The sequence below is a fragment of the Falco peregrinus genome, chromosome 3 (genome assembly GCF_023634155.1).
Source record: "Falco peregrinus isolate bFalPer1 chromosome 3, bFalPer1.pri, whole genome shotgun sequence".
Lineage (NCBI taxonomy): Eukaryota > Metazoa > Chordata > Aves > Falconiformes > Falconidae > Falco > Falco peregrinus.
The window spans coordinates 92,963,874-93,252,231 of NC_073723.1; the positions used below are offsets into that span (position 1 = coordinate 92,963,874).

Below are 288,358 nucleotides of genomic sequence, written 5' to 3' on the forward strand. Positions count from 1 at the left end.
TTAAGCCCTAAACCAGTGTGCTATGGAAAAGAAGGTGTTTCAAAAGAATAAAAAAAAACTTGGATTCACTGCATACCCTGTCACAATGATGGGCCAGCAACAGTGAGTAAGAAAGCAACATGCAACATCCTCTTGTAGGACTACTATCAAGAGATTCTTGCGCTGCAGATTCTTGAACTCACCTGGAAGAACTTGCTGAAGAGAGGGGACATCTCAAGGAGTCTGCGTGCAGGAGAAAAAAGTAAGCTAAAAACCAAAGTGAGTTAGTCTTGTACTCTTGCAGGGATACAAACAGTGAGCAGAAGTCTTCCAGACACTATCATTGATTCCAAGAAATACACAAGCAGATCAGGTGTTAACATTTATTTATAAAAAAATTGTAGAACGTATTAAATACAAACATTTGGAAAAAGCAATCAAGGCTTCACTAAGATGCCCAGGAAGAGGAAGACAGAGAATCAAGAAGCTTACCAGGTTTAGAGTTTTTAAACTAGCTGAAGTAATTACTATAATTTTTCACTGACTTATTTATAGGCAGTGGCCATTATAGCAACCAATGTTATTACTATCCTTTTTAAAAAACAGAGATATGATTTGCCATATCTTCCCACTCAACCACAAAATGTAAGGAAGCAACTCTTTCCAGGTTAAAAATCAGGGTAATAAATACTAATGCATTTACCCATTACCTATATTGTATAACACTAAACATTTGCTTATAATCACACATGGGTATCAAGTTTAGCCAAAAAAAAATAATAAATCGATTATACATTTCAAATCTGGATATCCAGTAAGGTGTTATAAATTTTATACATTTTCCAGTGAACATCAAAACGAGGACAATGTTTTAAAGTACGGAAACAGAATAACTGAATGCATCACCTACACTATAAAGGCCAACTACTAAGAGATGGACTGGGGTCTAGCCGTGTTCCAGATAGCTGGAAAGTCCTACAAACTGCCACTGAAAGGCTGGTTGGAAGACAAATCATGTCACGTTCTCAGTCTGTGTTAGCTCCCCTCCCTTTCTAAAAGGGCCAAAGGTGAGAACTGTAACTACTCCCTCTTCTACACCTTGTGGTAACAAAGTAGTAAACTATCATTCTGCTCTCTACATAGACAAACCAGATCCAAGTTTTCTTAGACTGCTGTTGCTCTTTTACCACTTAAATGCAGTGTGTACAGACCACTAAACAAGATGTAGAAGCAAGACTACAGAAAATACCTCTTCTGTCTTTCAAAAAGAGAAGCACCTCCACTCGCTGACAACATGGCACTCCCTCCATCTTCCTGCTTTACCCTGTATCTGCTTTCGAGCTGCAGCATAACGCACACTGATGTGGCTATATGGCCCTAAAGCCAAATTCAGTTCTAAAAAAAACCCTAAAAATCCTATTTGCAGGACTGACTTTTTGGGAATAACCAAACTATTATGAAATAATCGAACAGTACAGAATAATCTCAGACACATGAACACCAACAGATGTCTCCTATTCTGCCTTGTATTTGTCAGAACAGAAAGAAGAACTACCAATTTACCAGCACTCGCAGGGTTACTACCACAAGGACGAGAGTGCCAAAAGTTTTATGGGATACACAGTGCTGGCAGTCAGCTACAGGATGGACTGACTGGATACCTGCAAGAGCAAAGGCAGAATGCTTCCAACAAAGCTGCCCTTTGGGGACAGGCTGAAGTTGCACAACATATCCTATTATGAGTAGAGGGCTGAACAAATGGACCAGCATCCTGAATGCAAGTCAGACCCTCTTGTCGAGGAAAGTGTTTTCCAATCACCACATCTGCCCTCAGAGCACACAGGGGACTGCCAACGTGGGCACTGCTGTGCTGGAATCCCTAAACAGCCAGTTATTTGCAGATCAACAACTTCAAGAAGATCTAAATACTTCTCTTACCAGGCAAACACAGAGCAGGCTGCTGGATATACCAAATAGGTAGTGGTTCATTTAGCTACAAGCTTGAAAACAAAAGCAATTCCAGCACCTTTCCCAAATCCAACAGCATCCCTTACTGCAACACACGACTATGCTACTCTTGCTGTGCTCAGTATGCTGAAAGCACTTAGTGCAATGAGAACCCTGATGCAGGCTTGGACTCAGATGGAACAGGACAGTTCCACCCCGTTCCCTTTTTTTCCTTTTTGGCAATTACTGATGCACAAGATCTACGTTTCACAAGCCATAATGTATTTTTTTTTCCTGAAGATGCTTAATTACAGGTATTTAACAGCCAGAGACCCCGAAAGCCTTGCTCCCAAATTCAAGGAATTCACTGCCACCCAAAGCAAGCTGGAAATCACATGAAGGGGATGGGAGGTCAGAGTACCAAAGAAATTGAAAGATACAACAATCTTATTTAGTATGCTGCCTCTGTCTCCCTCAGTGCTCAGCTTTCAGCACGATACACACCACGTTTAAACAAATGAGAGGTTTGGGTTTGTTCTTCTACCCTGGCTGTTTGGGAAGTATTTCTTACTTTCTAGAATCTTCAAGAAAAATAGGCCTTCTTTCCTCTGAGTCAAAGACAAGAAATCGTGATCTTGGCATCAGTGTCACCCCCCCATTACACCCTCAGAAATCAGTACACTGCCCAGCATCCCTAGTGACATATTTGAAGTTACGCTCTTACAATACACTTGAGTCAGGCAATGGCTCCGTTCCAGAAATACACAACGTTACCAAGAGTGGAGTACAGCCCCTAGCTTTAACCTAGTTCAAAATATATTTTACAAATGCATTCCTACAAATCTGATCACAGCAAAATACATAGTGGTTTTAAAATGGCAGAAAGTTGAACTCAAACAACTGAATTTTTCAAACCAGTGAGAAATATGGGCAATTTTAAAAGAAAACAATAAACTTCTCAAATACAGACATTTGTGAAATATACACGCCACGCACACACTCTCACACGCACACGCACCCACTTACTTCACTCAGTGTCAGATTAAGATTACACAAGGCAATTTTCAAGGTTGCATTTACAACCACAACAACAAGAACAGCATTTTTGAGGTAGCTGAAGTCAAAGAGCAAACCACAGCACAAGCAAAGAAGCAGGTGCTCGCACTCACACCGAGCCCACTCTTTGGAGACACGTTATCATGTGCGCAGGGGCGTGTGTTGAAGAGGCACGTGTTCCGCAGGGAATGACGTTCAGTGGCACTGGAGACCGGATAAATTATTCTCCAGAGAAGCTTATGTTGGGAGACCAGAAGCACGATCAAGGGACCACGGCTTAAATCACTGCACGTCAGCTGAGCTGTGGTAACAGTCTTGGTGCTTTTGGTCTGCGGCAGTTCTACTGACAGCTCTGTCTCACGTGCACTGAAGCAGTACAACTGTGGCAGTTGAAGATGTTATTACTCAGAGCTGTCTGTCCCACTTCTCTCCTACATGCTACTGTTGGTAGAAACGTACGTGTACCCATAGCTCACCTGCTCCAGTTTTCAGCCTAGCATTCGAGATGAAGCCCACCTCCACAGTATTGCTTGCCAATGGACTGTGAACAGGAGCAGCAGAGACACAGACTTGAGTCCCCTTCTTCAGGTGCAATAACATCTTTGACACATGAATAGCGCAGAGATGTCAAACTGCCACAGCTTGAATCACCAGACTTCATCTGAGCCCTTTGCTAGCCTACAAGGGAAGGAGCTGAGCTAACCTCACAGCAAATGCCAGGCAATGTGGGCACAAGGGGATAACAGCTGTGGCTGGCTGACAGACTGGCTCAGCCACAGGAACAGGATCACGTCTGCGGGCACACCGAGCTTGATCCTGCCCAAATGACAAAACTGTGTGAAACACACTCATACACATACACATAACGTAGTTTTTTCATCAAGAAGCTTTCTACAAATCAACTGCTTGCATGTTTACTGCTGAGAGTCTTGAAGATGGGATGGAAATTATGGCAAGATGTTTTTCAAAGGTAGAAAGAAAAAAAAAAAAAATCAACCTCCTAGGATTAGGTCTCTGTTGTGTAGTTGCTGTATGAGAGAGATGGCACAGATGAGAAGTTGTTATTCCACTGTCTTCCTCCAGTATTCTGCTGCAACTCTGCCTGCTCTTTATATTTGCTCAGAAGATTTTTGGCTTCTTGCAGATCCTGAGAAGAGTTTTCCCCATATTCTTCTTTCAGCCACTGCCTGAACTGCAGAAATTGAACACACATACACAATTTGATGGAACAATAACATGAGACTGGTGCAGAAGTAATACTGCCTCCTGTCCCACAGGATTTCAAGAGCCTTTAAGAACACAAACAGTTTAAAGAAAAGCACTCCAAATAATGCACGTCCTCCAATAGCAGCACAGAATACACAGGCACAGGAACACATCTGAAATCACCGAGATCCCTTAGATCCCCCTAAAATGACACACTTGCATAACAGCTTGGCTGACTGGAGTAATGCAGAGTAAGGACCACCCACTGGGCAAGGACATCCTGGACTTAAAAGCTCCCCCTTCCTCTTGCATAAACAGACAGTGAGATGAAATAGCGTGGAAGCTAACACGATCAGCCAACTAATGCAAGCCACAACAGGCTGCAAGAAAGTTGCAGATCAGGAAGTGAACCACTCATATGGGTTTTTTATCCTGAAGCCACAAACACCAATAGTAGAAAATACACCGCAGATATCAGGAAAGGTATCTTTCTAGGAAGAAAAGAGTCTAGGAGCTTTGAGAACTATAGAATAGGACTCTATACGTTACTAACACGGATGACGGAATATGGCATATGGTAACAGATATACAAAGTCCAGTTGAAGGTCAGTCCAGCTCTATATTCTGGGATGAGAGTAGCCAGATGAAAATGCTGATTTAAAAAAATCAGACAATAGCAAGGCAATAATGCTGGGACTTCTTCCCTGGTCATTTCCTCAGCTTCCAGCAATTTTCAGTTCAGGTACTTTCAGAGGCTGAGGCAGTATTTTTGTGTTTGACAGCAAGAAATTATTTTTTCTATCATGAGATCACTTTTTGAATCCACAAATTTTTACCACAATATATATGGATTCCAACAAGCTCCATAAGCACATATTGTGTAAAACTCCCCCCTTTCCTTGATTAGCACCTGCCAATTGACAGCTCCATCTCACATTACAGGAAAGAGTGGACATCACACCTGTTCTATTTCTCTATTCCACTCAGCTTCATAGACCTTTGTCACATCCATTGTCATTTCTTTACCAGTTAAAGAATCTGAGTCCACTTAAGTCATTCCTGACACTCTTGTTGCTCTTCTCTGCAGAAGCAGCAAGTAGACACAGACCCCAACTGTTCCATCCCAGTGGAGATAATGTTCCTTTTGCAAGCCTTAACTTTCATAGCTTTGTTGCGTCTGGGTCTCATGGACAGCTTTCTCCATAAAGATCATTTACTAGGACACTGGGAGACAAGACTTCAACAAGAGTTACTCCCTCCCACTCCTAAAAGATCATAAGGTCCTGAGTCAAAACTGAAGCCTCAGGCTACTGTGAGGAAGTTTGGAGTTGGTGCAAACCACATTGTGACTTCAGTGACTAAACCCCTTCCTGCAAGACCAAGATCTAAAGGACCCCATTCCAGAACCCCCACAGAGTACCACCCTGTAGTGGCACAGCAAAACACCCAGGCTGCAGAAATCAGAAAGAAGTTCACACCCTCAGCAGATGGCATTATTCCACTGAAATCAGGTGTGTAAACAGACACCTGCTAAGGATGTGGTCGCTATTAAGAGACAGTAGGAAACTACAGCCCAGCCAGTGACTACAGGTGGATATTTCTTTTTGCAACCTACTGCCTCCCCCTCAGCAAAAAAAAGGCAGAGTGTGCCGTCCATGGTGGATGAAAAAAGAGACGTTACTGTCTTTATCAGGCTATTTGCATATAGCCTTAATTGTCATTGCTGTTAGCCCAGACCAATTAGAGTAGAAATGACTGTAAGGGAGGAAGGAGACAAGTCTGGAAAGTCCCCCTCTGACTTCTGTCTCTTAAAAATCGGTTACTCTACCATTTACACCAGTTCCAAACGATCCAGGAAACATTCAGTTAAATATTAAAAAAACACAAATGTTTACAGTTGCAAAGTGTATCACGCAAAACAAATGGTAATTTCTAAACTATGAGCTTTCTGCAGCAGAACAACAGAGATGGAATAATAAAAAAACCAAACCAATATCCCTTGTCTCAAGTATTTTGCTTTCCGATTTTGGTTTGCCTCTGTTGTTGTTGTTGATTTTTAATCCGCACAATAAGCACAAAAGCCCAGAGAACAGCAATGTGCTGAGCAATGGAAAATGGAGGGGACAGCCACAGTAGCTTGTTAACATAAGTGGAAGTCACCTATCACCCACGGGGAGCAGGTCTTTTGCGTGGGATGGTTCTTTTTAGGGGTAAGAAACTGATTTTTGTTTTATGAAAACCACTTTGCAGTCTTACTGTTCTCTCAATTCTCCTAGTTCTACAAAGCCTTCAAAGGCTAAGAAGAAAAAAGGGTCGGATTTGAGACTGCCCTAAATATCAGCAAATTTATTCTCAGACAGAGAACTGTGGGGGAGCACAACATATAAGTCATAAAGAAAACCTAGTTTAACTCCTGGATAGCAAAGGTATCAGATTATGATTTCTTTCCTGCTTACTATTCCAAATGAACATGTTGAGGGGAAACCCTTGTTTTTATACAACTGGTACTTATAGGTTTGTCTTTCTGCTGTGTTCTAAGCAACTCACTGTTTAGCTTTTACCCCTCTCTAAAGGTGTCAGTCTTGTATTGTGCCTTATTGCACATGAAGCAGTCACTGGACTGAGAGCACAGTTGGGCAGGAGATGTTTCACTATTGTGCTTCATTTCTTCTCCCACCCAGCATTCCCTGATGCCTTCAGTTCTAGCTGCACCTCCCTAGTGGAGCAGGCTTAGCCAAGAAGCCACTCCCTCAAAGCAAAAACTGGGAGTGAGATAAATCACCCAGGCCACAAAATAATGAGAAATAGCCCACGATCTGACTTGGTGTCGTGTTTCACAGCTCATTCGTTTGTAGTTCATTTACCTGATCAACATCATGTTTTTCGAAGTCCTGTAGCTGCCTCTGGAAGCCCATGTTAGGATTGGCACAGGATCTTGCTGCACGGACAACAGACAGTGCATCTTCCCAGCCAAAGTCTGTGATGGTCATGATGTAGGCAACCACCAATGTTACACTCCTGGAGACACCTGCAAGGCTGCATGAAAAAGGAGGTACAACAAACTGAAGTCGTGCTGTAACTCATCCATCACAGCTAAAAGCATCACTTCCCAACATCACAGCAGGCTGCTGTGTCGCTTGCCACAATGAAGAAATAGTACAATATTTGAGTAAAAGGGGTTTGGTGCTGCTTTTTCAAATGTATCAGAACAAATCTATGACAAGACAGAGAAAGTGGGTTCTGAGTGGTAATTCCTATGAGACTGGGAAGGAAGAAATAAGTATTGAGTCTTCACAAAAGCAGGGGACAGTGCACAGGTTCTAAGTTAGACTTTGGTTTTAATAATCTAGAAATAAGTCACCCACTTTCTTCTCCTTATATAGATCAGAGCAGCAAAATAAGATCCTTCCCTCTCCACCACAAATAAAGGCTTCAGTTTCATGGGGTCAAAACGAACTTTAACTGAACTGCTAAAGTACGTATATTTGGTTGCCTGAGTTCTTTTCCTCTTTCTGCTGTCCATGCACTGCACAACTTCAACTCTCAGGACTCCAGCTTCCCCATGTGAAACACTGGGATAAAGTAAGAATCATTTGCTATTACTGGTTGGACAGCACTTGACAAAAACTCCCAACTATTACTATTTTGAGTATGAATAGTATGTTTGAGTTACATTTGTCCCAAGCACTTTTACTTAGCATTTTAAGAAAATTTATGCTTTTGAAATGCTTTGCAAATTCAAATAGGTTTTTTAGAACTCTAACAGAATTCAGACTAATTATCCCTGTTTTACACACATGGAGACTGACAAAGTGACATGTGCACAGCCCTATCACGAGTCAGCAGCAAACTGAGGCTTTATGCTCAGGGCTGTGTACAAGTCCAGTGTTCAAATCACAAGATGACTCTGATTCCAGATATAGACTCAGATATGTCACTTGGTCATAGTCTTTGTGATGTATGTCCAATAGCAGAGAGCAAGAAAAAACCCAGGGTGGGATTTCCTTTTCTGTTCTCTACAGTCCCAGGAGCACCTCTCCAATCACAGACTAGCTGTTAACAAATGTAACATTTGAATGCTTCAGCAGTTTAAGGAGAAAAAAAAATAATCAAATTTCTGTTCACAGGAATTTTTTCTTTAACACCTCTGAAGTCACCACAATAGCTGTTATAGAAACTTACCAAATTATTAGGATTATGGAAATCACATTCAGAAATACAGTGATTAAAATAAATAATACGTTTCTAGTCAACGTATCTCTAGTCAAGTCAATCCTACATAAAGGTTTGATACAAAGAGATGGTCAAGAAGAATTTCTCAGGCTCCTTTTATCTCCAGGCAGCTGCCCACCCCAGTGACTCAAAAGTCCTGGCATGAGGCTTTAACAGCATTTGCAAATCTTCTCTGGAGCTATTCAAATACAGGGGGCATTTCAGTCCAAGAGGATTTTGCTATAAAATGGAGATGAAAACTAACTTATCATTATGATGAACATCCAAATGAAGGTAGAGAACCCCTAAACAAGTTTTCTTAGCAAGTGGCATACATACCAATGAACTAGGCAGCCTTCACCTGTAAGCCGGCACTCATGGATAAATTTGATGCTTTCTCTGAAATGCCTTGCCCTGAAAACAGAAGCAGAAGGGGAATAAAGAAAGTGCTGTATTTAGTAAAATCACTACTTAGAAAGAGAGAAATGTATCTGAAAGCTCACTTAACACTGTTTCTAGAATTTAGAACTGAATACAGGTCTTACAAAATAAAAGTTAGTGTCTGCCAACGAAGCGCAAAACTCACTGGCATAGTTATTCTCTGCACTACCTGAAGAAAGAACTGGTATCTTAGGCATTAGCAGGGCAAACATTAACAAATGTTCTGGACTGTCAAGTCTGTATTTCAGTTTGTGTTCTATTCCTCCTTAGACTAGTAACTTGACCTCATGTGTCCTTCCGTATGTCCAGATGTCAGATGAAACTCAGCAAGACCGCATGAAGAGTTCTGAAGGTACGTTCTCTCTCACAGAGGCATCCACTACCTGCTACCCAAACTTACGCTTTGACTTCACCTCCTCCTTCAAACCATGTACTAGGACACATCTAGACGTTACGACTTTCTTCTTTGCAACATGAAATCTCTCCCTTTTAAGTCTGTGCTATGAAAAAAATCTTGATTAAGCCCTGGCTTCTTCGGCTCCTTCCAGTCTCCTCCTCTCAGACTGCAGTACCCCTTCTGTCTGCCCTTACTCAGGGTGTCAGCCAACCCTGGCCTACAACCTACCTTTTTTAAAGCAGTGGAGGAGAAAATGTGGAGAAGATAAAGACTGTTTAAAAACATTAAGGTTTATACTCTCATTATGCTTTACACATGCCTCTTCCTTTTAAGTGGGGCAAGTCTGATGGAAAGTAACTGGGCAGCTGTCATCATCTCAGGAAATCTGCAGCATTGCAGCAGCTGTCATCATCTCAGGAAATCTGCAGCATTGCAGCAGCTGTCATCATCTCAGGAAATCTGCAGCATTGCATCGCTGCATCCCAGTCCCAAGTTGCTCACCCTGCCTCTGCCTTCCAGACTGCAAAGCCTTTGGGACTGCCTGCAATTTATCACAGTGCAAGCAGTGCCTCTTAGTTCAATACAGTTGGAGTTCACTGTGGCCTTTGACAGCTCTTTCAATTTAAGTTCACAAGCAGTAGCAACGTGTGCAACACAGACAGAGGAAAGGGCTTCTTAAGGGGCCGGCGGTACTGGGCTTATTGGCAAACACAAACCTGAGAGCACACTGCACTCAACACTCATGAAACACAATGTCCTGTATTCAAGCTGGTTTTCCTTCTCAGCGTGAATATTATACCACAAGGGTAAAAGAAAAAAATAAATCTCAGCCCAGCACCAGCAGCCACACAAATACCAGGAATACCCACACAAAAGGAAGCGTCCCTTCCTGCCCAACAGTGCAGCTGCTGATAGCATAAAGAGGACATGGAGAAGGACAACAGCGATGCAATAGTGTGACAGCACCTGTGGAACTTGCAAAAGCAATTATGTCTAACTTGAAATTTGCAAAAAGTGGGATCCCAAAGCCCAGGGCTCCCTCTCCAAGGCTGTTCTTGCAACACTGGATACAACATGGAGAACAGCTGGAGAAGACTTGGGTGACTTATTTGGAAAATCTCAAGGCACAATGCAATCCCAAGCTTTAGGACAACATGTCAACTCAGGATTTTGTGTTTCTCAAGAAACTGGTCAAGCATGTGGGATAAGTGAAGAAGAGGGATAAAACCTTACAACTGCATTTCTACTCAGGCTGCCACAACAAAATATTTTCACTGACTGACTTCTACCAAATCATGGTGCTCAGGTCTACCTGGGGGGCATGAGCAGCTTCACATAAATGAACTCAGAGGACAAATAAGATGTTGGGCTGTGTGAGCAGGAGGCATTGCTGTTGCACAATGGAGAAGCACTTGTCTGAGATGGAACAGATTCAGTCAAAAGAAAATTGGTTAGGGCTACATTGGCAACATACCAGTCCTCTCACACACCCATCTTTTCTCCTTCTCTCTAGGAAGTCTGGCCAACAGTGCAGCTCCAAGCACCACTGAATTCACTTCAATAGTCTAGCACAAGTTTTCATTAAACACTTCAGTGCTTTGATTTGAAAAGTATCTGCGAATGAGCATAATGCCTTTGCAAGGTACTAAATGTAGTTAGCAGTGAATTCCATCCACTCAGTTTTATTCACCCTTCCTTACTGCTGACACTTTGTCTGCTGAAACACTGTCCAGTGTGTTCACAGGCATTCATGAAAACGGGAAGAGCAATAGCCAAACTTAGAATCAGTGCTGCTCTGTAGAACCATGGCAGTCCTCACCCTGAGTGTGATGGAAGTAGAAACAGCCCTATGGTACTGGGGTCTCTGCTGGCTCCAGCAGACACAGTTGACTAAACTAATTTTCAAAGTGATGGTACAAACCATATTTACATGAAAACTAAGGCTGAGGACCAGTTAGCTGCGTGGCAAGTGCCAGACACAAAGAAGAATGGTGAGTCTTACATTAACCACAAAACAGTTGATCACCATCAGTAACAGGAAAGCACTTGACAAATATGTTGATTTGCAGCCTATTTCTTGGACTGAACAGTTACTTCAAGACAATTTATTACATGGTATCTGGCTTTTCATCTCCCAGCTTAAAGCTGGGTCCTGAACTGCATCATCTTCACAGTGGGAAACCACCACAGGAGGAACCACCAGTACAGTGCTCCTACCAGGACATTGTAAAAGTTATCTAAACTTACATATAAGCAAGCTGGATAACCCAAAACTAGGCTGAGGGCAGAGTTACAATACAAAATCTACATATTCATTCGTTGCTAGTCAGACTTCTACAAATATCACAAAGGTTAAAAAGAAAGCATCCAAATCAGCTAGGAAGCCACATCTTGACATTTCTTCCCTTCGGCAATGCAAATGCAACAAATATCCACGTAAATTTCTTTTCTTAATAGGTTATGTGGCTTCTGTAATTACCACCACTAACAGCCTGACCACTGGAGGTTATTTCCTTAGAAATACGTAGACTGTGACAATTAGCTGGAAGAGGACAGGAAGGGAAGATTTGATTTCTACAGAATTTTTTAGCAACAGGTTCTATAGGAGATGACATTTCTGGAGAAGTCAGTAGTCCAAGGCAAAATTCTCACGGTCCAGGGAAAAGATTTAACACCCAGCAAGCACCTCAAGTCTCAAAAGCAACAGCTTGATTCCTGTGCTTGGTAGGGGCAGAGCATGGGAGTAGGATCAAGCTTCTGAGACACGTTAGTGAACATCCACCTGTTAACAGGGGAATCCCTGCTGTATTTCCCTATATTTCCTCTGAGGAAGGGAGCTCCACTAAACAAGCTTACTAGGAGTAAATGTGCATTACACACGTAAGAAACCAGAAGTTTCCTCTCACAAAAACTGAGCTGAAGGGAATTAAGAGCTCATAGTCCCAGAATCCAGTGGGTAAAGGCTTTCAGCTGGATGTTATCAACCTGCCGGCAGCTGCAAAGTAGCAGCAAAGCTTCTGACAAACTTGCTGTTGGGAGAGACAGACAAGACTGCAGTGCGTATTTAGTCAGTTGTGCCTGTCAACCATTGCTAAGAAAACACAAGGATCTGCAATACAGGATACTGCTTCCCCCCCACCCCCCAATACCACCAGGATTCCTCTTTTGAAACAGGAGGGTAGATACACAAGATGTTGCAGAGGGACCAATTCCCTTCCCTTTTCCCCAGCTATCCCTCCCTCCACAGAGGGCACAGGCAGTACGGTTAATAGCTCCTAGATAAGACTGTGACAGATCCTCAGAGTCTGAACACACACAGCTTCTTCCTCTTGCTTTCAGAAGATTGTATGTGCAAAGCAAGCAACACTGCTATTTGTGAGCATCGTGATTTGATCTTGACTGTATAAAGCAAAAAAAAAAAAAAAAATCGGTTACTCATCAAGTTTTAAGTGATAAAATGTATCAGTATTAGAAGTAATGACATTTGCTTGCAGCCACCTGATACCAAAGCAAGTATTTCAGATGCCTGCAGCATAACAGAAACAATACTCATGCAAATATTGTATCTTCTTACTGAAGCTTTAAGAGCTTTGGTACTGTGCCAGACAGCTCAAGTGCTAGAGGTGGTTTTTCAATATAACTCCTTGAAATTAACAGTGAGCGAGCAGCTGAATTGTCCACTGGTTAACATTCATCACAAATGCCATCCTTTCTATTTCCATTCCCAATTGATCCAGATCTCTATTAACAAAGGAAGCAGATTTGCAAAACATTTTCAGAAAAGCCACAGATGTCAGAATATCAACAAACAATTAATAGGACATACGAGTGTTTCCCTCTAATCTCTTATTTCTTTTCCTTCCCAAAAGGATTTAACATTTTTTATTCTTATTTAATTATTGAGGCGACAAAAATTGTCCTTGACAAAGAAAGTTAGCTGTCTGCTTTCTCATTACAGACCTGTCCTGGAAATTTAGGGGTTTGGGGTGTTTTTTATTGTGGGTTGGGGCGGGGGGGTATGTGGTGGCGGTTTGAAGGTTTCCCCCTCCACCCCTAAAATCACGACAGAAATGCAGAATGAAAAAGGCAAATCACCACACAAATGCCACACTGGAATATTTCTAGGGTACGAGAAACACATGCTCTAAAAATATCCCCTGAAAGCACAAGCCGGAATATTGCTGTGATGTGAGAGAAAAGCAGCGCTGCACTTCCTTCCGTACCTACCAGGCCTCTTTCAACTACTTGTTTCTCTACAAAACTTGGTAGCAGGATGTGGCTGAAAGCCCCCTCACCTCTCCCCAACATAAACAGTGAGCTCGAGAAGAAAGAGTTGGTCACCATCCAAGTTCTCTTACAAAACCTGTTTTGATTTCTCTTTGGAATCAAGACTTGCCATGTTCGACGGCTCAAAACATTAAAACCAAGGGCAAGTCACTTAGTGTTTCATGAACATTAGCTGAGATGAGAAAGAGCGAGGCTGGGACACCCTAGTTTCAGTACATATATCCTCGAGGCAAGAGTCACCACAGGGCAGAAACTCTGTGCTGTGCCAGCCTCCTACTAAGAGCAGTGGGGCCTTCTGAGGCAGCTTCAAGAAGTTCAGAGCAGATAGTTGCAGGGGTAGTTTGCACACTGGGACTTTATCTTGAAGGCTCACCGTGAGGAATTTATTTCAACCCTTGAAGAACAAGGCTTCACACCTCTTTCAAATATTTTCTTTTTGTTAATGGCTGGAGATAGTGATAAAAAAAAAAAAAAAAAGAACAGCCAAGCAAAAAGATTTAAAAAGACAACTGCTAGGACAAACTGGGACAAATTAGGAGCAGACTACGGAATTCCTGAAGTTTAAAGCTACAAATGAAAAGCATTTGCACCCTACAAACCCTTACACACAAAAAGAGGGTCTGAACCAAAGTGCCTGGAATAAAGTGTTACTGTGGTTTTTTTAACAGATTAAAACCCACAAGTGTAATACTTCAGAGAGATCAGAATCAGATCTTCCAGCTCATTGTAATACAGGTATCACAATACTGAGGGACTTCTGGGGGTTTGTGGTTTATTTTTCAAGAAAACTTACAGGTTCTGTGATGGTGAGTCAGCAGCCGGAATGCACAGGTACTTCACTCCCTGTGTAAAGAAGCAAAAAGGAATGAGAAAATAGCCAAATTAAATACATTTATCTACAACTGCACAAGTCCTGCTCTAAACTGGTGCAGTTTTACTGACGTGGAGGAAGGCACAGCATTATTCAGACAGGCAGAGATCATATCTATGCAGCCAGATTTTAAAATACTTTTCACATCTGCTTCATTGCTAAGACACCAGCAGGTAGCATAGTCATGCTTATCCCAAGGCCCAACAGCAAGCTTTTTAAAATAGAACCATCTTTACTAAAAAGGTGTAAACCTCTTTTTCAAAATCTCACTCTTCTTACATTTCTAGTAAAATTCAGTTGCATCTTCTCCTGCCCTTCCCCTTCTCTGAACAGATGCTATAGCTTAAAATTGTGACGCTATTTCTTTTGATCCCATGCAGTCACTTTTCTTTGCTTGGTTGATAAATCAAACAAAATGCATTTCAGAGAAGAAACATGTTTGTGGTGTGGGGTTTGTTTTTTTATTTTTGGGAAACTTCAAGGACAACCATAAAACTCATACTTTTCTCCCACAGTTAACCTCACTTTAGTCGGCTATTATAGTAAGTTACAAGATCGATTAGGGAAGTTACGATAACCATTTCTGATGCATTAAAAATGTTACTGGTATATTTAAAACAACACTATAATCACACACTACTGCTTTGCATTGTCAACGCTCATTTTAACTGTCATTTTATTTTCAAAGCTTCTTTTGCTCCTATGACTGTTAAGAAAAAGAACACTTCTGAAAGTACATTTAGCTAACTTCTCAAATAGGTCTTCCAAGAATATACGTTGTTGCAGCTCAGACACACAAGTACTAAATCATTCACTGGAAGTCTTTTGACTTCTCAGATGCAGTTTTGTGAATTTTTCAGATGTACTTGTAAAGATAAGGATTCACAGCAAAAGGTCACACCATAAAACACATCTCAGTTTATCCTTCTGTAACAATGCAAACCCTTGCAATAATCCTGCGTGTTCAACAACACATTGAAAGTCACACATTTATCTGTAAGAGATCCTTTGCTAACAAAGTGGAACACAACATGCATCTACCAGGCATTTCATCTGCTAGCGGGGGTGGGAGGGAGGAATTTTTATTGCTTAACTGCGATAACTACCTGAGGCAGTATCTTCTTCAACACCACTTTTGCTTTGCTGGGTCAGAAACCCCTCTATTTCCCTTACACACCCACTGTTACTTCACCTGCCATCTCACACCAAAGAGCAATCCTTTTTATAAAAGGTCCTGACCCCTGGCACCACGATAGACCATCATGCTAATCCTCTGCAAGACGCGTGAACTTCACTGCTATGTCAGAAAGGACGTGGTGATACCTCACCCCCATCTCTTCACCACCGCTTACACAAGCCCCAGCCATTTTCTCAACCCAGCAGAACCCCTTCAGCCAGCATCTTCTTCACAGCCACACGGTTCTGAGAGCCTGCCCTGTTCCCACCCTGTTTTACCAGACCTCCTTGCTCTGACAAGCCATTCCCAGTGTGCCACAACTGGAGAGTTGCTTCTGCCCACGGCCTGGTCTGGGGAAGGCAGAGCCAGAGCAGGGAATGCTCTGTAGACAGCGCTAAGCACAGAGATGGAAACATGACAGTGCCCGACAACGGAGAAGGTAACATCAACACAACACCAAGACAAGGGCATATGCACGAGAGCTTCGTGGCAAAATGCAGCTGAGGGGAGAGAGAATAAGAATGAAATTTGTTTGCAAACCAACAGAGCTTGCTGCCAAAGGCAACGGCATCAACAAGTAACAGTCCCTCCTGCCCTGCATCAGGAGAAGGGATGCCTGTTGTGGGAAACCAGGATGGTTCCACAACCGTAAGCTCACCCACAACAGTTTGCGTAGATACACGCCTTTAGAAAGACAATGTAGCAGTAATACATATAATGATAGCCTGCTGAGCCAAGGATGGTAATTATATTGTGACACATTAATTACGATAAGAAGTATCTTGTATGACGCATCTGAGAGGTTTATCTTGGACACCAGTATCACTTGAAGTGAGTCACTCCAGTTAGAACAAGGGCCTGTGACCTGAAAGTAAATTTACATGCTATTCTTTCCCCCACACCTCTAGACAGCTCCATACCACCAACTGCACCACCAAGGGAAAAAACAGGAAGAAAACAGAACACAGGAGATGGGTTAACTCCGGAGCGCGCTATATGCCAGAAGGTTCGCTCCTCCAGCACGCACTGACGCAAGTTGTTCCACAGATTTCAGAAGCTATGGCACATGCTGAGCGCTTTTCACAGGCTGAGTGCAGAGGGGCTTTCAGATCATCTTCACTTTAAAAGCAGAAGTAGCACCAGCACAAGTTTAAGACCCACAATGTTCTTTTTTTTTGTCATGGCTGGTTAGTTCCCACTACCGCAAGCAAGCGTGAAACTACCCTGTGAGAGACCGCACATGGTGCTGAATGGCTCATCCAGAGCCTGATCCTGGAGGTCTTCAGCACTTACAGCATCCAGTGAAGCCCACGGCACACTTTTCACTACTGTGCTCGCAACTGCGCAGCATTAGGCAACTAGCCTTATATTAACATAGCTTTTCAGACAGAAGAGGGTTAAAGTTCCTGGAATACGGTATTTTGACTGATGCACGTCACTTGTACGGTGTTTTTGGAAGGCTGTGGTGATGGACTCCTCCCTGTGAGGAAATAATCACACATTCAACTCAGAAATAGTTACAGGTGGGATTTCATAAATACTGTGCAGTGACCTAACCTGACTCCCACAAAAATCAACAGTGAAACTCTCGGTGACTTTGACCCAAACACAGTTTGGCCCAGGTTGGTAACTCCCGAGGATCCCACCCTACTGTCAAGTTTTGCTTCTCTTGGTTGAAATAATGATAATAATAGGCTTAAGTATCATTCATCGTAATTGGATACCTGGAATACAACAATGACAGGAGATTGTATTGGGCAGGAACACATAGATGAGACTGGGGTGGGGGGGTGGGGAAGTGTTTCCGTGCAGATATTCGTATGCTAATTGATGGAATTAGCTTTTCCTCACATATGCTAAACAGACTTTCTTTTTTAACCATATTTACAATAGGAAGATACTTGATTACCAAACCCTGCTGCCTGTGACTTTTTTTTAAAAAAAGTTACTCAGGATTGTAACGTTATTTGTGTATTTGTGCCCCAAGACACTGCTGTCCTTCCTGTGCACACACCTTGCAGATAACATCTAAGAACTGTCCCAAAGGGACCTTTCAAAGCAGAACAGTTTATGCCAACCAAACATGTAAATACCTACAACATTTCAGATAGGGTAGTAGCATGCAAGAAAGATTAAGACAGATCACTGTTTTATTACCTAGCAGTTTGCTTACCACTCTGGAACTGCAAAGCCTAAGATGTAAAAAGGCAACAATTACTGATACAGTGACTAAAACAGAGTAAGCTAAATCAAAAGACAGTTAAAGAGTCAAGCAGAGCAGCTCCTAAAGGAATTTTCAGCAGGCTCCAAATCATTACCTAGTCTGTAGTTTCATTAAATAAACTTGAGTCTGGTTGCAGATGCAAACCAAACTTGAACCAAAACTGCATATTAAAAAAGATGGAAAGACAAATACAAATTTGCTGTCAACCCTATGGAAGTCTTTATTTTATTTATTGATTTATTTTTAAATTAACTCAACTTCATTCCCTAGGAATGACAGCTCTCTAAAAGTTATTCAGTGGAAGAAGGACAGAAAACTCAAAACAGGTATTGCACCACTTCACCTACACACACTAAATTAGGTCCCACAGAACAGCTACTCATCCCAAAACATGGTATTTGTTCAAAGCAAAGAGAAAAGCCTACAATTATAAAAACTGATGAAAAGGTTTAAATACTACATGAAGTAACACATCCACTTTGTTTATTGAATACTGATACTAATATATTGTTATTAAAACATTCTTTCAGCTGACAGCTGTGTCCATCTTGTCTCATGTCTCCTAACAAGCTTTTTCTCCCAGATTACCCATTAAAAAAAAAAATCCAACCTTTTTAACTACACAGAAGTTACGTATGTTTCTCAGGTAATAAAACAGTCCATACATACAGAATGTGTTCAAACGCAAGCTCCTAGGACAATGAGATGCTGAACACAGTTTTCTTCTGTCATCTCAGTTCCGTGCTACTTTCCACTTGTTACTTTTAAATCATTGCTCAGTTTCCTTTCTCCATCACCTTTACCAAACAGCCCTACCCTCCAACACACACCTCTCTCAACTTTTTCCTTTTTATTCACATGATGATCTTGACGCCCTCATCAAATAAAAGCAGCACTTCATTTCTTTTGGTGTATTTAACCTGTTAAGACCACCCCCCCAAAAAATCAGTAAAATAAAATATAATTTACTTTTCTGTTTTCTGTTTCAGCAGAATAACCACCAAAACTAGATTTCTGTCTCTCTTAGGCCCTGAAACTAAATGCTACAGTTAAACCGATACAGTGAGAGCTAACAAAACCAGAGCAAGTATTCCGATTTCAAGATTTTCAGAGTTGAAACAAGCGAGAGTTAAGTAAAATTTCTAAAATTCACTGTTATTTGAGACACAACACCACTTGCACAATTTCATTGCAGATTCTAGAACTAAGTAAATTCTGCTGCAGCGAATATCAAGGCATTATGAACAAAAAGGTTTAGGTGCGCACACATACATATGCAGAGGTTTTACACTACAGTTAATAAGGTATTCATGGAATTGCAGTCATTGCCAAATTTCTAATTATTTCAGAGGTCAATCTACTAAGATTGGAAACTGAACAGTTGTCTCACATTTGCAAAAGTCGGTAAGATTATAGAACACCACCTTCCAAATACCATTAGCTTTTTTAAAAGATATTTAAATCTTTCGTTATTAAATTCTGTATTTCACAAAGTGCTCAGGAAACACAACAGTGCAGTTTAAGGAACGCTGGTTCCAGTCTACTTACCTATAATCTATTTTAAAAACTTCAGCTTCATTTTAACTAAACTTGTAAAAACTGGCATTTGGGTTTTTTTAGTAGAACACATAGAATTCTGTAGATGTGTCATTTTGCTACTGCAAGTGCTACATGTCAGATAACGGGTCAGTGACTGAGAATAGGATCTCTAAAGAGCATGCACAAATTTAATTGCACAATACCGAGATTAATTTTGACTCTGAACAAGATATGGTGCAAGAAGTACTGGGAGACAAATGCATACCTGTACGGGTATTTGCTCCTTTGTAATGATCAAAGTTGTTCTGAAGTAATCAAGAATGATGCCCAGCTTGATTACACCCTAATTCGTACTAATAAAATTTATCCATGAAAGAAAACTATCTAGCAATTTTTGTATAAAACTGTGTATTCTAGCAAAACAGCAGGCAGGAGAACAGGAGGAAGGACTAAAAATGCTACTAATTTCATTTTTAATGTGTTTTCCATGTAATATTTTTTACAGATATTCTTCAGAACATTGTACCCGCCACTACTGTGTATACGACATTGCTGAGGCTCTAGTTAGCAATGGAAACCTGAATCTAGAACTTCAGTTGTTAAAAGGTGAGGAGAGAGGGAAAGAACGTCAAATTACAAAATTTCTGTTCTCCAAGGGCAGGGGGTGAGGGGAAGGGGGTGTAAAAAAGAAAAGCTTAAAAAGAGCAGGATTGTATTTTTGGCATTAAACCTCTCTATTTAAATTTATGTAAAGATAACATCAACGACTTCCAAGAAATTTTTTTTAAACCTAAACCCCTAAACTTAAATTTGTGAAGCCAGATGCAAATAGAAAACCTCCAGCACCTGGCAAGTTCTTTCAGGTTAGTCAAAAACCATGTGTTAATTTGAGTCGTCACATCTACAGATGAGGGCAGGAGGACTTATTTTTGTTTAGGGGCATTTCAGCAAAAAAGCTAAAGTGGGAAACAGCCGGCACAAAGCTTCCTCAAGCCAAACCAACTTAAGTTTATCAAGGGTTTTGTCCAGTAATGCACCAAACTGAACCTGCTAAACTGAAAACCATTCAACCGTTTGTTTGTCCTTTCAGTTACTTTCTGTAGCAATCACCAATGGTGCTGATTTTATTAATGACTCATAGAAAATACATTTGTGTTCCAGCAAAAAACAACCACTAATTGACTTTAGTGAAAAAACACACTCAGGTTTGGTTTTGAAAAATATTACAAATGAAATTGAAATTACTTGAATATGAACAACAGAAAGCGGGATGCTCCTGCAACTGCATTTATATATTTGGTTTGTGTTACCCTGAATAATACAATAGTTTTTATAAGTCTTGGGGCTTTTTTGAAACATTTTGTATGGTTTTCTTAGGCAGTAGTCTCAGTGACACACTTGAAAAGTCTGTATCATTAAGGCTGGAATGTGCCAATCACAAACAAAGCTTCCCATCATTAAAGCCCTCCTACCCCATCTCTCCTCTCTATCACCCTTTCTAAAATTATAAGAGAGAAATGTTGCAAAATTCAGGATTTCACTTTACTTGCATCAAACAGCTGCACATACTATTTCTCATTCTACCCCTGAATTCCAGTTCTAACCTGGCTCATCTGAAGGAACACAGAGTGGGAGAAAACACAAAGAGTTCATAGCAAATTTTGGTTTATCTCCTTTAGGACACACAAAGAGGATTTATTGGACTACATACTTCAGCCACAAGGAAGGAACTTCTTAGTCTGCCTTGACTAGATGATGTATTCAAGCCCCCAGGCACGCAGGGCATATCTAACATCTCAGCACTTGGTCTGTGAACCCTCATGGGGACCTCTGGAGTACTACAAAAACCCAATATATCCCACCCACCTCTTTCTTTCAGAGAATGCTGGAATATGATCACTACACCTCTGGAATATGCTGAAATTACAAGCATGGATTAACACACTCCCCACATCATCCATAATGACTGGACTTGATATTCTTCAAGTTCTTTTCCAACATAAATGATTCTATGATTTCATCTCCTCTGCACGCAGCAGGTCAGAGCATTTGCTCTGTTCTGGTCAACGCTATCCCAGCAATGAGAAACACCAGGCTTTTACTGGTCTAAACATCTCTTGTGCAAACAGCTCGCTATTGAAAGCTTCAAACCATCCTCATCCTCTCCTCTCTGCCATCTGCCACTACAGGAACGTGCCTCCCCTGACACAACTAGCATGTGCTGAGCAATTCAAACAGTGAACTAATTTAGTGCCAAGGGTACCTCGTGATGAAGGCCCAGCTTGACACACTTTAAAAGCTACTCTGTGGACATCTCTTGGAGGCTTCTTAGTGGGCTACTGTTGTCATTTTTGAAAATTAGTCATAGCTCCCAACTTCACAAGCAAAGCCAATGTCAGGCAGGGCATTACTTCAAACTACAGAGAATCATCTGCTGCCACCGCACCTGAAAGAAAAATGGTAGCTATTTTGCTCAGCATGATCTTCTGAAACATCTAATGAGAGGAAACCCTTACCATGAAAAGGCAGTGAAACATCACCGAAGAAAGTTAAGCTTTTTATTAGAAGAAGTGCTTGTCCACTTCCTCTTGATGGTAGCATAAAGGCTGGAAATCAGCAGCTTCCAACACTGGCCATGTAAGAGCTTAGTGCTATAGACAGAAATGCAACAGTCTGACTTGACTAAATTATTAATGTGCAGAGCTGATATTTATACAACAACAACGACCTTCTGATATGATATTAGCAACTCTGATTTTAAAGGCTATCTCGCCATCTCCCTCTTCAATAGCTCCCATAAGTCATTAGGCTGGATACCAAAGACAGCAGAGCAGAGCCTGTGCAGAGAACATGATGCCCAGGCATGCCTGGCAGGGAGTTCTCTCTTCATGTCATCAAGATGCAATATTCCTATATGAATAGCCTCCTACAGCACAAGACTTCTGCACGCTATCCAACGTCATGACACTGTTTTAATAGACTGGCAGTTCCCACTTGCTGAACAGCATCTGTCCAGAATTAGCATATGCTTAAAAAAAAAAAAAAAAAAAAAAAAAAAAAAAAAAAGAGCTGAGAATGGTTTCCCAATATTTCCCTATTTAATTATTTCATGTTAGGCAACGATACGCTTTTAGAGTCCAGACAAATGCTTTCTTTGGGTTACAGAACTAAAGAAAGCAGCACTAAGGCAGCTTTCAGCACATCCAGAGTTATCAGCTGGGGTAGCTGGGGGCACAACACAGGAATTTTTTCCTTTGTTCTAGCACAGCATAATCCCTGCTATACACACACAAAATTAAGTCAGTCCAGAATCTGCAACCATAAGAGAAAGAAGTTTCCACAAACTGGTGATGGAAAGAAAAAATTAGAAAACTAAAGGAGATGAGGCTATCCCACTTCGAAGCTTCAGTAAAAGCTCCCCCATAGTAAACCTCGTCACATTAAGTGCTAACAGCAGATACGATAGGTTTCTATAGCAAAAACAAAAATAGCTGCAAAAATACTATCCACAAACTATGTTAAGCAGATTACTTGCATTGTGCCAGAGCTGCCAGTTCAGTTCCTCTGTAATAGCTTAGTTTGCTTTCCTTTTCTAAAAAACTGTACATGTATAGTCTACAGATCATCTGTAAATATGCAAGGGTATCATGTCCTCTAAAACTGCATTAAGATTACAACATCCAGCCAGGCTTAAAAAATATGAAATGAGATTTCAGATCTTAATACAAGCTGATACAAATGCATTATCTATGCTAGGTCTGCAGGCTATGACCCTTTGATCTTAGAAACATTTCTCAGTTTTTCATAGATGTTCCATCATTAAGTCTTCACTTTCCTCCAAAGATCTGGATTTACCAACCAGTCATACACTTTTCTTTTTAATTCATAAACTTGATCCAACACTTCCTCTTGCGATTTCCCCAGCTGCAACTTTCTCATCCTTAACACCTCATAAAACAGGGAAATCACAGCATTCAGCAGAGATAAAACTGGTGCAGCGAAGTTATACAGCTTCTCTGTAGCACCCTTATTTTTCCTACAACTTCTATTCCTCACACTTACTGGTTCTGTTCCAGTTACAGCATATTTTTGTTGCCTGTATTCTATTGATGCATTTGACTGTTTTCGGGGAGTATAAAGTTTGTTTTAAAAGATCAGCATAGATTTTTTTCTTAACTGCACTCCTCCCTTTCAGTTCAGGTTCTTAGATACAGAGTATTTGAAACCCTATTTCTATTCTGATTAATATTTTTATTATTTGCAAGAAGAAAAAAAAATCTGAAATTATTCAGAAGATGACCTGGCCTGTGAAGTTTCTTATTTCCAAAGACATAGTTCATTTAAGTCCTGCTGGCTGTACAAGCTAACAGACTGGACAAGAAAGATGCTTAGTTCAGCCAGCAGTTAACTCTTCTCTACTTTCACCACCCCTCCACCCACCTACTATATCAACACTTACTCAGGTAGTCATCAATTCAGGAAAAACAGGAGGAAAATCACTGCTCTGGAGGTAGTATGTACCGGATTAAGATGATATTGTTAATGGCATCAGAATAATAATAAAAAGAAAATAGTAATTTACTGTTGTCTGCAGGTGCTCTGGTTAACTACGCAGAATGAGGGGGGGAAACCATAATCTATACAGGCAGTATTTTGAGAACGTTAGAGGAAAAGAAGAGCAAATGTTTCATAGGCATCACAGTATTCTCTCAGCAACCAGAAGACATTATTGCAACATTCAAAAAAACTCCATACAGTGCTGTAAGATCACTCTCTTTCTTTGAAGAAGAAATCCCACAACTGGTAAGACTTGAAACAGAACCATCTGGTACGTGAGCATCACAGGGACACAGATTGGCTGTTCACATGGAGCTGCCTAAAAAACTTATGACAGCTTTGGTACCGAGCAGAGATGACCATGCCCCCAAGCCAAAAAAATGTGCATGTTTTGTTGGAATTTCATTTACTTACGTTTCACCCAAGTGACTTTAATTGAAACTATCACATCTACTGATAGTCTCTTTCCTCCTCTGAAAAAAAACAGCACACTGAAAATAAAAACAAACATTCTGTAGCAACAGAAAACAAAGACAACTGATGGGCAAATAGAAGCAGCACACACACAAAAGCCTACCCTTAATGCAATTTGTCCTAAACAGGGCGAACAATGAAAAGCTTTTGTGGTAGACAGCAGTACAGGAACACACAGGTAAACTCCTGTTGATTTAAGATCTATGTTACTGTGATCATTATGATGGCTCCAGGATGAGCACAACATACAAGGCTTCCTGCGATGCAGCAGGGGTCAGTCTGACAATGATAATGTTGTAAATAAATTAACACCAAAGGTCTCCACAACCACAGACAACTGGTGAGAAGATTTATACATTCACTAGATCAAACCTCTGGTGACAGTCAAAAGCAACAGCAAAATTACTAGTAACTGACAAGTGTGGTGGACAGCGTGAAAGGAACGGGTAGTTTCAGTCTATTTCCTGACCGAGGGACAGGTGTCTATAACACACACAACAGCCACTGCAACTGGGACCCCAAAGCAGCTTGGGCAGAACAAGGACTGGGAAATACTTTGGCTGCAAAGCTCAAAGACCTTTGTAACCCACCCTGATCCGACTCAACTTCCACACAAAAACAGAGCAAGCAAGAAAATGCACCATTGCCTCTGGCAATACATTTCAGCCGTTACTTACCCTCAGTTTGTCTTTCTTTCTTCCAGTCCAAATCCGTGTGACATCATTTGCCAGACACACACAATTACGCTGTTTTCCGAGGTAGGTTCTCCATACGGGGACCCACAGAACACCTCTCCACCCCTGCCCCCCTCTGCAGATAACACCTCTCTGGGACAGGGCCCCAGCGACTGTCTGACCAGAAGAACTTCCAGCAGCCCTTGCTCCCCCAGGCCCAGTGCTGTTCTCCTTCCTGAATTACACACAAGCTGCAAGTTCAGCTGTTTGGATGCAACTGTCCACCGCAGCACACACTTTCCAGAATGGGATGCAACTATTTTCAAGCAGCTGCACAATCCACACCAACATCCTATTTGGTTCAGGTCCACATTCATCTCCATGTAACGCTCCCCAGAACAGGGACAAACACCTGGAAAATCCTCAACTTTAATGGACCTTCAACCAGATTCTTCTGGCAAGAATAGCTAGATTTGCCTTTACTTACTTTGCTTAAGATTAACTGGCACAAAATTTGTTAGACTCCAGATCTAATGCGGTAGAGGAACACCTAGCTGGAGTCCTTTGCAGCAAGGGGGGGAAGAACTGGGTTCTGAATGACGGCACCAGCTTGGTAAGAATACATGGGTGTCACAACAGTCAGACCTTTGGCCTTCTGGTCTCCAACCCCAACAGCTACCTGTCCCAGCTTTAAAAAGAGTTCTACCAAGAGATCACAGAATCAACTAGATCAGGCTGCTCAGAGCCCTGTCCAACCTGGCCTGAAATGTTTCCAGGGATGGGGCATCTACCACCTCTCTGGGCAAACTGTTCCAGTGTTTCACCACCCTCATTTAAAGAAGTTTCTTCCTTACATCTAGTCTAAATCTACCCTCTTTTAGTTTCAAACCATCACCCCTTGTCCTGTCGCAACATGCCCTACTAAACAGTCTGTCCCCACCTTTCCTACAAGCCCCCTTTACTTGCTGCAATAAAGCCTCCCCAGAGTCTTCTCTTCTCCAGGCTGAACAACCCCAACTCTCTCAGCCTTTCCTCATAGGAGAGGTGCTCCAGCCCGCTGATCATTTTTATGCGTCTTCTCTGGACCTGCTTCAACAGGTCCATGTCACTCCTGTGCTGAGCACACCAGAGCTGGACACAGCACTCCAGGTGAGGTCTCACTAGAGTGGAGCAGAGGGGCAGAATCACCTCCCCTGACCTGCTGGTTGTGCTTCTTTTGATGCAGCCCAGGATATGGTTGGGTTTCTGGGCTGCAAGTGCACACTGCCAGCGCACATCCAGCTTTCCATACACCAGTACCCCCAAGTCCTCAGGGCTGCTCTCGATCCGCTCATCGCCAGCCTGTATTGATACCAGGGTTGCCCCAACCCAGGTGCAGGACCTTGCACTTGGCTTTGTTGAACCACATGAGGTTCACATGGGCCCACTTCTCAAGTTTGTCCAGGTCCCTCTGAGTGGCGTCCCATCCCTCAGGTGTGTTAACTGCACCACGCTGCTTGATGTCACCTGCGAACTTGCTGAGGGTGCATTTGATCCCACTAAGTCATTGGTGAAAATACTAAACACTACCGGTCCCCATACAGATCACTGATCTCCATTTGCACATTGAGGCATCGACCACTACCCCCTGGATGCGACCATCCAACCAATTCCTCATCTACCAAACAGTCCAGCCATCAAATCCGTATCTCTCCAATTTAGAGAGAAAGAGGTTGTGGAGGACCATGTCAAAGGCCTTACGGAAGTACAGACAGATGACAACCTGTTGGATAGATCAAACAGGTTACTGCCAGATTATTATTTAAAGCACACTGAGAGATGTTTCCTGTTCACCTTTCAGTGTGTCTCATGTTCTGAACAGAGATTTTAAAACCTGAACTAGCTGAGAAAGATTAGAAAGCAGGTGGTAAGAAACCTAATTATTCTCCTCTGTATACGGCTTTTGTGTGGATTTATAGAACATCTGTGCATGTTCCATGGGCAGCTATCCAAAGTGCTCTGGAGGAGCCAACTTGATTCACCAAGGCTTTTGCCTCTGCAGGAACACAAATGATGATGTTGGACATTGCTGTTACTCAGGGGGTGACTTCTGTGCATCTGAAATAACAAACCTTGTTTCATACAGCATGCAGTCCTTTCTCTTGGACACACCACCAGTCACCTACAGCTTTCTGTGATGGACCTATAAACCTGCATCTATAAACTACAAAATGCTTACCTAAGCGGTTAATATCCTGTATAACAATTGTGCACTTTATTGGAACAATAACCTTAGGATGCTCTCTAAATATAAACTAATTTCAGTATTGGTTTTATTAGAAGACAAATTGCCTTGAAATGGTTTATACAAAAAGAACTAATGGGCAATACTGCAAGACAGTTCAGGTCAGATTTTGACAAATTCCTTCCAGTCTAAATCACTTGAAGCCTTACAAAACAACTCTGAGTCTTGTACTTAAAACAGGCTGCCAAAGTCTAAAGGTATAAAAAGTCTTAGAATCCAATTGATTTTTAAACCTACTTTTTCTCATTATTCCAGCTTGAAATTTCACAATAACTTCCTAAGGCCAAACTTTGATTATGAGCCACCCATAAATCAGACATTCACGAGGGTTTGCAAATGATCATTGAGCTAATGTCTGAAACCAAATTCCAGTAAGAAAACTTTTTAAAGTTATTTCTCAACAGGCCTACACTATGCAATCTAAACCAATATAATTACTTTCTTGTCAAATTCTTCAGTCATTTTCTAATAGCTCACCAACTTATGAGGAACTAAAGCAATGTATATCCAAATAACGTAGTATATAAAGCACAGAGGAAAGTACACTTTTTAAAAAGGTACTGCGAGTATTTTAATCAAGTAAAAATAGTCTGAAACATCACAGAAAGGGGCAACGTCCTAAGTTACTACAGTGCAAAATAATTTTACAATCTGTAGCAAGCTGGTGTTCACCACATACACTGACATTTGCTTTTATTTCTTGAGTATTGCATTCTTGAGTACGGACAACAAAGCCAGATTGGTCATTTTCATTCTCTACCCCCCCCATCATCAGCTTCAAGTGCTGTATCAGAAGTATTATTGCATTAAAATAGTCATTACTGAAACTTAAAAATCTGACAAGCAAGATGTGGGTAATTTGTGACCTCTTTGAGAGCTAAGGTATGCATCCATACTTGTTTGTTCCACAGCCAAAAAAGGCCAAATTCTCTTAGGTAACATGTTAGTACAACACTACTGACTTTTCAATGTCTAAAAACACTTACCTTCCATAGCTTGCACAGAAAGCTTTGTTTAATGAAGTATTTGTAGCATTTCCTATAGGTTGACTAGGAAATATTTGAGATAAAATATTATTAGCAAGAGACAAATGCAACTACCACAGTCCAAGAAAAGGCAGCTTTTTACAGATGATCAGCATTCACATAAATACACACACACACAAAACTAGGAATCTCAGGGGAAGAAAACAATTCTCGTATCACTGCAATTCCATGTTTAAAGGTCCAACTAAAATCAGATGAATTTCTGAACACACATGTAAGCCCTCACTTCCCACAAGTGAAATCGGGAGGGGGAAGGGGAAGAGGGAGACACATAGGGAAAGCGTTCCCATTTGACTTCAGTGGACTGGAGAACAAGCCCCAAGCACAACGTGGATACAAAAGCTGTGAACAAACCTGGCAAAGACGCAAATAAGAAAAGTAGTAACATAACCTAACACCTGTTTCCTAGGCCCTTGCTCCTAAACAGAAGCATTTAGTTGCAAACAAACATGACAGTAGGACCATGAATGATAAAGTAATTAATAATCAGCTCAGCTCCCAAACAAATGCCACTTGCATCATTCCACTACTTTAAGAACTGGGGAGAAGTTTTAACAGTTGTTTTCCAGACCACCAGCACATCAAGGAGTATACTGCATGCTGAGAAAATAGAAGGCACAGTTGGAGAAACATCTTTTAGAAGCAGGGGTGAATAAAGCAAGTCCATTCTCCACGAGCCACTACTTGTTCCCATGCCACTGTAACTTCTGAGACACTACTGTGAACCAGATTTGGAACAGATCCAGGTAGCTATACTACTTCGTGTCTTTTGTGGGGGTAGCTAGAGGAAGAAATAGTGACTCAGTTATATTTAACCCACAAAAGCTCCCAAATTATTTACCATGCAGCCTCACAAACAGATGCACCACCACAAGCGAGGAGGTGGCATGTGGGCAGCCAAAACTACCACCACCACAAAAAACACTGACCTGAGGCTGCGGCTGATCTGTGCCATAATTAGTCTTCCTATTTTTCTGTTCATGATAATAAAAAAAGCAAGATTCTATTCATTTTAGAGAACAGCATCTTAGAAGAAACATTACATCTTCCTTACCCAGCACAACTGTTTATCTCTTCAACTGAGAGAACTCTTGAAATTCAGTGTATTTCAGAATTAACATGCATCAGGTAAAGCAGAAGTCAAACAGACAGCATAACAAAGTCAACAGCTAAAGCTCTGCTTCAGCACACTTCTAAGTTCAAGATCAATCCTGAATTCACCAGTAACTTGATTTGGTTTTAATCATTACACCTTTTGTTCAAGCTTACCTATTGACTTGCCTGGGAGAGGTGGAAGTTCCTCAGTTTAAGGACTGAATTCACTAGAGATTTTTTATATCAAGAGAATGAAAAGCAGAGATTCCCAGCAACATCTGAAGGGTAACACTAGCAACTTCCTTACCCTCTATTTCACTGTATTTTATGAAAAGTGGAACGCAGGAAAGGAACAAACAAATTCAAGGGGACAACAGTTCCCAACATAAATCAAAGAGCAGGATTTTAAGGTGTAGCACAGCCCAGCCAATCTCCCCTCCTCCGAGGTTATCTGGCATAAAGAAGAAAGCACAACAGTCCATCACAAGGAGACCTGCAGCCTGGTCCCAGCTCTTTCGCTGTTCAAGATGACACTGCAAGTCGAGTCATTTCAGCTCTCCAGATCAGCTTCCCTTCAGTAAAATGGGGAATAATACCTCATGTTAAAGTGTTGGAGACCTACAGATGCTCTGCTATGTCAGGTGTGTTACATAAGAGCGCACTGGTTCCTCCCACGCCCCAAGCCTAAATACGGCTATTTTACACAAAAAAGCACTGCAAACCTCTTACACAACCACCTGCTATTAAGATTCAAGAAAGGGACCCAGGGACAAAGGAGGGTTAGTAGCAGGGAAGGAAGAGAAGGAATGTTGTTTATGTGATGCTTGAACTCCACACAGAAGGGAACTTACCTTTACTATTAAATTAATACACAGTCCCATTACTGTGTTATATTGATCGACACTGTAATTGTCTTTTCCTTTGTCAGTTAGATTTCTTGTTATAACAGCAGCAACAACAAAATCTGTGACTGGACCCCAAAACTACAGCTATCAAACAATTCCCCAAGAAAAATCAGTCTCAAAACACCAATTGTACAAAATGAGAAATTAATCCCAAGGTGACTATAACAGTCAACTAAAAAGTAAGGATTTACTTTAGAGTCCCCCACATCTCTTACCTCGAGCATAGGGCGGGCACTATCATGGATTGAAAGAATGTGCGTAATGTTATTCTTACTCAATTGCTCTACATCTCGGGCATCTGCAATAAAGGGAAAAAAGGAAGACAATTTTTTTAATCTCTTGGAATAGCCCACTCCCCTTTCCATTGTGCATGTTGAAAAAAAAAAAATCACTTATGAAGCTTCAAAAAAAAAAAAAAGTACCAATAAAGTAAAGCAAAACCCCAAATGCAGCTGTTCTAGAACACCATCATCTGAGTGGGTAACGGGAAGACACATTTTAACTCCAAAACAAATTATATACTATATAAAGAACAAGCTTAAGTGACTCAGGAATGTGTTCTTAAGTCAGAAGTTTCATGTATTTTGCATCAGAGATGTAAGTCAGTGTATGCCCATGTGCAGGTGATGGCCATCTGAACAAGAGTCAGAGCTGTACAAGAAATAGCTTACCTCCTCTCTACCCATAAATCCCCCTTCAGGAGATGTTATTTTCACTTGGGAGATAGCCCTTCTGATGTTCAGGTCCAAGAAGAGAAGCCACCCATATCACTTGAATTAAGGTATTAACAGGCAAGCAAAAACAGTAACTAGATTCTTACTTTCTGTGAACTAGTAGGAAAAAATGTGCATTTGCATTTGGCCAATACACACCATAATTTTAAGTCTGAAAAGAGACTGAGAAGATAAAGATGCCAAACTTAATGAAAAAGCAAAATGCTACAGCAAGGAAGTGCAATTGTGAAAAGGTGGTTCCTAGACCTGCAACCAAGGGGTTTCAAACATTTGAAACCGGAAAGCAAACCGGGGCAGCTGAAAATTTGATGCTAGACATTGCAAAAGCATAGGTTTGTTTCTATAAGAAAGAAGGCAAAATACATTATCTGTCATCAATGAGCAACTTTCCCCATACTAAACCGTTAGCGTGCCAGAAAAATTACCTCAAAGAACGACTAATACAGGTAAAAGTTAGTTTGTGTCCATTTACTTTTGACCTTTTTGCTTGAGAATGGCACAGCACACCACAGCAATTACTGCAGTGGTTTTGTGATGCGAACACCTGCCTTCCAAATCTACCCATACAATCTGTTCACATTAGCCTGGTTGCACACAAAAAAGGAGTACTGACCACAAAGGTTTCAAACCGGCTCTCTCTAGGTACAAAAATAACAATAGCATCACCTGTACATTCTTTATGTACGTGCAAGAGTTTAATTAGCATCTCTTGCTTCATCTTATTCCACTGTACTATAAAGTTTCAATGCCTTTTCTCATCAAAAAGAGGAATTAGACAGTTAATTATACTGCCCCATAGACAAGATCCACATGAGCACAATAACAGGCAATAAAATTTGAACCTAATCCAATTATGAAAGCTTCTCTACAGGTAATAAAATGGAGAGAATAGTCGAAACTGCACTGATTTTACTTACTACTGATCAAGCCTGCACGATCAACACAGATGCCTAATCCTTCAGGAGAGAAATAACACAAATTCTGTCTGAAACAGAATTAAGGTCTAGCTTCACAGAACCATTAAAATTTCCTAAAAATCTCAGAGTGAGCATTTCAAAGAATAAACTCTAATGTTTGCCAGCAGAGGTCTTCTAATCCACCTGATCTTCAGATTTTTTTTAACAGTTTATTAGACAGTCTTGATTTCATAGAGAACACCTAAGCAGGCAAGGGTTTGGAAGCCCAGAAGCCAGCCTAAGTGTCCCTAAAAATCACTGTTTTCTGTTCTCCTAAGGTTAAGGACAAATTTCACAGCCTGCTGCCTGGAACTCAAGGTGTTAATACTTACCCAGTCTCTAATGACCCACAAGGCAAACAGCTTTAAAAGAAGGTATGATCCAAATTAAATGTTGATTGCTTTGAACCAGTCTGTAAGGCCTAATGGAGACAGTAAAACACAAAAGGACTGGAAGATTTCAGTTCTTCAGTTAACCAAGGACTTAGGCTAAAGGAATTTCAACACATTGAAACTACTCAGTAAGACAGTAAGATTTCAGATATTCCTAGGAACAAGCTGGAAGCTGCTATCCCAGACCTACATCCCAGGGTGACCGGCAGGTCCTCAATATATTTAAGAAACAATCATCCAGATCACAAATGTAAAGGAGAAAAAGCTTCCCAGCCAATGACTATTACCTGGATCTAAATTTTAAACAGTTTACAAAGGGGAAATTCCCCTGGCTTCCCTGGCACCTGCCATTAGTCTCTACAGATACCACAGACAAAGCTGAACAGCAGCACAAATTAGGTATCCTGTCACTCAGTCTCATACCATAAATTGCAAAAAAAAATAAAAATCAGGGGTTATGTAAAGGACCACCTAAGGCCAGAAGCATGACCATTACCACAGCAATTCTAACTACTTTATTGTAGTGCAGTGCTGTACAGCCACATGCAGGCTCACATTTTGAAGTCACTGTGTGAATCACCCCATTTCCAAATTTTAAAGTGAAAGAAACCTGTCAAAGCCCATCTTGTGCATCCCTAAAGAGTCCCTCAAATGTGGTGCTATTCTTCACAGTAGCTCACCTAACATTGTTTCATATAGTGAAACTCAGCTGATGCAGCAGGAAACCCTCCTCACACAAAAGGACAAAATTCACACTGGGGAAGTCTTCCTCCCTCCCTCCCTCCCACACTCATATTTCGTTTCTTTTCCCTCAATTTCATTCTACAACCTCTACCTTGACCTCTACTCATATGCAGAGAGCTGCAAACACATAATTGCAAAGAGCTGTAGCAAAGTCATCAAAATGGGACTGCAAGGTGAGGAATAATAAAGGTTTCTCCCTTTGCGGAGTTAGAGAAGAAGAAACAGATGTGGAGTCTTTTCTGTCTCTACTGCTAAGAGCAAAATACGAAAGCATCCTGCCATGAAAAAGGGGAAAAAGCCTTACAGTGATATGGGCCTGATCTGCAACATTTAACTGCAACTCACTCATGAATTTAGAACATTAAATGTCTCCACAAAATAAATGAGATTATTTTATTTTCATTTTGTCACCTTTCCTCCCATTAGCAAGCTATCCCAAACTAAAGATATCCCCCCTTCTTCCTCCTTCAAAGCCCACATTCCTGACTTTGGTGTTAGTCTGAAAAGACAGACATGCTCATGTAACCCAGTAAGCTAGTAAGCATTAAGCTTTCAGTATAAAATTTTATGTTATGTACACAAAAACAAGGTAAGTGCTTAGAGAAGGCAAGTCAGCCCAGCGTGTACAACAGTATTAATCTGCAGATGCATGGAAACTACAGTTTCATCATCATCAGATTTATTTATTTTTTAAGTAAAGCAACCATTTCTCTGCACTAGTTTCTGTTTTGGAGAGAACTGGAGATAGACACCTAAAGGAGAACCTCCACTCCAGTGGTTCAGAGCACTAAGAGCTATTACTGAGAACAGTTTCACATCAGGAGAGTTTTGTTCCAGAGTCCGGTGATCCCCGCTTAGACACACGCACGCACAGAAACTAAGCACACAAACAAAAACTCCACATCTCCTGCCCCCACTTCACCACTATATTCCAATACATATTTTGTCCCAGCCTCTCAGGACCTTTCCAGGGAGCAAGAAAGGTGGGGAAAAGGGTCCAGGACTCTGTTTAATGAGAGTATTTATAAAACATCTTTCTTCAAAAGATGAACCTGAAAGAGAATGGTATCTTCACCCTCTCCTGTTCCCAGTACCTGAAATACAGCCCTAGAAAAGGGAACTTTCCCCAAAAAAACTAAGCAGCTGATAACAGGAATTAATTTGATCTAGAAGCACACCAGAACCACTTGGTGGGCACTGTCTTTTTATACACTTAGTAAAGGGAAGGGCAGAAACTTTCCCAAGACTCTCCAGCTCATCCACAGCAACACTGGACTCTTGCGGGGGAATTAAACCTCATATTGTGGCTTTCCCCTTCAAATCAAAAAGCCCCCAAATATTCCATTGGAAAAATTTGAGTCTTCCAAATATGATTACAAGCAAGGAAGGACACAAGCCCTTTCATATTCAAGGTAGAAATACTCTGCAGTCTCTAGTGTTTGCTACTGCTACACCTATCTGCTTGGGACCGAACAAGCGCCCATATAGAACCTCCTATCAGGAGAAATGGCGGGTTTTCTATCTGTGCAGAGAAACAGGCTAAAAAATCCTGTCGTTATTAGTCTCTTAAGAAACAAAGCACCTGTTTTCATTGTGAGCAGAGGTGCCTTTCATGGGACATCATGTTTCCAGTACAGAAGACATGTGGGCATGCAATCCCACAATAAATTATTTGTCTTTTGAGAGGATTGAATTTCATCTGTGAGGTACAACTGGAACAAACTACAATCTCCCCCAAACTAGAAGCGGGAAGAAGAGTTAAATTCCTCTCTCCCTCCCCCCTCATTTTTCTCTCTTAGCTCCCCCTCTACCCATTTGCAAAGAACTAACTCCTCCTAAACTTTCACTGAAGAAGCCCAAAAGCTCCGTTTCCTTCTGGGCTTTCAGACCAAACTCAGTCTTGGTATTTTGTATGGACATCTGTGGTTCTTCTTGAATATTTCTGCCCTCTAGCTGTGCAATATCAAACACACTCTCAGGAACACATCACAATTTCAATGTGCTATTGATGAGCAGAATGGTGCTTATAGATCTCATAATAAGCACCGAAACACAGGCTGAGGTCTATGCTATTTCAGAAAGTTTTCCAGAGACATACTCAAGTCCTGCAGACTTAGAGGGATTTCAGCATGTACTTCAGTGCTTTCCATAATCAGGACTACGCACAACTTCCTACCCTACAGACCCTAAGGCGGTTACAAAAGCCTCCCTCGTTCTATGTGCCTAAAGGTTTGTGCAGCAGCAGACAAACCGCAAGTAGGAAGCTCAATTCCCATTTCTGCTGCAGACTTATTTCACAAGTTTTTCTTGGGCCTTGGTTTATCTCCCAGTCAAACGCAGAACAGTTTGCACTTTCTCTGTCCTGGATTGCTTTTAAGTTGATTAGGCCTAAAAAAGACAGGAAGAAACCCTATACATAAATAGAAATATCGCTGAATATTGAATAATAATTTCCCTATCAGAAAAATCGCTGAATGCCTTCTCCAGACCACCTCCTTTCAGGATTAGTGTTTAACATCTTTAACATACTGCTTTTTCACTCAGCACAAAGGCACCCATCTCCAGCAGCTGTGCCCCCTCCCAGCCCACCAGTGTCCCCACAGGTCTGCCATGCAGCAGAGCACCCGGAGTGTGTGCAGAATGGTCCTTGACCTAGCTATGGAAATCCTGCCCAGGCTCCCTGAAGTCACTGGAGAACAGAGGGAGGCTATCCTCCGGAGGGCAGATCAGAGCGATTCAGAGACTCCCCTGGCTCACCTGGAAAAGCTCCCTCCTCCACTCCTTGCATGAGACCCGGAGGGTGCCACAGAGCCTCAGCCCTGTCTCCGGGCAAGACACACAATGCCAGGGATTCAGGGTTACTCTCCTAACTGACAAGATGCAGCTGTATTCAGTCCAAGCTATCAGTCTCAAGCTGAAGAAACAGGAGACTGCTCAAAAGTGCATTACAGGAAATAATTTCGTAAACCCATTTTAAAAGTATCGAGACATTTCAGCTGCCCAAGTCAGGATACTCTAACCAATCCCAACTGCACACACTGCTAAGTATTTCTCAGTCAACGATCCCCTTTACAGAAGCCTCAAAATTCATTAGTTGCTTTCTGAAAAAGGGCCACAAATCAGAACATGCCCCAAGAACATGGTAATCGAACTCCTCCAGAAAAACACACGGGTGATTAACCAACAGCCTGTTCCTAAATGGGATGACTTCATTGCACAGAGAGCTTGTTGCAATTGCTCTTAAGCAGCAAGGCAGCAGGGAGTTTGAGGGGCAGGGCATGCAGAAAGAGAATTTAAGTTTCCTTTAGTTTTAGTGAAGTACTGTAACACTGATATTCTCTCTTCCTCTCCAGGTACATTAGCTAATTTGAGATTATGACAGACACTCACGATAGTAGAACATAATGATTAAGTGCAACTTAAGCAAAGGTCACAACAATAAACAAACACTTTGTGTTTTTCATCAATTAAAAAAAAAAGACTCCCTAACACAAACACTGAAATTAAAGCCAGCCCATCCTTATTCTCTTTCACAGAGGTAGCTGAAGCATTTCAGCCTTTGCTTTTTCCATCTAGCCTTCAGAAACACTGCCCAGTCACACCACCTTCACGTGCATGCCTCTATGCTGTAAGTGTCCTGCCAAGCCATTTAAGGACCATCTGCAAGGAGCACAGCTGAGTGGCCGGAGCAGCAAGAGCAAGAGGGTCGCAGGCCCAGGCAGGCATCAGCAGGGATGCTGACTCACTCCACAACCTTGGCCAACTCCCCTCAGCTGGTCAAACTGTTTATCAGCTGAAAACAGAAGTGCACCAAGAAATAGCTTTGGCTGAGTTTCACTCTCCTGAGTGGGCTGTCACGGGCTTACCAGCAGGACGGCCACAATGAGAGGGCCGGATTGAGAGCCACGTTCCCTGGGCCCACCCTGCCAGGCAGCTTGAAACCTAAAGGACTCCACTCTCAATCATCTTCCCATTCCACTCGTCTCCTAAATTACTTGACAGGAAAAAAGAAAAAGCATCAAAAAGAGGAAGCAACATGGCTGTGACCAAGTCAGTTTTGTCACTGGTCCATACAGTGCTTGCTTGCTTTATTCTCCTTTCATTACCTACTTCCACCAGTACAAATGCATCTCATTTTCCTTACCATGGCACAATTAACTCCCTTACACACTAGCCGATGTACTATGTTTGCATCCCAGTGTGGCAAAAGGCAGCTTTTAACATCACACCTATCTCCAAGCTGCCTCTCAAGGCGACTGGCTCCACCTCCCAAGGGGCAGCAAGCACCGGGCAAACAACATGTGTCAGCAGGTCCAGAGGCAGGTAAATCAGCCAAAATCCACTGAATTCACAGGGGTTTTTTTTGGGGGGGGAGGGAGGGGCAGGAAAGGAAGGGTGGACGTGAGGCAGAGAGGAGGTGCAGCACAATCTAAACCCAATGCAGACATCGTCCAGCCTTAACAGACCAGAAAGGACAGGATATCACAGCAGCCCCTATGAGTCCTGCTTTGCTGTTGTACCCAAGCATAGGAAATACAGGCTCTAGACGTATCAAAATGACTGTACTGGTACAACTGGTTTACTTCCAAGTAGGGACAGTCAGCTGGAACTGCTACTAACAGAACGCTTTTGAGAACAGGTTATTTATTTGAATGTCTACATACAAGTTTCCTGTGTTTTCTAAATATGGTTCTCTCTTTCTGTACACAAGTAGTAAACCTCATGCAAAAAGGAAAAATGGTCCAGAGAACCTTACATCCGCGACATGGACAGTGCGAGTATCAGTGGTCAGACAGCAACCTGCAGACCTATCAGTCTCACAAGCAGTGATAACAGAACTCTTTAGCAGTTGTTATAAATAACCAAAATAATGTAAGCAACAAGCAGGAGGCATACTAAGCCTTTACTTATAAGGAGGGCTTGAAATAAGCCTTACAAAGAATCTGTCTGGCACGCGGGCTCGCCTGCCAAGCACAGGAATCGTTTAAGGCAGGCCAATGTTTAGGAATTCCAGCTGAAGCATGCTCCGAGGAGATGGCATTCATTTTTCTTTTCTTAAAGTACTTGCAGCACAGCACATGGACGAGAGTACAAACAAGTTCTTCTTCAAGTGCTACCAGGTGAATCCAGAAATGAAGCAAGATGGGGTTAAAGAAACTGCAGAGATGTCAGAGAATTCCGTAGGCCTGTGAAACACCACCGTAAGACCCCTGCTAAGTAATCCTAGAGATAATGATAAAACTAATCTTACCTTTAAAGTTGCCAATGAACAAGCCAGGCAGAATCTGTGAGAAAGAAATATAGTATCATATATAGATATCTTGTGGTAAGACAATTTGACAAAGTTCAATTTGCATACAGGATGGAACATACTACTTTAGCAGACTAATGTCAAATGCAATCTAAAAAGCGCTGACAACACTTTGTGTGCCTCTTTGCAACCTTCCCAACTACACAGCTCTAGGCACACCGTGCTTTGAGAGCATCCACTGACAGCCGGGGGCTGTGAATCATGCAGACTCACATAACGGAGGCTCTCCAAGGCCAGCAAAAGTGGTTTACAAACACAAAGTGGGCCTCACAACACATGCCTCCCCCTGCCCCCCCCACAGCAGGATAAGAGTTACCCTCCTTTAACTAATGATGAAACTTCATACAGGAAAGGTGATTTGCCTAAAGTTGCTAAGCAAGCTGGACAAAGCATTACAAAATTACATCCTTCAGGTCTTTTGAAGTGCAAAACCATGCAAGTCAGGGCTGCAGCACAGTGGGGCTCCTCCACAGAGGAAATCGCTGCATGTAACAGGTCGTGTATTCACGTAGAAAGAGAACTGATGAAAGTTCACGAGTTGCATGTTTCTCTCCCAGATCTACCCACCCACCCCAACACTTCCAGAAGCCTGCACAGGTCTCAGTTACAGGACTTTCTTTAACTGGGGAGTTTCAAGGTCAGCCTGAGGACACATGCATGCATGGACACAGGGGCAGGTGACACCACAGTGCTACCCCTCCCACCCTCTCATAACCCTCCCAACTTGGGAACAGCAGTAAGGACAGGAAAAAAACCCAGGCACACTGAACACACGTTTTCTGGCCAAGAATTTTGTTCTCTGCCACCTGAAGTCTCTGACCCACACCCACATCCTTTGAAGAGACCAGAACGGTGGTGGTGAAACCCTACAATCCATTTTTTCTTCAGTGCATGCAGAGCATACCACCAACACAGATATGTCAGCGCTGACTTCCTAAAGCCTTAGCAACACCCAAGTGTCACCACAACAGCAGCAACAGTCTCTGGGGCACAGCTATTTAAAGGGAAAGCTCCACCCATTTTGCTCAGCCCGGCACCTGCGAAGTTCCGAAAGTCATGAAGGACTTTTCATCGGGGATTATCGCCCCAGCACATTTCACTGCAGCCTTCCTGCTGAAAGGCGACCCAGCTTACCACCGAAAGGTTAGCAGGCCGACAGAAGGGCCTGAAAAATAGCTTCTGACCTGCCTTCACTCCAGGGCTTTCATCCGATAAAAGCATCACATTCACTGTCATTTACCTACCCGCGCAGAAAACAGAAAGGCTGCAGCACTTCTCACACTGCCTGCAGCTTTGGTTTGTGCAAACATTCCTCCCTCTCAACTTAGCTGGGTGATTTCTCTCTCCCTGCCGAGTCATACCAGCTCCAACCACAGGGCTCAATTCTGCCACCGATATTGAAAGATCACTTCTCTGGGAGCCTTGCTGTACCCTCAACTGCTTACCAACCATGGGCTGCTTGACAACACCAGCTAGACAAGAAGATGGTTCTTTAGTCTGGTACCAACGGGCACCTCTAAGTTTTGCACAGATCAGCTCAGACAGCTTGCTCTCCTTTCCTTCCCTCTTCATACATACAAATTCGACATTCCTATGAAGACAGCAAAAATCAGCAGGATAGTTTCCAATGCCAGGGTATCAAGTCAAGAAAAGAACCCTGACAACGGAATCTTGCACTCCCTTTCCGCATGTGCAAGATTCATGGTTTCATGGACTGATTCTTTATTTTAAGCACACTTGATGACTCTCCTAGAAGTGCAGCTCAAAGGCCACCATCCCAGGCTAGGAATCAGAAGCTTGTAGCTGCTGCTCCAGAAAGTGGAGTAACCAACAGCCATTGCCAAGGGCCAAATTCTGCAAACAAAAAGCATGCTCGGAAGCTAAAGAGAATCAAGTTATTAACTAATTTCACCAACCAGATCACCCCAACTTAAGCTTAAAAAAAATTAAAAAATGAAAAAAGCCTTCCTGGTATTTTTAAATAGCTGTCTGGTATTTCCTATCTGCCACACAAATCTCAAACCACACTACCACTGCTGCAGACTATAGCATTTTAGACTCCAGGACATTATTTCTGCATTAAATACGTGCTCCCAAGAGAGGATAAAAATATTAAATTCCAGTCACAGTCATTAAGGTTAGACATTATAAATTAAAGATACCAAGAAACATGGGGGGTTGCAAAAATGAAGCTTCTTAGATGGCTGTCAGCAAAGGCGGAAAAATCCAGAAGTTTGCATTTGTGCATCATGAAGCAACACTGTTTGCTAGGTAGGAAATTAGGACACTGCAACCAAGGACAGATGTTACCCCTGTTGTCCTAGTCATTCTAGAAGCAAGAAACATTACTATGGGTGAAAGCTACCTGGAAAGAAGTGAATCTTCGTGCCATGCTGACTAATACTTCGGCACTACACTATGGCTGGGAACTTTCAGCTGTGTCATCTCACACTGCCTTCAGTAACTGCAACTCTGGGCCGCACAAAATGAAGACCGATGGCTGCAAGGGGCGTGTGAGAGAGAAGGGGTGGGAGTCAGAAGAGAAGAAAAATAAGGTGCTTGTTTTTGTGAACTTTTCAACCACTGCTTTATGAATAAAAACAGTAGCCTCTTTATATCATCCGAAACATTGAGAAAATGACCACAGACTAAAACACAGATATAGAAGAATGCACAACCAAGAGATAAGGGCATCAACACCTGTCTTGGTTCATACCTCGCATGAGAGCGGTTCACATTCTCCACCTTGCGCAATGGTGGAGCCCTGCAATGGACAACAGTAGCTCCAGATGCTAATGCTTCTCATCAGACCTCTCTGAGAATACACCTCTCTGGAAAATGGATTTGAGAGCTACTTTGCTGCTCTTTCCTACATGTGCACATGCTTACGATAAAGGTAACTCCTTGCCCAATGCCGTTTCTAGTTGTGCTAACACTGATTGGTGCCCCAGAGAAGTTCATCGGGCTTTCTGCTGAGTCGGACAGGTGCTGTAGAAGGAGCAGACAAGCTCATCTTTTCCAGTGGTGCAGGAGAGTGGCACAGGTCAAGGAACGCTGACATGAACTGACACAGCTTTGCTGGCTTCAGTAGAACTGTTTGCATCAGCTCAAACTTTTCACATTGATTTACATTTCTTAAGAATCAACTCCTGCAACAAACAGGACTTATCTGCCCTTTTTGTAGAGATAACACTCAACCCTTTTTCGGAAGGGTCTGCGTGAATAATGAGCAGTTAACTGTAACAGGATGAAAGTGAACTAAAACCCAGGAAAAACTCTTCACTAAGCAGATTTGATTATCTGTGAATAGGATACAAGTACTACAATCTCTCATCACCAGCTCGGCCACTGGACTTCAGCTCCTCGAAAACATCTTTGTAATTTTCAACTACAGACTTCAACTTGAACCTTGAGTACAAGTCAAAGTTAGACATTAAGGCTGAAGACAAATTAGGCCACCCAGACAGCATCTTAAGTCAGATCCCATTACTCAATCTGTACTAAAAGATGTAAAAAAAAAAAAAAAAAAAAAAAAGTGTAAAGCACTGAAAATTACCAGTAGTGTTGATGCACACTCACTAGCCAATTCTTTTCTGAGCAGAATAAGAAGGGTATTTCTGAACAACTGCTTTCAGTTTAATTTGAGATAAGTCAGGAGGCTTGGGCAGGCTTAAGGAAAAAACCACCTAAGAACAGCTAATTTTACAGGGAAAACCAGCAAAAGAAAAACCCTACCTAAAAAGAATGCCAGGACTCCAGCCCCTGACCAGCACTAATGGTCACGTAACATCAGGTGCGATTGCTATTTGCTACAAAATACATCAATATCATGTGACAGAAAAATAGGAGGGGACGATGCCACTGTGAAAGGCTCAGCATCCAAGAGCAGCCACAGCAGCTGTAGCAGTCTCTGGAGCTTTTCCTTACCATACCCATTACAGGTCACCACTAATCCTCTTCCCCTGGCGTCAGTACAAAGAGATTCCCTAAATGAAATAATCCACCATCGGATAAACTGCTTATTTTCTCCTACCATCTGCATATAGCTCCACCACAAAAAGCACACTTCAGTTGGAAACTAAGGCAATTTGTATCAATAGACTACACAAAATCAAGCAAATACCCCCTCAACATTGGTGCTGATGAACCCATGCCTCCCCTCGCCACTCCGGCGTTCGCTGACTCACAAGATCAAAAGGAACAGATGATCCAGGGGCACATTCTGAAGGTGGCAAGTACCAGACCTACACACAGGACCCCTACAAAAATAAACCCTGATGGCCAGTACCCAATGTGGTTGTAGCCTCCCTTAAAGGAGCCAGCTCCTCCTGAAGTGTACGTTTCATCCTCTTGGATACAGCCATAAGGAGGGAAGAGAAAAATCATAGTGCTATGCTTGTCCTGAAAGCTCTGGCTGGTATGTGTTGGGGCACCGCTTGGCAGAATTAAAACGACCAAACTGCCAAGAGTCACAGACTGCCAATTCTTGTCCACACGGTACCACAGCAAGATATAATGCAGACAAGCAATGCTAAGCTTCAAAGGATTGAGAACTTTTCTTTCTGCTCGCCTCCCAGACTGCAACCTTAGCATCCCATATCCTGTCCCTCTAAATGTTTTGATAATTACAAACATTCCCAGAAAAATACTACAAACATTGGAGAAGTCTAAAAGAAGTCTCTCCAGCTGTGTTTCTTCCTAACTGGCCACTCCTAGAAGGTACCTCCAAGGAATAGCTACATATCACATTATTCCCAGACTTTGAAACCAAAAATGGAGAGAAGGACGGCAGGAGGTTCTCCCTCCTACCCGCTAACTCGGTCAGACCAACAGGCGGGCCAGGCCTTTCCACTGCCTGAAGTTTCTATTTCAATGTCTCTGCCCACAGGATGAAAAGGCTTCGCCTCCCAGCCGGCACACTAACGCTCTGGGCCTCAACCAGTCCGACTTCCAGGGGCGAGGAAGGCCGGCACGGGCAACCTGCGAGGAGCTATTTCCAGCTCTTCCCCTCCGCTTTGGTGGAGGCCACGCTCACAGCAAGGCTACTACCCAGGTCCTCAAAGCAGGATGTCAGAAGAGATGACTCAACTCCTGTTCCTCGTAGTAAGCTATATTTAAAAGGCTAGTTACCACCACACTTTCAAACCTGGGTTTAAAACAGAGGTGGAGATACTGAGAAAAATCACAGCTGTCCCTCGATAACCACCACGCCGTGCCAGGGGAACCGGCACTTACAATGAGCCCCCACCGCCAAGACAGCCAACACCCTCCGCAAAACATTGCCCTCTCCCCGAGCGCCGTCCCGTCCCACGGCACCAACCGCCTGTGCCTTCGGAGCTCGCAGCCCCCGAGGGGGCGCGGGCAGCCCCCGCCCTGCTCTTGGGAGGGGGAAGCGAGCGGTGGGGCAGTTCAACGGCTCGACCCGCCGGGCCCCCCCGGCTGCCAGCCCGGCGCTGCCCCGGGCCGCCCGCAGCGGGGGGCGCAGGCGAGGAGGGCGGCGGGGCCGGCCCGGCGCTGCGGCTGGCTGAGGCACGGCGCCGGGGGGCACGGCGGCCGTTAGCGGCCGTTGGGGGCTCGCTTCGCCCGGGGAGGGGAAGCCCGGGCGAGCATCACCGAAACCTAACCCCCCCCCCCCCCCCCCCGCAACCACCGTGCTGCGGCCGGGAAGGAGGCGCGCCCCGAGGGAGCGGCGCAGCCACGGCGCCCTTCCCTCCCCCCGCGCCCCGAGGCGGGGGACCCCCGAGGTCGCAGGAGAAGCCCCTCCTGCCCGGCCTTTGTTCCTCGGGCGGGCGCCCGCAGACCTGCCCCGCAGCCCGGGGCCGAGACAAAGGACGGGGCGCCGCGGCAGCCGGCGGGGAGGGACCGCCACCCGCGGGGACCGCTGCGCCTCGCCCGCGCACATGCACTCCCGCACGGGAACAACGACGCGCGGCGTTACCTTGTTCATGCCATTCCCCATGGCTTAAGCGACCCGCACGCCGGCGCCGCGCGAGGCGCCGTGGGCTAGCGAGCTGCCGGCGGCGGGTCGGCGTGCATGGGACAGTGCTTGCCGGGGGTGACTGGGGACCAGCTAATTGTTAATTAAGGACGGCCGCGGCTCGCCGCCGGTGGGAAGGGTGAGGCGCATCTCCCCCCGCCCTGGCCGGGGCTTTCTCCTGGCTGCCGGGCGGCTGGGGGCGGGTTTCCGCTCGGCCGCCCCCGGGAGCGGCGAGTCGCGGGGCCGCGCCACCAGGAACTGCCGCCCGCCGCCGCCCCCACGTGCGGTCACGGCCCCGCCGCGCCGGCCGCGGGCCGCCCTGGGGCCTGTAGTCCGCGCCGCCGCGCCGCCCCGCCGCCGCCCGCCCGCCGGAACTACGCGTCCCAGCGCCCCCCGCGCCGCCGACCTGCCCCCACCTGCCGCGGCCGCCGGCACCCGGCGAGCGGCCGGCGCGGCCCGGCCTCGCCCCATTCCTGAGGGGATGAGTAAGCGCCGGCGGCCGCAGCGTTCGGCGCGGGGGGGCGGTACGGCGCGGCCGGCCGGCGGGCTGCGGGCGGTGCTGCCTGCCTCTGCGCTCCCGCACCCAGCGTGTTGCGGCCGCAGGGGCCTGGCGGGAGGCGCCGGGGCCGCCGCTGCAGCCCCCCGCCCGCCAGCCCGCGCCTCACAGCGGGCCGGGGCCGGGGCCGGGGCCAGGCGGGACCCGTGGCGCAGCGAGAGGCCCGGGCTGCGCGGGGCGGCGCCGAGCCACCTGTCCCAGCCACCTGTGCCCCGGCCCGCTGAGCCCCAACCCACCAAGGACACTCGTGCCCTTAACGGGGACAAACGAAAGGAGAAAGCAAGTAGCCTGAAGCAAGCGTGGCAGAATGGCGCTGCGGAGGTGGGAAGGGGCCTCCGGAGGCCATCTGGTCCGCCCCTCCTCGGGCAGGGGGAGATGCTCCCGGCAGGCCTGGCAGGCCAGGCGCAGCTGCGGCGCCCTGCTCCGTCCTCCCCAGCCCGTGCTTTGCTCCCTGGCGCACAGAGAAATGCAGCTAAAGGCAGGGTACAGCCATAACCCGGTGGCCACAGGGGTTTGTTTTGAGGAGGTGTGGCGATGGGGGAGTTGGTGCTCAGTGAAGGAAATTTACTCCGAAACACTAATGTGATAGGGAATACAGCACAGGCCTAAGGGAAACACGCAGGTTGAATATGCAGGGACAGGATATTGCTATGGAAGATCTCTTTGCTAACCATTAACATTAACAAGCACAGTAACCACCCAAAAAAAGTGAAATCCTCAGTGGTTCAAATGCAAAACCATGAAGGACACTGCTGTGGAGCTGCCATCATGTTCCCTATGCATTCATAGATGCATCAGTGTGGAATGCATATAAAAGGTAATGTCCAGATGTCATTTGTTGGGCATGCTTCGGTAGGACTGGGAAAGTCAGGGGCATCTGCAGCGCAACATAGGCAGTGGAAGGGGGAAAGACGGAGAACAGGGTAAAGCTGACAGGCAGCAAAGCCAGACATGTAATACTTGATGGATTAGCTCTGAAATGATGGACAGATGAGTGACGGGGGACTCCTGCATAGACACAGCAGTTGCCAGTACAAGCAAACTCTAAGGGAATGATTTCACAACCTTCAACTGCAATCAAATGTCAGCTGTTGCCAAAAAGGTGGTTGCACATCCAACCTACCCTCAGCAGTACCTCTGTGCCCCCTTCCTCAGGCAACCCCCAACGACTCTCTGACCCAACCAACCTTGTTCAGAGAACAAACCCCATAGAAAGCTGGGGGGTGACAGCCTCGTCCCCGTGAGGTTAGACCAGTGCACAGAGCCAGGGAGCAGGACCAGCTGCTTCAGCAGTGGCTTGTCATCAGATTGCTACCTCTTCAAAAATGGTGCTGTTCCCATAGAAGCCAATGACATGCTTGAAAGCCAAGAGAAGTTAAGCCATAGGTTTAACTACCTAGAAAGCTGGAAAACTCTTGCTGCCTTGAAACAGCCATGTCATCACCACAGATGCTTAAATTTCAGGGGAAGGGAACACGCCCGGGAGCAGCGCTGCTGGAGGAGTGCAGCCCAGGGCAGCTGAGGCAGGACAAGCTCCTGAGCAGTCTGCAGCTGGCAGGCAGTTTGATGCCAGCTTCCATGACAGTGGTGTGTCGAGTGACAGGGTGCTAGCAAGAGGTTTGCTGAGTAATGTTATCCTGGGGTCGTAAGAGGAAAGCAAGCAGCATGGACTGCTGAGGCTAGGCCACCTCTGCTCTACCTGAACTGGGTGGCCCTGGGAGCACTGTCGAGCTACACCTCAACCCAGGTTAGGGGAGGCTCAGTGTGAGCTGGCCCCTGCTGCTTTCCGTATACCTGGGTCTCCCACATGGAACTGTGACAGCAGGGCAGGAGGAAGCCACCACATGCTTCAACCTGGATCGTTTGGGATTAGGACCTTGGCCTCACCTCATGACCCCACCACCCCCAGCCTCTTGGACCTAGCACTATGCCTGGCCCTGCCTCAGCTCACCTCACAGCAGAACAGGGAGACACTGATTATGCTTTTGAACCATTCCTGAACCTCTCCTTCCCTGAGGTTCCACCGAGTTAGGAGGCTGTAGCATGTCATTATCAGCCTCAAAAACATCAGAGTGGCCTCTCTAAGGCCAGGAAGGATAGCCATCTGACTTAATGTACTGCACTTCTCCCTGCCCCCTCAATACTGCTGAAAAGCGTTGCAGTGAGCTTTATCACAGATACTGGCTTTAATATTTCATTGGCAAAGCTCTCCAGAATGTAATTTATTCTCATGCCGTGCAAAATATGACTGAGGTCCAAACAGTATGAATCACAGCTTGCCATAATAACTACTAAACACATTGTGCCCCCAAAGCGAAAGAATTTCCTGTCAGCAACTCTGGCAAGTAGTTTCTTTTTGTGAGACAAAAGGATAAACAATAAATAATATCCCTGATAACTGCAGGGATCTGTGTTGTGCTAAGAGGTCTATCGTAACTGGAAGGCCTTGCAGTCAATATGCTGGAAGCCTGGGCTTATCAATTCACTTCCCCATAACTCAGTTTCTCCATCTGTAAAAAGGTAATAACAATATTTCTTACCTTTGCAAAGAGCCCTGAAAAGTACTGTGCATGGGCAAATTGTGTGAAATTGTTATGTTATATTAGGCAATACAGGTGGAACACAAATATATCTTTGTATCTGACATTTTTCTGAATGGGAAGCATCATACATTCCCATTCTTCTGAATGGAAAGTGATTCTCTGTTTCGTTTTCAAGTTTCTTGACTCCCTTCAGGATGCCTACTTCAGCCTGCAGTGCTTTCCCTTATTAGAATTTTATTGCATGCATGCAGCTTTTTACAGTGAAAGCAAAAATTAGAGTGGGAGGGTGTGACATGCCAAGATTAAAAAGCAGGGGGAGGAAATCCACTTCTCTCTAAAACATTTACCATGATGTATAGTATATATCCTTTTCCTCTCCACAGGTCTGGAAGGGGAATTCTGATACTGTTGCCAGACCTGGCTCTCTTGCCAGTTATTCCAAAACCAGATTGTTTTAGTTTTTCAGCTGTTGTTTAATAAACTACCACATAATGCATTTACGGAGGCAGGTCTTCAGCAAGCCTAAATCATCATAAAGTGTTTATTTATTGTCACTTCTCAAGATCTTATTCCTTGTGCTTAGTATCTGCACTGGTTTTAATATTTTGAAAGTCCATTTCAAAAAGCAAGCTATCCTGAGATGACTGGGCTGAATAAATTGACACAGAAAATAAGAGCAAAAAGCTCTTGCTGAATCTCATAGTATTCAGTATCCCTGAAAAGAGATCACTTTAGCATGGCCTGTAATCCTACAAATCCGGGGATTTTTTTACTTCTTTACGATGTGAGGATGACAAATTGAGTAATCCCCACTTCTTGACTTTGCACATAAATGTATCTGGCAATGCCAAGTCTTGCGCAGCAGCGAGCATCTAGGCAATTGCCTGAAAACTAACAACCAACCAAACTGATACTGAAACTGAATCTTCTTAAAAATTAGACAAAACTTCTGCTTTGACAGTACATTGACCTTACTGTGTTAAAAGTAAGTAAATAAGTACACTCTACTTCTTATCTTCTGATCTTACTTTCTGTAAACCCTGAGCTCACATTCAGCCATAGGCAGAAGGCATGTCGGCTATCCATGTTCTGTCAGGAACTGATAAGACCTGGGCTGGGTTCCCTTGAAGAGGCGTCACAACTTAGTTCTCAGAGGTGGCAAGAAGGGAGATAAAAAGGATGATTGCTCAGAAATAGCCAGCGGAATGGTTTTCCTCTAAAATAGAGCAATTTGACAAAAAGCAACTCTTTCACCAGAAATAAATAACGAAGCCTTAAAATTCATAACTAGCACTGGGCTTGTTTTCTAACTGTGCTGAGAGGCAGGTCAATGGAATTGAAAGAGCTTGGAGGACTCATTGACCTTTCTTTTAATATTTCTACTTGGTATTGAACATTGCTAAAGCACTTCAAAGCTTGTTTTCTGGATAAAAGAGATAGCACCCCGATTTACTGCCGTGTATCCACAGAACAGCATTCATTCATCATTTGATAAACTGATTGTCTTAAGGCCAAATTTGGCTTTCGTTATGTCACACTGAATCTGCAGTAACTTCATCAAAATCAGTGATGTTGCAGCAAGCTTTATGTCTTGAAACTGAAGGGAGTCACCGCTGTGGTTTACTGCAGCAAAAATCAGCTTTCGAGAAGCTGCTCTCAACAGGCAGAGTAGCTGCAAGACCATCATCTCCTTCTGCCTCGTACTCCTCTCGCTTCCCCTTCCATTAACGGATATTATCAACAGAATATGGAGTATGCCAGGATGAAAGGGCTGAGCCAGCAGATGAGGCCAAATAGGGGCTTTGCAGAAGGCAGGTCTCAAAAAAAAAGCAACCAACAGTTCAGACGGGAGGAACAATGCTAGAGAATGGCTGAGAAAGGCATATAGGATAATTTAGATGTAGGTTAGCTGCCATGGCAACCACGTACCAAATTACTGCACTTCTGTGTCTCTAAACCTGCCAGCAGCTACTTGTGTTTATATGTATTTTAGGCTTTAAAAAAAAAAATGAATCCACCTTAAAACTCACAATGGCTTGCAAATGAAGTACAGATACTGGGATTGCTGTGGGGTGTTTGATTTAAACATATAGAAACAGATATATATGAAAAATAATAGGCCTTGACAATTCTGATTAAGTGGTTACAAATATGTAATTTCTTTAACATTTATAGCAGTCAGTTCTAACCTTTAATTTATACTGCTTTGACTTGCACATATTTACCAGGACAACTTGACATCTTTACCTCTAATGCATATATAAGAATGAAATTGGTCCTAGCAGCAGCTCTGTTTGGTTTTCACTGTGACATACTGCCATGTTATAAAAAGAGTAAGATGTTTTCTTTTAATCCAGGGTTCTTTAGAAATATGGTAAAATATCGGATCGCTAAAGAATAGAAACAAGGCTATCAAAAAGCATGCTGCAAGGCACATGTATATTTTAGTTACTAAGAATAGTCCATTGCTGAGTGTGAGTGAAAATATCCACATGCGTTCCCTTGATAAGCTAGGTATGTATTCATTTCTCTGGGCACACGTGTGTCCTCAAATGGAAAAATAATGTTACAACAACCTAACCTCTGCTTCCAGTTTATACCTATGTAATCCTAGGGGAACACAGCCTTCACACCGCCTCTCTGCGGGAAGCCAATAGACCATAATATCCATTGGACTTCTCATATACAGTCCATGAAAACTCTTCAGAGCAGAAAGATGTCAGTTTTGAAGTTCCCACTGACACCTGGTGAACATCATTGAGACGTTCATCCATCAGTTGAGAGCCATTAGGGTGTGACCCGCCAAAGTCAGCAGGAATCTTTGAATCAGCTGCAGAAGGAGCTGTGGTCAGTGCCAGGAGATAACTCCCCATCCCACCACCATCACATGATACTCAGTGTAGACTGTGGTATTCAATAATCACAGCCTGCCTCTAGCCAAGATGTTGAGCAGAGATCTTTATTTTGACGACATTTTCCCAATAGTTTCTGCTTAATGGGATATGTCTTAAGATTTCCTGTATTTGGAAAATTGAAAAGAGTTAAAGCTACAGTTCTCTATTCCATATTTTATTTTCTTGACCAATATCTAAGACACTAGCCCTTAAATACCGCTTATGAAAACCACAATCCAAATACTTACATTTCCAGCATATTCACTACATGATCTGAGAACATTCAGCTACTCTTGAGGCCCTTGCACTGTTGCTTGTATGGTGGCTCGCTTTTGATACAACAATATTCTCATCCAGAGTTAGTTACTTGATTTTTCTTGCAGAGTTTTCATTTGCTTTGGTTATTTTGCCTGCTGCAGTTACCTGACTGTGGCAACAGAGTCCCTCCAAAGTGCTTCCAAGCTACCTGGTTACCTAGAAAGCCTGGCGGTATGTCTCCAGTGCACCTGGGATTCTGCATGGCCAGGACACTTCAGTGGGCTGTCTGTGAGTGGGCTGTGGGGCTGCTGAGAGCAGATGAGTGGGAAGCAGAGCACGAGCACACTTAGAGCCAAGAAGCATGTCTCCTTGGGTGTATAGGTGTAAATCACTAAGATGTTCTCGGGTTAAGCAGCATACCCTTGCCTGCCTGCCTTCTGCAAGTTAAAATAAAAAATCTGTTATCTCTCTAAGTACACGGCCACCTGAGACAGCCTGGATCAGTATGATTGCAGCTACTCTCAGCAACTGTTTAGTACCTTTGGGGATGTGAATCATGTCAAGCTCAGGAAGCAGCAGCAATGACAGGACTTCAAAGTCTACTGTTTGCCTTTATATCTCTCTCCCCTTCCATATACTTCTGCAAATCCGTGTTCTTCTAACATCACCTCCCATTGAGATTTGTGTCTGCTGAGCAAAGCATCGGCTGCTGACAGACCATTCCAGTGATGTGGCCCAGTTAAGTACAGATGAACATCTGATGTTGATATGTAAACCTGTACTCTGCTGCACATGGTGTGAATTGAGGGTTATTAAATAAAAGACAGTTATTAAACTGAAGACATTTTCAGACATTAAAATATCCCATACGCCTTGTCCAGCACAACAGGCACAGTCATCAGTAAATTTACGTCACAGAAGATAAGAATTACTGGTCTGGGATGGGTCCCATTTGCTTCCAGGTTGACAGCTCATTGATGTTTTCAACCAGTGTCTCTTTCCAAGCGACGAACTACTGAAACTGTCTTCCTTGTATATACTTTGTTCACTAAGCTGATGTCTGTCTCCTTCTGCACCTGCTGGACACCTTGCAGTTGCAGGATGTATTGCTTACTTCCGTCTCGGAGCTCTTCAAGTGTTTCTGTGATGTTTTATTGTGGTATTTTGGAATCTCGGTCAACCCCTGTGCTTAAGCACCAGCAACACCCAGCAAGCTTCTAATCTGTAAAGGGTTAATTCATGGTCTCCTTGTGGTCTCTTCTGAGGCTTTTGTTTGTTTGTTCTGGTCCTTTGGTCCTTTGTCTGGGACTTGATTACATGCACAACTTGAGACACGGGTTCTCAGGTTATATACTTTATAGTTTCACTTTCCTTTGTGACTCCAGGTTAAATCTACTCTCTCAAACAGTTCATTTTACATACGCATGTAAAAGCAGCTGTTCTAGGTCATAGCAAAGATCCGTATAGCTCCACATCTCCTCTCAACAATGGCAAGCAGTGGACACCAACAAGAAACAGGGTGAGTACAGAGGGTTCCTTTCCCTTTTTTATCTTCCGATTTCTGGCAACAAGCAGGTAAGGTTTGTGAGCCAAAGGCACACCCAGTCCCTGGTCTGAATGTTAAGCTGGTGTTTTTATGTTAACATTTACAGTGACTCCAAGATCTCTTTCTTGAGTGACAACTGCTCATTCAGAATTGTTTGCATTTATTAAGGCTGTATTTTCCCCATAGGCATTTTTTTGTATTTATCAGCATTGTATTTTCTCTGCCATTTTACTACCCAGTTAGTTGATAACTTGAGATCCCTGTGCTACTTTCTCAGGCAGCTTTTGCTTCTGACTGTTGGAAACAACTTTGTATCATCAGCCATCCACCGTCTTGGCTATCCACCATCTCTTCCAGCCCATTTGTGAATGTGTTGGACAATGCAGGACCTCGCATGGGCTCCTTCCCCTGCCTTCTTCTTGCAACTTCCTTTAATTGTGAAAAATGATCAGTAGCTCCCACCTTTGGTTTTCATCCTCTAACCACCTCTAATCCACAAAAGGACTTTCCTTCACACTGAGGGGTTTTCATGAGCCTTTTGGGGTATCCTGTGAAAAGATTTCTGGAAAATACTATTATACAAATGCTGGGGGAAATTGGAATGGGGGGAAGGGTGAGGAGCAAGGAGATGTATTTGTCTGTGAGACCAGAAAGTTTTTAGTCTTCCTTATGTCTAAGCTTTCCCTTAACCTAAGCAAAGTGTGTAATCTGACAGAGCATTACTTGTGAAAAAGCAGTACGTTTCCACTGAAATCTGTCTGGCAATGCTGATGACACAGGCTGGATGTTCTGCTTATCAGTAGACTTACTAAGTTTTGTTTGATTAACTCATGTCTTTGAATCTGGTTCTGTAAGCAAAAATACTTCTGTCTCTTCATTGTGAACAATTGTACTTTGTTCAGAAAGCATCAAACCCACCTGGAGGGAATGCAACGGTCAAGCTCTAGCTAGGCTTGGGTAGGGTTAATGCAAATTTACACTGAAGTCCACAAAGGCACAGTCAGGGTTTGTATTTTTACTGCCTAACATGAACAGCTTATGCTGCCAGTGAAGTCAGTGAAGCTTTGTCAATGATTTCAGTAGGAAACGAACACTATTTGTCAAAAAAGATTCACTTGACCTAATCTTTTTGTAAATAAAGAAAGAAGACATCTCGGGAAATTTCACAGTGTCTTTTTTTTTCATTTGATTTTCATTTCACCTGCTTTGATGGTTACTTTATTTGTTGTCTGGCAGAAAATGAAACTCATTGTATACTCTTTTAATATCTGACTAGCGCTATAATGCAGGTAGATGGGCTTGTATTCAGGAGTGGTGCCAACACTGAGTAATTTTAATATATTATATAGTTGATAATATCTGACCAAATATTCTAGAATAAGTCACTATAGAAATGAAGGTAGGTTTCCTGTGTGGCTTACAATATCATACTAAAATACAAAAGAAACCTGACTGGGTTTCAGTTATGAAATAATAGATACTGAGCCATTTTCAGATTTGCTCCATATTGCCAAAGTGTTTAAGCAGGTGTGTTTCACAAAGTTTGTGAAACAAAAGCTCAGCTGAAAGCAAATCAACATTAGGAAGCAAAACCAGTGCTGAGTGATAGTGCTTAAAAACTGAGAAACAAGAGTGGTTTTGAACAGCAACTGAAAAGATGCTTTGATGTTTTTTAAAGCACTCCCTTATACTCGAAAAACATGTTAGAGTTTTATGCAGTTACGCACAAGACATTGCACCTTATATTAGTGTTACTTCTGTAGCTTCGATTATACCCAACAAATATTAGCTTTTTTCTTGTAATACAAGCATGTCAGCCATCTTTGAAGATTAGGAAAACATGTTCATGAACCTAACTGCTAAAAAAATACTTTTTTTTTTTCCAGAGCATTATCTAACATACACAAATGAGGAAAAATGGCAATGAACCTAAAATCCTCAGTATCTTCACATGACCAGCAATTATCCTGTCAGTTTGTAGGAAGAGGGAAACCTCTTTGTAGCAAATGCAAGTGTAGGCCAAAAAAAATTTGTTCGCTGAATTGTGATATCTGTAATCAATATCTTAACTCAGCCTCACCTGAGAAAGTACACTGGAAGCTGAATGCCTTCTATTGCCCTGCAGAACGACGAGTGGTCTCCCTCTGAAACATGGCAAGGCTCAGCAGTAGCACAGGCAGAAGTGCAGAGTGCTAGCAGATGCAAAGGTGGACAAGGTGACCTGAGAAGAAATTAAGAATTCTGGCTGATTTTACGTAAGTCTCTAAAAGCCTTGAATTCATTTGACTTCACTGAAGGCAAATCATTTCATGCCTTAAAGTGTACAGAAGCCTTTCGACTGCAGGGCTTGTATTGTGTAGCTCTCTGACATGACTTAGGAAGATAAGACATGAACAATGGAGAGTTATTAACATGAATAATTTTCCATGCAAATTGGAAGCACCGCAGAATAGAGTGGCTGCAGTTTAATGGCACCAAGTTGTCTGCAGGGCTGAGCATAAAATGTCACAGTAGGAAAAAAATAACAAAGACAAAAGCTAATAGAACAAAACTGCTTTCAGAAATGAGCTGGTGCAGCTGGACCACAAGATCCCTTTTCCTGGAAGTGTTTCCAGAGTTTCAGTGCTCAGAAAACATGCCTGAAAAGCCAGAGCTAAAAAACAACTGCATATTTTCCAAACCTGAAGACTTTCACAAACCCAATGCATGAATCTAAACATCTTCACCAGATTCACCTTCATTCCACATCTTGGGGTCAGCAGGATTATGACAGATGTATTCGCAAAAGGCTAGCATCTATATTAATCAAATATGTCGGCACCTCCAATACAGAAAACAGAAGCAACATTAGGTATGAGCAAATTAATGTTTCCACATGCCACTTTATATGTTGTCTTTTCTGAAAGAAGAGTCTTCAGTAGAAAGGATGTAGGAAGGCGGAGGGCTAGTGGAAGTTAGGTACTGGGATACATGTTCCCTGAGGTAGGTAGTTGCTGCTGTGACTTTCCCAAGACATATTTCTGCTATGTGTGTTGCTGCGACTCACAGCTGAGCAGCAGAGCTGGTGCTAGTCCAGGTGGCAATAGCTTATGCTGCTTGAAATACCAGTCCCAAGAAGCCCAAGGGAAAAAAGTTCACACAGAAGACAAAGAGGTAGCAGCTGTTCCACTGGCTCTTCTGCCCTCTCCTTGTTAAAGCCTCCTCCGCTTATATGTAACTGACACCCACAGGAGTGATCAAACAGAAAAAAAGTATTTCCATTTGACGTTTTGGTGGGCAATCTATATAGCAGCAGGGTGCTGCCTGAAACACGCAGACCTCTTTTGGTTTATTCACTCTGACAGTGGGGATTATTTTAAAATGTAAGTGACAGGAAATAATGTTTTCTGTAGTTCGTCAGAAAACAGAACAAGGCAAAGCACCAACTCTGAAGGAACAGGACCTATGACATCCTGTCGATGATGCACATTCATTGCCTCTCTACCCACAAAAGAAATCTGAAATAGACCTTTCATAAAAGGGGTTGATTTTGCTGAGTCAAATCAAACTACTGTATGTCTCTGTCTTCAGAAACTCCTCACATAGGTGATGTTCTTCTAAAAACCAAAAGGTGACAGTCAGCCAGCTCCAGTCCATCAAACACAACATTCACTGAAATGAATAGAGCTGTAGCCCTTCTAAGTCTGCAAGTTTTCTGACAAGTTGCTGACACAGAAAAGGTCACTTAACCATTTCTAGTCCTGTGGATGGATGGGTGGATGGATGGATGGATGGATGGATGGATGGATGGATGGATGGATGGATGGATGGATGGATGGATGGATGGATGGATGGATGGATGGGTGGATGGGTGGATGGATGGATGGATGGGTGGATGGATGGATGGGTGGATGGATGGATGGATGGATGGATGGATGGATGGATGGATGGATGGATGGATGGATGGATGGAAAGAAGGAAGAAGTGATTCCCTCAGAATAAGACTACTGTATGTCGATGTTTGGGAAGTCTACATTGCTGCTGCCTCTGTGAGCCTTTCTGTGGTTACACAGGATTTTGGTCTCTGTGCCATTAGTCTGGCACTTTCAATGCATACTTGATTGTCTACTGAAAACTGTGATGCCAAGTGTTAAAATCAAGAAGTTGATTTCCTCTGCTCATGTGGCAAAGCCAGAATGAGGAAGAAAATTCTTTATTTTGTTGCAGTGATGAATCATTAGTCAATCCAACAGCCAAAGCACAAGTTTTTGGCATATGTGGAAGCAAGATTACCCTGTTTCTGCAGTACATATTTATCCAACTCCCCATTTATCCTTTCCCTTAATCTTTGTCCCTCACTCATCTCACCGTTCCTCCCAGTCCCCTTCTTTCTCCCAAATCACAGCTCCAAGCCTTACTTTCATTCTCTAGAGACCAAACTGAAGGAGAATAAAACATAAAGGGTAGATGGGTCAAACATTAGTTACAGCTGACTGCTTCCTTCCCTTTTTATGAGTCTGCCTTTTACCTTCATTTCCACCCTCCTAGAATCAGCCACTGAAAGCAAAAGTCACCATGCAGAGGAGTTTGATTCTTGACCTTTCTTCCAGAGGAGTGGCTGAATTCTTCCAGCTAAACTGGTTTCCAGTGTAAAAGTAAAGTTGGGCTTTCAAGCAAACCAAAATATCTACTTTCTAAACCAGTTTATGGGAAGAAATGGGATGAAAAGAGATGAAGATGGGTATTGTTAAAACTTCAATGCTTTTACCACCAAATTCATCATTTTCCATCAAAATAAACTATTATTTAAAAGTAATCAACATTTTCTATGGGGAAAACACATCTCAAGTCAGTAAGCCTTCCTTTCAAACCTTCCTTCCAAACTACCTGTTCATGTGGAAGCTTTGGAGCTTGGGAATAATTCACAGGTACATATATTACCTACAGGGGTGTTGAACATGCTGCCGTATAAGATACAGACTCAGAAGACTCCATCATGAAACAAAGGTGGCTGATGAAGGATGTGTTTAGACATCTATTCAAGTAGGTGCCAGGAAAGTGAATAGGTAATGGCTGTCACATTGTATCACACAGATACAAGAACTAAGGGGCATCAGGTAGGACATGCACAGAGCAGGCTGGAACAAAGGCAGTGGTCCTTTATACTTTGAGCTAAACTGGGAAAATCCTTGCTGCAAAAGAGTGTGCGTACAAGGGTGCTGTATGGGCTCAGTAAGCAACTGGAAAATCCATAAAGGATCACTGAATAGGAAAGCCCCTGGCAATGGAAGTCCATGAGCTACACATTACTGAAGGACAGGATAAGATTGTGGAAAAGTCACTATATCCTTACCTGACCTTTTAATTCACCACTAGGCATCTGCCGTCAGCCACCACTGGAAAAGGGCTAAAAGGACATTCCATCTGACCAGCCTGACCAGGTACAACTGTTCCTTTGTTCTTCAGCTTTGACTCAAAGTAAGGATCTTCTATCTACAGCAGTATCGGCTGCTCACGGAGTTCACCAAAGGCATTGTTCAGCATTATGAATTCAGCCAGACTTAACATGTCAAAGGCAGATTTACTCTGTAAAGTGCTTCCAGTAACGGGGTTTCACATTTGTCATCTTTAGTATTTCCCATCAAAATGTGCTTATTTTCAAGTATAACATGATGGCATAAATCCAGCCTGATCTCTAAAGTTCGTGATGGCTCCTTTCCTTCTTGAAATTTTTCTCCAGAAGATCACATTATGTCCCTTAATATTTTCTGTGCAAACTCGCTGCTTTCAGAGAGACTGGAATATAATGCGAAACAAAGGAAGTGCTCCTGTATACAGTGAGTCAAGCTGCGGAAGTCCTTGCTGCAAAAGACTGAAATTTTTTCACACAGAACTGAATCGACTATTGCCTCCCTTAGCTGGTCACAACTACAAGCTGGGCAGAGATAAAACCAGGGGAAACCACCTTCTCTGGTCACCAGTGCAAGTGACAATGTCATCTGTTCCTACAGAAGGTGGAATTCTTCCATGGTGACTTCAGAACAAAGTCACATTTAAACTGGCCTTCGGCTCTTCTTGACTTTAGATGCAGATCTCGCTTTAGTGAGCCTTCAGTGACTATCACGATCTTGGTTTGTGGCTGACCAGAGAGAAACTTGTGATTTAAACAAAAATGCAGGAGAAACAGTGACAGTTATGTGGGCAGCAGCGAAGTCAGAAGCACTACACATCTTGGAAATGAGAGACAGCCCCTCAAGTTACTTCTCGATGAAGAAACAGAAGGAAACTATCCAGTTCCTGAGATCAGGTACCCACCTTAGCTGCATCCTAACATCAGCTTGACTGGAGTTTGACCTCAAAACACAACTGTTCCTATTTCACTTGTGTTCACTATTGTTTCACTTGTGTTCACTATTCCACCTTGGCAGGGAAGCCTAGATGCATAATTTGTGAGGAACTACAGTGCACTCCCGCTGTAGTAATCTGGAACTTACATAAGGTGCAAGTGTCTTCCTAGGACCTGGAGTGTACTACTTCTACTACGAAATTTTAATTACCAGCTGAATAAACATCCAGGTTGCTGTTCAGCTGGAAGCCTGCTGCATGCTTTGCATGCTTGTTGTGTGCTTGTGACATTCAAGTTATCGTTTCATTATTTTGTGGCCCCCTGAGACACCCTTTGATAATAAAGTAGTTCTGCCTTGCCTTGGGCAGGGTGTCACTCTGTGTGTGGCACAGAGATGAGAAAACTGACTTGGTCCGGCACCTACACAAGTACACGGCATTAGTAGATTGTGAGATGTAACTCCTAGTCTCAAATATTATTACTTATGCATTTTTTCCATCACAGTTAATATTCTGAGTAGTTTCAATTGTCATCTATGGGTAGAATTTTCAAAACCACAAAGTGTCAGCCTAACTCTGCTTCCACCAAAATTGACAGTGTTTTTATTGACTTTGGTTTTGGGTGATGGTTGCGCACTATGAGGCATTTCATCTTGTACAATTTTGAAAGCCAAAAAGAATCTCCAAACAGAAGACCCCACTGTTGAAGGCATTCTGGCTAAATTAAATCCTTCTTTTTAATTCTGGCTCTCATTCCCCAGAATGTTTTAAACATTAGGAAAGGTATCTGACCATGAACATTTCAGACAGATGGGGACATAAACCTGGGTTAGAAATATGGGCAGGTCAACCACTGAAAGAGATAACATCTGCAAAATCACTTAAGAATTAACTATCTACCAATGTAAATAAACTTAAGTTCTTATCCCTAGAGCTCATAGAAGTTTTTTAGAGAAGTCTCAACTCTTTCTGTACCATACTTCAAGGACTTATATGAAATTGCTTTTGACCTGCCAGTCCTGAAACGTCATTCACTGACAACTCCTGGCACTTTATCCTAGTGCTGAAATCATCCTTTTAAAATTAAATGATTGTACCATTCTCCAGCATCCAACACAGTCCTCTAGAGTTTCACGCCTGGTCACAGGGAGGGTGGTTAAGCGCTCCAACAGGTGCCCAGAGAGACTGCGTGTAACCAAAACCCAACTGGGCAAAGCCTAAGCAACCTGATCTGACTGTAACATGCACCCTGTTTTGAGCAGGAGCTTGGACGAAGTGACCTCCAGAGATCCCTTCCAACCTCAGTTAGTCTCGGACTCAATGATTCTGCTTCTTTTTCTCTTATACCATTTACTGCTAAGGGATCTCACACAAAAACGCAGCTATACAATATACAAGCTCTCCCCTGCTAGCCTTAGCCTTTCACAATGTTTTCCTTGGGCCTTTCCTCTGCCATCCTAAGGAATACCCTGTTTCAGTATTTTCTCAAGATGTCTAGCCATCAGCTTTAAAGACAACACAGAACCTTAAGCTGTTCTCCCAAAATTCTTCTCCACATTCTCACTCATCAAGACAACAGGCACATCTTCAGCTCAGTCTCACTGTTACGTGCCATCTTTTACTTATCCAGCTCTGTAAACCTGCATATTAAGCTGTATCTAAATGCTGCAGTTCCTTTATACATCAGATCTCTTACACGTATCCCTTCCTTTCAGTCACCAAGGATCTAAGATAGGGATCCAGAGACCTAAGTCTTATATTTGGTATTATATCTACTTCTATACATGATTTTGTGTGATTTTTTCTCTGCAGTTTTTCATGACTTACTTAAGATATTCTACAGTATCACAATTTTTTTGCTTACCATTATTATTTTTCCTTTTGTTAAAATAGTTCATCTCCTTAGTTAATTAAATATCATTTCTGTAAGCAAAAACAGAACATTCATTCCATGATCTTAGCTCTCTTCCCAGATCTCCTGTCCCATCTTTATTACTGGGTGACAGGAAGGGTGGCAGCAAAGATACTGGATTCGAGGTTCATAAAACCTGGGGTTATTTCCTGCATTTCAGTGGGTCTAGAGGGCAGAGCTTCACATGAATTAGTTCAGAGACAACAGCAGTTCAACTGGAATAAAAGAAGACTTTGAAACATCTACTTTACATTGTGAAAGCAAAATTCTTTATTTAAAGCTGCCTTTGGTATCCATCTACCTATTGAAGTCTAAAGGGTAAACGTATCTAAAGGCTATGCTAAAAACCACACCTGAGGAAAATGGGGTAACGCTCTTTCCTCGCTCTTACCTTTCTTCATCTGCTTATGCTGATCGTAATATCTTTGCAGCCAGGAATATATTTTATTACACGTTTCCAAAGCCTAACTGGACATCTGCTCTTTTGAATGAATATAGGGATTTAAGCAGAAATTAAAGAAAAATACCAACAGGTTTTACTGCTTTGCCTTTTAAAGGGCAGCCTTTAAAAAATGCATCTTTCCTTACGCTGCAGCCTTCTAGAAGAGAAAATTCCTGCTTTCTAAGAGAACCAATGAGATTAACTTCTGTCATTTCATTGTGGTCCTTAAGTAAGGCTAGGAAATGCAGCTGAAACTAAAATCTTCCATACAGTTTCTGTTTTCTGTGCGTATTTTTGAATATCAGGTGACATATGTGGGTGGGGGAACTTGAAGATTAGCCTTAATCAAATCTCAGCTTTTGCTGGAACTTCCCAAAGCCTTTCTCACCCTTTACTCCTGACTGAAACATTTTGCTAGTTCTGGGTGCATTCCAATTAGAACTTAAAATACTTGATTTTGGGTTTTCTTGCAGTGTTCCAAGTACTTCCAAGTTCCATTTCATCATTCAGATCTATCCCTTTAGTCTTCTGTCCTGAAGTTAGCACTAAAATGTTACCTCTGTGTCTGAAATACAGGCCACATTCAAACAAATCTTCTGGTGATTTCCAAAAGACTTTTGGTCTGAATAAGGAGGGAAAAATTGATCTTCTACCACAAGCAACGGAGATTAAATGTACAGGACTGAAGCAGACTGAACCCATACTTACAGCAGCTTCTTGATACCATTTTAGGAAGAAAAAATGAAAGGTAGCTTCACTATGTTTCTGTGTAGAAAGATTGCTCATCCCAGTCATGATCAGCAGAAGAAATTTCTAATATAAGAAGGTGGGTTCATAAAACAGTAGTTGGAGAGTGAACAAATAATCCAGAACAAAGTAAACTCTTAACCATCTTTCTCAGATGAAAAAAATAATCTTCGTAAAAGGAAAAGGAAAATGTAAACTTAGAGCTAGAATTTATGATCAGAAAGAAGATACTTGTGAAAAGAGGTTGATTTCACTCAAAGAAGCCCAGCAGAGCAGAAGTGTTAAGATGAGTCCTTGCTGCTATCTAGTGTCTAACAGAATGGGTCTCCTTTCCCGTTGAGGACTTGAAGGATGTTACAGAGTATGTGCTAACTGATACGAGAAGCCATCAATTTCTTTCAAGTGATAACTAATTAAATATGCTGTGATTTTTCCTCTTCAGTTCAGCTTGCTTTCAGTTGCTCATACCTTTTCTTTAGCTTTCTCTTTCTTCTCACCTCACAAGTAGAATTTTTTATCTACTTTCCTCATTTAACATCTTCTCTTGCCATCATGATCCCTTTCTGTTCCAGCTCCTGGTCTATTTTGCACCTCCTTGTATCACTCCCTTTCTCTTTTTTTTAACCTTTTTTCCTGTCTGTTTCTCCTTGCAACACAAATAACCTTGATTATATTCTGTCCATAAGTCTGCTACTTCTACAGCTTTTACTCTGCCACCTCTGTTAGAATAAGTTTCATTAGGGAGCAGGTAAATATAATTTTTAATGATAAGACAAAATGCCTATTAAGGTCAATATTCACATACAAGAAATTGACACAAATATGAGCAGCAAATTTGTCTCATCAAAATCAGTGCAATGTTAATATAGCTCTTCCTATTGATTTTAAAATATATTTTTCTGAACTCTTAGCAATTATTTCTAGTTGGTAATTTCCGATATCTGTGTTATTTTTCTTCCTTTTCACCATGCACGTGTATTAGTTTGGGATTGTTTTGACTAGTTTGCATTGCATTGGTGAGGTTGCTGGTTTGTGTTGGTTTTTTTTTTACCAAACCACTCGCTCAGTTTTTATTCCTTACATGCATTTTCATTTCTTTCAATTAATTCATTCTATACTACCAGTTTTCTCCCTTAACTAGCTATAGCTGTTTCCTGCAGGCTTTATACTTGGAACATAGAAGAGCTTACTTAGCAATGTGTTCTCCCTTAGCAAGTAAGCCTAACTAATGGTTTCAGATACTCCAGGTATGTTGAACATGGCACCAATAAGCACACTGTCTAGAGTTGGTTTTTTAATTACAACTCAGGCCTCCTCCCGCTCAGTTCCTGGCAACTGAATTCAACCAAACTATTTTCACCATAGTCTCTAGTGACTTCTTCTTGACTCAAGTTTACAATTCTAGTGCTGCAGGCTTCTCATTCTTGGTCTGCCAGTTGTTCTTGACACAAATTTGACACTCATCGGCTTCAGGGTCTCCATTTTCTTCTAATTCTCCTCTGCCCTCTATAACAGCTCACAGAGCTACTTGGAGGCATCTTCATTCCACTCCAGCACTCCAAGGGGGATGGGATGTTCTGTCAAACCCCAGGTTTGGTTCCCTTCCCTTGTTCTGCCCCTTATCTCCGAATAATCACTTCCCCACTGCACTTAACAACTTCATGCTCATCACTTACAAATTCACGTTTCCACTCTAGGCATGAATCATTTTAGCCAAGCTAACAACTCAGCCTCTTTCTGACAACTCACTGTGGATGTGTAATCATCACTGTAAGCTTCACATAGTTAATCATTCTCCCCCAGTAATTTCTTTTCCTACCTTTGTCAACACAGTCTTGCACCATGCAAATGTTTCAGCAGATGAACTTTATACCTTGATACTTTGATTTCATCTCCTTTCTTAAGAGATAGAGACTCTTACTTAAGAGTAAGAGACATCTCTTACTCTTGCTTTTCATCATATTAAGTATAACCCTACCAGTCTTCTGTTTGTGGCACCTGTCACAGTCTAGCCCAAACCTACCTACTGCGTTGTTCGCTATTGAAATGCTGAGTATGAGAGGGTCCTTCCAAGTAACCTGTGACACAGCCACCTGTCAAATTCTGAGATCTACACTTTTGTATTTTCTTCTAGCCTACTTATGTGCGCCTTCACATTTCCCTTTAAAATGCTCCTTTGTTATGTGTACTAAAAAATTACAGTATAGTGAGATCAATTCAAGTTCCCTGTTCCTTACCAGACTGTGGTCCTCTGTTATCTTGTGGGGTTATTCTTAGATTATTAGCTCTAAGAGGAGACAACCACCTTGATAGCAATGGGTTTTGCGGTACCTCCATAAAAATTCTGATTTTAATAGAAATATATGCAAATTAATAAATAAATGAATAAATAATAAGTTGTCCTTGTATTAATGTTATGGTACTCTACAGTATTCCTGAACACTATAACGCTTCTGTAAATCACACATTTTCCAAATAAAATTTGCTTCTAAAGTATCCTGGCTGAGATTCGTAAATGCTTGCATAATTCAGATGATTGTGTCCTGAATTTCACAGTTCAATCACACTTATTTATAGTAGATGCATCAGTAGCTCCCTTATGCCACCACAGTCCGGTAAAATCAGTATACTGTAAAGAATCTACTACAACGGTAAAGTGTTGCACAAAGCCTACTGCAAATGAGTTTTACTCTAGTTTCCAAGTACAACCCATACAACATATATTTTCAATCTGGACACCCTGGGAAATCAATAAGCAATAAATAAGTACAGTGCAAGCTAAGAGCTCTGGTGAGCTCACTTACATCTGAGCATTTTTTAAAAATACTTTTCTATAAATCAGCATCCAGTGCATTGCAGAGATACATCTACATGTTAGACTACTGGAATATGATATAATTGCCAGATGAGGTGATTATACTGTTGAACAACCAAAAAAAAGGCTTTCTATATATAGAGTTCTACTTAAACAGTGCAGATTCTTGATCTATATATAAGATTTTACAAGAGTATAACTGGAAAGAACAGCTACCGAAATTGCTAGAAAATAAAAACTTGAGTTGGCAACCAAAGGACATCTATAAATATATTGTATAACCAGTTACTATACACAGGCACATGTAAAAATTTCAGGGAAAGGTGGCAATGATAGAAATAGCTTTAGAAATAGAAATTCTACATACTATACAAACTTCTTAAGAAGCAGAAGCAATTTGACTTTTTAATTTTTTTTCTGAATTTAAATGAATGAGGTTTTTCTCATTAAATGCTGTGTGGCATGCTATAATTAATGTAACACTACACTCTGCTGAATGACACACCTGATTTATTGAAGGAGATGCCAAGGTAAGGAAAATAAAAGAAACCTGTGCTTTTCACCTTTCAGGGAAGTTCTTATGGGATCCAAAATTGATCGACATTTTTGTCAACATTTGAATATTTCTTAACACATCTTCTGCTGCCACCTATCTTACAGTTTTTATGAGAGGGGAAAAAAACCAGCACTGTACTCTTCCTAGTCCTTCATCTATAGTAGATCAAACCACTAACACTTTCATTACCATTTTGCTAGAAAATTATATTCCGGTTTAAAGATCCTGTGAAAGAAACTGAAAAACTTCCATTGGTTTGGATGGGTTCAAAACTGAGGTTCAAACAGATGCCTTTTTCTGAGTTGTTCTCACAGAACAAACTACCTAAATGGAGGCAAATGTATATGTAAATTCTCATCCTAAACACAGCGTAGCATGATGTCCACAGTTAACTTTACCTAGTGATAAGTTAGATCAATGGCATAATGCCCTTAATAAAAAATGGACCTGAAAATAAATAGTAAAAGAATGGGTTCAACTTCTAGGTATATTCACAAGCAGCTGAGCTTATCTTATATCTTATACAGCCTGTTTCCTATTGTACTGTACTGGCTCATGTAGTCACACGCATAGAGATACCTTCCCTGAATAACACCTTACCAGCTTGTGACCCAACGTGGTAGATAAAATTTCTACATACGAACTAGTGAACCTAAGCTTTATTTTTTAAGTCTGCAAACACCAGAGGCCACCTCTGTTCTTTCATCTGGTGAAATCCTGACATGTTTACTCAGCTTTTCCCCAGTGCTTTATCAGGCAAAAATTCCCATAGCTTTTCACAACTTGCTTTCACCAACTTTCCAAACTCACTATTTCCAGGGAGTAGGACCAAGGTGGCCAGCTTGTTTCATCGTGGAACATCTAGTAGGCTTAGCCCTCAAGTCTACATGTCCTTCCAGCCCAATTAAGTCTACTGGTGTGCACTGAAGATTGTCTACACAGATGTCTTTGGTTCTCTGAAGCAATTCTAGGTCCTTTACACCCTTCTCTCCTCTTGTCCGGCTTCCTGGGACTCCCCCAGTTGTGGCTGAATATGGATTTCCCCCTAAATGGGGAAGTTTCCCAGAGCAGACAAGACTCACAGAGAAATGAATGCAAGTCTCCAATTGTACTGAGCATTGAAAAGATCGCCCAAGGGACTAACAGAGGGACAATTAATTTCTTTCCTTGAACTACCTCCTCTCTGAATCTTCTGCTCACACTTCAGGGGGGAGGAAAAAAAAAAACCAAACACTGAAAAATATGTACAAGAATGATGATAGTCTAGCAGGGGATCCCTAGACCAAAGTGGAAGCAGGGATAAAGAGTATCATGCATGCAGATAGGACATTTCTTCCAAATTCTGGTTTTCAGAAAATAGCCTGAGGAAAGACTAAGGAAAACCTGACGACCACGTTCTGCTTTATCACACTTGAGAAGCAGGCAGAAGAGCTGAAACTCTCAGGAAAGCTGGAAGGGAGAAAGTCCATCCTGGTAACACTTTTCAGATCCAGCCCAGGTTATCTCTGGAGGAGGCAACCCAGAACAAGAGGGCAGGATAGGCCAATCCAACTGACCTTGGAAGGGGTTTGGCTGTGTCTACAGATACAGCTTTGTGGTTAATGATGCTCCTTCCTTATAACAGCACAGGAATCCAGTCCTACGTCCAGAAGAGGCAACAGGAGTTTGACCTCAATAGGATCATGACTAATGAGATCCATACTGTACCAGGCATTGTTCTACTGCATGTAGTTTAACCCCACTGAAACACAGATGAGGGCAGGACAATCTCTTCCTTTAGTGTTATTTTTCCTCTAATATCTACTGCTTCGAAACTTCCCCTTTTGTTCCACTCTATACTATGTTCTGTCTTCATGATTCACAAACTTTCTATTCTCTACATTCTTCTTCTTTCATTTTGGCTTAGTGATTCACCCGCATCTTCATTAGGGTCAAGAACAGCTTCACATGATATGATGTGTGAAACGTGGGGGCATTTACAGGAACTTAGAAGCATTTCTATAAATTCCTATCAAGAAAGGAGCTTTGTAAATCAGAATTTGGGGCTTTTTTCAAGTAAAGTAGTTTCACAGAGTGTCTTACTTCAGTGGTTTCCCTTTGTAGAAAAAAGAAACTAAAAATAATCATTATTATATCATAATGGTATGATCTCAAAAGTTTTAAAACAACCTTTAATTAGCTCAATGATTTTTGCATCTGTTAGTGTTTACAATGTAGTAGTGCAACCAATATTTTTTTCTTTGGATTATTGCTTTGAAGGATAAATTTTGTAGCTGCAGTTTGATGGATGCATGTCACATAGTATGAATTCTTTCACCCACAATTCCAGTTCTGCCTTTTCTCTTGTGTTAGTGACAAAAAGAAGATTCAAACACTGAAATTCATATCTAGGCTTGTAACTGAATCCTGGAGCTTCCAATTTGATGTCCCACTTCCTTCCTTGTCTCTACTTCTACTAGATTGTGCCACAGATACTAATTCATGCTAAGTTATTACTTTCTCCCCGTATTTTAAGAAGGCATGAGTGAGAAAGAGCCACAGGGAAAAAATCTGTATTAATAGTTTCTTGTGGGTGTCTGTCAATATATCTTGTCATAATCTAAATCAGGGACTGACTATTACGTGAAGAATATGAAAATGGAAGAAATTAAAAATTAAGAAGACTGTGAATTTCAACTCTAATATTCTCTTTTTTTGCATGCACAGATAGTTTAATACTAGCTTAATAACCAAAGAAAAAAATGAACTTTAATTAATCATGTAACCAAAAATCCTAGAAGGAAAAAATGCTGTTCAGAGCGGAATAGAGTTATTTTGCTATTTTGCACTAAACGCCCCCTTTTTTAAAAAAAAAAGACAATAAAGCAATAAAATTATTTTCAGTTAGAGACTGGACACAACTCTACTCACACCAGTGTTGCCTGGGGTCCAGGTTTAATCTTTACACTCTCCTTCAGTTTGATGCAATAAGCAAAGGAACATGACTCTTACTTGTACTAGGTAGTTCATCGAGGTTGATGCCCAGGTATTAATGCCAAGACTTTTCAACTGTAACCTGCAGTCCCTGTCCTACAGTCCTGCTCCGGTGTGGATTTGAATGCATCCAAAATCTCCATGAAAAATACCCCAGATTTGGGTGGAAAATCTGCCAAATGGCCATATATTGTTTGACCTCAGTGAATGACCAAAGCCAAGCTCTTCAAGAGTCAGCCATCAGGATCCATCTTTTGGTTAGCCTGACACACAGCCTGAGGCTATCATCACCACACTGATCTTTAGTACATAACTTATTTCAAACTGCTAGGCAGCAAATCTGGTTACTGAAGGCCACAGCAAGAGTACATGCTGCATGATCTTAATCAAATATGCTTACATTATAACGTCAAATAACCTCTGCCCAGTGTAGCACAATTATGGGTGAAACCAACAGCTGCTAATAGTCTAACCGCTACGCCAAAACCCCTTGCCAGATTTTACTCTTGCACTCCACCATCCCCTACTCTGCTTCCTCCTCTACAGCTCACCCTGTTCTAAGGGCAAATTCCCAGAGACGTCCATTCCCCTGTTCATGATTTTCTCTAGAAGGCATCTGCCAGTTGTTAGCAACAAACAAGGATTTGTTTTCAGACTTCAGGCAGGTGAACCTTTCTTTCACCAGCCACAATGTGTTGCTTACTCTGGGGAAACAAGTAGCTGCATAGCAATTGAAAAGAGTCAGCCAGTATTTTTGTGACTTGAATAAAAATGAAAAAAATGGACACAAGCACCTCCATGCGGAAGGCTGACACCTTGCAAAGGCAGCCAACAGAAGAAACAGCCACCTCCTCCGCTTCCCTGAGTGGCCACACTGGATCTGTCAACTGTTCTGTGCAAAGCATTTGTACCCACACCCAAAGAATGGAAAATCTCTACAGCGCTGTGCTAGGTTAAGAAATGGGACCCCCTTGCAATTATATCAGCAACTCTCCTCTGCTCTGAAAACTTTCCTGAGTGGGAGTAGTGCGATGAAGCAGAAAGCTGGCTTAGCTCCTGAAAGTGCCAGATGGGCACTGGAGAGAAATCTTGCCATAAGCTGCAAGCCACAGAGAACAACTTTCCAGGAAGGGAAAGTCCCAGAAACTACCAGCAGGAAAAAAGCCTGTGGGAAAAACAAGTCACAGCCTTTTCCAGCCAAAATCAGCCTCACTTCAGGTATCACTGAACATTCATTCTATCACTCCCTCAAAATACTGAAGGGAATGACCCAGTACCAGACACAGATGAAGGTAACCAAGCAGCTTACCATTTTCCAAAACATTGCAATACATATATGATGTGCCTTTCCTTCATGTTCATGCCAAACATCTTCTGAAGGAATTCCATTAGCACTCTAGGATGCACACAAACCATTTGCTATTGATATAAAACATCAGTCTATCCACTTGTAGCAGGGCTGCAGTGTTTTTCAAATAATTTCAGACAGGGAAACACACCAGATAATGACAGCTGTTTAAAGGTACACCACACCATTTCTACACACTAACCAGCACAAGCAGATTCCTCATAGCACACAGAGGCAAAAGAAAACCTTCCCCATCAGGGCCACTTCTATTTTCTTTGCTGCTGAGTCAGCATCACATTTGCCTTTTGACTGATCCCTAAGAAACTTCTCTTTGCAACACTGCATTTTGCTATCTTCCCATTACCTCCCAATTGAAACCTGGAGGAAAGCACAAAATGGTATAAAGATGATCCCGATTTGTGGCGCTTGCAAGATATCCAAAGCTATTCAGTTTCTCTTTTGCCATAGACTCCCTCTGAACAGTGCTGGGCAACATGCATCATCTCTGTGCTCAGACTACTGAAGAACAACTTATTTTTCTTAAGAGTACAGTCACTCAGATACCATAAAACAAATATAAAATTTAACACACAGCCTCTTGTATGCCCTTCAAAAAGAAAGGCTGGGTGAGGGGCAGAAGGGTTCCCCTGCATTGGAGGCCAAATCGTAACATTTAGGAATTTTCTATGATTAATAACTCATCGACCTGTGAGTTTCAGAGAACACTCGCAGTGCCTTTATCATCCTTGTTACCTATTGCCTCTCACTTGCAGCGGATGTGGGTGCTGTGGGCTACCAGAAAATGTTGGTAGAATATGTTCCTCTTGCTTGAGAGCACATTTCACAGTGAAACTAACTGATCGTGAATAATTCCATACCACAGCCTTGGACCTTGTTTGTATCTGGATGGGAGGTATCAAGCAAGCCAAAATGCAGGGACAATGCTGGGACCTGCACACAAGCATTCCCGGCTCCCAGTCAACCTTCCCTCTGGGACAACGAGCTGAAAACACTGTGCTGATGCCCTGCGAAGGACAGAAAACACATCAGGGATCTTCTGTCCTGGTTTTGGCCGGGATACAGTTAATTTTTCTTCTTAGCAGCTAGTGCAGTGCTGCGTTTTGGATTTGGTGTGAGAACAATGTTGATAGCACACTGATGTTTTTAGCTGTTGCTGGGTGATGTTTATATCAAGACAAGGACTTTTCAGTTTCTCAGGCCTTTCCAGCCAGAGGGCTGGAGGGGCGCCATAAACTGGGAGGGGACACAGCCAGGACAGCTGACCCGAACTGGCCAAAGGGATATTCCATACCATAGGATGTCATGTTCAGTATATGATCTGCAGGGGGGTGGCTGGGACCTGTGGATCACTGCTTGGGGACTGGCTGGGCATCAGGGTGGTGAGCAACTGTATCGTGCATCACTTGGGTTTTTCCTTTTGGATTTTATTCCTGTCTCTCTCTCTCTCTCCTTTTCATTACAATGTCATTGTTGTTATTATATATCAGTTATTAAATTGTTCTTATCTTAACCCATGAGTTTTACCTTTTTCCCGATTCTCTTGCCCATCCTAGTGTGGTGGAGGAGAGCGAGCAGCTGTGTGGCACTTAGTTAAACCACAACACAAGCGTAGGCTGTAAAAGCCAGTGCAGTGGTCAAATTCAAGCCATGAGGTATGAATTCCCAGTAGTACAAATTCTAATTGAAGTCAACTTGAAATAAAATTGAAACTGAAATGCAATTTCATTCATAACTTTCTTCTCTAGCTGATTGAATACCATTGTTGACCACAGTAAATATAATTTGTCATCCACTTGTATATTTGGCAAACCTTTAAATCCTTGGTAATGAATGGAACTACATATACGTGAGATGATCGCTTTCAAATTTTCCAGGCAACTCCAAAATTTACACAACTAATTGACCTCGCTGCCTATTTGCAATATCTTGAAAACCAGCGGAAATCACGGTATTGAGTCTCCCAAGTGGTCCCCATGAAAATATTTTTTCTAATAATGGGAGAGAGGAAAAGAAATTGTTCAGAAAGGGAACTGTATAAGCCCTACAAATAAAAACTGAAGAACTACAGTTTCTAGATGGAGGAAGATCCCTCTCTGTAAAAAGCGTCTGGGATTCCACCAAGCAGCCAGGGAAGATCCAAGGTCACAGAACCAGCAGAGATGCACTGATTTCAGTTCAAGGGGTTTTAATGTTTTATATGCAGTCAATATATCAAGTTTTTGGACCTCTCACAAAGGAAATATGTATTATATAATTTGAGGGGAAAATAGCTACTTCATCTTTGTTGAGTTAGTGTAAATATTTAGCAGCAAATTCTACTTTGGAAAAAAATGAGGATTCTGTGCTTAAGTGCAGGCCTTATATTCTGTCCTTTACTTTTATTACTTATGTGAATGCATGCTTTTCTGTAAGTACATGCATATGTACATATATTTAGTGACTAAAAGAAAAAGAAGATCACAGAAAATTAAGGCAAATGTATGTGACTGGATATACTGGTTTTACTCTGACATACTAGCTCACTGGTGAGTTGGATCTGAATAAGCTATGCCTGGCACACCACTGAAGCAACAAGGTAAGCAAAGGTGACTTCTATAACATCTGTAACATACACAGGGAGAATGGGAGGGATAATGACAGCATGTAATTATTTTCCTAGAGCCAATATGCCAGAGGGGAAATTTTTTCACGTCTCTAAATAAAAGGTGTCTTTTCAAAGGTCTAGATTTGCTTCACCATCAAGTGGGGACTTCCCTTGATGGGGAAATCTCTAGGTTCTCTGTCACAGCGACTTTCCAGCCGTGTCTGAAAGAGACTGGAGTAGCCCCTACAAATCAAACCGTTGTCATTAAGTTGAATGAATCACATAAAGTTCAATTTAAAGTTTTCTTAGCACACTGCATCTCTGTAAAAATACATAAACACAAATATAAAATATTAAATAAAAAACACAAATGGCAGCTCAGTACACTGCTATTCAATTGAAGTCAAGACACAGTTTCTTATGGTAAGCACAGAAGTGATTGACAGAAGTCCGATTTATAGAAATTGTAAAGTATCAGTGGTACTTTATAACTTCATGCAAAAACATCTTTAGCAGACTTTGTCCTAGTAACAGACACCAGTAAGTTGAATTGAAGAAAGACCAAGAAGAGAGGAAATCGTACTAGTTTAATTTTTTAAAGGACAATTAGCAAATTCAGTGGAAAATAGGGCTGGTCCTTAATGGACATGCTGACTTTTTGGTACCTTTTTTATTATTATTTCAAAATAAATTACTGAAATTTTATTTTAGGCTTCATTCCATGCTTTATGTCCCCACGCACTTCTAAAATTCCACCAAACCACAAATTAATTTATTAACAGACGAGCTCTTTAGCTTTTGCCCTCTCTTCTCAGAACTCAGCCATTCTAACCTGGAGCTGCTCACATTTCAAGGTGGCCAGAATATACACTCATTGGAAAACTTGAGACACACTCCTTTACCAGAAAATACCTTTGTCTTCATGTAAAGGTCTTCTAAAGCAACAGGACAACAAGAAGGTAGTAAATTTGGTGCAGAGAGCATGACATAGCAGTTCACATTTCTGAGGTAAAGTTATGGCTCTTGGTATTTTCTTAGAAATTTAATGGAAAACCACAATACAAGTCTGGTCCATCGGCTGCCTGCCAGGAAAGCTGACACAGAACCCCATTGCTGGGACCACGCTGGCCCCAGGGAGCACCCAGGTATAGGGAATATAGGAAAAGTAAAATAAGAACTGTACAGCTTCACCCAATTTCTGAAGAATTAAAGGAAAAGTTGGTATGCATAAGGTCCAGAAGACATAGGAAGGATATCCAAATGGCCAAATTTTGTCTTTGTCAAAGCCCTGGAAAGCAAGGCTGGCTACTGATGAAGGGATGAATGAGTATACTCAGAGAGGCAGCAATCACCAGGGCAACAGCAGCAGTTGCTTCCACCGTTCTTCAGTTGCCCCAAGAGCATCTGAAGTCTCTCCCTAGCTCCACTGTATCTCATCTCCCAGTTCTTCCACCTTTATCTGCTTCTACCCAGCCTTGACATCTCTGGGCAAGTACTGGCACTGGGCTAGTCCTGGCTAACATGCTGTGTCAGTAAGACACCACAGAGAATGTGGTGGCACCACTCATGTGTGAGATGTTCTCAGCCACCAACAAGGGAAGAATTTTCTGAACAGGCACGGAAATGAAACAACGTCCAGTTGCAGAATACAGATACAAGGAAATGAAGGCTCAAACAGCTCCTGGAGAAAGGGAGGCCCACGGGCTAGGCAGTACTTTCATTACTCATAACGTAGTTTCATTATGTATGTAGTCCCTTTGCTTTCTCTCACAACTTCCTTTCCAAAAGCTTGTGCAATACACATGCTAAGATACCATGCTACTACTACATTGGGAGCAGCCTCCACATTGCTGCCAAAGTCCTCAGGATCTGTCTGCTTCATGCAGCCTCCATGTTTTTTGTTGCATTTTTTAAGTGAGCTCAACATCTCTTCTCTTCTGAGTCCTTCAGCATAACCCTCAGCAAGGCAAATATAAAGAAAGTCAAACAAACCCCAGAGTATGCAGCAGGACTCAGATACTACTACAGCAGCCCAACAGGGGAAGGAAGGAAGCACAGGACTTCTAAACTTCTCCTTTCTCACAAGGTCTTCCTGTGAGGGCTTTTGCAGGCCAGCATTGTAAAGTGAGTAGCTACAGCATCAGGCTGCAGTCTGATGCAATCAATCCAGTACACAGGATTTTCAGACTCACAGGGTTCAGTTTTAAGGCGAGTACTTTGAAAAGCTTGTTGCTATAGGCTTCCCCCCCCCTAGTATTTACATGGAAAAGACACTATACACCAGACCTGAGCTCAATTCCTCTGCAACAGTTCCTCCATAAAAACGGTGACTGACAGAGGTTGTGAAATGCCTTCATCTTGTTTTGTAATGCACACTACTACCAGGAGTCTTAATATTGTTTATTAGGAATATTGAACTAGCATGTCCCGGGGATCAACTCCTACAGAGTCATCTATTGGTGAGATACATCAGTTGAAGTTCTGTCACTAGGTTCATATTAGATTTAGCGGCAGTGGAGGTTCAAATCCCAACAAGATAACTCATCCCTCCATCTTTCACAGATGTGAGACTTCTTCTGAATATGGCTTCATTTCCAAGGAAGAGTTTTGGAAACACTGAAATATAACTTCATTAAAAACTAGGATAAAATCTTTTGGCTTCTCTTTTTTTAGAGGAACTGTGTATGATTGCCGCTGTGCTCAGACTGCCTGCAATAATTATGTACACTGTTGCATAGCTATTTTAATTAATAGTAATATAGGATCTCTTAAACTGTATGAAGACTTTTGACATTGAATAAACTGCCAGTAAAATTGAAGATTTTTACATATGACAGAAATGGTATCTTGAACGATGGGCATTGGCTTAATAAATGGAGGCAAACAGTAAAAACTGGTGTTACATTAGGTAACTTCGCTGAGCTGAGTTCAAGCTGAGCACTTAAATGTTGTTAAGAGTATGTAAAGACTTGTACCCAAGTCAGCATGAGCCCTTCTGTTGACAAAACAATGATTTCATTTATTATCAATAGTAAAGAATTACATCTAAGACTCACAGTCTTAGTTTCATTCAGGTTATTTGGTTTTGATTCTGGGTCTTACTGGAGACTTTTTCTTGATTTTCATGCCCACAGCTGTTTTCCTGTTACTCCTGTACTATCTCTATATGCAGAGAAGGTCATTTGGTTCGGAATATTACATACACAGGGAAATAAAGGCTCACTTTCTTAATTCTTTCACAGTTGCATGAAAACACTTGCATACAATCATTTCTCTCCACACACCTACACTCTTTGTTTAAGAACCAAAATTATTAATAAGATTTGGCACATGATATGGTACGATCTTGGGACCTGGGGACAGAGTTAGGCTTTCAAGCCTAAAGCCCAAGCGCACACACGCTGCCGCTGAACCCTTGGCTCTGAATGTGTCTTTCCAACTCTAGGGGAAGCCAGAGGAAACCTCCCCGAGTCGCGCCTCTCACACACGGCAGCACTGCTACAACTGTCATGATTTCTGCTAGATGGTGCTGGCTCTGAGCCATCTTCCCCTTTACGTAACGCACCTATCTGTCCTCCAGTGCGGAGGGGTTAGACGTATTGTGTAATACACTTTCAGCCTAAGCTATTCTTCTACAGAGCCCTCACCTGTGAGTTCTGCTGTGGGTAAGGAAAAAGTGATGTGTCTTTGACATCTGAGTAGACCACTGCCATTTCCTTCTCATGGCACAGATTCTCCACCTCAAGAGCAGCTCTCAGTGGGGTTCAGAAGAAGACAAATTGTAGCTGACACCAAATGATGATGATGATATGGACACAAATTGCCAACAAGCTGCTTGCATAGACAGATCTTGGAGACACAAACAAGCATGCATTCCCACATCTGTTTCAAACAACATAAATAGTATTTTCATAATTTTTGACATGTATCCTAGCATGTAATTGTAAGCAGGCAGTTTTCCAAAATACAATTGTTTTGTGGAAGTGGTGAAGCAAATAATCAGTGCTATCAGATACACAAAGAACTATTAAGATGTTCTTCTCCAGAGACCTTTCAACATAGAGAAAGAATTATTTTAGGTTTTATACTGCTCCATAGTAGCAAGTCTAGCAAAAAGGTTAGATACGGTAATCAAAACAAAACTGAAATTTGTCTTTAAGAACAATACTTTCCAAAAGCAATGTCATAAAGACAGGACACTGGCATTAGCAAGTCAAGTATCAACCCATATTAGAAACCGTAAGAAGAGCTTTACAAGCATTACTTGCCATGTGCATGCACCCAAAGAAATGAGTCACTACATCACAAGGGATGAAACAATTAGAATTAGTGAACACTGGAGGCAATATATTCACACAACCTTAAGCGAAGTGTTGCCCCAGCACAAGTAAGGCTCAGCAAAAACCTGGCATATTTCCAGCAGGCCTGAAAACAATGCTGTACTTTGAAACGTATGGCTGGAGAGAATGGTTTGACTAAATGTCTCTGCAGCGTAACCTCTGACAACCTGGGATGTTAAAGCAAGCAGTTCAATATTTGTCCTATGATTTTTATTAGAGCAATGACCAGAGGAATCTAAGTGTGATCTGTACCCATCATGTTAGGTACTCAATATTATGCAGATCTGCCTGTACTACTACAGATAAAGTAAAAAGTACTGCCATAAAATGCAGAAGTTTGAAGGAGAGCAGTGGAGAGGCATCTTAGTCAAAGGTTTTGGTAGGCAAACAAAAAAAGGAAGAAACTGGTTTCTGTTAGTCCCAGGCTAAATGTTCCTGCTTGACTCCTGTCAAATCGGTAATAAAGCAGGTGACTAGTTATCCACAGAGGTTTCTATTATCTTTTTTTTTTTTTTTAAACTGTATTCTATGACACATTTACACAGATCGGAAACATGGAGTGCATGTTCCTGTTCCTATTTCTCTCATCCTTCCATTGATGTTTCATTTTGTATAGCATTCCCTACAGTTAAAAAAATCACTTGGGCCAAGAGACCACCGTATTTTGTGGCAGCAAGGCCTCCTAAGATCAGCTGAAAACCACCATCAGAACACAAGATTAGTCAGTCACAGCATAGTTACCCTTCAGCAGGGAGCATCCGAGTTTCATCACTCTTGGGTGCTTCTCAAACAGGGGTGCACGATGCTGTCAGCCTTCACACCACGTTGACCGTGATTCCCCACAGTGACAGCAGCAGCAGCAGGGGTGCAACAGACGTGGTGTCTCTCCTGCAACCAGCTGGGGCAGAAGGCAGGCACGTGTGAGCAGAGACTGGGAAACAGCCAAGGATGCTTGGCTGGCCTTCCTCCCCTCACTCTCCTGGAAGACTTTTCTTGAGCACTAGCCTACCTTTTGAAATAAAAATTCATAATAGTCAACATTTTCATAACAATAATGCTTTAAAGCCCTTTTTTCAAAAGTAGCCTTTGGTTTCTGGTTGCCCAACCTGAACTTGCTCTCAACAACTGCCAATAGGTCTCTAAAGAATCCACTGGAACAGAGGCTGTGTGGCCCTTTGGGACACCCCCCATCTTTTTCAAGATAGGCATCCAAAAATTGAGATAAATTAACTTATATTAAGTGAATGAATGCTCAAAACAGGAGTCTATGCAACTTTCCCCTGGCCGAACAGACTGTCAGTGGCAGAGATGAGGTGTTCTTGCCTCCCAGTCCTGCACATATCTCCCCGACTGTTCTGCCCCTGAACCAAAATAATTTTCCATAATTGTATTCACTATCACAAATGTTAATACACACTTTTCCAGGTAAAATTCTGCTCCAATAGCAATAGTTAGAGAGGGGAAAAAAATTAAACATATCTTGCTACGCTATCTTCCCACAAGATAAAACTGCAGCAGTGAGTGATTCTGTTACAGGACAGAGCAATTACAAGGAAAAAAAAAAAGAGGACCATGATGTCTTTTGATCCAAAAATTTATGGAGAATCCAGAATCCTTTAGGTTGAGCATTTGAGTTTGCAGGGAGAAGAGAGGGAAAAGAGCTCATTTCTCTTTCAGTTTTCCACTTGGGGTTTTATGGTCAGCTTTGACTGCTGTATAGCAGCTGCTACACTGCTTTTCAGGTTGAGCCCCTGAACCACAGCAATTAATCACAGAACAAATTATTTGGGCTTGTGAGGTGGTGTGACGCAGGATGCTAAATGACAATAGGCCGCAGAAAAGGTCAAAAAACCCAATGGGGGAAGCAATGTACATGTTGAGTGCTGTGAGAGCTGTGCTGAGTAGCTGCACGGATAACTGAGTTTGGGGGATTTCTCAGCTCTGCACATTGCTCTTGGGGTTTGCAATACTGCAGGTAGCAAAGAAAAAAGGGGGGAGGGGAAGGGGCCAGGCAGTGCAGATGTACAGTAAGGAAGTAATTCTAAAGTGTGACAGCACTGTTGCAGCGGTGGTGGATCTGCACGACTAGTTACAGTGCTGCAGGGAAGTAAGTTTGTGCTTGAGCCTTTTGTGTAGGAGGCCCAGGCACAAACGGGGATACCCCACAGCAATGTAAAAAAAAAGAAGTATGCATATAGCTATGTGATTAATGCCGCTTAGTGCATGGGTCGTATCTCTCTGAACCACACACTAGTCTTTCCCAACTATGTCATGCAGACCATGTGTAGAAGCAATCTAATGGGGTGCACTGAGATGATTTTAGTTCACATTAAAGCAACAAACAATATTTCTCAAAAGAGTAACACCAAGTACATGCAAATCATTGAATTAACAACAACTTGTATGAATATGTAAATTTACATCACCCTAAGGTACCACCACTCTGCCACTTGCCAAAAAACTCGTATTGCTTGGTCTGCAAGACCGTAATATTCCACCTTGCAGGGCAGCTTACCAAGCCAGGTTCTGCACATGTACTGCAGTAACACCTCCTTCTGCGGGAATGCCTTTCTCCTTTCCGTGCATGGGGAGGAGGCGTGTATGGGCAGCGGTTACCCTTCTGTTAAGTTACACTGTCACACCTCTGGTGACTGCAGTCCTGAGGGGGTGCAGGTAGCTATCCAATGTGGTAACACTCCAGTCCTGCTCAGGCTTACATTACACGTTTAGTATTATAAAAACTTGTATTTATCCGAGCGCATCAGAAGAGTGAGCATCACAGCCCAGGCCTGCTTCAGGTGTGAGCAGCCCACAGCAGCGCTTGGGCCCTGGCCTGGCAGGGGCTGGGAGGTTGGGATACAGGCAGCCGTTCTGCAGGAGGTCACTAACCAAAGCCCGGCTGCTCCTCAGCACAGCCCCTTTGGTGGCTGCAGCCCACACTGGAACAGCTAACAGAGAAGAGCCAACGTGGACATCCAGGCGAAGAGGTGTCAGGCTCAGGAGTCACAGAGCCACAGAAAGGTGGCGTACCTACAGCTAGGCAACAGTAATGCAAGAGCCAGTAATATCAAGAATGCGTCTTGAATCATCTGCTTCCCCAAATATTTTGGCACATCCCGAGTGAACAGCTACCCACAGCCCCCTACTCGCATACCGAGAAGCCAGCATATATCTTTTCCTGAGTATGCACATGCCCATTTTTTAATTTTCCCTCTTCTATGTTATAGTCCAATAATTAAGACTGGATGTGAAATCCTGCCTCCCCGAAGAAGATTTTACCACAGGTTTCACACTTCAGGGCACCTCAGCCACCAAGTTCCATGATATTGCAGAAGAGCAGGTGAGGATGGGGGAAGGCAGGGCACCTCCATGCTGAAGACTTCAACCTGTAGAACAGACCTGAGGAACCAGCAGCTCTCACACAGCGAGGCTGTAGCCTGGTGGGTGGCCCTGTTAGTGCAGAGAAAACTTTGGATCCCAGCTCTGGCTCCAGGGTCCGTCCCACTGCTTCGCACTACACAGCCATGACCTAAAACGTTCCTGGGCAAATCCTAAGTCAGAAAGTTTCCTCCAGGTGGATTTCAAGCATAACAGATTGGCCGGAAGAACAGTTTAAAGGGCTGAAATTTTGCACATAGGCAGATTGGAGGTGGCTATATCTTTTGCTGAGTCTCCCTTAGTCTCGTAAGCATCAGTTTGCCTATCCATCAAATATGAATTATTATTCTTTGTATCAAATACTATAGCAACAATATCTGTTCTATGAGTAAACTGTAAATGTACAGGTGAAGTTTAAGATATCTAGATTCTTTGCCTGACATATAAAATAGGCCAAGAAAGGATGGTGGAGCTAACAAAATAGCTGCCCAGCAGAACCATGCAAAAACGCGGTGATGAAAAGGAGCCATGAAATAAATCTAAATGACAGCACGTGTAGGATGAGCATCCACCTACATAAGTATCTGGCAAACACAAGAAAGATGTTGACTAATTCCTTATTTGTTTTGCAGCTTCACCGATAGAGGGGTGGATCTACGTACCGCTCAGCGTGTCTCCGGGAGCTGGAGGCATTTCACAGTAAACCTGCAGCAGTGCCGTTCTCGGCTCTCCAGCACCCTCCTCTGGGCTTCGCCCAGGCAAGCACCGTCCTCCCCACTGCTCACACCGCCTGAATTATTTAGCGTCAGGACGCTAAAGACAATGAAACGTCGCTTTGCTCCTTTTGAAGCCTTAGAGAGTCTTTGTGGCACAAATTCGGAGGAGCCTCTCCCCAGAATTATGTCCTCTGCATAATTATTCTTTTGAACAACAGCTAAATACTTGGATTTGGTTTGAAAATAATCATCACTGACTTGCTCACTGTTTCCAATGCCAGGTTGTTAATCTTGAGCCTTGGTAACAGACTGTGTGTTAAAACAATTTTACTTTGATGACTTTTTTACCTTGATGGTTAACATTCGAATCATGAGATGATGTGTTCATGTACAGCACTTGATCCCATATTGTAGTTTAATTCCAAACCAATGAAAGGCTCAACAGCAACCAGGAAGCAATCACCACATTACTGTCTTGGGTACATCCCATAATGAACCTTGCCAGGGTGAGTTCATGGCACGCTGAGCAAGTGGGTGCTCCCTCTCCCTCATGCATAGAGGGACTTGTCAGCAGACGTTTCAGACAAGTACTCTAACATGTAAGAGGAACCTGCAAAAAACCCTTTGGAAAGAATATCTAAAATTAGTTGTGTCTGAAATACATTATGTCACACACCACTGGACTCACCAGAGGCAGCACCTTATGTACCTGCTGATGGCAAACTAGAGTTTATCAGCCTTATGGAATTATCTTTATACCCCACCACAACAGACTTCAGCCAGCAGCTGGCCTCCTTTCCAGCTTCACTTTTCAAATCTAAAGAAACATCAACTTGAATATGAAAACAGAACGTCAACCTGATGTATGATCTTTTCTCCATAATAGAGAAAATGTAAATCGTACATCTGGGATAGAAAATAATTTGAAGTGCAATTGACTATAGAAACAGGTCTCCCAACATTTTGTTTCATCTAAAGTGCCTTCTCCTGAAACCAAACTACCTATTTATTACTCTTTAGGTAGCAGTTAATATTCATTCTGCTCCATATTTACATGCACAATTCCACAAGAAGTTCAAGGGAGAGTGCAGACACATCCTATTGCCTTTTGCTATCACGAATGGGGAAAAGAAAGACAATCACACTTGGCAGAGGTTCTCATTACTCAGACGCAAAGGCAAATCCTAGATCTACTGTGCTATACATACAAAGACTGCGTCTATAGTCAAATTTGAAATCCCAGCCTGTGTTCAAAAGAGTATCTCAAGCCAGGCTTCTTGATCAAAAAGTACAGAGAGATTACTAATTTACAAGTAACAAATTCATGTATCCCAGAGTTTGTACTTCAATGAAGTAGTCTTCCTAATTCTTGGCAAAAATCTGCCAGCAGAAGCTACAGTTAAGTTTCGAACAGATGAAAGCCTTAAATATGTATTTAATTTATATCCTTCAGTAGTGTTAAATATTTAACATCACAAGGTTTAAAAACAAGCTAAACAACCGTAATAGTTGTTGCAACAACTGTAATGTTGTAAATAACAGTATCCCTGTTGATGTTTTGCTTTTCATTTAGAGATACTACAGACTTGTTAACCCCAGAGGTTAACATTTTCAATTTCTGTTACTCACTACCAGACAGACTGAGAAGAAAACCAGGTCACAGTGAGAGGCGGTTAGTCACGCAGTCCTCCTGCTTCCTTCCTTCCTGTTGCACAAGCCATCGACTCTTCTGCTCTAAGGAGAGAGATCATTATGAGGGTGACCGTCATTTTTATTACCTGACAGAAGAAACTTAGGAATAACTACAGTGTTATTGTGGCACATATGGGGGTTACAGACCGATGCAAAAATATTTTCTGTAGCGTATTACTCCTCAATTTTATTTTTTTCCCATTTTCAGTGCAGAATCACAGTACCCACTGGTTAGAACTGCTCTCCCAGTAGCCATGTGCTCTGCTGTAGTCACAGAAAACTAATATCAAATAGTATTTCTCTTATACTAATGATATGTTAGCATTATTTTTCCTTGCTTCTTATTATTACTGGTGACAAAGGTTCTTAAAACATTTCCTCTAGGACAGAACTTGCATCAAAGATTAAACACATGTCCTTGGTGAAGGCTTCACTTCTGCTATGAAGACAAACCCTTGCACGGGGCACTAGAGGGCACAACAGGTACCTTTTGGATACATCATACTTTACAACTTCATGTATTACTCCAGAGACAAAACAATGAGTACAATAAACTTAATCCTAGGAAAGGGCATAAGGAAAGCTAAAACAGTGCCTGCACAGTTACAGACAAATTAATTTATTTTCTAAGATAGACAACTACCTTGCACCCTAACCCACGTTTTTTAATTTGTATGATGAAAATGCACACACACTCAAATATATTAGCATTTATATCAAATATGATATTAGCATTTATATCAAATATGATATTAGCATTTCTACATGAATTTATACAACAGATATTAAAGATCACAAAATTGTGTGCTGTGCCATCTGATAAAGTAGGCAGGGCGGGGAGAAAACAGAATGCTAATCTAGCTCAATCGCTGAAGGAAACAATCAACCTAAGTGCTCTACATGCTTGTATTTTACACTGGCTTCTATAATGTTTTAGATTGTGTTGATCACTAAGTTCATTGTTGGCTTGAAGCAAAAAGCCTGATTATTTCAGAGTAGTTTAGTTCTTGAACTTGAGAGTCCTATTGTAATATCCAACCAAGCATTCTTGGCAGGCAGATGATTTTCAAGTTAGGCCATAAATGGACAGAACTCAGAGGCAATAAAATGTTAGTTATTTCTTCTCTCTTAAATGTATTTGAAATGCAGGATTTTCTTATCTTTCTCCTACAATTGACTCAAAATTTTTATTTCCATGCCTGCAAGATATTAGAAGAGAATGTAAATGAAAGCTCTTAGATGGTTTTAGATTCAAATACTCTTGTTTTGACCCTTTTTACTTTTCTTTTTTACCACCAATTGACAAACCACTTGGTTATTTTTTCCTTCCAGGATGCTAGTGTAGGAAGTACTATTCAGACGTGCCTGGGGAACTAAGGTGTCTGTTCACAAAGCACTAGGACACATGAAATACCGCCACAGATGTCCCTGTATAGCTGTGCCAGTGTATCTCCATTTTGACCTGGAAAACTCATTTCATTTCAAAGTATAGTCTTCCAGCACCACACCTGCTCGTGGCTCACCTAGTTCCTTCTCCCTGCAGCTGCTCTGTTAGCTGCAGTTCTTTAGTCTTTCTCCTGCTTGTAATCAATCTACTTCGTTTGCTGTCTAAATTTTGCTGGCACATCACAGCAGTAAGCACTAGGCTCACTCTAAATACTTCCCACCAGAGGTCTTTCTGGTTTCTAGCTTCTGACTCATCCTAAACTATTCTGCCTCAGGTATTTTATAATGCTGTGCTTACAGCACCCAGTGTGGACAGTAACTGGCCTCAGCACAGTAATGAAATACAAAAATATCTCTTATTTCCTTATCCTTTGACATTACATAGCTGGGTTTTATTGGAATTAAATTGGAAATTTAATGGAATTAAATTGGAAAACTTGAGTCTTTCACATACTCCTGACAATAGCTATGGTTCAAAAGCCTGTGGGAGTCCAAGTATTCTGACAGGGGAGGACAGCATTATCTCCCCATAGCCAGGTGGTGGGTGTCCTTCCACTAACATCAAAAGCAAGTGAAAGGAATGGCATCTGGGAGTACTAACTAACTCAGCTCTAGAAGGAGTTTACACTAGATGCCCTAACTTTTACATGGCTAAAATTAGGAGAGAAGAATCCCAATGGCATGCCTACCTAAGTGAAGAGAGCAGTTACATGGGTTTGGGGTAGAGCGAGAAAAAAGGGGTAGATTGTTCTGGGCCCCACAATTTGGGAAGGATGTTAAGGTCCTTGAATGCATCCAGAAAAGGGCAACAAAGCCAGTGAAACAGCTGTAAGGAATGTCCTGTAAGGAGCTACTAAGGGCTTTGGGCTTGTCTGCTTTGGAGAAAAGGAGGCTGAGGGGCGACCTCATTGCTCTCTACAGCTTCTGAAAAGGGGAAGTGGAGAAGTAGGTGCTGAGCTCTGGTATCCAGTGACATGACCCATGGAATGGTTCAACACTGCACCAGGGGAGGTTTAGACTGGACATCAGGAAGCATTTCTTTATCGAGAGGGTGACCAAACCCCAGAACAGGCTTCCTAGGGAGGTGGCCAGTACCCTAAGCCTGTAGGTGTTTAAGAGGCTGTTGGACAATGCCCTTAACAACATGCTTTAACTTTCAGTCAGCCCTGAACTGGTCAGGAAGTTGGACTAGATAATCATTGTAGGTCCCTTCCAACTGAAATAGTCCGTTCTATTCTATTCTTGACTGTAACCCCCTATGTCACAACATTTCCACCACTACAGCATCTTTAAAGTGGGTTTCCTAAAGCAATGACAATACTTTAATGTCCTGTCGCCACTGTTCAAAGGGACTGTTACAAGTTCAGGAGGTTTAGTTCTCTGAAGGTATAGCTCCTGGACAAGTATTTCAGGTCACTGAGCTGGTTCTCTCCATTCCTAGCCAAGTTATATGCACCTTATGATCGTGGACATTTTTATCACCAATAATAACTTCAGAGCAATATTAAGAGCAGATATTTATTGAGGAAAATAGAATACAAAAGCTTCTTGGCTTCTCTGTTTTCAGAGAGTATTTTAAAAGTACTTTGTACAAAATGGAGATGGTTTTGTGTGCAGAATATGACTGAATAGCTTAAAATCAGTGATTGCTCATGGAACTTAACCAGCAACAATTAAGAAAGTATTAATGGGCTCTTTAGGGATGGATAACAGCTGGTTTCAAAAAAGCATAAAATACTTAGGAACAAAATAAAATGCAGACATCTGATGTGTGTCTGGCTTCCAGAATACCATTTGGTAGCCCGAGGCTATCCAAACTGACATCCTACCTGTGACTAGTGAAGGAAGAACAGGGGAAGAGCTTGCAGGCAATGTGCTGGGAAGGGGAAAGGGAAGGGGAAGCAAGAAGCCAGTGAAATTTGTCTCCATACTGGGGAAGAGAACCAGGGACCAACTTTTAATGAAAAGGTTTATATGAATGATTCTCTCCCTTTTTAGTTACATGTTCTTTCCAACTTCACAAGATACTTCATTTCACCAGGGGACAGAAGCAAGCTGCCAGATGTGCCTTGTTACTAGCTAGGAGATTTACTTGACAGTCCTTGGCAAATTTTTGTCTTGGAAAACCACCTAGGCTCACATCCAGCTCTTGATTCCCATTTTGCTATAAATCTCTCTCGAACTGATCATCATCCCACTAGGCCTACTTTGCTGCCTTCCTCATACTTTCTATTTGCTTGGGTGCTTTGTTTTCCTTTATTTGCCATATCTCAGCCTTGCTTTGTCACGTAAGGGTTATTCATCTGACCAAACTCCAAGCCTGTAGAAGACATCCAATACAACACCACTGGAAGCATAGCCACAGAATTATCTGACCTGGAAACTAAAACATATCTTAAAAGGAAAGGGAAAAAAGTAAGGTCAATATCCAATGAAAATTCCTAAATTAAGCACACTTGTTTTGAGATTTCCAGGTGCAGCCTCTTAGTTTTCAGTTTAAATGTTTACTTTGACATGAATCACAGTTTCCTACTTATGAGAACTTTCTCTTTTCCTTCAGTTAATGCTAACTCTGCTTCATGGTAGTAGGAATGAAAGAGTCCTCAAAGGGAACTGTGACAACTTATTTTCTTTCTAGGCCAGATATTTAACTAAAAAAATAAGAAAAAAAGAAATACAGACTTAAGATCACATAAATTACAGTCAGTCAAAAATGAGCTCCCGCTACCTTCAAAACTCTCACCCAGTTGATGCCTAACCTCAGGTAAAGAGCGCACGGGCTTTTCTTTCAGAGCACAGTAGGAGCTGTGTACGCACCCAGCTGCTGTTGCATGTTAAAGGTTTCAGCAATACTTCACACAAGGACTAGAGCCTTCATGTTCCAAGGCCATCCCAGTGTCTAAGTGACAAAATCATGCCTGCATTCTTTCTTCTCCTTCACCGAAACTCAAGATATTTTTCTGCAGTGAAACACCTTCAACAGGAACTGATGATGTACCTGCTACAGAATAGCCCCCAGTTTGTCGTGGGGGTCACTCTTTAGGAATAGGTGTTTGGTTTCCCTCAAGCTGAAGACAGAATTGAATCCAACTCCTGAACTTCCTAAATAAGTGATCCAAGAAGAAAATATTGCAACTGTATAAAACAAGGGGTATCTCTGCCCCCCTCAGCTGTGTCCAATCCTCTGGCCCAATAAAATCAACAGAAAAGCATGTTCTTTGACAAGTATTTCAGAGAAAAAAAAGAAGTTATCTTCATTAGAGGGTTTGGGGCTACAAATGAAAAGTATTTTAGATGGTAGTAGAGAAGTGTACCTAGAATATATCTGAAGAACAGTATATAAGCTACCAACTTGTACCAACTTCCTCCTATGAGTCATGCACAGAGCACAAGGGTTGTTTCTAACCTATAAGGGAGCTAAGACTAGCACAGTGTCCTGGACGCTGCTCGGTAGGCCCGGCAATTACAAGTTGTTTTTAATTTTTGTGAATCTTAAGAGAGCTTATGGGAGACAAACAAAGCAACTTGGCCTCAGATCTAAAATTAAGGGCTCTGAGCTGACTACCACGACAGAGGAGTAAAATCTTCTGATTATGACAGATACTTCCACACATCCATCAGCTCAACACCCAGTAGCAGTCAAAAAGCAAACATTACAGTAGGAATTATTAGGACCACAGAGCAGAAAATCATTATACCCCTGAGTAAATCCAAGAGGCATCCATACTGTGAATATTATACATAGAACTGGTTCCCTCACTTCAAGAAATGATACAGCAGAACTGGAAAAGGGCAGAGAAGAGCACCAGGAAGGACTGAAAGTACAGAGCAGTTTTTGAACAAAGATCCCCTGAAGAACACTCTTCAGTCCAGAAAAGAGATGATTCAGGAGGCACATGATGCAGGTCCATAAAATCACCAATGGACAGAGGAGATGAGCAGGGACCAATTCTTCACTGTCGTTTCCAGTACAAGAGCTACAGGGTATCAAATGAAGCTGATAAGGAACAAGATGCAAAGCAAGAAAAAAGGATTGTTCCTCACACAGTAGGCATCGAGCCTGTCAAAGTCCTTGCCAAGGACAGTGCACATTTAAGGGACTGGCATGGATTCACAAGGAGACTGGGAAAAGTGCCTGACAGAGAGGTAAACTGAGGTTACTATATAAACAAACTACAACATGCCCAGGACTGAGCTGAAGATAGCTGCAGGCTATGAGTAGTGGGGTCTCATCATACATAGTAGGTAAGTAAGTAAGTAAGCATCATATGTGCTTACCTGCTCTTACTCTTCCCTAGGCACCTACTTCTGAGCAGGGTTAGAGACTGGGCTGAACGGACCCTTGGTCTGAATCACTACCATAATTTTCATTTTCTTATGCTCTCGATCTTACGTTAAAGAGATAAACAGTTCATGTCAATTGAAAGCAAGAGAAACTGTAAACTTCCAAACTTCCTATGAAGTACAGCTCACACAGCTAATGCTTATGAATGGTTGACAGCAACAAGAGGATTTTCTCCCAGTTTAGCCACAGCTACTTTTTTCATTGCTAATCAGTAATTAAGTCCTTCAAAAATATTAATGGAAAAAACCTCACCTTTTCTTATTGCAAAGGAGGACTAAAGAGAGGGATATCAAAGGGGGGATAATAAGAAACATTTCCAGCCTGCAAAATTAAAATCTCAGAGGGTGTTTGAGCTACTGCAACACTTCCAGAGTGCTAATTAACTTTAAAGGAGGCAGGGGAAGAAGCAGCAGGGGGAGGAGGGTACAAGAAATTTCACTCTGTCCCACACAGTTACCCAAACAGCAAAAATAAATGGATTCCTAAAACTATGACATTTAAGTTTCATAAAGAACCCTCTGAAGACCTCTGAAAAACTAATGGGTGCTCACAAGATCGCTAATAAATTGCTCAATGTGGCTGCTGAAGTCCTTCTAATGGGCCTTGGCCAAATACAAACAAGAAAGGAACTTTTTTTTTTTTTTCAGTTTGTGAAAATTAGAGATCATTCTGACAATATTTGAGAGAAAGGTACTTTAGGATATATTAGGAATTAACACAGGAACTAATCCTGTAAACTCTTACAACTTTACTTGGAAGTGGGAGGGCCAGGGTCAGGAGTGTCAACTCTACAGTGAGATCACTGCTGTCAGTCTTATGTGGAGAAATATTTAATGCTTTCACGCTCATCAAATTCATAAACTCCTCAACACTGAGCCTGCATCTTTCATTTGTCTAAAATCACAATGCAAACCTACAGCATTGCAGTATTTTCCTATTTTAAAAGCCTATTATATACTGGTAGTAAAATAAACCACCTTTCCTCTTAAACACCTGTGAAATATGTTAACATAGGTGTCTATCCATCTGATGCATCGTGAATGTGTTCTCTGAAGTCCTTCCCCCACAAAATACACTCCCTTTTTAATGTTGTTTTTATATTCAGGTAGACCTTTTCAAATGTTGTTAACATTAATGATATATATGGTAACTATATATTGGGGAGGGCAAAAATATGTTGTGCTCCAAGAGAAAACTGGCCATTTAGTTTGTGCAGGTTATGCTCACTCTTTACAATAAATTTAAATTTTAAAAAATTTAAAAAATAAAAAAAATTAAAAAAAAAACAAACCCACGAAGATAATTTTCAGTCCAGGAGCTATGGCAAAACCTGGGTGGGAATCCAGGAGTGTTTCTGATACTCCATGTCAGGGTAAGCCCAAGTATGTGTCAGCTCCCACCCAGCCCAGGGAAAGTTTTGGACACATGGGCTGGGTGGCAGCCATCATCCACCCCCACCAGGCTCCTGATAGCACGAGATAAGGATGGGAAGGGAAACAGGATCCCAGAGGAGGGTGCGTGCTGGCAGTGACCCAGCCAACGCCCGGGTGATGTCCAGGCAGAAACAATTTCCACTGCAGGGTGACCAGAGGAGGAAAGCAGGAACAGGGAAAACAAAGCAAAACAAAAAAAGACCCCTTGGAAGTACTCGAATATTCGCTGAGTTTTGAATGCAAAAAAGTTAGCAGGACCAGTGTAATCTTTTCTTTACTGTTTTTGTGAGGTATCATATTAAGTAGTTTGTCAGCTATTATGTAGGTACAGTATATAAACTACTAGCATTCTTCCTTCAGTTTCCCACGTCTTACCATAAATAGGTCTCACGCGTGGAGGGGGAAAAGAAGGAAAACTTTTGGCTTGGTCATTTATCTGCGCTATAAAAAGCAACTCTAATAAAACAACAACAAAAATCAAAGTCTTTGGGCTACATCTATTTCAGCTTTCCTAGCCCAGCCTTCACAAAGGTGAATTCTACTTGCTAGCAGTATACTAACGCAAACAACCCTTAGCCGTTTAAAACTGAGCGTTTTGTCAGATCTCATTATTTCTGCTGCCAGGAGGGATGCAAAGACAAAAATAAGACATCCTACCTGAGGGTAAGCAAACTTTTAACTCCAGTCTGGGTTTCTGGAGTGCCTGCCCAGTTCTGCACCGCGCTGCCTCCCGCACAACCAGGACAGCGCAGCCCAGCAGAGCTCGGGCTCATGTTTTGTTCTCCACATACGCTGCTGAGCGGCAGCCGCACCCTTGGTTTCTCACGTTGTTGCTGCCCATTGGCAGACAGGGCTGTCCCCAGGGCCCGCAGCACCACGCGTGTCCCCTTCTCCCGGGGAAGGGGGGGCGCCTGTCTCCCCCGAGCCCCCGGGAGCGGCTGGAAACCGCAGGCGGTGCAAGGTCTGCTCGGAGGCTCCTGCGCACCCGCTGCCAGCGGCGCGGGCGGCTCGCCCGTTCATTTCCCTGCTGGGCCCGGTCACTCGGTTTCCACCTGGGATTCTCCGTTTGAAAACCAGAACCGGTGGCACTGGGCCGCCGGCCGGTGGGTGAGGAGCCGCCCCGGCTCCCCCGCGGCGGCACCGGGGACCAGCAGCCCCCACGGAGCGCGCCCGCGCGCGCGGCCCGAGCACGAGCGCCGGGGGACGCGCCCGCAGCGGCGGGTGGTGCCGAGCGCGCCCCCGCCCCGCGCGAGCGCAGGCGCCGGGGCCGGGCCGGGCCGGGCGGCAGCGGGGGCGCGCCGGGCCGCAGGTGAAGCAGCCCGGGCCGCGGGCCTGCCCGGGGCGGGGCAGGCGGCGCAGCGCTGCGGGTTCGAGCCGGGCGTAGCGGGTACGCGAACAAGCGGGAGGAGCGCCCCGCGCCTTCCCCGCCGGGGCGGTGCCGCGCACGGGTGAAGCGGGCTGTGCGAGGGGCGAGCCTGCGCTCGGTGCCTCGGCCGGGAGCGGGGCCAAGCCGAGCGGGGAGCGCCGAGCGCGCCTCCTCCGTCCCGCCGGCGGCGAGAGCCCAGCGCTGGGCCCGGCCCGGCCGCAGCCGGAGCCCCGCACGGCGGGCACGCACCGGGCGCTCCCCCGCGCTGCCCCGGCCCAGCGGGCACGCCGAGCCAGCGGCGCGGCTCCTCCCGGCGCGGCGGCCTGGCCTGCGCCTCTTCCCCATGGCTCTGCCATCAGCAGTTTTGTCATTTGAGTTCACAGGCTGCATCCGGCTCGAGAGAGAGAACCTGCAAAGTGGTTTGGGAAATGGCAGGTAAGAACAAACAGGACTGAAAACGCTGTTCGCTTCAGGCTGGGGCACGCTGGCATGTCGGCAGGTTTTAGTGGGGATACTAAGGTAGTACTTTTTTCAAATGACAAATTATTTCGGTAAGTGATGCCTTTGAAAACTCTGGTCTTCCCAAACACTGTGGCCATATGCCCTCAGCCGCACTGACATGGCAACAACCCAGCAGCTTAATTAAGATTTAATCTTACTGCGTCTCTGAGCTTGTCTCGGCTCCAGCCCGTGAACTACCTATTTGCTGAGAGTTAAGCAGGAACAGCAAAGCGGTAACTGCTCTCAATATTCCAGAATAAGTTACAGAGCAGGGGGCTAAATAGTCTATACATGTGTTAAATTTATGATAGCATTCGACCACAATTTGCAAGTCTTTTAGCAAAGCTGTTGTTCCATGGACACTGGGCACTACTGGAGCAGTAATCACCCCTTACAATTAGATTAAAAATGAGGTCTTGTTCATTCAGCTTGCGTTCTGTTAATTATCTCTGACACCTTACATTTACCTGCCACTGCAGTGGTGCTCTGGGCCATATAGCTTCTGTGTCCCCTGGAGAAACTGAACTCAGGAGAAGCCAGAGATTTTGTGTTGGCAGTTAGGAACCAAGAGCTTCAGGTTTTGCAGATCCTGTCATTTTCAATAGTCCCTGGAAATTTCCCTCTGCAGTGGTTATACATAAACAACTACTATCACATAAAAGTATTTCACCTTGCGTTCAGTGATGAATGATTATTTTTTTCAAGAATTACAGAAATCAAATGGTCTGTACAATAAAATTTTGAACAAGAAAGCTCTGATGTACCTTGTTACATCAATTTAAAGTAACTCCGCCCCAACATACCAGTCTTGCCACTCAGCTTACCTTAAATCCTCTTTGTCAGCAGTTTGAGATACGCTAGATGGCTCGCTCACTCGCATCTAAGAAGAAACCACGTTGCTTTCTGCTGAAGTCGCTGTGATGATGCTGAAGTGGGGTAGTGGCATCTTAAATTATCTACCGCGATGTTGTCGTTTGCACAGCACTGAACTGGAAGATGAAGGGACCCCACACTGCAGTCAGAAGATGCTCTGAGTTCTCAGAAGTTGTTTCCACAACATTTTGAGGGAATCTAAGCTGGCGCTGCTTCAGTCCTGCCCCTCACATCTGGACTGTAGCTTGTCTGACCCAGCCTAGGGAGCTAAACCAGCAGACAGCTTTTATTTTTTTTTTCCCTCTCTGTTGAGCTTTTTGGGGTATAGTGGAATCGAATAAATGCAAATGCTGACTCAAGAGGAAGGACTGGGTTGTGCTGATGTTGGGGCACTGACCTGCTATGGAAACGCACTCACTGAGTTCCACCTAGAAAAGCCTGGTGTAAGCACACAATTGCTGGGTTGGGGGCATTCACTGATTAGTTCATCATGAGTTACTCACTGCTGCTGAGCAGGAGTCAAAATGCTGCCATTGTCATTCTGTTTTCACTAGTTTTATGCTGCTTGGAAAACACTACAGAAAAATGAAGGACCAGGCCCCAGCTCCACAAACTGTTTCATATCTGCCTGTTATACTCAAAGGTACCATCTGGTTTTCTTTCTGCTTCCAGGGAGAAAAGTCCTGATAGTCTATGCACATCAAGAGCCCAAGTCCTTGAATGGATCTTTGAAGAGGATTGCTGTGGAAGAATTGAGCGAGCAGGGCTGCAGTGTCACAGTGTCTGATTTATATGCAATGCAGTTCGAGCCAAGAGCAACAAGAAATGATATTGTTGGTGAGACTAGCCAAAACACACTTTTTTTGACAATAATGAGACAAACTTTCCCCTTGACTATCCTGCTACGTTAACAATGCAGAACCATGCTGTTAGGTGCGCTCCAAAAAACAGTTGCTATTATTTTGTACAAATATCCCTCAACTAACAAGACCCAGGTTTTTATTGTCTATTAACATTGACTAAGAAATGTCAGTGCAGGAACCCAACAAGTATAATCTTCCTTTAAATAAATCTGATCACTAGAAATGGCCCCTCAATCAGAAAAATGAAATGTCTGTATAATAGAGATTTATAAAAGTGCTTTGCCTTTAAAGTGAATGAGGAAAAATACTATTTTTACAGTATTTGCAATCCACCGCAGAGACCTTCTCTTAATGAACAAGATTACAAATGCTTTCTGCAGGTTAGCTCCAGGCACTTAAGTGCTTGGGCTTTTGAGTTGTCTTGGCACCTCCTGGCTGCCTTGGTTGTATATGACCATTAAAAATGACTAGATGATGCAGTTAAGACTTGACAAAAACAGTGATGCTCTTCTTAGGCTTCTGTGGTATTTTCACTGTGCTCTTACTAGCATTTAGCCCCAGTATTTCTCCAGGTTAGGAAACACAAAGCCACAATATAATCTGTGACTGCTAAAACACTTTCTTTAAAATAGGAATCAAAAAGAAACAGCGCAGGTCAAGTGCAAACACTGGCAAAAACAAGCAGCAGCTTATTAATGACCAGACATAAGCATTTCTAAAAGTCCACTCCTGAATATGAACCTTGTTTCATAGTGACATTACTGAGAGGGAAAAATGCATTACCACATGTTCACAATCAATCTCTGAAGTCCATTTCTCATGGGTAAGAAATACCTTCAGAAACCATTCTGTGACTTGCTAGAGTTAGTTTATGAGGCTCTCTCTTCTGCTGGATTGATTATCTGCTAGCTGAATCAGCAGAATTAATGTATATGTCTGATTCAAACATATCTGAATCAGCTCACCCAGCTGTAGTAGAGTCAGCAGAGCCAGCCAGTACTGGTTCCCCAGCCCCTGCTGAGTTTCCCAGTTACAGTGGCTTTTCAGCAGCTACACAGTGCTTGTGACTGCATGGTGGTTTCAGTAATCTCTAATGCAGAGGCAGAGCAATTAGCAAAATTCTCTTAAATCCTCTTAAATCATCCACCTGCATCACCAGTCTTGAGCCAAGCTTAGGTCCTTTTATTGCACTTCCAACGTAGCTACAGAAAGGCAAAAATTTTGGTGCTCTACACTACATTCCTCTCCAGTTTGAAATCAAATCACCATCAGCTGTGATGATGCTGAATATCTACACACACACAAACAAAAACAAAAAAATGAGAAAAATGGAAAGCAGTAATTCAATTTAGAACTGTAGATTGTGACTTCTATTTAATTCTTATCTGTCTATGATGTTAGAAACAGGATAAGGAATGACTCTTCACTTCAACAAACAGGTTGCTTGCACAACTCAGAAGAGTTCAATTATGGCGTGGAGGCATGGGAAGCTTACAAGAGAGGAGGTTTGTCCAACGATGTGACTGAAGAGCAGAAGAAGGTGCAGGAAGCAGACTTACTGATTTTTCAGGTCATTATTTCAAATGTTATTAAAAGTCTTCAGTTATACAGCATTGAACGAAAGAAAGGCAATAGTGAGAAGATTATAGATTGCATTAGGAACACTGAATCTAGCCAGAGTAAAAAGAGGTAGTAGTTCTGCCATCAACACAGAGCAGTATATATCCAGCATAGCAATTTCAAGGTGTCAGGTTTTTCTGATAGGATGTGAATTTTAGAAAATATGGGATCATGTGCAAGCATTATTTGTGCTAGTACAGTATGAATTTTTCACGCAAATAATGGCTCCATGCTGGCATTTTTGAGGATTAGGAAGGCATCTGAAATTAGAACCTTAAAATACTTGAGTAAAATTCACAGCACTGCTTCACTTAAAAATTATTCAAAAGTAGTCTGACTGCATATGTTTTGTGAACACTGGCGCTCCCATTGCCTGGACTCCAAAACTCTTGCATAGAGCAACTCAGACCAGAAAGTACTGAGTGCAGAATAATACTGTGATTCTCAATATGTCATGCCATACCACCAGGCAGCCTGATACTGTCCCTTTTGTCTTGGAGCTTATGCAAAGCAAACACTGATGTACACACAGAATTCTGTGTAAGGGTTTAAGGCACCAAGTTATAGCTTTGGGATGTGGTAACAGACACCAGACCAACAGCTTTAGGAATAAACACTTTATCTCTAAGTAATGGTACAGTAAGAAATACACATCAGTAGTAGTACTATTTTCTGGGTCCTTGCAACAGCAAACCCAGTAATTCAGTAGCACGGTTATCCAGGTTGAAACAACAGCAAATCCAGTAATTCACCAATTCTGGGCCAAACTTGGTATGTGGATGCACAAAAACATGTGACCACGGATGTCAGGCAGGCTGGCAGAAAGCAGGGCAAGGCTTACTTTGTGGGCAAGCAGCTGGGAGCAGCCAGTAGGCTCAGGGAATTTGGACTTCCCAGACTGGACTGTCCTCATTTGTTGCTGAGTTGCGGAAGAACTATATGGACTCCCTACCAGCTCCTTACACCCCATCTCCATTCCCCACTGTGCCAACTCTGTCCTCGGTGTCTACAAGTCCCAGAATTACTGTATAAAGCAATACCAGCCTCACATTTCTTTGTGTGGCTGTTGGCCTTAGACATAGCCTATACATGTTCCACTGTCTGATTCTAGATCAAATTTAGGATGTGACCATATCTCAGTTAAATTTATTTCACTGTAATTCTTCATCATTTTTACACTATTGCTTCTGAGATAAGTAGAGTAAAATGTCCCCCAAAGGAAGTGGTTGCTTTCTATTTTCTGTCTGTGGAATGCTATGAAGAGTTGGGTACGTTCTGGTGCAGAAAAAAAAGCCTCTGAAAGACACCATAAAGTAATTTAAAATTTACTACAGACTAAACTCACCACTTTTAGAGATAGTGGTGATTGCCCAGTTTCTACATTGTTTCCATCTTGAATTAAGCCCCACAGGTGGTTAAGCTTTTACAGAATTGCTTCTTTTGTACTGCAGTGTGTACAAAGGTTTAGGGATAGTGATGCATCCTAGAGTAAGAGTCCATAAACCTTCTAGATAATGCAAATAAGATATGACAGCTTTAGGCTGTAGTCCCATGGGCTAACTGGAAGATCTAGAAACAGAGGTCATTACTGTTAAAGTTTTCTTCTCAGTAAAGTGAGGATGTGAAAGTAACTCTTTCTTAAGATCCCATGGCTTTTGTCAGCAGTGTCAGATCAGAACTGATCACCAGATATCACTCCTGGTAATAAGGCTCTCTTCGGCCACATTCTCCATGAGATCCTATGTTCCTTTTGCATTTCAGCAATAGGAGATTCAATTCTGTACAGTCTTAAGTTTAAATTAAATGGCACCTTCCTGCTTCATCATATTCCAACTTTAATTTCTGTGGAAGCCCTCACATTCACTGTGGTGTTAGTGTGCTATAGATGCTCAGGTTATACAGATATATATATATATATCCCTGAGACAACTGAAAACAGAAAGCACTTCAGTTATTTTTGCCAAGCATTAGTTACTGCCTCTCCTGACAGAAAGCTGGAAGAAGGCACGTACAAGATCTGAACAGATTAAGAGAACAGGATTTGGCCTGTAGAGCAGGCCTAAGGATGGCCCAGACTCTCTGTGCTAACAAGGTAATTTACTTTTTGCCTAGTTCCCCTTGTATTGGTTCAGCATGCCAGCAATCATGAAGGGCTGGATGGACAGAGTCTTGGTCCAAGGATTTGCTCATGATTTTCCACGCTGTTATGATTCTGGTTTGCTCAAGGTATGTTTTTGAGGTTGTTTTATTAAGATCAAGATTTGTGCAGTGCTTTTGAGGGCACTGGTCTTTATTTTCCATTATTTTGCTTAAAGCTCTCACTTTACGCTCTTCTGAAATGATGCTTTGATAACATGTTGAGTAACCTTCTGATATGTTAAAATTGTATGAAAGGTAGATACAGTAATGAGAATGCAGTGGTTCCTAAAGATTTAAACAATCTCCTAGAGATTTTTAGTTGGCCAACAAAATGTGCTTTATAATTTTGTAGGTGTATCAGAGTGCACTGGCTTGCAAAGAGTTGATCAATTTCCTAAAACTATAGTCTGTCATTCATCCCACTTTTGTAGGACTGCACAAATCTGTAATGAGTGACATACTAGAATAGGTGACAAGATCCTGTTCTGGGACTAGATGTCAAAGGTTGGAATTACAAAACTAAATCAGAAACCTGAAATACCCAGTGCACAAGCCTCTGTCCCAACTATCTCAACCTTTTCTCCAATCAGTATCTATAGGTGACAATTCATAAATCTTTAATGCTTCGTGGCACTAGGAATAACCCTGGAAAATTTTGACCCGTTGTCTGATGGATCTTCTTTGGTAACAACTGCAGCATCCAGAAACAATCAATACGTTTCACCTTTACATTTGCTGCATATTAATCTCTGTAATTTCTGATCCTCTTAACAATTCCAAACATTTCAGTTTGTTAAATTTCAGAAATGGCTGCCTCACTGAGATGAATAGGAGTAATCCCCAGTGATCATAGCTGCATGCTGAATGCAGGCTCAAGGCAGTTAAGATACTGCACTGGAAAAATGTTATTTCAATTACAGAAGCTAAAACTGAGAGGATAGAAGCTGAGCACGAGCCCGTGGCTAATACAGAAGCAGAAGAAACATGGGGGTTTAGAACATATGAGGAAAAATTTGTTCTCAAATTATTCCTTAGCAAGTGACAAGCAAGCACAGGTTTGAAGGGGGACTGTGACATTAGGTTTCTGCATTCAGGAAGGGCAGGAATAAGGATATTCCCAGTAACAGAGTGCTTTCCAGCAACAGGTTTCCAAATATAGCACAAGGGTCAGCCCTGCTTCATACAAGTGTATCAGATGTGTAATTCCTTTTCTTTTTAACCTGTTTCTGCCCAAAGCCCTGACACACAGTCCACTGCCGAGTTGTGCGTTACCAATCTTTGCCTCAGAGCTGCCACTACATATAAGGTCTGAAAAAGAGCACACCACCTCCTCTAGAAATCTATGTTGTCCAGGTGACCCTGAATATCTTTTTCACTGTTCAGCCACTCTTCTTTAAACATACCTAACTCAAGCACTGCTTTCTTAATTTTAGAACAAATTAGCCCTGTTTTCTTTCACCACTGGAGGAAGCGAAGAGATGTATGCAAAAGGCAGTATCAGTGGTGATATTCGCTATCTCCTGTGGCCCATGCAGGTATAATGTGTGACTATTTGGTTGTTTGCCTTAATTTTTATTATTCCGATTATTTTTAACAGTTGTATTATTTATTTTCTATGAAATGTGATATAAAAATAATTAAGTTGTCAGTTCCGCGCATCTGCAGGTTATAAATTGGGCCCTAAAATCCTGAGACTAAAAGTCCACAGAGTTTTAAAGTTGTTTTGTGGCCCTTCCTCCAGACTGGAATCTGGAAAAAGCTTATACAGTCAGCCTTTGAAGTTTTCCTGGTGTTAATAGGATTTCCTTTAGCCCTAGCGTGCAGAATAGCTTTTCCCCATAGCTACCTGATTCATGTAGGATGCAGGGCAGGAGGGGAGTCACATATTATCTTGGCATTCATGATCAGCATACAAAAGTTAGATGCCTTTTCTTACTGCTACCCTTTTATCAGAAGTAGCGAGCATGCTTTGAGAAATGTAGGTGGTAAGGCAAATTGTACCAGCTACTTCTTGATATAATACAACAGATGTGCTTAAATTCTTTGGTCTCTGACCCATTGTGATTACTAGCTGTCTACCCTTGTGAGGCTATCTAGCTGCAGAGCTTGAAGCATGAAAAAGAACATGAAACATGACTGTGAATTCAGAAATATAGAGGAAAAATGGCAAGCTGAGCTGATTTGAAAGGCACTAGTCTTTATTCAGGATCATTTGGCTAAGCCAGAGGCAAAAGGTTAAAAAAAAATACCTAGAGTTAGATGAGAAATACACTGCAGTTCAGGAACAATCTGTGGAGATTCAAACAGTACAATGAACTTTAGGCTGCTTCTGATACTTGCAAATTTAATAGCATACAGCAGCCGAAGAGAACAGTTCTGTGGGTTTAATAGCACTTAAAAATAAACTCTACAGAGCAGAATAAATGAAGTTAACCTTATTTTTGTGTCACTCTGCTTAATGCCTAGCCTTCAATAGTGACTGCCAGCGTAGGTAATGAATTTTTGCAATTTATTTCCCTTCTCCTGATAAATGCACAGGTTTAGAAAACCTGCCTTATATTGGGTCAGAGAAACAGTTTCAGATTTGAATCTTACGCATTCTTGAATTGAAAGTGAAAGACCATTTCCTGAAGCATTTCTTTCTTTGCTTTGAGTCCAGCATGGAATCATGCACTTCTGTGGTGTCAAAGTCCTTGCACCTCACATCTGCTTCGCTCCAGAATATGTGTCTGAGGAGAAGAGGAAGGAGATGCTGATTGCCTGGGCCCAGCGCTTGAAGACTCTTTGGAAGGAAGAACCCATCAACTGCTCTCCTGAGTGGTATTTCAAGTAATGTTGAAGTACAAGACTACAGAGAGAAGATTTATTGGGGTTTTTTCTCCATCCTTTTTGGTACTTTATCTCAGTATCTGAACGCTAATGTCCTAATTCAAATGTATTGGAAGTATCTTGAGTATTACAGCTAGCAGTTTAACTGACAATATAGTGTTTATCTTCATTGATTCCTGAGGGATTCTCTTCAATGATGGGTGCAAAACTTTGTGAAGAATTATCCTTACTCGTGTAACAGTGACATCCTGCCTGCAAGTGCTTGGTAACACAAGCGGTATTTAAATTGCAGATTATATTGTTGCTGCTTATGAAACAGTAAAGTACATCGCTGAGTCAAGTTTAACAATTTTTGTACCACCTGCCACTTTTTTTATTTGCCAGAGAATATGCTGCCCACACTCAACCTTGTTATGACCAATCCTGTTCTTTTAGGTGAGAGCTCTACACTTGTGCCTTTGAGCTATGAAGCTAGATCATGAGTAATGCAAAAGCATGTACAGTTGAACAGTGACAGGTGGAAAGCCTTGTGGACAGCCTTAGGCTTTTCCACATACTTACAAAACAATATTAAATCTATGACACATACTAGAAAAGGAAAAAGAAAATAAATATCATGTAGCAGTATGTGCATACATTACCTTTCTTATAGAATGTAGCTCCCATTTGTAAAGTATGTAGATTCCTAAAATCAAAGGGAGTTCTCTATTTGTGTTACCCTAAGTAGAGACAAAAAGGAATCCTGTCTGTTCCCTACCTCTTCACACCAGTCAGTGTTGCTGTTTGGGTCTGGAGGGCTGGGTGCATCCCCTCCAGCATTAGTGTAGATGGGCTTCCTTGGAGATCTCCAGCACTGGCAGCTGGTGAGGCAGAACACCTACCTGAAAACCTGCAGGATCTAGTGGGACAAAATGACCGTCTGGCTCTTAACATCTGTGATTTTTACCTTGAATTTTAGAGGGATTATTTTTGTGTTTTGGAGCTGTTAACCCTTTCTGTGCATATGGCAAGGCATGGGTTTCTCTCTTAGCTACACAATTTCTTGCTTTTATCAGCTTACCTAATAACTGGCTTTGCACTTCGATATTTAAAAAATGCAGCCTGAATAAGAAACAGTCTTCTGAGTCACTGTCAAATGACAATTAGGCCTCTGCATACATAGCATGCATCTGCCATGCATTCTTTCGAGCAGCCTTGTCACGACCCACCCTTAAGGTTCTTTAAGGGCTATTTAGATAATAAACATGCTGAGATCAGACTCTGGGGTGGCAGTGTAAACTGACACACAAGACTGGGAATTGCTACTGCAGGGAAAGCATCACATGTTCCTGTTAGTCACCATATGAAGGGCCACCTCTAGCAGAGATGGACCCCTGGAAGCAGTGCAGCCCTAAGCTGTTGCAGATGTCTGCTCGAATGTGTATGAGTCAAAGTCTTCAGGTTACACAAACAAGAAATTTGCTTTGGCTCAATAACTCTTGTATAGGAAAAAGAAAGTGAAAGGGAATAAATGGAAAATATTATACACGTAAGCTGTGGGGAAAACAGATTCTTGCCTAAAAGACTTAATGAAAACAACTTGTAAGTTGCCTGAAGAGAGACTGAAGGACAAATGCAAATATTAAACTTGTGTAGAAGAGGAATCATCCTTATGCTCACTGTGTTCAGTTACCAGACTATTCAAGAAGGAATGAAATGGGTATGAAAGCAGAAGTTGCAGCTGTCAAACCAAGTGTTACTGTATTGGATCAGTTACAGAGTTTAGTGGGTTTAACTGTTAGATGAAGAACCTCTGACCTATATGATGAAAATACACTTCTCAACACTTTGGCAGACGTGTGCCAGCTCCCACACACATGGTAGCATTAAGTGCCTGTAGACTGGATATTTGTAATTTAAATATACAAGAGTAGTTGTGCTAGGTCAGAACAAGGATCCTCCAACTCCAACTTTTTTTCTCCACAGTTACAGACCGAGAACAGCAAGCACTTCCCTGAATACTGTCCTGGGCTCCAACTGTATTTAGTTTGATGGATTTCTTAAACTATCTATGTTTTCTCTGTATTTACCAAGCCAAATAGACCTCTGCTCTGAATTTTGTTCAGTCTTCTCTAGAATCCATGCCAGCTTGAAGCAGCCAATATTTTTTGGCAAAGTTCAGCAGGTCAGCTTTTTCCTTGCCTGAAGCATTGGAGTGGGTAGGGATCCCAGGGAGGGTGAAGCAGCTGGTTCCCAGTAGCTTCATTTGATTCCACCCAGACAACAGTAAACAAGTAGTCACATCTGTTCTTTTACCTGGCACTTAGAGTTTTGTAGATGTGCATCACCTCCCCTCCTAAATAAACTCCTTCCCAGGCTGTGGAGTCCTGTCCTGTTCAGTTGTTCTTTCAAGAGAAGGCAGGGGCCTTTGGTCACCCTTATTTGAACTTCTCCAGTCTCACCGTCCTGTCACTGAGGAGATGGGAGCAGAAGGGCACAGCAGAGTCAAGTCTGTTACTCTTGGGTTCATATGACTTTCTCTGCTCCTTTCCTAATAAGCACTGACATATGATTTGCTTTAGCTGATGTTTTCATTTGTGGTAACCCTTGATCTTGGCCGTCAGTGGTAATGGTCAGCTCAGGGGCCATTATTTTATGCATCAATTTAGGGTAATGTTTTTCCTCATGTGCACCCCTTTACATAACTTAAATTTCACTTCCTCTCTCATTGCCCAGTCAGCCAAGAACTCTTCACAATCTGCTTTCCTCATCCCCCTCCTCCAAGTAATCTGTATCATCAGCAAACTTTCTCAACCTCATTGCACATACCCATTTTCAGATCTTTTCCAACAGCTCTGACCCCTGCACTTCTAACCTCCCTCTGTTCTGAGAGGTGACCATTTACTGCTGCCCTCTTTGTCCTACCTTTTAAACATGTCTCCAATGCCATAACCCTCTTTCTTATCCCTCAACTTTTTAGTTTCCTTAAAAAAAAAAAAAAGAAACTGTCAAAAGCCTCTTGGAAATGCAAGCAGACTATATCAGCCAGATCACCATTCTCCACATGCTTTAACTCCTCCTAAAGTAAATTCTTCAGGAATATCTCTCCAATTTGAAAGCCACTGTACAAGGAAGTATATGATGGGGAGGGGGCAAGGAGCTAAGAACCACTATTCCACTGTAACTTTTCATTGTCAATCTCGGTCCTCATCTGTCTAGTCTATTCTCATACAGAAATTGTTCCATCTGCCTCATAATTCTTGTCACTTTATTTCGTGTCTAGCTCTCCTATATCTGTTCAGAGAAGAGACCTCTTCTGTAAGCTGTATCTCGGCTGTGGACACGTAATAGATAAAACCATATTTGCTGAAGGCTACTGCTTTTGCAATGCTTTGGAAGCCAGTCAACTGTGCAGCGACAGTGGGTGCTGAGGCAGGAATTAATGTCCTTGTCCTGACATGCTTTCATTGCCTGCTGTACCGCACACTGTGCAGGGGCGCGTCCATGTTCTGGCACATGCCTTTCAAAAACTCAAGGGAGAATTTTACCCTGTAGAAAACCAACAGAGAGTGATCTGTGGTTAATAAGGAGAGAGAAAGGAAGTGGCAGTATTAGTTTCGTAGCAGTACTGGAAATATTACAGCCATTTTGAACTAAAGAATGATTGCCCTGCTAAATCACATTATGCTGAAAGGGTAAAGCTAGAATTAGGTGAGTAACTTACAGCTGCATTTCAGGCTGGGGAGAAGGGTATAAAAGCAACATGCTTTCCTCTTCCATTTAGTCTGGGGATTTGCTTTTTGCTGCTGGGGGTCCTCCTCTCCCATGCATTTTCAGACAATGCTCTGATCTTTTTCTCTCACATTGTTTTCCAAAAATTGTAACTGAATTTATTTTACGGTCTGAAATGGCAGGTGAAACATACTTGCAACTTCAGGGAAAACACAGGGACACAAATAGATCTCCATCTGAACTATGTTATCAAGAAGCCTCATAGTCTAAAGAAACTAAGACTGATTTCTTTCAGTAAAGTGCTTTTAATCCAGGTTTCAAAAAATTAACATTAGAGGCAGGTGCAGATAGTTCTTCCTTTGGTTTAATATTTCATTCCTGGAACAATGTCACTGAGGTTTACTGCCTGCTTGCAGAGGAATAATCTTTGCAGTAGACAAGTTATCAAAAGGTTGGGCTGAAGAGAGGAACAGCCAATAATAAATACCACGTATAATTCATGTATGACTTCGGGGTTTTTTGGGTTTTTTTAAGAAAAATCCTACTATATAAGTAGCTTATCCTACAGCCTAAAGAGCCTATGCTCCACAAAAGAGATGCAAAAAATTTAAGCTTAGGGTACTCTCAAGTTTTAGTGCTGGGTAATTGTGTCATCGTTCCAAGGGTATTAAAATACCAACTGTATCCAAACAAAAATGAAGATCCATGATGCTTCCTTTTAAGTTAGGTGAGTCACTACAAAGAGTAGCCAAGAGAGCTATTCCAGCCTTAGTTCCAAAACTGGAGTTTAAAAGTATAAAAGAATCTTTGACTACAGACATTTGGGGAAGCAAAGGGCTTAGTCCAAAGCAACAGCCTCACATTTCAGCAGCCTCATTTTATGTCCTTTAACATAGTGGCAGTAGTTGATCATTTCAGAAACAAGTCAGAGAAATGTCTGTTCCTGCAATACTTTTGTGGCTTCCATCTTACTCTGCTGGTGTTCGTGTATTTATGGGAACATTCTCCACAGAACAAAATATTAAGGAAACACCTACAGAACAATTTGTGTCACAGTGCTTGGTGCAGACTGATTTTTTTAAAAAAAATTATAAATACTGGTGGTGAAGTTCTTATTTTTTGTGAACGGAAAGATTTAGTGAAGTAATCTCTCATGAACAATTATTTCCAACCACCCTAGGACATTTTTAAACTCCTCCAGATTCAGCAGTATTGGTTTAATACAGTCTGAATGCATAGGAATCCTGATCTCTTTGGAAAATGCAGTAAGGAGACAGAAGACCAGTTTCTTTGCTGGGATTGTGCAGCCAAAATACCCCATAGCTGTTTCTGAATTATCAGTTGCCCTTGTTGAAATGAGTAAGCATTTTGTTAACATCTGACAGAGAGAATAAACCAAGACCAAACCAGCTTGTCCAAGCAACAGATTGTCACAGAGGACCACCTCACCTGCAAATGCTGTGTACTCCAGTGAGATGTGCAGAGCAAAGCTCGTGTCTTTACTGGAACTTAATATGAAGCCAAGGGGAAATGAAATCTTCTCAATATATTCTACATGTATTCCTGTCATTTGTTGCTAGGCCACACCTCAGCGCCTGGGGAGACCTCAGGTGGTCGTCTTCTGAACTTAAATGAAACGAAAACTTGTGTCTGCAGTTAGTCACAAACAGTGGTTCCCAAGTCTCTCGGAGCATTGCGTTCTGCGTTTGGACTCCCCAGGGCACTATGGCCCTTCTCCTCGTGTGTCAACACTGTTGGTTGTACAGTGCTGCACTTTCTCCCACCTCAACCCTCTGGGGGCTCAGAGAAATATAATAGACGTTTTGTTGCATTGATGAGCCAAAGCTAGCTAAAATCATGGCTTCTTTCTGTAAAATCAACTGTACAACATATCTCAATAGCTAACATATCTCAATAGCTGTTGGACAGCAGTGCGATCAATCAGACCAGATAATATTTTAGCTTTAGATTAAAAAGTAGATTACAGAAAGATTATAGACAAATATCTCCTTAGGGTTTTGCCCACTGGTGATCCCCCTCCTCCCCAGAGTTCTCAGCAGGGTGCTGAGCCCAGAATTAATGTTTCAGCATTCACTCATCTGCAGAGCTGGGAACCTCCTGTGTAAGGAAACACTCATCCCTGCTGGGCCCAGCTGAGCCTTTAACCAGGGACAGCCACAGCACCGTTATGCTCAGGTCCCTACACAGCTCACAATTCATGCCAGGAGAGGGAAAAGCCTCTAAAAAGATACCTGGCAGCAAACTGCAGGTGGAGAGGAAGGAGTGAAAAAATTTAAACCTCTGTAGGCAAAGCTTACTACAATACAGCCTTCAAAGTTAATACCAGGAAAATACCCCTGTGCAAAGTTACTTTCTTGTCATGGCACAAGCTTATTGTGATTTCATTTTCATTTTTAAGATTAATGAGATAGGTAACCATTCCACATAGCTCGGTCTAGTACTTTGAAGTTTTGACACTTTTTGTATATCAGCCCCTACAATTTTTCCAGTGGTGCAATGAAACCTGCAAATTTCACATATGGCAATATTTATTCTACTGACAATAAAAACAGCTACCTGTTAAACACCTTTTTTTTTTTTAGAATGCTATGTATTCACATTTTTTTCTATCAGTTTTAATAAGATCACTGAGATATTTTTAGTACAGAATAAGTGAAAGTTTGGTTGAAATTAATGAAAGTTTCAGTTAAAGTAAAAAGAGAACTAATGGGCTTATTTTACTTTCATTAATACTAAAATCGAAAACTTCTGTTCACATATATGCATTATTGTGAAAAACATTAAAACTGTACTGGCCTTATCATCCAGTTCAGGATAACCTTCGTTTCTTCTCAGTAAGAATTAAGAGATTTCTCTGTAAATTATGATTGCATTTATGGATCATTTTATTTTCCCTGTTCATCTCAAGAAGGATTGTCATAATGGGCCACACTGACCTCTAAGCACCAACAACTAAATGCTGATTTCTGTCTTTTTTTGCCTAGCGCTTGTTGGCAAATCGCCACTGAATGAGGCAGAAACCTTTTTAACCATGCAATTCTTACAAATTTAGCCATCTTACTTCCTGCGTTCAGCCAAATACACAATGCAGAGCTCAAAAGCAGAAAAAACAAGACTTCTGTAAAGTTTAGGATTGCAACAGAAGACCAAAACCTGCATGATCAGCCCACCAGAGATACCACATCTAGATTTGCTTTTGCTATATTTAGTTGACAAACATCCCAGATTCTCTGGACTGCAGGTTTAATAACAACCTCCACATGATACCTCACAGTGTGGATGGACATGAAATGTCTGTATTTAAACTACGATGAGCTTCGCCTGGTAATTCAGCATAGCCGTCCTGAGTCTCCTCATTACAGTAAGCGTGATCCGCCCTTACATCTGGAAGTGTCAGAGCATTAAACTCCAGTTCTGGCTTAATACCAGCTGATACAGTGTCAGTGGGAAACGGCGATGTGCTGGGCACACACCAGTTCCATTGCCAGCATTGGTGTTTTTAGAGCAGAAAAGAGTGCACTCAGCATTTTTTTGAGAGTTCCTGGAAAGAAGCCATTTGTTCAGTTTGTCCAGCAAGGTGCAGAAAACTATCTCCAGATGCAGAGAGAAAATCTCAGCTTGAAAGTAACCGCCAAGGCTGTTCTACATCTCCAAAACCACAGCTGTCAGCATACTACTGTTTCCTATCTGTCTTTTCAAGGAAACAGCTTTCAGAAAGCTGGAAGGTAGGAGCCACCTGGCCCTCACAGATAAACATGCTGGTCAGCAGAAGGCACAAATCAGACTGTCTTCCCCTATAAAGGGAGGTATGGGTACACAGGTGGTTTAGGAATTCAGATACTACATTGCTGACCATCACAGAAAGAAATAAAGGATGAGATTTTGTATTTACAGAGGGCCAGAGGCCCAGAATATGCCAGCAATACACACCAGTACACCTACCCATTTAAATCTCAAAGGTCTCATAATACTCAATGGGGTTCTTTTGTTTGTGAATGTTTTACTCTTATTTGGCAGGAATAGGACAGGTGCAAACATCACCTCAGAAGTTCTCCATAACTGAGGAACCCTATCCATGAAACCCACCATGGGACCTAACAGAATTAACTCAAACCCTCTGCGGCCATTGTGCTTCTTCCAGATATATGACAGTCTGAGGCCTCAGTTTCCACCAGGAAACAGAACCAGGCTCCTGGACTGCTTTCATTCTCTCATCACTGTTAGTCTTGCCCTCCAGCTTTAGAAAGGCTCCCTCCCTCGCTTAAACACAAGCTGTGGGCTGCTGTTGCCTTCCCATGTGGGTCTGCTGCTGCTCATCTGGTGGTGCCTGGTCATACTGAGTCATGAACTCCACAGCATCCACAAAGCACTGTGGTGAACGCAACAGTTCCCAGAATGGGAAAGGTCATGGCAAAGAGGGTAGGCACTTGTCATTGCTGTTGTTTCACTGGAGGAAAGCAAAGGGATCAGTCTTAGGTAAAGAAGCTGTATTCGCCATTATTTCTATATCAGAACAGTTTTCCTAATGGAAATCATGGAATACACTAGTTATGGAAACTTCTTTGCTGTTAGGGCAGTAACAAACTACGTAAAATCTGTCAGAGATGCCCTTGACACACCTGATCACTGCAGGAGGACAGACTAGATGGTTTACAGCGGTCCTTTTAGGTTATGTATGCCAGAAGCTGTCCCCAGGACTATTACCTTACGGTTATTGTGTTGACAAACAGGAACTCCTGCCTCCACCCTTCCCGAGGAAAAAGCTGCCTCTTCGGCACCAAAACCACAGCAAAGAAAGGCATTTCCACTGCGCACCAAACTCCCAGCTGCCGTCCTCAGTAACGCGGCCGGGTTTGCACCGCTCACCGCCGGCTCCCCGCTCACGCAGGCGAGTGGGCACCGGCTGCTTCCCGGCGGCGGCGGCCCGGCCGGGCCCGGCTCGCACCTGCCCCAGGCGGAGCGGGTCAGTGATGTCGCACCGGCCGGCTCACTTCGCAGCCCCGGGAGCACCGGGAGCTCCGCGGCGCCCTCCGGCAAACCCCAGCCTCCGCTTCCGAGCAGGCGCGGCGGGGCGGGCCGGGCCCTCCTCCCGCCGCCGCGGGGCCGGTGAGGGCGCACCCTCTCGCCGCCGGGCCCTCCCGAGGGAGGCGGCAGGACGGAGGACAGCGGCCCGCAGCCACGGTAAGGCACCGCGCACCGGGACCGGGGGTGGCAGGCGGACCCGCGCCGCCCCCACGCTGCGGAGGCGCCGGGGCCCGGGGCCTGCCAGGCCGGCGGGATGCCGGACCCGGGACGAGGCGGCCCGGAAGGGCCGCGGCGCGGATCCCCCCGCCCCGGCCCCGCCACCTGCTGCCGGCGGCGCCGGGGAGGGGTGCCCGGCCACCGGGGAAGCCGCGGGCTGCCGCGGCGGGGAGCGATGCGTGCGAGGAAGGGCGGCCTCGGCGGCAGGAAGCCGCCGGGAGGACAAGGGCGACATGTCGCGTCGGCCAACGAGGAACTAGGCCAGAGAAAACCCGCGCTGGGTGCCCGGCCCCGCCCGCTTGGGCTGCAGGGGCCGAGCTCGGCCCGGCCCGGAGCGCCCGGCACCGGCCCAGCGCCTTCCTCAGGCAGCCGCGGCGCTCCGGGTGCCTCTGCCCAGGCAGCCCGCTCCAGCTCCCCGACAGGCACACACGGGTTTGCGGCCGCTGCTGTGCTAAACCAGAACCGACGGTGCCCCCGTCGTACCGGTGCAGGGCAGCGCGCAGACCCCTCCTTGGCCCCGCCGAAACTCGCCGTGTGCTCCGAGCTGCCTCTGCGCCGGCCCTGCCGACGCGCCTGTTTCATGATCACCTTTGCTTCCCTTGTCCTGGCTCCTCCGCCTTCCCACGGGATTCCTTCTGTAACCTACTGCAGATCTGACACAGGTGGTTTTTTTGCTATTTCCAAAATAAGTTATATTTTTTTAAGAAATCATTCATCAGCATCCAAAAGATGCAGCAGTTGAAAAACCTGAGCAGAAGAGCAAGGTTTAGATGGAGTGGGTTATGAGAGTTACAGCAACAGGGTTGGGATGCACTTGAGAGCTTTTGAAACACCTTCCACACATGCTGTGTTTTTGTCTCCAGCTGCAGGAACCTTTCCATTTATCACCTGTTACTTGTATCGGTGATACCAGCTTCAGTTCCTTGTTATTCCCTTGGTCCCGACTGGTAACTAAGTGGCCTGAGTTTCAGTGCCTGCAAACCTGTTCACTTTCTCCAATTATACTTGGTAACGCTGCTCAAGAACTTGTGCACTGTGTCCTTAGGCCAAAAGGGCTACTTTTTTTTTTTTTTTCTCTCTCTGGGTAATGTTTTTTCAAATTACCCTGCTAATGCACTCACTAATCCTGCTTAACCGCGCAGGTTATGTCAGGTCTATATCAGATCAGTAACAAATCATCAGAATACAGCAAACCGCTTTTGAAAGGTGATCAGGCCTGATATGACCTAATGACCAGGTCATGATTCTTGGGAATTTATGTGCCCTTTGAGGGTTAGAAGGGAGAACACAACCGTGGTGTTAAAAAGAAAAATGCCACAAACCTACTTATTACGCTTTCATCCCTTCCTAAAGAAAACCCAGACATACTGGTGGGCAAAAATCCCTCTCTTCTAGCAACCAGTGTTCAAAACTTTCATAATACATGTTGGCACTTGTTAAATATGAACCCACCCTGTACAGATGTTCAGAATGATTGATTATAAAGCAATTTTTTTTTAATATACTATGTATACAGAGGAGGGCTACCTCATAGAACACAAGTTAACCCCTAGAAGTACATGTAACTTCTGTAAGGTCAGGCTAAACCAAACTACTGTTCTCTTAACCACGGGTATGTAAAGTATGCAATAGTGTATCATAAGTACTGAGGATACATTTGAATTGCCATGTACCTCAATAAAAAGCAGTAAGCTTGAAATAAACAAGGAGATTCCCTGCTTAATTTCTTTGTCATCTGATATTTCCAGATAACATCCGCCAGTACCTCGCATTAAACAGTATACTGAAATAAGTAGTCTTTGCTTAGAAACCTGGCTAGAGATTGCTTTCCTGTGACATCCATCCTACAGAAAACTTTGGGTTTTAAATAAGTCTTAAGATCAAAGAGTTTCTACTCAGAATACCTCATTGCTTAACAACAACAAAAAGAAGTAGTAGCATCCTAATAGTAGAGCATGCCCAAGGAGGGGAGTTCTTACAAGAAAATCCCATCTTACAAGAAAATTCCCTCTGTTCTATCTTACCCAGCTCGTTTCAGCAGATGTTTATGATTTCAGAAGTTATTACTTCCGAATTTCCAAGCCTTCTGGTTATGATGCTGTGTCATAGGAACAGGTCCTATATTGTTACAGTTTGAGGCAGGGCTGTTTTTCCATCAGGTTATATGGTACTGCATGGCAGCCCCATCAGAAATACACATCTTATTTGCATTCACAAGAAAAGCACATACAATTCTTACAAGAATAACTACTACCTAGATGTATAATTACTGTTAGCATGGAAAAATTACCATAGATATGTGACTTTGAACCAATTCTTGAAAGTGAGACACCACATAAAGAAGCAAGACATTAGCTTATGACACATTAATGTCTCACGACTGAATTCAGGCCTTTGTACCTGTGACACCCACCCCACCTGCAAAACAGTCAGTAGCGCCACTCCAAGAAGGCCAGAGAACCATCACCAAAAACTTCCAGGGAGACAAAAGCTCACCTGTGAGAGCAGCAGTGAGTGTTCTTGGCACTGCTATGAGTCATTTGTTACTCAGCTATTTGATTAATTGTAAAGAAATTTTTTAAAAAGCCAAAACACAACGATTTCTTCTCCCCTAACAATTATGAGGCATAGCAGAGCTTATCTTCTTACTAAACAAATGCAGCCATATGCTCAGTCCTGTGCTCACACTGCAGGCTAGCACTCCAGCAAAACAAAATTTACATCCTTTCGTAGTCAGCAAAGGCAAAGAAGAAAAACCCCGCAGAGAGCACGGTGCTCCACATGTGGAGAGGATGTTCCCTGTCTGTATGACAGCAGCCCACAGATACACTGGGAAGAGGAAGCTCTTGCATCCTCTCTTCTACAGGCGCAACAGAGTGGTTTTTTTAAATTAAATTTACTCTTCCCTATTTTGGCTTGTCAGTATTGAACTGACCAGATATTTCCAAACCTGCACATAAACATCTCTCTTCCCTTAGACATCTACTTTCTACAGGCACTTTCACTACCTCCTTAGTTCCCAGGCTCCAGAAAGAGGCTGTAGTAATTAGGCTGCTGCTGGTGATCGTATCAACATTAAGCAATCTTTTCAACTAGAGATTTGATGATACAGGTGCACAGTAGTTTACACGAGTTAACAGTCACCTGTTGGTCTGAAAAATTTGGGAATACCCTTGCTACACTATTTAGAGCTCTTAATTACCTGAATGAGCCAATCTACCTTTGCTGATAGTGGCACTTTGAAATGCTGCCTTTCTCCCAGCTCTGTATACCCGTGTCATTGTCACCCAAGAGGAGTGGAAACTGAACAGCCCTGCTAGTCTCTTGGTCTTCGTCTTTTCTTAGGATACTCTTTCCTTACCTGATCTAAGGTACTTAAGGTAAAAGTTCAGCAAGGAAAAAAACAGCTCTGCCAGCAGCACAGCTTCCTGGTGTGTCCTGAAGGTACTGGCTGTCTAGCCTTCTTTTAAGGTTTTTACCTTCTGAGACATGTTAGGCAAGAGAGCACCACAGCTTTATCAAAGGTTTAAAATTCTTCTGGCATCCACCGGTTTTTACTTATCTACCCATTTCACAGGCTCCCCCGAGCACTCTCTTTCTCTTGGTGCATTTAGGAGTTACTACTAGCCTTCACAATTTCTTTGCTCCTCTGTTTTTTTTGAGGGGCAGGGGAGAAGCTGCCTTATATCCCACTGCAGTCCTTCCTAGCACTTGTCTTTTTAAATTCAGGCAGCTGTGAAAATGAGCTTCCCACAGAAGCTGGGTTCTTTGTTTCACCCTCCAGAGAAACATTTTGTTTGTTTGTTTGAAGCTTCAGGCAAACCCTTTAGAGCTGGATTTGCAAAGATGCCTAAAAGGTAGCTTAGAGTTATATGAATATCTGGGCATCTGACAGGCCCGCATTCAGGCAATTTAGAAAATTAAACGCCTGTCAGAATCATGAGGTACTACCTGCTTTTGGGACTGTAGCCCTTGATTTTTTCTGGGTTTCAGTTTTTGTACATGTGAAGTGTAGGGACAGTACCAATGTACTGCATGTTATATGTATAAAACCTATTTATTAACAGCACTTGGAAATCCTCAGGTGAAGAAAGAAGGTTTTACACTGGCTTAATATAATAGTGGATTGACATGATAAATCATTGTGATCTTTACATCTGATCATGTTAACAACCACAGCATCTTTGGTTTCAAACTGAGACTCTTTGTTCATAAGGGTCACGACAGTGTATACTTCTGTCCCACTCCTTACATCATGCTTATTTAGTGGAACTGATGAATGCTTGATAATGACACTTCTTTTTCCTCCTTTATATGACAGGTCCAGAAGCACTAGGGTACTTGATTTTGTTTTAATTGCTAAGCCACAAAGACTGCAATCATGTCTCTGGAAGACATCCACATGAACACCCAGGATTTGCTTGAAAAAAAACAATTAGACGCTGGAGGATTTGGAACAATTTCTTTGTGCTTTCACAAAAAACATGGATATGTAGTATTAAAAAAAGTATATACAGGACCCCAGCGCACTGAGTAAGTTACAGATCTTGGTTTTGATTTTTATATTTTAGTTAGTCTAAGGAATCCTCTGAATTCAATGGAGATAAATCTAAATAAAGTGTAATGATTTCAGATCTCTGGATTCTGGAGATACTGTATGTGGGGAAAATACTCTTTAAGACAATACTAACAGCTGTCCTGCAAATTTTCCTTTTTTTATCCCTCATAAGCCAACTTTTTTCATTTTAAGTAGAAAAGTTCCTGTTTTCTTTTGCAAGGTGAGCACTAATGTGAATTATTAAGAATCAAGGAGACTCTTGCAAACTTAAGGAAGTGCAAGACTCTGAGCACATGACATTTTCAAGCTTGCAGATCAATTTCCAATACAATTGTCCAACTGTAAATGTCCTCTAGGAACTAAACACACATAAGCTATCAGCAGGACTCCAACTGCACATGTATAATACCAAGAATGTAACCCTCTCTCCCTTGAGAAAAAGCAGAGTGAACCAAGCCCACTGCTACCTAATGCTTAAAGGGGGCTTACAAGAAAGATGGGGACAGACATTTTAGTAGCATCTGTAGCAATAGGACAAGGGGTAATGGTTTTAAACTAAAAGAGAGTAGATTTAGATTATATATTAAGAATAAATTCTTACTGTGAGGGTGGTGAGACACTGGAATAAGTTGCCCAGAGAAGCTCTGGATGCCCCATCCCTGAAAGTGTTCAGGGACAGGTTGGATGGGGCTTTGAGTGATGTAGTTTAGTGGAAGGGTCCCTGCCCATGGCAGGGAGGTTGGAACTAGATGATCTTTAAGGTCTCTTCAAACCCAAATCATTCTATGATTTAATTCAAGGATTGAATTAGCTGTTGATTTCAGTGGATTCAGGTCGTGTTACAGCTCTTCTATCTCACAGCTGTAAGAGTCTTAAAACTCTCCCATGAGTCATCCGCTAGAGAGAGATGAAAACCCAGGATCTTCTGGTTTGGGTCATGATAAATAAGCTAACTGAGTTTTTATTTTGCCAGTGGAAAGCAAATTAAGAGATTCCAGTAGTGTGCAGACTGCAGTGACAGTTTGGGATGAACAAAGATTAAATGGACAAGCCTGCCAGGTTTATTTTTTTGGTTTTGTGTTTTTACTTTCTCACTGCACAGGCTCTTAAGTTTGTCATTCCTTGAATACTGAACAAAAAGCCTTAAGCAAATTTATAACTGAACCTAATGCAAACAAAACAACCACTTTCTTCTCTAGTACTACAGAGGAACACAGAGGGAGAAAGCAGTTTCCTATTAAGTCACACAGTAGGAAAGCATTAGCAAGCAAGATAGTCTCAAGATTTTCTTACAGCCTTTTGCCCAATGACTAGAGTAGGAGCAATAGTAAAAATACCACCCCTTTTTCTGTTTAATATGATGGATACCATCTTTTAATACCCTTAGTGAGCTCCCAGCTGTGTACCTGTGACTATTGATGGGTTGTACCGAGGCACAGGTAAAGAGTTAGGCTTTGAAGTAATCCTAAACCAGTAATTGTTAGTAAATGTTGTCATCATCCAGTATGTGGGTGGATCTCCTGTAATAGATCCATTTTGAACATGAACATGAATACCAGCCTTTTGGGAAAGAGACCTATATAGCTTCCTGCAAGAGGTAGTGGAGTATGTCTTGATCCCCCTTGTCCAAAGGCTCTTTCAACCCTGCCCTGTCCTGATCCCACAGTTATTCAGGGATTTGGATACACAACCAGCAGTGCATCTACGAAAAGGAGGCTTACACACTTTCTGAAAAACAGGCCTTAAAATCAGGCTGAGCAGACAGTCTCGGTGCAAGGCATTTGAGCAGGGTCTTAGGGAATATTACCTGGCATGAACAAAGCTGTACCAATTCAAAACCAGCTGAAGGTACAGTTCATCTTACAGTGGCTCTAGGGATATCAACATTTTTGGCTGTCATTTTCATTATGAATCAACAGCATTTTTATCCCTGTGTTCTTTCTAACATGGCATCTGAGTTCAGTGTAATTTCTGTTTTATAGATATAATGCTTCACTCCTCGAAGAAGGCAGGATTATGCGCAGACTGCAGCATGACCGTGTGGTAAAACTCCTAGGTATCATTTTGGAAGATGGAAACTACTCACTTGTGATGGAGTATGTGGACCGGGGGAACATGATGAAAGTGCTACAGAAAGTGAGCAGTGAATTGCTTCATGCCTTGCCATCCTTTAGGGTTGATAAGAAGCATGAAAGGGACAAGATGTTACTGCCATCTCCAGGGAATGGGGTCTTTAGTTTCTCATTCTCCTTTCTGTATTAAAGAGCCAGTGGCAGTCCTGCCTTCTCTAGAGACAACAGAGGACAACTATGGCTTTCCTGCACATCACAGAGGAGCAGGCTACAGTTATAGGTTCAAAGTTATAGGAGCATTTGTAGAGATACATGGAGAATTTGCTAAAGAAGAATGCTTTTGTAAATATGGAGTGACTTTAGAATTACTTTAATGCAAAAATTTAGATCCAATAAGGACCTTAGTTGAGGTTGAAGGACCTTGAACAGAGGTACTTTTGGGACGGAGAAAGATACTTTTTTAAAAGAGTGGGGTTTAATTTGATTGTTATCGTAGAATTTTTTAATAGATGGTACTTCTTGTTCTTTGTTTTAGGTCGCACTGCCTTTGTCAGTGAAAGGGCGTTTTGTGCTGGAGATCACAGAAGGAATGCTTTATCTGCATGAGCAAGGCTTTGTACACAAAGACCTAAAACCAGAAAACATCCTTGTGGACAGAGACTTCCACATTAAGGTACCTGTTAGAACATAAATGGAGAAAGCAGGTGATTTGGGTTGAAGAACCCAGTTCAGCTGCATTGGTTAATATTTCTGATTGGTAAATTAATTCCTTTGTAGTCTAGCGAGCTATCGCTAAGAGATTAGCAGTGGATCACTGAAGTATGGTGGCCTATAACCTCTGAGCCTCAAATGTGCATAATATCTTCCCCTAACGTGGTGGGGAAATCACTAAAGGTATTAAAAAAATAATATTGTTAAGAACTAATGAACTACAAATAACAATATAGCTAAAAAGAAAAAACAAATCTTATCACACAGAAATTGAAACAAAATTGTATGTCTTATGGATCACGTCTTTTGTCCTTTATGGCTGTAATTTCTCCTCTTGCCTTTACCTCCTCCTTTTATTCCTTTCATTCTTTTGCCTAGTATCTTTTCCTCTTTTGTCTCCCTCTTTTTTCCCTTAGTCATAATTTTTAAATGACAGCCAGCAGCTACAAAAAAAGCAGCAGGAGACTACTTCAAAGAATGGTTTATAAGCCTGTTCCAAAGCTCTTTTATTAACTTTAGTGGGGGTTTGGATCAAGACACATAGATATAGAGCCTACTGCTGAATAAGCCTGAGTAGAATTTGCAGCAGTCCTCATCAAATGTCCTGTCTCTGGTCAAGGTGAGTTGCTGAAATAATCACCCCATTACAGTTTGAAATTACAGAACAAATTCCTGTGAAGAGAGCTCTGTCGTTTGATATTTCTCACACCTAAGTTGGTGAGAAGTTGTTTGACAAGGTTAATTTAGTAGCAAGTCCTAATGCAGTATGAGCAGCTTGCAGATAAGAGGTATAAACTATATTTTTTTTGCCAAAAATAAAAAATCCATCATGATCAGCTTTAAATGTAAATGGCATGGCTTTGGGGGTTTCAGCTTGCTTATATGGACAGGACCAAAGTAGGCTATTGTCACACCACATGACAAACTGAACTAGCACCCAGGATCAAATTCAGAATCAGATCAGACCTCCTTAAGCAGCTTGATCAAAAGTATACTTTATGGCAACTGTTGTATGATCTGTCTGCTTGAATGTGTCTAACATTGCCAATATTTATAAAGGGAAATAGTTGTTCTAGGAAGCTGCAAATGTATGAAGATTTATATCATATCTTCCTCTATCACATTAGACCTCTCACTGGTAGGCATGAACTTGGACTCCTCCTTCCTCAGCAGGATGTCGCTTACGTTTACTTCTTCCTCTGAACACACGACCTCTAACTCTAGCCAAAAGCTTCAGAAACTTTAGAGGAAAAACAAGCTAGTTAGAGGCAACAAGAGAGAAAAGAAAAGCGAGTTAGTATTGAGGCAAGGTGTCACCTCAGTTTTATCTCAAGTGACTAGGTTACACAACTCAGTTTGACAGCTGCCTGTGGCCAAGAGAGGCACTCACATTTTCTTCCATTTTTCCTCTCCTGTTGACCTCCTGTTCCCTTGCGTTAGTACTGATGCTAATCTGACCACCCTGCCCTGATTTAGGAAGCCAAACAGGAGATTACAATTTACCTTGTTGGCAGTGCTACCCTTCTGTTGGGGAGCACTTGGTTCAGCAGGGTGGTTGAGTGCCTTGTACTAGGTCTTCCCAGTGTCAGATGTGTCAGTGCTGAAACAGGAGGAGCAGGGTGAGCACATGACAGGAGGCTATTGGGGTAAGGAGGTAAGAATTACTTTCTTCTCCATCAGCCATTAGTCTAGTTGTAAAACTGCACCCTAAGGTTTCAGTAATGTCACCTTGTCAAGTGCACAGAACCCAGGTATCCCTGGTTTAACTTATTCCATGCTACTCCTTCCCGTGTGTCTTTGCCATAGGCATCACATCATTTTAGATCCTCTTCTTGCCCCTTCCTGCAGGAAGATCTAAGGAGGTTGAGTTAAATGAAATCTAAATGGAAAGGGCAGTAATGGAGGAGGGATATCCATCCATCTCATAGATTACTTCTGGATTTGAATCTTAGCTTCTTCTCATATGGATCTTCTGCTCTGCCATGAACACTGCAAGCAGATCTTGAACATGATTGTCAACAAGAGCAAAAACAAACTTCTTTTTAACTTAAATTGTGTAATCGTTCCAAGTGGGATTCAGTTAATAATGAAGGTTTAGCCTAATGGTTCCCAGTTGGCAGTGATACTTATTAAGGAAAATAAAAACCAAAATCTAAAATGGCAAATAGTTTGTTTTCCTTTGTTGTAGTTGCATTTTTTGCAATGTTTCATTTTTAGATAAGTTATTACCAGCTATTCATTATAAAATTGAGCACTGCATGAAATACTTGTTTATTTCTTCATCACAGCACTAGCTCTGATGTGTTTCATTTTTCAGATTGCAGATCTTGGTGTTGCCTCCTTTAAAAACTGGAGTCGGCTGACCCAAGAAGAGACTGTCCGACAGAAGCAAATCAAGAGCGCTTGCCAGAACAATGCTGGGACTCTTTTCTATATGGCCCCAGAGCATTTACGCTGTGTTAATGTAAAACCTGTGGAGAAATCAGATGTTTACAGCTTCGGCATAGTGATCTGGGCAATTTTTGCTAACAAAGAGCCATACGAATGTAAGCTACTTCCACAAGAATGTTATTGCAAAATTAAGTTACAAATGTTAAGCATTAAAAGTTATAAAATTAAGATTAGTAGATTATATCATCTATGCCCAAGAACAGCACCTGTTCAACACCTCATGGCCAGTAAGAGGCATTAGTTGCATTGTTTCTGACTTCTAAGCATCGACAAGAACATCTAAATTGAAATGCAGGTATGAGACCAATCTATTCACATCCACATGGTGTGGACATAAAACTGCACTCAGTGGCAGAACTTAAACAAACCTTGGGCAGGCCAGGATGCCAAAGGAAACTCTGATGTATGCTGTTGCCTGAAGAGAGCTAGTTATATGTGTTTTTTCTTTTAACAGGAACGGTCACACAGCCAGTTACCACTTCTCAGCTGTGTGGTGCAGATTTCTCAACATGCAGTACTGTGCTCATGTAGAACAATAGGAGCAGACTGTGGAATTCCAGCGTAACATGTTTTTCATTTTGAATGGATTTTTTTGGTAACTAAATGGCTAAATTGCCTGTCTAGCCATCTTTGTGTTCGTACCCAATGCAGAGCATAACTGCAGCGCAGGTTCTAGAGAGCTAGACCTGTCACCCTTACTCACACTGGGTATGTCTTACACATAAAAGTAAATCCATTAACCATAAAATAAATCTCTAATCCATGGAAGTTAGGGCAGTAGACTCAAATTCACTAATGCGAGAGATTTGTAATTGTAACTCAAACATTTTGAAATCACCTTTTACATATCCACAAACACACAGGGAGGTGCTTCACTATTTCTTTTACCCATGGAAAGGTCGCAAAACCTGTGATCAGGATCTGATAGGAAATTCTATTTTTCAGATGGTATAAATGAAGCCCAGATTTGCTTTGGCATCATGAATGGAAACAGACCAGATATAACAGAGATCACTGATAAATGTCCAGTGGAAATTATCGACCTAATGAAACAATGCTGGGAGCAAGACCCAGAGAAACGGCCAACTTTTGCAGGTAAGACACTGCTTTAGGATTCTCTTTGTTATGTGTCCGTCAATAGTTTGTAATGCAGAAAAAAACACTTCAGCGTTTTCCTCTTAAAATACAGATTTTCGCTTTGAAAATAGAAAAATTGATTCACACGCCTAGTAAAGCACGCTCCCTGTACCCCAACTAAAAATAGTACCTGGTCCAGCGTTTACCAATTTGAGAAATAGTAGTGAGTGGATGGAGCAAACACACTTTATACCTGCTGATAATTTGTCTTCAGCATAGTGTAATCTTCCTGCTGATATTTACAGAAAAGCTAACATCAAGGGACAGTATATCTTGGCTATGACTGAGAAAATACCCTATTGAAACTAGCTTCAAAAGCTGTCCCTGTTTAGCCTCCCATGAGACATGCAACAGCCTTCGACTAGCCAATCATCCTTTCATATGGTCAGATCCCAAAACACTTGCAATCAGTAAAAATCTTGACTGAATAATCTGGGAAGGAGACTAAGAGCATTCAGCATATGAATCAAAAATCTTTATCTTCTCTTGTCTCTTCCTTCTGCCTCAATATGTAGTGCCACAAAAACCTCCAAAAACCCAACCCCTCCCTGCAAAAAACCCAAAACAACAACAAGAAAAAAACAAAACAAAAAACACCCCCCAAAAAATCAAAAAGCAAACCAACCCACAAAAAAACTCCAAACCTACACATAACAGGAAACAGAGGTTTGGATTTAGACAGATGCACCGAGAGCTTCACATACAACAGGCATGTACTTAAATACTCAGAGGAAGCTTGTATACCTGGAGGAACACGTTCTGAATGTAACCTGCCTAATCTACTGCTAATGGATTGAGTTTATGCTTGCACTGGGTCTTAGCTTCTAATTTTCTCATGTGCAAAATACTGATATTTACCATGTTTGTAGATTATTTCAGTAATTCCATCTTCAGCAGACAGGATAGTTGTTTATCAAATAGCTGCATGTAATTGAATGTAACTTATTTCTTAAAAAATGCAGCAACCAGTCTTTTGGCCAGTCAAGGAAAGGTGCTGTCAGCCACAGATCACAGAGTTTTCACCCCAAAAAGCAGTACAACAAAAAAAACCCCTAGAAGGCATCCTGTTCTTGTTACTGTAATAAGGCTAAACAAGCCATACGAACAGATTTTCCTGCTTCTGACTTTATACAAATCTTTATTCAATCCTTATCCGTCAAAATTGTTAATAGAATAAATCACTTCTATTTTCTGTTGAAAACCACTTTCACTTAGTTCTTTTCTTTTTGCAGAAATTAGTCAAAGATACAAGCCATTTTACTATCAAAATCTAGGACAAAATATTGAAGATGATCTGAAGAAGTTAAAAGTGAGTAACTTTCTAAGCATTTTAAAGTGTCAGTCCCCCATATCACCCCTCCCCAACCCTAGTTATGGCCAGGTTCTGCCACTTCAAGGCTGATCGTACTTGACTGACCTGATTTCCTTCTGTGATAAAATGGCTGGATTTGTGAATGAGGGGAGAGTAGTGCATGTCATCTACCTCAACTTTAGGAAGATTTTCAAAACTGTCTCCCAAACTTGTATCCAAATTCAGATGTTACTGTCTAGATGGGTGGATGAAAACAGGTTGGATGGTGAGTCTCAGAGGGTAGTGGTTAATGGAGGCCAGTAACAACTGCAGTAGTGCAGGGGTCTACCATACCATACCATGCCATGCTCCTTGCCATGCCCCATGCTGTGCCCCATGCCAGGACCTTCCCTGCCAGGACTCTACCAGTGACCTGAACAAAGTGATGGAGCATACTCTGATAAGGTGTGCAGGTGATGCCAAACTAGGAGGACCAGTCAGTACAGTCACAAGGGCAAGGCTGCCAGCTGTAGGCTGGAGGAATGCACTGACAAAAATCTTGGGAAATTCAGAAAGAAGAAATGCAATGTGCTGCACCTGGAATAACCCCTGGCCTCAGTGCCAATTGGGGCTGCCTGGCCAGGGAGCAGCCCTGCTGAGAAGGACCTCAGGGTGGTGGTGAGCAGCAACGTGGGCACCAACCACAGCCTGCCTGGCAGCCAGAAAGCCACCAGCACCCTGTGCTGTACAACAGCATCACAGGCAGCAAATCGAGTAGATCTGCTCAGCCCTTGTTAGTCCTGCCACGTGAGATTGTGGTGAGAGACCAGGGCTATTTCAGCCCAGATACATGATGGCTTTGGGGAGACATAAATAGCAGCTTGTCCCCTACTGTGAGGAGTTTATTGAGAAGACAGAGCCAAGCTCTTCACAGCAGTGCATAGTAGGAGGACAAGAGACACTGGCCATAAACTGAAACAAGAGAGATGCAAACTGCATGTAAGAGGGGAGAATAAACCAAAAAACCCCTCACTTTTCACCATGAGGACAGCCAAGCAGTGGAGCAAGTTACCTAATGAGGTTGTCTAGTCACCATCATTGGAGGTTTTCAACACCCAAATGCACAGAGCTCTAAGCTACCAACCTTAATCCCATAAGTAACCCTGTTTTGAGCAGGAAGTGGGCCTGAGGTCTCCCAAAGTCTGTTTCTGCCTGAGTGACACACTGATTCTATGATAATACTTTGCAAAATCTCCTCATATATCCATTAAGTCTCACTCATGAAATAAAATTTTATTCCTAGAGATTTAAAAGTGGCAGAATCTGATTTACACTAAGTGTAAAAAAAAGCCCTGTAAATTCTTGGTAAGTTTTGTCCTGCGTTCAGGCAGTGTCTAATGAGTCATGAACTGCCTGAGACCAGGAAGTTGTACCACAGTAATAACAACAGGGAAAATCTGAAATCAGATGTTTTTCCTAAGTGTTCGATTAGTTTCTCATTCCTTTGTGGCTGTAGGTTTATAAATTATGATAAAAAGAATGATTTCCTGAGTGAAAATAAGAGAATGAGAACTTCTTAAACAATTGAGCTGATTATGGAACCTTTTTATCACAGATTTTATCAATTTACTCACTTTAGTGGTACTGACAGCTATTGGTGAGAACGCCTGGCATTGGGGGTTTAATCTTTGCAGTGAAGTGAGGCTCACAAGAGTACGTACCCAGTTATTTTAGCTAAGAAACCCAACTTCTTTTGTGAAACCATTCATTTACAGATTTCTTTAAAGTGCTTCCTTCTGTCACCAAGTCTACAATTGTGGAAATGAAAGTTTCTGATTTAGAGAACATATGATATTTATGAAGCACCAGTGACTGTTCAAAAAAACAACAGAGGTTTGCAAAATGAAACTGATGAAACATTTCCTGGACTGATTTGACCAAAATAACTAATAATGTGAAGTACATATGCCTAACTTATAATAGCAGCCCCAAATCAGGATCATGGCCAATACTAGCTGCATTAGTTCTCGGCAAATATACCACTCAAATCACAGGAACTGAAGAACTATTTAGAAAATGAGCCATGAGCCTATTACTTTCTCAGGAAGGAAAGCATCTCTTCTTATCAGGGCACAGAATGTGAATACAGCATCCAGGGCAAGTCAATGTGGTGAACTACTTGTACAGCCTCAGTAGCAACATGAGTTAGGTTTTGACTACTTTTTTTTTTTTTTTCTTTCCCCCACTAGCAATCATAGAATGGTTTGGGTTGGAAGGGAACTTAAAGACCACCTAGTTCCAACCCCCCTGCCATGGGCAGGGAGGTCACTCAAGGCCCCATCCAACCTGGTCTTGAACACTTCCAGGGATGGGGCATCCACAGCTTCTCTGGGCAACCTATTCCAGTGTCTCACCACCCTCACAGTAAATTGTGGAAGCAGAGTCAACAGCCTCCTAACTAAAAGGACCACAGAGTTACAGAATGGTTGAGGTTGGAAGGGACATCTGGAGGTCATCTGGTCCAACCACCCTGCTCAAGCACTTCAGTTACTCAAGTAAAACCTAAGGACCTAAGGTTGTAATGCACTTTAGAATTTCATCTTTTGCTCTTGGAAGGAAGTGGATTTTTTGGGAAGAAAGAGTAGTGTTTTGATTTTTACTATCTGAAAGTATTTCTTGGGTTTAGTGAAGAAAACAAAATCAGAAAAAAAGTCACCCACCCCCCCACCCCCTCCTTTTAGAAGTTATTTTATGAGTAAGAAGCACTGGGGGAAATTGAGAAATAATTTTTCCCGTTTTTTTTTTTTTTTTTTACCTCCAGTAAAGTCTGAATAATAGGAACATCAAAAGAATAGAACAGAAATAGATTTTGCCTTCACTCCAGTGAAGTGAGGATGAGGATTTACAGAAAGGAAGTTGTACTGTCTTTCTGAAGATTTGCTCCAAGCTCCTTGATCCTAATAGTCTTCATAAAAGCCAATATGGCCTTACCTGAATGTAGATCTTCTTCCTCACCTCTTTCTTGTTGATGAATGTACTTACTAACTATAGATTCACAGAACAGGTTGCAAGTTTGCTACCTTTACCTCAACAGCATACTCTCACTGAGATTGCTTGCAGAAAGTCTAGCTGTTAAGTACAAGATAGACAATCCAAAACCACTGTCTAGATTAAGCTCATACTCATGTAGGCAAGGGTGTTGTCTAGCCAACTCAGAGCATTATATACTGCAATTGCATTGCAGTCCTTCCTCCCTTCATTGAAGAAAAGGTTTTGCCCATCTGTATGTAGCAAAGCAATGGGTATCTTCTGTCAGGCTGTGCTCTCCTATGAAGAGTATGGGATCTCTTTCCACAGATTCACAGAATCTGTTCATCCAGGACACTTCACTGTCGGGCTCTGCTCTTTTTCTACAGGTACTCCTTTGGCTAAGCTTTTGCCTGTAACTTGATCATTTGTTCTTTCTTACATGCAGAAAATGTGGCCTGAGTCAAATGAACTGCTGAATAGGATGCAGTCCCTTCAAATAGATGCTGTAGCAGATGATACCAGTAGTGGTCAAGTAGGTAAGTCACTTACTAGCACATCATTATGCAGTGTATTCTGCCAAAGATAAAGTTGTGTACGTGTACAAAGTAACTAATCTTACCATTAAGGGGTTATGAAGAGACTTGATTATTCAGCACTTCAGAAAGAATTGTAATCACAGAAAAGATTAAATTTGCTCCCAGGCTCCCAAAAGTCATATGGTTTTGAATTTTTCCCAGTCTACAGTTTGAACCCATTTCATTTTGCACTCTTCTGCTTTCCTCTCCCATGCTGAAAATTTTGTTTAACATTAGACTTTTCAGTAGTCACTTTGATAATTACTTGATGATACTTGATCTTTCTTCCCATCCCTATAGTCAGGCCCACTGCTTAGTCTGTAGGCTTTCGCTTGATGAAGACTTTCCTTTTTCCCCACTCCAGCCTTTCCTATGAATGCTCTGAATATGACCAGGACGTATTGTAACATATTCTTTTGTTCATGATCTTGCTGTCTTTGGAATCTGAGCAGCTCTAATAGATTAATTTTCTGTCACGTTTTCTATCAAATCTTGGATGAGTTGCATGTTTCATGGCTTTATAGAGCTCTCTCACTAATACATGATGACACAGTTTTGTAGTCGTGTATCTGGAATTCTTTTACCAAAGTTTCTTAATGGTGAAGGATATAGGATTGTATTTGCACACTCATTTAGAAGCAACAATATCAAATTCAGTAGAAATAAAATCCTGCTAAGTTTGCTCACACAATTCAAAAGGCATTATTAAATGAATAATGTTAAACTGTAACATGCAACTAATAAATCTTCCCCAAAGCTAGGTTTGCCGTAATTGTTCTTCAGCAGAACCAATGGACTAAGTAGGGCAGCCCCACTGCTGTTATTTTTAAATTACCATAGTTACATTTCCCTAGCAGAAATAATCACATATGTCTGCAGCAGATTTCAGATGCTCTGTGTTTTAAGTACAAAAGGCTTTACTGTGAATCTACACTGCAAAAAGATCTGGACAACCTGTCAGTCAAAATCAGGGTGTTTTATCTCCAGTCAATGGGCATTACTCAGACATTGTTAGTGAAAGGTATCCCACAGGATATGTTTGTACATCTCAAGCTTGCCCTGGGGAATGGATGCCATATAGTTTATGCTAATACAGAATTGCTAATAGCTGTCACTTTTGACGAGGTTGTTTCTGTATTTGCTTCTTCCACTCCCTCTCTAGCAGCAATAACAAAAGCAGCAGAGCAAGTTAGACTTAAAGGTGTACTAACATACAGGCATCAAAAGGAACTAGTTTTGGTCCTGCCCAATATCAACTGAATTCATGTAATCTGGAGGTGGGGGGGGGTGCGCGGAGGAGGAAGAGAGAGAAAAACAAACCAGTTCACTGGCATAATCTGAACTAAATAGAAGCACATACATACACTTTGTCCCTATTTTACAGGAGTCTGTAAGAGTCCTCTTGCTTTAGGCAATGTACAATGTTTTCTAGACAACTGTGAAGCTTTCAGAACATTTTTAGAAAGTATCTGTAGTCCTACCCTCAAGAACAAGTAGTAACAAGCAGATTTTTACATTCTTGTTTAGTCTTGGAAGGCTGCAGCATGATCCAAACAACAACTCAATTTAGTTCAAGACTGAAGTAGAGCTTCCTTTGATAGTGAGAATTAGTTTGAAGGATGTAGATAACACAGACTATATGGCAGTCTTTACTTCTAAAAATGTATTCTTTGGGACTATGAAGAATAAACTAGACAAAAAAGATTCATTATAAAAGACCCAGGCAGGATATTTTATGTAATCATTTGCAAACATTAATGACAAATTATTTGTGCTGTCTGAAGTAACACCTATTACAGTGGTGGTTTTTTCCATCCTGTTACACTCCAATTTTGCACTGATTAAATTCCAGTTAATACCAACAGAGACACACCAGTAAATCAGAACCTGCAAGTGCTTACAGGAACTGTTGTTTCAGTGGTTGAGAACTTGGTGTCAATATAAGCAGAGTATGCAACGAATTCTGACAGCACTTCAGTGAGATTTTTGACACTGATAGCTTCCACAAGCACGTACTACATAAAAATCTGTAATACTTCTCAGTAAAAGCATTTAAAAAATAAAACACAGCTTATTCTGGAAGTAATGTTATATTTTCACCTTTTATATATTACCATAATATTAGAGATAGATTAATAGATTCTAGTGTCATCGCAACAAGTTACATACTTGCATTTGGATGTATTTCAAATATTTCATTTTCTTCCCTTTCAGATCAGCCTAATTCTCTACACAGCTCACAAGGTCCCATGACCAGTCAGGCTAACGAAGCGCTGTTTGCTGCCTCCCCTGTGAACCAGCCTGTTGAGAGCTGTGAGACCTCATTTACATCTGATAATCTAGAAAGAAAACTTCAGTGTGAATACAACTACCATGTATTTGGCAGCCGGATGGATAAAGCAGTTCCACCTTTAGTGTACACCCCTGAAATGAGAGAGGAAGAAAGGAGACGAAGAGTTTCCTATGATCCATTTGCAAAGCCTTCTCCCACTCCTCCTCAACAGAGTGAACTGTGTCCAAGCACTGAAAAAACAGGATCAAACACTAATCCATATTTTTTGCCACAGCCAGCTGCAACACCACCAAAATGGGGGAATACAGATTTTTTTTACGGGCCAAACCCTAACAGTCTTCTAACAGGAAACACAGAGGATCTCTATGGATTGCGTTCAGCCAGTACCTGTAGCCTAAGTAAACCTCCTGTGCCTGAATGTGGCCCAAACCTGCAGTCACAGACCAACGTGAACTGGTACCCAAAGACTGCAGGCACAGATACGGGTGAGATTCCTCCTACCCCAACACCTATCCTTCTGAAAACAGACGACTTCTCTAAAAATGCATTTGTCAAGAGTGTTTTGTAGTTTACGTAACAACCACCTGCTTATTGCTGACAATTGATCTGTGATATAGCAAAGGTGAATTTATTTCATTAAGTTCTCTTTGATTACTTCAGGTCACTAAAACACTAGCTGGGACATCATTATGCTGCTTTGACTAATTTCAAGCTGTTCATTTCAAGTAAACCATTTCCAAAGAGTCAGTGTAATAGAGGAGCATCAAACCCAATGCTTAACTCTTTAGCTACAACCAAGTAATAGCAGACAGCAAATACTGCTACAGCAGCTACCAATCATTTTAGGAAAGTGAAGGAGAAATTTTGACTCTCCAAAATGTAACGTTCATACAATAGGTTCTGTTTGTGCAGAAACAACATTTGCAGCATTTCAGAAAATAGATGGGTATTTTTACCTTGATTTGTAGCAAGGTAAGAGACTTTTGAGCTCAGGGAGCCAACAAGGGGCTAAGGCTCATAACTGGTTTCTCCAGAGAGCTCTGCCTGGTGCTGATGGGGAGCTTTATTTGTCAGTATTTGCTAGTGAGCTGTGGAATAGAAAGGTATGGAGGCAAAAAAAGAAGAGAACACTTCAGCATTGGCAAAAAGTATAAATAAGTGGTAACTAGCGACTTGTAAGTCCTAAAGTCTCTTGGAAACTAGCGATAACATGAGCTGCATTGCCCTGCTTCTACTACATATTGGATAATTTTAGTGCGGCATTCTTTTCCAGATCATCTAACCAGAAAAATCAAGGATGCCTAGCTGTTTACAGGCAGAATGCCACAAAGGTGTTATTCTGTTAAATTATTTATGCAGAGGCTGTGATTAGTTGTTTATGTGAGTTTATTTACTGAAATGAATCAGAGCTGTCATGTCAGAAGGCAGGGATTAGAACTGTCAGCACCACTAATAAAAGTAAAATCTTCTGTTTGAAAGAAAAAAAGAAAACAGTTATTATATGGAGGCTGCGTGCAGTAGTGTGGCAGATATCAGACTGAGATGCAGAAAAGCTGTATTGCAGCTCTTCCTTGACTTGTTGGGTCACCGTAACCCAGCGACTTTTACTGCCCCATCATGAGTTGCAGAGCTCATCTGCAGGCATCCAAATCGATTACTGCCCTGGGCTGGAAGTTACATCTTTGTCAGGCATTCCTGCCACTGGCAGAAGATGCAGTGGTGTCCCATGCCTTTGCTAGAGCCGGTCACAAGCAGCGTGCTAATACAAACTGCAGTGAGTCTTAGCAGTAAGCAGTAGGAGCATGCTTGGGAGTTTGGAATTCTCCAATTTGAATACCTGACATGAGGCAGCTCGTGTCCGTAACTGTGGTGTGCTGTGATCCCACCCTGCCGCCTACTAGCCAGGTATTCACACACCCATGCAGAAGCCCATTGCCCTCACTGGGATCCAAGAATGGTTAAGGCTATTAAGTCGCTGAGCAAAACCACAATAAGGTCATTGCTTTAACAAGAGTTATTCAAGGAGATACAATCCTGTTAATTAAAAAGCTTCTCACCTCTTTGTATTTAAGAGCATAAATTATGTACTGTTACAAATATGGCAGTCATTTTTAAGTACACTTGCTTTTTTATGTATATAATGCTTTTGCCTTTTTTTTGTTTGTTTGTTTTCCCTCTTTGTTTAGGTAACAAGGTTTCGACTTCTTTCACAAGGGGAACTTTTACATATTATCCTACAGTACCAAGAGTAAGCCCAGGTAAGTCCTGTAGCCTTCATCTGCCTGGTAGCCAGCAGGCTATGCATTGCATCCTGATCAGTAAAGCAAAAAACTTCAGGATCTTGAAATAATTTGTTATTGCTTAATATTTCTAACCATAGCTGAAGTTATCAGTACCAGTATGTTCCTGTCTTTAGCAGGACCTGTTCACACCATTAAACATGTATTTGATGGATCAAGGACAACATCTTTTATGTAAAGAGCTTTTAAAAACATGAAGGCTTTGTAAGATCTGCTGTACACCTACACCAGTTTCTTAGATTAAAAGTCAAGTTGCTGTGACTTTGCCCAGTTCTTGAACCATACATGCATTTGGGACACCTATCCACTGTTGCTCTGGATTTTTAATACAAATCCCTAATGCAGGCTTTGTGCTAATCAGCCTTCCTTGGGGCACACGTCTCTACAGTTCAACTGTCTTAAACCCCTGGAATTCTGTCCTGTCCTTCAGGAGTTGTTAATATATGCTCCTTTTGAGCTGTGTTACTTGGGACACCCTGAACTCTTTTATTAACCTTTTCAAGGCTTGTCCAGTTTGTAAGTGGTTTACACTTAGAAATAAAACTTGAAACAGCAGGTTTCTGTCTTCTTGGCTACATGCCCCTTGGAAGTGACCGAAACATGACAAGCAAGTGAAGTGTGGAGGCTTGGGAAAGGAGATTTATAAGCACAGTAACTTCTACTGTTAATATTGACAAAGCATTTCTACCTGTTTTCATATCTTGTGCTAGATTCATTGTGTTACCAGATAAGAAAATAATGAATATATGAGATTGCTTCATTTTTTAGCTAAAAATATGAACACATTTCCTGAGTCATTCACCTCAAAAAAAAAAAAAAGGATACAGAAATCATAGTATTTTGAAATAAAGATTTGTAAATAAAATGCATTCCTTTTGTGCAACTTCTATAAACTAATCATGCGTACATATAAGTATTTCTGACTAGCATTTTCAGGTTAACAAATATTAAATGCATTTAGTCCTATTTCCATACACGACCATAGATTTCCACACTTCACATTGCAATTGAGTAACAAGGATGTTTGTATGTCTAACCATCACTTTGGGTTATTAAATACAGAGCTTGGTGTGTCATTTTAAGTAGCTCTACTTCAATTTTAGACCCAGGTTGTGATAGTCACCGTTTAAACTAGAGTTAGCAAGTTTAATAGAGTTTAATAGCAAGTTAAATCCAGAGTTCAGAAAGCATTGTCAAGAGCATAAAAAATTGACATCACCTAAGACTGCATGGAAGATTTGATGTTTATGTGTGGAAGTTGGACAGCTTTAAGCAAAGGACCCCAAATTAGATGTTTAACTAATCGCATACAATTAAACCACAGATGTAAGCTCCCAGAGGTGCATATACATGTTGGCTTTTATTGCTGACAATTCAGGCCTCAAAATAAAGGAGTAGGATTTTTTTGGTATGGTATCTCAGAAAAAATTCTAGTCTTTTCTTAGAACCAAAAGAGAAGGGGGGGGGGGGGGGGGGGGTTAAAAGAGGAGAGAGAGAGAAGGAAGTGTTGAAACACTGAGCAAGTAGTGCACTGTGATTCACTGTGAAAACAAGCATAACTGAAGAATATACTCCTAGATAGCAAGGATGAAATACACTGTGAAACACAGATAGATGCCATCAAGATAGCACAGTATAACATGGGGTATAGAAACCTTACAAGCAGCTAGAAATGATTTTCTGTAGTTTCACAGAACTTTGAAGTTATAAACCTGAACTTACATCTATGAAGAGTAAAGCTGAGGGGCAGAAGTAAGGCTTTTAAGTTTACTTGAAAGTGCCTTTTTTTTTAATTAAAAAAAAAAGACAGACCTGAAGCTGTTAGCCAACAAAAAGGAAAGCTGCTACTACACATTCCTAAAGTGCAAGGAACGTTATTTACAGTCTAGTAACTACCAGCATGTAAGGCTTGGTTATGGCACTTTGTCATAGACTAGAATAGGATGGGCTTTCACTAAAGTACATTTATGTCACACTGCATAATGAAAATATGCTTACACTTGCCAGGCAATGGCCATTTCTACATTAAATGCAATAAAAACATTTAACCCCTTCCCTTACTAGCAGAACCTTCTTCCTCCTTACCGCCTCCTTATGTTGCTTCTTGACATTTTGAACCATATGCAGTTGTTTATAAAATTGTATTAAATTTGCTTATACAGAAGACTCAATCAAGTACAACATAAGTAACAGTTCTGGAATTCAAATTGGATCCTACAATCACATGAAGATTGATGAGCACAATCAACACATCAGCACTTCTCCTGTTGCTACAGAAGCAATTTATATGCATTATGAAGCAATTGGTGTATTTGGTAAGAGAAATATCTCCCTAGTTTTGATGTATTCTCCCCATATGTTTATCTGAGGGTCATTTGGTTTGGAATGTATGAAACCGGTACAGCTTTCTCCCTCTGATATTTGAGAAATAATTGTTTGGGTCTTTTTCTACTACATGCTTAAGAGTGTACAAAACAAGTAAGGGTTTTGTGATAATACTGTTCTGTAATATCACATACCTCATTTGTCCTGTAGTTTCATGAGCCCTTATGAGACAGCAGATAGACGTACAGATCTATATGTGTCAAGAACAAGTGGAATAACAACACTCAAATTGATAGAAGCAAGGTTAGGATTGGCGGTCTTTACCTGACTTAGAGTTTGAATCATAGAATATGCTGAGTTGGAAGGGACCCATGAAGATCATAGAGTCCAGCACCTGACACCACACAGGGAAACGTAAAAGTTAAACCATACACCTAACAGCATTGTCCAAATGCTTCTTGAACACTGACAGGCTCAGGGCCACGACCACTTCATTCAGGTGGAAACTGGAAGATTTTGAAATTTAATTTATTTTCATTAGTCAATACTTAACTAAACTATCCACATTTAGTCCTAAGTAAACAAATTAATAGTGTCCCAGAATATAAAACATATCATACAGACATCAGTCAGCTGTGTAAGAACTCTAGGAAGGAGCTTTTCAGTCTTGCAGGTTTGAGTGACAAACTATGACAGCCTCAGATCAAAAAGCAGGTCCAGCAACTTCATACACGTGTTCTGACTGGGATTTTCTATCCTGGCATCATTGGACAATACTGCCTCCATGAAATCCACTTCTGACTGTATCACTAAAATTCTGTTTCCAGATACTACCAATAAATAGTTGGGGGAGGACACGTGAGATAGTCAAAGGAGCAGAAGAAATGTTAAACAATGCCATTTTCTTGCACACTTTTTCTTTTTGCAGACAATACTTCTGTCCTGACCGAGAAACATCTGAATCTAGTAAGAGAAAAGTTGGCTAAACAGTGGAAGCACTGTGCTCGTAAACTGGGCTTCTCTGATCCCGAGATTGATGAAATTGATCATGACTATGAACGAGATGGACTAAAAGAAAAAGTTTACCAAATGCTGCTGAAGTGGGTAATGAGGGAAGGCTCCAAAGGCGCTACAGTTGGAAAGCTTGCAAAAGCCCTCTTTGGCTGTCAAAGACTGGATCTCCTTACTAGTTTGATGCAAATCAACGAGGAGTAAGTTGACTGAGAAATGGGGGGAAATGAGGGTATTTTTTCCTTGAAGACCTTTCCAATAACAAGTAATAATTCTGAACAGACCTTCTGGAGCTCTGCTTTTTGCACAGATTTTTTGGAACAATTTTTTTTCTGCCAAGCAGTTTCCAGCAGAACAAAAAGTTTCTGTCAAGAAAATGGGTGTTCCAGAGGATAAAAGAAAATAAGCACCTTCCTTCTAATTAAAATGATTGTCCAAAGATAACAACAACAACATGCAATACCAGTATTGGTTGAAGGAGAATGTATTATACAAGCTTTCTAGATTCTATCTTGGAACACGTTGGTACCCTTGTTCAGTTCCGAACAAAAGCATGCATTTCAGCAGAGCTAATATATCAGTAATAATATGTGAAAGACTGACTGACTCCTTCAGTTGATTTTGTTTTCTGCCCAAATTTTGCCAGAAGTGCCAATACTTGCAAGGGTACTATCCCAGATTGTTCTAAGTCAATACAACATTATTTTTTAAATCTTTTTATAATGTTAATTAAATACAGATGTCTAGAATTATGCAGAACAGCAGCATGAATAAAAGCAAAAAATATTTTTGGCTTTAAAAGTATATAATTGATAAAATACTCTTCTTTCACAGGTTAATATTGCATTAGATTTTTACATTGCTTGGTAGAAAAGATTTTACATGCTAAGTTTCTCATCTGCTTTATGAAATACTGGAAAAAGAAAGTCAATCATTACAAAATCCAAAGTAAAAACTTGGGAATATGGGAGCTTTGGGAAGGGTAAAGTGCCTTATTACCACGTGACAGAAGACCCATTCTCCTACTCGTTCTGGGTGCTTGGAGAGCAACTAGTTTCTGAATCGCTTAGGCTGCATTTATACTAGTAACTTAAACATGCCTGGGAATGTTCCTGGGTGCTGAGGTTAACTGGTATGCCACAGCCTGCTGCCAGGAAAGCATGTTCTTTAACCCTCCAGAATACTGTGCAAGGGCTATTTCACAGTTCTGAAGGTGTGTTGGGGAGCACTGGAACAGCTCTATAGCGCAGGTGATGGTATCTCAGTGCCTGGGAATGTTCCTTGCCACTCTGACTTCCCAGTATTGACATAGTCTCAGCGTGCAAGATCTATGAAAGCAGAATTACTGAGCTGTACGTTTTTATGCCCCAAGAATAATCATGCCAACCTCTTCCTGTGAAGGACGATGCCTCCTATTTCCATCAAATCTACAAATACTTCCAGCAGATGTTTTGGACCAGGTCATTCTTTATGCTGTAGCTAAAGCAGTTAAGTATTCATTAGCTTCTTGTTACTGTGCAAAAAGCTAATAATCTAATAAAGTGTAGTTAGAATGGATTTGTGCTCCTTGATACAGAAGCCACCATTTCAGTAGAAGCAAAATGAAACTGGAATTGTAGCAAGCACCAACATACTTATAATCTTTAAACCTACTTAGCACAAGGCAATAGTGGAAATGGCCCCCAAAATGGACACTTCAGCAGAAATCAATACAAAGACCATGTCATCTACCTAGATACTGGAGTGTTTATGTATTTATTGTTAATGCATGCTAAAACCCATGTTTTCCATGGAGACTAGCTTGTAGTATATCAGTATATACCACAGTAATATTTATATTTTGAATTCCTCAGAATTTATTGCATTATGTTGCTGTTTTGACTTGGCAACATGCTAAATTTTCTATAAACTCTTGAGTATAATGGACAAAGATTTCATTCTCTAATATAATGAGCATACACCTTCCAGAAATAATAATTCACTCTTCTTGAAGTGGATAGAGAAATGGGGTGGAGGGTGTTTTCTCCTCTGTATCAGTCCACAGAGAGTTACAACTAACAACTACTGTGTTACTTCATGAAACAGATTCCTTAACAGATCTACAAAGTCCACTTATGTTCTAGTAACATCGGTTGCACTGTTATTACTATATAAACTCCCCAGTCCTCATTTGTGCTTTTATTTAAAAAAAAAAAAGTCTCACATACCTGTAGTCTTTATTTATACGACATGCTATTTTTCCATCGTAAGATCCTTGTCTTATTTGGTACACAGAAGAAATGGTGATCATTTCATGGACATACATTAAATGTTTCATTTGCTCTTCACTAAAGTAAGCAAGCCTAAACCTTATGAAATAACAACAATGTAGAGCACAGACATGAAGCATCTCAGAACAAGACTCGGGCATAGGGCAGTCCTAGATCTTTAAAGCAGGATGTGGAAGGTGAAGGTCATTTTAGCTTTGATGCTGTCAAGTCCAATTCTAGACTACTGCTCGTAGTTCAGGTGTCATTGTGTGGATGGTATAGGAAACAACCACAAAACTGAAAGCTACAGACAGTGTCTTTCAGGACAACACTTACAGAAATCAATCACAGAGAAGATTGAGCTTCCTAGGCAGAAAATATAAAATCAATCACAGAGAAGATTGAGCTTCCTAGGCAGAAAATATAAAATACTATAAGCTCTTTAGTGTATTGTGGAAAACTACGTAACTGGACCTAATGCCTGGAAGCTGCAGCCAGGCATGCCAAAATTAGAACACATATTTAACAATAAGGATGATTAACTACTGGAAGAAACTACCTAGGGAGTCTGTGGATCCTCTTGGTATCTTTTAATTAAGTCTGATCTTGTTCCTTAAGAGGGATATAGTCAAAAACAAAGCTATAGGTCTCAATACAAGGTTAACTAGGTAAAATGTAGAAGATAATGGTGTACAAGAGGTCAAAAGAAAAGAGTTAATGTTTCCCCTAGGCTAAAAATTTAAAGAAATGTTAACTATAGCAGAGAGAGATATCAGCTAATATAACTCACTGGGTTGCTCATTTCATCTACTACCCCCACCTCACAAGCACACCTCCCCAACCCCCAAAAACCAAACAAACAAAAAAAAAGGATGGCGTTCATTTTTGAAAAGCAACCCATCACGACAGACAAAAAATGCAGGAAAATAGGGCGGTGGGGGCGGAGGGATGTATTATAGTGTAGATCAGATACCTTTCTTGGCAAAAGAAAGAGGAGAAAGGACAGAACAGTAATTTCACATCAAACTGGCAAGCTATCAGCCTGAAGGACAGGACAGAGGAAGTAATGCAGCAGCCTTACAGGAATTTTTCATAAGATGGCTGAGGTGCAAGCCAGATTAAAAAAGGCTGTGGGCTGCAGCAGCAGACCTCTTCCTCATGGTCTCTCCTTGAATTTATACAGCGGGTGAACTCATCCACTTTCGCACAAAGACATTATGTTTTCCAATTTTAAGAGAGTAGGAGCTTTGAGACTTTAAATCATGGTTTTATTGCTAGTTGAGTTCTGCTCACAGAAAGTACTAGTTTAAGATATTGAAGAGTTCTCTACCCAGAATTCTTGTGTTCCTTGACATCACTCACTTTTGATTTCTCCTTTACTCTAGGCAACAAGGTTAGGAGCTTTTTCTGTGGAGCCAAATCTAGAACACTGTTTAACAGCAAATGATCAAATACCATTCAAGTACAGCCTCCACCCCATAGTCATTGCTACACAGCAGCCAGTCTGTCCTGAAATTCTAAAATGCATAAAGGATTCGAGTCCATGCAATTCAGAACAATTTACTTAGGTAATTTTGTTACTATCCCCATTCACAGCATACAAGCCACTAAGAATTTTGGGGAATTTTTACAGCTTCCAAAATAGTTGCTAAATGATACCAATTAATAATACTGAATAAAAAACTCAGGACACTGTTGCAAGTATTGGATATGTGAACTTTGAACTGAGCTGGCAACATACAGCTCCTCTTCCTCTGAGGCCAGTTTCCAAGGAGAGGCAATACTCAAGAACGGGGCCTCTGACTGATCAAGCAGCTTTAAATAAACTACATCCATTTTCTCTGTTAGATTTTTCATCATTATACTAAAACACATTAAAACCTCTCAGCCTTGGAGGCACATGGAAAATAGAGTAAGAAAGTCTCAAACACACCCAGCCTTGTACATGGCGAGAAGGAGCTACAAGGAAACAAAGTAAGAAGGATCATGCAGTACGGGCAGGACCACATCAGAGCTAACTAGGACTTGGGAGGGCTTTCTTCCATGGACCCTAGTGCCCTCTTGGCGTTTTTTCCATCCCTTTCTCATCCCAGTCTACAAACTACAGAAAGTGCTCCTTGCAGCATGCCAGGTTTCCCTCCTAGCATACCAATGAGCATCAGGAGTCAGCCAACTGATGCTCATTTGTTCCTTACCACAAAACAGCAGCTACGGAAAGTGCAGCTTTCACACTCGATCCTTAATACAGCCCCTGGGGAGAAGGGAAAGGGGGAAGTTAGGATCAGAACAGGGTCTAGGGTGCGGAGTCTAGAAGCTATCTTCGTGCTGGAGGAAGTATTGCCTATGAGTGAAACAAAGGAGGCCAGGCTCCTGATATTTATGCTGGGTTTCCCCCTCCTCTCCGACTAAGTAGGTCACTTCCTTTCTTTTTAGCAGTTTCCTCATCTCTTTGGTACAGACTCTAACTTCTGCCAGAGCTAAGATGTGGTCAGATAATAAGTATTAAAGTTCTAGAGCTCAGAGAGATGCCTGATGAGAGCTGTTTGATTCAAAAATCCGCATTAATCACCTTAACAAACTAGTAATACTGCTTGGATTTTGAATGATGTGATGCAATTCCTGTGTGCCCCACACACACCTCAGGTCAAGAGAAATAAATGCAGTACTGAAAGAGTCATCTGGGTCACAGAGTTCACTAAAATCGATTCTTACAACACCTTTCACAAACATATCAAGAACCACTTTCTGAATGTTACTCTTTCCCTCTCCAAAGTAGAAGCTGCATCTGGTTTGGTACCAGAGTATTTGGAGCCATTTCAGGTCTCTGAATCCAGAATGCCCTGAATCTGAACAAAAATTATACCAAGACTCTGCTTGGATTTGCAGGATGGGGATCATATTCAACTTTGAAATTATGAGACTGCCTCACATTGACATGTCTGCACTTGGGCACTTCAGATTTATAATGCAGCTATTCATAAATATATGAAAGGTATGCAGACACTACTTAAGCTGACAGACAACTATCCTTTGCTAGCATAAGAAAGACACAGGCAAACATAAAGAAAACAATTCTGAAATGCATGTCTGTGTCTTAGTACCTTAATCAGTCTGAAATGTTCTTTTGAGCCAAAGTATCCAGGATCTTTTTCTACTAGCTGTTCTGCTTATGGCAAGATGTTCTCAACTTGTTCTAGCTACCTGCACCTCCTGCTGCAAAAACACATGCTGCTACTCTCCACTTGACAGCTTCAAAAGTCATTTCACATACACTCTATCTTTCTCCTTTGGAAGGTCAATACCAATTCATAGAAACATCGGCATTTTCACATCTTTGTTTTGCATTTGGCAATTCACCACTACCCAAATCTTTCTTCTTTGTGCAGCTGGAGCAATGAAGTTTTGTCCTAAGGTGAAAAATGTTGTCTGCTCTAACAAGCATCATCCAAGAGGCACAAGAGCCCATGTATCAAAACAGGCATAAGAATTGCAGGATATTTCACTTCATAGAAGTAACCAAAATGAAAGAGGCAAAAACGATCAGTCAATACATACACAGACTCAAGAAACAAGTCTACACCAAGAAGCAAAGTCTACAACAGTACCTGGATCACTAGGGTCCCCAACTAGACAGATATGGCTGGGACAGGGACTCCTGAACCCATGAGCAGAGAGTGAAGGAGAGACCTGTTCAGCTGAGGCTGATCATGGCCATTAAAGCCTATTAGTGCCCCCAATGGACCTGGCAAATAAGTTCCTCTTTGAAAGCTCCAGAGTTAAAGCCCTACTAATGGTAATGATTCTGGTGCATTGTACGGATTGTTGCTCCTGATATGAGAATCCCATGTGTGAGTGAAATTTATGTCTCTGGAGACCTGGAATTAGCCTTTCTACCTGATGTTCCAGCATGTCTTGATGGACCCACTATGTCAATAACTGACTAGTCTTTTCTAGATTTTCTACAACCTGAGGAAGTACAAAAATAGTAGTTCTGTAAGGAACAAATCAATGCAGCACTGACAGCACAGCCTGGCTGCAGGGACTGTGAGGGCTCATCACAGGTGACAAAAGTCCCACTGCACAGCAGTGATGCCCTCCAGAGCCTTGGGTGGATATCAGAGAGAAATTCTGCCAGCAGCAGCAGCCAGCAGCTGCCATTGAACATAAGTTTCTGTCTGTAGAGATGATCACACTGGAAAGATGGGGCAACACCAAGGGGGCCAAAAAAATGACAGAGCAGTTAAGAGGGAAAGGGAGATCTGTATTCAGGGACACATCACCAGGAGAAAAGTGCTACCTCTTTAAAAAATTTTTTTTATTTTCTTTTTTCTTTTCCAGGCAACAGCCAGAAACAGTTAGTTCCCAGAACCTAAACCATCAGCAGTAACCAGACAAATAAAAACATTTTAAAGGAGCGGACAGGAAAGCTAGTGCACCAGTTGTTCTCAACTCTTTCACAGGTTGTGTAAGAGTAAGCCTGTGTCTGGCTTGCTCAAAGCATTTTCCCTCCTTTCAGCCAGTAATTTGTAAGGAGAACATATCTGAAGAAATAGTTGAGCTGAAATACTTAATCCTCCCAGATGCCCATCATTATGTCCAAATCTGCTTTACTAACAAGACTGGATATTCTGGTGAACTGAGTAGGTTGAACACAGTTTGAACCTGTGAGTTTACACTCTTTTTCTCCCCAGATCATCTGCCACCTGCATCCAGCCTTGGCAGAATCCTGCTTCCACAGCTGCTTCTGGTGCCATAGCCCTGTGGGCCCAGACAGCAACTCTCTCCTCAAGCATGGCTCTCTCCTGTCACCCATCATGGTGCCAGTCATTTTCCACACACACACAGAAAAGCATCTTTTGCCACTGCCATTTCTGCCCCAACTGCCATGTTAGTTTTCTCTCCCCAGGCCAAAGAAGGCAGGACACTGCCTGTGAGAGGGTTTGTATGGTCCAGGCTCTTGGCAGAGGAATGGCTGCTTTACAGGCCTTGTAAGCTCCAGAGCTGTGATTGAAGGCCTGGAGATTATGTGGTACACTACCTCAACTGTGACAGCCTTTTCTACAAAGGGACCAGTCAGCTTTTGTCACACCAACAGTGGGGTTAACCTGCCTGGAACTACCCCATCCTTAAGTGGTACAAAAACCTCCTCATCTCCCTTTTCCTTCATATGATTAGGGCTTCTGGTTTTACCTTTCTGATTACCTCTTCCCCCACCCCTACAATGTATGACGAACCCTTTCTACTTTATCCCTCAGTTCTTCAGCACAGATTCTGAGAATTTCTTATATCCCCTTTAGCCATAGTAGATAGAGGATATGTAGGAAGATTAGATTGAAAGGCATTTTAACAGGAGTGAAATTGAATACAAGTTTGGGACCTTTCCCTCTAAAGCTCATAGTGATACATGACATAGGAGCCCCTTTTGATTCGTGGGAATTACAGAATTCAGGAAAAAAATCAGTTTTGTGTAGCAGAAGACCAAGCTACCTCTTTTTCCTAAAGGCAGAATAGTCAGCCATCACCTCCAGTCGTTTTCCACCAGAAAGAAATGTGGACAGTGACAGTCACAACAAAGATGAGCCTCTGAAAGCAGCCTAAGAGCCAAGGAAACTGTAGGGGCTTGTGGATGGCACTGGGCAAGAATGAAGGCAGCTTGTCTTGATGATGGATTGCTTGTAATTAGCCATACTAAAGACCTTAATCTTAAATGGTTTGATCTGCCTAAGGGATAAACTGAACCAGTATGCTCACACAGTTGAGTTAATCTCTTTATGCATTGGAATTTGTTATGACTGTTGTTCACCCCTAAGACTTGTTAGTCCCATACAAATGGCAATAGGGTGGGAAGGGTGACAACTATTCACTCTCAGGGCAGTCGCTGAGCTCCCGCTTAGCTGGAGTGAATATGTAACACTGACCTGTCTTGAGGAAATCCCTCTCATCCAGGTATAAGGCAGGAGACTTTGCTTCCTAGGTCTGTTTCAAGCCTGGTACCAGCTTTCTGCTATTTCCCTCACTACCCTCACAGCCTTCCCCACCAACACCATGGCTGGCTGTGACTCAGTCTGGATAATTCTCCTCCACACTTGGAAAGCAGACATGGGAGAAAGACGTCAGTCTCCTTGGTGCTTTATGAACAACCTGTGAGAAGGTCCAGAGGAAAGTAACACCAAGTGCTGTGGTGAACAAAGGCAGCCAGGCTGCTCCAGAGGTGGCTGGCCCTGGGCAGTATGGGCCAAAGCCTGCGCCAGGAGATGCGTGCTGTTCCCACAAGCAGGACATACAAGGAACACTGGTGAGGCAGTTAACGATCCCTGTCAGGGGCCTGGGGTCAGCATGCTGAAGGCATCATCTCAGGGGAGCTGCAGACCCCAGAGCTGCCCTTGCTGTCCCAACTGCCCCAGCCCCACAAGGAGCTTTTCTCCAGGCAGACCTGGAGTTGCTGATGGCCGACCACCTTGTCTTTGGTTTTCTCACAGTCCATGGAGCTTCTTGCGTCATGGGCAAAGCTGGAGGTGCAGCTCACTCTTGGGCCCCTGTATCTCCCAGAGCAGGGGACTCCGCTCGCTGTAGGCACCTCGCCTGGAGCTGTGTCAGGGTGAGGACGGAGGCGCCCGCAGCGCCCCACTGCCCGTCCCAGCGGCGCGGCTGCCCACCCGCCGCAGGGCCGGCCGCTGCTCTCCTCTCGGGGCCGGCAGGAGCGGGCAGGGCCCTGACCCCCCGCCTCCTGCCCTCCAGGCGGGCAGCGCGTCCCCTCTCGGGGGATGGCAGGTGGGATCAGGGATCGCACTGGTGTGGGAGACCGAAGGCACCCACCGGACCGCCCACCCGGAGCGGAGGGCACCCACCTCGTCAGGGAGCGACCGCCAACCCCGGCCGGCGGCGGCGCCAAAGCCGAGGCGCCCAACCCCCCGCTCAGCGAGGCCGCCGGCGTTACCGCCCTGCCTGAGTGACACCGCCGGCAGCCAATCAGCGCACGGGCAACCGCGGGCTGTCCCGCCGGCCGCCTTCCCTCCCGCCGGTCGGGGAACGGGGCTGCAGCGCCGGGGCGGCCGAAGTGCCCGTTGGGTCCCCGGGCACCTCTCTGCGGGCCGGCCGCAGCGCCCAGCGCAGCTCGCTGACAGGCGCCTCCGACCCGCCCGGGTCGCGGCCTCCACGCCCCGGCGCGGCCCAGCGCTGCCAGGGCAGGGCGGCAGCCCGCCCCGCCGGGGAGGGACGGGCTCCGTAGGCAAAATGGCTCAACGGAGCGCGGGCCGGGCCCTCCGGGCGCTGCTGCTGCAGCCTCAAGCCCGGGCCGTGCCGCTCGCTCCCCGGGGACCGGCTGCCTCCTACGGGTAAAAACCACAGTCGCCTCCTTCCCCGCTCCCCAGCGCCCTGGTCCCTCCCCTCCGCCCCGGCCTTGGGGAAGGCGGTACTGGGCAGGCCGGGCGGGTGTCACCGGGGGGCCGGGGTGGACGAGGTGTTTTAGCCGAGGGGGCGCACACTAGGTGCGGGGAGGGACTCTGAGGTGCCCACTGTCAGGCGGGGAGGTCGGGCCGGCTGGGGAGGGACGAGCTCTCGGCTGTGGTGCCAGGAGGCTGCAGGGCTCCGCGGCCCCTTCCCCCGGCGTCTGCCACCCTCCCCCGCCAGCCCGTTGCCGCCTGCCCATCAGGTGCTTCCCGAAGGTCGCTAAGAGAATACATACACCTAAGGTATAATACTGCTTATTCCTGCTTATTCCGCAAATCCTATTAAGGAAAGCATAATACCATCATTTTGTTTTCCCCGCGCAGATGAGGCTAGGGCGCTGGAGCACAGGGCAGTTGCCAGGTGAAGCTGCGCTTCACAGCGGTGAGGTGGAGCGGCCTTGCACTACTTCAGTTACAAAATAGCAGGGGGGGTGTTTTGTTTTAACATGTTTTCTGATTATGCCAACGAATGGAAAATACAGTCTTTAAGAAACCTTGACAGAAGTCATCGGGCTGGCAGGCTCACTGAATTGATTTCAGATTCACAGAAACTTGGTGTGGAGAAGACCAAATCTGCCTTAGGTATAGCCAGTTCCAGTACAGTTCTTCAGCACGTAAAAAAGCCCAGTTAATTTGTTTAGAAATTTTTCCAGAAAGTATTGAAAATACTCTTCATGTGAAACTCCTGGATGTCACTGGACTTTACACTGAGGAACAATCCAAGAACAGAAAAGTGTCACAAACTCAGCAAAATTCTCAAGCTCCTGATGTTAATAATTAATCCTAAAATAAATAAATAAATAAATCTTTTGTTAGGAGCTGGAAATGCTTTTGGCAGTTATTAATTGGAAGCAAAAAAAAAAATCACATTCTTATAAAATCTAATAAGAGCAAGGTGCTAATTTGCTGTGGTGAGAGCTATGATAAAACAATATGTTGAAATTAATGACAAAACAAAATATGGTGTATCAAGAAAAAATATATATTTATTTTACAAATAGAAAAAAGTAAAAGTCAGATGTTCAAAAAGGGAGTAAGAAGGCCATCTGAATGCTACATTCAGAATTAAAGTTGTGAAGTATATAGCCACATAAGGTGTGATATATGGACTTAGAGGAAGTTCAACATTACAGTCAAACTAATAATTAATTTAATCAATTTTCAAAACTATTCAGCAAAACTCACTGAAGTTATAATGACATAGTTTCTTTGAACTGGATTCTTGCCACAGATCTGCATTTGTACTCCAGTTCTCAAATTGGATCTGCACAGGTAGAAAGAGCTGATCCTGTTCTGCACAGTCACAGCTTATATTTAAGCATGTGGCATGATTGGCTATGTAGACCAAGATTTTATGTAAAATCCAAATGGCTTTGTGTTAAACAGGTTCTGTGGTTTAACTGCTGCTTATGTGTTGGGGACCTGAGTCTGCAAACTACTATTAATTTTCATTTTCCTTATGAGAAGGGTTTAAGTTTTGGGGATTTTTTTACCTTTAATTCACCATTTTAAACTCTATATGGTTGAGACTATGCTTATGTGCTTTAAGTAGTTCAGAATTTACATGTTAAAATTGAATATTTAAGAAACTGCACAGTGCTTACCATGGAATAGATTGTGGTTGCATCTAAGACTGGAAAATGGCATTGCTGTATGCGTGTGAAATTCACATTGATTGAATTCATAGGGCAAGAATATTCAGTCTAGGTAAACTGGGAAGTGCAAGGAATGAGGATTAACCATTAGGTAACCAAATGGCAAAATTTTTAGCATAGTGCTACCTTTAAATAAAATTAGGTTGTTGAAAATATGTCTTGCATTAGGGCACAAACTTGCTTGGGAGAACAGATGCAATGGTTTATACTGTTAAGAAGATACCTTCAATCTATGCTACTTCTGCTTTCTTGCTAGCTGTTTGTATCTAGACATGGTATTTCAAGGTACCTGTTTGCATTTACACTTATGTCTTGCTTTGTACTGAAGGTTAATGTAGGAGCTTAAGTGTTAGGGCTGAGAGGTGGCCTATGCAGTTGGTTTCTGTGATACTTCTTCAGAGGGTGAGAGGTTTTGGTCACATGGTATTTTCCAATTAAGCAGTATCTCCTGCTGAGACTACACTGGCAGAAATATTATTATCAGATGCTTCGCCGCTCTTATCTCAGTGCAAGGTGGTTTTCATTGCAGACCATCTGGTTCATGAGGAACAGTCACAATAGATTGTGTTTTCTTTGAGCCTCTGTGAGAGGCACAGTTCAATAATAACAAGGGGAATGCTAGCCATTTCAAAAGTTATATTGTGACAGAATGGGGCTTCTCCTCTCTAATGTATTTTTTTCAGTACATTTCTGTAGCCATGTAAAGTTGCTAATAAAACATATTCCCCTTGTTGCACAGTCAAGACATTTTTTTCCTCCCCTTTAACTTAAGTCATTTAACTACATTTGTGAAACTTAAGTACCAGAGCTACATAGTGGTCACAACTGAATACTTCTCTGCTTCTGACAGATCTTTTATTTAGTCTTCTGCTCACCCATGAAAGGCAAGTGAACCATTTAAATCTCGCTGTATTGTTGTTAATATCTAGAAGAAGTAATTATTCTGTATTCCTTGAATGACCATGCAGTAATGAGAATTAACTGTCTGAATGTTTTCCTATTTCTCTCTCCTTCCCCCATCCCTAGTACTTCAATAACATCTGCCAAGATTCAAGTGAATGGAGTCCACCTGCATTATCAGCGGACAGGAGAAGGAAGCCATGCAGTTCTTCTGCTTCCCGGAATGCTAGGTCTGGAGATTTTGTCTTATCTTTGTAAAGCAACCACCTCTTTCACCATCCAGTCTCAATACAGAATGCACAAAACTATTTTGTAATATGTTCAACACCTGATTGTGGAGCACTGTTATTAAAAAAATGCTACACATACAACAGATAAGAAACAGCAGAGTTATTACAATCAGTTAACAGTTTTTAAAGTTTTCATTTGTACCACCAGACACTTCTTACACGATGTCTTGGCTTATGTAGTAGTCACTTGCACTTTTGGATGTAAGCGCACAGAGGGGGTGTCTGGCACAGGTGGCAAATAGCTGCACAAGGTGCAAAATAACAGAGGAGAGGGAAAAATCAGGTCAGCTATATTTGTTACACAGACTTAATTATGCATTCCTTTTTAGGAACTAGATGCATTCCAACTGAATTAATAGACATAATGCAGCACTTGCAGTTTATTATAGTGAAAAAGGAACAGTTGAGACTGACTTTTTTGCTTAAAAATGTATTTTCATGTTTTGGTTATTAAGGGCAACATTGTTAAGATTCTCAATGGCTTTTTGAGATGGACAACAGGTTGTGCTAGCTAAGTGGTGTCTGCCCATCGAGACCACTGCTTTTGATAATAACCCTTTAAAATTAATTCAGGCTTTTTTCCTGGGTCCTTGCAGCTCTGAAGAGCTGATCTGACTTACTAGCAGTTCATGGCAGGCTCTCAGTAGGACCATTACTGTGCTCAGAGTTGGGCTCATGCTTAACTGAATTGCTGGATCAAGATGACAGAATGTCAAGAACTGAAGAGCAGGAAGCATTTGTTCTTGGCATCAACAGTTTCAAGTCTTCATGAAGTGGTTCTTTCTTTCAAAGAGTTCTCAAAGGGAGAGTGGAAAATAGTTAATGTTAGGGGTTCTTTAGCAGTCATATGTTTTAACCTAATAATTTTTAAGAGATTTTTAAACTAGTAGTCATGTTGCCAATGCTAAGTCTTGAAATAACATATTGCTTCAGTTCTGAATAATATTATTACTGTTAGGTGTACACTGCTATCATGCAGTTAGCATTATTACAAGCAGTAATAGTTAAGCTTGGTTTCTTTACCATTATTAAGTTTATGGTTTAATATTTTTGGGCAGCACTTGAGGGCGACACATTCTGACACATACTTCTTCCCTTTGTAATGATAACTGTTTGCAGTATTATTTTATACCAGTACTAAGTGTGTTGTGGCAGCAAGATAAGTGCTTTTAGGTCAACAAAATTAATTAGTCTTTAGACTCTATAAACTGCACTAAAACAAAAGGATGCTTCTCTTTCTAACTAGAAAAATACTAAGAAAACACAGCATTCAAATATGCTCTCAGCCTTGTTTAATTTTTAAGTTACAAAAAATATAGTAGAACAAGTATGTGCATGATAATGCAGAGGTTCATACAAAGCCTATGTAGGAATATGTGATTAATATTAATCAGGTTGCACTGGTATTTTTCAAACAACCCGGTATTTTGCTTCTGACTATATATATATATATATATTTATCTTTAGATATAAATTGGTGTTGCAAGACATCATGCCAGGCTGTAGTCTGCTCATCACAGCATGCTATACACAGCCTCTTTTATCATTTAAACTAGCTCATGATAAAGGAGGAAGGTTCTGAGGACATATTTCTCCAAGTAAACAGAAAAAAAATCTTAAATACCCTTAAATAGCCTTTTTAATATAATGATGGATTTCCAATTTGATATTTGATTTACATCATTTGAATATATTAGATATGAACAGGTTTTAATCAAGTAGCATGTGATACTGTTACCACATGAACATAATGCAAATAAGCAATAAATTGCAGTCTTACCTTCATGCTAGCGCTCATAGGTAGCTTAGCGCAATAGACTGGAGTACTTAATTTTTCAATCCTTTGAAGATCTGAGCCGTCAATAAAAAAAACTGTTCTGCATGAGAAAAATGGCTGCATTTAGCTTATTTTGGTAAGACACATATTAGAAAAATGAAAAGTTAGAGTTTTATGCTTTCGTGTCACCACTGTCTCCTCAGGCAACAAGTATTTGAAGCTCAGCTGTAAGCACTAATATTCTCATATAAATGTTTTATTGAGTAAGAAAAACTGTCTTACATAGTGCTTTTCACCTACAGATTTGTAACTAGTCAGTATATTCCTTCCCCTTCAGTTTCACCTGTGCTGTCCAGATAAATATCAATGACCATGCTAGTGCTGTAAATCTATTAATGAAAAATCCCTACCCAGGTAACCCAGTTTAAGATTCTGTATTAAAGCATCTGAGTAGAGCACAGTTTTTTATGAGCTTACATACCTGCCAGGAATGGTTCACTCTGAGCACATTGCAGATATTTCTGAAGATTTTTATTGTGGTATTTCCTGTCTGAGAGTTGCAATGTTTAGTTACAATTAGAGATAAAGTGTACTTCAGTTGATGGATAATCTCTTTTTTAGAATTAAGAAACAAGTTTCCCTGGGTTTCCATTTAGAGTATGTATACTATGTCTGTATTGTGGTGGTTACTATAACTGAAAAATGATAATGTTTCAGGGAGTGGTCAAACTGATTTTGGACCACAACTTAAGTCTATGAATAAGCAACTTTTCACAATTGTTGCTTGGGATCCTCGGGGATATGGACGGTCCATTCCTCCATCTCGAGACTTTCCTCCAGATTTCTTTGAGAGGGATGCAAAAGATGCTGTGGATCTTATGCAGGTAACTCTATTCTGAGATTTTATTGTTTTTCATATACATATATTTAAAAGCTGTTTTCCTTAAATTTTGAGAAGGAGGAAAGAGTACTGTTAAGCAGGTTGTTTCCAGCAGGCAGCAAGTTATGCAAAAGAGCACAAAAGTGAAGGCTTAAAACTGAGCAGATGCACGCTGCTCTGGAAAATATTTTCTTCTTCCACCTCTTCTGCAAGATACATAGACGTTCAGCAGTGGGAATTAATTATAAAGCAATAACTTCTTATTCCAAGACCCTGCCCTAAGAAGTTTGCAGCCAAGAACCATGTAAGTTTAGGTAAAGTCTATATAAAAACCAAAGTCTATGCTAAATGGTTTAACTGAAGGGATTACAACAGTGAAAGGCTCTTCAAAAATATTCTAGCTAATAGAACCTTGGCATTTTGCCTTGAGCAAAATGCCATTTCAAGAAACATTTCATTCTAAAAATTAACTTGACTCTTCCCATTTTACAGCATATTACTGAAATAAATTTTGTGGGAAATCAAAGGGTTCCTGTGGTCATAATAGATCTTAATAACAAATAGAGTTATTGTGACTATAAAGCATATGATCTAAAGCTGTTATTACTTCTCCATCTTGCAGAATTTTTTATTTCAAATCTGTGTTTTTGTGTTCCTCTTTTATTCTGTCCTTATGCTAACACTATTTTCTGGTTTAGTTTTAACTAATATTTTGGCTTTGTTACATTAAGCTATACAGTCTCTTTGGCCGTGTTAAGAAAGTTGGCAGAGCATTAAAATTCCAAAAATATGAGACAACATTCAGGCAGTCAATCCAACTGTATTTCTCTAATAAGCAGTAACCTTGCAGAAACCCATCTGAAACTAGAAATGCAGCCTTCCTGGAGTATTCTGCATAGCAAAACAAGTAAGTCTGACAGCAGAATCAGGGTTAAGACACAGTTTTGCCCTCTAACCATAAAAGCAACCTCAGCACCATAAATCACCATTTTTTTCTGCTACACTAACAAAAAAACCCCAAACAACAAAAACCCAAAGATGCTGCCATGGATAGGTGACAAACTTTCAGCCTAAATGGTTGTAACCCCCTTTCCTGCCTCTGTTCAAATACTAATAAACATAAAATAGAAAACAGAGCTGTCCCCAAAGATAACCTAACCATATAGCTTCCAGTCAAACAGGACAGCAGCCTGTCTAATCTCTAAAGCTGCCAAAACAAATAAGAGATATCATCCTGGCTTTTTGAAGAAGTTTATTGATACAAGCATATACTAATAATTTATTAAAATCTTCCCAAGCCTGGGTAACTTGCTTCTATTTTAGCATAACATAAACGATAGCACAAATCCCAAGGAATCATCCCAACTACAATTTCCAGAATAAAACAAAGTCATAACTCCTGCAGAAGGCTTTATAAGGATGTGTGGTTTACATACATCATCTGGCCTACACTTGACCAAAAAACCCATCCACACAGGTGAGCCTTCAGAACCGCTTTTTCAGATTCTGGTCTCTGCTGGAGCTGTGAGTGCTGCAGAGTTTCTGTGAAATATCAAAAGCTAAAATTCTGCAGAGTGTTTAGCACCTTGATGCAGTTGACACTGCCCTGTATCACTGTATATGTTCTGTGAAGGAGTTTGCTTGAAATAAAAGGAGTATAATGCAAATAAATCCACTTTGCTGTACTCCATCCCAATGTCTAATGCTAACAAAGGCCATTAGCATTAGAAAAATAATTGTGAAAATAATTAGAGTTGATATTTAAGAGGTTCTTACTCTTCAGAGCTACAGTCTTAGCGAAAGTATGAGCTTGGGCTTCTCCAAGTTTTTGTAGATCAGCTGCAACCCTTGTGATGTACTCCCTGTGATCCAATGAAAACATGCAGTGCGGAGTGCTGTTGTATTGCAACTCACTGTTTTAAGTTACTTCTGTCACAGCATGTGTGATCATTTGATTGCATTTCACATAGGCCTGGATAGAGGAGGTGATTTTGAAAGAGATTTTGTTCACTTACAGGATAGAGCCAGCACAAAATCACCCACAGGGTTGAGCTGTGCGACCAGCTCTCAGGTTATTGCCAATGTTTGATAATAAAGGCCTGTACTGTAAGTGACTGAAGATTAAAGCAAGCAGACATGCATAGCATATCCAACACATCTGTTACATCACATTGTTTTTTGGAAGGCTGCAAAGGATAAATTAAATTCCTCCTGCTGGAAAGGCATCCTGAGAAAACCCAAAGAATGCATCAAGATAATGGCTAGTAAACAAGAGAAATACTGGAGGCAAGCCGATCTCGGTTGAAGCACTGGCAAATGACCTGACATGAACAAAAATCTTAATCTGCTATTCCACCTATTAGCCAACTTTGAGATCCGTAATTTGCTATTAGTGGTAGGGGAACAGCAGCAGCCAAAGCAAAAACTGGAGCTTTACAAGTACTGCTGCCAACTCCTGAATCTTGCCAAGACATCAGTAACCCTTCAGCAGCACGAAAACTACTTTTCAGGCAGGCTAGGGCCAACTTGTGACAAGCTGCAAAGATTCAAGGTTCTCTTCTCTTGCTGTCAGATCTTACTTTACATGTTCTTTTCTTTTGCCTACCTTATTTCTCTTCTGTTTAGTAATTATAGCTTAACAGAGTGAAATCTAGTATTGAGCAACACTACAGTGAACCTAATTCCAAGGAAGAAGCCAAAACCAGAAAAGCCTTAGAGTGATAAAAGCTAATAGGTATCAAGTTGACTGATAAAGTTATGCCTTACTTGAGCATGGAGTTTACAAGCAGTTTAGAAACTGTTTTTTCTCTGTAGTTGTTTCTCTCATTGCCTGCATTTTTGCTTTCTTCTCTACAAAGAAAGCAGGCCTGGACTTCCAACAACAAAATGTCAAGGAACAGAGCAACTCATTCAACAAACTTGCTCTTTCTCCTCCAAAAGTACAATATCTTCCTTAATCACATCTAAAAGACTGTAATTTCTAAAAAACAAGCAAAAAACTAACCAAACAAAAAAAATCACAAACAAAAAAACCCCCAACAAACAATGCCCCCAAAACCCCTTTGAAACCTTTATGTTTGTTTCTAAAAGAGTTCACAGACTGAGGCTTCTGTATGCAAAACCGCAAGTACTGCTTAACTATTTTCCCTGTACAACCTTCAGATGCATTTTCTCCTGAGTGCCTTTACCTTTACCTTCCCCACCCCACCATTTGCCTACTGAATATCACACATGCAATCCTGTTGCTGCCAGTACCCACTACCACAGGTTGTGCTATATGAGGAAACATGAGTTTCAAATTCTAGTGGAAAGCATTGTACAAGTCAGAATGAATTAAGGTCTTGGCTGTCATATTTTTTGCCCTGAGCCTTCCTTTTCAAGAAGGAGAAATTTCGTTATTAGTGTTTTGAATTGCAATTGACTGTGAAGCAATATTTAAAATGTACACTTAAAAGCTTCAGAAAATGTAAATTAGGCACTAAAATTTGATAAAATCCTGTAGCAAATACTGTAAGCATGTTTTTGTTGTTGTTACAGAGCTGTTGTTTGTTTGGTTTGAGGTTTTTTAGTTCAGCTACCATCAGTAAATTACATCACTGGGTTCCATTTTTAAAGTCCTAAACTTTCCTTTTTCTGAAGTTCATTTTGGTCTTGGATTGTCTGCCATCCCACACTGTGGTAGTCTTTGCCAACTTTATACCAAGAGAATCCACAGATTCTTGATACTATTAGGCTCTCTGATAAGGTCTTAACTCCTCATTGTAAATAAACATTTCTTAATTTCAAGAGTTTTTTTTTTTTTTAAATGCAGAAAGAATCTAATATTGCTACTGCCTGTTCCATTAAGTAGTTGTAGAAAATTGGAAGGGCTGGTATAATTTCTTGTTTTCTAACTTTCTGACCTTTTCTTAAGTATTTTTATATATAGCAGGAAAATTACATTTTCTAATTATGAAAGCTAACAGTAGTTCAACTATGTAGTGTTGTATCTAAATCTGTACAGTTAGTTTTCAAGAAGTATTTGATATTTATTTGTAAAACCAGCTGACGATTTGCATATAACTTTCTTGTACAAATCAAGGCACTGAAGTTTAAGAAGTTCTCTTTGCTGGGCTGGAGTGATGGTGGAATTACAGCACTCATTGCAGCTGCCAAGTATCCAACTCTTATCCATAAGCTGGTTGTCTGGGGAGCAAATGCCAGCGTTACTCAAGAGGATGTGAGAATTTATAATGGTATGTACAAACGGAATATTGTACCCTAAATTAATTATTTTCATTTCTTCTTGACCTAAGGATCTTAGTCATGTAGCAGCTAAGTGGAGACAGAGTTGAGGACACAAACTTAAGAAGCAGGACATAAAATTCACTAAGTTGTAAGTATAGGGGTAGAGTAATCATAGTGAGAAACTCCATAACAGTTACCCTAGGGGTAATATAATAGATCTTGTAACAAGTTCCTACCACACTGCTGAAAAACATGTTATAATAGCTTATCAGTAGTTTTCAGAAATTCAAGGTTGTTTTTCTGTAACAAATTCCTAAAAATAAATTCCAAATAATACTGTTGACCCCAGGCTTGATTTCTTTTCTCACATCTTGCACAGCCTTTAAACAAAGTCCACAGAAAATCACTGGGGTAGCACACAACATCTTTTGTCTCCAGGGATTATATAATATATAGACAGTAAGAAAACAAGCTCATAAGTTACTGTTTGAGTTCAGAAAGAAAATGAATCATTCAAGTAAGTGTCCCAGGATGCCTTGCTAATTTGCATTCCTTTAAACTTAATTATTGTGGTTAGAAAACCCTTGCAAAGTAAAGAAACATGGGATTTCTGATCCTTATTCTAGTCATATGAAATAGAATCTGATCACTTGTTACTGTAAAGGAAAATAGCAAAAATTGCTAGTGAACTCAGAAAGGGACCCTGCTTCTTTTTGAAGTTAGAAATTGAAAGTTAACCATGCAGCCATCAACAACTGTAAATCAGTGTAGTTTCATTTTAATGATTGGAATTTGATTTATACCACCTGTGAAATCTGACTGTCTGGCTTCAGCTAAAGTACAAATGTATGTATTGCACATGTGTACTTACCTTACCTATACTAAAGCACTTTCATTGGTGGTAGCAGTAGTATATTTTTTAGTTCAGTGAGCAAAATGCTTTTTAGCTCTGTGAAAGTGCTGCTTTATTTCTTTACATGCATTTATATTTACAAAGTTTCTATTACATACTAAATGACATGCATTTCGTAATTATCAGCCAACAGGCTAAAATGTAAAAAAAAAAATATTTAAAGACTGACTTAACACAGAGCAACCACAGCAGTTCTGACCTTTGACCCCTTCGTGGACTGCTGCTTTCAGCATCTCTTTCTGGGTGATGGGGCTCAGAGGGTTGCAGTGCAAACCTCCCACAGCTGGCCCATCATGCATCTCAGCTGCTGTGGAAGCTTTGGGAGGAGAGAGATGTGTTTATTTGGTAACTGTGTCCTTTCAGTATAGGCTCTCCTCCTTTTTAAAATTAAGGCCAGCTACAAGAATAAACCAGTAAATTCTATAAGGGAAACACCTTTTCAGTAACAGTTAGCCTGGGGTGAGCAAACTCATTTCCAATCAGATGCTGTTATAAAACACTTTCAGTCACTGCTACCTTGCTTATTTGTCTGAACAGATTCAATTTGTTCATTAACACCTCACTCCTTTCTTCCCTTAACTCCCATTTTAAACCAATTAAAAGCTTTGCTAGTGCCATGTATTGCTGTGTGATGATTCAGTACTTTTCAGGTCTCTTTCAGGTACTCTGCTATGCCAACATTGTTTTGGGCTTTGTCAATACAAAGCTCTACAGCTGAAATACAGTTTAGTGAAAGTCACCCTTGTGGATATCTGGTTTTGTGAGCAGTACTGAGAATTTTAGAAGGGGAAAAAGAAGGTAAATCTGATAAATAAATAGCTAGAATGTCAGATTATTTGTACAGCTTTAGCTAGCCTGCCATGAGTCACAGGATTCTACTAAGTAGAGTTGCTTGTTTTTCTGTAAGACTATGGCAAATGTACCATGATGTCAGCCTGCTGGAATGCCTTAGTAAGAGCTTCCTTCCTCAGAATACTGGTAGGAGCCATGGAAGAACTTCCATCCATGAGCCAAAGCAAAAGGCTGAAGGACATGAAAAAGAATTTCCAGCTCTGGCACACTGTTATAAAACTGTCCCCTTTTCATACACAAGGTGCCTCCTTGAGCTCTCTCCTTCTGCAAGCCCTCCAAACAGGAACATCATAAGTTTTAGGACTGAGTCCTTTGATTACTTTTTTTCTGTTGTTCTATGTGACCTCAACAACAAAATGGTCTTCTGCAACTCAGGAAGACCCCAGCAGAGATCGTAAAACTACTTTTTATAACCTTTCCATACTATGAATTATTTAACACCATTTCAGTACAGTTTCAAGTTTGAAATACAAGTCTGTGGTCTGGTTTGAAAATTTACTCAATTAGATTGACAGTACTGGGTTATATCTTGTTGCCGGAAAGGACAACATATTTCAATGTTATTTTTTGTAGGCATCCGAGATGTTTCAAAATGGAGTGACAAGGTCAAGAAACCACTGGAAGAGATGTATGGACATAGCTACTTCGCAAAAACCTGTGAGGCTTGGGTAGATGGAATATCTCGCTTTGCTGAAAAATCAGATGGTAAGGCTTTTACAATGTTAAACTGAAGAAATCATAGTAGCAGACAGTTCTGGATAAAAATCTAACAGTATTCCTAGCAGCCAGTAAAGGAAGGACTCTGCGTATGGCATTAAAAGCTCAATCTGACTCACAATCATGAATAAAGCAATTACTTGATAGATGGTTCACAGAATCAGCAAGGTACAGGAGGAACACACGCTTATGGGAAGCATTAGCTGATGAGTCTCCTCTCGTTCCACCACAAAACTACATTATTAAATCATTGCTTTTGTGCAGACTGAACAGGAGGGATTCTGTTCAAGCTTTTTTCTCCTCTGTCAGTGTGGAAGGATTACCTTTTGGTGACATCATTATGATATCCCAAGAGTGAGGCCTGTTCATTCCAGGCTCTGCAAACAGGAGCTGAAGCACTATTTCAAAGCTAGTAGTATATGAGTTAGAAAAGAAGGAAGTTCAGATTTTGAGAACTCAGAATTAACAAAACACATTTAAAGACCACTATTGTTGCAGCTTCGGTGTTTAAAAATCTAAAAAGAATAGTTAAGCAAGACAATATAAAGCGTTTATCTCTGAAGATTTCTGCAATTGCAGACATTTGCAGCCAAGACTACCATGAATAATAACTTGCAGTTCTGTTTTTATTCACAGGAAAATTGCTTTTAATTTGCCTAAAGCAGAAATACATAATACGTAAAACAAGGAGTCTGTAATTCTCATACATATTTTCCTGTAGCTCTCATATTGAAAGACAGGTAACATACATTAACGGGCAGCAGGTGCTACAAGGAAAGCATTCCATCATTTTGTATTTTTTTCGTAAAGCTTTGCAAGGTATCAGCAACATGGTACTAGTGATTGGATAAATTGTGATCTGATTTTATGTTACCCTTTCTTGAATACATCTCCTTAAAACTAGTTTATTCCTAAGTCCAAAGCCCAGGGTGGTAAAACTCTGGCTGTGACATCCTTTTACTGCCTGCACATGCCTCAGATGCTATGAGATGGAGTGACTGTGAAAAAGAAGCCACCTGGAGACATGTAACAAGGAGCTGAATTACCTAGATGCTGTAACTAGGTCAGATATTGGGAGAAACCTAATGTTTGCTAAAAAAGATTAACAACAATCAGACTGCAGGTTTTTCCAGGTGTAGCTTGGGGCTGGTGATTTAGACTATAAGCAGGCCTCCTTGGAATTAAAGTTAAGACCCAATGCACAGAGGGTGCAGATATGTCAAATACAAGAAAAGAGTTTAATAAAACACATCCAAGATAAGATGGCAAAGCCTTTGTTGGTCAAAATCTCAACTCAAGCTCTTTTTAATAAGTAGACTATTTGCCCTAAATGTGACAGCTTTTAGCATGAAATGCCATAAGAAATGAAATTTTAGAGGGTACCAACACTTAATGAAACTAAGTTGCATAAAGCTGCAAAATTCAAGATCCTTCTTGCTGTTCTGTGGTTTTGGAGTAAATATAATCTAGTGGTTATAATACAAAACAGTTTTAGGACTGGAAACTAGGAAATAATAGTTTGATTGCCAACTACATCCTTAGGTAAGTAATTTAAATATACTTGTTATTTGTTCTGAAAAACAGTCAACATTTGTGCAGGTGTTTGAGGACTATGGGTGAAGTGTACTAAATGAAAATGTTTAACCAGTAGAACCGCAAGCTAAGACTACATAACCAAACAATTGGAAAAACCTCCATGAAACATGACTTTAGAGCTAAGGAAAACATGCATATGTGAGCATTAACTGTATGGCTGTTGGTAGCTGCAAGGAGACAACTACAAGCAGGACAAAGTTAGCTCAAAGATAAATGGAACATAATACTCACCAAGTATGTTTTGCCCAAAGATTCTCTTGCACAAGCATGGGAAGTTAGGCAAAGAGTTTGGAAACTGGGTTACTAAGGGATGAGGAAAAAAGAAAGGGAGGGAATTGGGAACAGAATAGTCTTTAAGGAAAAGCATTACAATTACTTCTAGTGAGATTAAAGACTAGTAAGCATAAAATTATTCTCGAGGTTCTATAAGATGAATGGGGAAAATAACCTTTGAATAGTTTTAGTACTATTTGTATTAAATGGTTATTCATTGCAGACAGCAAAGGGTCTGGAAGGTGGAACGCAGGCACGAGTATAAACTAAGTTAACTTGTTGATAAAAGCAGCCAATCTCATAACCTGACAAGTGATGTAACAAAATGTAGCATTAACGGGAAGGCCATAACACTTCGAAGGCTGAAAATAACAAAGCCAGGAAAGAGATGCATGTATTTGCTTTGAACAGTCAGAGAGCATGGGGGAAATGTGGGACAGAAGTACTTCATTCCCTCCATCCATTTGAGCTAGTATCCATTAATGAAGCAGATTTCAGTGAAGTAACATTTTGGAGAAAGAAATGTTAATTATAGTCCTGAAGATTAACTGCATGCTATTCACAAGGAGAGGTAATAACTAGAACCCAGTGGAGTTCACAGTCCTTTACAGAAGTAGTTTCAGTCTTTCATATTATTTTAAAACAAAGCGTGACCTTCATTTATTTTCTCCCTAGGTAATATCTGCCAAGAGTTGCTGCCAGATATTAAATGTCCCACATTTATAATTCACGGTGAGAAAGACCCTTTGGTTCCACAAGCTCATGCAGAATACATTCATAAGCACATCAAAGACTCTCGGTAAGTTATACGATGGAGTATTTTTAAACCATTGTTGAAGAAATGAAGCAGTTCATACCCACAGTGTAAAAAAAAAAATAATTTTGGACAAGTTGTCTCTGCCACAAACAGAGCTATTTTAAACTACGCTAGCAAGTTACAATGCAAACAGCATAGCTGAACCTTTCTTGCAATATAAGCAGTACAATATCTTAATAAGCCCTTTCCTAGTCTTCCAAGAGAAACCAAATAAAATTATTTTCCTCTTTCCACTTCACACTCAGAACTACTCCCTAATATTTATAGAAACAAGCAAATTTCTTCTCTGTTTCTGTTATGGCCAGTGCAATCCTTTTGCTGCAAGAAACTTCATTTCTATCCCATTCAGTAGAGCAGTGAACTTGGATGCCATGAGTGAAGAGAGATTCCCAGTTATTAGAGAGAAGCACAAGATACTGATGTTTGCTCTGCCTTGTTGATGTGAATAACCTCTTCAAAGATTTTGTTTTTCCCACTGTCCCATGAATTTTCAGTGTTTTTAAAAGCAGAATGAGGAAAAAAAAAATACAACTACACTCAGAGATAGTACTTTATAAAAACATCAGGGCACCATCTGCTTGATTTGAGAATTCCAGAAATGCTTCCTATAAAATGCTGGGATTTCACCAGCAGAATTTTCTTTATAGATTTGCACATAAGTTCAAGAGCTCCATTACTAGTTAATAATAGACTGTGTTGATTAACTCTGGAGAAAAGAATTAGGAGAACAAGACCTTTTTTTTTTTTTTGAATACAGAATGTGGGGAACTATTTCATTGGTGTAGTCTCTGAAGAGTTGAGTGATATATTTATCTCAAAGTGAACCCCACAGTTCATAGAAATGCATTATGCCAGAGGAAAGATGAGAAAAACAGACCTTCCTAACAATCACATGCAACTGTTTTATTTCATGTCTGCTACTTAGTTACTCCCACATGCCCTGCTTCGAATACCTATCATCCTGTTGGGGTTCACTGAGCTCTGAAACGTTCCAGATACTGAGGCAGATCCTTACAAAAACTAAAACAAGGATCTGGTAACTTCTCTTTGGAAGACAAGCTGAAAAAGAAACACTGTTAGAAGTTGCTGTCTAATAAAATGTAAAATGGTTCTTCTCATGTCTTCATGCTGAGGTACTCCCCTATATGTGTATTTACCAGAAAAGAAATTAGCCTAATGGTGTTCTCAGAAATTAGTAGTTAGGTACATGGTCCCCTTCCCTTGTTGCACTGGAGATGGCATGTTCCATTGTGAAGCAGAAAGAAAACCTTAAAGTTAGCATGTTTTCAGTAATATATGCTTCTACCAACAGCTTTTCTTACCTTGATTTTTATCTAGCAATGCAATAGAATAAGCTTATGCTGATTGTAGTGCAGATACATTGCTTATTTCTCTCCTGGTAGAGTGTGCCATCACTGCATATTTGCATGGTTAAGCAGCATTACAGTGGCTTAACAGCAGTAGCCAATAGTAGCATACATAGTGCTATAGGTTTGCACATCTGTGCACTGCTTGGTCTTTGAAGAAAGAGAATGAAATTCAGACAGAAGTGCTAGAAGAGCTGGGTATGCTCACACACTATTGCTTTTCACCATCAAGGCAAAATAGCACTTGTCACTACCAAAAGTAAGATCCCCTTATTGTAGCGGGGCTTAGATAACATGAAGGCAACATTACAAAGTATCAGTCAAGATGGCTTTAGCTCTGTTGAATTTGCTTAGTATGTGGTAGGGTAAAATAAAGAGACGCCCCAATATGAAGCCACATTAGAAGTACACACCTGATCTATAAAGTTTTTCCCAGATGGAAAACAATGGCAAATAACATTTAGCCTTGTCACACTCATTTCAGTATTACAAAGTTTTAACCTCTTCACAGATACTACTTTTCTAAGCTTTTTTTTCTATAGCTGAGGGAGTCTCAACTTCCCTTTTCACTTCGATGGATGAATGGTGTTAGTTTTGGATTGTCTTTTGCAGAAAGATTAGATAAAAGTCAAATGCTAAGTTTGGATGTTGACAAATCTACATTTCTGTGGCGATCTCTTAAATGTGTTGCCTGCCTGGCACAACCACTGCTCTCAGAGAGGGAAAATAGCTCAGGTATTTCATATACCTTTGGAAGATGCATCCCCACTCACATAAGTTTTGGAATCTTACCTTCTCTGCAGACCACCAGAAAAATTCCCAGAAACTAGGTCTAGGAAAAATTTGTTTTAAGCTTATTTTATCCTCCCCAAAGCAGGGGAAAGCTGTATGCTTCTTGCTTCAACCGTTGCTGTGGTTCACATTTTGAACCATGTACATAGGGACAGTACTTTAAAGAAAAGTTACATCAGTTCTGTACTTAAGTAAACAAGAGCAAGGAAAAGACAACAAATATTTTTAGTTATCTATGCTCACAGAATAAAATATATATTCAGTATTTGATTTTCTCTTTTAAGGTTGCTTCTGATGCCAGAAGGAAAGCATAACTTACACCTGCGTTTTGCAGAGGACTTCAACAGACAAGTGGAAGATTTCCTGTGTTGACTTAAATAGTAAAACAAGTTAGAGTTGTATGTTGTTTGTCCTTGCCTTGTTTAGGATTTAGCTGGCTTTCCATTTTCATTCAAGTTACAGGTAGGTTTGAGTCCTGTAAGAAAAAACAGGAAAGATATTTGCATGGGAACCATATATTTTGAGAATATGTAAGCCCTCAGTGGATCAGGAGTGTGCTGCAAGATTTCTGATGTCATTAAAATTCTTGCCACACAGGACAAATAGATGTTTTGTCCAATAGAGGTGTTAAGAAAGACAGGAAACGTGATCTAGAATTCATGCCTTTATGTGCTTTTAACATTAGAGGACAAAAACATTGTAATAACTGGGTTTCAGAACTGTTACATTGAAAAATCTGTCAGAGTTACAAGTGCAGAGAGGGTAACTGGGTACATAGTTTCTAGAGAACATGCTTTACCACCACTATCAGAAGTCATTCCATACACATGCCTGCTTTACAGAAGTTCCTTTGACACCAGGGATTTACGCCTCATCCTCCTCCCCTTCCTCTTCATATTCCCCCTGCTCATCAGCAGTGGCATCCTGGTATTGCTGGTATTCGGAGACGAGGTCATTCATGTTGCTCTCTGCCTCCGTAAACTCCATTTCATCCATGCCCTCGCCGGTGTACCAGTGCAAGAAAGCCTTGCGCCGGAACATGGCCGTGAACTGCTCCGAGATCCTCTTGAAGAGCTCCTGAATAGCCGTGCTGTTGCCAATGAAGGTGGCAGACATCTTGAGGCCACGTGGGGGGATGTCGCAGACTGCCGTCTTCACATTGTTGGGGATCCACTCCACAAAGTAGCTGCTGTTCTTGTTCTGCACATTGAGCATCTGCTCGTCCACCTCCTTCATGGACATGCGGCCACGGAAGATGGCGGCCACCGTCAGGTAGCGGCCGTGGCGGGGGTCGCAGGCGGCCATCATGTTCTTGGAGTCGAACATCTGCTGCGTCAGCTCGGGCACCGTCAGGGCTCGGTACTGCTGGCTGCCGCGGCTGGTCAGAGGGGCAAAGCCCGGCATGAAGAAGTGCAGCCGGGGGAAAGGCACCATGTTGACCGCCAGCTTGCGCAGGTCGGCATTCAGCTGGCCGGGGAAGCGAAGGCAGGTGGTCACACCGCTCATGGTGGCCGACACCAGGTGGTTGAGGTCCCCGTACGTGGGAGTGGTCAGCTTCAGGGTGCGGAAGCAAATGTCATACAGGGCCTCGTTGTCAATGCAGTAGGTCTCATCCGTGTTCTCCACCAGCTGGTGCACAGAGAGGGTGGCATTGTAGGGCTCCACCACCGTGTCCGACACCTTGGGGGAAGGCATGACGCTGAAGGTGTTCATGATGCGGTCGGGGTACTCCTCCCGGATCTTGCTGATGAGGAGGGTGCCCATCCCAGAGCCCGTGCCACCACCCAGCGAGTGGGTCAGCTGGAAGCCCTGCAGGCAGTCGCAGCTCTCCGACTCCTTCCTCACCACATCCAGGACAGAGTCCACCAGCTCAGCACCTTCCGTGTAGTGCCCCTTGGCCCAGTTGTTGCCAGCCCCACTCTGACCTACGGGGCAGACCAAGAGCAAGGTGCCACATTAGTGCCCCACCAAGGGACACAGGTGATGCCACCTCCCCCACCCCACGGGCTTCACCCCTCACCTCCACCCCCACTCCGCTATTGGGATTCACATCCCCCAGGGTCACTTGCATGCTCGCACCAGGTCTCTCCTGTGCGGAGCTCCCGCTTTGGGACTCCTCCATCCCACACTCACCAAAGACAAAGTTGTCGGGACGGAAGATCTGTCCAAAGGGGCCGGAGCGCACAGAGTCCATCGTGCCAGGCTCCAGGTCCACCAGGATGGCACGTGGGACATACTTGTTACCTGTGGGGGAAACCAGTGCCAGTGTTACAGCCCCGCAGGCAGCAGCCAGTGCCACAGGAGCCCCAGTGTGCTCCCTTCAGCCTCCCCACATCTCACTGGAAAGACATGTCTCAATCAAGACTACCATGTTATCAGAGCCATTCTGAGAACAAAGCTCTCTTAGAGGAGTTACTGGCAGATGACAGCTCTTCTTCAGGGATATTTCCAGCCTCAATGAGCTGGCACGCCTGCCCCATTTATTTAAGGGCATCTGAGGAAGCAGGCACACTTACCAGCAGCTTCGTTGTAGTAGACGTTGATCCTCTCCAGCTGCAGGTCACTGTCCCCGTGGTAGCTGCCAGTGGGATCAATGCCATGCTCATCACTGATGACCTCCCAGAACTAGAAGAAATTTTGAGAAAACAGCAATTACTAATTACAGCTGGCCAGTGCCAATCACACACAGCAGCGCAGCCTGTGCATGCCATCGCCCCGACCACTCCCTTGCACAGCAGAGCAGCTGCCCAGAGGAAGGTGAGTCAGTGCAGAAGGGCCTCGCTGGCCGCAGCAGCTGAATTGCTGAGGTCAGAGAGCAGCTGGAGCACCAAAGCACAAGTTCATGCCTTTACATTTTGCGTCAAAAAGGTGACAGCCCCCGGGTAGCTCTGCTTGGTCTTATCCCATTGTCTAGGAGCAGCTTAAGACCCTCCAGCCACTGCAAGATGGCAACACGCTCGGAGGAGGGGGCTCTCCGTGGCACCGAGCGCCGCTCGCTCCCTCCCCCAGGAGCCGGCGAGGGGCTGCGGAGGGGCGAGGCAGCGGGGGTCTGCACGGGGCGGGGGGGGCTGGGCAGCGGGGAACCAGAGCCCGGGCGCACCCCAGCCACCGCCCAGGCCCGCGACGGCTCCGACCGCCGGAGACGGGGGGCACGGGAGCGGCATCCGCGGCGCCTTAGCGAGCCCCGGGCCGCTTTTCACCGCCGGACGGGGCTGCGCCCCCAGGGCGGGATGCCCGCAGCCCCCACATCGGGAAGCGGCCCCTCCCTCCCCGCACCGGCCCGTACCTTGGCGCCGATCTGGTTGCCGCACTGCCCGGCCTGGATGTGCACGATCTCACGCATGGTGACGGTGTCCGACGCTGCTGCTGCCGCTGCTGCTGCCGCCGCTGCTGCCTTCTCCGCCCGCTTCCGCACTCGCCGCTGCGGCGGCCGCGCCCCACGCCGCCCCTTAAATGGGGCGCCGCGCCCCGCCCCGCCGGTGACGTCATGCGGGAACGGCGCGGAGCCAATGGGCGCGCAGGGGCGTGGCGTGGCTGCAGCATTGTCTCCCGCAGCGGGGGCGGGGCGGCCCGGCGCGGAGCACCGTGGCCGTGCCCGTGTCTGTGCCCGTGCCCGGGCGGGCCGCCCCGCAGGCGGAGCGCGGCTGGCTGGAGGCGCCTTCGGCCGGTGGGAGAAAGGCCGGAATCGGACGAGGCGTGGCTGAAAGCGCGGGGAAAAAAGCCCAAAACTCCGACCCCCGAGCTGCTCCCTGCGCACCTGTCGGAGCTCGAACACCGCCTTCCCCCGCCTCTCTGCCCCGCAGCAGCAGAGCGTGTGCTGCTGTGCTCTGTTAGCACCCCCGAGCCTGTATTTCTAGCTCAGGCCTGCTTAACGGTGCTTTGATCCGTCGTAACGACAAGAATCGATCACCTTCCCATAGCTCGGGCACCCGAGACAGGCAGGGACGGAGCGGTGCCAGTGGAGCCCGCAGCCGCTGCCCTGTGTGCCATGGTACTGCCAGGCCTCGCTACGTGGGGCTCTGATGCCACGGACACAGCGCTGGAGTGGAACTTCACGCTGCTACTATCTGGGAGCGGTGCAGTGGTGACAGCAGTTTGAACACCCGTAGGAACGGTGGTATCTTTTTCTCTGTAAGTGAAGTTACGCTCTGTCTTACCAGACACCTGCCATGTACCTCGTTTTGGAAGATTTTGGATCCTGCTCCTCGCATGTCTGCTTGTTCCCTTATAGAAATAAACTAAGTACATGGCAGGTGGCTGGGGGAGGAGGGACAGTTCAAGAACGACAGTGAGAACAATATATTTGAACCAACTGAGATACACACCTGTATCTGCACTGCTGCCAAGGAGAATATCCGGAATAATTTTTAGCAAGATCTATAATGAATTGTGCAGAAACTATCAAACTTAACTATAAAATGTTAATTCATTCACAGCTGTAAATTTTTCAGTAGTGAAAGTAAGTTTGCCACACAGCTGGCCAAGCTGGCGAGGACAGCTTTACACCAGGACCAGGGGAGGGAGATGGCAATCCACAGCCCAGCGAGGAAGCCTGGAGCAGGTTAGCAAAGAGGATAGGAAATGAGGTGCCTCGTATTCAGCACAGCGGAGCTGGAGGGGGTCCACCTCCAGCACAGTGTGGGAGTGCCAAGGGGACAGCGTGGCAGGGCAAGCTCTCAGGCTTTTCCCGGGAACCAGCAGGCCTGGGTGCCTCTCTGAAGTGCCTCTACACTGATGCACGCAGCATGAGCAACGGACGTGATGAGTTAAGAGACCTGCATGCAGTTGCAGGGCTATGGGTCTCACTGGGATCACAGAGACCTGGTGGGACAGCTCACAGGACTGGAGAGCTGCGATGGGGTCATGCAGGCTTTTTAGGGAGGACAGGCTGGGAAGGTGAGGAAGGGGATTTGCCCTTTGCATGAGAGCAGCAGAAATGCACAGAGCCCTGCCTGGGGGTGGGTGATGAGCCAGCTGGTATCTAAAGGGCCAGGATTAGTGGGCAAACCAATGTGCGCTATGTTATGGTGAGTATCTGCTGAACACCTCCTGATGAAGAAGATCAAAGTAGATAAGACCTTCAGGCAAGAATTCTCACGTTCACAAGCCCTAGTCCTCAGGGAGGGACTCCATCCTCCACAATATTTACTGTAGGCACAACACAACAGGGTACAAGCAATCCAGGAGTTTTGTGGAGTGCATTGGTGATATCTTCCTGACACAGATGATCAAGGAGTCCAAAAGTGAGACACTCTGCTGGACCTGATGCAAGCAAGGAAGAAGTGGTCAGGGTGTGAAGGCTCAGGGCAGCCCTGGATGCAGTGACTGTGAGATGGTGGAGTTGAAAATCCTGATAGAAGGGAACAAGGCAAACTGCAGGATCACAGTTCCCTGGTCTTCAGAAGAGCAGACTTTAGCCTCTCCAGGTATCTGTCTGCAAGAATCCTGTGGGAGATGGTCCTGGAGAGAAGAAGAGTCCAGAAGAGCTGCTTGACTTCCAGGAATCATTTCCTCGAGTCTCAAGAATGGTCCATGCCAACAAGCAGAAAATCAAGCAAAGGTGGCAGGAGGCCTGTGTGGATGAACAAGGAGCTCCCTGATTAAACACACATGTGAAAAGGAAGCATTCAGGAGGTGGAAGTAGAGTCAGGTCATCCAGGAGCAGCACAGGGTCACTGTCCTAGTGTGCAGGCTTAGGAAAGTCAAAGCAAAGTATGTGAAGGACAGTGAGAAGGACTTCTACAGGTCTGTCTGCAGCAAAAGGAAGTCTAGGGAAAAATACAGATCCACTACTGAATATGGCAGGGAACATTCAGTGACAAAAGGACATGGAAAAAGCTGAGGTACTCAGTGTCTTCTTCACCTTGTTTCTCACTGTTAAGATTTGCCCTTAGGAATCACAAGGTTTTGAGACCTGTTAGGAAGTCTGGAGCGGTGAAGCCTTACTTTTGGTAGAGGAAGATCAGTTTAGGGAACATTTAAATAAATTGAACACACAAAAGTCCGTGGGTCTTGATGAGATCCAGCTCAGTGCCGAGGGAGCTGGCAGATACTATTGTGAGGACACGCTTCATTATCTTTGAAAGGTCTAGCCAATCTTGGAGCTTCTCAGGACTGGAAAAAAAATATGGGTGTCACTGCTAACTTCAGGAAGGGTGAGAAGGGGGATCCGAGGAACTACAGACCAGCCACTTCACCTCAATTCCTAGAAAGATGATGGAATTAATCCTTCTGAAAACCATTTCCAAACATATTTAAGGTCAAGAAGGTGACTGGGAGTAGTCACCATGGATTTACAAAGGGGCAGTCACGCCTGACCAACTTGATAGCCTTCTACAACAAGATGACTGGCTTGGTAGATGAGGGAAGAGCAGTTAACATCATTTATTTTGTGAAGGCTTTAAAACTGTCTCCTATAACATCCCCATAGGCAAATCGTATGAGGTATGGCCTAGATAAATGGACGGCGGAATGGAGTGAAAGCTGGCTGCACTGCCAGGCTGAAGGGCTTGAGATCAGCAATGCAAAGTTCAGAAGCCAGCCACCGGTGTACCCTAGTGATTGATCCTGGAGCCAACACTGTTTAGCTTCTTCATTAATGACTTATGTGCCAAGAAAGTACACCCTCAGCAAGTTTGCTGATGATACCACACTGTGAGGAGTGGCTGATACACCAGAGGGTTGTCCTTCCATGCAGAGGGATCTCGACAGTCTGGAGAAATGGGCTGGCAGGACCCTCATGCAGTTCAACAAGGGGAAGTACAAAGTCCTATACCTGAAGAGGAACAACTGCATGAACCAGTACAGGCTGGATGCCACCCAGATGGAAAGCAGCTTGGCAGAAAAGGACCTGGGGATCCTGGTGGACACCAAGTTGAACATGAGCTATGTGCCCTAGCAGCAAGGGTGTCCAACAGCACCCTGGGCTGTATTATTAGGAAGACAGTTACCAGCAGGTCAAGGAAGGGGATATGCTGTGGTGAAACACATAGTGAGTTTTGCGTCAAATTCTAGGCTCCCCAGTACAACAGAGAGATGGACATATTGGAGTGAGTCCAATGAAAGGCCACGAAGGTGGTTAAGGAACTGGAGCATCTGTCATATGAGGAGAGGCTGAGAGCTGGGACTGATTTTCCTGGAGAAGACTCAGGGGAATCTTATCAATGTATATAAACACTTGATGGGAAAGAGTAAGGAAGATGGAGCCATGCTTTTCTCAGTGGTGCCCAGTGACAGGAAGAGAGGCAATGGGCACAAACCAAAATACAAAGAATTCCATCTAAAAATAAGAAAAAATTTCTTTGCTGTGGCACAGGCTACCCAGAGAGATTGTGGAGTCTCCATTCTTGAAGATATTCAAAGCCCAAGCGCACACAACCCTGATTAACCTGCTCTACTGACCTTTCCAGGCTGAGTAGAAGGCTGGACTAGATGATCTCCAGAGATCCTGGCCAACCTCAGCTATCCTGTAACTGTGTGCAAGGGAGAGAAAGGAGTGGGAGGCTATGTGTGACCAGCAACACCAGACTGATGGTTTGTTGATCTCAGTATCACAGTACACTGTAACATTATATTGCAATTATAACACCTTCAAACCCAGCGGATTTTTGCAAAGGTGAGGTAATAATTAATGTGGTAAATCATTACCGCTATCAAGAAGAAAGGTAACTGCAGCTGGAATGAACAGAGTTGTTTACATATTACTCAGGTTAGCCGTGCTTAACACAGTATAAATTGATGCATAATGTCACCACTTTCACTCAATTTTTTCATCTATGGCAGGAAATACTAGTGGCTAAAGAAGTACCACATATCTTTGCCTGGCATTTGGCTGCTGTGTCCTTGGAAAAACTTTGACTGTGCTTTCAAAAGCGGCTCTCAGTTTGCTTCATTGACTTGACTTGCTTATCATCGGTGGCTCTTTTTCACCCCCCGTGCAGAAACCTCAGCTGCTGTGAAATGTCACAAGCATGGACTGGCTCAAGCTTTACAACATGTGGAATTACATGTGCTGTTATTGCATGTGGCTTTTGCAATCACAAACTATCCAGAGGGCACTGAGATCTTTTCACCAAATTCTCTTGATGTTTGTGTTCTTTATATCCCAGCTGTTGTCGGTATTTTCCTTTGACACATTTCTGCAATACCTAGTCACAGGCAGCTTTTGTTACTGCTTGCACAACTCACACATATACATTTCTACTTGCTATAGGCGTAACTCAACCTTTTGGGCAGCAGCAGTTACATCTTCTCACTACTGGTGGAACTGCAACTCAGCTGCATCTCTGTGGGATCCACCCAGGCATTGAAGTGCTTTTTGGGTGCCAGATTACTGGCAACCTACAAAGGACCAGCTTGAAGCATTCTGTTTCCCCTCCTGAAGGCAGCTGGATCCTCCCTAAGATGTCTTCTCCCCACATGCACACAGTGGCCTCCTAGGGCTTTATAGTTAAGGATTCTGACCTTTCATTAGGAAACTAATTCTTAGGTGCTATAGCACTGGTTGTAGATCCCCACTGGTTTTGGGGGGATGTAGCTCCAGGTTTTAAAACTGACCACCTAAAGGGAGGTACATGTTTGCATAAATTCCCTCACCTACAGCAATGCTGAACATCCACGAACACACAGTGAAGCAAATTAAACATCTTTATTTGGATGTCAATTCAGAACCCTCCATTCTGGCAAACACTTTAACAGATCTTAGCCATCTGTGACATTTAAATAGGTATGGGAGGTCCCTGTTGTATTTTTTACTATAGCTCCATGAATCCTAAGTGCTCAGCATAGCAAATGGAAGTCACAGCTCTCCCACTCATACAAAGGCAGTGTGTGCGCCCAGGAGCGCCCATGTGCCCCTCGGCAGCCAGAACGGCCAGCAGCACAGCAGCGCACTCCCTGCCTGCGCGGAGCCCTGCCTGCGCCGAGCGCTGCCTGCGCCGAGCCCTGCCTGCGCCGAGCCCTGCCTGCGCCGAGCCCTGCCTTCCCAGTTGCCAAGGCAACAGTGGAGCCCGGGCAATGGATGCACAAGGGAGGCAACAGGGATCCCACAACATTTTCATGTCTGTCCATAATTTCCCATTGTTCAAAAAAGAATCTCAAATGTAGAAACGCGAGAATTGCTCAAGGACACAAAACGCCTGCGATGGCTTTATTCTGTTATTTGTGATGGGTGACGTCACCTATTGCTCAGGCGTGTCTATCAGAGACTACATGACTTTTTGCGCTTTTCTTTTGGTACTCGAATGAGAAGGCTCTGTTCTTTAGCTTATTGTTTGCCTTCTACCTGGTAACTACAATATTCCCCCCTGATGAGGACTGTCTGAGGTCACCTTTGGAACCTGATGCTTAATTACTTGCAACGTGTGTTAAGACAGAAGAATATTTCTGCCAGCCAGAGGGTGGAATAATTGTGAAGGTATTTTTAATTCTAGTAATAAAATACCAAAAAGCAAAATCTATTTTTATTTCAGAATTACAACCCACTGCAGGCACTAGAAGCAATTAAATGCTACAACACTGAGCATGTTTTTATGAATGAGCAAAAGCAGTTTCATTGCAGAGTCCTCTGTACTTGTGTTTATTGCACCTAGGGGCGTTGTGCGTTTGGCCAGGAACAAAAGAGGAGAGAGGATAAGCGTGTGAGAGAACATCATGTTACAGAGCAATTTAGGGCACTGACAATTCTAAAATGACCTGTGCTCCTTTTGAGGGAAGAATTGTTTCTTCAGGAACCTAGTATTTCTTCCACACCGTATGGTTTCTCTTGTGATCTTGGATTATAACATCCAAGAGTCAGGAATTTCTGTGAGTGTGGTTGTGCAGGACAGAGCAAACAGAACTCCACTCACCAGGCTTCCAAAGTTACCATAATAAACATGATCACACGTTGCAAAATGACTCCAGAAAGCGAAAAATATGTTGATCATCATCAGGCAGCAATTTACCGAGAAGAAAGGCAAAACAACGCAGCCTCTCATTATTTCCGCTTGGCACACCAGATGTGATGGGGTAGCAGCCAGATGGCTCCTGCCCCCATCTAGGCTGCATCTACCTTTTAAGATCACTCAGGAGATGAAATACATCTGCTATATCTACGAACTGGGTCCTTCAGTCAAGGGATTACTAAGATTCCAGCATCAATATAAATGAAATGCTGATATCACGTTTTCCAGGGCAGCTTATTTCCTGCACGTCATCGAGAACAAGGTACAGATAGCAACTTTGATCTGCTAGTCACCGTTTCTTTTGTTCCTTAGCCCCCTTCCTCTATCTTGCAATCTGATAGTTCCTTGTAACTCAAACTGACACTGAGCAAACTCTAAACTTCAGCTTGTGATGTCTGCTAAGAGATGCAGTAGTTTGTGGTGGGAGTCAACGTACACTGTTTAAAATTGCTGGGATTCTCTGCAGGGGTTCAGGGGGCTGTCACACTAGGTGGCTGAATCGACTCAGCATCTTGCTCTGTTCTCTGCTGCTTCCAGCTGCCTACCTTTTCCTCCTTTGCACCAGCTCTCCCTCTGGCACACTCCCTAATCCAAGAAAGAACTTCTTCCCCACCCCCAGTTTACTGTCCCTAACTGTGGAGTTCAGGGAGCTGGACTGACGGGTAGAGGGGTCAGACATGCCCTGAAGCTGCCTAAAGGAAATAACATGGAGGTAGCACCTGAAGTGGGGCAAGGGGAACATCCTTTTTAGGAGCTGGAGGATACAGAATCAGGCCAGCCCATGGAAGTGGGAGTTTTCTTGATGCCCTGGAAACCTCTAATCCAAGCTTGCTTTTTCTCCCTGCCTGCTAGGGTGGAGCTGGAGTCATAGTTGGATTTTCCAAAAACCAGCCATACAATTAATTTATTAATTATAAGACCAGCCTTATGCTGGATGCAGAGAAGCAGACTGTAAGAAGTCAATGTCTGAATTTCATTTAATGTTGGTAAGGCTTGTTGTGAGACCATTTGAATTCTGCTTGAGAACCCTGTTTACTCACTATGAAGGCAGGCAGTATCTTTCTATTACATTCGCAGAAAACATGGAAACATTTTTCAGTGCAAAACAACAGAGAACTGTTTACTGAGCAAGCTACACAGCCTCTGCCAGGGTAGCCATTTCATCCTCTGTAGCAAATGTTTTCACATTCTGCTTAAGCTGGATTATTATTAACGTTTCTCTTTGCAATGATGGAGGCATTCTTGCTAAAAAGCAAATAAAATATGCCCTAAACTTACCAAGGAAGCCAAGTGAGAAAAATAATCTGATTATAAAAGATAGGATATGGACAAATTGAGACCAGTTAGAAAATCTCTACCCTACAAGAATCAAACATCAGTAAACAAGAATTTAACAAAGCTAACTTGATTTCCTCCTTTACGAGTGGAATTCTGCCCTTAAGGGAAAAACGACTTTGAGCGGGGAGGAGGGAATGACCTACTCTTAAGTTATTTCTTTTTTGCCTAGCCACTGTAAATACATAGCCTTCTTATACACACACTTCATAAAGACACAATTTTTCTGTCTGGCAGATTCACAATTAAAATACTTGACAATAAGATTGAAGCTAGGTATAGGGAATCGGTTTGCTTCTTGTTAAATTACTCAGGGAGAGCAAAGAGTTGTCACCTGCGCTGTATCCTTTGCTGGCAGGATGGCTGGGGTGGGGAAGGGGGGCCAGGCTTTCACAGTTGTGTCCCCACCTAATACCCTCCCTGCACCTCAGTTTCAAATGCTCAGAGGGCTCCAGCTGGACAAGTGTCCAGTAGAGTCAGGGCCAAGAAATGTCTTTTTCCAAAATGCATTATCAGGCATTTTCCTGTGACCAAATGCTTCCATTTTGCATTTTCATGTAGAAAAGCTAAAGATAACAACCATCTAAAATGGAAGTATCTGAGATCCAACAGTGTGCTCTTTCCCATCTTACTAAATAACAGACTAGGACAATTGTTGGGAGTACCAAAAGGCAGGTGCTCAATGTGAATGAATTTTGGATTGGAAGGGGGAAAATTCTCAAAAACCTCCTTTTTTTTTTTAGTCACATACAAGATCAGATCTTAATAATTATTTATAAAGGTTTATTTTGAGTTGAAGAAAGTGGCGGGGGAAAATAACCTTACTTGGATTACCTCAGGCACATATAACACATCAAAAGAATCACAAGCTTTGTTCTGTGGAAGCATAGAAGCCACTGAAAACTACATGGGAAAAACACTGAAAAAGACTGGGAAGAGGATTATTTGTAAATGAGAGAACAGAACCTCCCCTGCAATGAGCAGGTTCAGGGAAACAGTGTCACCTGTAGCTCCTACACAAGCTACCGCATCTGAACAGCCCCTCCAAGTACACATCCATTACGCTTTAGCGTGGAACAGAAAAGTAGAATAACATCCTGGGGAGAAAGGATGTATACCAAATATAGGGGTCAGTCACATGATTTCTCCAGAGAGGATTTTATCTTCTCATAGCTTTAGCCAACACAAATATTAGGCCTGATTAAATAGAAAGCAATAATTGAAGCACCTCCCACTGTGAAACATTCTCCCATCCTGTAAAACAGAATTTAATATACTTTAACAGCACTTCTTAAAAACGTAGTAAAAAACAACAAGGTGTGGGTGGTTGTTTTGTTTGGGGTTTGGTTGTTGGGGTTTTTTTTGAAAGTGATTTCAGTGGAACCACCAATAAACTTGCCCTACTAAACCCACTACTGAAGTTCATCTTGGTCTTACACGTAACTTTGCTACAAGGCTTACAAGAAGGGGCAAAGGATAAAGGAAGCAGGGCAAGAACTCTTTCTGGTGCAGAGTATTGCTAGATGCATGGGCTGTTTGTGGTGAGGTAAGAAAAACTTGTCCCTCTTGCACCACTCTGCCACGGTCCCTCTGGGTACCAGAGCTGTGTTTTGCAGTAGGGCATTGCAGCACTGTCCCATAGGGACTCTGTCGGTCCATCACAGCTTCTTTAAGCACATAGTATTTGCACAGATACCTAGAAGGACCTACTAGCACCATACTATTTGCTACAATTTGAAGTATGTAGCATGAGCAGATTTCCCTGCACAGAAGATTAGGGGTTTGCCCCATTTTTGCAGAGAGTTTGCTGGAAAAGAAACCAAAGATCTGGATTCTCTTCTTTCTTCAGGTTATAAATCCCATTAGTACTTTGGTTTACCATGTTCTTTACCTCACACCTTCTGGAAAGATACACCTATCAGCAAGATGGGCCTCAGCTTTGATTTTTCGATTATCACATCACTGAGACCATTTTCTGTTTAACACAACCCAATTTCTGATATATATGGAAACCTCACAGATGTTGGTAAGGGGAGAATTGTTATTGCTCTCACTCAACAGACTGGAAAACATCTGTTGGAAAACAGATGTAGGCCTACGTTTTCAACAGATATTTAAATGTTTTGAAGAACCAGACTATATATTGGACCATCCTTTCACAACTGTTGGTATAAGGCCTTAGGCTGAGGTCCTGTAACTAAACAGGGAAGGGAAATTAGAGATGGTATCTCAGTGTTAACGTACCTCATTCCATTTCAATTTAAATTAAACCTACATAGCACCTAGCTGCTTTTACAGCCTTAACCTTACTTTCTGGCATTTACCAACAGACAAACATTGAATTGTTTGCCTTGGTCAAGACATTCCACTAATGCAATTAAAAATGCCACACATTGAATAAAGGAAACAAAACAAAAAAAGTATTCCTTTTCCCAACACCATCAGCTCTAACTGTCAACAGAACAGAATGCTTCCCCGCAGGCCGCTGTTGATATGTTGAAACAATAATATATTGCTCGATACTATTAACTTCTTTCTCAATACAAATGAACCATTGTATGTGGCCTAAGCCGCACACTGCTAAGTCTTACTATCTATCCTCATTTCTTCCAGACAGGACGCCTCATGCAAGACCTTTGGGGTTAGAGGTGCTGCTCATCACACGGCCAAATACAAATCAACACCCAGTAGAGGTTAAGGCAGCCGAGTTATCTAATCCTGAAATCCTTTCAGTGGTTTTGCTTTCTTTGTGAAACAGCGAAAATGCAACCACCACCACTTGCTAAGACATCTGTTTGTTGTTTAGCACACAGCAGCCAATCTCCAGTTTTTATAGCGAATGGTCTCCTGGGTGATAGATACAGCTAAATCTCAAAGATCCAGCAGAAGAAAATAGTACTGCAGCCCCCAGGCACAGTGTGAGACTCATCCTCCCTTATAGCTGGTTTACTGTTCCATCCAAGGAGGTTTGAACCTTCCGTCTAAGCCTTCCAGTATCCCCTTTTCCTACATTTCCCTCAACTCCTACTGGAATGGTTTATTTCTTTATTTATTTTAATGATTATGACTGGCAAATAGGCTGTGTAGGATTTATGAAAGGACATGTTTCTGTCTAGAGTATCTTTATTTATGGTTTCTCTTCCTCTAGATAAAACCGAATACAAACAACAGCAAGCAATGTAGGATGGTGTCCTACTTCTAGTAAGGGAGCTGTACTGAAATGTGTCACTTGGGTAGCTATATTTAAGGGTTAGCTAGAGTGTAATTACACTAAGAATTAGAAGCTAGACATGCTGAACACCACTGAAACCTGCTACGCTCCCACAGTGGAAAGGATGATCTTTACTATCAAAAAACAGTTTCTCATCTTTTAGTTAAAACTTTGTTTAAATTCATTTGCTGGCTCCCCTTCTCAGCTTTACAAAGCTATATGATAAACAGTTTCAAGTACAACCCAACTAGGTAATTTCAAGGGAAGGTTACTCGGGCAACCAGATAAGCTGTTCTTTCCCCAAAGGCCTGAGGCAGCATGCATTAACTCAGTTACTGAAACAACCTTGGTTTGTTTAATGCTTAATCCAAGAACTGCTCAAATACTAAGAAATACAAGTACTAGTGGACGTATATAAACTCATATTAGTTTACTGACAGTTCAGGCAGTTTAAGTGCTTCTTGCCCCTCTTTACAGGGTGTACACCAGAAATCAAGCACGTGGATGATGGATGAGAGAAAAGCTTTAGCAAGTGCCAGCTGTCCTGCACGCCAGGTTAACAGGCCCGTCAGCAGGGCAGCATCCACAGGCAGTGGAGTCAATTAACAGAGCCAAAACAGGCAAGATATTAGCCATGCACAGCATCTCCATTTTAAGCCTTTTTTCCAGTAATGCCTGGCAAGCATTTCATTAAAGGACCACAACGGAGGTTGCATACATGTGGATACCAGCTCTGTCAGAGCAGTAAGGACCACAGTAACTGTAGCACTGGTAGCAGTTCTCAAAGCACAGTTCTCTTTTGGCACAGCACTCCCCTAAGTGGTGCTTGGGTGAACAAGGGACTAAGCTTACACATTGGGTAACTGCTACACTCCATGAAGGATTTTACTCTTGTTTTGTATGAGTACAGAAAGTCTCACAGAGCCTAGAACTACCGACAACTGCATTGTAGGCTCACACAGGATTCTTACATCCTTTAAGCATATGGCAACTTAAGTCCCCCCTCCCTCATTGTAAAGAATCCATACTTACCTTCACAAAGACATACAACAGGGTGCTGCTGCACTGCTCTCACCTCCCTGGGTAGAGGTCTGGCTCCTGCTGCAGGGATCAAGAGCATCAAACAGCTGCCCTGCAAATGCATAACCTGGGATGCTGGAAACTGCTATTGTCAGGGTATCTACGACTACTCCAAGACAGTATGTATGCTTGAGCAGCCTTTAAGCCATGTAATCTAGAAATATGCTCATCACCTTGTCTCCTATAAAAGGAGACAATTGCCCTGAAGAATCAATCCCTTTACAGTTAAGGGCAGCTTAATGGCTGTTTTTGAGAAACAATAATTTTATGCCCAAATAGAGGTGCAGGTTCTTAACCAAGTCCTCAAGTTGTCTGCTAGTACACAGCTATGCTTCCCTGCATGGACTTTTTATATTTAGAGAGGAGGGCTGCAGGAAGATAGGTCAGCTTAGGATCAAGTCAAATCACAAGCAGCCACCCATATGCTATATAGGTGCCACACACGGATACTATGGGTACCATGTACTTGTTCCAGGCCTTGGGACAAGGAAGAGCTGCTGAATGGCAGTGGAGAAGCCTGCAGCTATCCCATCAAATCTGTTTTGACAGCTTGTAATGTGGAATTCAATACCTTCTCACAGACCTCACTAGCATGTATGTCCATAAATAGGAGTTGCAGAATTCTCAAGTGCAGTGTCTTGTTTCTATTAGCTAAGGCAGCTTTCTCCCCAACAATAGAGCTGTCAGACACAGGAGTGAACCAACTGTTTCCATAAATTGCTACCATCTTCAACTGCAGTTTCCCCATACCGCTAAATTCACAGGCTGAGAAATGTTGATTTATTGAGTTTAAACTTTCACTGAGGTTAAGGAATAAACGTAGAAGCAAAGCTACAGAAAACTACACGAGTTATTTTCTTAATCTAGAGAGAAAAAAGGCAGAGGAGACAGTTTAGGACACAAAAAGCCTTTATGTTTGAGAAGTTAACCATTTCAACAGAAGACTCTGAAGTATTTTTTTGCAACTACTGTTACATTGGACAGTCAAGGATACAAAACTGCTGACAGAAGCAACAGTGGAGAGCACCAAATTAAAAAAATGCATGCTTCAGCACAACTGCACAGATTCCTCCTCAATGAACACTTGCCTGCTCAGACTATACTTAACTCCTACCCATTTCAACTTTACGCCTCATCTTCCTCCCCCTCCTCTTCAAACTCCCCCTGCTCATCAGCAGTGGCATCCTGGTATTGCTGGTATTCGGAGACGAGGTCATTCATGTTGCTCTCTGCCTCCGTAAACTCCATTTCATCCATGCCCTCGCCGGTGTACCAGTGCAAGAAAGCCTTGCGCCGGAACATGGCCGTGAACTGCTCCGAGATCCTCTTGAAGAGCTCCTGAATAGCCGTGCTGTTGCCAATGAAGGTGGCAGACATCTTGAGGCCACGTGGGGGGATGTCGCAGACTGCCGTCTTCACGTTGTTGGGGATCCACTCCACAAAGTAGCTGCTGTTCTTGTTCTGCACATTGAGCATCTGCTCGTCCACCTCCTTCATGGACATGCGGCCACGGAAGATGGCGGCCACCGTCAGGTAGCGGCCGTGGCGGGGGTCGCAGGCGGCCATCATGTTCTTGGAGTCGAACATCTGCTGCGTCAGCTCGGGCACCGTCAGGGCTCGGTACTGCTGGCTGCCGCGGCTGGTCAGAGGGGCAAAGCCCGGCATGAAGAAGTGCAGCCGGGGGAAAGGCACCATGTTGACCGCCAGCTTGCGCAGGTCGGCATTCAGCTGGCCGGGGAAGCGAAGGCAGGTGGTCACACCGCTCATGGTGGCCGACACCAGGTGGTTGAGGTCCCCGTACGTGGGAGTGGTCAGCTTCAGGGTGCGGAAGCAAATGTCATACAGGGCCTCGTTGTCAATGCAGTAGGTCTCATCCGTGTTCTCCACCAGCTGGTGCACAGAGAGGGTGGCATTGTAGGGCTCCACCACCGTGTCCGACACCTTGGGGGAAGGCATGACGCTGAAGGTGTTCATGATGCGGTCGGGGTACTCCTCCCGGATCTTGCTGATGAGGAGGGTGCCCATCCCAGAGCCCGTGCCACCACCCAGCGAGTGGGTCAGCTGGAAGCCCTGCAGGCAGTCGCAGCTCTCCGACTCCTTCCTCACCACATCCAGGACAGAGTCCACCAGCTCAGCACCTTCCGTGTAGTGCCCCTTGGCCCAGTTGTTGCCAGCCCCACTCTGACCTACGGGGCAGACCAAGAGCAAGGTGCCACATTAGTGCCCCACCAAGGGACACAGGTGATGCCACCTCCCCCACCCCACGGGCTTCACCCCTCACCTCCACCCCCACTCCGCTATTGGGATTCACATCCCCCAGGGTCACTTGCATGCTCGCACCAGGTCTCTCCTGTGCGGAGCTCCCGCTTTGGGACTCCTCCATCCCACACTCACCAAAGACAAAGTTGTCGGGACGGAAGATCTGTCCAAAGGGGCCGGAGCGCACAGAGTCCATCGTGCCAGGCTCCAGGTCCACCAGGATGGCACGTGGGACATACTTGTTACCTGTGGGGGAAACCAGTGCCAGTGTTACAGCCCCGCAGGCAGCAGCCAGTGCCACAGGAGCCCCAGTGTGCTCCCTTCACCTCCCAGTTTGCTGCCTAGGACATGGCAGGCGAGGGAATGTGGATAGAGGCATTTTGGGCTGGGAATACAAAGGAACCATTGAAGCACCACTGGGGCAGCACCCACTGCAGGGATGGACGGCGGGGGCACGGGCAGCACAGTGGGATGTGCTGGGGGCGCCCCTGCACACCCACCCACCCCGCAGCACCGGGCCGGGGGGCTCATCGCAGAGCGGCATTACCGGTGGCTTCGTTGTAGTAGACGTTGATCCTCTCCAGCTGCAGGTCACTGTCCCCGTGGTAGCTGCCCGTAGGGTCGATGCCATGCTCATCACTAATGACCTCCCAGAACTGCGGGGACAGGGCGGGAGGGGTCAGCGCCACCACGCCCCGCCCGCGCCCCCTGGCCGAAGCCCCGCGACGTGGCACGCGGGGATTCGCCGCGCGTGGGGGCGGCCCCCGCCAGACGCGGCCACTACCGCGCCCCTCCCCCCCCTCACACCGACGGGAGGGGTGTGGCACCGGCTCGGCGCCCCCTTCCCCCGCCCGCCCGGACCCCTGCAGCACACGGGGGGCGGGCAGACGGCAGAGCTGCCCCCCCCACCCAAGGGGCACCTCGCACACGCCACGGGAGCCCCCCCGGGAGGCAACAGCCCCGCGCGCACCCCCCGCACCGGAGGGGCGAGCCCGGCGGTGCCCTGCAGCGGGAAGAGGGGTCGTGCCCCCCCAGCTGCGCCCTGCCCGGGACACGCGGAGCCCGGCTGAGCGAGCACGGCACCGCCCCGCAGCCCCGGGCAGGCGACCCGCGGCGACCCGCACCGGCCCGTACCTTGGCGCCGATCTGGTTGCCGCACTGCCCGGCCTGGATGTGCACGATCTCACGCATGGTGACGGTGTCCGACGCTGCCGCTACCGCCGCCGCCGCCGCTGCTGCCTTCTCCGCCCGCTCCCGCACTCGCCGCTGCGGCGACCGCGCCCCACGCCGCCCCTTAAATGGGGCGCCGCGCCCCGCCCCGCCGGTGACGTCATGCGGGAACGGCGCGGAGCCAATGGGCGCGCAGGGGCGTGGCGTGGCTGCAGCATTGTCTCCCGCAGCGGGGGCGGGGCGGGGCGGGGCTGGGGCGGGGCTAGCGGGGAGCGGCTGCGGGGCACCGGCACCGCCGCCGGCCGCCGCCCCGGTTCGTCGCTGACAGCGGGGACAAAGGCGCGGAGCACCGCGGCGGGTGTCCGTCCTGGGCCGCCCCGCGTACGAACCGGCTCTGCCACCGCGCTGCTGGCAGCCGCCGTCCTTCCGCCCTCCCGCGGCCGCCGCAGCCTTTTGTTCCCCCAGACAGTCACAGCTTCCCTGCCGCAGCAGCGGGCGTTGCCGCCGCGGGGAGGGGGAGCCCCCGCCCCTCGCCGGTGCCGCCGTTCACACGGCGCCGGCGGGAGAGACACCTCACCACGGGGGCACCGCGCACCCACCAGCAGCACCCCGTGCCGTTAACGCCCGCATCAGCGGTCAGGAGCCCCGCGCCCTGACCCGGTTCATCCGTCTCCGGCAGGACACGCGTGGGCTTCCCCGTAGCACGGGCTGTGCCGTATGACCTCTCGTCCGCCTCCCCTGCCCTGTACCCCGCCGTGCCCCGAGCGAGCCGTGCTCGCCGCTCCCCCGGTGGCGGGCTCAGCTGTCCTTCCCCTCCCGTCAAGGGCGGGTGTCTCTCCCTCGACTGAGCCGGGGGCCGCTCCCTGGCAAAGCCACCGGCTCCCGCGGTCCCCCGCCCGGCTAAGGGCAGCAGCCACCAGCCACCCTCGGCCAGACAATAGACAACGTGGGTGCTGCTTCATGGGGCTGGGGGCGCGGGGGGAGGGTGTTTTCCCTTAGCTCTGCAGCAATGGGGTCTTGCACCTCGCTGACGGATGAAGAAAGGAGCTGAAAAGGGGGGGGGGGGGGGGCAAGGGAGGGCTGGACGTGTGCGCCCCTGAGGTGCTTTCCCCAGTTTATTTTCCAGCATCCCGGCGTGGCACTGCGGGCGGTACAACGGCACACGCCCACGCCGCCGGAGAGGAGGAGGTCGGGGGGTCGGGGGGGGGAAGCACCGAGGGGCGGCACGGTCCGCTCCGCGCCCGGTGCCCGTCGGTGCGGTCAGCGCGGCGTGTGGCTCCCCGTGGGGGTCGCCTGCTTCCCCACACGGTTTGTGCGGCGGTGAGGGGGTGCGGGGCCCCCCGGGGGGCTGCCCGGAGCCCCGGTAACCGCGGGCAGGCTCCCCGCGGCCAGCGCCAGGCGGAACTCCGCCAAACCCGGGTTTAGTAACACACTAGACGAAGGCTACAACAGCTCTTCTAGAGGTGCAGCTAAAGAGTTCATCACCATTCCCGATCCGTATTTCTTCCATACACTCTTTCCTTTGTTCTACCCATGTGCCGATCCCCCTAATCTTTCTAACCTCGTTTATGCAGATGGATAACCCTGCCTGTGGATCACTCTAGATCTGGTTTTACATTCTGCCAAGGTAATCTGCAGAACAAACCGGTTTCCTCTGATTGATATGCCAAAGCATCCACACCTTTCTTTTGTTCATCTTACAGGGAGAAGGCATCCCGGTTCCAAAAGGGGATGCTGCAAAAGGCAGCCTCAGGTTTGTCTCTTCAACAATGATTGTGAGAAATATAAATCACATCACTTGCACTCCCTGTGAAATCTGTTTTTACTGGCCTAAGCCAGGAGCAATTTAATTATTTGGTTGACTATGCTTCACAATGTGTAGCTTTAATTCCAAGCGAACATTTTTTGTGGCATATTAACTGCATAATCAACATCCACATCTATAATTACGGGTTTAAAAATAACTTGCAGATTAGCAACTCCGGTGGACCACTGGCCGCTCCAGGTAATGACTCAAAGCAATGCCAGCCTTTCCCATGGCTGCGGTGGGTGTGCTCCTGAAAACACTGGCGCAGCAAAACCTCTTACAGCAGAGCCGGTGCGAAACAGGTACTGTGACTGCTTGCTACTATTCTTTCCAAGAATTCTGCGTATTGTGCACTGTGTATTACTTATTGACCAGAAGGATTGTTGACATTTCAGGGCAAAAGGGAGTAGCTGATTTTATGCATCCTCCATACCTATGTTAAGCTCATTCCTTACAGCTTGAGGCTTCAAAGGAAGCCATTTTAAAATCCAATTCAAGGAAAACAGATTATTAACACTGGAGGAAAGAAAGTCACCCCAGCTGCTTTATCTTAAAAAAACCACCCCAATTCATATTTCTGAAGGGGAGGGGGGTTCAAGTGTATCTTCTGTGTAGATACGATGTGAAATGTTTATTTCTAAAATAAACAGCTGCATCACTGAGGGGTGAGGGAGGAAATCCAGGTCTCGCTGTTCTGCAACCCCTGGACAGGACCCTTCAGAGGGGAAGAGCCCATCAGGTGACTTCAGGAGACCTCAGGCGAGGTCCAGCTTAATTCGAGGGTCAGCATCTGAAACGGAGGGTTTCCCAAAGGACCAGCATTGCTCATGGCGAATGGCTCGCAGGGAAATGGACTGCTGAGCTGTTAGCTCAGTTGCCTCTCTCCCCTCTCTGTATTTGCCTCACATCGATGTGTCTGTCTGCGCAGCCCCTGCCCCAACCCCGGGGCCGGCCCTGGCTGGATTCCTCCATCCCCAGTCTCCCCGGCAACCGCCCCCCCCCCCCAGCCCGGCAGAAACGAGCTGCACAAAACAGAAAGGGACAAAAAAAGCCTGCAACATTTTCATCAGCCCGGCTGATTTCCCAGGGTGTAAAAGCAGCATGGCCAGGGGAGCGCAGAAGCGGCAGCAGGACGGGTGAAATGCCGGCCCGCAAGGTTGTTACACAGCCATCCTCGCCCAACGTAGGAGAGGATGAATAACATAACCTCAGTCAGGAGTTTGTTTAATGAAACTCAGAGGATCAACTCGGTTTTAACCGATGTATCCTCTCCCCCTCCCTGACAGGGTTTCCAACCTCCCAGCTACAAGGCTGGGTGTGACAACCGCCAGAGCCTTGTCTTCAGCCACTGAAGTGGTCACTGATGAAAGTCCCGACTCCCTTGCAGGATGCAGGAGGTTGCAAAAACCAGCTAACAACAGCCCAAGGGAAGGACTCGGTCATTTTACTTTATAATAGGAGATATGTGCATTTGTCTGATGTACTGCAGGACAGTTTGTGGGTCATTAGAAGGTTTTTCCTAAAGAGAAACTTGCCTTCCTTTCAGAAGGCTTTCACCCACCCCATGGCTCAGCATGCCATTTCATGGGTCACATCCTTGTCTGTGGCTCCTCTCAGAAGGATGTAAATGCCTTAAAGACCTTGAAGTTATGCCCAAATCCCCCAGAGTGGCATCTTAAGTTTTCCATACCTTGAGGGGCAGGATGCTGTAGTGTATAGAAATGAGAAAGTATTTTGGATTCTCACAAGCTGAGATGCTACACCACAGACCAGGCTAGACAGTAAATGACCTGTGTCTAGGGCGGCTCACCAGGGTTAGGGCAAACCAACACTTTGCTCCTCAGTATGCAGCATTGTAACTCAGGGAGGGGCAGGCTGGGAGGACCCTGGGTACATTTGGGAGGAATTCAGGGTGGTGCCCCGGGAGTGGGAGCATTTTGTATCTATGCAAACACAATTTTTGTTTGGCATCTCTATTTCCCTGTGGCTTTGTGGTTTTGCATATGAGTTGCAGGCTATGCAGCGGCTGGACCCACCTGTGCCAGCTGGTGGGAAAGGACAAGAAGCAGCACAAGGCTGGCAGCAGCCATCACTGTGTTCTGTGACCCTCGGTAGCCTTGTCTCCAACAAAAGCCCTGCTGTAACACGGACTGGCTGCCCAGCCTGGGCCCAGGCTCTGGAGAAAATGGCTGAGCTATGGGAAGGTCAGCAGCACAGCACCACACCCGATAAGAAAAGGTATGAATTCAGGCAGAGATAGGATTATAGGAACACCACCATCAGTAGCTCAAGGACAGGGGAGCATCAACACCAGAATGGAAAGCTGTGACTTCCTAAAGGAAGAAAAGATGGGGAATGGGGGGGCAGAAAACTGCAGCGTGTCAATACCGAGGACGCATTTGTGGGGACAGCAAAGGCCAACCCACCTCCCTCTGCCCACGTCTGCCCGGGCAGCACGCCAGTGCTGTCTCTGCCCATCGTTGCGATGCCTCAGTGCCAGAGCTCACCAAAGCCAAGCTGTCTTTGGGCCACAGTACCTAGGATCAATGGCAGCATGTGCCAGATGAGACATGCCCCGGGTGGCCCAGGACTGAGCCATGAGGGTTGGCCACACCATCAGTGGTGGCCCCACGCCAGCCCAGCTGCTGGGTGGGCTCTGGTCACCCAACAAGCCCAGCAGGTGAGGCCTGGGCCATGACCGTGCTGTACCAGCCCCCTCTACTCATCTGGGCAGCGTCCTAGGGGGGCAAGTCCTCCGGTGCTGCCATGCTTGCCAGAGGATCCTGGGGCTCCTGCCCCACAGCCCCCACTGGCGCTGCCCATCTTGGGGCACCCCTGGCCTCACCAAGGGTGAAGCTGGGGGCTGCTGGTGCAGCCATCAGGGGCTGCCACGCATCCTTCCCACAACCGGCTTCAACCAGATCATGGGATTATTTTTTTTTTCTCTGTTACCACTGCTACAAACCAGTGTTTCTATCAAATAGTTAAATATATGTGAATGTTTCAGTTTTGCTGAGAGCACCTGCCTGCTCACCGGTTACTCATTATTAGACCAGTGAAGGGTTGCTTGTCTTAATATTTGCCTTGCAAGCTAAGGCGAAACAAAAGCTGGAGCAAGGCTGCTGGCACTCCTGGAAAGCAAACCCCCCCGCCTCAGATTAAGGGCTCTCACTGCGGCACCTTGTCAGCAAAAATTACAGCAGTAAGGAGTCCCAGAGGAGGCTCTGAGGGTCACACTGGCACCATGTGATACCCTTCATGCGCATAGTGCCATGTGTCATGAACTTGGACCCCCCAGCACACACTGGATCTGTCACCATGTTATTTCTTGTGTCATCTCATTCATAGTAAGGTTTATGGGTATGCCCTTGTATAAGCAAATAATAATAACTGAAGCATCTAATAATGCCTCCAGTCATATTTAACAGATGAGACTGTAAACCACAGAAGTGCAAAAGAGAGATGAAAAATGGTTTCCCTAATGAGGAAATTATTGGAAGACAAGAAGCAAAGAGCAGGTAGGGAGGTGAAGGGCAGTTTCCCTGCGATCGGGTGAGAGCGCTGATGAGAAATTGATCCGCTCTCTAATATATCTGCTTGCCTGGCCACCAAACACGGCAAGGTGTTGTACGGATGCTGGGGTCCCCGAGTCAATGACAGGAAGGCATTTTGATTCTTGTGTGCTTTGCTCTCCCAGCATAAATATTAATAAGGTTCCAGCCTCAGTGCTGGTGCTGATGCAGCTGTTTCTACATTCATGTGGAACAAATTCAGTAAATGCAAAAGAGCAAGGCATGAAAGAAAATACTCACTTGCTCGTCTGAGTTATTCTTGAAACCTGGTCTTGGTCCTTTCTTTCCTAAGCAGGATTTTTTTTTGTGTGTTCGGGCTGAACTGAGATCGGGCTAATTTGCATGGTTTGAGGTCTGGTAGCGAATGGCAGTGTCAGAGGGTAAAACCGCTGTCGGACTCTCGTTTGCAGCCGTCAGGTCAGAACCTGGAAGGGCAGTGGCACCGAAGCCCCATGCCTAGCAAACACTCCTTTTTTCCTTTGATCCTTCTTGGTTCAATATAATTTCTTTCCACCCCAGAGACTCATCCTTGAAACCCCGATAGCAACACGCTGCTCTGCATCGTTACCAAGTAGAGTTTCTACTGCATCCATTGCCTTGCTCGGCCGGCTAGGGTTTGGTTAGTAAGGAAGCAGGAGCCTTTGTAACCGGATTGAACAAAGCATTTTTTCCCAAGGTCTTCTACCACCACCCTGCATCTCCCCTCCCTGCGGTAATATTGCGGCTGGCAGCGCCGCTCGCTGCAAGGAAGAGTGTGCTTGTCAACTCGTTAACACTTTCTTTTTTCCTTTGCAAAAGGCATGGTTGTGCAAATGAATTGTAAAGATCTTATCAGGCTGCCGCCTTGGCTGCTCTCAGGTGCCTCTGATACAGATCTTTCAGAAGACTGGAAAAAAAATAAATATAATTTTGAAGGCTGAAAAAAAAATATGGCCCCAGATCACTCATACGTATATTAAATCTCTCGCTTACTGGGAAAGAAAAATGACTGTTTGGAAAGATTTCTTTCTCCCCAGCATCAGTTGCCCTCCCGTGTCGGGCTGGAGGGAGATGATCTGGGTGCCAATAGCCTGCAGCCGAGAAAAGCAGGATTTGGGGGAGCTGCACAGGGCTCTAGTGTGCTGTCAACGCAGCGGCACAACCTCTCTCTCCTGATGACAGGATTTGCACAAAGGCTTTGATCATCTGCTTTATTAAAGCTGGAAGCATCCCCGCCAAGCTAGAACCGGCGGCAGAGATGAAAACACCGTTTCCAGCCCATCCTTCCCCTTATACTTTAAGGAATCCCTGTCTCTGGGATCAGCCGTGGGGAAAAGGTAGCAAAGCTGGGGTGTGGTGGCACAGGGCTGCTGCACTGCCACTGTCACTGTTGGGGTGTGCAGGGCAGGTGGGTGGCAGGGTCTTACAGGGGAGCCCTGGGCAGGGAGGCAGCCTGTGCCCCCTGAGCTGCGCGGTGCTCCAGGCTGGTCACATCTTTCCACGGGTGGGATGCAGGGAGGTGAGCAAGCCCTGAGGCCCTAACTCAGGAGTCCAAGGTGCGGCATTTCGGACAACTGCTAAGCGAGGTTCATCAGTACAAGCTTTATCTTCAGCTCACGGGAGCTGGCAGGTGTTTTGTCAGTTGGTTTCTGTAGAGGCTGGCTCAGATCCCGAGTCTGTTACAGAAAGGTATCGCTCCCAAATGCCATGAATTTCTTTGTCCTCCTCTCTCCTCCTGTTTTCCCATTTACAGCTTTCTACAGGATTTAGGGATAATTTTCACCTGGTTTGTGTTTGCCTCCTGAGAAACACATCACAAACGTCCCTTTATGGGACTTTGTTCAAACACAAGCCTTTCGATCCTGGGGAAGGCCACCACCCATCCCAGGGCTCTGTACAACAGCAGCAACAGCACCTCACACCAGCTTTTTCAAACACCGAGCAGAAAAGGGAGATGACTCCTCATGCTTTCTGAGAGGCAGCAGGGAAGGATACTTTTCATTTGGTGTTCAAGGGCAGGACACAGACTTTTTGAAGATGCAGCTTCAGTCTGTTGGGATCCTATTTAGCTTTGAAAATACAGTAAAGGAACTCTGATAACATTTTCCTAGGGTTGTATGTTCTGCCAGCATTAACTATCCTGTCTGTTCTGTTGTCATGCAAATAGGCAACACCCCCATCTTTGGATACTAGTGCTAAGTATTATTTTAATTTTTTTTTAACTCTGGAGATAAGAGACAGACCACTGCAGTGATGCCTGTGAAAGTTACATGCCCTGTAATCATCAGTAACTTCAGATACACTGATTAGGTGGCAGCAGTAGTTGTTTGACGTACTTCTGTTAGGAAATTAAATACATCCCTGATCTAAATCATGCTGTTCAAGAACTGTACTATGACCTTGGAGAGCCTGGCCTGAACAGCCATATCCTTAATGGATCAGACAATGTTGGGCTGCTCTGTAGCGATGTACAGGTACTAAGCTACTGTTTGGGATATTTACTCTTTCTGCCGAACCACTGTATTCAACAGAGCAGGAAGGAAAAGCCAAGAAAAAAGACTGGCTTGGGCTAAGCCACCTCAGAGTGAACACACAAGGGCTGCTAAGGGACAATGCCAGGCCTGTTAGCTTCGCTCCTTGTCCAGGGAGGAGGAAGCAAAGTAATCAAAGCTGATTTTGTCCAGCTAGTTTTGCTTGCAAATGGAAAAAATTAAAAGGCCATGGCATTACTTTAAAAAGTAATGAAAGAGAGCAGCTATTTGGAGAACCAGACTGAGAGGCAGGCACTTGCTGGCATGCTTGAGAAAGGGAAAAGCTGTGTGTAGGCATGGCCAGTCAGACCTGCAGGCTAATGGACTTTGGGACAGAGCCTATTAAGTCCAAGGCCTGGTCTAAGGACAAAAAGAAGATTCATGGAAATTCTGACATCAGCCAAGGGAAAGCATCCAGGGAGATGGGGAAGAGACCAGAAGTGCAGCAAGTCCCATAACCACAACAGCAATCTACCTTTCAAAAAAAGGAATTTCATTCCCCTCCCAAAGCAACCTGAACCTTGATCAAACCTTTGTTTATGTGGCTGCCAGCACTGCCTGTTGAATTCCATGGCTAAGAGCATAACTCTTTGCAACCTGAGCAGACGCGTCAGCCCTTGAGTCAGTAGCAGACCGGCATCCCCTCTGGTTCAAGCACACAGTATATCCTACGTATGTTATGTACCCCAGCCTGGCATCCCATTAGGTGGCCCAAGGACAGAAAAATAGCAGGATCCATCAGGTGTGTTGTATGTCTTGTGGGATCTGGGCATTGAATTGGGCAATATAAGGGAAAACACTTTTCAATACTATTTCATTTATTTTTCTTCCCTTCTCAGCATTTCAAAAGCTTGGTTCCATTAGGCTTTGGCACCTGTTCCCTGTCGGGTCACAGGTATGTAAAAGCCCATTGCACCCACAGGTCTCACTACAGCTTCTGGCTTTTACACACCAGAGTCACTTTTTGTAAACTGCTTTGGGATGCTCCACCATGAAGAGGTCTATCTGCACATAAAAATACGATTTCCAGTCGACTGCGTAAACCTCTTCTTGTCCCTGAGGGGAGTGATGAGTCACCCTGTGTTAGTGCCTCCCACCCAGCAGCTATGAAGCCACGTGTCTCAAATGCTCCCATAGGTCTAAGATGAGTTCCTCCAATGACTCACATAACAATAAAAGGGAACTGTCTCATTCAATAACAGCAGAAATTTAGTCTGGGCTCACAAAAGTCCTTAGGAGCTGTGTCTTACACAGACTTTCATTCAGCTGCAGGAAGACAGGCAAGAGGTATTGTACTCTTCCAGTCTGCAGAGGAGTGAAATAAAGCAGAGCAGAAGGGATTTGCACAAGGTCACTGTGCCAGTCAGGCACAAAACCTAACAGCCCCAGTTTCTAGTCCAACATGCTGTGCAGGACAAGCTGCCCATCAAAAAATCACTGTCATGTGCATCCCAGGCCTCACCCTACCTGGGCAGGGAAATCCCAACAGCCAGGGTGATGAACCCCCAAGAAAAGAAAAGGGTTTTCATCAAGGGAAAAAGCTATTACCTTAAGCCTTTTGGAAATCAGGAACTGGATTTCCTTAGAGCAATGCCTGCCTGGGTACCAATAGATGCACTGAGGAGTTATTACAGCAGTTCTGCTAACACCGTCACGGCAGCTATTGCAGATGTGGAATTGCTTGTGCACCTACACTGTGCATTTACTTATGGGTGCTTTTTCAGACATGGGATTTTTTTTTTTTTTTGAGTAGGGTCAGGGCTGGCCTTGATATTGCTTTGGACCATGAGATTCATAGAATGAATTTAGTGTAGTCCCCTTGCAGATCTCTTAAACTGTGATTTTCATACAAGTTCACCAGTCCGATTCCCCTGTTTCCTGCAACTTTTGAAAAAGTTCCAGCCTGGATTCTTTTTCCATCTCTTCTCTGGGGCCATAAGCTAGGATGATCAACACTTGACAGTGTGTTTTTAGCCTTCAAGTTGAGAGACCTATCTGTGGCCATGGTTAGGTGTTTCAGGAGCATTTTCCTATCACAGTTAATCCAACATCCCATCCTAAGATCCCAGGCATAGTTTCTGACCAGTTTGATTCCCCAGAGTGACTCATTAGCATATCAGGTGAGCACTATGAAGCAGGACTGGGGCAGCCCCACCTAAAATCGGTTTAGATGGTCACAGCATCACAGCCACGGTGGCTGTACTGTAAGCAGAAACACTCCTCCCTTTTTTGCTGGCCTGTGCTTACCTGATGCTGCCCTCCATGATGCCAGCACAAGTATTTGAGCAGTGGCACACCAAGCCAGATCAGAGAACTGCTGCAGCTGAGAAAAATAATCCAATGATGACTAAGAAAGGAAGCATTTTTTTCAGCACCTTGGGTGCCTCGATGGCACAAGGAGAGAAAAGGCCCCCTATAGCCAGCAGTGCCATGAAGGGAAGTCTGCATACAATAAATCTCCAAGTCTCAATACAAAGCAGACCCCTGAAAGTCTGGGACTGCAGCACAGCTACTGTTACAGCAGCCTGGTAAGACAAAGCCTCACCAGAGTGGCTGTGGAAGCTTCATTTGGCTTTATCAAGTGGTCATTTACTCCTCTGCAAAAGGTCAACAAATCAAGAAAACTGGCATGTCCTGAGGCATCAGAAGAGGGTTCACTGACACACGCTAATGGTTCACTTGCTTTCTCATGTGTCAAATTCACACTTTATTCATGCAGGAGCAAAAGCGCAGAACGCATTTTGGAATCAGAAAATATCCAGTTCATAACTGTGTGCTTTACCTATCTTAACTCCTCAGTTACCAGGAGGAAGATTTACTCCTGGCTTATGGGTGGTAAAAAATGGGTGGTTTAGGACCTAGTAATTCTTGAGGGCACCTTAAAATTTGGAGAAGAACAAAGAGCATGGAAGTACATACCTTTAAATCACATATCCTGGGTCTTGGATCTCATCTGAGCAGCAACATATATGCATATCTAAAATACACACAGTGCTTCTGCTACAGTATCTTTGCTTTACCACGAGTTTGCTATCCAGTGTCTCACTGCAGCTGAGACTTCTTCTAGCCTTGTACCTGACAAATAAGGCAGACTAATGGGCACTGCTTTCACAGCCACAGAAAAAAAAAAAGATGAGCGCATTAAAGGAATTGCAAGAGGTTCCATACGCTGCTGGAGTGCTTTCCCCTCTCATTTTCCAGGGGCTTCAATGGCCTTGCAGTGCTGTAATTAGGAAGTTCATTTCATGCATGATGGTCTGCTGCTGCGCAGCTCTACTTCTTCACACCTGCAATGCAAATAAAAAATGTTTACCCAGCATTTTAGTTGCTAGATGAACTTTGTCTTCTGAGCTTAAACAAGGTTTTAGCATGATTTACAGATAGCAACTACATTTCACAGAAAAAAACATTCAATTAAAATAAATGAATTAACCCCCCTGTGACTTACCTTCAGAGGTTTGCAGGGTTTAGGATCTCAAGGAAAGTTACAAGCACTTTGGACAAGACTGATGAGAATACGGACAGATCAGAGCGTGATGAAATAGGGGCATTTCCCCCCTGGGGAGAACCACGCCTACAGACAGCCTTGGTAGTAATATAAGAAACCAGTACTTGATGTGGCAAGACCAGGGAAGGAAACAGAGTACTCTTACTTCAATCCAGCAGATCATTTAAACTTAGGTTTAGCACACCAAGGAGGCCCCAACTTCTACCTGGTGGGAAGAGACACACTGGGCTGGAGCTTTGTTAGAGCAGATCCTCCACTGGGACTCCACTGCAGAAGTCAACTCTGTCTCAGCATAGCAGAGAAACTGGCTCTGAACACTTCAAGAAGGATTTGCCTTTACAGGCAAAGACATTAATAAATCTGTCCTTAAAACTGCGCACGTCTTACCTTTTGCCTTAACCTCTCTAACCAAATCAGTGGAAATTGGTCACAAAGGGATGCTTCTCACTCAAAAGAGAGATCTAAAGCAGCTCAGATGAACTGTACCTTAAATGGCCTGCTTTTCTCCCCTAATCAAGGGCTGGGGCAAATCTCCCTCCGTCACTGCAGGTGTCTAATCACAGGAATCTCACCAGCACCACCAGCACCACCTGTGTGGCTCCCAGCAGACATATTGTCTGGTGCCTGGATTTTTATTCCTGCAATGCCTCTGGCCTGGGGTAGTTTTTGCTGATGTGGCTGATGGCCTTAGCCCCGCGCACTGAGCACAGAGCCAACCTGCAGCCACAACAAGCAGAAAAGATGAGCGTGATGCAGAGGGAAGTGTTTGGTGCACACAGCCAGCACTCCCCACCTTGCAAGGTGGGGGGTGTCACCTGTTTGCCAGCCTGATGTCCCCAGTTGCCACAGGCTAAGTGTCAGTTTGTAAAGGGCTGCTGGGACCAGGGAGAGGCTGATTTTTGAGCCTCAACAGAAGCCTCAGCTTCTGCACGTACCTTGCGGGAGGCCAACCCATGTGGAGGCAAAGGACTGGGACAGGCTGCGGAGCGGGGATGGGGGGAGAGCTGGGTACCAGCACGAGCCTGATGCCGCCGCAGCAGTGAGGCAGGGGACAGGCGTAGCTGGAGTCTGCTGCCATGCATCCCATAATGCTTTGTGCGAGCAAGTGACAAATGTAGGGCAGAGGAGATGGCCTGCCACCCCCCCTCTCCCCGAGTTGATCGGGTGCAGTGGGATGTCAGGGTATGGCAGCTGGGCTGGGCTTAGCTGCCTCCCGGGATTTAGCGTGGATGCGGCAGCACGGGCAGAAATTAGCAGGGCTGAGGATTTTGTCTTTTGGCAGATGCCAGAAGAACTGGAGCAGCTCAGGGAAGAAAAGTGATGAACAGTTCCTTCCTTCCCCCCCCGCCCCCTCCACCCCCATTTTCTTCAATGTGGAAACAAAGTTTTAAAATTTGGACGTGGAAATTTTGATTTCTGGAAATATATGTGAAATCGGAGGCTGAGGAATACTGATTACAAAGCCAATCTGCACGGTTAAGTGGCTCATTCTTTACGCAGAGCTGCCCGCCCTGCCCGCGGTGGGAAGATGCACGTTTTCAACGGCAAAGGGCCATTGGCCACCCGTGTGCCACCCGCGTTCTTACCAGCAACAGACACACAGGTCAGGAAAACCCTTTTCAGCAAGGACCAGCTCAGCTGTGCTCTGGAGAAAGTGTGGCGGGCACCAAACTCATCCCCAGCGCAGGGCCTTTAATCACCCGCGCTGCCATGTTCTCCTGGACCCTGCAGCCCCCACCCGCTTGCTTGTCGGTCCCCCGTAACCGTAAACACCTCCAGGGTTGACCGAAACCAAGGTCACCGTGACCTTCCTCCTGCCCTGCCCCGGGGGCTCCGAGCTGCGCAGCATCTCGCCGGCCCCTCCGCTTTAGGCTGGAACCCCGGGCTGCTCCCGGATGGCTCCGCAGAGCCCCGTGACCGGCGGTGCCGCCGCAGGCAGCGCTTCACCCGCTATCTAGCGGGGCTTCGCCGCCCCTGCGCGGCCTCCCCCGGCCCCGGCCCCGCGGCGGAGGGGGCAGCGCCGGTGAGCCCCGGGGGGCGGGGGGGGCAGCGTGGCCGACCGGCTGCGTGACCGTGCGCTGGGGGCGCGCCGGGGCTGCCGGTGTGCCGCGGGGGGAGGCGCTCCGAGGGGAGGCTGTGTCCTTCGGGGGGGCGTACGGAGGGGGTGCGCGCCGACCGGGGGGGTGCACACTTCGGGGGGTGGGGGGCGGGCAGGGGTGCGCCCCCGGGGGGGTGCGCGCAGTGACTGGGGCGGGGGGAGCGGCGCGCGTACCGCGGGGGGCTCCGCAGCCGGAGCGTGTGCGCCCCCCGGCTGCTGCCGGCCGTGCCCGGAGCCGGCGGCTGCGCAGGGCCCGGTGCCGGGGGGTGGCACCGCCGGCAGCGTCTGCGGCGGGGCGGGCACGGCGGAGCGCCGCCTCCCCGGGCAGCGGGGCGGGCCGCCCGCTCGGGCCCTGCGCGCTGCGGCCTGGCTGCGCCGGGAGCGGGGCCGATGGAGGCGGCGGGCGGCGGCGGCGCGGCGGGGGGCGGCATCGCCCTGCACGACTTCAGCGGGCGGCTGGGCGAGCAGCGGGTGCACTTCCACGCCATGCGGCTGCGGGACTCGCTCTTCCTCTGGGTGGGCGCCGCGCCCGCCCTCGCCAGCCTGGCCGTCGCCATGTGCAGCCCCCGCGTGAGTGTCCCCGTCGCCTCCCCCGGGCTGCGGGACCCCTGCGGCGGGGCGGGGGGGTGGGGGGCGGCTGGCGGGGCCCCGCCGCCGGTGGGGACTGACCGGCCCCGTGCTCTGCTCCCGTTGCAGGACAGCATCCCGGTGGCCGCCTCGCTGCTGGGCGATCCCTCCGACACCGCCTCCGCCTGCCTGGCGCAGCGCTTGGGTAGGTGCGGGCGGCGGCGGGGCCGGCTGCGGGGCGGGGGGAGGGGGGGGCTGCCTTCCGCGGGGGCGGGGGGGCCGGGCGGGCCGGGGCTGGGCCGTGCTTGTGGCCGTGGAGCCGCCGCCCCGGTGTGTGTGGGGGGCGCGGGGGGGGCTGGCTCGCTGCCGCCAGCAGATCCCCCGGCAGACCCCCGGCACCGGCGGTTTCCACGCGGAGTCACTTTTTCCCAGCTGTGTGCGAGCCCCGGCCCGGGGGCTCTGCCTCAGGGCGCGCCGAGCATCATCCAACGCGTATGTTCATTTAATATTTAAGTTGTTATTTAATATCATATTTAATAGCCCAACCCGGGCCGTGGGTGTGAGGCAGGGAAAGCACATGCTGGTGCCTGTCGAGTGGGATTTCCAGTGACCTCCATAAACCTGCGATGCTTCTGTGCGGTGGGGTGGCTGTCACGCAAGGCACATGCATTTTGCCTAAAGATGAAGCCAGCCCTCATCGCATCTTGCACCCCTTAGCCCCCACATTCTGGGAAGTTCTGGCCTGGAAGGTTCTGGATCGTCTCACAGATGTCAGCGTTTGTTCTGCCTGGCCTTGCTGGGCACCTCTGAGGATGTCTTCTTTTTCAGCATGTGTAAGAGTATCCCGCTATGCCTAGCGCAGTGCTGACCTAGCCAGATCCCTGAGTCTTAATGCTTTCAAACTCCTGTATCTCCACTAAAACAAATACCTGGCCTCATGCGTCCTGGCACCTTCACATCCCTGGCTGCCGCATCATGCTGGTCACTCATCATCACCTGCCTGTCACTGATGCAGCTCCAGCTGGTGAGCTGCTGCACTACTTGGTACCAGGTTTTAAATGCAAGATGCTGCACTGCTCAGTTTCATCTTACTTCTGTTACTTTGGTTGGAAGCGCCATGTAATTCTTCTGAATGATTTGTGTGCTGATCTTTGTTACGGGCGACATGCCCTGAGTTTGTATTGTCAGGTAGTTTGATGAGTCTACACCTACTTCTTCAGTATGGCCACTAATGCATTTATCAAAAAGGGTTGCTTACAAGACTGATCTTTGAAAAACAGTACCAGTGTCTTTTCTTCTTCCTGCTAACTTATCTTTTAATAACTGCTGTTGTAGTCTCCCCTGCTGGCAGCTCTTTCTCTACTTACTGGCTTCAATCATTTCCACTTTAAGTAACAGTTCTGTGGGGTATTGTATAACATGATTTCTTTCTGTGTAATTAGTGCATTATCATTAAGAAGTCAGTAAAAATGTAGTCAGAGAGAGTTTACTTTGGAGAAAGTGTTACAGTTCATGCTGCTTTCCATTTGGTCTCTGCGTTACTCATTACTACTTCTGAATCTTGCTCTAAGCTTCTGTGTGGCACCAGAGTCAGGCTAACAGCTCTGTTGTCTCCGTGATTCTCTGTTGTCTCTGTGATTCTCACCCTCTCCTGTTCGGTTTTTTTTTGTTTTTTTTTTTTTTATTACACATCCTTGCTATCTCAACTCTTAAAAGACTTATTACTGATGTCACAGATAGGGTTGGTAGTAACGTGCCATTCTTGTATTAGTTCTTTCAGTATTCTAGGTCAGAGGCTGCCTGGGTCACCTGACTTTTCTCCTAGTAAGTGGCCTCGGTTTTGCTGCCTTTTTTTAAAAAGGTAATTTTCTTATTTACATTGCTAATTTCACATACTTTGTTAGTGAGAAGCGAGTGTTGCTTGGTACTGGAATATTGGTTACTCTTTATCCTCAGAGCATAATGCACCTTCCTATTTTTTTTTTTTTGGTGTGCCTTTAGTGTCTTTCATTATTTCATTTTAAGCTTGCTGTGCCAGCTACGGCCCAGCTAGGCTTTTAGTCAATGTTCCTCTGTATCTGTGCCATCTAAACTCTGGGTTGCAGATATCCTTGCTAGTCAGCCCCTTTTATATTCTATTTATACATAGATACTATTCTTACTCGTGCTATCCTGCTTGAGGATATTGATACTGTATTGAGAAAGGCCTGTAGAGCTTTTTCACCTTTGGTTGGAAGGACAAAGTCAGTAATACACTTCTGGCTTTGAATAATTATTTTTCCTCTTCACCTGAGCATAACTGACTTTTGAAAAAAGAAATACATCTTCTTTCTGAAATCCTACAACTTAGTATTTAAGCTTGCTGTTGGCACTCCAGCAATTCAAGTCAGCTCATGGTCGCTTATTCCAAAATTATTTATTCTCCTGAAACCAGTGGATCTGCAAGATCATCACTAAGCATCTCTGTATCTTCTTTGTTCAGAGTGTTCGGTAAGGAAATCTGTGTTCTGCCTTGGCTAGAAACACCAAGCTTTACTGTCATTGGTGTTTAGTTTTCCTCTGGGAAATTAAACCCTGTTACTCCCATAAATTCTGTAATAACAGAGATGCTATTCACAGCCATGTCTGACTTTTAGCTGTACTTCCAAGGTAGCCTTTCTAACCATCCTGCCATGTGGTAATCTTCAGGCAGGCAGTATCTTCCCTGCCACTGCCCGCCCCCCCCCCCCCCATGCCGTCACCATTTTTAGCATACCGTTTCCATTCTGGTCTTTGCAAGCGCTAACTTAAGTAACGCATGATGCCATTTGAATATAAGTATTTTTATTTCTTATCCTTCCCAGTCTTAATTCAGTCATCTGCCATTTATTCTTGCAATGCCAGGTTCCCTGCCACAGGGGAAGCAGGAGTTTCAGTGCTGCTGTGCATCAGTGTACACGTTCTCCCGTGTGGAGACTGGTAGGGGCCCTAGCCAGAGCAGCTGCATTTGGTGTACTGACTCCTTCCTTATTTCAGGGTTGGGTTTTTTTTTTCCCTTTTCCATTGCTGAAGACACATTTGCCATGTTCCTCTTCCTCTTTCTACCTATTTTTACCTGTATCTGTTTGTGTTAGGTGGGTGGACTGTTTCCCACCAGCCTGCCTGATTGCTTTGGCATGAGATATGTCTCGCTAGTCAAGAAACCCAAATCCTAAAAGATTGTTTCCCATAGATTAGTGGAGTCCGATTCTTGAGAATGCCTTGTCCATTAGTGCCTCCCTTACCTGCCTGTCCTGAAATCACAGTGCTTTTGGCCACAGTCACTGCTGAAAAGCACCATGGCTTCATCTTCCCTCTGTAGGGACTGGCTGGCTCTCAGTGAAGATCACCTTCGCCTCTTCTTTGAGGCTTTCTGGGCTGGGCACAGTTCTCCTCCACCACCTACCTCTCTTCCAGCATGAATGGTCTACAGACTTTTAACGCCTAATGCTTGTTCTGTCCATTCTCCTGCTGCTACGCCTCTTCAGGCTTAGGACTGGTGCCCAGTCCATAAGGTTGTAGGAGTGGGTCTGTGCTGGCATAGTGCCTCCTGGCACCTGGCATGCCGCGGCTGCTGGAGAAGCTTTCCTCCACTTCGAGGGGCTGGTGCAACAGGGGTTATTAGCCAGGCAATGTGAGGAGCAGCCCCGCTGCAGGGCTTTTTCAGTAAGCCTTATCTTTTGCAGTTTTCTGCTTTATTCTGAAGTTGCAGAGAGTCTTCCATGGAGGCATAAGGTCTTCCCTCTTTTGTCCTTCCCGTAAGAGTCCACGTGTCCAAATGAATCTGCAGGCAAGGTTTCTCTTCCCAAGTAGCAAGTGATAAGACAAGAGGAAACGGCCTCAAGTTGCGCCAGGGGAGGTTTAGATTGAATATTAGGAAAGATTTCTTCACTGAAAGGGTGGTCAAGCACTGGAGCAGGCTGCCCAGGGAAGCGGTTGAGTTGCCATCCCTGGAGGTATTTAAAAGACATGTGGACATGGCGTTTGGGGACATGGTTTAGTGGTGGACTTGGCAGCGTTAGGTTTGTGGCTGGACTCGATAATCTTAGAAGTCTTTTCTAACCTAAATGACTCTGTGATTCTATGAAGTGGGGACAGAAAAGGTCCTGCTCCCCCTTAGAGCCCGGGAAGGGTGCTGGGAGCAGAGCTGCTTGGTGCAGGCAGCCCTGAGGGATTCACGGTGTTGCTGGGAACTGGAACAGCATCCCAGAGACTCGGATGGATCTTACGCAAACATAATTAAGAAGTTGAGTTTTGACACTGCAGTGTACAATATAGCTTCGTTAGCTAGGATAATGGTATTAATTAGTTCAGAATTAGCATTGCATTCATTTAGGGCATGATGATGAAGCACTAGTGCTTACAAAACATGCTGCTTTATACCACAAAATCTGGTGCCAAGCACTTTTGCAATCAGAGCAACGTGCTGCATTACATCAGCATTTTGTAGTGCCAAGTCTTAAAAGGCAAATGAGTCCTTGCATTTCAGAAACAGCTCTACTTTTACTGAGCTGGGAAGCTGGTAACCTGTTAGAATGGAAAATAATAATAAATTGATTTTCATAATGAAAATGCCTCAAAGGACTTGTTTAACTACATTTTGTATGTCTATATAGGTCTTCTGTAGTTAACTTTCTCATGTAGAAAGGACCGATGTATTAGTTCTGGTGTCTTTATTTTAATTTTTTAAATTTCAGATGATATTTTTGAATATTCAGCACAACAGTCTGATTTGTCCCTAGCATCATCAGCTCCCAGCTCAGCCCAGAATATCTCGTGACCTGAATACCATTTTTTGTCCTCCATTTTACACAACTCAGTTTAATTTTAGTGCCTATTTTGCCTCTATGGTGCTTACATTCTTCACAAAATTTAGCTTTAGCAATATATAGAGAGTTACAGCTTTGCTATATTACTATGGTAAAATCTAAGTAGGATTCCATTTTATTTATAAAACACTTATTGGTGTTATCCGATCTGCACTGATAATTAAGTCTTCCTTCCCCAGTGGACATTATTTTTGTCACTGTTAATTAGCTCTGTCATGGAAGGCAGCTTTTAATTTTATAGCACCTCTCTCTAGGTATTTGTCATTACAGTAACTTGCAACTTGTGCTCAGCTTCATCACGTCCAGCCCAGGCTCTCCAGCCTCTTGAGTGTTCATGGACACCATACAAATAAAGGTTAAAGGAAACACATTTGTTGACAGCAGGCTTAGACAAGACTGGTGCGTGCTTTTTGGGAGCCTTTTTAGGGGTTCACAGTAAAACAGAACTTTGTTAATTGGGGCCCAATCACTTTCCTGTGCACTTTTCCCTCTGTTAAGTGTTTTCCACAGCACAGTTACCAACTCATAAACTAGATTTCAGTGCTAAGAGTCCAGTATAGTCTGTGGTTTCACTTAAACTGTACTATATTTAAGAAGCATCCAAAATCCACTAAAAGCACTGCAAGGCTTTTTAGTGACTTAATGGCTGTTTGCATCAGGCCAAAGACTAGTTGGTAGTCACCAGGCTTATATTGCCCATTTCAATGACCTGCATAGTTTTGCCCAACGTGCCAGTGCTCAAGGTACTTGTTCTGCTGTTCCTTTATAACTGGGTCCAGCTTGGCAGGAGTAGAGAACGTAGTCTTAGAAATCTGCATGGTACAGGTTTTTAAGAGGCTTGCTTGACTACCATCATCACTTTTATATAAAGAGCAAACTATGGCTGACTATTGTTTTGTCTTTTAGCCAGCAAGACGAAAAAACAGATATTTGTTAGCTACAATCTTCAAAATACAGACAGCAATTTCACCTTGCTCATAGAAAACAGGATCAAAGAAGAAATGATGGCTTTTCCAGAGAAGTTCTGAGTTTGCATCATTATAAAATAACCTGAAGTTTTTGTTTTAGAAAACCTGATTGCAATCTTCACACTGACATTTAGTACATTTGTTTTGTATTGTTTTGTTTGAATTTGCAATTGTTATTAAATATAGATGGACCTAAATACACTTGGACCTGGATTTTTTTTTTTTTTTTCAAATTTGCTACTCTGTTAAGTAGGGGACAGGTGAGTAGAATAGAAAATATTCTGCAATGTATGAACATCATTGTAAAAATGTGCGCAGAGTCTGGCCTCCATTCAGTACTGGGATCTGCTGGGAAACTGGTTCCAAATTCTAGCTGTACAATTAATCTGTTACGGATTAGTATTGAACATAGTATGGCAGCTTGTAGTGCTCAAATAAGAAAGCCCACATTTTTGTGTTGTGAAGCTGTAACAAAACGAGTGTTGCTTTGCTCCTTTTAGCCCCTGTTGGTTGTTGATACTAGTGCTAAACACTGGATTTCCTTCAATCTCTTGGGCACTGAGGAAGGGTTTCACAAAGGGTTATCTGTACATCCCTGAGGGCTACACAGAAAGGAAAAGCACAGCTTGAATTTCAGGGCCATAGATAAAACTGTCAGGCTGCTAGAAGAGCATCATGTGTGTAAATTGAGCATACTTAGAAAAATCAGAGCGGTCACAACCACCACAGCAAAGTGTCCTGCTTCTACATCTCTGGACTTGCTTTTAGGTAGGATGGATATTCTTTCAAAGGCAGATCCATGGGCTGTTTTGTTCATTGAGAAAGGCAGGTAAAAGTGAAATATACCAAAAACTCCAAACCAGAGCCAGTGGCAGGGTAGCCATTTGCAGCTGTTGGTGTGTGCCATGCTGTGGCACACTGCCTGTTCGCAGCAATTTGCAGGAACACTGAGGTACCAACCTGATGAGCGAGTCCAGGTTATTTCTTTTTTCATTGCAAGTTGAGCCCTGCCTCAGGCATAAGCTTCTGATACAAACAAAACCCACTGGTACTGCTGCTAGACAACTGTCCTAAGTTCATCAGTTTTTCTGTAGGGTCTTACCTTGCTGTGGCACCGTAATCAGCAATTAAAAACTTTAACCGAGAGGTTGCTGATGTAGAGGGTGCAAACCTGATGAGCCTCTTGTCCAAAGGGGTTTGAACACCCAGTGGCTTCGGTGTTGGCAGATTTGATGTGGGCGCAGAGGGCCCTTCCTTACCTGCTGCGAACAGTCACTGGTCCTTGGCTGCAGTTCAAGATCAGAATAGCAAAAAACAACTGTTGGAGGGTATTTTCTTTTTAATTTACATGAGCCAGGAAACAGACTCAACCATTCTCCTGTGATTATAGTAAAGGATAATTAGTTGCAAATCAATGTGCTGATTTAATTAGCCTGATTTACAAGCAGCTCATTCTGTTTGTAGAGGAGGGTAGGACTGTTTGCTGAGATGCCACTGACATTAGCCACTGCCGAGCCGTTCCAGAAGTCATTGCGAGGGAGCCAGACCAAGGAGAGCAAACTGATGGGACAACGTCTTTTTATTCTGTACATTTACATACAAAGTTCTTTTCAGTAGGTACAACAGATGTAACATCATGCAGACATTTAGCTTGTAAGACTGTTTTCAGTACTTGATTTAAGCTTGTGCTATGAGGAAGCACCACCAGACTATTCATGATCAAAACATACAGTAACACGATTCTTTTAAAACTTCATCAGAAACTGAAATGGGGAGGGAGGTCTCACCCACTAGACATAACACACCGTACTCCTTTCCCAAAACATTTTACACAATACATTTAAAATGAGGTTTGTAATTTTATTTTTCTTAAAAAAAAAAAAAGTTACAGTGGGGGAGATCATCCCACCCACTTAATAGCGTTGTCTTATGTGCCAGCTACAGGTGCGACTTGACATTCACAGAGTTCAGTTAATGGCACTTCTGCTTCCAGTTTGGTGACCTTTAGTGTTGGGTCCAGGAAGTGGCAACAGTTAAGTAAAATACTTCCATTAAAAAAAAAAAAACAACAAAACAAACCCAAACAAAAAACCTGCTCAATGAAACCAAGAAGTAAATCACACAAACCCCTTTCTGAGTGACCACAAAACACTTGCAAACGGGCGACTTGTTATCCATTTGCAGTGTGTCTGGTAACAAAAGCAGTACCGAAACCTTAAAAGGGGACAAAACCCCCAACATCAAGCATAATGTCACTTTCACATTTTTGTTTAAACTTACAAAGATGGAATAAAGCCCTTGAATGGTAAACCCAAAGGAAGATTCACTGATGAACTTAGAGGTTACTGAAGGTTCACAGAAAAAGGCCAAAATGGATAGGGCAGCTCTGACCGCTTTCCCTGTTGCAGTGGCCAGAAAGAGCCACCTGAGAAAAGCCTTTCCTGGTGATGGCTGTGGAGGAGACGCAGCTGCGGAGCTGGTGGTGCAGCAGACCAGGACCCCAGCAGAGCGCCCTGTCCTGCTGCAGGACCAGGTGGAGCAGGGTAAGCATCTCCGTATTTCCTTTCTGCCCTGCTGCATCACCTGGTACCCGACTCCTCCACGCAAGATACGCTTAGCAAAGGCTTTTCAACTCTGTGAGCGTGTGTGGAAAAAATTAATCATCACAGAAGTGTTTATTTTTTCAGGAAAAGGAGCAAAACTGGAGCTGCCAAGGCAGGGAATTAAGTTTGTGTTTCATTGTCGTGACAGAGGCAGAGGGCCAGACCAACTGGACAAGTTTGGGTTCCCCATGTTGCAGAAGATCAGTACCGACTACCTGGTTTCAGGCAAAAAAAACCGCAAAAGCAGTAAATCAAGTCAATTTCATAAGATTTTAAAAAAAAAAAAAGCTGCATGTTCCTGTCACCTAGTTTGTTTACTATATAAATGTTGATATGTTTAAACAACCAGTCACTTCCCTGGGCCCGTCTGTCATCAGAGAGCAACCACCAGAATAGGAAACAATAAAGCGCTGTGGACAACAGCGGTGAGCACACCAGGACCGCTGACAGTGCTGGAAGCAGCCAGTTCTATAGACTTGTGGATGGTCTACAAAAGCCGTACCGTAGCTTGAGCACACAGGCACAGAGACCATGAACGAAGGAGCTGCTGGCTCCACGGCACGATGGACGGCAGGACGCTGCTCTCCGCCTCTGCGCTTGCACCTTCTCCACTTTCAGGCCCTTTTTCTCTTCCCTTAAGACTTGTTTTGCTTCTTCAATTTTTTTGTTGTGAAACCCTGTTTGTTTTTCCCCCACCTCAATGTGCGTGGCTTGCAACAAGCATCTTGCATCGAAGGCAAAAGGTATTGCACAAATCTGGCATGTGAATACTGCGCGAATGGGGAACACCTGGGCTTTTTCCTTAGGTGAACACTGACTGCGGAAGTCTCAGCACAAAACAAAAAGAGAAGCAGCTGCGCTCAAGCTCGACAATAAAACTTGAGTGCAAGGAAGATCGGGCTCTCACTGTCACAGCAAGTCTAGCAAAGGTGAAAAAAACCAGTAGTGTAACTTTGGGCAAAACTACCATCAACTGGTCCAGTGTTTCTTACCAGGCTCAAGAAGAACCCGAATGTCCACATCCTCTGTACAAAAATTAGCAGCTTTAGGACAACATTGTTACTCTGAACACAACAATCTGTCACTTCTGCAGGTCTACCTGTCCCCTTGCAGCATCTGAGGCTGTGCTACTTACTGCATCGCCCACCCGGGAGCATGTATCTCTGATTTATTGGGGACTGTAAGAAGACATCGGCAGCCTAATGGAGGATGGAAATTGTTAGGTACAGTAGTTAATTGACAATATATACAGCAAAGGAGAAAGGGGGAGGGAAGGTAGAGGAGGAAAGTGCAAATGAGCACTTTCTACGTGTGTGAACGCAAGATGTACATCAAACAAAGTGGCAATCATATGGACACTCAATACAACATTGACATCCTGCTGCTCTGTTTGTCTGAACGTCTGCACTACCGAGCAATCACAAATGGATGGCCTGAGTGAGAAAGGAGAAGAGGGAGGGAGAGCAGGGAGATTAACTACAATGCAAGAAAGCTGTTTGTTTACAAAGTCCTTGCATTGAACTAGATCCTCACGATATTCACACAGTGAGAACCAAAAGCCGATGGCCAAAGGAAATAGTTGGTTTGGGGCCTGGAGGAGAGAAGTTGAGTGGCCACTATCAAAGTGCCATCTGCACAGCAGGAGACAAACTGGATGTTCACTTTGCTTAGGCTAGAGTAGGACTGATCCAATTTGAGTAAACTTTTTTTTTTCCCTGAATGAAAATCCTACGAGAGCAGCTGGGGATGCGGGGAAATCTGTGTGAGTTCATTGTATATTCTTGGGTCAGAACCAGAAAACACCTCTAAAAGCCCCAAGACAGCCAACAGCAGACCGTAAGTCATTATTCACAGGCCATCAACTCATTCCTTTCAAATAGTCACTTAAACATTTTGTCCGTGTAAATTTAAACCCCGAACCCTGGTTCTAAAACCAGGTAAGATAATACCAGGACACTCATTCCCAGGAGTGGGAAGCCCAGTTGTACTGTCTTTTGGAATAAAAGTATGGATCGTAGCCCATGCTCCTTACTTTTCACCTCTGCTGGTCTATGCTCTTCCTCTGGAGCAGTCAGTCAGAGATTCTGGGCCTCCTGGTAATTAAAGCCATTCTCGGCAAAACTAATTTTTGCATCATTGGTCAGATCATTTACATTATCAACACTACTATTAAAGACCAGCAGGAACTGGCTAAAATAGATTAATGGACTCTTAAAATGCAGAAGGCTGATTCTTGTTGAAAATCAGCTTATTTGGGTAGGGTTTTCTTCACTGCATTCAGTAAAAAAACCCCAAACTAATATAGAAAGTAACTTATAAGTGCACATGGGCTATAAAAACAAACACAAGCTGCCTAAAATGCAGTCAGAGTTTGAGTCACAACAGGCTTTGCTCTGTTTTTTCGTTTTTTCTTTTTTCTTTTGGTGTACACAAACACAGCAGGCAACGTGGGCGCTTGGACTTTCTAGACAGGCAGAAGAATGTTGCACAAGTCTAAGTTTCAGTCAATTCAACTTTGCAGTGGATCCCTCTTTCCTTTAAAGAAACACAAAAACAAAACAGAAAACAATCCCCCCCATGGTTTCTTTCTTGGAATGGCTGCACCTCTTATAATAAGATGGCTTCATTTTTGTGATCTATGAAAGGAAAAGGAAATAAAGTGCTTCTTGAGAATAAATCAAAATAAATATACATATTTAATGGCAGGAAAAAAAAGAGTTCTGAAGGGCTACCTCCAGCCAGGTCTTTTCTCAGATGAGTCTTTTCCCCCATAACTTTTTCAAGAGCAATCTGCACAACAGTTGAAGATGCCAAAAGTTGCTTTAGCAGCAGAGTTGAATTCCCCCAAATCTGTGTCTGCTCCATCACTGGTTTGTAAAATCTGTGCAAAACACCTTTGCCCAAAGTGCTGCTCCTCCTGCACAACAGCATCAAATAAAATACAAAAGAAAGAGGAGAATGGAAAAAAAAACAAACGAAAACCCCACCCAACCAAAAACAACAAGAAAAAAAAATCCACCCGGTTACATCGACTTCATCCCATTGGCAGTGGTGTTCTCTGAGATCCCGTCACTCACGGCTGCTGAGTCATGAAGGCCAGAGTAATCCTTGAGTTCAGAGTTTGTCAGGAGCAGGGGCTGCTCCCCCTTCTTGTGTGGCAGGAGAGGCTGCCGGGTGTAATGTTCCCCGTCCGGGATGTTCTCAGGCAGGTTCTGGTTCTTGCTCTCTGGCAGCAGCAGGATGCAGATGATGCAGATGAGCGTACAGCAGGCGAAGATGACATGGTGGAGGAAGTAGCCTTTCTGGTTGTGAAGCTCCATGATGGGGGCGGTCAGGCGGCCGAAGCCCGCGCTGGCCAGGACCAGCCCCAGCCCGCCTCCCCTGCGGACACAGCAGAGGTGAGAGCCCGGCCCCGCAGCCCCCTCGCTCCTGGTCCCGCAGACCAACCCCCTGTCCAGCACGCACCTGAGCATCAGAAAGCTCTGAGGCAAGCCTGGCTTGCTCACAGCTTTCATACTGCACGGTAACTCAAGCAGGGAATTGCTTTGCTGTCGTAGATCATTGCTGCCTCTTTGCCTCAGCGTGGGGAAACAACTATACCCACTGCAGTAGCTTTTCACACCCGTGTAACTGCCCCCGTGTAAGAGGAAGAGGAGCTTTGTCACGTGAGTGTGTAGACAGCCCTCTAAACTATTCCTATTTCCAAGTATTTCTATATTCAGTGGAGGATAACCAGATTTCACTTCGCATGCCAGCCTTCTCCAGCTCACGCCAAGAAGCAGTAGGTGCAAAAGTCAATTTTGGCTGCCTCTAAAGTGTCTTGCATCAGTCAGCAGTGGAGGCAGGAGATTAGACTTTATAGGCCACTACCCTGGTCCCTTACACAAAACACTGAGTGCTGAAATATTTTCTCCATAAAAACATGTTGTGGCTGGAACCTCTCAACACACTGATGTTATAATAAAATGCACACTTTTCAGAAAAAAAAGATAACATAGCTAGTGGTCAGAACAGGAAAACAAGAGTTTGGGATTCATTTCTGAGACCTCCTCTTAACTCGCTGTACAAGTTCAGGTACATCCCTCACTTCACTCTTTCTTGTTCTTCTTGTATCACAGAAAGGTTACAAAAAACTTAGCATTGGTGAAATGCTTAAATTATAAATAGGTAACTTTATAAAATATTTATAAAATAATAGCAGAAATGCTTATTACTTAAATGCAACGTGCTTGTGTATTGAGATGATACATGCACGCACAACAAAAAACAACAGAAACACATTAAAGCTTAAAAAAAGTGCAAGAATAACCTCATCTTCCTCCAGCTGCAAGCGTGGCAGTTGCTTGTGCAAGCCAAATTCAGTGCTCTCTCATGACACTCGCCTATGCCAGCAACCTCTCTTGCAGTCCCTCGTCTTGCTCATCAGCCTCTCCAGCTGCTGGAGCAGCGGGCCGGGCACACCTGCAGCACCATGTGCATGCCCACCTTGTTCCGAGGCACAGCTCGTGCTCATCTCTGCTGGGTGACCCCGCGCAGAAGCGGCACCACAGGCGTTTCTCTGGGGCAGACCATTCCCTCCTTCTGCTGCGGCACCACTGAGGTCTCCAGCCAGCCAAGTGTCACCCTCAAGTGACTTGTTTTAGTAAAACCTTTGAGAGTGGCAGCCTGTCCTTCATTTCCCAAAGACGCTGCTGCCTGCAGAGGGAGGTCTCCCTGTGAGCTTAATCACTGGCACCCTGCTCCCCACGCCTCCATCCCCCGGCTCGCCTGGGCAGCACGCTTCCTGCAGCTCCTCTGGGAGATGCCATCTATTCCCAAACCCTCTGGTGATCAGATAGGCTCAGGTGCTTCAGTTCCTGGCCCAAAAGCAGAGATGTAATTATTAACGATAACTGGACCTTACAGAAGACAACTGAACTGCTTTACATCAGCCATTTGGAAAAAAAGAAAGCTTCATCTACTATTGAGCATACTAGTAATCACAGCATTACAAACCTACAAATGCCAAATTCACTCAGCCAACCACCGTGTTAAAGCTAATCTGCACCCAATCCTTTCCAAAACCCACCGCTGCTTACTTGACAGCTGAAGTGCAGCAAGCACAGGGTTCAAAAGATGCTCTTGGGACACTGACTGGATCAAAAACCCACATATGCACCTTCTAATTCTTCCGACTCGGCAGGGCATTTTTCACAGACAACAGTGATTTCCCCAAATACTGCAAAAGCCCTTATTAAAAACTTGCCAGCTTTCCAATGGCAATTTAGCAACCCAGCTGAATGCGGCCATTGTGCAGCTGGCCTCCCTGCAACTTCATTAATACGCTCACATGAGTAATCGACACAACCAGCCCTGAATGCATGGCAAATCACTCTCCAAGCTGGCTCTGGAGCAACAAAAACCTGGCTTATTTACATCAGTATTTGCTACAGCTAAATTGTATCTCAACCCCCAAGAAGGACCTGAGGTGAGTTTTAAAAGCCCCTGTAGAAGGCCATCAAACAAGCTGAAAGGAAACAGGAAAAGGCAACAACAAAGGCGGCTCTGTCATTACAGGGCAAGTAGCTTCAGATCTGGAAGGGGAAAAAAAAAAGTTTTTCCATATGACACCAGTCATTAGAGCAGGCATTACTTTATCCAGCACCATCACAACCTGACAAAAGAATGCTTGAAAATACATTTCGGTATGTGTCCTAGAAGATTTTTTAAAAAATGTTTGATTATACTGCAAAGACATAAATTCAGGGGTGGGGGGAGGGGAGGAGAGAAAAGGAAACTGAAAAATGCTGTCAGGAATTTTTTGTTATTCACATGCACATCAGAGAAATGGGTACAGGGCAAGAGAGGCAGCACCCTTGTAATTCACACTTTCTGCAGGTGCTACAGGGCAGCAGGTGGAAATCAAAACCATTGAGGGTGTTTTTGGGGCACCGCTCTTCCTCAGTGCCAGGTCTCCCGTGGGAGGAGGCCAGTGTTGGTGCTTCCAGGGCGCTCCAAGCTGCAAAGCAGAGCCAGGAGAGGGACTGTGAGGGCTGCTGGCTTATGGTCCTGGCGTGGGCAAATCATGAAAGGACCTTGGTCCACAATTTTGCCCTCAGAAGGGGCCTCCTAGCTCACAGGGGAGAATTTCCTCGCTCGCTGCCGCAGCGTTTTTTTCGGAGAGCAGCAAAACACCCTCAGTGATATTCTCTGCTCAAACCAGGCTAAGCCCAAGAAAGGGGATTTGCCCTTCTCACCACTGCTCAGGGGAGCAGAGGAACGTTAATCCTATCTTCAGATGGCCATTTGTCTGTCTTGAGCAAACATCTGGGCGGGTGGCACGGCTCAGGGTACAAAAGAGCCAGAGCACCACTCGGGCTGGAGGAGTGGAGAAGATTTTGGGAGAGCACGTGCTCCAGCCTCCCGCACAAAGCAGGGCCAGCACTGGATTCAGTCCAGGTTTTGAGGGCTCTGACCAGCCAGCTCAGGCACTTCTTGAAGTCAGTCCTTGGAAACCTCCATGGTTTTTCCCTGCCTTTCCTGTCTGTAAGTGACCCTGTTGTGCGCTCAGTCCCAGGCCAGAGCTTCTTTGGCACACCAGGGCATCCCTCGGCTTCACGGGGCAAGGCGCTGCCTTTGGAAAGCCAGGCCTGGTTCAGGTCCCAGTAAACAGCACCGTACCCGCTGGAAATTTGGGTTGAGATGGCTCTTGATGGGTAAAGCTCCTAATTTCTAATTTCCACTCTCCATTTCTTTGGCCAGGTGGGCACAAAAGCAGGACAGAGAGAGAAAAACCAGCAGATCTCTCTCCCACTTGGTAGTAACTGAGCACACAGAGGACGGGGAGAGGACACGCTATGCTTTCCTCAGCCTATTCCTACCTAGTAGCTGGGCAGACTGCAGTGGTGTTCCCATCAAGATTGTTAGAGATGGATTATCAGCACCCCTTAGTGCTTAGATTCAGTTTTTGGAAGGAGCTCCATACCAAAGCCCCCGGTACAAGGAACGGGAGCTGCAGGTGAAGCTCTCCTAACCTAGCGCCAGGAGACCGGGGTGCAGCGCAAGGGTACAAAGACCCCTCTGTGCCACATGACAGCATGGGACCTTTGTGCTTCTGGAGCAGGTGGCACCTCTGGGCGATGAAGATGGCTGCTTTCCTCCTACACCGCTGTAACTGTTCATCTCAACCCCACAGCAGCAGAGCTGGCCGGGTGCTACGGCTTCACTATTATGCCACCACTACTCCGACAACAGCAGCGCTGTCTTCCTCCCTTAGGGATGGGGGATTACAGGTAAAGGATCTGATCAGAGAAACCCCAGAGATGGCCCCAGTGCTCTCTCTGCCTCCCTTTTCCTTAAGGCTCCTCCACATTCAACCAAAAGTATATTGACATGGTCTGACACGCTGAAGGGCATCCAAGGCAGTATTCTGGGGAACAGGTTATGAGGGAGCAGGCAGATCCCACCAAAACCCAAGATACAAGGAAGCTTAACGACACACCTCCGCCTGAGACAGGATTACACACCGCGCTGAGCGCCACCCACTAATTAGAGCCCGGAGTGGTTCTTATCAAGAGCTTCACAGTGACAGGACCACAAAGCACTGCAGTGTCATCATCCCTATTAATAAATGGGGACCCTGAGGCATATCCAGCTATGGTCACTCGCCTGGTGTCACCCAGCAGAGTCGGGGGAAGCAGAATTTCAGCTCCCAACTAGGATTTTGTCCCCTTCCCTGTAGACATATAAATGATTTAAGAAAAATAGCTTGCAAAGTTCACACCGTGCATCTGACATTGGTAGATTCTCTTCTGGTTGACGTGGCCAATTCCTTATCTATGTGTCTTTCAAACAGAGACAAGGAGAAAATTAAAGAGGCATAAAACCACCATACTGAGTGACACACACTGAAGTAAATAGCTGTTAGTGTTTTGGGTGCTGTATAACCTCACCACTCACATTGCCTTTCCCTGTGGAAATAACGTTACCTGTAAAATACATTCACAAAGTCAGATTGCTTGGAAGAAAAGGCCATGGATCAAGGAGACTCTGGCTACTCAGCTGACAGTTTTGCTGTAATACTTCTGCAAAGTTATTGAAAAGGTATATAATTTGGAGGGGGGAAAAAAAAAAAAAGAGCGGAAAAAACCGAGATTCCGCTTCCCTCCACCCTCTCTTCCTCCCATCCATATGACCTACATTCCTGGGAAATTCAATGGAGGCCAGGCAGACTCCTAAATTGCTGCAGCATTGCTGAAAACATAATCTAGAACACAAAAGCACAACCTTTGTGCTGTGAAAGGTAATAAACAGTGAATACAGAAAATGGTACAAAAACCTGACAACACATTTTATGAGAAGCTTTCCAGCAAAGACCATCTGCCTGATTTCTACTACTGCCTGGGGTGAAAGCACTCCTTTTTAAAAAAAAACTTTGAGCCTTTGCTAAAATAGATCTGGGTGCAAAGAGAAAGATGACTATCTGCAATAAAAGGCAAACCACTCACACTGATGCTGCTGTAGGAGAGGCAGACTTGCAGAGCACCTGTACACACCAAAAGCATTTAACACCACATGCTGCAACACCTCCTTTCCATCAAAGTACCCCTATAGCTGGCCTGATTAATTAATGGAGGCAGGGATTGCTGGCACCTATGTCCTCCTCTGCACACTTGTGGAATTTCTCTTTTAATATCAAGCCACATATTCACATGGTCACTGCTTGTACAAGTCCAGCCAGAGTATGTGAAGCAGTGACATGGTTCAACTGCACTATCTGGTTCCGCTAAGTATTTAAGACCATACTGCACTGCAAACAAATGCAATTCATGATGCCCAGCTTACTGAAAATCACCACGATGGGACACAAGGTGGAGCTATGGGAAACAAAGCCTCTGTCTACAGACAGGCATTTACTTGGGCAGACTGACTGCAGTGACATTAAGGAGCAGCCCAAAAATTGCTATGAGGTCTCCCAACTATGGGGGATTTCTCCTCCCATACAGTGTATTAAGTTACACAGTCAGTTATCAATTAAATGAGGATAATTTCATCCCTACTCTTTGAAGAGGGGACTCCAGTGTCTCACCTGATTACTGTGGGTGTGATTTCAGCACAGAAGAACACGCTGAGGCTTCCAACCGCATGCGAAGAAAACATACCCACGATGGAAAATGCAGTAGAGAATTTGTCTTTGACACTGTCACTCATACCTGCCAAGACAAGTGTGTTTATGAACAGTGAGGATAAGGCCAAACTTCCAAGGAAGAAAACAAGGAAAAATTGTTTCTGTTACTCATCCTCCCTAGACAAGAACTTGAGTAATTTTTGTAATACTAATTTAAAACTGGTATTTATAAAATCCATTCCCTAAGCACCTGAAACACAAACATACCTGAAAAAAACCCCATAATGCCATGCCAAAAATGGCAGTGATCTCTGAATTGCTTATGTCCAGCCACCACAAAAAAGTAAAACCCAAGAAAAAAAATAGATCTTTGGGCAGTCTTATAGGCACCAGCCGCTTCCCTCCCACGTTTGACAGACAAGCGGAGGCAGCCAGCGTTCATCAAGCTGCCAAACATCTGGTACAGCTCGGTGGCTTAGGCACCAGGGAGGCTTGTAGGACAAGAGGGAAAGAAATAACAGTGCTCCCGTCTCCGTGCTAAGCCCCTGCACATGATCAGTCTGCAGACTCTGCCCTAATAGCCAGCTTGACAGCCTTCACCTGACACCCTGGGTGAGAAAAGCTGATGCCAAGGACGGTGAAGCCCTCCCCTAAGTCACTGTGTCCAGCAAGGCTCTTTGCTCAGTCATTTCATGGCTGGATGGCAGTGAGGTTTCCAGGGGTGAACAGTGTCTACCAAGCACAGGGAGAAACCCCAGTAAATCTAAACAAAGCTAAAGGATTCTGTCTCCTGGCCACAATGACAATACATCTCTCATTTGATCCCTGCTCCCCACCTTCTGCGGGCAGGGATGGGATATCTGATCCAGGGTTGCACAAGCTCCCGTGGGTCCCTCCTGGCCAGCGAGGAGGCCACGTTGTTTGAACAGGCTATTGCACCATATGAGGGGAACACATCATGCCTGACAGGAGCACTAGGGAAAGGGCTGGAGCTTTGCGGCCAATGTCCCCCACCTTCCTCCAGCCAAGTCCCAAGATCTGCTTGGAGAAAGGGCTGCTCGGCAGCATGCAGTCTCAAGCAGGTGCACTCTCTGGGTTGGATCTAATGAAAAATAACACCTGCTTTTGTTCTTGCTGAACATATCAGCTGTCTGGAGAGCAAAAGGTATTTAGGAGCTCTTTGGTTACAACTTCCAAAACATGCTGCAGCCTGCTCAGGGCTAAGCTCTTTCTGCAACGCACCCCAAACTGGGGAGAGAGAGCAAATACTGCCAGCAGAGAAGGATGTGAGTGTGGCACCTTGCAAACTATGGGTCTCCGAGGTAACTCTTGCACAGCGGGTGAGGCTGCACTCCTGACCCTCCAGGGAGCCGGGGACTGCTCAGCAGAACAGACGCAGAAAAGCTGGGCAAGGTCAGGTCCATTAAATCAAATACAGAAGGGTAAATTTTGTTCCCCTGTAGCCTGTTACTGCATTGCTATTATAGTATTTCAGGCTGGGATAAGTGTCCAGGGAAGTATCTTCTAAAGGTGCCTAAGTCCCCTTATCAGAAGGGACTTTAGCATCTCAGATCTTTCTGGAAAAAAACAGACTGGCAATGTTGCTTCTGAGAAGGAGACTTTCTAACAAAGCCTTGCCCCTTATCTAAAAAATAAACCTTGGGTGATCTTTGCACCTTCTCTTGACATGCAGAGGCGTGTCAGACTGTGGAGGGGATGCTACACTGAGAGACTGTATATAAACGAAGAAGCCAGCCTGCCAGCGGGGTCCTCAGGCACGGTGTAGAAGTGGCCTTTCCCCCTGCACCCGTCTGTGGGAGCAGCTCTCCTGCGGGTGCTTTGGCTCCAGCCTTTCAGATCTACCCGCTCCCGGGGGAGGGCTTCCCACACGGTGCTGACCCATCTGGAAAGCATACCTGAGTCTGGAAGTTGACTGTATTTTCCAATCACTGGATCCAAGACCACAGAAGTTAAGAGTACGATAAAAGTAAGAGAGAAAGGGAGAGAACACAAGAACATACTATTGGTTACATACTTATTTATTCAAAGGAAAAGAAACAAACCCAGGTAAATTCCACATGCCACCCTAGCCCCCTGCACCCCACTCCCACCCCCTGCCTTCTCCTTTCCAGTGCCATGGCTGGCACATCTTCCCCTGGCCACCAGATAGAACACACCATTTCCAGGCCCCTTTCAGCTGGAGGACAGCATGCTAATGAGGCAGTGATAACAAACACAGCAGTAAAGCTTTTTTAAGAGCCCCAGAATTACCACTGGGATTAACACAAAGGCCTCTTTGTCATTAATGAAGGGGGAGAAGAGAAACTGCCCTCCTGCTGCAGCCCCAAGGGAATGGCCTACAGAGGCTTTAGTTAGAGAGCAAAACTCTGGGCATCAGCACCGTCACACTGGTGGGAGACTTATTTCTCACCAAAACCCTGAGCTGGTGGTCCATGTGCCACACTAGCCACCAGCTGCCATGTGTCCCAACCGCAAAGGAGCACATGGCAGTACTGGGAAGCAAGGGGCACAGCTTTGCTGGTCATCTCCCAGGTTCCTGCGACATCCCAGGTGACATCCCAGGGTCAGGAGGAAGGGCTGAACACGGCAAGCCTCAGAGGCCACCGGCAAGCCTCAGAGGCCACCGTGGGTTTCCTGCTGATGGGGAGTACCCCTCTCGCTCCCTCACCCTCCTCCTCAAATTCTCATTTTATTTGCCCGTTACACCCAGACTGCGCTACGCTAAAACACGCAGGAGGCTGTAACAGGTATCATAAGCAGCAGGGTCACTCCAAACACTGTGCCTAGCTCTTCTGAGGAAGAAGTGGGGCATGGTCTAGAGCGGGGGGAGCCAAACTACTCTGAAGTTCAAGGCTGCCTTTGCTTCCTCTTCTCACGAAGGGAGGGGTGAGGGCAGGGTGGGGAAGGCTGGATGGCACTGAGAGCATCCTCGGTGCCGATGTAGCAGGACGTGCCTGGAGCCCATGGCTGCTCTCAGTTTTAGCAGCTTTGCTCACAAAACGACCTAAACCCGCTATGGAAAAGGTTGTAATGATTCCTACAGGGTGTTCCTCCCTACCTCCCTCACCCCTTTTTTGTTGTTGAAAAGCTGCAACCAGATCTTCATGACTCTAGAGCAGACTAATGGCTCTGGCATGCTTTCTCTCCACTAAGCAACTGCATGTTTATTACCTCAACAGCCTCAATAAACATCTGACATCCTTAAAACCCGAATAAATTAGACTAATCTAGTATGGAGAGACCCTGATGGAAATCACCTCAAGAATGTGGAGTTTTGGGAGGCTGCACACAGGCACAGCGTGCATCTGCATGTGAATGGTTGCAGCCCATCGATGGGCTGGGGACTGCTGGACATGGTAAAGTGTGCTCAAAGGGAATGTAAACATCTGTGCCAAGCTGGGAGCAAACACACACGATGTTGGAGTTGCCTCCATGCCATGAAAGAGGTTCCCTGTTTTCCTCCTACACTCACAAAAAGCATGTCTGCTGAAGGTTCACTTAGTAAATGCTTTCAGGAAACACGATCTGTAAATATGGAACAATTCTTGCTGCCTCAGGGCTGCCTTCAGCATGTGGGAATGTGAAATCTTTCCATCCTTAATGCAAAAAACTTTCTCATTAAAGCCCTTAATTATTTCTAAACTTAGAAATGAAAAACAGCAACAAGTTGTAGTGTTTGTCGCATATCCAGTTTGTTCAAACCATGTCTCAGTGCTCTTCTCCCTTCCTTGGGGTGAGGTTTCATGGGGCAGGGGTCTAATGGTTGGCAGCTGTGAGAGGGCAAAGCATATCCCACCTTCCCTCTACTTCAACACCTCTCTCTCTGATCCATCAAGTTCAACTTCCTCATCCAACAGAAAATTAAGACAAGGCAATAAAATAGGGAAAGAGAATATTTCTTTAGCAGTTTAAATAGCTGAAGCAGCTCAAAAGGGCCAGAGAAAGGTCACTGCCTGCAAAGGAGAAGGCAGGATACTCTTGTTTTTGGCAGGAACAACCCATTTGAAAAGCTATGTCACCTCACAAAATTATGTGTATATATTCACATGGGCTATACATACACACTGTGCTAAAAGTAGGGTCTTTCAGCTGCATATTTCCATGCTACCTATATATTACTTGCAGTAGCAAGATGCTCAGAGCAGGCAGAGGACATACATCTACTGCTTTAACTTCTGTTTGAGGCCATTTGAGAAGCAGACTGGAGTGGGAAGGTTTTCCCTTCCCAAGCCCTAACCAGCTCTTTTCCCAGAGGTTATCTCACTGAATAAAATTAAAAGCATTTTTTGTTTAAGTAACAGTCCTAGAAGCAGCACCAGTGCTCAATGAACTTCACCACGGGGACTCATCCAGCGCACAACGGCTTTTGTTAATGAACCTAAGACAACAAGTGTCTGGGGAATTCTTCAAACAGATTCAGCTTCTTAAGCTAAGCAGGTGTACGGCATGTCAAATCTGAGAAAGTCAAAGGAAACGTTCATAATTCCTGGTCCCTTGTTTGCATGTCAAACTTGTGTGATCCTGAAAAGCTCGTGTCTCCAACTTACAGTTGAGAAGGCCCAGCTGCAGAAGTGATGCCAGGGCCGTAAGGATCATGAAAAGCAGGAGTCCTCCTCTCCTCCCCAGAAACCCAACCACTGGGCACATGGCCAGGCAGGATGCCAGCGCAATCCCGGCCATGGTGTAGTAGTCCGCGTAGAAGTTGTGGGTAATCGCCATCTTTGCTTCGTGCCCCATCATGCTTTTTGCAAAACAGTGGTGTATGCCATAACCAGTCAGCCTAGGGAAAAGAGGAGAGGGCAAGAGGAGATCATTGCTGAGAAGGCAGCCACGCACTGCAACGTAATTCAACGCAGGAACATGCTAATGCACGAAGAGTTTCTTCCTCTGCAGCAATACAACACCTAGTGCAAAAGGACTCATCTCAGACTTCTAGGTGCTGTAAAAATAAGCAGCGATCAAAAGAAGCAAAAGAAAAAACTCCACTCAACTAGGCATTTGCAGTCTACTGGCTTCATTCATATAACTGTTGCTTGTGGTACGATCAGGGTACGAGCAACTTCACAAGGACTCCTAGTGTGTGATTGCTTTTCCCAGTGCACTCGAGAACTCCCATCTCAAGAAGGATATCTCTCTGTTCCCAGTGCATCCACTGACAGCCATAGAGCCAGCGCTGCTGGGATGAAGCAGCCCGTGTGCTTGGACAGCAAAACACCCACGCAATACAACCATGTCTTCCAGGAAGACCCGCCTGTCTGTGTCATTTGGTCAGACTAAAGACTGCATCTCACTTCCCAAGCTAGCCTGTTACAACTGAAAACCTCTTAGAAATGGAAGTCGCAGGTGCTGCAATGATTCTTACAACTATGAAACAATAAGCCCTAATTCGATCTATGAATTTACACCACCCTTCACAGCAATGTGTCTCCCCCTCTTTTAAAAAAGTTTCTTCATGATGCCAGTGATCAACACCTTGCCACTCCATTGCACTCCTCCTTCTCCTGTCTGCCCCTGCCCAGCAAATAAAGAGCAGGGTGCTGGAGGTACAGAAGTTGGAGGAGAAGCCCCAGCATCACCCCTGATGTGGTGCAAAACTGCAGGAAAGCTGCTACGGGAGGTCAGTGCTCCCAGCCACCCCCGTCACAGCACAAATACCCCTGCTGGGAAGGGCCTCCTGCCCCTGGCATTTGGAGCAGACAAACCTCGTGTCACAAATTAATTGTGCCTGACAGAGCAGCAGGCACAGATCCAGGTCTCCAAAAAATGAATGGCAGGTACATTACACTGATACACCTCTATCCTCCTGAAGGTCAAGAATTTGAAGTATCTCTCAGTGTAAATTGGATATTAATATAAACATAGAAACAGCTGGGGGAATATGCAATTGCTGAGTGCCTGACAGCCCAGGGCCTGGGGAAATTTCTCTTCTGATCTTGTGAATCAATGCTATAGTTCAAAAATACACCCCCAATACCAAACACCTTCCCCTTGATAAAAACCTAGCACAAGTACTGGCTGTTACACAAGAATGTCATATAGACTATAACTAGATTGTTTTCCTAGATTATAGCTGACTCCTCCCATAAAAGAAATATTAATCAGCAAAAAAATGTTGATAAGATGGCAGAATTAACTGGTTTGTATCTTCTGTCTTTTCTGTGCATGCAAACACCCTTACTGAAGTTGCTTTTTAGGTCATGACCTATAAACTAAATGAACATATAATCTGAAGTTTGCTTTCCAGCCTGCTTCCCCAGGAATTACTCTATTATCTTAACTTGCTGAGCAGCTCAGAACAGTTGCTTTTAAAACTAAATACATTTATCCCCCTTGATGTCTTATCATTCCCTGCAAAAGGTTCCTTCTCCATGTTGCACACTACTAAAACTTAGTTAAGCCCCAACAGGGGCTTAGTACATTCCTTAACAGGAATAACAAATAAAATGAAATAGGTTTTTTTCCCACCCCCTAAAAACAAACATGGAAGCTATTTCCTCAAACACACATCTGCTTCATGCTCTACTTGGAAGGTGAACCGCCTCAATGTGCTACTGCCAGAAGTTATTCTTTGGGCTGCCTTGTTCTGGTTTAGGGAATTTCCAAATGTGTGTACTTTAAAGGGGTGAGGCAGAAAGGGAGAATTCCCTACACAACCTTTTTTTCCCAAATACAGTTAACACAGGCTACTAAATCTACCAGCTCAGCCTAAGAGGAAAATTCTGTTTCCAAACAGAGGGAGTCACCCACTGGTGGGTGAGAGACACACACAAAAATCATAAAACCTGAGTTGATTCTGCAACTGGTAATGCTGGCAACCAACCCCTGAAGCCCGTGTGCCCCTGGGTGACCGCCCAGCACAGGGGCTGTCCCCTCTGGGGGGTGACTGACCCCTGAGCTTGGTAACAGGAGTGAAGGCTGCAGAGTAGGGCCCTGAAGTAATGAAGAAAAAGCCACAAGAGAGCCATGTACTTCTAAACAGAGCAGAGGATGGGGAAAATCCAGTCTTCTCCCCACCTCCCATTTGAAAAAAAGTCACAAAAAGAAATGGGCATTTTATAAGATCAAAAATTTAGAAAATCCACTGCCGCTACCCTACCCAAAATTGGGTTTGGTTAGACGCTGAATTTTCTGCCCATCTCTTTCCACTTCACAAGGCACTCAGTTCTGGACAGAAGGTCTCAGAGGCAGATGGTTTTGCCCAGGTAAGCACGTCCAAGCCGAAGCCTTAGGAGCCGGACACCACGCTGCTCTGTGCGAGGCCACACATTCTCCCTGTGCGCCCCACACGTGATCTGGGAGCACTGAACCACTTTGTGATCTGCTTGTGAAGCCCTATCAAGCACAGCTATTATACAAGGGAGTAGGCTTGTATTTACTGGCAAGCAACATCTTCCTCTGCAGCACAGCTCTATCAGATGTAAACAACACAAACTTGCACTCCTGCGGCATGAATGATTTCAAAAACCCCACCCAGGCCACCAGCTGCAGGTGTCTGCGTGCGTAAGCATGTACCAGCACATGGCTGTGCAAGACCGCTGGTGACAGCAATGCACTTGCACCACGACACCTGAGAAGACACGTGGTGCTGCTGCCTGAAATGGCTGATGAGTTCCTCCACGTTTGCCGTAAAAAAAATAATTCCCTGCAACAGCTTGTGGTTTTCCAGGGCCATTTATCAGAGACACCAGTGAAGGGTCCCACGCTGGGAACCAGAGGAGCTACCCTATCATTTCCCATTACTGCTTCCAGTTCACCAACCACACAACCATCCAAATGAAGAGAGATCGAACTTACGAGTTTACACACAATACTACAATGTTCTTCCACAGGTTTCTTGTTCCCACCACTTTAACAATACAGACTTTCTTCGGTCTCCTGGTGATCTCCTTTTCCAGCTCTGAAACAAACCAAAGCAAAATCATTCTTTCAATGGGAAGAATGAGAAGGAGCAGCTTTGCTTGTGAACTACAGATATTCTGAGGGATGTTCGGGAGAGCAGGACACTATCGATTACACTAACAGGAGCTACAAAAACGCTGAACAGCCTGCCTAAAGTCCATCTCAGGTTCCACTTTTTTTCTTTCAGGCTTCCTCTAATCTTCTTAGGGCTGAAGAACTGCCCAAGAACTTCACACCCTAAACACTCTCCCGGTTTAAAACATGTATGTAAACTAGGGGCAGTAAGGAGCTTGATCCCAGCAACCATGATATAAAATTTCCTGAAGAACTTCAGGGTTCTGTTAATTTTTAAATCCCCCTCCCCAGCAAGACTGTGTTTGTGCAGTTGTAAGATCTGCTGCCTTTCTGCAATGCACACCTGAAAAGCCATAGAAAGTGCTGGAGCTCAAACTAATTTTTTGTAGGAATTTTTTGAGGTTTCTTCAAATCCAGGTTTCAGAAAGAAGTGGCTAGGACGCTGTCAGCCTATCCTCCCTCCCTCCACGCCTCCACCCCCTGCTCCCCATTTCAAATATTTAAAATTGTTCTGATCAATGTCCTAAACAGAAGACATTTCCTTAAAGAAAAATTCTTGGCCATCGTCAGCTCTGATGTCTTTGCGTTTCAGAACTAAACCCTCACCATATCCTTAAAGTGCTGGGCAGCTCCAAGCTAACTTTTCTTTGCAATGCTAATAGTAAGACACAAGCCTTGCAAATATTCATAGAATCATAAAATGGTTTGGGTTGGAAGGGACCTCAAAAATCACCTGATTCCACCCCCCCCGCCATGGGCAGGGACACCTTCCACTAGACCAGGTTGCCCAAAGCCCCATCCAGCCTGGCCTTGAGCACTTCCAGGGATGGGGCACCCACAGCTGCTCTGGGCAAGCTGTTCCACTGCCTCACCGCCCTCCTAGTGAAGAATTTCTCGCTAATACCTAATGTGAATCTACCCTCTTTCAGTTTGAATAAATATTGCATCTGGTATTCTTGTTGGCCTGGGACAGCAATGAACGGCACTGCTTACTTCCCAAACATCATTAGGTTAGAGCTCCAACACCTCCCTAAGCATGCCAAGCAAAGCAGTTTCCAAACTACTGGATCAGTGAGGCAGCTGCAAGGGCATAAAGTCTCGTAAAAACGAAAGAAGCTGTGGTTATAAAGAAGCATCACAAAAATGATGCACTCCAAGGATACAGGCTAGGACTGGGTTTCAGGGCACAGGCTTCTACTGCTGCTTTCTAGACTGACGGTGTTTACAGGCGGCAGCGTGGCCCTGTGCTGAACTGTGCATGTGTTCCCTTCACGCATGCATTCCCTTCATGCATGCGCAATTAGTGCTGGTGTCCTCAGTCGCCTGCACTGCCCTGCCCTGACCTCTGCCTTCCTCCACTGAATAGCAATCTCTTTAAGAGACACAAGACAGGGAAAAATGAAAGCAAGTCATGGATTTATGAACAAAACGAAAGACACATTTGTCTGCTGCTACTTGAAAGCTGCATCATAAAAATAATAAATCAAAGAAACTACTTATATGCAAATAGTTAAGCTATTCACTGCTCACAGGTCACTCCTGGTCTTCTACATAGAGTAACTACAAGGAATGCTTCTGAGAAAAGCAACAAAGGGTATTTTACATTAATGATTGTACTTAAGCAGAATATTGCTCTACTACTTTCCTTACTACCTGATAATAGCCATTTCTCCCCAGAATCTACATGGCGTGAAGCTCACAAAAGCATAAAAACAGAGGCGGAGCAAAAGAGGAAATTGGTCAAACTAATATTTGTACTACAGGAGCACCCAGCAGGCTCAGCAATGGATCAAGGCTATATTAAAAAAAAAAAAAAACCAACAGTAAAAAAAGATGGTACCTAATCTTGAAGAGCAAGGCCAAAATGATTTTTGTAGCAAGATTCTGGAAAGGAGTAAGTGGGGATGAAATAATTCAGAACAACTGAAGCAGTTAGATAAAAACATGGTTATAAAGCCTATAACGGAGCCCAAGCAAAACCTTCTACAGCAAAAACGTCAAAGCAAGCACTAGAAGCAGCACAAGGTTTTGAAAAGCTACTATGACTGTTTACTATTTCAGCTGAAGGGCAACAATGAAAATAACCACACAAACAATACACGTTGCACAGATTTCACGTGGACATAAAGGTTTACTTTCAAACTGTCTAAGAATGACCAGATCTGGCCTGTCAAAGTAAAACGTCATCTGTGTCAGCAGAAGACAGTCCTTGATGCCATATTCTTTGGATTTTCTTAATTAGTTTTTTTTTTGTTTCTCAGAGTAATTTTTTTTTCTTTGGGAAAATCCAGTCTCAAGAAGAATCCAGTCTCAAACATTACATCAAAGAATGCACAGCACCTGACTTTTTACTGAAAGCCTTCTGGCTTTACCAGCTATTTACTCCTCCATCCCTCTACAACGTGTTGAAACTCCAAATCTAAGTAACCTGCTTCAGATGAAGGAGTCTCCCCAAGTCTCCAACACCATCTATCTTTTTGAGAACTTTCTCTTCCTTAATTTTTATATATACCAGTCAGATATTACCCCCCCCCCCCCAATCAATCATTTACAATAATCAAAATATCATTCAGATAGCAACGAATAAGCTATGGGAGTTGGAAAAAAGTCATCGCCTACAGAACTGGCCATCATTTAAGTGGCCTGCTGTCTTTGGAGGTCACCTGCCTGTACAAAAGGACCAGCTCGGACTGACTGTGATGGGCATCAGCTGAGTGACGGACAGCTCTTTGGCTGCCTGGACATTATAAATCAACGTTAACATCTTAAAAGAGAAGTTGAGCCAATGCCTATTAAAATCTCATGGAGCATACTATTGCTCTTTCTGTTGCTGGACTAACACCTGGAAAATTTCCCCTGCCCCCAACTTATTCTTTGATTTTGCACTGAAGTCACCAGTTCAGAAGGAATTTGCATTAAACATTTCAGTTCTGAATGATTTACCAGAAGGGTGAATGTGGAAAATAAAAAATACTTTTATCCATTTACTCAGAGGCCCATTATGAGTTTTCCCATACTCCGGAGCCCACACACACTCCAGGCTTCCTATTCAGGGACTCGGTAGGGAAACTATCAACAAGCTAACTCTTTATATCTCAGTGGAAATTAAAACTATTCATTGGGAGACTTAAGAAGTCTCACAGGGAGAGGAACCCTACCAGCTTCCAGCTCCCAACGCTGTTGAATTCTCGTGGGATCTTCTGCGTTTCAGGAGCATGGCTTTCAAAATCAGAAAGTATCTTTAAAGCCTTCAAATGAAGGCACCACCCATCTCTGCATCACTTGGCAAAGGCAAAATAGACACAGGTCAAATGATGCCGCCAAAAAAGGATGTCCAAAATGACAAATGTCCTGGGGTGATGGACTTCTGCTGGATTTTTCTGGCTGCTAAACGATACTGTCAGTAGCTCTTTGAACACGCAAAGAGCTATGGAAGCCCAGCACAGAGGCTCAATCAATCCCTGGAGCATGACAGCTCTGCAGCAGGAGGTAGATCAGTCTGAAATGCAGAGCTGAAGCAACCTACTCTCAGCCATACTGAGTTACTGGTACACAGGTTTATTTATACCTTCCAGGATTTCTGTCTCCATGAAGTCCCTTTGTGCTTATTTATTTATTTTTATCACAGAGAACTAGCAGCCTGAAACATTGCATTTTTGAAAAGCCAAACAGGAAAGGAATACCGAAGTCTATCAAGTCACATACAGAAATTATAAGGTGGGTAAAGAGCTGACTGATGGGAAGACAGCAATAAGGGACAGAAAAATGGAAATCATAAACAGGTGGCAACAGTTTAGTGGCGGGGTGACTTGTCTGATTCTAAAAAAAATAATAATCTTGTTTAATAATTTCACTAGGGAGCTTGGCACAAACCTTTGGAATGTGCCAATGAAGTCTGGTGGTGACAAAGTGAGGCACTGCCAGCAGTACAGCGCAGAAATGGGACATTAGAGGGAACTGGGTGAGCTTGAGACCCTGCACTGCAAAAGCAAGTAAAAATGCAAAACACAAGGCAAGATACTCAGGGACTGTTGGGAAATGCTTCTGCTGCAAGATGAGCTTTTAGCAAATACTGTTTTGGACGGACTTGGTTATATGCTACTTGAACATATAGGCATCTTGAACTACTTGAACTATAAGGCACCAGTTCATTGTGTCCATGAGGCCTTTGCAATTCAGACAATGAAATACTGGTGCTCCTTTACAATTCCGGTCATCAATATTTGAGAAACTAAAGCTCTGGCAAGCCTATTTATAAAAGGAGAGGACACAGAGGAGAACTTCAGCTCAGCAAAGGAATGCGGCTGCTGTCTGCTCACATAGCATGGGAAAAGAGAAAAAGACATTTAAGATAAAGATGGTCACAGGAGCAAATAGGGAGGGAAAAGAGACAAAGGACCTGGACAGATACTGTGTATTTGAATGGAATGCTAAAAGGTACCCCAGTACAAGAGCAATTTGGAGTCTGGAATGGCCTTCCAACAAAAGTGCGGGACATAAATACTAAAACCATCTCAAATGAGGCTTATTTCCTGAGAGCAACGCTTTAACTCAATGACTATTATAGCAAAGGACTGATTGCAATAATTTGTTGCAATGCTGTATTTCTAATCACATTCAGAAAAAGATAAGAAAAGCCAGACATAAGGTTGCCACTGCAATCTTCAGTTGCTCATATGCATTAAGATACAGCACTTAATCAGATGATCACACATTTGTTTTTTCCGCCAGAACGCTCACTGCAGTCAGGAAATGGGCAGCTATTAATGATGTCTCTACCTTTCCCATTCAACATGTGTCCCTCAGCCTTATTATCCAAACCTCCCAGTGAGTACAAAATCATAGGTTTCCTCAGAGATATTCCTACAGTGCTGTCAGAATATTCATGTACTTCATAAATACCAATGAAATCATCTCCACCACCTTCTTGTAAGAGCAAGGACAAAGCTTATTCCTGTTTTGCAGGCAGGGAGATAAAATACAGAGGAATTGTGTCCAGAATGAGAAAAATCACACAGCAATACCCCTTGTAGGTGCCAATATAAATGCTGCCAGCTTTCTGCCAGTCAAGCCCCAGAATTACATGCTAGAGACAGACATTGGAGAAATTGTGATTAGTGACAGCACTGAAAGAGCCTGATTCCAGGGAATTTCCATTATCATACAAGAACATCCCTGGCAGACACAGGGAATGAGTACAGCTCTTCAGGAAGCATTCAGCTTCATTTCCCCAAGACTGTCCTCTTTACTTCTGCAAACCCTCTGCCTCATTCACTACACACCTTCCAAATTCTGCAACAAATGAGGAACAGACAACAGCTTCATTCCCACAGCATCGTCCATGCTATGCACAGATTCGTCCATCCTATGCCCTGTGGAAAAAATAGGTCGTAATCATGTTATTCAAGGCTGTATCATCATGCCTTCATGCCAGGAGGCCAAGCAAGGGTTGCCCAGGCAACCTGACTTCTTGCATTTCCCAGAGCATGACTTGGCAATGTTTACGTTCCTCTAACATTACCAGCATTAAAAAACCCGAACCACAACACAAAGAACACCTCAAATGTCATTGTCTGAAGCCATACCTGGGCCATCAGGAGGTTTCAGGTACCTACACATGCACTGCTGCTATCTACTGCCGGAGCTATGGAGGAAACCTCAGCAGGCAGAGCAGGTGAGTTGCACAGTACGGAGGGGTGAAGCACACATTTTAGGAGTGGATTTCACAGGAGAAGAGTGCTGAGACTCAACAAGCTTGACAGCTTGTTCTGGATGGAGGGGGGGGAGCAAAATGGTCACAGCCCCTTTGGTCTCCATGGTCTAGGCTCTCCTCTTTCTCTACAGCTGTTAATTGCCCCCAGTCCGTTGTTGCCTTTGCTCCTCTAAGTTCCCTCCAACTATCTTTATTCTTTGCTCCTACAATTCTTTTCACTCTTATTTCCTCTCTTCTCTGTCCACCGGTCCCCTCTTACTGTTCTGCTTCTCCACTTGGTTCCCGAGATCTCCTCTGCTGTCCACATCCAGCCTCAGCCATCCTCTCCCATCTCGGTGCACGTGAGCCAGGGGAGCACCGGCAGCACCAGGGCTTGCTGCCAGCCCTCTGCATGCGGTTCCTGCCCCATAAAGCTGGCTCCTCCGGGAGGAAAGGTAGCGCTGCAGATAGAGCCAGTGTGCCAGCCGGGCACAAAGCAGCTGTGACAGCCTGGAGCACAGCCAGCAAGAGTTTGTGGAGGACTCAACTAGTGAGAAAGAGTCATTCAAGCTTAAATAGAGGCTGACACCACCTCTCCTTTCTCTTTTTTTCTTTCTCTCTTTTTTTTTTTTTACTTTTCTAGCATATTTGGCTTTTTCCCAGTGGCATCAGAAGGCACATCCTCAACAGAGCACTCTCTTTTCCCCCTGTCCTCTCCAAATCCTGCTGCTGTCAGAGGTCACTTCCACTCTCACCAGGGATACAGTCAGGGCATGTATGGGCTCTCCTCTTCCATTCCTGCAGACCTAGCCAGCAGAAAAGGACTTAACTGATCAGTTTTATTCTTGTTACTCACTATTTATCATGCACTGCATGTCCTGAAAGAGTTGCACAAACTCTGTTGGTTCCTGCTCCTGGAACACAGGGGACCACCAGGACCACCACCCCTCTGGAAAGCTGATTTAACATACAAGGGGGAAACAGAAACCACTGGCTGGTTTTGTTTGAGACAGAAATCTCTGTGGCTGACACAGAGTCCTTTGTTAAGACCTAAAGGCTTTTGTTAAGACCAAGTAGCACCTCGAACTGTTTTGACTAAATTTCCCACATTTACCTGACTACCCCCTGGGACTTGCATGGGATATTTAAGTTTGGCACCATTAAACAACCAAGAAACTGGATCTGGTAAAAGAATGCATCTGACAGGTTTGTACATAGCATCACATGGAGTTATCTGTATTAGGGGCCAGGGAACTTGCTTTCCTTCTCTAGCAAATACACCTGGCTCTTCATCTATCACAAGCTTTAAAACAGTAGTGTAATTCTAGGTGTGATGGTCTAAGGATATGAGTAAAGCTTTGTGGGGAGAGTTAATATCTTCTATTAGGGAAAGATACTTTCACATATGAGGTTTTTTTCACCCTTCCCTCTGCTATTTACCCAATGAAAAAAAATGCATGTAAGTACATAGATACAAGCCCCATGCTTAGGAAAAAAATAATATATAGCAAAACAAAACAGAAAACTAAAAAAAATCCTAAAAAAAAAATAAAGAAAAAAGTCATGGCAGTGTGTTGCTCAGCAGCAAGAAAGGTGAATGTAATTTTTTTTTTTCGATTAAAAGGAAAGCCCCTGAAAACCACAGCTTTCCTAACTGCAATCCACACACATATGCACACATAGTACTTGCCACCCCTGTACCCCTTCTTCCTCTCCATATTGCGTCCTGCACGCTGAAGTATTGGCATCTATTTGGATGCTTGATTTTTGCTGGCCACTTTTGTAATTACAGTAATATTATTCCTTTAAGCTTAGAAAGGAACTGTGGAAAGGAACAGCTCCAACCTGTCTGTCCACAGAGGAACTCTGGTTTGTGTTTTCATCTGGAGATGAGCAAAAAGGGGTTTTTGTTATTCAGCCTGGTCAGGTAGTTATTTTTCTCTTAAGCAACATGTGAAATGTCTCCCACCACAGGAAAAGATAATGAGAACCAAGAAAGGGTGGGTTTCCATGAAAGTATCAAGTCTGACACTCAGGTAGCTGCTGATACGGCTTCTCAAGCGGTTCATTTCCCAGCACACCCAAACATGCCAGCAGCGCTGGGTGCTGCTGGCGCAGGAGATCAGCTTGCAGCAGTCAGTCAGCTCCAGCCAGCAAACAGACCCTTTGTCCCACACAAAGACAAGACATGCATCCCACCAAAATAAGGAAAGCTGTCTAATATACAACACACCTTTAACAGGTGTAAGGACTGTTGGTGCTTTGGGGATTTCCAATTCCCCTAAACACTCTTTTCTCCTGTTCTTTAAACAGATGTCCATAATTCCTCGGTATTTATTTCACTCAGGTCAAAATTACTGTCCTGCAGCTGCACTGAAATGTATGTTTCTTTCTTGTTCCACAAAGGAACGGGGAAGACATGGGAAAGTTTTTAGAGAAATCAGCAGTGAAAAACCTGTACTGAATTAATTTTATCAATATATTTCATTTGCTCATGATTGAAGCTGACAGTTTTGGATAACGTTTTGAAATATTTGTCAACAAAATTCACAAAGCCTGTTTTACAAATGACATTTCAATATGCAGTTGGATAAAAATCATTCCCTTGATGCAAAAATGAACTTAAACTTTTATTTCTAAAAGAGGGCAGAGTGTTGAGCCAACTGGTGAAATTTTGAGACTCAGAACATTAGGGATGATTTAACCAGGTCTAATTAGCACACCTAGATTTCTTCAGCATTAAAGAAGAAAATACGACCACATAAAACCAGAAATCTTTTTATGAAGGCAAATTATTCCTGCCAAAAATCACAAGGTATATGAATCACTCAAAAATAAAGCCACTTAGAGGTGCTGAGGAAGCTGCTTTCTGTGTGTTTTGTAACCAACATCATCACCACTACATTACACCCCTGGGACAGACTACTGAAGATAAGGGCAATGTTAATTTACAACACTCTAGGCTCCTGTCAACATCCCTTGTCTCACTTTGTTTACCGTACAAACGCACTCCTGTACTATCTGGCTGGCTGAGTACTGTCCCTGCCGATGGTTTTCCCCAGGCAGAGGTTACCACAGCTGCTGGACCTTTCAGCTGCAGCTGGACCCCTGGCCAGACATCAATTGTTCTCTTTAGAGACACCTCCCAGGACAGCACTGGCAAACCACTCCTACCCTATGGATTGATTCAGGAACAGGAGATAAATTTTGCTTTTTTTCCACCCAATGCGTGGGCCACCTCCCTGTGGAGAAAACAAACCTTGCAGAAGGTTAGTGGCGCTTTCCACTATGGGCGGCATAGCCAAATGGACCAGTAAAAGCTTTCAGCAGGCAATGGGAACAGTGTGATTCTTCAGAGAGGAAAATAGGCCCCTTCACTGCTTGGACAGCAATTCAAAATTGCATTTTCTTCCATCCCAGAAATACTTCATCCACTTGAACGCTATTTCTTTTTATTACGGAACTCATATCAGCTGCCAAAATGGGTACATATGAAACTACTGTAACTCTTGTAATGATCTGTTATATAGGATACACTAATTTGACTGGTACATACGAGTTAAATTACAGTGGGGTTTCCAGCTGGAAGGGACTGCAAGTGAGCAGTTCATAATTTAAATGTATTGGGAGTAATTCAATCACAGGAGGCTGTTACAACAATGCAGCGAGGAATAATAAACAGCAGTACAATGGCCCCTAACTGGAGCACAACAGTTTTTAGCCCTTTCAGAGGGAAAACAAAGAATAAAACAAATCACAAACAAAACCCCCTCTACACAGATAGGAAAGCTCAACAATGGAGTCAAGGGGAAACAGGGATATCTGCATCAGGCTCAATGGCATCCTTTCTCCCAGACAAGTACCAGCTTTTTACCCATTCCCTGCTACAGCAACTACGGGCATGCGATTATAACACACAAAAGCAGAGAAATGTTTTCTTTGGCTTACTGACCCACTGGGGGGACAGGTGGGCTGCAGTTTGATCACATTCTTCATTTGGAATTTCTGCTTTTCCCCTGTCCTCACTCACAGTCAACACTCACATGCACCCAGAACGAGAGAGAAGCTCCTTCCTTTCAAAAGTTTTAGTTAAGCTCATTTCATCCTTTTGATAGTGCTCCTCTTTTGCTCTCCCTACAGAAATGCAGTGTCCCTCCAGGGCTGGGTCAGGAAAGCCTTAACGTGTGGGGCTACAGAAAGATTTTAAAGAGAAAAAGCGAGGGAAGAAATAACAAAAAAACCCAACAATGTCCCAAACAAATGCAGCATTAACGAGGAGGCAGAAGTGACCATGTTCTGTATCACAAAGTTTGCAAAGGATAATCTACTGACAACTGCTATATCTAAATGTATTTGCAGGCAGAGAATCTATAGCATCAAGATGTGTAATAACGCTGTTTTCCACATGAAAGGGAGTCTCTCCTTAAACAGGGGTGTACCTCTACCATGAAACCGCTGCAAAAAGTAATCAGTCATGAATAAGTCATAAAAACATTTTGATACTTAGCATTCCTCTATGGACAATATAATTATACGTGGCTTAAGTAATTCCCTCTAGCACATGCTTGCATCTTTACCATTTTCCTTAAAGGAAACCAAGTAATTTATTTTTTCTTTCCCCTAAAATACATTTTATTTCATCTGCAAATTCAAGTAGCTGACTAGCTGAGACAAGCCAAATTCAGAGTTGGCTGGTAAACTCCTAGTCCAATTGTGAGACATTTCATGGCCTCAGAGACAAATTTTCTTCAAGATCCATCATTTTCACTCTGGGGATGATCTGCAAAAGGGAGGTGGGGGTGGAGAGTACCAGGTCAGCTGCTGCTCACATACCCCTATGCTTTTCAGAATGTTACCAGAAAAACAGCATTTACATTGCAAAGCCATGTTGTTTGCAATGCAGATCCAGGAACTGTAACCCCAGACACAATTACGTGCAAAAAAGCTGATTAACCCGTGTGCCAACTGCACCACCAACCGCAGCAGTGACCTGAATACCACAGACCCAAGTCGGACTTTTTCACCCCTCACTGACGAAGACTGCTTCATTCCTTAGGCACTGATGTTACTGGTGACATTTTTCTCTTCTGGATCAAGTCTGTTCCAGTACTGACCGGTGCCTTTAGCACTGACTGACTGATGCTACAGTCACCCCAGAGACCTCTGACAGCAAGCATCAGCCAGGCTGATCCCCGTGGGCAGAGCTGTGGGGTGAGGTCTCCCTGCAGCCCCTGGGGTCAGAGCATGTAGGGTTTGAAAAAGTGGGGAAGAAAGAAACTTTTCCACTGTTTTCTAACTAGTGAGTAGTCTGATACAGATTGCAAGTGACAGTGCAGAATGGGTGTTTATCATCACCATCAGGCCTGTGAGAAGGAAGAGGGGAGCCTGAACCAAATCTGACAGGTGCACTGGTGAGAAGATCCAGAAACTCTTCACCTTTGTTGTTAGAGCCACACAGACACACAGTCTCTTCTGCAAAGCACCCTGTGAGACAGGAGCATGGCTATTTCAGTGACAATCCTGGTGACAATGAGAGTCAGCTCTTTTTAAAATCACCACCGAGGAACTGACAATTGAGACTCTCAGCCCAAAACTGTGCCCTACTGCTACCGCTTGTGGGCCTCCTCCCACCCCCAGAGCAGCATCGCTCAGATGGTGCAGCAGAGGAAAGCAAAACGGCTCTGGGAGCAAGGCTTTAAGGAGAAACTGCAATGTGGTTTAGGTCTGCCACAGGGCTGGCACTTTAGAATTGGAGGTTCAAGTGCTGCAACTTCTCCAAACCAACAAAATAAGTGATGCATGATGAGCAGGATCCCAGCGAGCATCTTCCTTAAAACACAGGAAGATGTGCCTTTCCAGAGGCACACAGAGCTAAAGGCGCACTCTGTAGCCATGGTAAAATTCTTCAAGAGATGTCTCTAAAGACATATGGCACTGCAAGATGAGATTATAATTACTAGGACTGTTCAACAGGCCAAGTAATTTTAAACACAGCGCTGGAGTTCGGAATGGTTTTTCAAGAAAAGCAAAATGAATGAATGAATGCATGAATGAACAGGATGATTTTACAGGCAGTAAATAGATGATTTAATTCTGGGCAGCAATACCACATGCAGCCTTTGGAGCAGGGCGGAGGGATTTGGGGTTGCCTGTCTATCCTACTCACCGGGCACCACTCCTTTGATATCGCTTTCTGTGTTCATCCTGTTCTTGTGCGTGAACTGAAGGATGAGTTCCTTGGATGCCTCAAACTGTTGTGTAGCCATCAGCCACCGAAGGGACTCTGGGAAAATACTTTAAAGATGGAAAACAGGTTAGGGTTGCTTCCAAGTTTCTGTCAGAGGAAGAACTGATAGTGTTTAGCTGCTCATTTAACCATTCACTAGCTACATTAATTATTTTCAAAAAGCAGAAGAATCACAAAATAAAGAGGAAAAACAGGTTCAGAATGGGCAAATCAATGACATTTTCTTTTACACCGATTCACAAATGGTACAGGAACTATCCTATCACATAGAAATAGGACATATTAGAATTTTATAATGTATTAGAGGTGCTCTGCCCTTAATACAATCCTCAAAAAACTGGGAGAACGTGGCAGCACTGTCTGAAATAGACATTTGCTGCCAAGGAGGGAATGAATGAGATGTGCAGTTAACATGGTAATTCAGACCAAAGAAGGAAAATAGCTGAGAGAAGTGATTTGGATTCTCTTATAAAGACACAGAGAAGAAAGAGAAAAATTACTTTTTAGGATTATAATGGAACAGATTTTTAATTTTTAAACATGTCAAAAAATCTTCTCCCACATATGCAGACTTTAAGTCATTCTTTTAGGCAGGTCAGTATTGTGCATGCTCCAGACAACATCCAGTTGTTTCTCTAAAAGCTTCCCTAGTAATGACAATATTATGTTAGTTGAGTTACCTTAAAAATATACACATGCACACAAAGGTACAAAATACAAAAGTTTATTTTCCAACTGGTTGTTTCCTTCAAGTGCTGATATTCACCTGATTCATTAGCTTAACTGATCTTTCTTCCTTTTTTTCCCCAGATGAGCTTATTTTAATAGGAAACCAAAAGAAATATGTAGATCTTAAAAACTCCCATACTTCTGTAGATACAAGAACTTTCCTATCAAACTCCACGCATATTTTTCTTTCTTATTTAGGCCCCATTTTCACTAATCTTCCAAAAGCCCTTTCTAAGAACAAATTTAACAACTACTTTTACCTTCAAATATATAATAAACCTGACATTTCCTTCACAAAGCACTGCTCTTTGCTGTGGATGCTGCCTCAGTTCTTACACTTCTAAGCAGCGGACCAGGCAAGGCAATCGCACCATTATGGTACTATCTTTTAAGGCTGATGTAATTTCGAAGACAGCTTAGCGCAACCTCCCATCCTAGATAGAGAAAGTATTATTTTTCTTTTGAAAGAAGAAGAAAGAAGTCAGGCAGACTGCAATCTAAATGATATCAGGCAATAAAAAGATGTAACAGCCATGATGGCAGCCATTCAGCTTGACAGCTTATTTACTACCGCTGGTGCTGCATGGGCGCATTGGCATATCCTTCTGTACTGCAAAAGCATTTTTTTGAAAATATTAAGAATTCTTTGAATGCACAGTCTCCCCACGCTTGGCTCCAGAGAAGGGACAGCCTCCGCCACTAACCTAAAAGCTGCACCTTTTGCACAGTCTGCTGACAGGTCCCAAATGACAAGCCCTCCGGTGATAACTGCTCCTAGGGAAAGGAGGAGAGCTGCAGGGATGGGCACTGTGGGGACAAACACCATCTTCACCTTCCAGCTCCTGCAGTTTTCTCAAAGGAAAAAAGTGCTGAAGCCTCACGTCTTTCAGCTGCTCCATTCCTCAGTGCAAGCAGTGGGAGCTTCATTTAAGGATCTTTAAGACTTCTGGGCTGCTTTGAGCCCAGGTTATCAGGCACAGCAAGGGGAAGTGCTGGGTGCTCCATCTCTGTGCGAGCACCCAAGCATGGACCCTGCTGCCAAGGGTCATCTGTACGTACCTACTGTTGCACTTCCCGTTGCCAAACCAAGAACCACCACAAACTCAAAAGCCAAAAAACAACCCCTCATACCTAAAACAAGGAGGCAAACCCCCTGGCCCCTGTGGACTTCTGCACAGAAATTTGGTCGCAACCTCGTGCTTCATCACCTGGCATTAAATACAAATGGAATGAAGCTGAGACAGCTTTCTGCTGAGGGTGGGCAGTCACCCAGATCACCGGGCTGAGCTGACTGCAGACATCTGGTTGATAGTCTTCTACCTCCTCCATCCGTGAGGCAAGGACCAGCCTTTTGCAGTCAAAGAAAAGAATGGGAGGTGGGTGGCTAGAGGGAAATGTTCATCTCCTGTTACACAGCTGCTGCTTGGGAGAGGAGAGAGGGAAGAGAGGGAGGGACACTGGGGAAAAAGAACCAAAGGCTGAGAAATCTGAAGGGCAGTGAAGAATCCCGGACAGACAGACAAAGGCCAGGCAGGTACCACATGCAGCTGGAAGAACCATGACCCTGTCCAGATGCAGAGCAAACCTATGCCCACGGAAAGTGTGTCGTGTGTCAGTTAGGGGTCTGCCCAAGGGCAACAAGCCCAGTTATTACAGCTTCGTGTCTTGGTGAGGATAAATCCAACCTAACAGCACCAGAGAAGAACTGGCCACCCTGTCCCCATTCTTCAGTTTTGGTTAGAGTCAATCAGGAGTTTATTTCAGATTACTGATACCTTTGCTGACCTTCACAGCATGGTCTTGTCAGGAGTTTACTTTGTCCAAGGGATGGGAGATAATGCCTCTGTATAACTGGAGCTCCCCTTCCCTCACAACTCTAACACAAACACACACACACTTTGGAAGGAGCCTAACTTCTTACAACCCATTTTTATATGCTTGTCACCAAGCCCTGTGCTCATGTCCAGCTTATGTGGGTGCCTCAGCCCTTCCAGAACGACCTGAGAGCTCAGCAAAGCCATCTGCTCGATTTGCAGGTGTCCCAGCCCACTAGCCTATCCCTCCTAGACAAATCTGGTGCTTCTCCCTTTCCTCCCATCCATGCCCAGCTTCCCGATCCACTCAGCCACCCACCTCCTAGGGATGGTATGACCTGCCATGTGCATGTGGCTGGGAGCAGAGCAAATCTATACGTGGGAGAGGGCTAAGCCCCAGTCTGGAGGGGCAAACAGCTCTTACGGCAGGAGATGGAAGTAAAGAGAGTAAAGAGGCAGCAGTGCAGGGGCTGTCACAGCGTCTGTTATTGAACTCACTGCTTTGGGTACATGATGGGGAATTAATAAGCAGTGTTGTTTTCCAGTCGTTCCTTTATTACAAATCAGTGAGTTTTCTTCCTTCATCTATAACATATGCCGAGCATCCACGCTCAGCTCCCCCAACACAATGCTGGGGGCAGAAGGGAGGAAAGGAAAGAGGTAATAAAGCGGTGGCACTTTCCAGAGAACATACAACAGATGGAAGAGAAAAGCCTAAGAGAAAAGTGCATATTGTACCGACAGCATAATTAAACCGGCATCCTAACCACAGTCCATTTCTGCAAATGCAAAACGCCTGGGCACTGCAAATCCTGTTACTTTGGCTATTACCACTATCTATCAAGCTGTCATATCACACATTATGTAAGGGGGATCTATTTGCACGGGCTGCTTGTCCCACCCAGCCAAAAAGCCACAAAGCTCTTGCAGATCAGCAAATAAATATTAGCATTTCCTATCGCTTTCCATGTCACCCATGTCCAACGGGAAATGTACGAGACCTTGATTCAGCCACCTGGAAAACGTGCTACCTCCAGAATACTGCTGAGGGGTTACTGCTGTCCATGTTGTCTACCACATTTATTAGGTGTCTTCGTACTATTGTACTGTCCTTTTGGATACAAATACCTGTAAACATTTTGTTTGATATTGGGTTCTATCCAGTTGTGGATACAAGGCATTTCAGCTGGCAGGCATCCCAATGGGAGGTTGTAGAGTAGACCTACGTGTGTTTGCATGTGTATAACATATGGTGGGTTTGGAAGAACAGTATCGCACATGAACAGGAACACTCTTGGTTATTCATCAAGATTAACACTGACAAGATGTGACTATTTAGATGTTATATGTTGGAAAACAGCGGGAAGGGAAAGCTTCACTCTCTTGCAAAGGACTCGTAACTTTCTCCTATGTGCTGTTTTGCCCTCAGCCCAAGCTGCAGCATGTCTACCTCAGGGATACGCTAAGAAATCCCCACTGAGGGCTGTTACCATGAACACAGGAGAACTCTTTAAGGCTTTTATGCATTAATAGAAAAATATTTAACTGGTAAAAATTCTTACATACTGTAACAAGTTTTTACATGTTGCAACCTATCAGGCATTACAACAGCTTGGCCCCCACACAGTTCATAAACAACTTGGTCCTGTACAGCACGGTGGCCTTTTTTTCTCATTTTTCTCAGCATACAATTTAATATTTTAGTCTTGTTAGTGTTATCTTTAAAGTAAATGATCTAGCTTGTTCTTACTCTTATGGTTTTGTACAACACTGCTCTCCTAAGCCTCCATTGTGTTATGCTGCCACTGCGTGTCACTATTAAGACAGAACAACAAAGAAAGGATTTTTGGGAGGTGTATATAGTCCTGGTGGGGATGGACCTGGCACCAACCCTAAGGTGACAGCCACCCTACTTTTCTCAGGACAGCTGTAACAGTGCTGCAATGCTGCCAGTGCAGTGGGCAGAGAGGAACAGGAACAGCTAGGAGGGGAGGATTCCTTGTGGGAATGACCCCCAGCTACTGCCCAGCGCAGACTAGTTAGTACTAGTTAGTGTATACTAATTTGGGCAAAATTGAGCAGGCAGTCTAGTTCAGGGTTGGCTACCTCAAGCACACAAGATGTCCAAGTGCGCTTGTTCAAGAGCTGACTTATGTTATTTTTAACCTAGCTTGGCTAACCCAGGCCAGAGAAAGCAGCAGTGACAGCCCAGAACCACAATGCAGGTTTTAAGGGAAAATTTAGCGGTGCAGCTGCAACCTGACAACAGCTAGGCTGAGATGTGGCCTCTCAACAATTGTTTTCATCTTTAAAGGAGAAGTGACAGTGATAATAATAGCAAAGTGCAACTTGCTGCTCAGTGAAAATGGACCATCTCCCAAGTTCCCACCACACTGCAGCATCTAACTGATGTGTGGGCTACAGCAAATTATGAAGTTTTTATTTCTTATTTCAAAGCCCAATCTTTGCAAAAGGTGAATGGAAGAACAAAGGGAAAGGCTGATATGTATTGGAAAGCACATACACTTCCCAACAGTGCAGCAACTCCCAAATCTCACATTAGGAGCTCATGTGGTCTTTGACCCGACAGGAGAAAGAAATACTTACACCCAGTAAAGCAGCATCAGCAGGAAAGGACAGATGATGACGGCCTGGAGGACCTGCCAGTCCCTGCAGAGGGCAGCCAGCCCCGGCATGAGGAACTGCCCTGCCATCTCGATGAAGCTCGCCACCATGGTGATCATGAAGCGGTGCCCAGGAGGACAGAGCTCTATCCCTGAAACACAGAGCACATGCCAACGCATTAGCCCCCATCCAGCAAAGGCACCCACAGAGCATCTCTTCATGAAACTTTCAGGGAGTTAATGTCCTTCAAGACCTTCGACCAAAGTTATGCACAATCACATAAATCTTGTTTCTTCCTGTATTTGGGCTTCAAATACCCTTGCAGAAGCCCGTTAACTGCTGGCTGCGGTGCAAACACTGCAACTTGCACACACCTACTGCATCTCCTGCAGACCTGCTGTCGCTGTCAGCTCCCTTTCAGTCTCTGCCTAGAGAAGCATTTTATCAAGTTTTAAGTTATTCGTTTTTTAAAGGGAACGTAGGGTAAAACACAATCCAAAGATTTTTGGGTTCAGCCTTTTCACGCTTCTCAGAGATGCTGCATGCCTTTCCAATCCGTTTGCTGGGAGGCAGAAGAGCACAGCTCTCAGCAGGATACAGGCTCCCAGCTCATACGGGATGCCACCTGCCCACAGTTTAATATGCTACGACTCAGCCAGTTTCAAACTGGATTTTGCTGAGTGGGTTGTTTCTGGGTTTGCTTTTTGTTTTCACAACAGCTAATCTTGATCAACTTTCAAACGAGCCAGCCTTCCATCTGTCTTATCCTGTCCTCCATACTATCTTTTGCTGTGGGGCAATTTACTGCCATCACTGGCATCACTGGTTGTCTTAGCTGCCTTGTGACTAGCGAGTTCAGCAGATTAAAAGTTTCCTTAAACCTGGAATTCTGGCTACCTTTATTCAGTCCTCAGAAATTAAGATGAATTTATCAGAATGACAGCTTTTTTTTTTAAAAAAAAAACAAACCAAAATAACAAAAAAACCCCACCAAAAACCCCCAGAAAAAAAAATCACAAGAAATAGCAGAAAAATTGGACTGCCTTGTGGAAATATATTCAAACAATTTTGTCACCAGTAAGATTGCAATAGAAGCCCCTATTTCATATTTCCCATTTTCCCATATTCACTTCTACAGATTAATAATTAAGCACAATAAACCTGCCACAAATGTGTAGTACTTATCGGCATGCTGATACAGAAATATAGGCTCATAAACATTCATGATATGTTGCTGTCAGCACTGTTGTATTTCCTTGGGTTGTTTCCTAGGGTTATCTTAAATTAGAATTTAACGGTTGTTAAAACTGTAATTGAAAAGCTATAAGCTAATAGGAAGAGATGACAACTGCTCCTTCATTCACTCTCTCATCTGCAGCTTGTTCAGCATTTATCACTGTAACACAGATTTAAACTAGTTGACCAGGAACTAGCTTGTGGATCAAAATGCAGGATTAAACACCACACATTCCTCCCCCCCCCCTTTTTTTTTTCAGCCAATGACAAAAACTATTGATGGATTTTTGCCAATACAGAAGGAAAAAGAATCTGTTGTGAGGCAGCCCAAATTTTCATTAGCTTAACCACAAACACAGCAGCTTTGGAAAAGAAAGGGCAGGGAAAAAAAACCCTCAAAGATTCTCACTTGCTATAAAAGGCTTTTACATTTTAATTAGAAAAACAAGATTAAAACACAGAGCTCCTTATGACATTAATATGGTTTCATTCTTACTAATGAAGTATCCTAAGCCTAGGTGATTTTTTTTGTTCTAAGCAAAGAGGTCACTTCCGTTTCATTGCTCTAATCTTCAAATATAAAGCAGTTCTGTTTGTTTTTCTAAACCTTAAAGCCACAGTTACTCACATTCCAATATTCCTTCATTAAGTACAAGGATGAGTTTTGTTGCTATAGAAACGGGAAGTCTGCATTAGATACATAAGGCTTTGGCATTTCAATTGAATTGCTTAGGTTAATATCAGATAAAAAAAATAACCAAGAGAACAACTTTTATATAAAGTCAGAAAGAGGTGTCCAAATAATAAAGTTACATTAAGGCACTGGTGCACAGTACATAACTATATGCAGCAGTTATTTGTTGTATAGAAAGGAAATAACTTCAGAGATTGTTTAGCATCTATTTCCGTCTCTGCATTATCCCATGCATATGATCAATTTTACCCTTTCCTCTAAAAAAGCTGGAGAAAACAAAAAAATAATCCCTCCTATAGCTGGGTGAGCATGGCTTCCGAGTGACCTCAGCAGGCACTCTGCGTATGTGAAATACCACATTTCAGTTGAAATGTTTTTCATATTAGGACAGCCTACTGTCTTTCCGACATCTCTGGTATCAATTTTATACAACAAAAACCTTTGCTGCAGTTTCTAGCAAGCATCTATCAGCCAGCCAGCCACCTTCCCCAGCACCAGGGAAGTCACCTCGCGCCCTGCTGGTGCTGATGCTGCTGCCACAACACACCCAGGCACGAGGCCCCCAGTTTGTGTGATAAATGGCTAACTCAGACAAAATCACTACAAGACAGAGATCAGCTTTATCCATCCGTGGCAAATTCAGTAAAAAAGCTCCTGCGATCCCACTCACTGAAAAGGTTTCTACCTCAACTACTTTGTAGAGTGCGGAGCAAACTCTGGTCATACACAAAAATAATGGAAATCACCATCAATACCAACCCCTTCTGGATACATCCGTTTGCTCTAATTGAAAAAATTTTGTCTGGGCAAGGAAACAGGCATGGAAAGGATTTTGCTTCCTTGTCCAGCATTTCTACTCTGTGCAACACAGTGGGAGCAGCAGATCCGACTCAGATGCCTAATTTCTGTAAGTCCCGGGCAAGTGGTTGTCTGGGCAAGTTGAAACCTGCATGCAAAGCAGTCCTGCAGCACTTGGGCAGTGAAATCAGGCATGCCTGGGACATGTGAAGCAGACTTTCTGACCATCAATAGACACCCAGCAACAGCAGACATCACAAGCGCAGAAGCTGGACCCTGCCAGAACTGCTCCAACACGCTGTAAGTACGACCCAGCCTGACAGCAACTGTCTTACCACATGTGCGATGCAGACCTGGGCCCCACAGGCATCACAAGACACTGAACACACCAGACTCATGGCACAGCATACACCTCTGGCTGGGAAACGCAGAAACAAAGCACAGAATTCCTCCTTTGGGACCCTATCCCGTATGCCCTTCTGCTGCAGAAATGACCAAATCAACGTTCAGCAGCTTCACAGCCTGCAAACCTGGCGCAGGGAGAGCCGGCGTGAACTACGTCCCTTCTTACAAAGGATTGAAAAATTTCTGGTGGCTGTTTGATGCACAGAAAAGTAACCCCACTACTGACATGCAGGATGGGCAGACACATTCTGGCACAGAAGGAACAGTACTGGGGGCAGACACATTACTCTGCAAGTCTGCATGCAGCAATTTGTATTCAAAGTATTCAAAACGGTGATGAAAAAAGGCAGAGTAAAAGTGTGCGTGTGTGTATATGAGCGTATGCGTGTGCAAGAGCAAGCAAGCAAACAAGCAGGCACCAGAAGGGTGGGCAGAGTATGGAGTAAGGGAATGGCACATGCCCATTGTGCCAATTGCATCCTACCTACCCGTGATTTCATTCAAATAACAAGAGGAGGAGGAACAACGTGACCTGCAGGCAAGTTGTCACGAAGATGAAGAACAGGATTAGAGTCATAAAATATCAAGACTATGGGGGCAGAGGAAAGAACCAAAATTCATGAAGTTTGCCTGTGAATTACAAGGGATGAGAAAAAAGAATGAAACAAAAAATTGTAAACATCATCAACGCCTAAATGGTATGAAAAGCAGCTCCAAGCTGGTTCATTTTTGCTTGCCAAGAACAACCTCAGGGATGTGATGAGGACACAGCAGCCACTGACACTTGTCCTCTGTGTCACACAAATGATCCTGGCCAGAACATGCGGACAAACACCTTGGACCTTGAGAGTGCCTGGGTGTGAGAACATGCAGGAATGAAATGCGTTAAGAGGATGAGCATGGTTGTGCAAATCTGCCTACTTAGAGACCGTTTTGGGAAAAAAAAAAAATCACTTTGTCCTTCTGTAAGATCTCTTATCTAGTTATTTAGAAATTCCATGAGAAATCTTTTCAAACATTAACCAAGGGAATAAGAACTGTAGCAGCTATATTGGCTGTTGCTAGTGACAAAGGAAAAGCTCAAGGAAAGTACTTTCAAACCAACGGTTTTGGTATACTAAGAGGACACCACAAGACCACAGTGAGTCGGATCGAATAAGATCTCCTGAGCAGGTTTTGGAATACTGAAGTTACTTTTCTTTAAAAGGGATTAATTTTTCCTCCCTTACTCCCCCTACAAACCCCTTGTGGCACAATCCTTTGGGACACTTGTTAGGAAGAAGGGAAAACCTGAACAAGCCTTCAGAGGGAAAAGCAGACCCATCCACAGAGCACATGAAGCGCTGGGAGGCCCTTCTGCAAGTGCACCTGCAGTTTTGCCATAAAGGAGCTGCATATAAACATCAGCAAACCAATTCATTACAGCCATATGGCATTTGAACTGGTGCATGCCATTTGTGCCACCTCACCTGGATACAGGTGTGCCTGGAAGAACCCAGGGAGCAGAGCAGAGCAGAAAGGAAGATGTTTCTGGAGTCAGGCTGTAGGGAGATGAGGTACGGCACATCTCAGACCTGCACACATTTTTGGAGTGTCTGCGAAGAGCCATTAGGCCTGAAAGGTTTTGCTTTATTTTTTATAGTCTTTGGAAATGTAGAAATAGCTTGCAGAAGACAACAGTGCTCTAGATTGTGTTCCACAGCAAAATCAATTGTCCCCAACAGCTGAACAAAATGGCTGGTATTTATGGAAAAGGACAGGGCTCCTTCATGTATCTTGGTGTGACTGGTGAAATTTAGGAAGATCCCAACATCATTGATATGTCAGGTGGGATGGTGGGTGGAGTTAGAGCGCCTGCTCCAAGCGAGACCAGGGCACTCTTCCCACCAGCATGCCTCACAAGCTGCATGGGCCACACGGACGAGCCAGGAGGGCTTGTGGCTGGGCCATGCCAGCTGTACAACTGCAAGCACTGCGACTTGCTGGGACATGGGTGAGGAGGGAGCTGATGAAGAGCCTCTGCAATGCCATGGGGGCTCAGCCCCACCACATGCAGAGCTGCTCCCTTGCACAGGAGGTCACTGTCCCTGGGCATCAGCAGGGAAAGGCACAAGAAAACCATGGGTCAGACAACTGGTTAACCACTGCAAATGCAACCGGCACTGGTGACATGGGGCACATGGATTTTAGATCGGAATGGATTTTAGATTGGAAAGGACAAGTTGCCTTTGCTAACAGCTTCTCCTCTCCCTGGCATTGGGATGGATAAACCCCTGGTATACCCTTGACAACAATTTTTCAGGCAACCTCTTCTGAAAAGAAGATGGGAAATTGAGTTAAAATTATCTAAGCATGCCATGGCCTGAAATCTGCAATGCTGCCTTTTCCCGTTTCCAGCTGGCTCTTCTCTCCCACCCTCTCCACCTGCAGCTGTGGAAAGGAGCAGTCTGCCTAGAGGAGATGGGCATACGGACAGGAGACGGGGGAGGACCACAGTAACACCGGGTTAACATCAGCTCACGTTGCTTAGCCCACCTCCTCCAAACCCCACTGGGCGACCTGTCATCGCCATGAAGGGATTAAGGGCCACATCCCATCCTTTTTCACTTAGTTTTACACTTGCACACCGCTAACAAATAATTGGTTTCAGATTTCAGAAACCCTCTCATTTGTCTTCAAAGACTGACATTTATTCTCACAGGATATTTGCACAAGGATGAACAGCAAATACTTTTATTTAAAGAAAAAGAAAAAAGAAGTTTTAAGTCATTTGCAAATAATATATCAAGAAGAAAAAGAGGTTAAATCACACTGCCTGAACAACTCTCTAGCATCCACTCACCCATCTCCAGTCCCAAAACACAAAGCAATTCTTGCACCGCAGCCCAAGCGCTAGCTCCATCAGAAACCACAAGCTAACCGCTTTTTGTGCCTTTGCAGTTTTCTCTCCCTGCCCAGTTTCAGTCTATGAGACATGAAGACTGTAATTATATAGGAGTATCCCTTGGAGAAAATAGCCAGGACAAAGCACCTGAAGTCTGGGCAACAGCATTCCCACTGAATGAAATCCCCGAGGAGACAATCTAATTCTAGACTCACATTCACAGTTTTACATTATATATATATATATATATTAAAAAAAAATAATCACAAGTTTTGACAGTTTCCTTCATATTACCATACACCCAACACTCTTAATTCCCTCCCTGTAAGGACTCCTCAAGATGTCCCCCTATCCCAAAAGGAAGGAAAACAATCAGACTGAGATGAACAAGGCCCATATTATCAGTTGAGCAGAAGAAAGCTCAGGCAACACAGCTTTTAGGTGTAAAATGCAGGACACCTGAAGTTCCCAGGGGTGTTGGCATCCGAAAACACCAGGGCTGTTTGCCTCTTGGCCCCAGCAGCTGCTGGCTCAGTCAAGAGTAACGTGCAGGCTGTGCCCCTAAGACAGGATTTTGCATTTGGACTCTGCTTTACAACAGAGCACAAAAGGAAAGAAAAAACATCTCGGAGCACTTAGTTTTTCAAGCTATTCAGCACTTCCAGCATGTCCCACCACTGCTGTGCTCCCCAAGCTGACCCTTCTGGCACAATGTGCTCTGCCACCTCCATCACAGTGATCCTTAAAGACTGCTGGGAGGTGACCCTGTCCCCACAGCTGCTGTATTTCCTAATTCCCACCAAGCTCTCTCGAACCTCGGGGGCCTCTTCTTCCTTCAGCACTCTCCGTGGAATTTGCCCTCTGCTGTAAACAGATCATCTCACTGGATATTCCTAGAATAACATGGCCCGCGAGCTCACTTGTGGCTAGTCGACAAGATAAAATTGCAGCAAAACCTATTAATAAACTCCCAGACAAGCCTAGCTGGCTGCTAGGGGGAGACGTAAATAAATAAATCCCAGCATATCTGTTTATATACCTAAATTTCCAGGTGATTTGAAAGCCCTACCCACGGGCTATTTACACTCCTCACCCAAATCAGCACACTTCTGATTCAGCGCCGGCTGAAATGGCCCAGGTTAAGCCCGCACTCACTTCTGGCCGAGTTTAGACACGGAGCACATTTTCTTGATCATCTTTGCCATCACCAGAAGTTACGGTGGAAAGCACCATGTGTAAATACAGTTTATTAGAGAACAGCAAACGAAGCAGCGCGTGGAAGGAAAGGGTATCGCTGCAGTGCATGGACAGCCACCAACTGATGTAAGCACAGGACAGAGACAGAGTGGAAAGGAAGGAAAAATCTAATTTCCTCTCTGGAGAAATCCAATCCACTGCAAAGCAAAGCAAGCAGTAATAGACTGAACCTCCATGGGTCGAGTAATAAAAATGGGATTATTTTCCCCAACAGCACAGCAGGACAGAAATTACTCTAAAATAGATCTACGAACTGACATAGGTGCTCCTTCAAAGATACTTTTCTACTCATCATAGGTTTGGTGAGGGGTTCTTTGAAACACGTGCTAGCCCACCATTTTTATCTAATTAATGCTTTTAATGTACATCAAATCACTCGTCTGTGCACTGACACAACCCGAGGTGACAGAGCTGTCAGGCTGGCTCCAGGGCAGGCAGACAGCACGACACCACCAGATGTGCGGTGGCACTCTTCACTTCTGACCTGCACAGATAACCCATATCTACCGGATGGAGCTATCAGATAGGCAGATACCTAACCAGAACAGATATCTTTCTTACCAAAACTGGATCAGACATTCATTTGGTATGCAAGTACCAGGGTAGTGCTAAAACTGATGCTAGGCAAAATACCTTTTAGATACACTACTTAGCCTCTACTGCCATGAACACTACAACGTGCATAGAGAGGCGTAGCATGAAAAAAGTAAGCACGGCTATACCTCTCGTCCAAAACCCAAACAAAACACAAGGTACAACCTTCCCTCTCGATACTTTCCGCATGCCTGGCTCTCTCCTGTAAGGCACAAATGAGTAATATGCCAGTTTCAGCCCTTGCATTGCTGTCAGGGTGTTTCAGGAGGAACTCTCCCCACAGGCAGAGGGTTTGGACTGCACACATCAAGCCACCCTAGGTTCGATGCAGAACATCCACCCCCCCCCACGAATGCAGCTGCAGGAGCTGGGGACCGCCTTGGCACCATGTACGTTCAGCTGAGCCCCTTCCTGGGGCCAGGCTGGCTCACAGTAGGGAGCTGGACAGGGCAAGGGTGAGCTCGGTTCCTCCAGGCACAGGAGACCCTGAGCAGAGGCTGCATGACCACTGCGTGGGACGCAGTGATGCCTGCGATTGGGCTCTGGTTCCCAGGGAGCATCAACGGCAGGGAAGGGAGCACGCGTCACTCCTCTGTTCATCCCATAGTATCCGTATCTGCTGAGCTTTACATTGCACAAGACAAACAATGTCTTACACAACAGCCGACTGCGTAAGAAACATTTAACATACCGTACTGCCTGCCACTCACAAAGTAACAAAACCAAGGAAATGTTAAATCACATTTGTGGTACTGCAGTTGCCATCTATCCTACTTGCAGAGAAAAGCAGCAGCATCTCCACTGCTGCCATAAGCAGCTCCCAGCCAACACTGATTTTTGATGACAGCTCCTGTATGTGAATAGCAGCATTATGAAACAAAACCGGGAGGATGCCCCTGGAAACCTGAACAGCAGTGACAAAAAGCATAAAAACCTGCTAGATACAGAACACACCAATTTCAGAATAAAGATGACTTAAATGCAATTAAAAGGTGATTAAAAAGCTTTGCCATGACATATGTCCTCATATACATTCCTCCTCCACCTCCAGTCCTTAACTTCCTACCCCTCATTAAGAGACTCTCCAAACCCATATAAATATTGGTTTATTTTTGCACAAAACTAAGACTGCATAGAAACACATTGGATTCTTCCTTGTTTCAAAAAGGTGGCTTGCTCTAAAGAAAATGCACAGATGATTACAGGAATATTTTGCAAATTGAACACCTCTGCTGTTTACAACAGCTGGCTCCTTTTCTCTTGGCAGGATCTAAATCACAATTGGCATCTTTTTGACAAGAATGAATGAGAGCAGCTGAAACAAAAACCGGTGTGAGAGGTATCAGAGTAGCTCATTTTCTTTGATGCTTCAGATGAAAGGATTCTGTATCTGTACTTGTTAGTGAATTTTTAGCAATATCGTAGCCACTTAAAATAAGAATAGAGAAGAAATTCAATAGCCACAAATCTGCATGGCAGTCTCTTAATTAACCAAGCGGCAAACGATATTCCAACAGCAGCTGTTTCTAAATCTCAGTTTGCAACCTCCAGATGGATGACAGTTCTCAAAAAGGAGAGAACAAAGAAATAACAGCCTAACACCTTGTTTCAGGTTTATTAAATGTTTCCCTGCTCACTGAGGCAGCAGGGCAGCAAGGGGCAGCCCCTCTCCCCCCCGAGCACTGGTCCCACATGAGATGCTCCTCCAAGCCAGAGATTTTCACTGTTACTGTGCTACTGTTGGACAGGTGAATAAATGCACCGGATCTCAGATTTAAGCATATTCCCAGCAGAACCGCACGCTGCTAACAAGAATTTGACATGGGAGCCTCGAGCTGTTTGCAGCCTAGCTTACCAAGCAAGAAAAGACAAGCACAGAGGAAACCTTTAAATGGAAGGCCAAGAAATGAACTTGGTGCTCCCAGGGTCTTAATAAAGCACTGCCTGCCCTGCACACCTGCCCTTGGACTGGAGGAGGATGGCTTGTCTGAAGGATCACACACCAGCGGCACAACCCCAGGAAAGCATCTTGTTCCTTTAGCTTGTGTCAACAGAATAACAAGCCCTCCAAAGGCTTACATACGTGGAGTCTAAGCAAACATTTGGGTGGCTGGTTATTAAACTCTCATAAATACAATTGGTTTATATATATATTTATATATATATATACACACACAAATATACAATTGTAAAGGCAAAACCCCCTAGTTCCTTTTTCTTCCCTGCTCCCCATTCTGATGTCAAAGGTGATCACTAGACATTTGGGTGATGCCCTGCAGTACCCTGTGCCATTTCAGAGGACCTGAATAGCTCAGGTGGCATCACCAGCATCGGGGATTGCCCACAGTACCAGAGTGCTGGCTGAAAGCATGCATCAAGGACCAGCAGAAATGCAATTTAATCAAAAGCAATTAGTAAGCATCTTTGTGAAAGGCTGTCACACAGCTGGCCCACAGGGCATCCTTGTTTTTAAAGATTCATGCCAGGGATTCTAGATAAATGTTTCATGAATGTGCTGTGAAAGGGGAACTGGGGGGATTCAGAGCCAGTAAGTCATTATATTTTGGATGCTTTTAGCAACACGTGCATTTGCTGGAGAAGGAAGTGCTGGTCAAACTAAGGGGTGACTTTCGCATTAATAATCCTCTGTCTCCAGAATTCGGTGTCAAGCCTGACACAGGTCTGGGGAAGGCAAAGGCAGGCAGGCAGGCAGAACGGGAATGCCCAGCCGACCAGAGGACTGTGCCATACAGCACTCACAACCATTGCACCGGAATAGGATAAGCAGGACAGCCCCCAGTTGTGTCTCCTCTAATTTTAAATCTATGATGACAAAAAATGAAAAATGAGGTTGTGATAGTATATAGGTGGTAGAAAACTCCTTCTGGTATAAAAGCAGCCCATGCACAGTTAGAAGTAGTACAGTTTTCCCTCTTCCATTTCCCAATGAGCTTTTATTTTCCAAGTAACATTTCCATAAGGGAGGGGAAAAAAAAATGTTCCAAGGGAAAAACAAAATACCACTGAAGGTTTCTTTTCTGTCAACTGCTTTTAAAGTGAAAAAGATACGACTTCCAACCTTGGGAAAAAAACCCTGCTTCCTGAAGCTATTAAAGTTATCGTAATTTTTATTCAAAATTAAATCTTCAGGTTTTAATTACAGGCTTTTATTCTTTATATTAAATACATGAACTGTGCGCTGTAGAGGATACCTTCCACCACCCTGCGCATGAGGAGCGTTCTGTATTGCGGGCTCTGCTCGTGGCTGGTCTGTGGGCAGCTCCACAGCAAACAGCATAACTCAGCGAGTTCAGTACGAGGGCAGAAAACTTGTCAAGGAAAGAGCATTCCCTTTCCAGCCCGTCTCTATTGCAAGCCAAGGTTAACTCAGGAGGGCAGCACCTGTAGTAGCATGCACAGAGGTGAGCACCGTGGAATGCCTCTCATGTGCTGCTGTCATGTATGAAATTAAAACGGTCTCGTAATTGCCAAAGCTTAAACGTTCCTTAAATTTCTTCCTTGCTATCTTCACAAATACCATCTGTGAAAAGTTCTTCGCCTGAAATACTGAATTCCTTGGATTGGTAAAGCCTGACTTGAGGGCGAAGACCAATAAAAGGGCAGCCAGCATTACAATGCCTCCAGCACTCCATATTTCCATGTAAATGCTGTGCAAAGGACCAAACCAGACCACCTGAAAACATCCACCGGGATACAAAGTTTTCCCAGGATCATCGAGTGGCTTTGTTCAAGAGCATCTCACAGCCAAGAATATGTAGTTTCACAAGGGTATAAGACTAATACAACCTGATAAAACTGCGGTAAGAGCTAAATATTTCTGCTGAATGGATGGAAAACCTACTGTTGCTTTACAATACCTTTGAAAAAGAGAAAGCTCACTTTTCTTAATATCCTCTTTTGTGGAGACTGGCAAGTAGGCTGGGAATACACCGATCTCCCTGAGCAGAAGCCATCTTCCCGTAGAGGAGGGTGGCTTTTCTCCACTGAAAGACCTCTTTCAAGAAAACAACCACTTACCAAAGCATTCAAAGATGGCAACACCTGCTGATTGGTTCCAAACAAAACTACAATGATTTGCTGATCTAATTAATAACACAATTATTAAAAGGAAAACAAGCTCCTTGGAAAGAATCCAGCTGCAGTTCACGGAAGCAGATTTTACTTGTTCGATTACAACATTAGTAAACATTGTACACATCACAGCTACAGCTAAAATTGTAAAGATATGTGCTTGCACCCACCCCTTGGGAGATGAATGACTGTTAACCTTTTCTTACCAATTCTTAAGTGTCTCTATGTGATCCTCTGTGTTTCAAATGGCTGTTCCTATTGAGTGGTGCTTCACTGTACCTGTTGAAGGTGCAAAGTCAAAGGAGACCAGACCTGTGAGTAGACGCAACACTGCCTAGGAGACCAGCTGGCAGAGCCTGGTGTAGACCTCACCTTGCTTAGGTACAGCCAAATGTGCTCTTAAGGTCAGGGGATTTCTGGGAGGTTCTCTCTGTAGTAAGTTCTGTTACTAACTGTGAAGAAAAATGCAAAGAGCACGCAGTTTCTCGATTAATTGTATGTTTGTGCAGCAATACTTACATTGCTTACAGGACAAACAGCAACATGACTTCTACATGCTACTCCCTATGCCTGCAATGCATACCAGAGATGCATGACATGCAGCGTTAGGCTTCCCTCGCTCAGGGAGCAATTTCGGATACATCAGAAAAACCTGCTATATTTACCACCCTTTTGTAGAAAGAGAGAAACATGTAGGTGGGGTGGGAGAGGGGAGGAAGAGTGGTAGAAAGGAGATGGTGGCCATGGAGGAATGGGAAAAACGATAGACCAATTGTCCCCATCTCATCATATCAGATTTCCTTCCTACACTGAGCTATGAACAAATCACTCTGTTGCTTGACACAACAGAAGCAATTCAGTTACTGTTTCCAAATTTTCCTTTGGGTCTTCTTGCAGAGCCAGTAAAGAGGTAAGAAGGGGCTGAACTGGAAAGGTACGACAGCTGAGCTCAGTTTTCAGCTCACTGATTTGTTTCATAACTGTATGCAACCACTTAAAGGAATGTGCTAAAATAAACAATTTCCAGCCATGAGAAAAATACTGGATGTTGGGAGAAAAAGTCTCTGTGGCTGATCCTGCCTTTCCCAGTGTGACAAGGGGTCCTTGGCACCCCCACCCAGGGCTTGGACACCAGCACCTCTCCAGGTCCCAGTATTGCTGGCACGCAGCAAACCTGAATGCACCACAGGGGTACGCATCCCCTGTGGCACAAGCACCACAGAAACATCTTAGGGACATGACCATCTCCCAACCCAGGTAACCATGGATACAGTAGAAGATGACACGTGCTCCGAGACTCCAGAGCAGCACCAGGCACTTACCATTGGCACATGGCTCAAGGGAACAGCATCCCCAGGGAAGGAGGGCAGAGCTGTTCCCCAGACCATTCATACCACAAACCTACAAGCTGTTGTCTCAAAAACACGTGGGAACAAGGAGGAACTGATTCCTGGCTTCAAAGTTGCACAGTCCAATTAGGAAAACCACCTTGTACCTAACATCCAGATTTTACTAAGTTATCACGTGAAGAGCTATATCCAAAAAGCATTCTGGCTTACATGGGAACTAAGCATAGCTACATCTGTTAGGGCTGTTCTTCCTGAAAAATAAGGTGGAGAAAGAATTTGAAAAAATACAGTTATGACCACTTACATTTATATATGATTACAGAAGCAGAGAAAATGCAAACTGTTCCTCTGAGTGATGTTTCTAATCAAAATTTGAAGGGGAAAAAAAATTAAAGACATTTGGAGGTGCTGCAAATCCTTCAGCTATGAAAGACATGTGGAGAGTGCCGCCAAAAAACAGTCATATTTATTACAGTGAACTCTGATGTTTGGTCAATGAATGATAAAGCTCAGAGGGCTATATAATTAGGATGCATATGGAATTCTGAGCCAAGAGCAAAAATAAATAAGTAAATGAGGAGTAACAGGAAAGAGTGATAAAAATAAATAAATAAAGAGCAAAAGTGTTCAGAACTACAGGTCCTACAGAATAAAATAAATTACAAATTACAAACCAAAAAGCGTCCATTGTGTATCTAAGTGGAATAGACATATTATCCCATTTAGGAACTAGAGTGAGAAAACCAGCCTTATTATTTTTCTTTTTAGTTTTCATTATTGAAAGCGCAGTCTTAAAGGGAAAATATTTTTGCCTGCTCCAGGTTTGGCCAAGGGCCTGAAGGAACTTCCGAGCAATGAGATTTGAGGATCACAGATTTAAGCGAGAGAAATGATGCCCACGAGTCTCACCTGGAGCACGAGCTGTCGGGAACCAGCCGGCGAGCAGGTCCCTTTACACATCCCTGCCCATTTGCACAATGCTCCCAGACATGGGGAACGTTCACTCGCTATTTTCTCACCTAAAAAAAATGGCCAGAGCTGGAAATCCTGGAAAACAGGATTCAGGCTGGAGCCACTGGGTGCTGGGGCTGCTCCAGGTGGCTGCTGAGTGATGGGCAGACATGAAGCACACCCCTGCTGCACTGCTGGCCCCACTGCACACCAGCCTTGCCCCGGGGCAAGTTTAAGCTCAGGTTTCTAAGAACAGGAGCTTCTGTTATTGTCACTATTTCCTTATTTTAACAGGAATATGTGGTTACATGACTAAGCCATGATAAAACATAGAACTTCTACAAAATTACATGATAAACAAGTTAAGCCATTTCTTCAGTCACTTCCTCACATTTATATTCTAGGCAGATGTTTCACACAGAAGGAGGAATGTAATTTCTACCAAGAGTAAGAGTAGAAAGAAGTAAACAAAAAGAACCTTTTCTAAATAAACCACCTTCCTTTCTAGCTCTCGCCCAAAGGAGAGGAAATGCCGGGCGTTCACAAGCGCTGGGTGACACAGCACCCTGACCCACTAGCAGGTGAGCGAGATGCTGGACCTCTGCTCAGCGCCCAGCCTGCCAGAGCCTCAAAGGGAACGTGCTTGCGAAGAGTTATTTGGTGCTGTGTTGTCCTACGATGCTGCGATAACTCTAAACGTCAAAACCCCTCAGCCCCTGCAACCACCATTTTGGTAGAAAAACCTCTGCTCAGGGTGAGCCAGGACCAGACTAGTTACGTGCTGTGTTCCTTTGTCGCACACAAAATCACTGTCACCACAGTTTCTCTCTGTGTCCATGTACCAGCATAATACATCATTAGGTTTTCTAGCATGTAAAAACTCACAGCGTTATTTTTATCTTTTATTTGTCATTCCAAGTTTTTACGTTGCTTGGGATATCTGTGCCTATTTACAGGCATGCCTGAATAGGTCAGAATCTGCCTGTGAAAAATGTGTGACTCTGCAGTCCTCATTGTAATGCAGGAAAAGATACCCATCAGTTGGGATATATAGGTAATATCTCTAAGTGAAGAACCAGCAACACAGGTTTCTCTTGTCTTAACATCAACTCACGCTAAACCAGGAGAAATATTAAGTGCCCTGCTACCAGCAACAGACTTTTTGTTGTTATTTGCATAAATAATCTTAGAACATGGATGCCTTTCTATACATTCAGATAAATTAGAAATGTGAGGGAATGACAGAAGAAAAGCAGTCTTCCCTTGCAGTGATTGAAGGTCCATCTGCAGGTCATCGGACACAGCTTTGAGAGGCAGAGCAGGGCTGACTGCATCTCCGTGGCACTAGTTCTGCTCCGCAGCTGCCTTGGTGTGGTTCTTGCAGGGTTGCTCCCACCATCCAGGTACCTGCCCGCCCTGCAGGGTCCACCACCAATGCTGAAGGCCAGGGTCTGCTGAGCCCTGGCAGTCCAGCACATTGCTCTCTCCTTGGAAATCCCAGCTGCAGGCGCAGCCCCAGCCACACAGCAATCGCCCAACTTTGTACACAGTTGCAGCACAGCGGTATGGGAGAGTGCAGATACCGCCAAGTCTCAGAGCAGTAAGAGGTGAAGGGTCCTATTATTTTGCCTGCTCTACACTAAACAAGGGCACCAGTGGTGAAATGGAAAATTATGTTTCCATGAAGAAAAAAACTGCAAAGCAGCTAGCTAGCTTTTGCCCACTGTTTCACTCTCCAGCAAGAGACGAGCAGCTCTCAGCTGTCCTACGCTAAAATACACTCCCCTGCCCTCGCCCCACTAGTTGCATTTACAGCATTCACTGCCTGCAGGTAAACTGCAATTAAATACAGAGGTTAGGTACTCCAATAACAGACAACCAACCTCCAACAGTTTCACTACCAGTTTCCCTCGCTCCAAAATCCAGACAACACACACCCTCACCTTTGCCCACATGAAGTTAAACTATAGGCATAACCTTCACTGAGGTTGTTTTTCTTTCAGCCTGGCCAGAAGCTGTTGCTCAGATCACTTTGCATCTGACACTGTAGGGCTAAAAATAACACATCCACAACTCATCCATGTACTCACATACATTTGATTAAAATAAACTCATTTAAAAGGCAAGCCACCTTCAAAATAGAAACAAATGGATACCGAAAGGCTGAGGATTTAAAAGCCTGAGAACTGCTGAGCTAGTTACTGTCAGGCTGCCATCTCCACCGCGGTGCTGGTATCACCAGCAGTGTTTCTGCATAACCACATAAACAAAAATCAAAGCTAAAGAAAATCATGACTTTTTTTTAGGGGATCTGGAATTGAGGGAGGGATTGAGAGTAACAAAGAGATTAAAAAATAATAATAGTAAAATATCAAACACCCGGGGACAATCCTAACCACATTAATATATTCACTTCTGACTGACAGAAAGTGATACGCAAGCTCCCAAAAGGACAAGACAAACACAGGTAGCACAGAAATGGAACAAGGCAAACCTTCAGCCCCTGCCTTGCTCAGCCCTGGTCAGGCAGCAGGGTTCACTAGCAGGCTGGCAAGGAGATGGCTAAGCCTTGTTAACTCATGACCTTCCTCCCTTTCAGGGAACTCAATTTATAGCCAATTTCTGAACTCCAGATATGAGAAATTGGAAATGCTGATATAGACGGAGCTTCTGGCTTTTAGACAGCACAGCTTGGTTTTAGTATTGACCTGGCTGACTGGCAAAGAATCAACTGCAAACAGCAAAGAAGATTAAGATCTGAAGTGTGGCAGCAACTTCATTTCCAAATCCTTCTTCAAAACAGGAAAACTCCCTGTGCAGTTCACTGCATGGATGAGAGCAGGGAGCAAAAAATATCCAAGTTCTGGAAAAGTGTAGGCATGCAAGGCTTGCACTGATTTATTACCGACTTATCAGTAGCTAACACGGAAAATCAACTATCAAAGCAACAACTGTAAAATATTCTCCATTTTAACAATCGTTGCACACTCATTGCATGCTCTTCCTTCCTAGCAGATACAAAGATTCAAAGCTGTTTTTTCAATTTCAAAAAATGTCTGCACAAGCATAAAAAAAAGGGGAAAAAATGTTAAGGAGGATGAAAAAAAAAGAAAAACAATCACATTTGCTTTTCGGTATCCTCTCCCTTACCTAAACACGAATAATGTAACAGGGTCCCTGTATTCAAGTATAGGTCCTAAATACACAAACCTGAAGCTTCATTGTTTGGAAAACTGAATCAAAGTTCTTTGGAGATGCATGTAAAATAAATAACAATGTTTGGAATTGATGCTAATAAGGACATCCTTATGTCTAAATACTGTATATCCACACCAAGCTATTTACATCACTTTTAAAGCTAGACCTACTAATTTTCATACATCACACCAGATTCAATTGCCTATTAAAAGGATCTTCTTTTCTCAGTAGTCAATTATTCATTAACCTCCTAGAAACATTCATAGAAGGCACAATTTATTTCAGAAAAGAATAGGAAATCTGTGTTATAAAAACACCTGCATTTTATATTTCCTTACGACAGAAACAGAACAGTAGGACACTTAACTGGCTAAGATCAGGACAATCCTCAGAAGAACCACTTTGGACATTATTTTTAATATTGATATTAATGTGATGACAGCATCTGTAAATCAACATTTTCAGCCAAGGAATGTATTCCCAGCAGGAGAGCCTTACATTAAAGGCACTCCTGCAGTCCATGCAACAACATATCCTAAACCCGGTGCTTCTATGCTTCCACTTAGCCACTGACCACACTATTTCCACTTCAACAAAACATGCTCAATGTTAAAGGAGTCAAATCAACAGTTATACCACGGCAAGCATCGCCATGGGTTACAGAACACTTAATTAAAACAAGAGTATAACATATAGCCAACCATCCTAAGAATGTGTTTCTCTTGATTATACCTCTCACCAACAGGTATTTCACACCAAACAGTAGAAGGTCTCTCTGCTCCAGCCTCTACCTTCCACGGTTTCCCACATAAACCACTAAACGACTATGTGCTGCAGCCTATGCAGTCAGTTAATATTTATCCATATTTACAATACCTAGCATGTATCACCAAAGGATCCTAACACAAGTACTGTCTCTCAAAATAAACAGCAGTCGCATTCTGTTTGCTTAGGGCGATGCCTTACTCCAGCTCAAGAAAGCAGCAAATAAGAAAACTAACTAAATAAAAGGATCCTTGCTCTGAAATGAGATGGGGAATCTACCTAGGTGAGAATGTGGCTTGTGATACTCCTTCACCAAAGTGATCTGGGTTTCTCCTTCACATCTTACCAGAAAGGTGATGGGCTGGAGGGAAGAGTACTTCATCTCCTGACATTTCTGTCTCAAGCACGGCAACTGCAACTGGCCCGTGGATTTTGGGAATGATTTATAATAATTCAGATAAAAGAGGAAACTAGATATGCTTCAGTCCCAGTATCGTAACACAGCTGACCTCCATTGCAGTCACTCTCCAAAAAAGCAGGTTGATTAAAAATATCCAGTCTCCACAAGATTCACAAGTTGGGCCCCGCAACAGCTGAAGGAAGTTTGCTAAATTACAGACGGTTAAAAGTTGATAGCAACAAGGAATATTTGAGACATGGTTTCATTCGGAATTTGACAGAACTAGAAATATCATATTGATTAAAAACATGGCTGAAAACAGCTAACTGCCAAATTCTCTGGGGTGTGATTGCACTCACCAGTGCTATTCGCTGCTGGGACACCCACACTATTTGATCCCCTTTACTGGAAAGCAGAGTACATTTATTCACTTAAGTGAACTTCTTCCCTCATCCAATTTTTTTTTGCAGGGAGAACAGAAGATTATTTTGGCATTAAAGATTTTTTTTTTGTTTGGTTGGTTGTTTTTGTTTTGGTTTAAAAAAAACCCCAAACCACACACAAAACTACTGTATGTTTTAGGCAATGAAAAGCAAGAGCAGAGGTTGGCAGCCCCCAGCAAGGGGTCTGTGGTCCTTCCAGCAAGCACACATTTGAAAGCACCTTGTACACACTGGATCTGACCATGGGTTGTGTGGAAGAAGCCTTACACACCTGTGGTGCAATGACCAGCATCCCTCTAGCACAGTGGTTTGGGGTATCCGCATGGAAGCCAGCCCACTGAGGGCCCTCATCCCTTCCCCAGGTCCGGGGGCTGCTTCGACACCGGGCAGGTGATACAGGTTGTGCAGGGAACAGAGCATGCAGTGGGAGTGGGAGCCGGAGGCAAAACAGGGAGAACAGGGATGGGAAGATGCTGGCAGCAATCAGAGGCACCTTCTCTAATTGAAAGTACAAAACAAATGCCAGAGATAGGGGCTAAACCTGCCACACTGCATATCGCTACCAGTTTCAACAGCAAGCTGTCAAGTTATGCCAGAAAGATTCAAAGTACTGAACTTGCTGTAACATACAGCATGTCTGAGTCCCAGCTGACATGCTTCCCACCATGGAGGATCTGGGATTTGGTGTTGGTTGGCCACGCAGCCCTGGGGAATGACATTTGTCACCAGAGCACCACAGGCATGGCAGGGGAAACACTCCTGTTTGCAAAAAAACAAACGGTCCTCAACACACTCCTTGGCAGGTAAGCAGCCAAAGCACTGAATTTCCAAGGATGTGTGCAAATGGAGATGAGATGGGATGGGTAGGTCTGGTTTTTATAAAGCTTTAAGATAAGTAATGATGTCTGCAAATGTTATAGGACAGTTTTAGATGAAGCACTTAAAAGATCATGGGAGAGTCTTATATTACGGTACCAGTATTTTCCACACACATTACTTGAATTAAAATTTATCACTATAATAAGGCATACACTGAAGCATATGAAGACCCAAAGCCCAAGCCCTAATGCACTTTATATGGGATCAGATTAAGCAAAGCTGTGGCTAACAAACTAAGTCCTCTGTGACTGCAGCACATTCCCCACAAGAAGCTGGCTACAAAGTGCTGTACAAGCTCCAAAAGCGTACGTCTGTGTTGGAGCGACCATAACACCCTGGGGCACTAAGGGCCTTAACATCTTTGGAATGAAACAAAGAGAGGCAATAGAGAAACAATTTCTTAGTACATTTACAATGCTGGCAACAAAGCAGATTTTCATATCTTACATTAGAAAAAAAATGCATACCAGTCCACTGTGTTACACGCTTAGTAGTCCGGGCCAAAGCTGCTCCTAATGCAAAAGCATAGATCTGACGCTTAATAAATAATCCCTCAAAACAAGCAGCCTGACCTGCCCTCCCATCCTTCTTCCCATTTTCTTCTGTGTTAGCTGTTAGGTGCTGTGTGCTCCCAAACCTAGCTTGGGCATTGCGTGCACTTGAAATATGCTTCCGTGGGCACCATCAGAGGGCTCTCGGAGAGGCCAGTCTCCTTTGCACTGGGATTGCTCTTGCAAAGGGTAAGATCTTCCTCTCTTCCGTCTCATAAGCACACACAGGCAAGTGACTGTGTGTTTGGAGAGGAATAATTTCTTCCTTGAGAACCAGATGGAGGATGTCTTTTGCATAGGAAATCAAGGAACACAAATGGTGCTATGAAGGAATTAAAGACATTTCTCTTCCTAAGGGGCAACCTCAGAGACACTACCCAAAATACACAATTTGCCTATTTCACTGGTGCAGTCCTGCTTATTTCCAAAACCAGGCAGCATGTCAGGTTTCTGCACCAAGCAGAGCCATGGAGTGAGCAAAGGGAAGCATCCTCATTCAGAGACCAGTCTTCCCTTCCAAAGGAGCTGCATCCCTAGCAGCCTGGCACCCAGCCCCTTCCCACTGCCAAATGCCATCCACCCCAGACATTTCTTGCTTCTGTTACATTTAAATGGAGCGGAGGTCCACACAGACTTACCTACCACTCTACGTACTATTTTTAAAGCTACGGCTAAGTTGTTTCTAGCACCTGAAAACACCTGGGTCTCCACTGTGACTGCAAGGTAGACCTGTGCTCCAATGATAGAGATGCTTTTAAATGATGGCTAAAGCCTGCTGAAGTCTTAAAATGCACTTAAGTAAGCTCATGGTACTATTGTGACCTTTGACTTTGCAGTTTCATTTAGATATCACAAAAAAATTAGAGTAAAAAAAATTTAAAAATCTAGGTACAGTTAATGAAGAAATGGGAACCACTCCTATGACAGACCACTTGAATTTTTTCACCAGAGAAATCCAACTCATAAAAATTAAAAAAAAAAAAAAAAAAAATCCTTATCCTTTCTTCTTAAACCACTGTTTTTCCTTCCCTTACTGTGCACCCATCCATCCAGATACATACTGACCTTTCTCATTCCCAAACTCCTGACAGAAGACTTGTACCAGTCTCCCCGCAAACATCACTCAAATACACAGTCTTCCTTGGTGCAAGAACTACCGCACGCTACAAGAGTCAGATAGGGAACACAGATAAATTTAGAAAGTCAAATGCAATAAAAGATGTTTTTGTTGTTGCTCACCCCCCATCCTGGAGTGACCCTGGCATTCCCAAGACAGGGCGAGAGATACTTCTTCCGACATGACCAGCAGTTTCTGAAAGGCTTCGGTTTTAACCTGCTGACGGGTTAAGTGCATTGCGGACATACCAGGTAGCCCAAGAAAGCCTTGCCTTATTTTTGGACATACTCCCTGCTACTTAGTTTTTACCTCCAGTACTGCACTGCAATATATAGGACTAACCTTCCTTTCTAGAAAACCTATTCAGGCCTGTTGCTTTTCATTTGGGGATAGCTCAGGTATGACAGTTACCTGATTTTTATTTTAAGAAAAGGTTAACAGCAAACATAAAAGCTGCCGGGGTGGGTGGCAGTTTAGGGAGTGAGGGGGGAACCCTTCAAATCCAAATCACACTTTCCTTTCTGCACTCCTACAGCTGGAATGAAAATCAGACCTATTTGAAACTCTTAATCAAACCTTTTTAATTCTGCATTTGAAATCACAGTATGTTTACCATAAATTAAATTAGTTCTAAAAAAATTAAATTAATTCAAAACAGCATTCAAGCAAACAATGATTTGCTTCTCAAAGCTTTGAAGAAAGTCAGACACTGAGCTTGCAGAAACCGTTGACCAGTGCTCTGAAACGAGAGTTTGCAGAAGGTCTAGCTTGGCTTTTGACAGCTACGGTTTTCCCCAAATGGGTGAAAGATGGATTGTAAATTCAAGTTTGCTTAAATTAGCATATTACTATTGCCACTGAAAGCAAGGTGTGGCAGTGGGGAAGTTTCAGGATGCAGAAAGCTTATTCTTCTCTTCCCTCTGGTACCTACTATGTTATCTACTATAATAACTAAAATCTTGAAGGATGTGGTAACCAGAAACAAAAAGCCACAATGCTTCTTTAGTTTAATGACACTGGGTAACTTTAAAGAACAAAACCATATGTTGGTAAACTTCTATTTTGCTCGAAGACAAACAAGAGCTTGTTCAAATGTTCTTCACTAATAATTAGTCTTTAAACAATGTTGATGCTTTTCAATTCCACTTTCCATCTAAGTGCAGCTTGGCACAAACTGCACGGAAAAACCAACTATTAATCAGTGATCTGAGCATGTGTACACAGAGCCCTACAACTACTCCAGTGAGCATGTGTACAGCATGCACCCACCCAGTTCTCCAGGAACAGTGCCAAATGAATGTGGAAACTATATTTAATTACAAGTCAACACATCTGAATTACTACCAGCCAGTGACCACCTACTTCCTTTTAAAAAGCATCCTAAATAATTAAGTTCTGACTTTAAGGTAGGGTTTCAGCCTTGCTGTCTGAAGGCAAGAATAAAGTAAAATCTATAACCAAATCCTTGATGTTCTCCACACCAAATATCTTGCCTGCTTTAAGATACGATCCAAAATTGGGATTCAGAGTCAGCAGCAGGGATCACCTCAGGCACCAACCAGCACTCACTGCACTTTAAATTATTACGTGAAGCACCCTCCTTCTTCGGTTCCCCCCTTTGCCACCAACTACTCCTTGCCCTTCTGGCTGACAGACAAAATGTTCGAGGCCTTTGCATTTTAAAACTGCTCTGCCCTTCCTTCCATTACAGATACAGGAAGGTTTTCTGGCTTAAAGGTGTCGATGGTTGTTACTAGCCATATTAAAAGATATCAAGAGAGGCTTCAGACCTTGCTTCATTCAGCCCTTAGCCTTATTAAGTTTAAAAATAAAATTTAAATAATAAAAAAATATATTTAATAAATAAATAAAAGCATCAACACCACAGTCAGGTATCCAGAAACGCTTACAGTTCTCTTATAGCAGCCAGCCAAGTCCAACGGTGGACAGGACTTGGACAAAACTCTCCAAGGCAGGACAGCAATACCCGACCTGCAGGGTTACAGTGGCAGATGGACAAGAACTGATCAAAGCCTGCTGGGGTCGGTCAGGGGGAACAGCCATGACATGTTCTTGTGCATGCAAAGGAGAACTTGTCAGAGTGACACTGTACTGAATAAACCTACCAACCCGCATGGCTGTGGAGTACCTCTGATCCCACAAAAGCCATCGTAAATCCAGATTTACTGAATCATCAAAATCACAACCTTAACATTCTGGCACATTGAAATCATATTTTGCTGCTGTAATTTTTGTTTGAGACAAACAGATCTCAAACATTCAGACCTCAAGTGAGCTGAACGCCCCAAGCCCTGCGCAGCATGGGTCTCAGTAAAGCCTCCTGTGAACCAAGGTGGAACAACCGCCAGCCTCAGAGCTTCACATCTACTTACTTAACCTAAAAGGAGAGGACACTTCCTTTCACCTCCAGGCTGTGGTACTTCTCCTTTTATTCAGCTGCCTTTAGTGGGCTCTTCCACTCCAGGAATGGGAACTCTCTCACATCACAGCAGTTTGTCCAGGATGCTTTGAGACACGCAAGCATTTCCTAGCCCTGCCAGCTGCATAACGAGGCTTGAAAATTAGAGTTTAGTTTGCAGAGTCATTAGATCAGTCATTACCATGGCTGCACAGAGCTATGCACAGGGTTTTATGTGAAACCTCTGTGGCCGAGGAGGAGGGTGTGGGCTGACATCTTGTTTACGGGAGCACTTGATGTTATAAACATGTGGAAACTTGGCAATGGCTAGCAAAGCTTAAATGCCATACAAGCTTTTACCTGTTTTGCTAGCTACTCTTAAAACCCATGCAAACCCCTCCTCCTGCCCTTCAGCTGAAGCTGAGCACCCACCGAAGGTGCCAAATGCCAAGCATCTTGGAGCTGCTGGGACAGCATTGCTCTGAAACAAAACAGGCAGCCACTCCGCCGTGCCCTGCCCTGCAGGCCTGCTGACCTCTCCAGTTCCAGATGCATCTCCTCTTTGATTCCTCCTCCTGAGTTCCTAAATTTCAAGCCTGCTAAGAACTGGTTTCAGAGAAGAGGCTGAGGGAGCTTTGTGCCAAGATTGTGGTCTGTTGCTGGCAAAGGGCCTTGCAAACAAACCAGGCTTGAACCAAATCCCCAGAAGGGATCCATGGTTCACCAGGGTGCAAGTGGTACTCGGGACATCCCTGCGTTTTCTTGTCTGTAGGCTCAGCCTCCACTGGAAGTTAGAGAAAGGCAGGCATCTCCTCTCCTCCATCTCAGCTGTGCTGGTCCTCAAGTCCTACTCCTCTCTCTGGATGACTCCTGCCAGAGCAAACAAGCTGCTCGTAAGCAGAGCCACTAACGAAGCCTGAGCCATGCCAGATCCTTCCTACACCTTGAGGAGCACCTTCAGGATTTTTGGTCTGCTTTTGTGTGACTGAAACTGGTCAAAAGTGAAGGGAGAAGAGGGAAACTGAGAAAATGCTGAAGCAAGCAGGAGGATACAGTGGCTGAATGAGCTACATCAGTTGATCTTCTTAGGAAAACAAGCTTAAAAAAGATTGGTTACATGGAATAACAAGCATCTTGGCCTGGAGACAGAACATTTAAGGTAAAGCTGGGAAATCTAGAGTGCTGTTTCTGACTATGGCTTGTGCTAGAACCATGTGGCAAGATTTTATTCAGGATATTTTCTCCACAAGACAAGTCTCCACCTGACACAGCTGCAGGAGACAAGCTACAGAGCTGCTTTTAAACTACAAAGCCAGAGAAAGGACACTCCTAATGGAAATGCTCAGTGCTCTCGTGGGAGCTGTCACACCTTCAAGACTAAGCAGTCTGGCTTTCTCGGCACACCAAGGAGACTTGCCAGCGTGCTTATAATGGCTTGGTTCTGATTAACACTAACATACACTGTCACCAGTTTGAGTAAGCAACGGAATTTGCCTGAAAGAACTACATCCAGAAAGTTCAGTTTAGATCTGCACTCCCCAAATTAACTACCAGTCCATTAAGAAGATCCATATTTTAGCCTTGGTGCAGCAAGGGTGGACATTCTCCTCTGATGTCCACCCAGTCCTAACAGTTACCACAAGTTGTTCACGACTCTTCTCTCACATTCCCAAGAAAGCTACTTGTAGTGTCAGATTTGGTCTTACGAGTGCAGAATCAGTTAATATAGGAAATGTATAGAAAGCTACAATTACTTAAAAATAAAATTATTTTTCCTTTAGATCAAGTTGGTTTGATATTTCAGAAAAAAATCTGCAGTTAGTATGTACTATATGAGGTAAGTACCACGGAGAAGGGAGAATGTGTTGGCAGCACAGAGCACAAAATGACATGGGCAATTTGGCTGCCAGCAGGAAAGATTTTTTGGATTAAATAAAAAGAAGTGTTAAATGTTTGCCTGTGCCAAGAAAGCTTGACCCCTGCTTTTGAGAAGGCTATATAAATTGGTTCAACAATTTAACAAAGTTTCAATTATGCAGTACTTAGTGCCTGGAAAAAAAACACTTCATACTTACTACTTATAAACTCTGCTGAATCCTTGAAAGCCTGTTTGCTCAACACTCTCAGCTCTGCGAACACAAGACTAGGAAGAATTTTCTTCCCTGCACTTCTGCAAGGTTCGTTCTATACTGTCACAGGTGATCAGTTCAAGTCTGGCACAGGGTAAAAATGAAAGCGAATCAAAATATCCTCCCCATTCTTTCCAAAGGCTTAGCGGTATAGATAAACTAGCAAACTGAGTTTCATCTCAGCACCTGAGAAGAAGCTTAAACACCATAAAAATAACACCTGAAGCAGCAGTGCACATTGTAATAATGGTTGTGTGTGACGATGCCCAGAAGACTACGGAGAACATGGCAAAACCAGTCTGATACCTGTATTTCTGCATCAGTCTGTCAGACATTGTAGAACCACAGAACAGTTTGGGCTGGAAGGGACCTTAAAGACCCTCCAGTTCCACCCCCCCTGCCATGGGCAGGGACACCTCCTACTAGACCAAGTTGCTCAAAGCCCCATCCAGCCTGGCCTTGAGCACTTCCAGGGATGGGGCACCTACAGCTGCTCTGGGCAAGCTGTTCCAGTGCCTCACCACCCCCACAGCGAAGAATTTCTTCCTAGTATCTAATCTACATCTACCCTCTTCCAGCTTAAAGCCATTACCCCTCATCTTATTGCTACAGGCCCTCGTAAAGTCTGTCCCCACCTTTCCTGTAGCCTCCTTCAGGTAGTGTGGAAGGTGGCTACAGGGTGTCCCTGGAGCCTTCTCTTCTCCAGGATGAACATCCCCAACTCTCTCATCCTGACTCTCCTGTGGGAGAGCTGCTTCAGCCCTCTGACCATCCCAGCCCTTCTACTTATACAAGTGGCTGTAAGCATTTACTTTGAAGAAATGAGTGCTACCTAACATAAGTAATGAACACTTCAGCTAGAGACAGAGCCCAGCCAGGCGATCACAATTAAAACCAAGTAAAACAGAAGAAAAAGCGCCCAGTCAACTAACATGCCTCGTCAATTTGGCAGCCAAGCAAGCTGTCTTCCCTGCACTCCCCCCTTACTGTCAGTCATCTGATTTTACTGCAGTTGCTTTTACTTCACATATTACAGTATGTCACCCCTCTGCTCACAGGTACATGACAATTACTAATAAAAGAGGCATGGGAAATTAAAAACAGGGCTCAGGATAAAACGGCTTGCGTAATTCTGTATGTAAGACGCCAGTTTTTCACAACGCCAACTATATGGCAATAAACAGATATAAATATATCGCAGCTACAAGCAAAAGCCCCACAAACCCACAGTCAGCCCACACACAGTGGTTTATTTGGGAGTTTTTAGTTTGTTTTTTTTTTTTATTATTTTTTGGGTAGTTGTGGTTTGGTTTTGGTTTGTTGTGTTTTTTTAAGGGTTTTTTCCTTCTCATTTGCAATCAAATAGACTTGAAGATCACAGTTTGCTGATGTCTCTCAGTTATGATCCAGAGCTGATTGTCCTCCCCATACATAAAATAATTCCAGTAGGCAGGGAATCTCACCTCGAGCATGATGCAATTGCAACTTTTATGCATCTCAGCTCTATATGAAGCAATGTGCCGATCTGCATCCAGTTACTTCATGTGGCTCATGTACTTGCCAGAGTGCAGAAGCTTCTGGGAACATGAGGGTTTGTTACCTGTGTCAGTTTATACCACTGCTTACAGGCCAGCATGTGAACTGTGGTGTAATAACACTGTAAATTTTAAAATGACAGTAATAGAAATTCTTAATTGTTCCCACAGTCAACCTGTCAGCATCAACTTGGGCTATGCTCTGGACTGAGGGAAGGGGGGAGGGGAAAAAAAAGCTTAATTTTCTGAATGGCGGTCTATAAGAAAAGACTTCACATTTGAGATTACATACTCTTCCCTCAGAAATCCTTCCCAGTTTTAATGAAGTGGGAGTGGAACAACCCCAAAGTGCAGGTAAAAAATTAAGCAAAACTACGACAGTTTGGCCAACACCCCACTGATTCGTGCCTTTAAAAAAATCTGAATGATGCTGCAATCAAAACTATCATCCTCTTACAACAAAAAGAGGACATAAACGGTTTCAGCCCTTACAGAAAGCGCACCTCTTCAGAATCATTTGTGCCACAGCCCTACATGCGCAGAGGGCTCTGGTCCTGCTGGACACAGCTACTAGTGCTGAGGTTTCAGACACTTTTTCATCTGTTCCTTTGGGCCGCATGAACAGTAATGGACCCCTGTGCAGAGCCAGAAGTGTCATAAAACCAGAGCCTTGCCAAATTAGCTGGAACACTAAGAGCAAAAAGCCTAAATACATCAGACAAGGAAGTGCCTGAACTCAGCAGTTGGTAAACGGAGCTAAGTGCAGGCTCCTACAATTCTAAAGACTTCAAGCAATGGACCAGGCTAGATCAAGCAATTACAGCACTGTCCCAGGACACAAGACTACTTGAAAATTCAAGGGGACCCGAAAGGTGTCTGAACACCACCAACATAAGGTCATCCAACCAAAACCAGAGCATTTCAGAACTGCAGCCACAGATGACAATGATAACTATTTAGTTCTTTACGCAGTCAGGGACATAGAACTAAATTTTTTTCCAGGTGAAACAGATAGGGATAACTCCATCCCTAATCATTTTGGGGACAGAAATGTGTGCTTACTTTCCCAATTTCACATGAGGCCTCTGCAATGCCTCCCAGTCTATGCATAATAATAAGACCGACCTGTGGCTTCCACTGTAGACCTTGCATGAGAGTCTTCCTCTTTGCAGAAAGCTTTTCATGTTTTATTTGCATTCCTACCTACATGCCCCTGTTCTCCCTCCTCCACTGGTATTTCTCAGGTTCAGAATCAGACTCTCACAGTGTGGAAACTAATATACTGCCAAGAAGCATGACTGAATATAAATGAATTCATCAAAAATGAAGGAAGTCTAAAATACTATCACAACCTGAATGTTCCAAAAAAATGTTTCTTATCCCTGAATCAGCATATTTTGCAGCTCTCTGTAGAGCTTTCTCTTCCTGTTATTGCTGCAGATGAGCTCTGCACCATATGAGATATCGGCACTAAGAACACACAGAACAACTTCTCAGGAGGAGACTTCTCCACACCTCCCCCAACCTTCCCAAGTATATCTAATAGACGTGCCTGTCCAAATTCTTCAGGTTTTCATTTAAAATTGAAATGGATTTTAATTCTTCAGTGAACAGTTCTTGCTCGCTCTCTTCTTTTTTTTCTTTTTTTTTTTTTTAAAGTTTCTGTTAAGGACTTCTTGAACATTATTTAAAACCTGATCAAACAACTTCCAAATTTAGAATTCTTGCTCAGATTCTCTTCCAGAAATATTCACGTACATTTTTCTATTCATGCCTCCATCAAAGTTACTTGGCAAATAATGAGCAGCATCTTCTTTGTTGTGGCTGTCTAGGAGCTATATATACATGCAGAATGGCAGAAGTTTCCTGGGTCATTTCTAGTTCATTCCATTTCTGGCTCTACAAATCCCCACCCACACCATGATTATTACTAATTAATATATGAGGGAGAGAGAAGCAGGCCAGGGGGGAGGAGAGAGAGTGAAATGCACAAAAAAGTATCTTCATCCCAGGAAACACTTAATTCCCCCTTACAAGCTGACCAACTTCAAGCATATTGACTGCTCTCCTGAATGCAGACTGACTTCTATTCAAGTCCTAGCATTTTTCAGAATTAAATCACACTGCTGTAACAACTGAGCTTGTCATCAAAGTCAAGGCAAGACCTTCAAGTTCATAAAGATATTGCCTGAAGCACTATGAGTGACAAACAGAGAAAACAGACTTAACAGCATTAGAAAAAACCTTGCAAGGCCTGGTCCTCCAACACAGCCTTTCCACAATAGCATTAAGACAGACAAAAAAAAAAAAAAAAAAAACAAACCAAACCACCCAAGAAAAAAAAAAAGATGAGAGAAATCTCTTCATCATCACCTATTTATTCTAAAGCTCTCAGCATATCATTCACCTTAGCTCCGAAATGCAGAGAGGATACATGCAAGTGGTCATGCTCTAGCAAGAGGAGCAAGACTCCCACTTCCTTTAAAACGGAGTCAGAAAATAGACTGTTAAACCAAGATGGTTAAAAAAAAGAATCTGTGAACTCAAGGTGGAAGCCATCAATTTTTAAAATGCTCATGGAAACAGATTCAAACATATATGTACTCAACAGCTGAAAACAGAGCTGATGCAAGACGGGGACACAGAGGAGGCTGACATCTCAGAAAGCTAGCTATAAGCATTTACAGGACAAACAACGAGGAAGAAAACAAATGAGAAAACCTAGGGGCATTACAAGGCAACAGGAGCAAAAGAGGTTCCAATTGCCATTACTTATTCACCAGATTTACAGCGCTCTATTAAGTGGCACTGCTGTTATCTGCTGCTAATACAGACTAATTGCTAATACAGACTAAATCCTATTTTATTTAAGCTACTGAAAAATGAGTACAAAGTTGATGAATGGCTGGCATCGTCCTTGTGCAGAAGGTGCTGATACACACTCAGGCAGCCAACAGCACTGAGCTAATTGAGAATCCATAGTCTTTTCCCAAGACCATGCCTGTATTTTAGCTCGTTACAGCTCACAGTGGGGTATGCTCAGTTTACATCTTTGCATACTCTTCTTTTAATATTCCAATGAATAATTTAGTTCAGATGATAAACCCTTTTGAATACTCCAGGCATTTTCTCCTCAAGACTATCGATGTGGTCCGAAAGCGCCTTCCAATTCGATGCTTAAGTGGGGCTGTCAACCACTCCTCCCTCCTCTCCTCGTATTTTGCCCATTTCATAAAAAGTAGAGTGCAAAACACAGGTCAGCCCATGACCTACAGCAAGTTGCATTACCTGCATGTCTCCCTCCCTCCTGCCTCTGGCACCCCTTCCCTTCCCCCTACTGGCACGTTACCTTGCAGATGACAGTACATGCTGTCATTTGATTTATGACACCAGCTGATTTCTTGCACACACAGAAGCAAATCCTCTCCTGCAACACACAAGAGACATTCCACCCAAATGCATAAGGCCAGGACAGAGAAGGTGCTTCAAGGGCCTTTTCTTACATAAAAAAGAAGATATTATGGCATGCACTTAGTATAATAAACATCCTTCCTTCTCCAGTTCTGAGGGAAACTCAGATTTCTCCCCCAAACTGTGTGGAAAAGAATCTCATAAGTATCCACTTTGCCATCTCTGGTATTTCAAAAAATCCTTTCCCTGCTTTATTCGTCAGCCTGACCACAAGGAAGCTCTGCACCATGACTGCCGAAGTCCTTCACACCCAGCATGCGCATTCCCTGCAACATGAAAACTATGCCATGTTTCCAAATAGCATCACAGGTTGTTTACAGAGACAAGCCAACTAAAGATATTTTTATTCTCGTCTCCTAAGACCAATTTATAATTAGTATCTTTTGAACAAGATGCACTTGCAGCACAACATCAACATGCTGACTCAAAATAGGGGTTCTCCTGCCAGCGGCCTCCCCAGGACAGCTCTTCTCAGTGACTTCCGATGTAACAGCATGCTGGGCCATAGGAACAGGGATATGGGCTGGCTGCAGGGCACAGCACAGACTAGGAGTTGGGCAGTGAAGGAAAACACTTGCAGGGGAGCTGAGAAGTCCCTCGAGAAGAGGTGTTCCTTCTCCAGGCAGACAATGCAGCCACCACTGCTCTAGCCTCGGTACCACTGGCTGATGTCGACAGAGTTTCTTCCCTTTCACAGAAACCTTAAGACTTGCTTTGCTGCTACGTGAACACGCAGCAGCTGCTCGGCAGAAACAGTTCCATTGCAGTGACTGCCGGTGTGTTTCCAGGCAGTTCACGTTACAGCATCCCTCCTGTGTCCCCTAAGCCCCCCTGCAGTTGTTCTGCCCAGCTCAGAGGGTACCAGTCACACAGCTCCCCTCTGAAGCATCCCTGAGTGCAGCCTTAAATACAGGCGCTGCTGTAATGCTTTCCACAGCATACAGATAGAGCGCTCCAGCTACAACAAAGGCTCCCTTGTGCTTCGGCACAGCCTGAAAGGGGGTGAAAAAGAGTATGCTATGGGATATGGCTGCCAGGAAGCTAGGGAGAGGCATGAGGGGGTAGGAAAGGAGAGAAACAGAGCCAGATGAGGGAGAGCAACAGGAAATCTGGATCCAGCTGCCTCCTCCTCCTCCTCCCCCCAGCTTGGTTAGAGTACAATACCCGGGCATCTGCAATGCACAGCATTCTTCTCGCTTCCTCTGCATTTCTGAACAGGAGAGCTGGAACAGAGCAAGGGGAGCCTCTGGGGTCCCACCTGCCCTGTGGTGCTCCTCCTGTGGACAGGGGACAGCAGGCACCACCCTAAGGGCAGCGTCCCTTCCTGCCCCTGTCTATCCCTCTGCGCCCCGTCCAGAGGGCAAGGGAAGCCAAGACCAGGCAAACCTTTCAAGTCTCATTGTGGGATAAGGCAATTATAACCCTTTGTTTTCCCAGAACTGTCAACTGTCAAGGCAGGTTGTTTCACCTAGCAATTTACCTTCCCAAATAAAACCACACAGAAACACACAAAAGGAAAAGCAAGAAGTCTGCAGACTGCAGCAACATCCACCCTGAATTCTTCTCTTAAAAAAGAAACTCTGTGGGCTTAAATGCAAGGAGAAATATTTATGACAAACTAAGCAACCCTCCTAAACATAATTAGCCGTCTCATTTTCTTCAATTATGAGGTCACCAAGATTCCTTTCCATACTTTGCCAGCTTTTGCTACGGAAAAAAAGCACCAGAAACCTCATAGATTAAACCCCCACTAAATTAACTTGGCTTGCTGGCCTCCTTTGGCTTCAAATAAGGAAAACCGTTACCTCAGGAGAAACAAAGCTTGCCACCTGCACTCACGGCACTCTAGGACATCTTCAACACAAGTGAGAAAGTTAATTGAAACAGCCACTGCAGCGAACTGAGAAACAAACATTGTCCACTGAGACCTGCTTAATCAGATGCTTTTACCAACAAGGTGTTCCACGTCCATAAATTTGGCATTTCTAGACTGCTGAAGGTCCTCCTCCTATGCTAGTTTTGCCCTTCCATGCAGCAAAAACTTGCTTTGTTCTGTTCTGCTAGCAGTTAACGAAAAATTAGTAAGATCATCTCCTGGAGCATGTTCCCTTATCACAATACAGCACTGATCTCTGCAAGCAAAAACCCCCATATTTTCAAGGAAGGCAAAACATTAGGTCATATATGCAAGAGACACTTACTACCTCCCATACATGGAGACGTGCATACTTCTGGGCTGTACAGCAAGGTTTCCAAGTCTTGAATTAGCCTTTGGTGCCCCAAAACTAACAGCTACATTGCTTTGCCTAAGCCATCATGACTATAACAACTTTAACAGAGAAATAATCCCATGGAAAACACTGGCCAGTTTCCAAGACAAATAAATGGCTATAATCTGAGAACAGCTCAAATAGTAATTACAGACGGTGGTCAGTTGGGCAGTGCATGTGGAGCAGCCAGAGAGAAGGGATAAACTGACTCACTCTTAACGCAAGGGAGGCAGCTTGTTACCCCTGCAGCGTGGACGGGCTACAGCTGGGGCGGTGCAAGGGAAACCAGTGTGTGCCTCAAAACAAACCTCTCGTGAACCTGTGCGTGGTAGACCGCTGCACATGGAATTGGCTCCCTAAGAGAAGCTGTGTCTAATCCTGGCACTAAGTCACCCTTTTCAGCTCCTGGAAAGAAGGGTACTTGAGTCTGTGCTATCCAACTCAGTCTTCCACGACCAATACAACTAAAATGCAAGCTGCTAGGGATCTGGTTTGATTTTATACAGCTGTCTCTTACAGGAAAGCTAAGTTTTAGAGAATCAAATTAGTAGTTATTTTGTTTCTAAGGTAAAATCCATAGGGCTTTACAACAAAAACACCAGCATTTCTGATGACCTGAAGTGTCACTGCGAGAGCAGCAGTCCAAGCTAAACTGCGTACCTCAGCAATCCTAGAAATTTGTGAGTTCAAACACAGTTAAAATGAAATGAAAAGCCTTGTATTTCTGTGATCACTGTGGGAATGGCATACTTTGTTCTGATGGGACACCCTTGCCTTATTGGTAGACATTTTGCTGCAAACTGACAGAAATTACCAAAGAACTCAAGCATCAGATTGAAAAATAATACAGTTTTTTCTACCAGCCATCAATTCTAGCCAGTACTCGTCACGTGTGCAGTTACCAACAGCACCCGCAGGGAACAAAGGAGCACAGACATGGTTTTAACCGATTTTCTTTGCTGATTCAGAAAGAATCACCCTCCCACCAGCAAGGCTGGGCAGTAGCCATACAGCCGAGGTGTTCTATTACTTTTAGGCAACCTGTATGACCTTGTTTGGAGACTGAAGAACGCCACAACTGAATTAAAAATGGTTCAGTAAGGCAAAAAACAATTGCCTTTTGCCTTTGGAAACCTGGGGTAAAACATGGTTTCAGCCATGAAGGAAAACTTCATGTGTTCTTAACTGCATGGGCTGCTATGAACAGAAAAAAACCCCTACCACCCACTGAGGAAGACTCCATTTAGATGCAATTGCCAGTGCTGAAGAGACCTTCAGAATTTAAGCTCTGCATATATACGAAAAAATTAAATACAAATACAGTAGGGAGGGGATCAATTCAAAGGACTTGTATTGGCCACTAAGTTACCCCATGTACTAGGTGGAAACAAACCTTGTTAAAAAACACAGCCATTCCTTCTGCTTCTTGCACCTTCCCACAAAACCCATCCTAGGAGTACCCATCCCTCCATCCATAGTTAGGAGGGCTTGCGTTAATTGGTTGCCCCGAGGTATTTGCCTTCAGCAAGACACTTTCCTTCTTGGAGGCACAAAAACTACCTTGAGAAACAAGTGTGTTGCCTCTGCCACTCTCCCAGTCCCGCTCCCCTTTCCCTCTTCAACACAGGGATCAGAAATCCACCAACCAAATGTGCCTTAACGCGTAAAAGACATTTGCCCTCACCCCATCTTGCCCAGCATGATGTGCAGCGTGTGGATGGAGATTCTTTCTCATCAACTGCACCTTGGAGCCAGGTGGTACAACATGCAGTCCATGGTGGGCATCAGTCGTATTTAACGGAAAACAGAAAGGTGCACAGGCAAAGCGCAGTACACAATATTGATTCTCTCACCTGAAAAAAGCAAAAGCTCTTCGTTTCAGAGAACAAGACCAGGAAACATAATGGGATCCTGGGAAACCTAACAGGAGCAGCTGAGCACCCCACTCCACACCACTTTCGCTGTGGCAGACGTGCCGATTTGTCACCTTTCGACACCAACAAGACAGAACAGGAAAAACATAATGCACACCCACCCCAACAACCTTCAGTGCCTGCTGACAGATCCGAATCCCACCTCACCACGCAAGGTCTCTCTCCAGAAAGCGCAGGAAGGCCCTGAACAGAGCCTGACTCAGCCTTTCACAGGGGGGGGGAAGCTCATCCCCTAGGAGCAAGATCTGTGTTTTAAGGGTGTTTCCCCACTCCTAGCTAGAGACAGGCATGCAACAGCCATCTCAGTCAGGAACATGCCTCTTTCATAGCCTAGTTCAGAGGAGGCTGCCATTACTACTGCTAGTTGTTAATAGGCCAGCCCCCCTAGCTAACATTGAAGAGATCTGCAGAACAGAACTGAAGATTTTATCTCTGAACCTGGCAGCAGAGAGGGATTAAAAACATTTTCTATGAAGACATATGAACATGCGGTCAAAGATGGGACAAGCCCCCTGTAGCAGATTTTTGTGATACCACTTCACTTTCAGGACAAGGTGGTAGACGCTGCGATGTTAAGAGTACATTAATCCTAGACAAAAAGCCTGCAGCTTCCAAAGGGTAGATTAATTATTAAAGCAGCAGCAATAAAAATATTCAGTAGTTCAGGACTTATACCTATATTATAGGCAGATAAGTACTCCAATAACCTTGTAGTTCAATTTGTAGATTCACTCCCTGCTCCCTGTAGGTAGCAACATAGCCATCTGAACTCCCCCATTTTCATTAATTTCCCTTTGTAGGAATAAATTAGAAAACATAACTAAGAAGCACCCTGTACACAGTAGTAGCAGCTTCCTCCATCTTCCCATGCTCTCTCTTCTCAGCCCCCTTAAGACTACAGCACATTTGCTTCACCAACCAACAAGCCAAAAGAGGGATCACCAAGATGATTAAGAACTTTTAAATACATCTTTTTTTATTTCAAAATAATCAGGATGACAAATACTGGGAGACTAAAGATAAGATCCCTTGGATTTTGAACAGATGCTCCATAACACCCTTGGCCTTTCAGTAGTCAGGTTTATCACTAGAACACCCCAAACCCAGACATTCAGAATAGGGATGGGCGTACGTGCCCTCGAGAACATCATAACTTTGGAGAAAAAGTCCGTTCCTGATAGGTACACATGAAGATCACCTAGCTTTGTGAGTAAAAGCAGAGCATATTCTGTTTGAATGAGGAATAGTTGTTGTTAACTGACAGGAATTAAGTTTCACCTTTGTGCATTCAACCCGAGTGAACTCCAACACACCCATTTATAGATATGAAATGCAAAAAAAAGCAAAAATAAAGTCTTGCAGCGCTGGCTGTGCGTCATTCAGTTGAGCAACTGCAGCTAGCAGTATTTAACTTGGTTAAATGAAAAAGTTGGTAGGGAGGCTGGAATCTCAGCAATTCCTCAACAGATTAATTTACTGTATTGTCTCTTGAGGGGAGAAGTTTTAAGTCTCTGATGTGTGTACCACTATACACTGTGAGTATTAAACAGGAGATGACAATTGCCAAGGTGGCTGTCCTCCAGTTAATCAGCCTGCTTTGACTCAGAGTCATCTGTGAACCACCGTTGAAAACCAATTGCTTGTTTAATGGGGCAGAAAGATGAAATCAATTTCAATATGAATCTCTAAAGTGTCCCTCTTATATAAAAGTGCTGCCTGAGGGAGCGAGGGACACTTACATTTCCTTCTGGTTGTGCCAGTTTTACTTCAATTTGCCACCCCTACAGGTATTGAATTATAAAATTACATGAAGAAAGAAGCTGTAGCTGCATGCAAACCGTATCTCTTTGGTTCATAGCATCCTCAAGACAGACAGAACTTCTCCCTGGTCTCCAGGAAGGTGACAGCCATACCCTCAACTGAGATTAGTTAACACTGACTCATCAGGTGTTTCATTAAGCAGCTGTGTCAATGGAGAAACCAAACACAGTGAGCAATGCTAATGCCAGCTGCTGCCACCAGCACCCTCAGTGCTCTAGGAAGAAGTGGTGACTGCTAGGGTGGAGGGCGTTCCAGGGACAGGTCACCCTGGCACGGATGGGGAATTGTCTCCAAACAAGCAAAAGCCATTAAGTGGCACTGTCAGGAAATCAGGGTCAGCAGGAAGGCAAACACACACACACAGAGCGTTATATGCCTTTGCTCAGGTGAGGAGCATTCACATCGGATCACAAGTGATTTGCTGACTGTACTGCATCCCATAATCTTTTTCCATTCCCAGACACCTAAAGGCAATAGCACCATTTTAGACTTAACCCTTTTTTCCTCTTCTGTTTTAAACAAATTTCCTAAGTTAAGAAATAATTCAATTTTACATTTCAACCTGGGAATTAAAGAAATGCATTAACAAAGAATTCAGGAAATTTTGCTGTTTTGCTTTTTAATAAGATTTTATGCCAGAAAGTCTGCACACACAAACAATTTATGTGATCCTTCACTAACATACCAAACCAGAAAACAAACATTTATGCTACTTTAGGAAAGCAAGAGACCACAGCCTGGACCAGTGGTTGACACACCACCCATCCCACCTGCACCCTCCCAGTGCTTTCCAGTCACATTTCATTACTTTGTGGCTATCATACAGAAACATCCCCGTGTCATGGAGGTGCGCGCCAGCAGGTCTGTGTCCCCACCAGATGCACAGTGCACTGCCTCTCACAGAGGCAACGCTACGTTCTTGTGCAATGGCTTCACACACAATGTGGGGGTGCCATCTCATTTCCCAGTTATTTTGAAAGCAGATATTCCCAAAAGCATAGCTTGCTCCCTCCCTGTCCCTTGCCCCAGCACCACGAGCAGTGTCAGGGTGCTTAGTCCCACCAGAAGCCAGGCGATGGAAATGACAGTGGACAGCCTACCAACACATTAATCCTCATCCTACTGCCCTCTCTCACTTCAGTCAAAGGCTCCATATCCACAGAGAAACTACTTGATGCCACAGTAAGGAACTTCTGTCCCTTAAGACAGCCTAAGAGATCACGCACATACTCAAAAATGAAATCTCTTACGTCACCTGCAGTGTGTTAACATTGCAAAGAGTCAAGCACTCAAGCACTGCAGAATTAAAAAGCCTGTGTTATCTTCCTGTAAATCTAGCGCCTGATCTCATACCATTCTTATCATCACATAGATAACTAAGTCTGCAAATTGTGTCTGCCAGTCTCTCATTGTGCTTTGTCAACAGGCCACCTTTAGGGGATAAGGTACACAGGATTAAATGTTTCCAAACCCCACAAGAAGGATACATAAGAAATGAAGAAAAACCAAAAGCAGCGCTTGGGAATTTGTTTCCCTCTGGAACAGTAAATTCTAGCAGCATCCAGGCAGCCCTGCATCTCTCACCTTTGACTCCACAGCTCACAGGCTTTCCAGAAGCTTCCAAAGAAAGGTTCTGACTTCACATCCAGAGGCTTTAGACTACCACCCTCAGTTATCCCAGCTGAAATGAACGGAGGAAAGAATACTCATGGGGCTACCAGGTGCATAACAGAGGACACTAATGTCTGCAGATCTTGGGAGCAACTGCCTCTGTCGCCGCACACCTGTGCAGCACCCAGGTATCACCAAATATTTCAGGGTGTCCTGGATCGTGCTGAGTCAGCATTTTCCGTAAGCCAGTCTCTGGTCACTAAGAACTTGATGCAGAAAAAGAGAAATGAAGCTATTGTATGCAAGTGCACGATATACGTTGTGTGTAGGATGGGGGTTTTGATCCCACAAGAAATTTTAATATTTTGACATGTACTTTCATCCAAGTCTATTTTCATTGCTTAAGGATTCCCATGATACAACAGACTAGTTTAACAAGGAAAGAAACTGCAGTGAAAATATAAGATCTAGGAATCCACACATGAGGAATAAAACACGTATAGCATTTGAAAGCCCCACGTTATCTCCAGAGAACACAGGTATTAAATTTGATCCAGAACAAAACATTTACAGTTTTTCCAGCACAGGCAGATGCCAGAGCATTCAAGCATTTTCTGCAGAAAGTTTCCATCTCAAAACAATACAGTTTTCAAAGAACAAACATATATTATTTTTTTAAGCAATCTTCTCATCCTCCTAAGTCCCATGCCCTCATATGCCATGCTTTCCATTTAGTGCTTCATCATGTGCCTTTTACCAGTTTGCCACCATTCACTCATACATCCATCTTTGCTAGGTCTGCTGCTAATATTTCAGAACTCCAAATGAAAAAGAGACCTTGACTTCCCATTAAAAAACAGCTGAGTGAAAGAGAGTTTCTTCCCCTCCCTGACCTTTCCATGGGAGGGTGGCCAGCTCAGCTGGAAGCCACATATGCACTATTCCTCACTCGTCATTTCTTTAACTTCCTTGGGGTCCAAGGACTGTAGCCATGTCAGACAAGTTTGCATGCTTCCACTAGAAAAATTTATACTTCAAGAATTCAGTTTTCCTCACAGGACGATGCCCTGATTTCTTCCCTTTTGACTTTGCTTCATCTGAAGCGTGCTCTGCCGTACATGAGAAACTCATCTATGTACAGCTCGTCACGAATGCACATGGACGATGTGGTGTGAGGAGGAAAGAGCACGCTGCAGGTTATGACTCCCTCATCTGTATCAGTCCCACCGCTGTTGCAATCACGCAACAATCCTAAGGTGGATTTGTTCAACGACAGAGCAGAGCAACTGGCGGTGGTGGGCTGGGAGTATCACTCCAAGAGGTACTTTTGAATTTTTTTGTTTAAGCCACATCACCTGGGCACAGCTGATTTTGAGCACAGCTACCAAACCAGTGAAATTAGAAAAATTCAGGAGGCAGCAACACGTCGCAGGAACTTCAAACGGGCTGTGCTGTTCGAGGGCCACAACTATGCTTTCGGATTTTCACAAGACAGCGCTGGGCAGCATGCAGTCTGCCACCCCATCAGCAAAGCCCACCTTCCTGCATTCTCACCTCCCCTGACATTTATGTTTGACATTTGCATCTGTTTGCCCCCTAATTGGCTATTTCAATAGAAGAGCAGAAAATCAGCTCAGCAGAGTAAATTGTTTGTTGGCTGGATTAAGTGGCTGAAGAGAGTGAGACAAATGTCAAAGCCAGCAGAAAGAGAGGGATGCAGGTGAGCAGGGCTGCTCCTCCCGGCAGCAGGAGCTGCTGGGCGATTCCTCCAGGATTCACCTTGGGAGTCACGTGCAGTCGTGAGAGTGCAAACACAGTTCTCCTGCACAGTGACCACAAAATGGGAACGCTATATCCAGTAATTACTGTACCTCAGTATCTTACCAAGATCACAGTTCCCATGCAGAAAAATCTTTCCTTAAAGACCACCAGGAAAACACCAGTACTGGGAGGACTGGGTGTCGGGCACATAGGCAGCAGCTCCACCAGACCCTCACGGCACTGACAGCCTCTCCAAAGACAGACCTCTCCAGGTACAGACAACACGAGACAGCTTCGCCAGCCACATCCTATTCCTGTCCTGATCTGCCAGCTTGCAGAACAAACAGAAAATGGAAGTTTTATACTTCTCTTTTAAATGAGATTAAATCGAATGTATTTTACACCGAATGCCTGTCTTGAAATGGTCTCAAGGTTTACATCCGAACAGTACCATTTCATACCAATTATACAGTATACAAGTATAACTACAATGCAGTATAAAACCCCCTAAACTTAAAGAATGTTTGGTTTGGCATTTAACCTTGTTATTTAAATTTAAGATACTACTGTAACTAAAATTATATTATTTGACATTAGGATTGTGCATAATACTTTGCAGACCAGTATTCCCAATTCACCGTCATCAGGACAAATTTGTTTTCATATAAATAGTTAAAATCTTAGTGAATTCTTTTAATATATTAGCAAGCATTGTAGTGTACCTTTCTCACAGATGTCTTTTCCAAAGAACAAGCACTATTCCCTTCCAGTGCTGAGAAAAGTAAAACTCACTCTTTTCAGCACTACCATCTATAATAAAAGAAACGGGAGACACAGCTGAAGCTTAAACACGTAAATCCAGAAACTTCCCTTTGTGTTTTCTTATTTTACACAGTATAATATTTTAAAATAGACATGGACATCCTGTAGTCAGACATTCTCAGGTAGCCACCTAAGTATCAATCAGAAATTAATTAAGCAAGCAGAAATTAAAAAACCAATCAAAACACTGAACACCATGACAATCCCAAAGATTCTGCAAATGGTCTGAGTAGATGATCAAGGTCATACGAGCTCATCAGACAATTCAGTGCAGAAAACATCTTTCAGCATCTTTATCCTAGACACAAACATTGTGAACTCTGCCCCTCAGTTCAAGCCCTAAACCTTTTTTATCCCAAAGTCAAAACTAAAATCTAGTCTCCTTAAAGGGTAAAATTTACTGAAGCAAGACCGATGGAACAGCAACAAAATGACCTTTTCAAAGAAATCGGGTCTTTCCAGCACTGTAATACCAGATAGATGATCTGCCTTTCTGCTCCTGAAGGTTCAGGATTGATCATGGGCTGCCAAGTCCACGATCAGGATGTTTTACTCCGAGTCACAGATTATTCGTTGTCATCAGCAGACTGGATACTTCATTTATTCATTAATCTCGATGCTGCTAAGAGAAGCCAGACAGAAAAGCAGAGATCGCATAGCCAAAACCTGATCGTATTTGGTTCTCCAACTGAGCTTCAGAAGTTTTAAACAAATCCAAGGCTGGTATCCTCACTCTGAAAGCTGAAGTAAATAAAATTAAAGCCATACAGATCTCTATAAATTATTTTTAAGAATCCTTTTCTCTACTGCCAGTTTATACACTCTTCTCCAAGACAAGTTAGTCAGTGCCTAGAAGTGGTGGAAGAACTTCCATCTGCTACTGCTTCAAAGACAGCTATCCTGAAAGGAAATATCAACCTGTCCAAGGCATAGGTTTCTAAACGTACTAGACCTACCATCCGTACCAAGATGCAATTAAACACTGTCTGATCTTTAAAAAGCCTGCAGGAACAAAGTTTTAAATCCCATGTACTGGAATGACCCACACTGAATAAAGGAGTGACTGGTAACAGCCTGATCTGTTTTCACCAAGAGAATTTCCTGACCTAAGGCTGCTGCAATAAGCTTGCAAGAATCAATTCATCTACGCTACAAGCCACAAGGGCTCTTAAACTGCATCTACAGCAGGGCACTACAGCAAGCTGAATTTGTAACATGGCTTTTGCAGTCCTTCCTCTCTCCTTAACTCCTCAGTCACCTACTCCTGCTCTCCTTCACCCACACTCATCCATCGCTGGGGTGCGCTTTTGAAGGGAGAAAGGCGAGGGGGAAAATGACTTAAAACCGAACAACAAAACCAAGAGTTTTCTCCTGGTTTAGACCCTTGTATCAGTTCGCTGTAGGGCCAGCAGCAGGTGGGAGCACCAGCCAGGGAAGGACGGGCAGACCCAGAGCAGGCAGATCCAGGTCAGCTTTGGCCGTCCCAGAGCTGCTGTCAGATTCTCCTGCAGGGCAAAAGCTTCAGCCTGTCCCTGCACTGTCGTTTTGAGATTTTAACTACTCCCAGCAATCAGGGCAGAAAGGATGTGCTTTGTGTATAGACATAAATAAAAGGCCCTCTCCTGCTTGGATGGCCAGGTGGGTTATTTCTCCAACATCGCTGCTTCTGTGAGGCATCTCATCCGCACTGCTGTGAGCAGAGCCATGCTGAGTGGCACTGGGCAAGCAGGACATGCATTGGTGGCCGAAGAAGGGACAAAGACTACAGGTAAATAAACACAGAGCTGTCCTGGCAGGAGAAAGCACCAATATCTCCAATGGAAGTCCCACCTGAAAACTGAAAACTCCCAATGAAGTACAGCACCGAGGCAGCAGTGCTACTCAAATCCACACAAGCTACCACAACAAGCTGCTGGCTTCATCTGGCTGTGTTTTTGATTCCAAAAAAATTAGGATATGAAATCTTTAATTGCTGTTATTATTCCTCATTGGATAGAAGCATATTTCTTATTTTAGAAAAATATCTATCACATTCTCTCTCAGCAGCAGGAAGAGAAAAGCAGCAGCTGTGGTACATATTGTATATTCTATTTTCTTTATTTTCCCTCTAGGTCACACAGCGGCTATTCTTTTTCTCAGCTTTGCCACATGCTACTGACCCTGGACCGACACAAAGCAAAGGACCGACTCAGCCAAAGACCACCCTTAAAGAACAGGTCAGGAAGGGGAAAAAGGCACTTTCTGAATGAGTATTTTATTGAAATGCAATACTCAGTCAAAAAGGGTGAATTTTGTCTCCTGAAAAAGTCAAATCCATCAGGTTAAAAGTTTACAAGATGCAGACTGAACTTTTCATATTTTCTTCCAGACTTCACTAAAGAAAAAAAAAAAAAGCAGCAGAACAGGACAACACTTCAGGCTGATTCACAGCTCTAAACTCACACGTGACATCTGAAAAGACTCAAACGGGTAGAGTCAAGGTTGGTACAAAGCTTCTCCTGCCCAAACTCCAAAGCACTCAAGTGCAGTAATTGCATTTCTATACTGTACAGATACAAGAGCAGCCATTTTTTCCAATAGATGAGTAACATTGACAGCAGCTTGCTTTATTTGTTTAGATTTCAAAGCAGAGACATTTTTAATGAATCTGTAATTCAAAAGCTCTTTTAATTAATTTTCCTCAAGCTTCCTAGAAACACAGACTTGGTTTTGTGCCTTGAAAAACAAGTCAGTCAAGTTCCAGGCAAAAACCCCTATTTCAAAGTCAAAGCTATAAATGAAACAAAAAAATGGGATCTTATTAAGAACACTGGTTGCAATTTCACCACATAAGCTATTTCTACCATTATACAATCTTTATAAGTTGCTCTTGTTTTTCCTCCCTGCCTTCAATCCATTTTTGGTTGCTATAACAAAAAACCATTTCTTCCATTATATTGCTTTTTGCCTCACCACATTATCGACTCCTCTTCCTGTGTGTTTTTTATTATAAAACTGTAAACTGAGTGCTTATATCCAGGAGGCAGCTACACTGCCCGCCACCACAGGAGTGAAGTCACACTGGAAGCAGCACTGGAAGCGAGGAAGGCCCCTAAAGAGCTGGCAGAGCAGCACGTTGTTCCCTCTGGACAGCAGTTTCAGATCAAGCAGAAGACACCAGGGATTTATTTGTTTATTTATTTTAGACAATGATCCCTGGTCCACGTGCTTAAATATCCATTGAACTGAATGCTTCACAGTGAAAACACCCTCCTTATTTCTCCAGGGAATTAGCCTCAACTGTTTGGATAACAGATGGTACATAAAGTAACCTACCTACGGCTTAGTACCAGGGCACACAGGTCTTGCAGTCTGCTTTTTAACAGAATTATTAAAGTGCACAGCATTCCAGCAGAGCTTGCCCTCTTCCACTGCACTGTGGCACTTCTCATGTGCTCGGCTGGCCAAGGCATGTGCAAACATCAGGCTCCGCTGCTGCTTCTGCCAGAGATTATTCTCCTCTGAGAATACACAGCAGCAGAATGAAATGCATGTCCTTAACCTAATATATTGAATATGTGAGGTAAGCCACTGATGGAGATGTATTTGCACTTAAACGCCCGACTGTTTGGGAGAGCACCGAGGCATCAGTGCACAAACTAATAGTTTGCTCTACAAGAAGGTGATCTCTGCCACAGCATTAGGACAGAAAGCTGGAAGAAGCCACAAGAACAGTTAGTCTGCCCTGAATTCCTCCAAACACAAGCCAGTAAGAGAGAGATGCTGGTGCATCCAAGAGGGGTGCAGGAATGAGGGTCTGGAACTTCTGATGCAAATACTGGACCATGCTCCCTCTGGCAGTTCAGCACAGACACTTCATCAAGCAACAGCTACATTTCCAAGCCACAAGCCTTCTTCAACCACCCTTCTTCTCTAAGATATTACCTGTTTTATTACCAAGCTTAAATTCAAGATCATCTATAGCTGAAAGACTCCTTACTGAATGTGTGGGGTGACTAAAGCAGACACACTACTCATATCTGGAACTGGAGTAGCGCTCACAAAGATTTGCGGATCATTCATTAGACTTCAGTAAGCTGATTTCTTCTCTCACAATTCACACCACAACCAGAATGCAAAGAATGTTAGCAAACAAGTTTTCAAGATACTAACAAACACTTACGTCTCAACTTATCTCTAAAAACTACTAAGTCTATGTACAATTCATTTAAGAAGGGACCAGATGTTCTCAAAAGACAAAAACATAGCTCATACTTTCAGGTCCATCAGTAACTGCAGCGTATGACTTCAACAGTTTCATGTGCAATGCAACCTTGAGTAGTTTTATTTAAAAAATAAAGAGAAGTGATATGAGTACTGGAACAGCATGTATGATTGAATTCTGTAGACTGGCAACAAATAAAATGAAGAATTAAAACAAGAGTGAACTTTTTATTGTATCTGACTAAATAATATGCATTTGCAGAAATCCTGCAACAAGAGTTGCCTGCAAATTTCATGCTTCGAGTGAAATTTAATTAACTTGAACTAGTAAAAATCCCACAGGGTTATGTTATTTGTAAGCGAGAAAATAGGACTCATGTCTGTGTGACTGGGGATGGGAATTTGGCTAGCCTTGTTAAATTACAGTTCCTCTTGAAAGGCACATAAATATTTATGTGAATGTGTGCTGACATTTGTTGCTGGACTTGAATATTCAAGTCACTACAGATAACTTCTAAATCTACCTTCTTCATACACATGGTTTTTCCTCTGTGTACATCCTGTTGCGATAATTTGGCTTGCATTTTCATGACAAGCTATCCTGTAGGGACAGGCAGGAAAGGGAAGTAAAGCACTGTTCATTCATAGGTGATTTATGAACCTCTGTGTGCTTCCTCTTGCAGCAGAAAGTTAACAGATGCACACAAAAAAAGTCTACCTATACTGGAAGAAACACAGGGTTGAATTTTTTTTCCCCAGCTATGCTGAGTGCCTTAAGGGCAGCTCCTGAGCTGGTTGCTGCCCATCTTATTTCCAACCCTAGTCCATCCAGTTTTCAAGTTCTGCCAAATGTAAAGACACGGCCGAGGAACAGGATAGCTAAAACTCAGTAAGCAAACAGACTTAGCAAAATAGGCTTTATATGTACAACTTCTCTTTGATGCTCTCTGCAACAAAGTTTCCCGCTAGCAAAAAAATCCCCCAGCCCTAAAAATAAAAAAATAAATCACAACTAACAGAGTCCACATGCCTGTTTCTGAATCAGTCGCATTTGTCAGAGAAAAAAAGAACACAACATCCTCTCGGATCATGGAAGCATGGGATTAACTATGAACACACGACAGTATCAGACATACACCAATGATACAACATTGCTGCAATATCAAACCTCTGTAACTGCAAAGCACACAACCATTTCCCAGCCCAAACAGGCAGTCATTGGAGCTGAGGCACTGGGCACAGTGGGAAGGCTTTAATCTGCTGGTGGGAAGCAGCAGACCTGACTGCTGTGGTGGGATGCTCTCCTCCTGCTGGGGGACTCCTTGGCATCCTGCTGAGACCCGCTCCCAGGAGGGAGGCTGGCAGTGCCCGGTGCTGGTACACAGCAGCCAGAGGACTCTGCAAGGTACAGAGCCCCCACGGCCCGACAGCAGCATCAGTCACTTTGGACAGGGCTTGCACAGATGTGCACGCACACGTTATGTGAAGCTTTGGCTAGCAGCAACCCTCCTTCACAACGCTGAATAGCTTGGATCTGCATAGCGAGGAAAAGCCATTTAGCAGCTGTCTTACAACAAAGAAGAAAAAAAAAAAAAAAAAAAAGAGCAGCAGGGGAAACAGACTTTACAATTTACTCTTACAGTAAGAGTAACTAACACCACTTTAGCCAAGTCAGAGTTGCAAGTGAAAGGCAACTTTCTGGATTTAACTATACACCCATCATAAACACTTCCTTGTAGTTTGAAGACATGGTTGTATGAGCAGCTGAGACAATGCAAAGGAATGTGGAAGGGGAAGATAGGAGCCCTTCTCATTTCCTCTCAGTGGAAGCAAGCTGTTAGCTGTGCAACAGGGATGAGTAGACCTATGAGTGTATTTGACATTGCTCAGAAAAAAAATAATTTAAAAAATCCCTAAAAATGTCATTACAATCCTGAACAGTTACAGTTACAAGTATCTGCATGACAGAAAGTAAAATTTCACATGCTGAGCACACCCAAACTGCTGTAGCTGGTTTGGAACAATTAAAAGACAGACACTTTAAATGGTAAATGCAAGCTGCATTTTAAGCTGGGGAAATTGCAAGTGTACTCTAATCTCATCTGATTGTCATCATCACAAGTATAACAACTGCAGTGTTGCATCTTATTGCATTCTCAATTGACCAGTCATACAGCATATACCTCAAATAAAATCAATTCCTTGGGCTTTCTGTCACATTGACAACACACAAGATTTTTAGCAACTGAAATGGCAAAACTGATTAAAATTAGATCCTGCCGCAATTTCTGCATTAACCAAACATCTTCTAACCTCCCAAGAAACCTTAGAAAGATCCTTCTTTTATTCCCCTTCAGCATACCTTAAGATGGTATAAACTTCAAATGTGCTGCCTCAAATGGTACAGTTTTCCCAGGATTCAGGACAACGTTAGCAATGCTTCAAGGGCACCACTGCTCTAGAACACAGTTTGTAGGGGTTAAAATAAGGGTGATGTCCACTGTGTTCCTAGAAGAGTCCATCCCCACTCTGACCATCAGAAAAGGGAAGAAAATTCAGAAGAAAGTACTGAGGAGGAAGAGACCAATAGATTATATGAAGAGTCATAATTTGATTGTACTGAGGGAAGCAATGTAGAGCAAGGAAGATTTATACTTATAAGGAGAGCACTGTAATTCCAATAACCTTTTCCACTCTTGCATAAATTGAGCCCCCAGGCATCTGATAAAAGGCAGGCATAGTCCTTTTTTTGAGCAGCTGGATTGCTCCTACTGCATATTATTTCTTACAACCGGTCTTGTGCAAAGCTATTAAAAATGCAGAAGTGCTGTTTCCAGAAACTCACATCCCATCTCAATGTTAGAACAGCCTGTGACTCCTCTCTAAACAGAAGCTTTGGTATCGTTTAACAGTTAATGGTCACTTTAGGGTGATCCAGTAAGATTTTCCATTCAGCGGATCCCTCTGCGATCACTCCTACTAGATCTGCATCAAGTGACTCAGAGCAAGGAAAGGCTGGTTACATAAACAGAAGGTAGGTGGCTTAACAACCTTGATCTTATCACAGACCTGTCAGTGGAGAGAACTGAATGTTACTGCAGAGCTAGCGCACATGTCAATGCACAGGAAAGGAGTCAGATGTTTTCCACATCCTCCGATCTGGGAATGCTTTGCAGAGTTATTTATCGAGCTGGTTCAGATTACACAGAATAACTTCAGAGCCTGCAGTTTCCAGTGCTTCGCTTGCCTTGCCTAGCCAGGGCCATGCTTGCTACTGAAGAGTCAGGAGAGGAAAACGGAGAATAAAAATCAAGCAATTCTATTGTTTAGAACATTCAGCTGCAAGAGAGGTGAAAATTATAAACTTGGGATGCTCCAGGATCTTACAGCCTCGTACACTTCTGTGAGGGAGGGGAAGAAGGGGGAAAAAAAGAAAGAAAGATAAATCTCACCCTTTATACTGACACCTGACTGGAAGCAAAATTATTTTACAAATAACATCCCTACAGCCCAACACCCAGAGGCTTCCACACTCTGTTTTGGCACTTGCTCATTTTTCAGCCTGGAGCAAGCTTTCTAGCATGCTGCTCCAGCTTTCCAGGATACCTGTTTAAAAAAAAAAATAAAAAATCTTAAGCAGCCACATTTAGCCTCCCTCAGATCAGTGCCTGTGTAATTTACAGGAGTAACAGGTTGGATTGACCTAACTATAAATGAAAAAGATACATCACAGCTGGACACCTTAGCCAGCCTGGAAGCCTTTGCCAAGCTTCTCCAGGCTTTTGAAACACAATCTGATTTTCAACAGCATTCCTACCTTTTTTTTCTTCTAACAGCGAAGGAGAAACAACATGCCTACTCATCCTGCTACTATGTATTGGAGGACACCCCTGCCTCCCCACTCCAACCTGAGATGTTGTCTCCCTTTCAGCAAAGCTATTTCCAGAGCCTATTTACTGGTTCATTCAAGTCTAGACTTTCTAATTTTGCAGCATAATCTGTAGTTCAGTCACCCATGAAACTGCTGAACAGCCTGCAATTGTGCGCAAACGCGCACCATGGCTTGTGCTGTCTGAGCTCAGGTACAGTCGTTAATGATGGCACGCAGCACTTTAACAGGAGGCTTATTAAACCTGCCAGGAGCATTTGCCAGAAAAAATACAACTCTTCCCCCCTCCTCTCCTCCCCCTTAAGTAGTTTAATTAATACCATCATCCTAGTTTTGACTCCAGAAAGCGACAAAAGCACGGACATCAGGAAGGAGACAGATAGGGCATAGGAAGCAATCAGCTGGACGGGAACCCTTGCTTCTCTTCATTCATTTAACACCCAGCAGATCTCCCAAAGGAAGAGGGGACAAGATCAGAGGGTCCATCCCACGGACAACAGCTCATTGCCTTCTCCAGAGGGAAGGTGGATAGCGTCCCTCGCAAGGGCTTAGGCAGACGCTGGCACCAGTGTGGCCTGGGCAGCAGCACGTGAGAAGAGAGAAGAGGGAGCAGGAACTGCTGCCCTCAGCCATAAGAGCTCTTGCATCAGTGTGCCTGCTCATGAAAGCGAGCCCTAAGGAAGGGACCCGTGCTGAGTCAGCTGCAGAATCTGGCCTTCTAGAGAAGCACACAGGAAAGGGCTGCCCTGTGGTCACAGCCAAGGCAATGCCCCAGCGAGACTGAAGTGACCCAGAAGCAACGCCCTCCCCTGCCCTGAGATAATCAAATTTGCTTTCTCCCATGACTTTCACATTTGCCAAGTGTACTTCGTCCCACATGAGTTGCAACCCGCAAGCAGAACTCTTTGCAGTGAGTGGCACACCTCGCTCTCTGTATGAGTCCACAGACACCAGCTGAGCATTACTCAGGCACACGTGTCCCTACTCAGGGCTCCCACACCTCTTCTCCTTCCTCTTGGCCTGTCTGAAGGGAACTCCCTTGTAGGACCAGCTTAGGGCTTTCCACCCCAATGGGTAAACTCAAACCTCCTCTTCTTCAGCTGGGCAGAAGGCCACAGCGCCATGCATCCAACTGTGCCAAGCCAGCAGGGGCAGGATGCCCGTCCTTCCTTCCTGGACATGCATGCAGCAACAAATACTGGAGCGAAACGCACTCTCAGAAAAAATAGCTTTTCCCTTGCTTTCTCTTAAACAACCTGTCCTCCAACCCCTCAATCTATATGCTTTCCTACATTTAACTGCTGGGCAGGGCATACAGCCCTGTCCAACCACTGCAGCCCGAGTGCTCCTTAGCACCCCTTCACCATTTCTCTCTCCAGGAAATTTAATCTGCAGTCCCAGCACCCTTCTCCAACAAGGGGTGGACCATTTCCACAGAAATCTGCTCAGCAAGCATAGCAGGGGACCTAACCAGCATCTCAGCAGACGGCTCCAGCTCTGTGTATCAGATGACTGCTGAGCATGGCATATTGGGAGCCACTTTGCTCTCCTGGTGGGGAGAGTTTCCCAAGGACCTTCCTGGTGCCTCACCACACAAGATGTGTGCCAGCTGCTCAGGAGCACAGGAACCCACCGAAGGTTGGTACCAAGCAGAAAACTGCTTCTGGAAGACGGTAGAAGCTCCCCCCACTCCATATCAGCATGGAACAAAAGCCTTTCAAAGCTGTGTGTGTTCACTGCAAAAGGTTTAAACTGCCTTTCGTTTTCCTAGATCAGGGATCCTCAAACTTTTTAAACGGGGGGCCAGCGCGCAGATCAAGCAGCGGCAGCAGACTGCCTGCCACTTCGTTTCCCCCACCCAACCCCCGGTGTGTGTATGTGTGTGTGGGGTGGTCTGTAAATACCAGGGGCTGGATTGAGGACCCTGGGGGGCCGTATCCGGCCCACTGGCTGTAGTTTGAGGACCCCTGTCCTAGATGATGCAATGACCTATAGCACCTGGGAGGGAAAAGCCCCAGGTTCATTTCTCCTCTGCTTCCCTCCGCAGCAAAAACCATCACCTGCTCAGAGCCTGTCTCTTCCTGCAGGTTCATGAGAAATTTCACCTGAAACTCCTTTTTCCAACAAAACTACAGCAGCTGCAGGAAAACTTCTCAGTTTAACAAATCAACATCCCAAAGTGGTTTCTCTAGACAAGTCCAAAGCAGCTCCAGGCCAGAGGCTACACTTGGAGGCTGCAAGAAGCTAGCTCACTACGACACTGGGGAAAGCCTGCAGAGAAGCACAGGTGGTCTGGGCTCAGTGCTGTCCCTCCACAGAAGGCAAGGCTCATCCCCCGGCTCGCTCTGCACCTTAGGGCAGACAGGTGGGAAAACAGCATTAGGCTATTAAGAGTGCAGTTTGAATGGTGTGGACAACTCAACCTTGGCAACTCTGCGTTTTAAAAACAGCACTTCGGTGCTTCTTCCCGCTCCCAAAGCATCCAGGACTGCTATTGACAATTTCCCTTAGGCAGGCCATAAATCCAAGCACAACTAGCAAGCTCAACACAGTGTAAAAGGATCCCTGTGGCAGGCTAATTACCTTTGCAGGCTATGCAAGCCTGTATACAGTCGCTTCTGCACAGTAGCTTTGAAAACTTCAGCTAATGACTGTCTGGCAGATCAAACTTTCCAGTTTCTATTGTTTTTCTCAGGGCAGCCAGCTGGGAATTCAGGGGCAACAAACCTCCAGGGGAAGAAATGAAGGCCATGAAGAGAAAGGGAAGAGGGGCTATGAAATGGAATAAGACTCCAAAGGAATGCAGTGGCATGCTACAGACTCCAGCAGAAAGGGAAAGACAGTAAATCTAAATTGAGAGAAGGGCTAACAAATTAGGAGTACTGAAATCAAAACCAACATCACCACATAAAAACCCCTGCTACTCCCATTCTCTTAAGACTTGACAGATTAATCCTCTCCTGTTGCTCTGCACCAAGATGACAGCCTTTTTTGTTTGTTTAAATGAAAATATTTAATACAGGAAAACCCTTCCCCTCACCTCCCCAGCCAGAAGGGTCAGAAGATTTACAAGAGGTGCAGGGGCTGCATCTTTCACATTTTCTTACTTCCACACAAGTACACCTATCTACAGGCTGCAGCTAATCTCACAGAGATCTCTCCTACTCCTACTCAGAGATAGTCACTCTACTCCCGCAATGTCTTTCCAGACAGCAGTGGTGATAGCAAACGCTAATTATCAGGGTACGCATATGTGTGTAAATCAGACTCAAATCCTTGCCCTGGATCAAGCAGGGCATGAACTAACCAGGATCTCCCTTTTGCTGAATGAAAGCCTTGGAATGGCATGCTACTGTCTGACCCAAGGTGACACATACACTTGACCTAAGGTGATCATACACTCTTTCCCTCTAATTTCAAAAGGTCCATAATAATAATTTTTTTAAAAAATATTTTAAATAATGTATTATTTTAATAAATAAAGAACAAACCACTAACCAAGAAAAACTAACAAGCTGCATTGGGCTGTCAAAAATCCCAACAAGCCTAATTTCCAAATTTCCAGCTGAATGTCATACTGGTAACGGCTGAAGCCTCCTCCCACAGCTTCCCAATACAAGTGTAATGTCTTCAGTGGTACTTTTGGGTTTTTGGTGAAAAATTCTCACTGGAGATTTTTCACCAAAAGCAAGAGAAGATAAAAATATGTATCTCAGGTACCATATCAGCTATAATGAAGAAGTGCGATACAGAACAAAGTCTCATATAACCTAGCGGGACTTCTTTCCCTTTGCTGCAGACCAAAACCAAAACTGTGGAACTTAATACTATAAAACACTCCATGTAGAGTAAGGATTCTGTGCTAAGTCTCAATGGGTTGGATACCATCTACAACAGGCAGTAAATAAAAATTTATGAACATATGTACAGCAACTTCCAGGGTATAGTTAATACTATTCCAGAGCCATAATAAAGAGTGGGCAATTTTGTGTTTTCCTCAGGTGGTACAGTACTCTGTTAATTACAAGTAGCCAAGGAAGCTGTTAATTACAAGTAGCCAAGGAAGCAGCAGACAGAGCTCTCTGGAGCATATCCAAGGGACACAGATTAAGCTGGTGGCATCACACATGTACTCTCCAAAGGCAAGGCCTCCAAAAGGGGTTTTCAA

The 288,358-nt window shown here is 43.8% G+C and overlaps 8 protein-coding genes and 1 long non-coding RNA gene across 23 annotated transcripts in view; 5 read left to right on the forward strand and 4 right to left on the reverse strand.

Annotated features, from left to right (window-relative positions):
• Positions 1 to 348: 348 nt before the first annotated feature.
• Positions 349 to 90,135, reverse strand: DUSP22 (dual specificity phosphatase 22). 11 transcript variants are annotated; one of them, XM_027789055.2, is made up of 10 exons: positions 90,012 to 90,135; positions 82,064 to 82,172; positions 54,363 to 54,503; positions 38,449 to 38,482; positions 30,587 to 30,669; positions 28,312 to 28,374; positions 14,319 to 14,368; positions 8,740 to 8,814; positions 7,053 to 7,224; positions 349 to 4,174 (listed from the first exon to the last, which is right to left on the reverse strand). In XM_027789055.2, the coding sequence occupies exons 5-10, from the start codon at positions 30,593 to 30,595 to the stop codon at positions 3,989 to 3,991; spliced, it is 555 nt and encodes a 184-aa protein (XP_027644856.1). In that variant the 5' UTR covers positions 30,596 to 30,669; positions 38,449 to 38,482; positions 54,363 to 54,503; positions 82,064 to 82,172; positions 90,012 to 90,135; the 3' UTR covers positions 349 to 3,988. The 11 variants fall into 11 exon arrangements, with proteins under 11 accessions (XP_027644856.1, XP_055656196.1, XP_055656193.1 ...); XM_055800221.1 differs by lacking the exons at positions 54,363 to 54,503; positions 82,064 to 82,172; positions 90,012 to 90,135 and adding an exon at positions 44,447 to 44,771; XM_055800218.1 differs by lacking the exons at positions 54,363 to 54,503; positions 82,064 to 82,172; positions 90,012 to 90,135 and adding an exon at positions 43,744 to 43,803.
• On the forward strand, positions 45,012 to 53,443 carry LOC129784163 (uncharacterized). The gene is made up of 2 exons (XR_008746598.1): positions 45,012 to 52,255; positions 52,560 to 53,443. It is a non-coding gene; the product is annotated as an uncharacterized LOC129784163 (long non-coding RNA).
• Positions 90,136 to 90,646: 511 nt separating the features above from the next.
• On the forward strand, positions 90,647 to 101,193 carry NQO2 (N-ribosyldihydronicotinamide:quinone reductase 2). Its single transcript, XM_055800227.1, has 7 exons — positions 90,647 to 90,741; positions 91,104 to 91,155; positions 92,767 to 92,931; positions 94,397 to 94,527; positions 96,690 to 96,803; positions 98,150 to 98,251; positions 99,376 to 101,193. The coding sequence occupies exons 2-7, from the start codon at positions 91,149 to 91,151 to the stop codon at positions 99,547 to 99,549; spliced, it is 693 nt and encodes a 230-aa protein (XP_055656202.1). The 5' UTR covers positions 90,647 to 90,741; positions 91,104 to 91,148; the 3' UTR covers positions 99,550 to 101,193.
• Positions 101,194 to 108,096: 6,903 nt separating this feature from the next.
• RIPK1 (receptor interacting serine/threonine kinase 1) lies at positions 108,097 to 133,059 on the forward strand. The gene is made up of 12 exons (XM_055800215.1): positions 108,097 to 108,458; positions 112,840 to 113,051; positions 115,059 to 115,212; positions 115,684 to 115,821; positions 118,177 to 118,405; positions 119,256 to 119,405; positions 120,680 to 120,756; positions 124,214 to 124,304; positions 126,558 to 127,121; positions 128,823 to 128,894; positions 131,099 to 131,251; positions 132,190 to 133,059. Exons 2-12 carry the CDS (start codon positions 112,900 to 112,902, stop codon positions 132,474 to 132,476), a joined length of 2,067 nt encoding a protein of 688 aa, XP_055656190.1. The 5' UTR covers positions 108,097 to 108,458; positions 112,840 to 112,899; the 3' UTR covers positions 132,477 to 133,059.
• Positions 133,060 to 141,530: 8,471 nt separating this feature from the next.
• On the forward strand, positions 141,531 to 159,426 carry BPHL (biphenyl hydrolase like). The gene is made up of 7 exons (XM_013300538.3): positions 141,531 to 141,855; positions 144,651 to 144,754; positions 147,309 to 147,475; positions 151,553 to 151,706; positions 154,037 to 154,168; positions 156,725 to 156,848; positions 159,310 to 159,426. The coding sequence occupies exons 1-7, from the start codon at positions 141,755 to 141,757 to the stop codon at positions 159,395 to 159,397; spliced, it is 870 nt and encodes a 289-aa protein (XP_013155992.3). The 5' UTR covers positions 141,531 to 141,754; the 3' UTR covers positions 159,398 to 159,426.
• A 250-nt stretch (positions 159,427 to 159,676) lies between these two features.
• Positions 159,677 to 162,474, reverse strand: LOC101912752 (tubulin beta-1 chain). Its single transcript, XM_055799007.1, has 4 exons — positions 162,312 to 162,474; positions 161,542 to 161,650; positions 161,159 to 161,269; positions 159,677 to 160,950 (listed from the first exon to the last, which is right to left on the reverse strand). The coding sequence occupies exons 1-4, from the start codon at positions 162,366 to 162,368 to the stop codon at positions 159,890 to 159,892; spliced, it is 1,338 nt and encodes a 445-aa protein (XP_055654982.1). The 5' UTR covers positions 162,369 to 162,474; the 3' UTR covers positions 159,677 to 159,889.
• A 13,012-nt stretch (positions 162,475 to 175,486) lies between these two features.
• On the reverse strand, positions 175,487 to 178,145 carry LOC101912926 (tubulin beta-2 chain). Its single transcript, XM_055799008.1, has 4 exons — positions 177,989 to 178,145; positions 177,402 to 177,510; positions 176,990 to 177,100; positions 175,487 to 176,781 (listed from the first exon to the last, which is right to left on the reverse strand). The coding sequence occupies exons 1-4, from the start codon at positions 178,043 to 178,045 to the stop codon at positions 175,721 to 175,723; spliced, it is 1,338 nt and encodes a 445-aa protein (XP_055654983.1). The 5' UTR covers positions 178,046 to 178,145; the 3' UTR covers positions 175,487 to 175,720.
• A 13,680-nt stretch (positions 178,146 to 191,825) lies between these two features.
• Positions 191,826 to 198,102, forward strand: PSMG4 (proteasome assembly chaperone 4). Its single transcript, XM_055798430.1, has 3 exons — positions 191,826 to 192,089; positions 192,216 to 192,291; positions 197,840 to 198,102. Exons 1-3 carry the CDS (start codon positions 191,910 to 191,912, stop codon positions 197,959 to 197,961), a joined length of 378 nt encoding a protein of 125 aa, XP_055654405.1. The 5' UTR covers positions 191,826 to 191,909; the 3' UTR covers positions 197,962 to 198,102.
• A 1,360-nt stretch (positions 198,103 to 199,462) lies between these two features.
• SLC22A23 (solute carrier family 22 member 23) overlaps positions 199,463 to 288,358 on the reverse strand; it is a 113,736-nt gene continuing 24,840 nt past the window's right edge. Inside the window, exons 4-12 of one of the 5 annotated variants that reach the window (XR_008746253.1) lie at positions 234,695 to 234,863; positions 229,464 to 229,591; positions 222,888 to 222,977; positions 217,426 to 217,528; positions 214,179 to 214,411; positions 211,527 to 211,559; positions 209,572 to 209,695; positions 203,237 to 203,885; positions 199,463 to 203,140 (exon numbers count right to left, since the gene is read on the reverse strand). Coding sequence is in view for 4 of the 5 variants with exons in the window: in XM_055798426.1 (XP_055654401.1) it covers positions 203,528 to 203,885; positions 209,572 to 209,695; positions 211,527 to 211,559; positions 214,179 to 214,411; positions 217,426 to 217,528; positions 222,888 to 222,977; positions 229,464 to 229,591; positions 234,695 to 234,863 (1,238 nt within the window). In the remaining variant the exon portion in view is untranslated. The other 4 variants (XM_055798426.1, XM_055798428.1, XM_055798427.1 and 1 more) reach the window with 4 other exon arrangements.

Bases quoted from the DNA above. Each gene is read 5' to 3' on its own strand.
- DUSP22 (XM_055800216.1), bottom strand. From the start codon at position 69,440: ATGGAATTCCTTCAGAAGATGTTTGGCATGAACATGAAGGAAAGGCAC. The intron at 54,504-69,360 runs GTAAGCTGCTTG...ATTTCTTCTCAG, and splicing joins TTGCAATGTTTTGGAAAATG to GTCACCTTGTCCACCTTTGC. The intron at 4,175-7,052 runs GTAAATGAACTA...CAATTTCTGCAG, and splicing joins AAAAACATGATGTTGATCAG to TTCAGGCAGTGGCTGAAAGA.
- NQO2 (XM_055800227.1), top strand. The intron at 92,932-94,396 runs GTGAGACTAGCC...TTCAACAAACAG, and splicing joins AACAAGAAATGATATTGTTG to GTTGCTTGCACAACTCAGAA. The intron at 96,804-98,149 runs GTATGTTTTTGA...TCTTAATTTTAG, and splicing joins ATGATTCTGGTTTGCTCAAG to AACAAATTAGCCCTGTTTTC.
- RIPK1 (XM_055800215.1), top strand. From the start codon at position 112,900: ATGTCTCTGGAAGACATCCACATGAACACCCAGGATTTGCTTGAAAAA. The intron at 115,822-118,176 runs GTACCTGTTAGA...TTCATTTTTCAG, and splicing joins ACAGAGACTTCCACATTAAG to ATTGCAGATCTTGGTGTTGC. The intron at 124,305-126,557 runs GTAAGTCACTTA...CTTCCCTTTCAG, and splicing joins TACCAGTAGTGGTCAAGTAG to ATCAGCCTAATTCTCTACAC.
- BPHL (XM_013300538.3), top strand. From the start codon at position 141,755: ATGGCTCAACGGAGCGCGGGCCGGGCCCTCCGGGCGCTGCTGCTGCAG. The intron at 154,169-156,724 runs GTAAGGCTTTTA...TTTTCTCCCTAG, and splicing joins CTTTGCTGAAAAATCAGATG to GTAATATCTGCCAAGAGTTG. The intron at 156,849-159,309 runs GTAAGTTATACG...TTCTCTTTTAAG, and splicing joins AAGCACATCAAAGACTCTCG to GTTGCTTCTGATGCCAGAAG.
- LOC101912752 (XM_055799007.1), bottom strand. From the start codon at position 162,368: ATGCGTGAGATCGTGCACATCCAGGCCGGGCAGTGCGGCAACCAGATC. The intron at 161,651-162,311 runs GTACGGGCCGGT...AATTTCTTCTAG, and splicing joins GCAACCAGATCGGCGCCAAG to TTCTGGGAGGTCATCAGTGA. The intron at 160,951-161,158 runs GTGAGTGTGGGA...TCTGCCCCGTAG, and splicing joins TCCCGACAACTTTGTCTTTG to GTCAGAGTGGGGCTGGCAAC.
- LOC101912926 (XM_055799008.1), bottom strand. From the start codon at position 178,045: ATGCGTGAGATCGTGCACATCCAGGCCGGGCAGTGCGGCAACCAGATC. The intron at 177,101-177,401 runs GTAATGCCGCTC...TTTCCCCCACAG, and splicing joins CTACTACAACGAAGCCACCG to GTAACAAGTATGTCCCACGT. The intron at 176,782-176,989 runs GTGAGTGTGGGA...TCTGCCCCGTAG, and splicing joins TCCCGACAACTTTGTCTTTG to GTCAGAGTGGGGCTGGCAAC.
- PSMG4 (XM_055798430.1), top strand. From the start codon at position 191,910: ATGGAGGCGGCGGGCGGCGGCGGCGCGGCGGGGGGCGGCATCGCCCTG. The intron at 192,090-192,215 runs GTGAGTGTCCCC...CTCCCGTTGCAG, and splicing joins TCGCCATGTGCAGCCCCCGC to GACAGCATCCCGGTGGCCGC. The intron at 192,292-197,839 runs GTAGGTGCGGGC...TTTGTCTTTTAG, and splicing joins CTGCCTGGCGCAGCGCTTGG to CCAGCAAGACGAAAAAACAG.